Source organism: Elephas maximus, chromosome 3 (genome assembly GCF_024166365.1).
Source record: "Elephas maximus indicus isolate mEleMax1 chromosome 3, mEleMax1 primary haplotype, whole genome shotgun sequence".
Taxonomy (NCBI): domain Eukaryota; kingdom Metazoa; phylum Chordata; class Mammalia; order Proboscidea; family Elephantidae; genus Elephas; species Elephas maximus.
Genome location: NC_064821.1, coordinates 49,987,205 through 50,237,708, shown reverse-complemented (window position 1 = coordinate 50,237,708; position 250,504 = coordinate 49,987,205). Strand labels below are relative to the sequence as shown.

Sequence of the window (250,504 nt, the reverse complement as noted above, 5' to 3'; positions counted from 1 at the left end):
ACCAAAAAGTGGGAGGTTCAAGTCCACCCAAAGGTGCCTCAGAAGAAAGGCCTGGCAATCTACTCCCAAAAAAGCAGCTGTTGAAAACCTCGTGTAGCACAGTTCTACTCTGACACGCGAGTTTGCCACGAGTCAGAATTGACTTAACAACTGGTGATGGTGGCAGGAGCTAACAGGACCTTGGAGATCATCTAGTCTAACCCCCATATTTTACAGACAAGGAAACAGAAGCCCATATCGGGGAAATGACTTGCATAATGTCAAACAATTAGTTAATGGAGAGCCAGAATTAGAACTCAGGTCTTACAAGCCTAGTAGTTTTCTATCCATGATATGGATTGAGGCTGCAATAGGGATAAAATTTATTTCAACAGCAACACAAAATAGCAGGTAGGAGGTATCTGTGAATTAGCCTAGTCTCCTTCACGTTGATTGAGGGCAAAAGTCTACAGCTTATTCTATTCAAGCAGAGAATATCTAAATTCCAAGCTATGAGGAAAACGATTTTTCCATGTTCATGGCCAGGACATCTGACACAGCAATAGTCTATTCAATCCTCTTCCTTCCAACCAGGTAAGCAAAGCCCACTTTTGATTTTGACATTCTTTCTTTCACCATACAGTAACATAGTTAGAAACATCTTACTCTGCCTTATCCTTCCTGTTCCTAAACGATGAATTGAGGAGGGCTGCTTTTTCCTGTCAGCTCAAGGCTGTGGATGTTCAAGCCCTAACTCAATTAAGACATGAGGACGTGTACAGTAGGCATGCATTTTAGGCATCAGCTATGCTAACAACTTAAAGATTGAGAAGCTTATGTCACAAAGCTGACTGCTGGGACCCAGGTGGTCCTGTGCTCTGTCCCTGTAGTCACTCAGACACGCCCATGTTGCCAAATGCCTTTTAAGAGTAGCCTGGAACTTGCCCAGTCACAGCAGGGTTCTCCAGTTCCTACTTTTGCAGCAATGCCTTGGAAGATCGTCTTGATGTGGGGCCTGTGAAGAGAACAGTATAGTTCAGCTGCGGAGAAGACGGGCTGACACCGCAATGAAATACTCAAGGACCACCCCTCACATTTTTCTTTCTAATGCAAAGCAGAGGTACCCACTTAAAAATAATGAATGAGGCCAAGTCCTCCAGGTAAACTTGGATCTGTGCTGACCTGCCTGCTCCCCAGATTCTGGTGGGCACCAAAGCAGCGGCTGTAGACTGTCTAATTGGAGACCACAGACAAAAAGGCTGGGAAGAAACAGCATCAAGACCCCAGAAATTTCCATTGCAGAATCAAAAAAGCAGCTGTGATTCTAAAGAGCAAGCGATACAGAAGTTCCTTTACAGAGCCTCTTCATTAGCCTGGATGTACGTTATCAGGCACGGCACGGTTCTGGACAGTTGGGTCAAGGGTAAGGACAGACAGAACCCTGCAATATTTCCAAGAGATACATTTATTATTATTCAGAGAAGTAGCTGTTCTTCATCCCTCCCACCCCCACTAGGAAGACATATTAACTCCAGAGACTTTTTCCTTATTGTCCTACTATTTTTTTTTAAATATCGTGTTTTCAGTAAAGGTTTATACAGCAAATTATGTTCCCATTTGACAATTTCTACACCAACTGTTCAGCTACATGAACTACATTTTCACAATGTGTCAACACTCTCTCTAACTGCGTTCCAGTTACTCCTTTTCTAGTACATACATAGTTTCCCTGACCCCTTATCTTCTCATCTGTGCTTTATAGTCACTGTTGACCAACACAGGCTTCTTTACAAAAAGTTTTTGATATAAACACAAAATCTAATAAGAGTTACAGAGTTAACACTTAAGAGCAGAGGGTTAAGACTGCTACACCTTAAGCTTCAGAACTTGACTGAACTTTTACAGTTTCAAGGAAAAGTGCCATTTCAACTTCTACTAGACCAGTGTGAGAAACGTGAGCTAACGTGAGCAATCAGAGCACCACCCCGTGTGAAATATTTTCCTGTGACTGTCTGCATTCCTAATAGCCCACTGGCCAGGTGGCCCGAGATAGGTATTCTTTTTTTTTTGTAATTTTTATTGAGCTTCAAGTGAACGTTTACAAATCAAGTTAGTCTGTCACATATAAGTTTATATACACCTTACTCCATACTCCCACTTGCTCTCCCCCTAATGAGTCAGCCCTTCCAGTCTCTCCTTTCGTGATAACTTTGCCAGCTTCCAACCCTCTCTACCCTCCCATCCCCCCTCCAGACAGGAGATGCCAACACAGTCTCAAGTGTCCACCTGATACAAGTAGCTCACTCTTCATCAGCATCTCTCTCCTACCCACTGTCCAGTCCCTTCCATGTCTGATGAGTTGTCTTCTGGAATGGTTCCTGTCCTGGGCCCACAGAAGGTTTGGGGACCATGACCGCCAGGATTTCTCTAGTCTCAGACCATTAAGTATGGTCTTTTTGTGAGAATCTGGGGTCTGCATCCCACTGATCTCCTGTTCCCTCAGGGGTTCTCTGTTGTGCTCCCTGTCAGGGCAGTCATTGGTTGTGGCTGGGCACCAACTAGTTCTTCTGGTCTCAGGATGATGTAAGTCTCTGGTTCCTATGGCCCTTTCTGTCTCTTGGGCTCATAGTTATCATGTGACCTTTGTGTTCTTCATTTTCCTTTGATCCAGGTGGGTTGAGACCAATTGATGCATCTTAGATGGCCGCTTGTTAGCATTTAAGACCCCAGACGCCACATTTCAGAGTGGGATGCAGAATGTTTTCATAATAGAATTATTTTGCCAATTGACTTAGAAGTCCCCTTAAACCATAGCCCCCAAACCCCCGCCCTTGCTCTGCTGTCCTTTGAAGCATTCAGTTTATCCCGGAAACTTCTCTGCTTTTGGTCCAGTCCAGTTAAGCTGACCTTCCAGGTATTGAGTATTGTCCTTCCCTTCACCTAAAGTAGTTCTCATCTACTAACTAATCAGTAAAAAACCCTCTCCCGCCCTCCCTCCCTCCCTCCCCTCCTCGTAACCACAAAAGTATGTGTTCTTCTCAGTTTATACTATTTCTCAAGATCTTATAATAGTGGTCTTATACAATATTTGTCCTCTTGCCTCTGACTAATTTCGCTCAGCATAATGCCTTCCAGGTTCCTCCATGTTATGAAATGTTTCACAGATTCGTCACTGTTCTTTATCGAAGCGTAGTATTCCATTTTGTGAATATACCACAATTTATTTACCCATTCATCCGTTGATGGACACCTTGGTTGCTTCCAGCTTTTTGCTACTGTAAACAGAGCTGCAATAAACATGGGTGTGCATATTTCTGTTCGTGTGAAGGCTCTTATTTCTCTAGGGTATATTCCAAGGAGTGGGATTTCTGGGTTGTATGGTAGTTCTATTTCTAACTTTTTAAGATAACGCCAGATAGATTTCCAAAGTGGTTGTACCATTTTACATTCCCACCAGCAGTGTATAAGAGTTCCAATCTCTCCGCAGCCTCTCCAGCATTTATTATTTTGTGTTTTTTTGGATTAATGCCAGCCTTGTTGGAGTGAGATGGAATCTCATCGTAGTTTTAATTCACATTTCTCTAATGGCTAATGATCGAGAGCATTTTCTCACGTATCTGTTAGCTGCCTGAATATCTTCTTTAGTGAAGTGTGTGTTCATATCCTTTGCCCACTTCTTGATTGGGTTGTTTGTCTTTTTGTGGTTGAGTTTTGATAGAATCATATAGATTTTAGAGATCAGGCATTGGTTGGAGATGTCATAGGTGAAAATTCTTTCCCAGTCTGTAGGTGGTCTTTTTACTCTTTTGGTGAAGTCGTTAGATGAGCATAGGTGTTTGATTTTTAGGAGCTCCCAGTTATCTGGTTTCTCTTTGTCATTTTTGGTAATGTTTTGTATTCTGTTTATGCCTTGTATTAGGGCTCTTAACATTGTCCCTATTTTTTCTTCCATGATCTTTATCGTTTTAGTCTTTATGTTTAGGTCTTTGATCCACTTGGAGTTAGTTTTTGTGCATGGTGTGAGGTATGGGTCCTGTTTCATTTTTTTGCAAACGGATATCCAGTTATGCCAGCACCATTTGTTAAAAAGACTATCTTTTCCCCAATTAACTGACACTGGGCCTTTGTCAAATATCAGCTGCTCATATGTGGATGGATTTATATGTGGGTTCTCAATTCTGTTCCATTGGTTTATGTGCCTGTTGTTGTACCAGTACCAGGCTGTTTTGACTACTGTGGCTGTATAACAGGTTCTGAAATCAGGTGGAGTGAGGCCTCCCACTTTCTTCTTCTTTTTCAGTAATGCTTTACTTATCCGAGGCTTCTTTTCCTTCCATATGAAGTTGGTGATTTGTTTCTCCATCACATTAAAAAATGACATTGGAATTTGGATCGGAAGTGCACTGTATGTATAGATGGCTTTTAGTAGAATAGACATTTTTACTATCTTAAGTCTTCCCATCCATGAGCAAGGTATGTTTTTCCACCTAAGTAGGTCCTTTTTAGTTTCTTGCAGTAGTACTTTGTAGTTTTCTTCGTATAGGTCTTTTACATCTTTGGTAAGAATTGTTCCTAAGTATTTTATCTTCTTGGGGGCTACTGTGAATGGTATTGATTTGGTGATTTCCTCTTCAATGTTCTTTGTGTTGATGTAGAGGAATCCAAGTGATTTTTGTATGTTTAATCTTATAACCTTAGTTTCAGTAGTTTTCTGGAGGATTCCTTAGGGTTTTCTGTGTATAAGATCATGTCATCTGCAAATAGAGATAATTTTACTTCCTCCTTGCCAATCCAGATGCCCTTTATTTCTTTGTCTAGCCTAACTGCTCTGGCTAGGACCTCTAGCACAATGTTGAATAAGAGCAGTGATAAAGGGCATCCTTGTCTGGTTCCCGTTCTCAAGGGAATGCTTTCAGGCTCTCTCCATTTAGAGTGATGTTGGCTGTTGGCTTTGTATAGATGCCCTTTATTATGTTGAGGAATTTTCCTTCAATACCTATTTTGCTGAGAGTTTTTATCATAAATGGGTGTTGGACTTTGTGAAATGCCTTTTCTGCATCAACTGGTAAGATCATGTGGTTTTTGTCTTTTGTTTTATTTATATGGTGGATTACATTAATGGTTTTTCTAATATTAAACCAGCCTTGCATACCTGGTATAAATCCCACTTGGTCATGGTGGATTATTTTTTTGATATATTGTTGAATTCTATTGGCTAGAATTTTGTCCGAGATAGGTATTTTTAAGCTTCTGAGAGGCAGGAAGATCTCTCTACTCCTGGATTTCAACATACCAAAGAGAATCCCCAGACTTAGATATTAGAAAGGTAATTGAAAGAATAATTTTTCTCAATAATCCCTTCACTTTGGGGGACAGGCTGAATCACTCCTGTACTTTAATGCCTAATACAATTCTAGAATATTTGGAAATCAAACTCATTCAGAAAAGAATGTTACCTTTCCATGTCTCCCTCATAAAGGATGCTTCCCTTGCTATTTCTTTCTCTTCTCTTCCGTCTTTCTGTCTTCCTCTATCTGGCTTTCTCTTTTTCCGCAGTCTGAGCAGTGGTCTTTCCCCTCAGACTAAGTTTTATATAATTACTTGCATCTTTCCATTTTGACTCTCCATCCCGGTCACCCCACCCCCTTGTCTTATACATTCTTTTTTTCACATCACTCAAGCACCTCCTCCTCCTCAATGGCTAACTCTTCCTCTTATATGTATCTAGCAAAAGGAAAATCGAGCATAGGGAACATCTAGCATATGGAACAGTATAAAATTTGTTTACTCCTAAGTCAAATAAAACATTTCCACCTAGTTCCCAGAGACAGAAAAGCCTCAGCCAGATTTTTCCTTTACTCACAGTTATTAAGGAGTCAGTTATTTGAAGACCATAAATCAGCTAAAAGAGGCAGATCTTACTCATAACTCAGACAGTGCTCAGGGCATCATCTGAACTGCTTCCTAAGGTCTCTGAACCCCTTAAGCCAATTCAGAACTTCTAGTATCAGTCTTGGAGGGAGCAACAAAGAAGAAAAAAGGCAGAAGGAAGAATATGCACATATATTACATCAAAGAAACAAAATACAGAGATAAAAGAAAAGGGAAATATTTCCATCATCTCCTATCCCCAACACTCAACGTACCACAGGGGAGAATCACACCACCAGAACTGTCCATAGCTCACTCATTCCCAAAGTTCAAGCTCCCTCCTGCTGAAATGGAGGTGGTGTTGATGGTACTCACCAAGCTTCTTTGTTCCCTCCTGGCATGAGCGATGGGCCATGCCGGGCCCCTTCCTCTCCACCACTAACTCCACTCCCCACAAACAAGATTCCCTTGGCCTTGAGGTCTTGACATCGTCTCTATGTAAAAGAAAAATAGTTTCATTATGCTTCCAAAAAATAAGTTTCTTCCAGTGAGTGAGAATGTAAAAAACAAGTACAGAAATCCCACATTTGACACTCAATGACCCAAGAATAACCTGATTATTCAAGGAATTTGAGAGTTTAAGAAAAAAACTATTTAAATTCAAGATACCTAGCCTGTTCCAAAAGAGAACTAATAAAGCCAGACATATATTCTCATTTTACTGGAAAAGACCTTGTATAGTAAGACTCAGTTCCTTAAGAGTTGATTTAACACATGTGAGACTTACTGCCATTCAGCACTTCAGAGTGTACAGAGACTTTCCCTGAGCATATGAGACCATTAGTGCAGTGGTTCTCAACCACGTTATGCAGTGGGACAGAGAGGACAAGTTATACATAAAGTCCAAGCCTCATTCTCTTGAGTTGTCTGTGTGACTGATGTGTATGTCATCCACCAAGTGTATCGTAGCAAACCAACCAAGTGCTATTAGACATTAGTACCAATCTCCAAAGTATCAACACCACAGGACAGTCCACCCATGCCAATATTTTTTCTAGAATGTTCTTGGAACCTGGAAGAATTTGGATCACAGAAGAGAACACTTACTGTGGTATCCCTGTATTCAGAATTTCCCCCATCAATGATGATGTCACCAGCATCCAACAATGGTACCTAAAACCAAACAGCAGCATTAAGGTGGACCAAAGAAATAAAAGACAAAACATACCTTGGCTAATTAAAACAGATATGAGAATGCATCCCAAGTAAATCCAGTCTAATGGCATATGTTATTTAATCTTTACTAATCTCCTCTGTGGCTAGCACTAGATCCTTAGCTCCCTATTTAAAAGCTTAGGGCTAGCAAATCCAGTTGGAACCCTCCGTGGCTAATTCCCTTTAACTACTTAAAGATTTTACAACAAACAAAACTTACTTTTATACACTTGGAAAATTTCGTATTTTGAATGTGTACCACCAGGGTTAGGACTAACTCCAAAAGATTACATCACTTCCTATAACGTGTACCTAGAACAGAGTAAGGAGTCCTGGTGGTGCAACGGTTAAAGCAGTTGGCTGTTAGTTGAAAGGTTGTTAGTTCAAACCCACCCAGTGGCTTTGTGGGAGAAAGACTTGGAGATCTGCTTCCATACAGATTTATAGCCTAGAAAACCCTATGGGGCAGTCCTGCTCTGTCGTCTTGGGTCGCTATGAGTTAGAATCAACTTGACAGCACCTAACAACAATGGAACAGAGTAGGGATCCTGTAAAGACATATAAAATGGTAAGTGTATGAATGAATGCTTTTGATCACCACTGTTCGGAAATAGCAGGAAGAGACTGAACCTTGAATATCATACCTCAACTCACCAATCAGGCTGGCTTTATTATTTGATCTTTCCCCCTCCAAGAAATATGTGTATGGATAGAAGGAAACCAGTGGAAATAATTTATTTAGATATTCAAAAAAATTTCTACATTATCAGTTCCGTTACCAGTTGACATTGCTTAATATTCTCCTACACTGAAAAATAATCTACCGTTTTTCAGTCCATTTTGTCTGACGCCAATCAGGGACAGCCTGGAATCTCACTATCCAAAACTCTCAGTATGTCCTTTTATCACCATGTCTTTCCTTTTTAGGTTGTTTACTTAAAAAATGGTAGAATACTGGTTACAAATTCCTCTCCCAGAAGAAACGACCCCACTGTTAACACTACTCTTTCCTTTGTTTATTATCACTACATTTCTTACCACGAAACATTTCTTCCAAACTGGCAGTGCCTTGATTTTTTTTTTTTTTTGGAGCTGCTAACGTAGAATTCTTTTTGAATATCTAAGTAATCTCCACTGGTCATTCTTTGTCCATGTATGCATTTTTTTTTTCACCAAAAAGATATACTTCTTAAAGCAAACAAACTGGTATAAAAAGAAGTACCCCTCAGTTTGTAGTTCCCAGGATTCTCTAAGGGGATTTGTCCCTTAAGTTACACAACTGTTTGAGAATTGTTGCTTTATAGGAATACTGAGAAAAAACAAAATCTATTGGGTATTTCCAAACTTGGACACTAAGATTTGTTAGTGGGTATCACTAAACATTCATAAATGAATATACGATCAAAGCTGTAAGATCTTTCGAATAACAAAGGTAAAGAACTCATATGATTACCATTGTTCTTATTCTTATTGTTAATGAATTCTTATGCAAATTTCTCCTGAAGTCCTCATGATGGAAACCCTGGTGGATCAGTGGTTAAGAGTTTGGCTACTAACCAAAAGGTAGACAGTTCAAATCTATTAGGCACTCCTTGGAAACCCTACGGGGCAGTTCTACTCTGTCCTATAGGGTCACTATGAGTCGGAAGCAACAGCAAGTTTGGTTTTTTGGTTTTCTGGAAGTGAACTGCTCAATTCAGCAAAACGATTGTTTAAATGTCTCCATGTTGCTTAACTTGATTGGCACTAAGTAACACCATATTCTTAAGTAGTAATAATTCCTCATATATAATATTCTGAGGACCCATAAACCCGTTGCCGTTGAGTCAATTCCAACTCATAGCGACCCTGCAGGATAGAGCAGAACTGCCCCATAGGGTTTCCAAAGAGTGCCTGGTGGATTTGAACTGCTGACCTTTGGTTAGCAGCCGCAGCACTTAACACTGCGCCACCAGGGTTTCCTCAGTTCCAGAAGTGGGGGAAAAGATCTCTGAAGTAAAAGAGGGGAAAAAGCTAAAGCAAGGAAAGAGAAAAGCTCTGTCATGCTAGCAGTAGTGGGGAGCAGAGGTGGCCTCACCAGTTTTTCAATGAAATCATCAACAGCTTGACCAGCCTTCACAAGAAGTATGATCCTCCGAGGCTTCTTCAGCTTGAAGACCATCTCCTTCAAGGAGTGAGCGCCAACCACTTTGGTTCCCTTTGCCTCATTGGCCAAGAAATCATCAACTTTGGAGACTGTCCTGTTAAAAGCACAAACCTAAAAAGACAAGAGGCGTAATTAGGGGATCTAGGTCATAGAAGACCATAAGACTGTGGACCAAGTCAAAATGAAATTTCCATTTGGCCCAAGGTTTGGGGAAGGTCAAACCCTGCTTTCTCTCTCTTCCTTGTTACCAAACCTGTTTAAGTTCCCATGAGCACTATAAAGCCACTTCAGTAGGATGAAATGGCAGGAAATGGAATATAAAGCAAAGGTTAACTGCCCTTGGCATATCAGACTAGAGTCCCTTACTAACTGGGATTCAGAATCTGACCTAGAAGCCAGCCAGTTCCACAAGGAGCTGTCTTCTTTCACTCGTCACTGATATGCTCGATTTCACATTCCTCTTATCTCTCTAGACTATAAAGTTCAAAGTTTTGCAGACCCAGCAGGATCTCTTCTCCTTCACCATTTATCTCTACTTAAAACCAGAGCTCAAGCATAACAACGACTGTAAGGATGATGCAGGACCGGGCAGTGTTTCGTTCTGTTGTGCATAGGGTCGCTATGAGTCAGAACTGACTCGACAGCACCTAACAACAGCAAGACCAGAAAAATCAAACCCACTGCCCGAGTCAATTCTGACTCATGCAACCCTATAGGACAGAGTAGGACTGCCCCATAGGGTTTCCAAGGTTGCAAGCTTTATGGAAGCGGACTGCCACATCCTTCTTCCGTGGAGCAGCTGGTGGGTTCAAACCACCAACCCTGTGGTTAGCAGCTGAGCACTTAACCACAGAGCCACTAGTGCTCCTTCCTCTACTTAAGACACACTCGCTTTATATAGGCTGCAAACCTTCCAGAACTGACAGACACATTCAGCAGGCCGCTTCTTCCTCAGAATTGCAGAGCTGGCCCTCCCACATGGAAAGTGTTTCTCCTTCCTTTACAAAACCCCGCTAAGCAGTAACAGGGCACATGCAAAGAGAAGCCGTTCCGTGTGACATGGGATCTCTGAAGCCAGCTGAACCACCCACGCTCCAGCTACTGCACACCAAGAACCCATAAGAGGAGACACTGTCCCCAGGACTTACCACAAAGCCATGGTCATTCATGTTCAAAATTAGATTCTGGCCCATGACAGCCAACCCAATCAGTGCAATATCAGCTCTGAAGGACGGGGAGAAAAAGGAAATGTGTCAGTACCACTTGGCCAGTCCAACTCAGGAACTCAGAACGTGCTAGCTCGATACCTGGAATCATTTTTCTTAAGTTTTCTTCTGCGCCCCTACTCCCTGATACAACTTAGAACCCAGGTAATGCACCCTTCCATGAAACTATGAACAACCCCACACTCTGCCACTTCCAGGAACTCGAAGCGCTACTGCAAGGAACTGAACCTGCACTTAGAAAGCCACTCATAGTGTGTCGTCTCTTCTTGTGGTCTATCTGGTCATTATTTTTTACGGCAGATGTCCCCGTCTCCCCCATGGCGGGGCAGCGTTATTGTTGGCGACTCCGCTCCGGCCGCCGGCTTGTCCTGCAGACGGAGAGTCCGGCCCCAGCTCCTCCTCGGAGGGGTGAGAGGGTCGAGGCCGGCTCCGTCTGGGTTTCCTCGGCAGCGCCTCCCCGCTTCCCTCGCCTAGCCCTTCCCAGGCAGGGGGACCCGCCCAGGGCCTCGCCGACAGGGGCAGGGGCTGGGCTCGGGACCGGGGCTTCCGTGGACTGGGGCCGAGGAAGCTGAGCCCTGGAGGTGCGGGCTTCGGGGCCACCAGGCCGGCCTCAGGGACCCCGAGGGACGGAAAGGACGCCGGAGAGCGGGTCCGTCCTCGGGGCCGCAGAAAACGTGCCAGAGCCCAGCCTGAGAAAGTTCCCGCGGGCCGAGAGTCCGCCCGCGCCAGCTCCCCGCCCCGGCCCTCGCGGGCGCGTCACTCACTCGGCCATGGCGGCGGCGGCGGCAGACAGAGCGCAACCTAAGGGCCGACGGCTTGCAGCTCGCGGGCGACGGAGGCTCTGAGAGCAGCTCCTGCTCGCACCAGGAGGCTGTGGCCGCCCCCCGCCCGGCTTTTCTCTGCCGGCCAATCAGGAGGAAAGGCAGGAGGGCTGCAGCCAAGACATTGGTCGTCTCCAGCGCCTGTTATACCACCTGAGGGCAAGCGGGCCCGCCCACCCCCGGGGCCGGATCAGTAGAGCGCCGAGCGCATCGAGGACCTCGCCCAGCGCGGACTTGGGGAGCGGCAGTCCGGCAGACCGAGGCGGGCTCGGCGTGGCCCTGCAGCGAACAGAGGACGTGCGTGACTCCTGGGCTCCCTGCCCGCGCACAGGGCTCTGCTCCTGGGCGCCGAGGGGCCACGGGAGCGTGTGGACTTGGCTACCTGTTGCGTCCGGTCCACAAGTGCGCCTTGACTCGCGGGACCCCCGCGTTGGCGCAGCCATAATGATGGGAACTCACGTTGTGTCGCCGTTTACAGTGTACCACGCACGTTCAGGCTTTTGCCCGTCTGTCTCCATCACTCCTTCCTTCCATCCCTCCCAAGCTCTATGGGTTCATGTGTCCGCGTCCTTTGATTCCGGGGCAGGGACCAAGTTAACTCATTCTGGTATGTAGGCACATGTAATGGGTGCCAGGAAACGCTGACCCTCACAACGACCCTGTGTGGCGCAGAGAGCGAGCGAGCAGTAAGTGTATTTGTTGAAGTGTGATGGGGCCATTCAATACACGCAGCTCTCAAAATTCCTCTAGGTTTTCCCGAGGTATCTTGACACTTGAAGAGCTGAACGCTGTCTGCCACCGGTCAACGGTTGCTTGTGAACAAGGCTTAAATTCTACGTTTTAAGATTTTTTTGTTTTCTGAGAATGCTTCGTATCATCCAACACAGTGTCTTTCTCGTGAAAATTTTGTTTAATTACAAGAGTCACACAGCTACTCAGTGGCCCAGCTATGACGGACTGATTAAACCCTAGGGCACATAACTCAGGCCAGCACTGTCTCCATCACACCGTTTGCACAGTTTACAGTATAGACTTTAACAGATACTGTTATAATTTTTTTTTGTTATAATATTTTCTGTTAGTTAATGTCCTACTATAGCAATATTTCCCAATTGGAAGTTGTGTATACATTAAACATATATAGAACTCTCAAACCAAAAGAAAAGCCCATTGCCATGGAGTCTATTCCAACTCATAGGGACTCTACAGGTCGGGGTAGAACTGCCCCATAGGGTTCCCAAGGCTGTAATCTTTTTGGAAGCAGACTGCCACATCTTTCTGCTCTGGTTAGCAGCAGAGCAAGGGGCCTGCATGTTCCCCATATCCCTCAGCTCTGCCCTGGATGGGAGAAAGAGGGAATGGGGAGATGGCAATGATATAGCCAGGAAAGTTGGAGAGAGTGAGGCCGATCCGGTGACTGCGCTGGCAAAAGCCCTTGACTGAGACCAGGGTTCTAATCCCAGCTCTGCTGAAGCAGGTGACTTTGTAACTTTTCATGAACTAGGCTGGGGGGAATCTTGGAGCTCTCCCAACCCAGTGTTCCCAAACTCATAAGTGCAAGGAATCCTGTGGGAAGCTTGTTAAATGTGAATTCTGACTCCAAGGGTCTGGGATAGGCCAGGAAATACATATTTTACCAGGACCTACAGGCTATTCTGATTGCAGGTGGTTTACGGACCACCCTTTGATGATCCCATGTGTGTCAAGAGTAGAACTGTGCTCTGCAGGGTTTTCAGTGGTAGATCACTAGGCTTTTCTTCCTATGAGTTGGATTGGAATTGAGGCAACTGTTTTGTTTTTGTTTTTTGAGAACCTGCAGTTCTCAAAGTGTGGTCCAGGACCCCCGGGGCTCCCTGAGGCCCTCTCAGGAGATCTGCCAGGACAAAACTCTTTTCACCATAACAGTAAGGCATTACTTGCCTGTTTCACTCTCATGCTCTCATGATTGAAGAGTGGAATTTTCCAGAGGGTATGATGTGTGATACGGAACAGATGAAATGCAGAGGCCGGTCTGAGAATTTAGCTGTCTTCTAGTAAGGCAGAATTCAAAAGATTTGCTAAATTGTCGAACGATTCTATTGTCTCACTGAATTTTTTTTTTTGTTTTGGAAAATTATTTTAAAATGTTTCAATTTTTAAATGGTAAATATGTATAGCGATAACTCACGTAAACAAAAGCTTGTGGTCCTCAATAATTTCAAAGAGCGTAAAGGAGCCCTGACACCACTGCTGACTGAGCCCAACCCCTAGTTTAGAGATGAGGAAATCGGGGCTCCATGAGCCAGGGAGACTTGCTGAGTCACACAGTGATAGCGCCAACACTAGAACTGCCCCCAGGGGACCAACCATATGCTCTCCGAGGTCTCCTTCCATAAAATCTGAGATCCATTAGTGGTGGGACAGTACACATTATTGCAGAGGTCAGATCAGAGGGCTTCTGGAATGTTCTGGAACCTCCTTCTTGGCTGCTGCCTCATGGGGGGGGGAAGAATAGGTTTCAGTGCTCACTCTGCTTCCATTTCTTTCTAACTGTGCGAATTTGGGGCAAGTTATTGGATCTCACATAGTTTCCTCATCTGTAAAACAGGGATGACAAAATCCCACAGGGTAGCTATAGGGTTAAACGAAAAAATGGGTATTTGTGTCTGACACTTGGTATCGGTCTATAGTTTTTTCTTTTTTTTAATGGAAAGAACACAGAAAGAAGGGACATAAACTGCAATGGAAATAATGGACTGAATCAAAAATTTCCCTCTGAGGCTTCTTTGTGAAACCTTCTGGATAGAGTGGTAGAAAAGCAACTTTGCAGCTTCCTGAAACATTCCCAAGTGGTTCCTCAAGTTTCAGTTCTTTTGTTGCAAACTCAGTGGTGATATACTGGTCCAAAACTTAAATTGTTTGCTATAGAAAAAATTCCCACCAGGCAATGACATACCTATGTCATTGCAGGTGGTCTCTGGATTTGGCAATATCTTCCTGATCCAAACAGACACACACACACAAAACCCACTGCTATTGAGACAATTCTGACTCATGGCAACACCATGTGTGTCAGAGTAGAACTGTACTTCATAGGATTTTCCATGGCAGTGACCTTTTGAAAGTAAACTGCCAGGCCTTTCTTCTGTGGCACTGCTGGGTGGATTCGAACTGCCAACCTGTCAGTTAGTTGTTGTTGAGTTGATTCTGACTAATGGCAACCCCATGTGGGCAGAGTAGAACTGCTCCATAGGGTTTTTAGGAAGCAGATTGCCAGGCTGTGTCCTTTCAGGTGCCTCTGGGTGGGTTCGAACAGCCAGCCTTTTGAACAGCCAACCCAACCTCTGAGTGAGTTCGAACAGACTCCTTTATAATCTTCAAAATTATTGAGGACCCCAAAAAGCTTTTGTTTATGTGAGTTATCTGTATCGATATTTACCATTTTAAAAATTGAAACATATTTTAAAATGATTTCTCAAAACAAAAATAAATTCACTGAGACAGCAGTATTGACAGTTATGCAAATCTTAAATTCTGCCTTAAAAGAAACAGCTAACCATTTGCAGCCAAGCACAAAATGTTTGCACACACAGGAACCTAAACGCACACACACACACAGGCTCCTTATCCCAATGTCTTATCCTCTTCACCAAAGTTGTTACCTCTGTCCTATATGCCTTTGGGAATACGGTGCTCCAGCACATCCTATTAGTAATGTTCTTTTTTTTCCAGAGCATCCCAAACTGCACTTATAACTCTTTGTTTTTGTACATCTTATCATTAGTGTATACTACATACAATGTTGCAGCGCATAATTTGCTGATATTATTCTCAAATGTTCACTTACAGATGTTTGATGTTTGATTTACTGTTCAAAACAATGCCATATAGCAGGCAATGATGAAAACTAAAAAACAAAACAGAGGTATCTGACTTACATCAGAACATACTTAGGACAGAGTCATTGGAATGGAACTCCACTGTAAGTTGAGGACTACCTGTACAGTGTCTAGGAACACAGGCCTTGTGGCCTGAGCTTGGGTCCAAGGGGCTGACCAATTAGACTTAGAGGTAGAGAAACAGCACTTCCTCTGCTAGGTGCCCAGCCCAGCTGATACCATTTACTTTGAAAGACAAGCACTGCAGTCTCTTACCTCTCATCCCTCCAGTCCCCACAATACCAGCACACTGTGTTCTGAGACACTGAATTATTTTGTGGTTCTAGATTAAGGCAGGTGATGCTATTTTGCCTGCTCCTCACCCAGCTAAATCCTACCATCTTGCAGTCTTGGCTTAGTCACTTCCTCCAAGAAGCTTCCCCTATTTTCCCAGGCTGGTTTAGGTCCCTCCCAGTGTGCCCTGAGCACTAACCTGGTCACTGCCTGCTCTTGTTCTTACCTCCCTTATTAGACTATTAAGTCTGAGAGGATAGGGACCACGTTGTCCAAAAAAAAAAAAAAAAAACTGTAGCTTTGATAGGGAGAGGCTTTATTCCAAAAGAAAAGAGTGAAAGTGACTATTGTAATAATGGGGGAGGGAGACTGCTACAATAGAATACTCCCACTGTGGACATACAGGGTACCCACTTTTTCTGGCTCTCAGGTTTCTTGGGACTGTACTTTTCCCACTAAAACTATTTATTGCCTTCTAGTGGGTACTTATGTAATGGTGAAAGGTGAAAGAAATGTTCATTGAAGAAAAATAGCTGGGGTATCAGCCTTAAATGTGAGGTAGTATATCCAGGAAGTGTGGTTGGGTAAAAATTTTGTCTTTTTTTTTTTTTTTTAATAACTTTTATTAAGCTTCAACTGAACGTTTACAAATCCAATCAGTCTGTCACATATAACTTTACATACATCTCACTCCCTACTCCCACTTGCTCTCCCCCTCTTGAGTCAGCCCTTTCAGTCTCTCCTTTCTTGACAATTTTGCCGGCTTCCCTCTCTCTCTATACTCCCATCCCCCCTCCAGACAAGAGTTGCCAACACAATCTCAAGTGTCCGCCTAATATAATTAGCTCACTCTTCATCAGCGTCTCTCTCCCACCCGCTGACCAGTCCCTTTCATTTCTGATGAGTTGTCTTCGGGGATGGTTCCTGTCCTGTGTCAACTGAAGGTCTGGGGAGCATGGCCGCCGGGGTTCCTCCAGTCTCAGTCAGACCATTAAGTTTGGTCTTTTTATGAGAATTTGGGGTCTGTATCCCACTGATCTCCTGCTCCCTCAGGGGTCCTCTGCTGTGCTCCCTGTCAGGGCAGTCATCGATTGTGGCCGGGCACCAACTAGTTCTTCTGGTCTCAGGATGATGTAGGTCTCTGGTTCATGTGGCCCTTTCTGTCTCTTGGGCTCTTAGTTGTCGTGTGGCCTCGGTGTTCTTCATTTTCCTTTGCTCCAGGTGGGTTGAGACCAATTGATGCATCTTAGATGGCCGCTTGTTAGCATTTAAGACCCCAGACGCCACATTTCAAAGTGGGATGCAGAATGATTTCATAATAGAATTATTTTGCCAATTGACTTAGAAGTCCCCGCAAACCATGTTCCCCAGACCCCCGCACTTGCTCCCCTGACCTTTGAAGCATTCATTTTATCCCGGAAACTTCTTTGCTTTTGGTCCAGTCCAATTGAGCTGACCTTCCATGTATTGAGTGTTGTCTTTCCCTTCACCTAAAGCAGTTCTTATCTACTGATTAATCAATAAAAAACCCTCTCCCTCCCTCCCTCCCTCCCCCCCTCGTAACCACAAAAGTATGTGTTCTTCTCAGGTTTACTATTTCTCAAGATCTTATAATAGTGGTCTTATACAATATTTGTCCTTTTGCCTCTGACTAATTTCGCTCAGCATAATGCCTTCCAGGTTCCTCCATGTTATGAAATGTTTCAGAGATTCGTCACTGTTCTTTATCGATGCGTAGTATTCCATTGTGTGAATATACCACAATTTATTTACCCATTCATCCGTTGATGGACACCTTGGTTGCTTCCAGCTTTTTGCTATTGTAAACAGAGCTGCAATAAACATGGGTGTGCATATTTCTGTTCGTGTGAAGGCTCTTGTATGTCTAGGGTATATTCCTAGGAGTGGGATTTCTGGGTTGTATGGTAGTTCTATTTATAACTGTTTAAGATAACGCCAGATAGATTTCCAAAGTGGTTGTACCATTTTACATTCCCACCAGCAGTGTATGAGAGTTCCAATCTCTCCGCAGCCTCTCCAACATTTATTATTTTGTGTTTTTTGGATTAATGCCAGCCTTTCTGGTGTGAGATGGAATCTCATCGTAGTTTTAATTTGCATTTCTCTAATGGCTAATGATCGAGAGCATTTTCTCATGTATCTGTTGGCTGCCTGAATATCTTCTTTAGTGAAATGTGTGTTCATATCCTTTGCCCACTTCTTGATTGGGTTGTTTGTCTTTTTGTGGTTGAGTTTTGACAGAATCATGTAGATTTTAGAGATCAGGCGCTGGTCGGAGATGTCATAGGTGAAAATTCTTTCCCAGTCTGTAGGTGGTCTTTTTACTCTTTTGGAGAAGTCTCTAGATGAGCATAGGTGTTTGATTTTTAGGAGCTCCCAGTTATCGGGTTTCTCTTCATCATTTTTGGTAATGTTTTGTATTCTGTTTATACCTTGTATTAGGGCTCCTAGGGTTGTCCCAATTTTTTCTTCCATGATCTTTATCGTTTTAGTCTTTATGTTTAGGTCTTTGATCCACTTGGAGTTAGTTTTTGTGCATGGTGTGAGGTATGGGTCCTGTTTCATTTTTTTGCAAACGGATATCCAGTTATGCCAGCACCATTTGTTAAAAAGGCTATCTTTTCCCCAGTTAATTGACACTGGTCCTTTGTCAAATATCAGCTGCTCATACATGGATGGATCTATGTCTGGGTTCTCAATTCTGTTCCATTGGTCTATGTGTCTGTTGTTGTACCAATACCAGGCTGTTTTGACTACTGTGGCTGTATAATAGGTTCTGAAGTCAGGTAAGGTGAGGCCTCCCACTTTCTTCTTATTTTTCAGTAGTGCTTTGCTTATCCGGGGCTTCTTTCCCTTCCATATCAAATTGGTGATTTGTTTCTCTATCCCCTTAAAATATGACATTGGAATTTGGATCGGAAGTGCGTTAAATGTATAGATGGCTTTTGGTAGAATAGACATTTTTACTATGTTAAGTCTTCCTATCCATGAGCAGGGTATGTTTTTCCACTTAAGTATGTCCTTTTGAATTTCTTGTAGTAGAGCTTTGTAGTTTTCTTTGTATAGGTCTTTTACATCCTTGGTAAGATTTATTCCTAAGTATCTTATCTTCTTGGGGGCTACTGTGAATGGTATTGATTTGGTTATTTCCTCTTCAGTGTTCTTTTTGTTGATGTAGAGGAATCCAAGTGATTTTTGTATGTTTATTTTATAACCTGAGACTCTGCCAAACTCTTCTATTAGTTTCAGTAGTTTTCTGGAGGATTCCTTAGGGTTTTCTGTGTATATAATCATGTCATCTGCAAATAGTGATAACTTTACTTCTTCCTTGCCAATCCGGATACCTTTTATTTCTTTGTCTAGCCTAATTGCCCTGGCTAGGACTTCCAGCACGATGTTGAATAAGAGCGGTGATAAAGGGCATCCTTGTCTGGTTCCCGTTCTCAAGGGAAATGCTTTCAGGTTCTCTCCATTTAGAGTGATATTGGCTGTTGGCTTTGCATAGATGCCCTTTATTATGTTGAGGAATTTTCCTTCAATTCCTATTTTGGTAAGAGTTTTTATCATGAATGGGTGTTGGACTTTGTCAAATGCCTTTTCTGCATCAATTGATAAGATCATGTGGTTTTTGTCTTTTGTTTTATTTATGTGGTGGATTACATTAATGGTTTTTCTGATATTAAACCAGCCTTGCATACCTGGTATAAATCCCACTTGATCATGGTGAATTATTTTTTTGATGTGTTGTTGGATTCTATTGGCTAGAATTTTGTTGAGGATTTTTGCATCAATGTTCATGAGGGATATAGGTCTATAATTTTCTTTTTTTGTAATGTCTTTACCTGGTTTTGGTATCAGGGAGATGGTGGCTTCATAGAATGAGTTGGGTAGTATTCCGTCATTTCCTATGCTTTGGAATACCTTTAGTAGTAGTGGTGTTAACTCTTCTCTGAAAGTTTGGTAGAACTCTGCAGTGAAGCTGTCCGGGCCAGGGCTTTTTTTTTTTGGGAGTTTTTTGATTACCGTTTCAATCTCTTTTTTCGTTATGGGTCTATTTAGTTGTTCTACTTCTGAATGTGTTAGTTTAGGTAGGTAGTGTTTTTCCAGGAATTCATCCATTTCTTCTAGGTTTTCAAATTTGTTAGAGTACAATTTTTCATAATAATCTGAAATGATTCTTTTAATTTCATTTGGTTCTGTTGTGATGTGGTCCTTCTCATTTCTTATTCGGGTTATTTGTTTTCTTTCCTGTATTTCTTTAGTCAGTCTAGCCAATGGTTTATCAATTTTGTTAATTTTTTCAAAGAACCAGCTTTTGGCTTTGTTAATTCTTTCCATTGTTTTTCTGTTCTCTAATTCATTTAGTTCAGCTCTAATTTTTATTATTTGTTTTCTTCTGGTGCCTGATGGATTCTTTTGTTGCTCAGTTTCTATTTGTTCAAGTTGTCGGGACAGTTCTCTGATTTTGGCTCTTTCTTCTTTTTGTATGTGTGCATTTATCGATATAAATTGGCCTCTGAGCACTGCTTTTGCTGTGTCCCAGAGGTTTTGATAGGAAGTATTTTCATTTTCGTTGCTTTCTATGAATTTCCTTATTCCCTCCTTGATGTCTTCTATAACCCAGTCTTTTTTCGGGAGGGTATTGTTCATTTTCCAAGTATTTGATTTCTTTTCCCTAGTTTTTCTGTTATTGATCTCTAGTTTTATTGCCTTGTGGTCTGAGAAGATGCTTTGTAATATTTTGATGTTTTGGACTCTGCAAAGGTTTGTTTTATGACCTAATATGTGGTCTATTCTAGAGAATGTTCCATGTGGGCTAGAAAAAAAAGTATACTTTGCAGCAGTTGGGTGGAGAGTTCTGTATAAGTCAATGAGGTCAAGTTGGTTGATTGTTGTAATTAGATCTTCCGTGTCTCTGTTGAGCTTCTTACTGGATGTCCTGTCCTTCTCCGAAAGTGGTGTGTTGAAGTCTCCTACTATAATTGTGGAGGTATCTATCTCGCTTTTCAATTCTGTTAAAATTTGATTTATGTATCTTGCAGCCCTGTCATTGGGTGCATAAATATTTAATATGGTTATGTCTTCCTGATCAATTGTCCCTTTTATCATTATATAGTGTCCTTCTTTATCCTTTGTGGTGGATTTAAGTCTAAAGTCTATTTTGTCAGAAATTAATATTGCTACTCCTCTTCTTTTTTGCTTATTGTTTGCTTGATATACTTTTTTCCATCCTTTGAGTTTTAGTTTGTTTGTGTCTCTAAGTCTAAGGTGTGTCTCTTGTAGGCAGCATATAGATGGATCGTGTTTCTTTATCCAGTCTGTGACTCTCTGTCTCTTTATTGGTGCATTTAGTCCATTTACATTCAGCGTAATTATAGATAAATAAGTTTTTAGTGCTGTCATTTTGATGCCTTTTTATGTGTGTTGTTGACAATTTCATTTTTCCACATACTTTTTTGTGCTGAGGCGTTTTTCTTAGTAAATTGTGAGATCCTCATTTTCATAGTGCTTGACTTTATGTTAGTTGAGTCGTTACGTTTTTCTTGGTTTTTATCTTGAGTTATAGAGTTGTTATACCTTTTTGTGGTTACCTTATTATTTACCCCTATTTTTCTAAGTAAAAACCTAACTTGTATCCTTCTATATCGCCTTGTATCACTCTCCATATGGCAGTTCAATGCCTCCTGTATTTAGTCCCTCTTTTTGATTATTGTGATCTTTTACCTATTGACTTCCATGATTCCCTGTTATGTGTATTTATTATTTTTTTTTAATTAATCTTAATTTGTTTGTTTTTGTGATTTCCCTATTTGAGTTGATATCAGGACGTTCTGTTTTGTGACCTTGTGTTGTGCTGATATCTGATATTATTGGTTCTCTGACCAAACAATATCCTTTAGTATTTCTTGTAGCTTTGGTTTGGTTTTTGCAAATTCTCTAAACTTGTGTTTGTCTGTAAATATCTTAATTTCGCCTTCATATTTCAGAGAGAGTTTTGCTGGATATATGATCCTTGGCTGGCAGTTTTTCTCCTTCAGTGTTCTGTATATGTCGTCCCATTCCCTTCTTGCCTGCATGGTTTCTGCTGAGTAGTCAGAACATATTCTTATTGATTCTCCCTTGAAGGAAACCTTTCTTTTCTCCCTGGCTGCTTTTAAAATTTTCTGTTTATCTTTGGTTTTGGTGAGTTTGATGATAATGTGTCTTGGTGTTTTTCTTTTTGTATCAATCTTAAATGGGGTTCGATGAGCATCTTGGATAGATATCCTTTCGTCTTTCATGATGTCAGGGAAGTGTTCTGTCAGGAGTTCTTCAACTATTTTCTCTGTGTTTTCTGTCCCCCCTCCCTGTTCTGGGACTCCAATCACCCGCAGGTTATCCTTCTTGATAGAGTCCCACATAATTCTTAGGGTTTCTTCATTTTTTTTAATTCTTTTATCTGATTTTTTTTCAGCTATGTTGGTGTTGATTCCCTGGTCCTCCAGATGTCCCAGTCTGCATTCTAATTGCTCGAGTCTGCTCCTCTGACTTCCTAGTGCGTTGTCTAATTCTGTAATTTATTGTTAATCTTTTGGATTTCTACATGTTGTCTCTCTATGGATTCTTGCAACTTATTAATTTTTCCAGTATGTTCTTGAATAATCTTTTTGAGTTCTTCAACAGTTTTATCAGTGTGTTCCTTGGCTTTTTCTGCAGTTATCCTAATTTCATTTGTGATATCATTAAGCATTCTGTAAATTAGTTTTTTATATTCTGTATCTGATAATTCCAAGATTGTATCTTCATTTGGGAAAGATTTTGATTCTTTTGTTTGGGGGGTTGGAGAAGCTGTCATGGTCTGCTTCTTTAAGTGGTTTGATATGGATTGTTGTCTCCGAGCCATCACTGGGAAACTAGTTTTTCCAGAAAATCGGCTAAAAAAAAAATGCAGTCAGATCCCTATCAGAGTTCTCCCTCTGGCTCAGGCTATTCAGATGTTAATGAAGCCGCCTGGGGAGGTGGGGGAGGGAACAGAGAGATAGGAGAGTAGCACCTCAGAATATAGCCAGAGTTGCTTGTCTTGCTTGGAATGACTATTACATCTGAGATTCCCGCGGGGCGCGTCGCCTATGTGTGCTGGCTGTGTGGAGATTGCCCCCTGGGGGGTCTGGCCCACTGGAGTCACGGTCAGATCCTCCGCTTCCAGCCCCACGCCCAGCGTCAAGGCTCCCCTACTGGGACGGTGCACTCTCGACTCCAAAATCAGTCGCTGCCTCCCGGGGACTTCTCGTCCCTCCAGCTGCGTGGCCGTGCCACACCCGAGAGCCAGTTGGGCCTCCTCCCGGGGTTAGTTCAGATGGGTGGAGCAGCTCCCCGTGCTTGTGCCGTGACCGAGTGTCCTGGCTGGGACGCTGTTCTCCCCGCTCCAATACCAGTCACTACCTCCCGGGGACTTCTCCTACTGGCTGCGTCCCACGCCGCCCGCGCGACCCGGCTGGTCCCCTTCCCGGGGTTAGTTCAGGGGGGTGGAGCAACTCTCCGTGTTTATGCCGTACCTGCGTCCAGTCCAAATCCCTGCGGGACGGTTCCCCGGCTCGGACGCTGCTCTTTCTGCTCCAAGACCAGTCACTGCCTCCCGGGGACTTCTCCTACCGGCTGCGTCCCACGCCGCCCGTGGAACCGGCTGGTCCCCCTCCCGGGGTTAGTTCAGGGGGGTGGAGCAGCTCTCTGTGCTTGTGCCGTACCTGACTGGTATGCTGGCTCCAGGCTCTGGAAACAATCGCTGCTTCCCTGTATTAGTTCGTTCTCCATCTCTAAATCTGTGTTTGTTGTTCAGGGTTCGTAGATTGTTATGTATGTAATCGATTCACTTGTTTTCCGTGTGTTTTTTGTAAGAGGGATCCGAGGTAGCGTCTGCCTAGTCCGCCATCTTGGCTCCGCCCTCCCAAAATTTTGTCTTTTTTGGGTTTTGTACAGTTAGCTAAGCCTTGTAGTCATATTTATGGTTTCTTTTTGTGATAGTTACAGAGCCCTGTGGAGCCCCGGTGGCACAGTGGTTAAGTGCTACGGCTGTTAACCAAAAGGTCAGCAGTTTGAATCCACCACCTGCTCCTTGGAAACCCTATGGAGGAGTTCTACGCTGTCCTATGGTGTTGCTATAAGTAAAAATCGACTCAATGGCAATGGGGTTTTTTTTAGATGGCGGGTTTGGGTTTTGTGTGTGTGTGTGTTGCAATAAACCCTGTCTCCCCTAACTGGTGGGAGAGACAGGCACCTACCAATCCTGGTGCCTGAGAACCCACCGAGTTTTATGGGACCCATGTATTCCCAAATAATATTTCTCAAAATCCATATTACCAACCACAATTTAAACACTCCATGACTCAGCATGTTTCTGTTAATGAAAACACATAGTATCAAAAAAAAAAAAAATCAAAGCAGAAAATAATAGGGTCTTGAAAGGGCTTTAAGATCTGCAAGTGTCTCAAAAAGTTACGGAAAAAATGTTTTATTTTATTGAGACTGGTGGCACAGTGGTTAAGTGCTTGGATGCTAACCAAAAAGTTGGCAGTTTGAACCCATCAGCAGCTCCACGAGAGAAAAGACCTGGCAATCTGCTCCTGTAAAGATCGCAGCCTAAGAAACCCTATGGAGCAGTTCTAGTCTATCCTATAGGGTCACTATGAGTCAGAATCAACTTGATGGCAATGGGTTTGATTTAGGTTTTTTTTGGAGATTAAACGAGGCTAGAAAAAACCCAGGTGTGAAGTAGGATAAAAGGATGGTATCATCAGATAGTATATCCGAATGTTTTCCACTGAAGCCAGCCTATTCTCTTGGACGGGCCTTTACAGAGAGGTAGTACATTGGCTCAGGCTGAGGTTGAGCCAGAGTTCAGGGTAAGGAGAGAAGCTTAACCAAAGTTTGGTTAACAAGTACTTTGTTTCTGATTGATCAGTGGGGACAAGCAATTTAGTTAGTCATTTATGAGGCAAAGAATGGTCTTTGGCCTCGTCCTAGGTAAACAAGGGAGCATCTGTGAGTCTTATCTAAGTCATATGGGACCCATCTCGTTGCCGTCAAGTCGAATCTGATTCATAGCGACCCCCTAGGACAGGGTAGAAGTGCCTTACAGGGTTTTCCAGGCAGTAATCTTTACAGAAGTAGACTGACATATCTTTCTCCTGTAGAGCAACTGTTGGGTTCGAACCACAAACCTTTTGGTTAGCAGCCGAGTGCTTAACCATTGCATCACCAGAGCTCCTAAGTCATATGGGAAGGGTGGTTATTTGCACTGAGCTGTTTTCCTTAACACAAAAGGTAGGGGGACTTCTTTAATCATTGCTGTTTCCCAGTATTAGAGGGCTCAGGTAAAACTCAACATTATCAATGTCCCATCTTGTTCATAAGTACATTTCTATCACGCTCTATATGCCTGGCACATAGCAAGTGGCCAATAACCATTGCTGTCAAATAATTGGTTTATACATGTCTTAAAAAGTGGGGGACGCTGCTCATTTGAGGTGGTCCAGAAGAGTCCTAGTTCACACCTGTCTTCTTTTGTAGTTATTGATAACAACCCTTTTCACTCTAAAAATTGTTTTGGCTTGGATGACAAATTATATTGGCACCCTACTTTGAATGTAGAGCAGCTAAAGCGAATGGGAAAAATGATGTAGTGAAAGAGCCCAGTAGAAGATTTCAAAGGGCGGCTGAAGAAAACAAAGCATTATAATGACATGTGAAAATACCTGGAGTTAGAAAATCAAAAGGGAAGGACACATTTGGCACTCTTAAAACTGAAAGAACTGAAGAAAAAATTGAAGTCTCGAGTTGCAATATTGAAGTTCAATATTCAAAATATTGAACAATGCAGGAAGCATCAAAAAAAAAAAAGGAACAAATGCATACACAGAGTCACCGTACCAAAAAGAATTGGTCAATGTTCAACTATTTCAGGAGGTAGCATATATATGATCAAGAACCAATGGTATTGAAGGAGGACATCCAAGCTGCACCGAAGGCACTGGTGAAAAACAAGGCTCCAGAAATTGATAGAATACCACTTGAGATGTTTCAACAAACGGATGCAGCACTGGAGGTGCTCATTCATCTATGCCAGGAGATTTGGAAGACAGCTACCTGGCCAACCAATTGGAAGAGATCCATATTTATGCCTATTTCCAAGAAACATGATCCAACCGAATGTGGAAGTTATTGGACAATATCATTTTTTTTATCATTAATATCACACACAAGTAAAATTTTGTTGAAGATATTCAAAAGCAGTTGCAGCAGTACATCAACAGGGAACTGCCAGAAATTCAAGCTGGATTCAGAAGAGGACTTGGAAGGAGGGATATCATTACTATGTCAGATGGATCTTGACTGAAAGCAGAGAATACCAGAAAGATGTTTACCTGTATTTTATTGATTATGCAAAGGCATTTGACTGTGTGGATCATAACAAATTATGGATAACATTGCAAAGAACGGGAATTCGAGAACACTAATTGTGCTCATGAGGAACCTGTACTTAGACCAAGAGGCAGTCATTTGAACAGAACAAGGGGATACTGCAGGGTTTAAAATTAGGAAAAGTATGTGTCAAGGTTGTATCCTTTCATCACACTTGTTCAATCTGTATGCTGAGCAAATAATCCCAGAAGCTGGACTATATGAAGAAGACTGTGGCATCAGGATTGGAGGAAGACACATTAACAACCTGCGATATGCAGATGACACTACCTTGCTTGCTGAAAGGGAAGAGGACTTGAAGTACTTACTGATGAAGATCAAAGACCACAGCTTTCAGTATGGATTACTCCTCAATATACAGAAAACAGAAATCCTCACAACTGGACCAATAAGCAACATCATGATAAACGGAGAAAAGATTGAAGTTGTTAAGGATTTCATTTTACTTGGATCCACAATCAACTCCTATGGAAGCAGCAGTCAAGAAGTCAAATGACAAATTGCATTGGGAAAATCTGCTGCAAAAGACCTCTTTAACGTGTTAAAAAGATGTCACTTTAAGGACTAAGATGCACCTGACACAAGCCATGGTATTTTCAGTTGCCTCATATGCATGCAGAAACTGGACAACGAATAAGGAAGACAGGAGAAGAATTGATGTCTTTGAATTATGGTGTTTGAGAAGAATATTGAATATACCGTGGACTGCCAGAAGAATGAACAAATCTGTCTTGGAAGAAGTACAGCCAGAATGTTCCTTAGAAGCAAGGATGGTGAGACTTCGTCTCACGTACTTTGAACATGTTATCAGGAGGGACCAGTCCCTGGAGAAAAACATCATGTTTGGTCAAGCAGAGGGTCAGCAACAAAGAGGAAGATCCACAATGAGATGGACTGACATAGTGACTGCAATGATGGGCTCAAGTACAGCAAGGAATGTGGGGATGGCACAGGACTGGGCAGTGCTTTGTTCTGTTGTACATATGGTCATTATGAGTCAGAACCAACTCAATGGCACCTAAAACAATGGGTTTTTGTTTAAAGAAGAATTCAGGAGATATTTTGGGTTAAATTTTAAGATTTAAAGATTATCTCAGGGCAATAATTTCAGGGGTTCATCCAGCCTCAGTGGCTCCAGAAAGTCTGAGTTACATGAGAATCTGAAATTCTGTTCCACATTTTCCGGCCTTTTTCACCTATTGTTAACATCTTATACTACCATAGTACATTTGTCGCAGCTAAGAAACCAACATTGGTATAATACTCTTAAAATCCAGACTTTATTAGAACTTGACCAGTTTTCTCCACCAATGTACTTTTTCTGTTCCAGTTCGGTCCAGGATAGTACATACTATGTGGTTGTCATGTCTTAGTTCCTCTGGTCTGTGATCTTTCCTTATTTTTCATAACCTTAACAGTTTGAGGAGCACTGGTTGGGTATTTTGTACAATGTCTTCAATTTGGTTTCGTTTTTTTTTTTTTTTTCTCATGGTTAGACTAGGGTTATGGGGTTTTGGGAAAAAGACCACACAGGTGAAGTGCCATTCTCATCACATCATAACAGAGGTACACACTATCAACAATGACGATGTTAACCTTGGTCACCTGGCCAAAGTAGTGTTTGTCAGTTTTCTCCACTGTGAAGTAACATTTCCCTCCTTTCCATACTTTATTCTTCAGAAGCCATTTACTAAGCACAGCTACTTTTGATTGTTTAAATAGGTTTGCTTCTTTTCTTATTGAGTTGTGTGTGTTCTTTATACATTCTAAATACAAGTACTTCATTTTTTCCTCCCAGTTTGTGCCTTGTTTTTCATTTTCTTCATGGTGTCTTTTGAAGAGCAAAAGTTTTTAATTTTGATGAAGTCAAGTTTATCACGTTTTTGGCAACATATCTAAAAAATTTTTGCCCAAGCCAAGGTCACAAGGATTTTCTCTTATACTTTCTTCTAGAAGTTTTTTTGTTTTAGCTCTTACATTTAGGTCTATGATCCATTTTGAGTTAGTTTTTGTGTAACATGTAAGTTCATATTTTTGCACATGAATATCCAGTTGTTCAAGCAACACTTGTTGAAAAGACTCCATTGAATTGCCTTGACACCTTTGTCAAAAATCAGATGACAACAAATGTGCTTATTTCTGGGTTCTCTATTTTATATCACTCACCTTATACCAATACTGTACTGACTTCATCACTGGTAAGAGTAGGTTTTAATATCATGGAATGTAATTTCTGCAACTTTGTTCTTTTTCAGAACTGCTTTGGCTATTCTAGTTGCTTTGCCATTTCTATGTAAATTTTAGGATCAGTTTGTCTATTTCTACAAAAAATAGGGAGTATGTGAATCTATAGATTGATTTGGGAGAGAACTGTGATCTTAATGATAATGTCTTCCAATCCATAGACATGTTACAATCTCTCCATTTATTTAGATCTTCTTTAATTTGCTTCAGCAATGTTTTGTAGTTTTCAGTGCACAGGCTTTGCACTTGTTAAATTTCTAAATATCTTATTCCGTTTGGTGCTATTGTGATTAGAATTTTCTTTATTTCATTTTCAGATTGTTCATTATTGGTACAAAGAAATACAATTTTGGCTATTGATCGATTTGTATCCTGAGACCTTGTCGTCTGCGATCCTGTCACCTGCAAATAAACAGTTTTACTTCTTCATTTCTAATCTGTATGCCTTTTTTTTCCCTTGCCCATTGCAGTAGCTACAATTTCCAGCACTGTGTTAAGGTGGTGAAAGGAGACATACTTTCTTCCTGATCTTAAGGGGAAAGCAATTTTTCACCATGAAGTATGATGTTAGTTTTAGGCTTTTCAGATGTCTAATTTTTTTTTTTAGATGTCTAATAAAGCTGAGGGTTTTTTCTTTTATTCCTAATTTTTTAAGAGTTTTTTTTAAAAAAAATCATGAGTTGGAATTGGGTTTGTTAAACGCTATTTATGTGTGTATTCAGATTATCGTGTGGTTTTTGTCCTTTATTATAAAAAAAAAAACTAAACTCAGTGCTGTTGAGTCAATTCCGACTCATAGTGACCCTATAGGACAGAGTAGAACTGCCCCACAGAGTTTCCAAGGACCACATAGTGGATTCAAACTGCCGACCCTTTGGTTAGCAGCCATAGCACTTAACTACTACGCCACCAGGGTTTCCATTTATTATATGGAGTATTAATTGATTTGGGGATGATAAACCAAACTTCCATGGTGTGTAATCCTTTTTATATGTTGCCAGATTCCATTTGTTAATACCTTGTTATGGACTTTTGCATCTGTGCTTATGAGAGATAGAGGTCTGTATTTTTCTTTTCTTGTGATATCCCTGCCTCATGAGTTGGAAAGTGTTTTCTCCTCCTCTCTTTTTTCAAAGAATCTGTATAGGATTGGTATTATTTATTCCTTCAGTGTTTGATAGAATTCACCAGTGAAGCCACTTGGACCTGAACTTCCTTTGTGGAGATATTTTTAATTACGAATTGTGGGGTTTACATTAACTTTACCCAAAGAATTTGGTCTTTGCCCTTGGGTCATGAGAGATAACCTCCTTTAAAAAAAAAAAACAACCTTGGAATTTGAGTGTCTTTGATAAGGACTCCAAATCACGACTAATTAACAGGTTAGGTAAGGTAAGGAGGCCACTCGGGGTGGGGGTTGGCCAGGCCAGAAATACCCACCATATAATACCTTGTTAATCATCTCCTGATACCAACCGACCTCAGGGAGGGGGCTGGTGTTCGCATTATGAGACCCCCCCCCGCCGCAATAAAAGCTGTGGACACTGAAGCTCCATGGACTTCCTGGTTGGTGAAGTCATGCACGTGGGGCAGTGGTGCATCCCTTTTTGGGACATGAAAGCTCCACAATGGGAAGTCTCCCAGAACTCACCCTGTGTGTCTCTTCGTTTTTTCCTACAATAAAACTGTAATAGTTAAGTATAGCGCTGTGAGTTCTGTAAGTTGTTCCAGCAAATTACTGAATCCAAAGGAGTAGTGGGAGCCAGCAGGTCTGAATTGAGGGGTCCTGGGAACCCCTGAGCTTATGGCTAGTAGCCTGGGGGAGGGGGGGTAAGAGGGAACCTCTGAATTTGTAGCCAGCAGGTCAGAAGTGAGGGAGAACATTGGGGCCGCGTGGAGCCCAAGCTTGTGGCTGGCATCTTGAAGGGGTATCGGAAAACTCTAAATTTGTAGCTAGCAGGTCAGAAGTGAAGGTGTTGTGTGAACTCCCAAATTCATGGCCAGCATGTGAAGTCTTGGACTGACTTGGCAGTTGGAAGGATGGTGTCCTTTAACCTGTGAGATCTGACCGAGCTCTGGGCAGCCAGGGGCAGAGAAAGAAGTGGTGCCTGTGCACCTGAACAGAGAAGTGAAAAGTGGACATGGGATTATATTTGAGATTTATCCACATGCTATTTACTTAATATAGGCCTATTTGGATTTTCTATTTCTTTCTGAGGCAGTTTTACAGTGTGTGTCTTTCTAGGAATTTGTCTACTTCATCAAAGTTGTCTGATTTGTTGGCATAACATTGTACAGCCAGAATGCGCCTGAGAAGCAAGGATGGTGAGACCATGTCTCACATTCTCTGGACATGTCACCAGGAGGGATCATTCCCTGGAGAAGGACATCATGCTTGGTAGAGGGTCAGTGAAAAAGAGGAAGACCCTCCAGGAGATGGATTGGCACAGTGGTTGCAACAATGTGCTCAAGCATAAAAATTGTGAGGATGGCGCAGCACCAGGCAGTATTTTGTTCTGTTGTATACAGGGTCACTATGAGTCAGAACCGACTTGATGGCACCTAACAACATTGCTCATAATATTCCCTTATAATCCTTTTCATTTCTGGAGGATCTGTATTGATGTTCTTTCATTCCTAATTCTGGTAATTTGTGTCTTCTTTTTTTGTCAGTCTAGCTAAAGGCTTATCGGTTTTGTTGACCTTCCCAAAGAACCTACTTTTGGTTTCATTAATTTATCTCTATTGTTTTTCTGTTCTCTATTTCATTAATTTTTTGCTCTGATCTTTCTTATTTCCTTCCTTTAGGTTTGATTTGCTCCTCTTTTTACACTAGTTTCTTAAGGTAGAGATTTAGATTGATTTTAGATCTTACTTCTTTTCTGATACGAGCATTACAGGTACAAATTTCCCTCTAAGCACTGCTTTATTTTATCTTGTATGTTCTGATATATTGTGTTTTCATTTTTGTCCAGTTCAGGATATTTTCTAAATTCTCCTGATTTCTTCTTTAACCCATGGCTTATTTACAAGTTTATTAAGTTCCAAAGAGTTGGGCATTTCCCAAATTTCCCTCTGTTGTTTTCTAATTTGATTCTGATGTGATTAGAGAACATACTTTGTATGATGATTCTTTTAAATATGTTGAGATTTGTTTTATGCCCTACCATATGGGTCTGTCTATCCTCAAGAATGTTCCATGTGCACTTGAAAAGAATGTGAATTTTGGCTGAGTGTTCTAATAGGTGTCAGGTCACCTTGGTTGATAGTGCTGCTTAGGTCCTTTATATCCTCACGGATACATTCTATCTAGTTATTTCAGTTACTGGGAGAGAAGGATGGAAATCTCCAACTACAGATGTTCAATTGTCTATTTCTTCTTTCGATTCTGTCAGTTTTTGCTTCATGTATTTTGAGACTCTGATGTTAGATGCATATACACTTTTAATAGTTATATCCTCCTGATGTATTGTCATTCCCCTGGACACGATGGGTTGTTTTTCTCTTGCTATTTAAAAAAATTTTTTTTCTTTAATTGGCTTTCAGTAGTTTAACTAAGATGTGTCTAAGTGTGGCTATCTTTGTGGTTCTCCTACTTGGGGTTCATTGAGCTTCTTAGATTGGTAAATCTATGTTTTTCAATGGATTCAGGAAGTTTTCAGATATTAATTCTTCAAAAGTTTTTTTCTACTCCTTTCTCTCTTCTCCTTCTAGAACCCCATTTCACATGTTGGTACACTGTGTTCATTGTTGAAATTCTTGTTTTTTAGTTTTGGTTCCTGAAGCTTACCCTGTGTCTCCACAGCTTACTGGCTGATGATTTAGGCAGGGGTTGTCCTCAGACACCCAAGCCTATAAGGCTTCCACTCCCTGTCATTCTGTGTGTGGGCTGGAGAGTTCATTCACAGCTCTCCCCATTCTCAAGTCTCCCTTGGCTTTTATTTTGTCCAGGGCTTCCGGAGTTTCCCTTGTGCTGCTAGTTGTTTCCCAGTCAGCCAGGGACTGTGGAACACTTACCTAGCCCTCCCGTAGCTCCTATTTCCAGGGTCTCCCTGTTGAAGTTGTTGGCTGGTTCACTGCTTACCCAACTGAGACCACAGCCTCAGGCTGGCAAGCTGCAGTTTTCCTAGTCATTTCCTACCAAGTTCACCACTTTTAGCTGATAAAAAAGCTGTAGCCCCCACCCCCACTCGGTCAAGTTTGCCGCTTCAGGCTTCGGAGCAATCCTCTGTGCTGGTAGAACTACTATCCTTACCCAGGGAGCTTGAAGGAGGGGCGGCAATAGGTGGAAGAGTCCCAGGCAAGAAGGCTGTAGCCTCCTGTTGCTCTTACCCAAAGCTCTAGAGATTTTTTCCTAAGAATAAGTGCTTCCTAATTTGTCTATCTCTGGTCAACTTCCTGAGCTGTGAAATTTTTTTTTTTTTTACAATTTTGTTCAATTTTATGTTTTTTTTTTTTTTTTTGCGAAGGGCATGCACCATCCTCCTGGCCGTAGCCAGCAGTCCCTCCATGACACTGTCCTTTTGTCTGCAGCTAAGGCCTTCATCTTGCACCCAGAGGGGAGTGTCAGGGTCTGGGGGTCTCTAATGAAGGCAGTGATAATGGCACAACTGAAGGAGATCCTGTCCTGGGTGCTGCCTCCTCTGGCCTTCCTCTCTCTCTGCTTCAGTTCAGTACTTCGGCCTCATAGCAAATAAGGACAGACATGCAAAATCAGAAGCCATAAGCAGCTTCAGAAAGGAGGACAGAAGGATTGGGCACCTCTCCAAACTCCTGCCATTCTCTGGAGGCTCACAACAGTTCTTACTTGACTTCAGGGATCCCACCTCCTGTCCCCAGGGTGGGTGTTGTATTAACGAATGGCTAGGAATGCTCCATGTCAACTTTGAGTTGCTCTATAATTTCAAGATGACATTATTAATATTATCTAGTTATACAAATAAACTTGGCTCAGGGAAGCTGATTCTCCCAGCTAGTTATTGGCAGAACTGAATGAACTTTTACCAAGTCTACTAGTGCCAAAACCAGTACTCTTTTGTAATAGGATTAGCACACTCACAGACATATTTTCCCAGTGAAATTGGGTATATCTGTACATTAGAGTTGTTGCATTTACTTTAAATGGAAAGCTGAGTTGAAAGGAACTTGCAATGAATAACTAGTTTGGAGAACAAACACCACTTGCAGAAATCTTACAAGTTTACACAATGGCTCTCTTTAAGAGAACCTTGGCCACATACATACCTTTCAACTTTGTTGCAACTACTTCCTCTTTCTGTGGTGCTCCCTTACAAGGAAAGACTGCCACCAGGTCTTGTTGCAGGGACAAATTGATTGCTCTGGTCTGAGATTTGGCAAGGGAGAAATTATGCTGAGTCAATGTGACTAAACATCTGGACTCACTCAAGTTACTACTGAACAACCATCATTTTATGCAAAGATGTTTAAATACTTAATCAAAAAGTCCACCCTTTCTTCTTTTACTAATGTTACATGCTACAAAGACTTGTCATTTTTATGCTAAGGTGCTAGAGGTAGTGTTGGGGAAATATAATTAAAATCAAAATCTGCTCCTAACCCAGAAAACCTTTCCACAAGGTAGAAGAGAACGAAACAATTTTATTATTGAATAAGAATTAAAACACAATATGGCGCATCACTGGCAATCTGCTAGAGAGACTGCAAAGACAGAAAGAAATCTCCCCTTTACATAGCCAAGTGGATGCAACCCATTTAATACATGTTCTCAGGGTAATAGATCACTTCTAAACCCATTGCCCTCGAGTCGATTCTGACTCATAGTGACCGTATAGGACAGAGAACTGCCCCAGTTTCCAAGGAGCACCTTGTGGATTCGAACTGCTGATCTTTTGGTTAGCAGCGGTAGCACTTAACCACTATGCCACCAGAGTTTCCAATAGATCACTTGTCCTCCAATAAGAGGACATTTGTCACACTGTTTATCCTATACTCACCTGGCTATTGGGATAGCCACCAGTGTTTGTTAAATGCTTTTATTCAAAGGAAGAATTAACTTCTCACACCTTTATCACAGGCGAGGTAGCTTTACAGCTTGGAGCCCACTGAAGTTAGGCTTTTATCCTCCCACAGAAGCTGAGAGACAGGGGAGCTGTCTTCCTTACTGACTGTGTTTTAAAGAGATGGTTTCCAGGTCCTTGAGGAAACATCCCTCAGTTGTAAAACTGGCAAGAGGCTTATGTAGCCTTTCAAGAGGCATCCTCAAAATGGGCAAAAAAAAAAAAAAAAGGTACAATTATGAGGGAAGAGGGAGAGTCTCCTTCCCCTCCTGCATCAGGGAGAATGGATATTTTTTCTTCTTTTAGATTTTTATTAGCCTTCTGGAGTCCCTGGGTGGTACACATGGTTAATGTCCTTGGCTGCTACCCAAAAGGTTGGAGGTTTGAGTTCACTCGGAGGCACCATAGAAGAAAGGCCTGGTGCTCTACTTCCCAAAAATCAGCCATTAAAAACCCTCTGGAGCATAGTTCTACTTTGATACCCATGAGGTCTTCATGAGTTGGAGCTGACTTGTCAACTGGTGGTGGTGGATTTACCCTTTTACAGAAGCGAAAAGTACTGCTTCTGAACACTGCTGGAGAACCACAGCAAACTGGCTCAGGACAGCAGACGTGGGACAAAGGCTGGTGTCCCCTTGGAGATTAAAGCCAGGACTTGCTAGAGCTACAGCATCACGCTGACCTTCAGTTTCTAGAAAATCCTCAAGTGCTTGGCTTATAATGCTTCAGAAAGTCAACCCATGTTACTCTTCACCTTAGTAACTTTCTGACTTGCCCTAACTCCACAACTCCCAAATCAAAGCATGGGCATGAATTCTACAAAAAGAGCCCTTCTGTGCCAAATTCCCAGGGCACGGACCCCTTTGACTTACATAAGAGGGTGTGTAAGCAACATACTAGCTGGGACAGATCTGAAAATCCCCGCTCTGTCACTCACTTGCTGTATAATTCTAGTAACTGAACACAAATGGCTTCAACATATGCTAAGTAGAAAGTATAATTTTGAAACAAACGAGAGTGATACTCAAAAGCCAGAGGATTAAGAGTGCGATGTACTTAGAGTAGCTAGAGTCCAAATTTTCCTAAGGGAAAACAGAAAAATCTCCTTACCCAACTGAAAGGGGAATGGAAAATATACACACACACATACAACAGAGAAAAGCAACATGTTCAACATGAACAGTGTTCATGGGGGCTATCCTGTTTTCTGTGCCCTCAGGTTTGTGAGATGTGGCAGCCCACAGAGAGCGATCTCATAGGGGGCTAAACCTGGGCGAGGTCTGGTTATAGGGAAAAACCAGCTTCATAAAAAACTCAGAGATGATCATTCAGGCTAAACCGAAAATCCAGTGGCGTTGAAGGAAGACATGGCCTAGGGTAAACTGAGAATAAACCTACCTTTTAAGACTGACAAGTCCCACTGAGAAAACAGAAGCAACTGGAGGAGCTCTTGTACACGCTAGGAGCCTATCACCAACTCCACCTACCCTCTCTCTGTATGGCCTTGCCTCCCAGTGTTAGGGATATAAACCACCTGTGTACCCTCCCGTCAGAGACAGCTCTGGCTCTCACTCTTGGGCATATTCAAGGGTATCACTGCAGCCATTCTCTTCTGCATCATCGACCTTCCCTTCTAGTTCATTCATTTCAGTCAGCAGACAAACATGCATGCATGCTCTTTGTTTTAAAGAACAAGCCTCTCCTAGACCCCACTGACCGACAATTTTATTCTCACTGTCTCAACCTCCTCTCCTCCCATTTTCCTTTGAACCTGCTCCAGTGAGGCTTTCTTCTGTACTGTTCCATGACAATGCTCCCGCCACCAAAGGCCTTCTAGGGTACAACTGCTCCCGAAGGCTCCTTCATGTGACATGAGCTCCACTGCTGGAACATTCCTGGCTTCTGAGGAGTGACAATCTTGTGAGTTTGGAAGGAGCCCCTAGGCATGGATAGCCAGCTGCTTCTTTCCCCTCTTTTAGAAGAACCCAGGCTGCCTTCAGGGAACATTGCTGTTTCTCTATACTTTTCCTACTCAAAGTGTGGTTCCTGCAACAGCAGTAACTACATTACTTGGAAGCTTATTAGAAATGCAGAACCTCAGTCCCCACCCCAGACCGACTCAGTCAGAACCCGTAAGATCCCCAGGTGATTCTGGTGCACATTAAAGCTCAAGAAGCCCTGCCCCAAACCCTCAAACTTGGAGGTTCAGTATCAGAGAATCTGTTTGTGCCCACAGATGTAAGCGTCATTCTCCATTACAGGTTTCCCCTGCTATCTGAAAATGCAGCGTTCTATGAAACCTTTTGTAAGCTGAAATGGTGTAAAGGGAGGCAATTACCACTAATTTGATTTATATGAGAAATCTTTTTGAGCATTCCCAGACACAAAAAAAATATCTACCAAATCATACCAAATAACACATAACACCTAAAGCAACACTAACAAAGCCATGGTGGCCTAATGCTGAGATGCTGAGTGTAGCTCCTGGGGAAGGAGCCTGGTGATGCCAATCACTCCTCAGGGTGCCTGCTGCCTCTTTAGTGGCCTGCTGCAAGACAAATGCTGAACGCCATTTCTGCTTTTCACCTTTTTTTTTGTAAAAGTGAAAATTTTCGGATTTCTTTCAGTTAACGAAAACAGGTACTCAAAGTAGGTCTTTCGTAAGTCAAGTGGCGTAAAGTGAACTTTCAAAAAGTGGGGGATGCCTATACCAGCTTTAGCAGTAATAAAGGTGACATTCTGGTTTCCCATCTGCCTTACTCTTTTATTTCTCAATTGGTTCTGAAATTGGGAAAAAGTGTTGGTACTCACTGGCTTCCTCAAACTCCCTAGACCTCCTTGTTGTCATTGCTCAGTCCTTATTTTAACCTACTAACTGCACTGGACACAGTAATCACTTCCTCTGTCTTCAAATACTTCCCTCACTTGGTTGTCATGAATCACTCCCATGGGTCACTACTCCTCTTGGCTGGACCTTCCTCTCTTCCTGACCTCTGAGTGTTGGGGTGCTCCAAGACATAGTCCTTCATGCTCTCCAGCTACACTCACTGCCCAGGCGTCCTCATCCAGACTCATGGCTTTACATGTCATCTTTGTGCTGATAATTCCCAAATGTATGTCTCCGGCCACAACCTCTCCCCTGAAGCCAACCAGTACATCCAGCTGCCCCATCGACTACACAGTCAGGTGGAAACACGGATATCTCAAACTGAACATGACCAAAATCAATTCAGTACCATCCCTTAAGTGCTATTTTACCAATCTACTTCATCTTCGGAAACTGCAACCCTTTTCTTTTTGCTCAAGCCCAAATCCTCTGAATCACCCTCATTTCCTTTCTCTCCAACTCTACATTCTCTCAGCAAACTGTGGTAGCTCTTAACTTCAAAAGGTGTCCTGAACCTGCCCATTTCTTATCACCTCTGCTGCTCCTGCCTTAGTCCAAGCTACCACCACCTCTCCCTTGGATTAATGGGTAATAACCTATTTCTTCTCCCTTTGTCTACTCTGGTTCCCCATCCCACTGATTGCCAAAGTGGTCTCTTAAAAACACAAAAGGATCATGTTACTTCTCAAAAACCTTCACTGGGTTCCCACTTCACTCTAATAAAGCCCGAAGTCCTTACCTAAGCTCTAAACACTTGGTCCCCCTATTTTTGATGTCTTCTATTGCCCCTCCCCCCTCACTCCACACTTGCCTTGCTATTTCTGGAATCTACGGAGGACACTCCTGCCTTCAGGGCTTAATTTCTTTGCCTGGAGCACTCTTTGTCCAGGGCTTTGTCTCACTTGTCCTACATCCTCTGATTCAGGAGTTTGCCCAGCTGTCATCTTCTAGGACAGGCCTTCCCTAACCTCAGTCTGAAAAGGAGCTCCCTTCTCATCCCTCTGTAATCTTTTCTCCAGCTTTACTTTTCTCTGCAAGACTTACCATGTAATATTGTAACTGTGTTTCATGAATGTCCTCCTCCACTAGAATGGGAGGTCTTGTCAGTGGTGGACACTCAAAGGTTGTTAAGTGAATTGTTGCTTTCTGCCTGAATGCTGCTTCTCCCTCCCACCTTCTGTTTCTCCCCAGGTACCCAGGCCAGTAGTCCTTGCTGCCGCTCTGCCACAACAGGTACTTATTAAGCTGAAACGGTGAATTTTCAACCCCCCAAAGAATACTCCAGAATCGTTGGTAGGTACGTAAAGAGAGGCTTCAGGAGAAAGAAGACAAATCTCCCAATTAAAACAGTCACTTCCAGATTTGGGAAGGAGGCACTTTCATCCCCAAAGAAATGGCACCATATCAGCTTTCCTGATTATACAATAACCACTGTTTTGCACATCAGAAAGGAACATGGCACCATGACTTCTGCTTGGAATTTAATATCTTTGCAAGAAAAAAAATTCCTTGTGTAAATACCTTTCAAAGGGTGCAAGAATAAATGTACACTGAGAGCCCTTGGATGCACTGGCTGTACCTTTATTGTTTTTACCTCGTTCACTAACAGTTCTGTGATGCTAGGTTACCATACACAGTTAGATAATGTCTGCATTGCACACCTAAGGCTATACAGCAAAAGAACCAGAATTAGTACAAATACAAGAACTATATTTACATTCTGTATACTCAAGCTCCAAACATCAGATATTTACAAAATAAAACATGAAAATGAAAATCCAAAATTAATAGTGTACATTGTTGCTAATGTGCTCACCTCCTTCACTGGGGGAGAGATCAGTTTGCAAAGTCTTGGTTCAAAAAGGCCACTTATGCGTCATGGGTTTTGTTGTAGTGTATGAGGATGGCAACAAGAGACGTGACTCAACGAACAAGTACTTTAGAGCCACAGAGTCTAAGACAACACCCTAAATGTGAGAAGGCTGATGGGTTCCTCAGTCAATGATGCCAGAATACACAGCATGAAAAAAAGAAAAAAAAAAAGATCTCTGAGACGTGAAAAACAACACACGACAGCCAGAGTTTGGCAAGAGACCAACCTCAGCTCAGACTTTCCACCTGAGCACAGCCACGTGGCTGTGGGTTTTTAACATGAATTTTACACCAATTATAATCTCCTCTTTACATGATTGAAAGCTTTCCTCCAATTTCATAGGGCTCAAGTACTAATTCATAAATGGCCTTTTGAACAACAAATAATCTCTCGGCTGATATTTCAATTTACTAAGGAAGCACTAAGGAAGACGTTCCTGCTACATATAGTCACGGGCTGGCCACATCCTCCGGTGGATCCCATCAGCCACAGTGGACAGCTGCAGTGCACACATGTTAGAGTTCTATTTAACAGACATTCAGCAAACCTGCTGAGAGCAGCAGCAGAATTAGTCTTTTCTTTTTAAGGAGCAGGTTAACGATCACTTTTTTAAAATGGAACTGAAAAGAAAAATGAAGGACCCAAATCAGACAGACAGACAAATGGCCCCTGATACCGTACAGGAGAGCCTGAGTGGAATACAGCCTGAGGGAAATGCAGAGTACCGACAGGGGTTACACACAAAAGAATCCTGTCTTTTCCAGTCCAATGTGCAATTAATTATAGCTGTATAAATATACATACACCTTACAAAATTAAATATCCCTGTAAGTTAGGTGACAAGCAGCACTCGACAAAGTCTTTGCTTTGAAATATGTGCCAGGAAAAGTCATCATACTTTTAAAACCAACAAGACTTTTCGTAATGATTTAATTTATTCTGTAATCTAAAAAGAGCTGAAGAATCCATGTAAAACATGAGTAGTTATGTAAGTTCTATGTAGCTAAAGGAAAAAACAAAAAACAAGCAAAAAAAAAAACCAAAAATGACACTGACTTCTTGGTTGGGAAACCACTTGTAAAAGAGCATTGACATCTGGGGCCCGGCCAGCTGCCAGAGCAGGCGTCCCCGTGCCTGACCCTGTGCCTGACCGTGTGCCTGACTGTGTGTGTGGGCTGGCTGGCCCCAGGCACAGTCCTGGCCTGAGGGCTGACTGACTCCCAGGCTGGTGCACAGAGACAGGAGGCTGTGGTATAAAGCCCTGCTGTTCTTGGGCAGGAGAAAGGAGGGCTGGGGGAATTGAAGGGAGGAAGGGATGAAGTTTTATAGCTAACACTCTTTCCTCTTAATTTATGTGAGAGTTTTCTTTCCTGCTTTTTAATATTTTCCCCCTGTTTTAGGCACAAATAAATATGAAACCACCTTTAAAGGAAATTTAACTTTCCTGCCTAGTCTATGGCTACAGCTAAACTTCCTGCCACAGACCCTCTCTGACAGCTTCAAAGTGGGAATGGCCTGGCATAGAGACGCCACATCAATTCTGAAACTGTTTCAACTTCAGTCTAAAAACGGGCCCCTAAAGGAAGAGGGGTGCCAACAGGGGCTGTTTGTACCTGTCTGCTGCACAGAGATTGCTCATACCTGTCCCAGTGCCCCTGTGGGACACCCATGTCCTGCCGCCACCTCTGCTTTGTAACAAGCCTTCTCCGGGCACATTACAGACAGTTCAGTCTGGCTCGTTCTAATATCCGACACCTTCAAAGCAAAGACTTTCTAAGCCAGTATTGAGTTAGAAGACAAACCCAAAATCATTTCAGTGTATCATCACATGGTTTTACTCTCTCAGCCTTCTCCAGCTCCCCTTGCCACAGACACGTATCCTTCTACTAGACTTCATAACAGCAGCAGCATCTGTCATTTCATTTGAAAAGTAACCTTCCAATTTCATCTTCATTTCCCTGAAATTAGATTTAATTCAGCCCAGGAAGCTGTCTCTAAGCACCGACAGATCCTGGTTTGATATACACCAGAAGAGCATATTGTGTCCATTAGACAATGAAGAACCCTCTAACTACATTAAAAATCTCACACTGCTTGGAAAACAAATAATATTACAGTTAAAAAAAAAAAAATTAGTGACCTATAATTTAAAGAAAGGAAGAAAGTTAAAAAAAAATTCCCCACAGAGTTTTTACTCATTACTTTCCCATCAGGTCAGCATGTGGCATCTACCCTTTCTGTTGCTAAGCTCTCCGTGATTCACTTTTTCTCTTCTTTGCAAGGCGGTCATAAGGAGTGAAGCTGGGAGACCTGTTCTGCAGAGACTAGCCCACCAGGAGGTTAGAAGCTAGGGTCTGGGTGGTGAGGAGCTTCCCTAGCAGCTACTCTGCAGGGCACACGCCCATGGCTTCTGCTGCCTGAGTGGAAAATCATCCCGTTTCCCATCACCTGAGAGTCAGTAGCCTCAAGGCTGAGAAGCCCTGGTCCTCCACTAAGTGGGCACATGGGTACTTTCCTAAATGTCTAAAGGATGGTGAAACAGAGAGGTTCGAGCAAGGAAGGTAAACCAAACCCAGTTAAGGAAGGTAAAGGATGGTATAAACAAGGGAGGTAAAGGCTGGCAAAGTAACTGAAGAACCTGAAGGCCTCTCCTCTATGTCCTTCCTGTAGAATTTACTGGCAGCTGAGAGAAAAAGTATCTTCCCCAGTGGCCTCTGGAAGCCAGATGACCTGGCCTGTCAGAGAAGAAGACACTGTCAGCAGTGAGCTTCTTCCTTTCTCTTCTGGCAATACTTCCACACTCATGGAGAGGAGAAGGGTAACGCAGGAGAGACAGGAGGAGTGCAAGCAGAAACTAAACACCTGATACCAGGGCCAGGGCTCAGGTGGGCCTCTTCTGTGCCTCCAGATGCTTTCCTTTTTTTTTTAAAGTGGTTGTAGGGGGTTGGCTTTATTTCTGAGATCCATAAAGCAGAGCCTGCCTACCATGTTTATTTATGAGTACAGGGAGACTGCTTATTGTCCTCTGACAAGCATCACTGACCACTGGATTCCGAGTGAGACTTCCAAGTTTATACTTGAAAGCTATGCTTCTTTGATCTTAGTGAGCTCCAACAATCACACAGTCCCTACTCAGCATTATATAATTAAGACAATGACCATTAAGTTCATCACCAGCAAGTGAAACACTGCCCTCTTGTGGGATATTCGTGTATGACACTGCACCAATTTCAAACCACCACCACCATCCCAAATGCTGAGGACAGAATTTAGAAACTCCGTTAAAAGAGCCCCCCTCTGAATACAGAGACGAGAGAGACACAGTTTAGAGGAATCTGTGATGAACTGTAAGCATCCTACTAACTGCCTGCCCTCATGCCTCAGTGCCAAATTCTGTGGTCCTTTTGAAATAACCAGCAATGCTCTTGGCTCTTCCCATCTTACAGGGTCAAGAACAGCCACTGTTCCCAGGCACTAAGAGGTCTTCGCCTCTCACTTGCACTAAATGAAAATTCCATAACCACGTTCTAAATGAGCCCGAATTTCAGCTCAGAGAAGATAACTGTCCCATTTCTAAGCTCAGCACAGCTTTTCCCTGAAAGGAAATGCAGGGATTAGCCAGGACAAAAAGGGACAGAGGGTTTTTTTTCCTCTCAGTTTCTAAAAAGGTCAGATGTCTCCTCCTTTCGTCTCTAAGCCACCCAAGGAAAATTAAAATGAAATCACCATCACAAACAAGAGAAAAGAAAAAGATTATTATGTAGTTGTCTTTAAAAGACAGACAAAGATATCCCAAGACAGCAGTACAGACACCAGAGGTGGTTATAATGGGGACCTATCATACAAAAGGAAGTCAAAATACACCAAAAAATAATTTGAAGATTCACTGGATCCCCTTCTGTTTTTTTTTTTTTTTTTGTTAGGCCACATGCTACTAACAAGATTCTCACCACAGGAAAAAAGAAAGGAGTACAGAGCAATGGAGATGGGGGACAGGAGAGCTAGAAAAAGTGCTGGACGAGGAGGGAGAGTAGTTCAGCCACAGGGTTACATACAAGAGCAACTGTCACGAATCACAAAAACAATGAGAGGTAACACTTTCTTTCTGTCTCGGAAGGCGACTGAGGGCCGCAGCAGAGTCAGTATTTCAGCTGGCTCGTGCGTCTGCGGGAGAGTTTTGACCTGTGGGAGATAAATGAGATGGCAGGATCAGAAAACTGGACTCAGGTATTATTTTCCTCACGGGTCTTTTTCCACTGTGGCTCCATCCTTTAACTGCTTCTTCCTAGTCCACCCTGCAGCCCCAGGCCTCTGGGTGTGCTGATAGGCTGTGGTCTCCTCCACCCTGGGGACTCTGTGACACAAGGCCCTCGGAGGATCTCTTGCAGTTGGATATTAGGAAATCATTAGGGTATTCATGATCTTCCCTCCACTTAGACCCCCAGACCCAGATACTGCCCCTTAAGAATGAAAAGGTGTAAGTGTGCCCAGTCTCCTTAATGGTTCAGGACACAAGATGACACCTTAGGAGAAGCAGAGGCCCCATTACCACCCTACAACCACACTTACACTCCTGTCCTTCCTCTATTTTAAACCTGTTTAGAGGAATAATTCCTTTCCTATTTATGCTGATGTCCCTGAAACCAAAAGCCAAAGAGAGAAACACTGCAACAGCTCTTACCGTATCGTGCCAGCAAGGAGTGGGTTAAAGGCATATAACCAGTCGTTCATGTCCTTGTCATTGAGAGCCTGCAGGAGGACCCCACGGTGCTTTGTGCACACGGCAAAAGTGTTAGGTGTCTGAAAGAGACACAGGTAGATGAGAAAATTACTACAGATACTGTGCAATGTGGACTACCTGCCATATTCATGGGGCATTCAGCCCTTCGAACTGAAGGCTCAGAGACCAGATTATGAAGGATCGATTCTGCATTACTCAACAGGGTTCTCTCAAAAGGGGAGGGCGCACGTGGCAAGGGACAGCCAGGACTGACCTTCACCATGGCCTGCTGGTCCTCGCTGTATTCCACCTGTGCTGTGGACAGGTTAATGATTCCACGCTCCACTGGGTCTTTGTCACTGTTATAGATGAAGACGTATGGGCGACGGACCACAACAAAATGTTTAGCCCAGTTGCTGGAATGTGGCTCCTTGAAATTCAGGTATCCTTTCTTAGAGACCACTGAGCTGAGAAGGACAGGAACAAAAGAAGTTAGTTTCTCACAAAACAAAATGGTCATGAGCTAATGACCATCAAACTATGTCTGGCCTAGGCTAAGCCCCTGGAGTCAACAAAACAGGTGAATGATCTATTAGGCCTATAATCTTCCCTGCCAAAGTAATGCTGCAAAGGACCACAAAGTGCCCCAGCAACATGCTATGCCAGGGTGCAGAAGGCATTCTGTTACAACTGGAGCAGAAAGCCCCCCAGCTCTTTTGCCTCAAATTCAATTGGCGTTAGACTATAATAATGACCTCTTGTAGAAAAGCTGAAAGTAAATTCTTCTTGCCGATTTATCTTTTTTATACCTCACATCCTTGGTCAACACAGTACTCACCCAGGTCTAATTTCTTCAATATCTGGAACAAGATTGAGAAATTCATTTTTTCCCGCTCGGGCCAAATAGGGTGTTTCCACAGTTGGGACAATCTGAAACTGTTCAAATTCCAGGCAGGGACTAGAGGCTCGGGAATTGGCTTCTAGTGTCCTTTAAAAGAGAGAGGTTAGGAGGAAGCAAGGGGTAATAATAAGAAGAGGCTCAGTTAAGGTCAATGCATAATGTATTGAGCCATCCCACCAGGAGGCACACAATGCCTCACCGTGAACACCACGGGCCTTGCAAACACTGGTTTCAGAGAGCTGAGCACAGGATACAAGCTGGTTTCACGAAGTTAATTCCACATTCAACTGGTGTCATCCTTTCAAAGCTAAAAAAGGAAACTGACAACTGATGACCACGAAGTCACAGTCTCGCAGTCTCTCATTCTGTTCTGAAGCTCCCTGAAGAAAAGTGCCTGATCATGAACACCCTATTTCTTTCTGTTTCTCATTAGTCATGTGGCCACACCTAGGGCCATGGTTCTCAAAGTATGGTCGCTGGTCCAGCAGCATCAGATCCACCTGGGAACTAGCCAGATACTAAAATTCTCAAGCCCCAACTCAGATCTGGTGAATCAGAAACCCTGGGTGGGGCCCAGCTGTATGTGCTTTCACACACCTTCCAGGTGATTATGATGCTGCGAAAATGTGAGGACCAATGGGCCTAGGGAATGGTGGGCAGAGCAGACAAGGCGGAAGGCCTGGCTCCTGAATGACCATGTAAAGCAGAGCTGCACCATGACCTGCGAGATGATGAGGACTGCTCTGTGGGTGAGAAATCAATCCCTATACTCTGTGCTATTAGGTATCTTTGTAGAGCAGCTTAGCCTAAGGAATTGTATTTCCCTGATTCTCTGGGATTGGGATGCATCTTACAAGCGATGGCATATCACATTTTAGTTGGCAATGTTTTTTTCTTTCTTGCCCAAAAAAGCCAAACCAAATCTGTTGCTGTCAAGTTGATTCCGACTCATTGCGACCCTGTAGGACAGAGCAGAACTACCCCATAGGGTTTCCAAGGATCGGCTGGTGGATTCAAATTGCTGACCTTCTAGTTAGCAGCCGCAGCCCTTAACCACTGTGCCACCAGGGCTCCTCTTCTTTCTTAGTGGCACATAAAATAATGTCTTATGGGCAATGGCATCTTAAATTTAATGAAATTACCTGGCTGTGTATTTCTTTCCAGCCAAATCTGACTGTCAGTGTTGGTGTAGTAAGAGAGTTGGGTGATAACCAGGTGGGTTTTGCCAGGTAAACATAACGAATGGAGACAGGGGCATGATGAATTGGGTAGTGACTATAATGATGAACCATGTGCTTTGTTATCTTTAATTTTCTTTCTATAGATTTTTTGTGTGTGGTTATCATCAAAATATTTTTCCTAAGATGGGAAATGTCTGATAATATGATTCGGGGACAAGCAGGCGTGGGTGTGGAAGGACAAATGAGTGGAAAGGGGTAAGAAGAGGAGTCATCAATGACTTGACACCAAAAGAGAATAAGGTATGGCTTAAGAGGCAGACATGAATCCCAGCTACTGTGTCCCTCTGGTTTCTCAAGGCAGTGCTGGTGGCATTTTGGGTGGGTAAGTCTTCTGTGTGGGGCCTTCCCTTGAATTGCAAAACTTTTAGCAGCCCTGGTCCCACCCTCTACCCAGTCACTGTTACATCAAAAAAACGGCTCCCTCGCATTTCTCAATGCTGCCTAGGAGGAGGGTGCTTTGTCTCCCCCTACGAGAACCACTGAGTTGGAGGAAGGCTGACATCTTCCTTGATTCTTAGATCAGCTTCTCTCAGTGAAATCTGGGTACTTACTTCTGATCTGAGGAGTTGCTCCTCAAGTCAACCAGAGAGGGGCAGGTGGATGAGGGAGTGAGGGTAGCACTGCTGAAACTAGACTCAGAGGGATCCCGTCCAATTGGAGAGATATCAGACAACTGGAAACAAAAGGAATATAGCATGTGAGATTCAGATGAAGCAAGCTGCCTTTGCAATAAGGGGCTTTAACAACAAATGACCTTGCTTTATTTATAAATATGCTTCAGAAGGTCATTCAAGAAAATAAGCTTAAAATAATTTATGGCCTGAGTGCCACATTAGGAATCAAGACATTTACAAAAGAGTGAAGGCTGGCTTTTTATATTGCTACTGGCTTTGTGCATCAATGAAATGATCCTCAACATGCTGAGCACCTACTAGGTGCCAGGCTCTGTCCTAACAATACGGCAGAGAACTTGCCCCCCAGAGCTTGTATTTTAGTGGGGATGGTAGATAAGCGCTTTAAAACACGTCAGACAATGGTAAATGCTATGAAAAAAATAAAGCCAGGATGGGATTAGAATGTCAGAGAGTTACTGGATTTACATACGGTAGTTAAGGAAAGCTGCTCTAAAGCAGTCATATTTGAGCATCAATCATGGGAATATCTGGAAAAAGACCATTCCCGGCAAAGGCACAACTGCGCAGAGAGGTAGGAATAAACTTGCAGAGACTGAAGAACAGCAAAAAAGGTCAAGGTGACTAGAATATAGTGAATGACTCGGAAGTTCTTAAAACTGTTCACCTGACTTTGTTGAAGGCAACAAAATTTTATGCCACCAAGAACCTGAGACAGTCCTTGGACCTGTCATACAATGGCATATCACCTTCCTACCTCCTAAGATATTCTTCTCCAAGGGATTCAGGGGAATGCTAAAATGTTTCCACTTGACAATCACCCTGAGAGATTCATATGAGTACTTTTATCTCTGGAAGCCAGTGTCCTGACTCTGAAAAATTAGAATAAGTACAACGGTAGACATGTCATAAATTCTCCAATACGATGATCTGCCCACCTTCAGCCACCTAAAAGCCACACCATCTGGGGAAAGGAGATCAGAGCGGCTCTGAAGAAACCAGTCACCAACATGCTGGCTGAAAACCAGAGTCAACGCACTCACCTTGCCATCACTGATGCTGCCGTGCACCTGGTTGAATTCTCGGTTGAAAGTGTGGGTGAGAAGTTGCAGGCACTAGGGAAGAGAAAGAAAAGTGCAAACTGAACATACACTTTCAATGGCTAAACGAATGTGTGGCAGGGAAGGGGGAAGAGAACAGCACTGAGACCCATGACAGAGGTTGTGCGTTGCCTAAACAACCGTTCACTAAGCATATAGCAAGGAAGTCTGGCATATGCTTAATAAAAACCATAGTTTAGAAAGTGCTTAAGAATGCAGGAGCATCCCTTTAATTCTCCATTCACCCTGGTACTAAAAAGGACGTTGATCTCTGTGAGTTCTGTATGACACCACTTCCTAAATAAACTAGAAGCCCTTCAATTACTAAAAGAAAGCAAAACAAAAACACAGAAAACCCTCTCACGTCTCTAGTTGCTTTTCAGTCAGAAGCCCAGAAATCATACACCTGGGAGTCGCCCTCAACGCACCTCTGCCGACTCCTGCTATATCCACTCAAAGAGTGTGGATTCTACCTTCTGAATGTCTCCTATGTGATCCCCCTTGCTCTTCACCCCACATATCACTGCCTTAGGCTAAAAAACCTTTATTATTTCTCATCTGGATTACTGCAATAAAGAGTTCTCCCTGCCTTTGGTCTATTTCTTTAACACTAACCCACCCTGTGGATTGCTGCTTCAGATTTTCAGACAGATTAGCAAGATCTCTAAACTACAACACCTGTTTCAAGTATTCAGTAGTTTCACATCACTCCCAGGATGCAATCTAACCTCTGCAGTACAGTACACAGGCCCCTCATGATCTGGCCCTTGCCTATCTGTCCACTCCATCGCATGGCCCTCTCCCCCATGAGCTCCCTAACACGGTCAGACAGGAGACCACTGGCTGCCCACCCCCTCCACTTCAAAGGTCAGGTTTCAAGTTGCACTCTGTGGGAGGTCTCTCCTCAGGCCCGGCCCCCAGCGTGTTCTATCCACCCCTCTATCACCTTCTGTGGGAGGTCTCTCCTCGGGCCCCCACTGCATTCTATCCACCCCTCTATTGCATCCTGTGGGAGGTCTCTCCTCGGGCCCCCAGTGCGTTCTATCCACCCCCTATCGCATTCTTGTCACCCACCAGTCTAAGCTTTGTCCCACTAGTCTATGCACTTACTAAAGGTAAGAAATGTGTCTTATTTAATTCTATGTCCAGGGTGTGAACAGATGCTTTGAAACAGAGACCCTCAAAGAAAGGTGTTGAGAATGAAAAAACTGAAAGTCTCGCTCACAGAGCCTGACGACAGGAAAACACTCAACAAGGAGGAACAGATTGTCACCTTGGTTGCCAGCTCTTTCTCTCGGTCCACTAGGCTTTCAATGTCTGCTGAGTCATAGCCACTGCTCTCACTGGGTGTGATGGCACTTTCAAAGGTGGTGGTTGAGATCTGAGAGGAGATGCTGGTGGAGGTGCTGAGGGTCCCACTGCTGAGGCTGGGAGAGAGCGAATCACTCAGGGATTTGGGGATGCTGTCACCAAGTCGCTCACGCAGTAGAAGGAAGTGCCGAGTTTTCTCCACCTGAGAAGATTAACACTAATTCTTCAGCAAACAAAAACCTCGGTAAGGCCTTAAGAAACAAAATATCATGCCCCCATTGTGACTGAAAACTAAAAAGCCAGGATCATGTGGAGAAGAGGGATTTAAGCCTGATAATTTGGGACTCCTGCCTGAACGTGCTTGCATTTGAGCATTCCTGCCCTGGGATACCTCATGGAGGAGCTCCAGCTTTTCTAACTCCCACTGATGCTCAAGGATGAGGCTGTCTCCGCGGGGCCGCCACCCCGCTAGGTTCTCTTCTCCCCGCACGTATGCCACTGATGTATCCAAGATTTTCCTCCTCCTCCTTTGCATGCCTAAAACAAGAGGAAGTAATTTCTTTTTCCAGAGAAAAATCTAATTCAAATTTTAGCTCAAGATGTATTAATAAGTCATATACGTGGCAAGCTAAGACAATCTGGTCTCAAAATACATGGGATTTTGTTTATTAATTAAAACTTCACCCCTTTTTTTTAAAAAAAAAACAGAACAGATTTGCTGGTCTGACAGAGACTGGAGAAACCTCAAGAGTTATGGCCCCTGGATGCCTTTTAACTCAGTACTAAAGTCACTTCCAAGGCTCACCCTTCAACCAAAGATTAGAGGGGTGTACAGGGCAAACAGTGGAAACCCTGGTGGTGTAGTGGTTAAGTGTTACAGCTGCTAACCAAAGGGTCAGCAGTTCGAATCTGCCAGGCGCTCCTTGGAAACTCTGTGGGGCAGTTCTACTGTCCTATAGGGTCGCTATGAGTCGGAATTGACTGGGTTTATAGGGCAAACAATAACACACATGAGGAACATGTTTCGTAGTTATAGGTACATCAGCCCAAAAGCAAAGATAAGAAGGCAGGAAGGGACAGGAAACCTGGACAAACGGAAATAAGAAACCTGGGGTGGAGAAGGGGAGAGTGTTGACACATTGTGGGGTTGGCAACCAATGTCACAAAACAGTTTGTGTATTAACTGTTTAATGAGAAACCATTTGCTCTGTAAACTTTCACCTAAAGCACAACAAAAAAAAATTATGACAATCTAATACTTATTGATACTGTTCCAATTAAAAAAAAAAAAGTTCATCCCTTTTCCTCAAAAGCAATTCTCTGAACTTTAATAATTACAAAGACTTCAATGCAACTTGAGAAAATGCTTATGGTATTACGTTAGGTGAAAATATACATAAATTAAATACTCAGTACACTATGATTCGAAATAGATAAAAATACACCCATACAAAAACAGTGGGAAAGGAACACACACACATGCAGTAGTTTGGTTGGGACAGCAGATCACAGATGCCCTTTGCCCCTTCATTTCCCATGTGTTTTTTAAATGTTACAGTGGTTACACATAAAACATATGAATTTATGTTAATTTAAGAATTCCACAAGGAACTATCTTGACACTATAATTAGCTGCTATTGGGACTTGGATGCATACTCAAAGTCTTCTTTTTTATTTAAATCTTACTTGTGGGAACCTGACCTCTTTTCCCTATGTATTTCCTAAAATGACTCAAACTCACACTAATCAAATGTTTAAAACTAAACTCCAGATTCTTACTCATGTTCTACAAGCAGAGAAATACAAAATGCTGCTAAAATCCACAGAGCTAGAGGAACAAAAGCAGTCCAAATAGAGATTAAAAAGGTCACAAAACCACTCCGACTCAATAATTTGTCCTTCTGCAGCACTGGAGGTTCAAATTCTAGTTTCACAGCACCTGTGAAGTTACATGCCAAGTTATCTTTGGGGCAAAGATGGGGAGAGAAATGTTTATGAAATTTTCTAAGACAATTCTAATTCACTCAAATTTTTAATAATATTCCATAGCCCAGCAATACTTGTTCAATTTAGTTTTTATACCTGTATTGCACGTCATAAACTAAACCATACTGCACCTCTAAAAAAGGTAGCTCCCACCATCAATACCACTAACAAACTAGCTCATAAAATGTACATGATTTCTAAAAGATTTTGTATCTATCCTAAATGGACAGACCCTCCAATTTTTCAACACAATATACCCTGAACATATGCAATGGTAACTCTCACCTCTTGGATCCATAAGAGCTTACCTGGACTACCCGTGTCTGCCATCTTGCATAAACTGAGTTCATAAATTCCAGTGACTCGATTGCTATTTGAAGAAAAAAATAGAACAATTGTATAATTTCTTACAGCACAAAAACTGAAAAATCTCAATTCTCTCTACCTAAAACACTGTGTCCTCTGTAGGGTCTATAATCTACCTTCAATATAACTACAGACATTTCTTAAAAGTCACTGTTCTTTTCCTATTCTGAATTAATAAGTGTAGCTTCTAGAAGGAGCCAGGTTTCATCTCAATCTTTTGAACACTTCTATTTCAACAGGATGAATAAAATAGAATGACAAGCTAGGAACTTTGTAACACAAATGTGAAAACTAAACATTTGCCTTTTCTTACTATAAGAGAGAAGGTCTGAGGGAAAGAAAGTCTAGACTATAATGAAATGACAAACATCAAATTCTGGGGAGGTGTAAGTTACAGGAAGGGGTACTTAAGAATCTCTGATTGTACACTAATATATATTTTATTTTTTTAAGGTAGGCGGCAGTGCACAGGTATTCACTGTATTATTCTTGATATACTTTTATATATTTTAAATATGAATAACAAATCTTAAAAAGAAGAAAATATCAATTATAATCTGTTAGAGATAACAATAATGACATGTAAAAGAACATTTAGTTCCTACAAAATTGCTTTGGCAATGTTCACAATGTAACATTCCTTCCTTTATTCATTAATTCATCCACCCATCAACATTTTATTAAATCCCAACATACAAGTCACTGCACTCTAGGTGTCAGTTACCAAAATGGTTTATAGATAGTAAACTAACCATGAAATAGCAAGCCAGGGTACCTGGAGGGGTGCTGATTCTATACTGGAAGAGCAAACTGGAAACTAAACTTGTCTCAAACACTTACGAGTCAGGGGTCTTCGAGTAGCCACTGCCAAAGAGGCTGCGCAGAGAGCGTGGTGGTGAGATCTTGGCGTCTCGGGAGTAGAAGACCATGCAGACATCCTTGGTAATGACAGCTGGCTGAATGCAGTGATCCAGCTGAAAGCAGATAGGAATGTGCCCCGATGAACAGGCAGGTAGTGCACATATGATCAGCCCTTGCACTGCCATATCTGGAAAGCTGGTCTGAGATGTGGGGGCTGGAGGACTTCAGATCTACTCATCAGTTAAACAGCAACTCCATGGATAACTATGTGCAAGGCTAGGTGGTATCCCTTGCAGATGCATTTATTTTTCTGTAGTAATAATAGCTAATACTTATTGAGAACACCCACTCCTCACTTGACAACATGGTTAGGTTCCAAAGACCAGGCTGTTATGTGATAATTGGCATGTGAAAATGGAGGATGACCACATCAGATCACAAAAATGGAGGATGATTATGTCATTGCATAACTGCCAAATCTCATCATTACATAACTGCCTAACCACTGAAAATCATGGCCCAGCCAAGTAGACACATAACCATTACAGCCAGCGTTACTGTCATCTTGCACCTCAGTGTTCATTACTGCCAGACTTATGTCATTAATGTGAAAAATAGTCAGTGGATTTTTTTACTACTGTCATAATGTGAAATGTTAGATAAAGAGACAGTCGATCAGTGAGGAGCGGGTTATTTATTATATGCCAAGCACTGTTCTAAACTCTTATATGACCTCTCAACAGCTTTCTAAGATAAATGCTATTAACCACCCCGTTTAATAGATGAGGAAACTGAGACACAGAGAGATGACATACCTTGTCCAAGGATACACTGGCAGTAACTGGCAGACACAGATTTGAACTCAGACAGGCTGGTTGCATGGTCTGTGCTGTTAATCACTACCAACCTCTGTCCACAACTTATGAAAACAAGAGGTGACAATGTCTTTAAAAATCATACATTCTTTGAAGAATAGTGACTAGGCTTCAAAAGCTGAAGCTTTAATAAAAGTCTTGTGACTCAAAATAGAGAATAGGAACAGATCTACCAGAATCAGAACAGTCAGCAAAGTGTAATAAAAGTAAGTGATTTAAGGATGTGGAGGAAGAAAAGAGGACAACAAAGTCAAATCCTCCTGACCATTTTCTGCTGTAACTTGCCCTCTGATCAAGGCTGACCATTTTGCAGCAACTGAAGCCCTGAGGCTCCTCACCTCTAGGTAGGCCGACAAAGTCATGTAGATCTTTTCTCCATAAGGTGTCACTCGGTTGAGGAGGAGGGAGTTATGTAGGGAGCTGTCCCACACGGCCTCAAAACGGTAAAAGGTCCTAAGGTTGGAAAGATAAGAGGGAATCGTTCAAAAGAAGCTAAAGTTACCTTGGTCCAGGTATTGTCATTGTCAGTAATGACACAGGCTCTTACATAAACCAACACTTTAAATTTATCAAATTCTAATGACAGAGAACTCATCTCCCAGGAAGAAAAGGTAGGTCCCTCCTTTCTTCTGCCCCCACCATCACCAAGGAGCACTCAGCTGTGCTAGCTTTTGACAATACTGCCTCAGCCTATAAAAATAGTGAGATCAATCAAACGGTTTAAGATGAAAGGGATAAATGAGTATGGATAGAAACTGAAAGAAAAAAGAAAGACTAAGTAAGCTGTCCTGTCAGTCAATGATGGGAGCAGGAAGCAAACGCGTAGTAATTTGTAAGCTTCAGTCTTCACATTAAAAGAGATCTAAACTGCATAAAATCTATTTCTGTTGAGCCTCAGGAAAGTCACAAACATATCTGGGAGAGCCTTATTTTAAATAGAACAAAGGGTTATCCCTAGTGGATGTTCCAGTAAAAGTGAACGATTTTTAACACCAAAGCCAGACAATCCTACCGTTTGTTAGTTTTCCAAAATTCCATCTGAAAATAAATCTTTACATTTAAATAACAACCAGATGCTTAATTTAATAGACACCCATAAACTCTTTTTTAAAGTTGTTTTAATACCTGTTTTTCCTGCTGGTAAAAAACCACAACCCCTAGTTGACATTATAACTTCCAGTTCCTGAAGTCTCATCTGAATTTCCGAACTGAGTTCAAAAGCAGCATTATACAGATCAGCTCCAACTCTGCCCAACATTCTCCCTCTCAGATCCCTTCTCAGTGTTGGGACAACACCATGGACACCCCAGCAGGGTGGATTTTCCATCACAACTAGCTCCCTGCAGATGTTATACAGCTCACCTGATTCAACTTGAGTTTTTGCACACTTGGTTCCCTGCTCAATACGTTCCTCCTTACTCTTCTAAAATGGTAACCTCACTATGCTGCCTTTTCTAGATTTCCTACAACAAATGGCTGGCATATCCTTTCTCTCAAAACATTTCCATTATCTTCCACCAGACGCTACCACGGAAAAAATTTATCAATTTTTAAAAGTGAACTCCTTGATCACATTTCATTTTCCAAGTACCAGTGTGTGAAGCCTGGTCATTTCATTTTGTAGCTGCTTCAGGAGCTAAGTCTGGCCTTTTTTTTTTTTTTTAATTTTTGTAGTGTTTTAAGTGAAAGTTTATAAATCAAGTCAGACTCTCACACAAAAATTTATAAACACCTTGTTATATACTCCTAATTGCTCTCACCCTAATGAGACAGCACACCCTTCCCTCCATTCTCTCTTTTCGTGTCCACTTAGCCAGCTTCTGACCCCCTCTACCCTCTCATCTCCCCTCCAGACAGGAGATGCCAACATAGTCTCATGTGTCTACTTGATTCAAGAAGCTCATTCTTCACCAGTATCATTGTCTATCCCATACTCCAGTCCAATCCTTGTCTGAAGAGTTGGCTTTGGGAATGGTTCCTGTCTTGGGCCAACAGAAGGTCTGGGGACCATGGCCTCCGGGGTCCTTCCAGTTTCAGACCATTAAGTCTGGTCTTTTTACGAGAATTTGGGGTCTGCATCCCATTACTCTCCTGCTCCCTCAGGGGTTCTCTGTTGTGTTCCCTGTCAGGGCAGTCATCAGTTGTGGCCGGGCACCATCTAGTTCTTCTGGTCTCAGGCTAATGTAGTCTCTGCTTTACGTGGTCCTTTCTGCCTCTTGGGCTCATAATTACCTTCTGTCTTTGGTGTTCTTCATTCTCCTTTGCTCCAGGTAGGTTGAGACGAATTGATGCATCTTAGACGGCTGCTTGCTAGCATTTAAAACTCCAGACACCACTCTCCAAAGTGGGATGCAGAATGTTTTCTTAATAGATTTTGTTATGCCAATTGACTTAGCTGTCCCCTGAAACCATGGTCCCCAAACCCCCGCCCCTGCTATGCTGGCCTTCTAAGTGTTCAGTTTATTCAGGAAACTTCTTTGCTTTTGGTTTAGTCCAGTTTGCTGACCTCTCCTGTCCTGTGTGTTGTCTTTCCCTTCACCTAAAATAGTTCTTATCTACTATCTAATTAGTGAAAACCCCTCTCCGTTCCTCCCCCTCTCGCAACCATCAAAGAATATTTTCTTCTTTGTTTAAACTATTTCTCCAGGTCTTATAATAGTGGTCTTATACAATATTTGTCCTTTTGCAGCTGACTTATTTCACTCATCATAATGCCTTCCAGATTACTCCATGTTATGAAACGTTTCACAGATTCATCACTGTTCTTTATCGATGCGTAATATTCCATTGTGTGAATATATCATAATTTATTTATCCATTCATCCATTGACGGGCACCTTGGTTGCTTCCATCTTTTTGCTATTGTAAACAGTGCTGCAATGAACATGGGTGTGCATATATCTGTTCGTGTAAAGGCTCTTATTTCTCTAGGATATATTTCAAGGAATGGGACTGCAAGATCGGTTGGTAGCTCTATTTCTAGTTTTTTAAGAAGTGCCAAATAGATTTCCAAAGTGGTTGTACCATTTTACATTCCCACCAGCAGTATATAAGTGTTCCAGTCTCTCCACAACCCCTCCAACATTTATTATTTTGTGTTTTTTGGATTAATGCCAGCCTTGTTGGAGATGGAATCTCATTGTAGTTTTGATTTGCATTTCTCTAATGGCTAATGATCGTAAGCATTTCCTCATTTATCTGTTAGCCACCTGGATGTCTTCTTTAGTAAAGTGTCTGTTCATATTTTTTGCCCATTTTTTAATTGGGTTATTTTTCTTTTTGTAGTTGAGTTTTTGCAGTATCATATACATTTTAGAGATCAGGTGCTGATGGGAAATGTCATAGCTAAAAACTTTTTCCCAGTCTGTAGGTAACCTTTTTACTCTTTTGGTGAAGTCTTTGGATGAGCATAAACCAAAAACCAAACCCACTGCTGTCGAGTTAATTCCAACTCATAGCAACCCTATGGATAAGTATAGGTGTTTGGTTTTTAGGAGCTCCCAGTTATCTGGTTTCTCTTTTGCATTGTTAGTAATGTTCTGTATACTGTTTATTGCATGTATGACGGCTCCTAGCATTGTCCCTATTTTTCTTCCATGATCTTTATCGTTTTAGATTTTATATTTAGGTCTTTGATCCATTTTGAGTTAGTTTCCGTGGATGGGGTGAGGTATGGGTCTTGTTTCATTTTTTTTTTTGCATAAGTCTGGCTTTTGAGGCAGCAAGTGTGGGTAAAGAAACCTATAAAGACACCAAAGGAAGAGAGACAACTGAGAAGACAAAGAGCACTCAAGAGGCCCAAAGAGCAGCTATAATGAAGGACAATGGAAGTCTGTCCTGGGAACCCCGCTTCCAGGAGGGTGGACATTTTTTACTTCAAAGATGCTTGGTACACATTCTTATCACAGCTGCCTGTAATTTGTGATTCACTAAGTTCCAAACCATCACTTAGCACCTCCTCGTGCCACTACTTAGGTTACATGATTCTGGTTCTTTGATCTGAAGCAAATGTTCCGAAGTTGTACATGAGTACCCCTTCACATTTCTGTTTTCAGGTTAAATTTTCACACTGATGTCAAAAAGAAAAGTGCACTGATAAAAACTTTGCCAACATAAAGGAAGATGACGTGAATTTTTGATTCCACTAAAATGTTCCTACACTGGAAAAAATTTTTTTAGTTGGTGCAGCACATTCTTTTAGAATCTCTCAAAAGACAGCAACTCTTGAGAGGTGGTTTTAAGAAACAGAACTAAAACTGGTGATAAATGTTGACTGACTCAAGTTTGGCAATAGAATTTAGGGTTAAAAATAGGGCTGAGTCCTCTATGGCTCCTTAGGTGGTCAGGAGGTGATTCCGAATGGATATCTAAGACGTTCTGAACAGCAGCAGCATCAGTAGAGAAACAGCTTTCGAGGCTAACCTTGTAGGATATACTCCCTTGAATTTGTTAATGCTGAAAAATTTTAAAAACAACTTCTTACATTAACAGTCATACCTGATGGACCTTCTAAAGAGAGTTCATTAGGGGAACCTCTGAAATGTAGTTGGAATGGAGTCCAGATAAAATATAAACTCATTATATCAATGATATCAGTCAAAAGTCAACTCAGTTTTACTAACCATATGCATTTTTTAACATTTTAAACTATATGTCATGTATGACTTTCTTCAGTTTTCTTTCCTAAATCAGAAGATGAGAGGTAGGAAACAAGTTCCTTCATTCATAAGCAGACTTCTTTTTTTCTATTCCAGAAGAAGAGAGTAAGCAAAACACAAAGAGAAATCTTTCAAAAATAAACAAAATGTTTCTCACTGACTCAGCTACCCAAATAACTAAACTGATCTCTACTACTGGGCAGGACAAAAGAAAGTAAAAAGTAAACAGTTTAATTATGCAAAGCTACAGGACAACAAATCTTTGAAGCTTTTGGCAGAGAAAGGACAGAAAACAAAGCCTGAAATATGATATGAAATGAAGGGAGAAACACTCTACTTTGTAAAGTAGATAAGGAAAACAGGGGGCAGGGGGGTGGGAGGGCATAAGAATAAAATGGGCAAGTTTATTAAATGGAATGAGAAAATAATTCAGGACTGTATAAATAATTTAAGAAGCTAAATGTTAAACTGTACATAATCAGAAAGACCCAGGGCACAAAGGAGAAGTGTCTTATGGTGACATAAGGTATTGCTCTATCCTAGGTAAGCTTAGGTTTGCATGGGGAAAAAGCACTAAGTTAAAATGGCACTCAAAGCAACATAAGACATAAAGCAGTGTGATAAACTAGAATCTCTAGGTGCAAAAAAGCAAACAGTAAATACCTAGCAATATCCTTATCAAGAAAGAGTCTGCAAAAACAGAAACGGCTTTTGTTAGTGCAGCAAAAAAAAAAAAAAAAAGAAAGAAAAGCTGAGGAGAAAACATAATAAAAAAGACAAATTAGCTCATAAGCAAAGTGAATTCAAATGGACAATTAACAGACAGAGAATACCATGGGCAGTCTGATACAGGGCAGACGATGGCACTGGTCCCTCTCTCAAGACGTTCAATTAAGGAAAATGCTGGGCATAGAGGGGACTGCGGAGACTACCCATAACATCCCTTTTCAGAAGTGACATAGTATTGGGAATGGTAGGATGTTGCTGTGGAGTTAAGGGGAAACGAAGTCAGTTGTTAACATTAATATAGCACCTAACAATAACAGTCTATCAGAAAAAACCTCTAATATACATACATTGTTGTTGTGTGCCTTCGAGTCAATTCCAATTCATAGTGACACTATAGGATAGACAGAACTGCCCCATAGGGTTTCCAAGGAATGGCAGGTGGATTCGAACTGCTGACCTTCTTGGTTAGCAGCCTGAGCTCTTATCCACTTCGCCACAAGGCCTTTGGGAATATACAAATATAATGCACCCAAACTGGAGTTCTGTGAGTTCAACTTTTACCGTTAAACCTCACACAAGCAGAACAGAAGCTCTTTTAACCAAACTCCATTTAGCAACTTACCACACTGACCTATGCTCCCCACACCCCTGAAAGATAATGACTGACGTCTGTTTCTCATTAGGCATGCTAAACAAGAGGACTGCTGGACTATTTTCTTGGATGCCCAGACTGTTCACTCTATAAACAGTCGAGTTGCGTGCACATCCTGTGTCAGCTGTATTTGGTCCCAGACCTGTTTATGCCAGTTATACTTGTTATTTATAATTATCTAATTAAAAATTAGGAAAATTGATGAAATATGAGGGCAAAAAGAATCCTTGTTTTTGTGGAAATTAAATGTTTCCAAAAGATTTAATAATCGTGAATTGTTTAAAAAACAGCTGTTAAATTAAGATTGGGTGAGATAAATGTGAAAGAAAGGGAAAGACTGTAAAAAGCTTAAAGATTTCTGCACTTAGATTTTCTTCATAGGTTTCTAGATCTTGCTCCACCAAACTGAAAATCATACATGAGAAACTACGCGTGTAGTTTTGCAAGTAAAACAGTGAAAAGTCCAATAAATGAGCCTATAATAAAGAAAAGGCCTTGGCTTTACACAAGAGCTTGACAAATCAATGTACATTTATACAGCCCAAATTAAAACAAAAACGTTTGTTAAAGGACTTTTCAAGGTTACACTAACATAGGCAAAGGTAGCAAAATTAGCACGTCAACCAAACACCATCTTTGCCTGTGTGTTTTGCTAAGGACCCTAGGGAAACTTAAGATACATTTCTCATAGTTGCAAAGAAAATGCAGTGGTGAATGCCAGCAGAACATTGCTAGAAAATGTCTGGCAGAGAGGGAAGAGTTGGATGGAGTTACTGATGACCTCAGAGAAATGGCACTGTTCAAGATTCTCCCCAAGTATAGTTCAGGGAGGGTCAAAGCCCTCTTCTTTATCTCTGCCACTCCTCCCGCTTCCCATACACACATACCCTCTCACACTTCTTCCATCTCTCCCCATAGTCCCTGTCAGCTCTTCTTGCATGAAAAAAGCAAACAGAAGGCAAAATTGTGACACAAGGAAAGAAATTAATCCTGGTCCAAAACTTTCCTTTAATTGCTTCTGTCCATTGTCTTATTTTTCCTCTGCCTCTTCCCATTGTGAGCCAGTTTTTCAGGAGCAGACAGGAGCACAGGAAGATGCTGTTAGATGAAGGTAGTATTCTAAGCCCCCATGAGAATGCACAGCCGTTCCTGTTTCCCAGCCCGTATCATGTAAAGGAATTGAGTCTGCATGCACACCTAACTCAACTCCTTTTCTGGTCAAGGGCCCCAGTCTAACATGGGAAAGTAGAATGTTACTTTATGCATTGTCTCTCATCAACCTGATTATAAAAGGAAGTTTTAAGGCAAACTACTTTAAAATTAAAAATAAAATTAGTTATTTAGAGCAGCCAGTCTTAGAAGAGCTTAATCTATCATCTTTATGCATAAATGAAAATAAAAAGCCAATACTGAGGATAAGTGAGCCTATACTAGCAGCAGTAATGACTAAACACAAGAGGTTTCATTATACCTCGGAGGGCACGTTTCTAGGATACTCAAAAGTGTGTGATAGCCTTTCTCCACAGCAACCATGTCACAGGAAAACATTTAGTTTCAGTAATAACTTATTTGTACTTTTAAACCTTTGGGTAGCATTATGCTTAGTTTTCTTTATCTGCTTTCTCCTTACCACTGTGTTACAGCCAGGGCTTCAAACTGCTTTGAACCAATTCAGTCATGACCGATGGCTCGAAACCCAAACAGAACCAAATTGTTACAATTTGGGTGATCTGGGATGATAACTGGAATGGGAAAAATTAAGGGTCAAACCCCTGGAATGGGAGACTTGGAAGAGGCATACTGAGCACTTTTAGGAGCCTGATGCTTGAAACCAGATTGGTGGCAGGACTGTGGAAAGCGACATACATTCAAAGCAGTGTGATTGGCCATCCTCTTTGAGCGTGGCACCGCTGTTTTGACTCTGCTCAAAATCTGATAAGAAAGAGATTTGGTTGCTCTGCAACACGTATACTGCTCTTGTTTTCTAAGAGGGAGATTAAATTTCTAGCAAAGCTTCAACCTGTAATTTTTCCCATTCTGGTTATCATTTTGGGTCACCCAAACTGTAACAATTCGGGTCTGTTCTGTTGTCACTTCCTCGGCCATGGCTGAACTGGGAAGAACTGGTTTGAAGCCCTGTTCACAGCTACTCAAACTCTATATAGGACAAACATTTCCATCCAATAAGGGTAACTGGTCACAATTATAAACCTAGTCCAATCATTTATTTATTTCTGGAGAGCAGGGTGGGCAAGGGAGGAAATAGGGCATTCTGAAGTGAGAAGGGAATTAGTTTCTTCATCCAAACCAGGAGTCACTAGTGAATAGGGAATCTAATGGTATACCAGTCAACCACATGGCGGCTGACTCATCACACTGCTTAGGGGGCCTCACCTGCTAGAGTTGTGGGATGACTTCAGGGACTTGGCAGAGATAATATTTAGGGAGAGGATGGCATCAGCTGCAGCTTCATCCACCTCAGGCTTATTCCTAATCCGGCCTAAAAGAATGGATTAAAAAAAATCAGAATACAGGCAGGTTTAAAAACAAAACATAAATTTATAAAGCCAAAAAATAGACTTTTAAATCTGGGTGTAACCCCAAGTACTGGAAGGGTCATTTGGTTGACTACAGGGTCCCCCATTCTTCTCCATATGCTGTTCCCCCTTTACTTCTCATATTTAGTCAACTGTAAAACTCTATTGATTCTTTGTTCAAAGAGTTCCTCGTATTCATCCCAACTTTTATTTCCAATATCACTGCCCTGCTAACAAAAGCATCACGACCTCCAATTTGGAACATGGCAATCATCATTTAACTGCTCTTTCTGCTGTTCGCATCTCCCTCTTTCCAAACCATCCTGTGCTCACTTTTTTTTTTAATTTAAATGGTTTTTATTGTGCTTTAAGTGAAAGTTTACAAATCAAGTCAGTCTCTCACACATACACTTATATACACCTTACTACATACTCGCATTTACTCTCCCCCTAATGACTCAGCCTGCTCCCTCCTTCCAGTCTCTCCTTTCGTGACCAGTTTGCCAGTTTCTAACCCTCTCTACCCTCCCATCTCCCCTCCAGACAGGAGATGCCAACACAGTCTCAAGTGTCCACCTGATACAAGTAGCTCACTCCTCATCCGCATCTCTCTCCAACCCATTGTCCAGTCCCTTCCATGTCTGATGAGTTGTCTTCAGGAATGGTTCCTATCCTGGGCCAACAGAAGGTTTGGGGACCATGACAGCTGGGATTCTTCTAGTCTCAGTCAGGCCATTAAGTCTGGTCTTTTTATGAGAATTTGGGGTCTGCATCCCACTGATCTCCTGCTTCCTCAGGGGTTCTCTGTTGTGCTCCCTGTCAGGGCAGTCATCGGTTGTGGCCAGGCACCATCTAGTTCTTCTGGTCTCAGGATGATGTAAGTCTCTACTTCATGTGGCCCTTTCTGTCCCTTGGACTCATAATTATCTTGTGACCTTGGTGTTCTTCATTCTCCTTTGATCCAGGTGGGTTGAGACCAATTGATGCATCTTAGATGGCCACTTGTTAACATTTAAGACCCCAGACGCCACACTTCAAAGTGGGATGCAGAATGTTTTCTTAATAGAATTTATTTTGACAACTGACTTAGATGTCCCCTGAAGCCATAGTCCCCAAACCCCAACCCTTGCTCCGCTGACCTTCGAGGCATTCAGTTTATCCTGGAAACTTCTTTGCTTTTGGTCCAGTTGAGCTTACCTTCCCTGTATTGAGTATTGTCCTTCCCTTCACCTAAAGTGTTCTTATCTACTATCTAATCAGTAAATAGTCCTCTCCCACACTCCCTCCCTCCCCCCTTCTCATCACCACAAAAGAATGTGTTCTTCTCAGTTTATACTATTTCTCAAGTTCTTATAATAGTGGTCTTATACAATATTTGTCCTTTTGCAGCTGACTAATTTCACTCAGCATAATGCCTTCCAGGTTCCTCCATATTATGAAATGTTTCACAGATTCATCACTGTTCTTTATCGATGCGTAGTATTCCATTGTGTGAATATACCATCATTTATTTATCCATTCATCCGTTGATGGACACCTTGGTTGCTTCCAGCTTTTTGCTATTGTAAACAGTGCTGCAATAAACATGGGTGTGCATATATCTGTTTGTGTGAAGGCTCTTATTTCTCTAGGGTATATTCCGAGGAGTGGGATTTCTGGGTTGTATGGTAGTTCTATTTCTAACTTTTTAAGGAAACACCAGATAGATTTCCAAAGTGGTTGTACCGTTTTACATTCCCACCAGCAGCGTATAAGAGTTTTAACTAAACTTCTTAATCCACGGATTTCATTATACCACTTTCTTGCTCAAAATCCCTCAGCTCTGTTTTCAAATTAATACTAGGGGATGCAGCATTGCATAGAGGTTACGAGCACAGTCTCTACAGCTAAACTGCCTGGGTTCAAATCTCAGCTCCAACATTTACTAGCTGGAAGACCTTGGGCAAAATGCTCAATCTCTTTGAGCCTCAGTTTCTTCATATGTGAAGTGGGAATAACAATTCTTCTTTTATATGACTGCTAGGAAGATTAAATAATACTTTTAGAGCATTTAGAAAAGCACCTGGCACACAGCAAGCACCAAAGAAGTGTTTGTTAAGTAAGTAAATAAATCAAAGAGTTTTTTCAGAGAAGCCCTGGTAACTGCTGCCTTCACATCCTATGCTATCCTTTCTGTTCAGAAAGCATCTCTTCTGTTTCACGTATCAGTGTTCCATATGAAGGAACCCTAGTGGTGCAGTGGTTAAGCACTCTGCTGCAAACCGGAAGGATGGCAGTTCTAATCCGCCAGCGACTGTGTGGGACAAAGATGTGGCAGTCTGCTTCTGTAAAGATTATAGCCTTGGAAACCCCATGGCGACCGTTCTGTTCTGTCCTATAGGGTTGCTATGAGTTAGAACTGATTTGATGGCAGTGACTTTGGTGGCCTTTGGATCCATATGAATATTGACTTAAAAAAAAAAAAACTCAGAGCGGGGTAAGATGGCTAACTAGTCAGAAGCTTCTGCTGAACCCTCTTCCAACAAAGACCCAAAAAAACAAGTGAATCAATTACATACATGACAATCTACAAACCCTGAGCATCAACACAGAACTCAGGAATCGAGCTGTGTGACGGGAGCGAGAGACCATGCAGAAGCACCACCGAGTTCCCGAGCCCACGCTGCGCCTCAGCTCCGATTCCTTGGTGCTGTTCTTTGGCACGAATGCGCCAGGGCTGAAGGTAGCTTCCTGAGTCACGGCAGACTGACCGAAAGAAGGCAAGCTAAGTGGCGCACCCCTGATCCTGTGGCGTGTCTTCACTGGGGCTGCCCGTGGAGTTTAGGAAGTGGCTGCTTCAGTGAAAAAAGGCAAACGAAGTGCCGGCACCCCAGCCCCCTGGTGTGACAGCTCTGGGTCTGGCTGTGGGGTTTAGGACAAAGCTGCTTCACTGAAAGAAAGCAAGTGCAGGCCGCAGCCCTAACCTCCTGGGGCAACCTCAGCAGGGACCCAGCCAGCACACACAGGCTACATACACCTCGGGAATGAGAGAGCACTCTCGACACAAGGTAAGTGATTTTGTCTAATTTACCGCGTGGATCTAATAGCTCCTTCTTCCGAAAGCACTCTCTCCTGTCTATCTGATCCCTCCCCACTCTGCCCCAGCTGGCTTCATTAACATTTGAATTCCCTGGGCCTGAGACAGAAAGTGTTGCGTTCTCTCTGACCCATTCTCCTGGCCTGGGAGAAGGAACAAATTAACAAACAGGGGAAAAATACTTTCCCGACTCCCGTAAACTGGTAGCTCAGAGCAGAAGCGGCTCCAGTCCAGGCATAAATGATCCACAGACTTTGGCTTTCACCCTCACATGGAACCAGGTGGCTATTATAATGCAAAGGCAAATCTGTTAGAGGTCTTACTGTAGTTGTTTCAGCTGTGTGGTGGAGATGCAGGTTTTGGAGGTCTGATACTGCTCAACCTATTAAACAGAGCCCTCACCTACCCACAGCAGCGACCTGAGGGGTGAGGCTCCATCCACGCCACCTAGCCACCCATGAAAAGGGTCCGAGGATAGTGGTGCCTACCGGTCTTTACAGGTATAAGCATTGGGTGCCTAAGGTACAGCTGCAGAGCCCACCTGCCAGAGCGCTCTACAGAACAGAGATGCTCCTTCCTCACTGACACTTGGGGGAAGGCTGTCAGCACCCTGCCCTCCTCAGAGTGTGACCCCCTGCTGCTACCAGAAACCAGTGCATACAACCATCACCACTACTTCTCTAAGAGAGTGGGTGAGAGCCTACACCACACACTAGGTGGCTGACTATAAGGACACCTGAGCTAATTCTATTTAAGATTAGTGAATGGACTCATAGGCTCATATACCTGGTAACAGCTCTAGCCATCTGATAACAGGGCATTAGTGCTTCAAAGGCTCCAATAATCAAGTTAGCACACTCTAGTAGCCTATCTGGGTATACTGAAACAAAATAAAGCAATAAGATAGGACACAGTGAGCAAACATAAAATTATTACAATAACTTATAGATGGCTTGGAGACAGCAGTCAATATCAAATCACATAAAGAAGCAGACCATGACTGCTTCTACAAACTCCCAGAACAGAGAATCAAGGACTCTCCCAGATGAAGATTTATTCCTGGAATTGCCAGATGTAGAATACAAAAGACTAATATACAGAACGCTTCAAGACATCAGGAATGACATCAGAACGAAATCAGGCAATGTACAGAAAAAGCCAAGGAACACACAGATAAAGCAGTTGAAGATTAAAAAGATTATTCAAGAACATAACGAAAAATTTAATAAGCTGCAAGAATCCATAGAGAAACAACATTCAGAAAGTCAAAAGATTTTAACACTAAGATTACAGAATTAGACAACTCAATAGCAAGTAAGAGGGGCAGAACTGAGGAACTGGAATGCAGAATTGGGGGGGTGGAGGATAAGGTATTTGGCACCAATACATTTGAAGAAAAATCAGATAAAAGAACTAAAAAAAATGAAGAAACCCTAAGAATCATGTGGGACTCTATCAAGAAAAAAAACTTGCAAGTGACTGGAATACCAGAACAGGGAGGGATAACAGAAAATACAGAGAGAACTGTTGGCAGAAAACTTCCCTGACATCGTGAAAGATGAAAAGATATCTATCCCAGATGCTCACTGAACCCCATACAAGGTAGATCCCAAAAGAAAGTCACCAAGACATATTATCATCAAATTTGCCAAAATCAAAAATAAAGAGAAAATTCTAAGAGCAGCCAAGGATAAGCAAAAAGTCACCTACAAAGGAGAATCAATAAATTCGGACTACTTGGCAGAACATACAGGCAAGAAGGCAATGGGATGACATATATATACAGCACTGAAGGAGAAAAACTGCCAGCCAAGAATCATATATCCAATAAAACTGTCTCTCAAATATGAAGGTGAAATTAAGTCATTTACAGATAAACACAAGCTTAAGGAATTTGCAAAAGCCAAACCAAAACTACAAGAAACACTAAAGGGAATTCTCTGGTTAGAAAATCAATAATATCAGATATCAACACAACACTAGGACACAGAACAGGGCATCCTGATATCAACTCAGAGAGAGAACTCACAAAAATAAGATTAAAAAAAAATATATTCAAAACAGGGAATCACTGATATCATTATGTAAAAGATGACAGTAATCAATAAAGAGAGACTAAATAAAGTAGGCACAGATATTCTGTATGGATAGGAAATCAAGGCGATACAGGGAGATACAAGTTAGGTTTATACCTAGAAAAACGGGTAAATATTAAGGTAACCACAGAGACTAACAATCCCATACTTCACAATAAAAACCATGAAAGCATTCCCCTTGATATTGGGACCAGGCAAGGACGCCCTTTATCACCACTCTTACTCAACACTGTGCTGGAGGTCCTAGCCAGAGCAATTAGGCTAGATAAAGATATAAAGGGCATCCAGATTGGTAAGGAAGAAGTAAAAGTATCTCTATTTGCAGATGACATGATCTTATACACAGAAAACACTAAGGAATCCTCAAGAAAACTACTGAAACTAATAGAAGAGTTCAGCAGAGTATGAGACTACAAGATGAACATACAAAAGTCAGTTGGATCCCTCTACACCAACAAAAAGAACATCAATGAGGAAATCACCAAATCAATACCATTTACAGTAGACCCCAAGAAGATAAAATACTTAGGAATAAATCTTATCAGAGCTGTAAAAGACTTACACAAAGAAAACTACAGTACACTTCTGCAAGAAACCAAAAGAGACCTACATTAAGTGGAAAAACATACCTTGCTCACGGATAGGAAAACTTAACATTGTAAAAATGTCTACTCTACCAAAAGCAATCTATAGATTTAAAGCAATTCCGATCCAAATTCCAATGACATTCTTTAATGAGATGGAGAAACAAATCACCAACTTTACACAGAAGAGAAAGAGGCCCCAGATAAGTAAAGCATTACTGAAAAAGAACAAAGTGGGAGGCCTCACTCTACCTGATTTTAGAACCTATTACATAGCCACAGTAGTCAAAACAGCCTGGTACTGGTACAACAACAGATACATAGACCAATGGAACAAAACTGAGAATCCAGACATAAATCCAACCATATGAGCAGTTGATATTTGATAAAGGCACCAAATCAGTTAAATGGGGAAAAGACAGTCTTTTTAACAAATGGTGCTGGCATATCCATCTGTAAAAAAAATGAAACAAGACCCATACCTCACACCATGCACAAAAACTAACTCAAAATGGATCAAAGACCTAGATATAAAATCTAAAATGATAAAGATCATGGAAAAAAAAATACAGACAATGTTAGGAACCCTAATACATGGCATAAACAGTACAAAAAACTTTCCTAACAATGCAGAAGAAAAACTAGACAACTGGGAGCTCCTAAAAATCAAACACCTATGCTCATCCAAAGACTTCACCAAAAGAGTAAAAAGGTTACCTACAGACTGGGAAAAAATTCTTAGCCATGACCTTTCTGGTAAGCGCCTGATCTCTAAAATCTACATGATACTGCAAAAACTCAACTACAAAAAGACAAATAACCCAATTAAAAAATGGGCAGAAAATATGAACAGACACTTCACTAAAGAAGACATTCAGGTAGCTAACAGATACATGAGGAAATGCTCACAGTCATCAGCCATTAGAGAAATGCAAATCAAAACTACAATGAGATTCCATCTCACTCCAACAAGGCTGGCATTAATCCAAAAAACACAAACTAATAAATGTTGGAGAGGTTGTGGAGAGACTAGAACACTTATATACTGCTGGTGGGAATGTAAAAAGGTACAACCACTTTGGAAATCAATTTGGCACTTCCTTAAAAAGCTAGAAATAGAACTACCATAGAATCCAGCAATCTCACTCCTTGGAATAAGACCTTTTACACGAACAGATACAGGCACACCCGTGTTCACTGCAGCACTGTTTACAATAGCAAAAAGATGGAGGCAACCAAGGTGCCCATCAACGGATGAATGGATAAATAAATTACCTTAGATTCACTAAATGGAATACTACGCATCGATAAAGAACAGTGATGAACCTGTGAAACATTTCATAACATGGAGGAGCCTGGAAGGCATTATGCTGACTGAAATAAGTCAGCTGCAAAAGGACAAATATTGTATAAGACCACTATTATAAGAACTGGAGAAATAGTTTAAAAAAACAGAGACTCTTTTCCTCTCTGTGTAAGCTATTTCTCCAGGAGCAGAGGCGGGGGTTTGCAGACCATGGTTTCAGGGGACATCTAAATCAATTGGCATAATAAAATCTATTAAGAAAACATTCTGCATCACACTTTGAAGAGTGGCGTCTTGGGCCTTAAACGCTAGCAAGTGGCCATCTAAGATGCATCAATTGGTCTCAACCCACCTGGAGCAAAGGAGAATGAAAACACCAAGGATACAAGGTACTTATGAGCCCAAGAGGCAGAAAGGGCCACAGAAACCAGAGACTACATCAGCCTGAGACCAGAATAACTAGATGGTACACAGCTACAACCGATGAGTGCCCTGACAGGGAACACAACAGAGAACCCCTGAGGAAGCAGGAGAGCAGTGTAAAAAGACCTGACTTAATGGTCCGACTGAGACTAGAGGGACCCCGGTGGTCATGGCCCCCAGACCTTCTGTTAGCCCAAGACAGGAACCACTCCCAAAGCCAACTCTTCAGACAGGGATAGATTGGACAATGGGATAGAAAAAGACGCTGGTGAAGAGTAAGCTTCTTGGATGAAGTAGACACTTGAGACTATGTTGGCAACTCCTATCTGGAGGGGATATGAAAGGGCAGAGGGGGTCAGAAGCTGGCAGAATGGACACGAAAAGAGAGAGTGGAGGGAAGGAGTGGGGTGTCTCATTAAGGGGAGAGTAATCAGGAGTATATAGCAAGTGTATACAAATTTTCATATGACAGGCTGACTTGATTTGTAAAGCTTCACTTAAAACACAATAAAAATTAAAAGAAAACAACCATAAAGACTCAGCAAAAACAAATGCAACTACAATGAAAAAGAGGAACACACAATTTACAAAGAAAAACTTCTCAGCACAAAAAAGTAAGTGGAAAAATGAAACTGTCAACAACACACAAAAAAAGGCATCAAAACGACAGCACTAAACTCATACCTATCTATAATTACACTGAACGTAAAGGGACTAAATGCACTAATAAAGAGACAGAGAGTTACAGATGGGATAGAAAAAACATAATCCGGCTATATGCTGCCTACAAGAGACACACCTTAGACTTAGAGACACAAACTAAAACTCAAAGGAGGGAAAAAAAAGTATCAAGCAAACAATCAAAAATGAGCAGGAGTGGCAATATTAACTTCTGACAAAATAGACTTTAAAGTTAAATCCACCACAAAGGATAAGGAAGGACTCTATATAATGATCAAAGGGACAATTTACCGGGAAGATATAGCCATACTAAATATTTATGCACCCAATGACAGGGCTGCAAGATACATGGAACAAACTCTAACAGCACTGAAAAGTGAGACAGCTTCACAAGTATAGTAGGAGGCTTCAACATGCCACTTTCGGTGAAGGATAGGACATCCAGTAAGAAGCTCAATAAAGACACAGAAGATCTAAATGCCACAATCAACCAACTTGACCTCACAGACATATCCAGAACACTCCACCCAACAGCAGCCAAGTATACCTTCTTTTCTAGTGCACGTGGAACATTCTCTAGAATAGACCACATATTAGGTCATAAAGCAAGCCTTTGCAGAATACAAAACATTGAAATATTACAAAGCATTTTCTCTGACCATAATGCCATAAAAGTAGAAATCAATAACAGAAAAACCAGGGAAAAGAAATCAAATACCTGGAAACTGAACAATACCCTGCTCAAAAAAGACTGGGTTTTAGAAGACATTAAGGATGGAATAAAGAAATTGATAGAATCCAATGAGAATGAAAACACTTCCTATCAGAACCTTTGGGACACAGCGAAAACAGTGCTCAGAGGTCAATTTATATCAATAAATGCACATATACAAAAAGAAAGGACCAAAATCAAAGAATTATCCCTACAACTTGAATAAAAAAAACCCTGAAAACCACTACCCCAGAGAGAGTATATTGTCCCTTCCAGGGATTCTTAATCTGTTCCACAGATCCCTAAAGGGTCTGTGGATAGAATCCAGGGGGTCTGTGAACTTGGATGGGAAAGAAGAGTAATTACATCTTTATTTTCATGAACCTCTAACTGAAATTCGGCATTGCCTTCATTATGAAGGGAAGCAACAAACCACAGTTTTTGTTGTTGTTAGGTGCTATCGAGTCGGTTCCGACTCATAGCGACCCTATGCACAACAGAACGAAACATTGCCCGGTCCTGCACCATCCTTACAATTGTTATGCTTGAGCTCATTGTTGCAGCCACTGTGTCAATCCACCTCATTGAGGGTCTTCCTCTTTTCCGCTGACCCTGTACTCTGCCAAGCATGATGTCCTTCTCCAGGGACTGATCCCTCCTGACAATATGTCCAAAGTATGTAAGACGCAGTCTCGCCATATTTGCCTCTGAGGAGCATTCTGGCCCCGCTTCTTCCAAGACAGATTTGTTCATTCTTTTGCGCCCCCCTCCCCCCAAAAAAAACCAAACCCAGTGCCATCATGTCGATTCCGACTCATACAGGGTTCTTTTGGCAGTCCATGGTATATTCAATATTCTTTGCCAACACCACAATTCAAAGGCGTCAGCTCTTCTTCGGTCTTCCTTATTCATTGTCCAGCTTTCACATGCATATGATGTGATTGAAAATACCATGGCTTGGGTCAGGCACACCTTAGTCTTCAGGGTGACATCTTTGCTCTTCAACACTTTGAAGAGGTCCTTCGCAGCAGATTTGCCCAGTGCAATGCATCTTTTGATTTCTTGACTGCTGCTTCCATGGCTGTTGATTGTGGATCCAAGTAAAGTGGAATCCTTGACAACTTCAATCTTTTCTCCGTTTATCATGATGTTGCTCATTGGTCCAGTTGTGAGGATTTTGCTTTCTTTATGTTGAGGTGCAATCCATACTGAAGGCTGTGGTCTGTGACCTTCATTAGTAAGTGCTTCAAGTCCTCTTCACTTTCAGCAAGCAAGGTTGTGCCATCTGCGTAACACAGGTTGTTAACGAGTCTTCCTCCAATCCTGATACTCCGTTCTTCTTCATATAGTCCAGCTTCTCAGATTATCTGTTCAGCAAACAGATTAAATAGGTATGGTGAAAGAATACAACCCTGACGCACACCTTTCCTGACTTTAAACCACACAGTATCCCCTTGTTCTGTCCAAACTGCCTCTTGATCTATGTAAAGGTTCCTCATGAGCACAATTAAGTGTTCTGGAATTCCCATACTTCCCAATGTTATCCATAGTTTGTTATGATCCACACAGTCGAATGTCTTTTGCATAGTCAATAAAACACAGGTATACATCCTTCTGGTATTCTCTGCTTTCAGCCAGGATCCATCTGACATCAGCAATGATATCCCTGGTTCCACGTCCTCTTCTGAAACCGGCCTGAATTTTTGGCAGTTCCCTGTCAATATACTGCTGCAGCCGTTTTTGAATAATCTTCAGGAAAATTTTGCTTGTGTGTGATATTAATGATATTGTTCCATAATTTCCACATTCGGTTGGATCACCTTTCTTGGGAATAGGCATAAATAGGGATCTCTTCCAGTCAGTTGGCCAGGAAGCTGTCTTCCATATTTCTGGGCACAGACGAGTGAGCACCTCCAGCTCTGCGTCTGTTTTTTGAAACATCTCAATTGATATTCCATCAATTCTTGGAGCCTTGTTTTTCGCCAATGCCTTCAGAGCAGCTTGGACTTCTTCCTTCAGTACCGTCAGTTCCTGATCGTATTCCACCTCTTGAAATGGTTGAACATTAACTAATTCTTTTTGGTATAATGACTCTGTGTATTCCTTCCATCTGCTTTTTTTTTTTTTTTATTAACTTTTATTAAGCTTCAAGTGAATATTTACAAATCCAGTCTGTCACATGTAAGTTTACATACATCTCACTCCCTACTCCCACTTGCTCTCCCCCTCTTGAGTCAGCCCTTTCAGTCTCTCCTTTCGTGACAATTTTGCCAGCTTCCCTCCCTCTCTATCCTCCCACCCCCCCTCCAGACAAGAGTTGCCAACACAATCTCAAGTGTCCACCTGATATAATTAGCTCACTCTTCATCAGTGTCTCTCTCCCACCCGCTGACCAGTCCCTTTCATGTCCTTCCATCTTCTTTTGATGCTCCCTGCATCGTTTAATATTTTCCCCATGGAATCCTTCACTATTGCAACTCAGGGCTTGAATTTTTTCTTCAGTTCTTTCCGCTTGAGAAATGCCAAGTGTGTTCTTCCCTTTTGGTTTTCCATCTCCAGCTCTTTGCACGTGTCATTATAATACTTTACTTTGTCTTCTTAAGAAGCCCTTTGAAATTTTCTGTTCAGTTCTTTTACTTTATCAATTCTTCCTTTTGCTTTAGCTGCTCGATGCTCAATAGCAAGTTTAGAGTCTCCTCTGACATCCATCTTGGTCTTTTCTTTCTTTCCTGACTTTTCAGTGACCTCTTGCTTTCTTCATGGATGATGTCCTTGATGTCATTCCACAACTCGTCTGGTCTTCAGTCATTAGTGTTCAATGCGTCAAATCTGTTCTTGAGACGGTTTCTAAATTCAGGTGGAATATACTTTGGCTCTTGTGGACTTGCTCTGATTTTCTTCAGTTTCAGCTTGAACTTGCATGTGAGCAGTTGATGGTCTGTTCCACAGTCGGCCCCTGGCCTTGTTCTGACTGATGATATTGAGCTTTTCCATCATCTCTTTCCACAGATGTAGTCAATTTGATTTCTGTGTGTTCCATCTGGTGAGGTCCATGTGTATCATCGCCATTTATGTTGGTGAAAGAAGGTATTTGCAATGAAGTCATTGATCTTGCAAAATTCTATCATTCAATCTCTGGCATTGTTTCTATCACCAAGGCCATATTTTCCAGCTACTGATCCTTCTTCTTTCTTTCCAACTTTTGTATTCTAATCGCCAGTAATCAATGCATCTTGATTGCATGTTCAATCAATTTCAGATTGGAGCAGCTGATAAAGATCTTCTATTTCTTCATCTTTGGCCCTAGTGGTTGGTGCATTAAATTTGAATAATAGTCTTATTAACTGGTCTTCCTTGTAGGCGTATGGATATTATCCTATCACTGACAGCGTTGTACTTTAGGATAGATCTTGAAACATTCTTTTTGACAATGAATGCAACGCCATTCCTCTTCGAGTTGTCATTCCCAGCATAGTAAACTATATGATTGTCTGATTCAAAATGGCCAATACCAGTCCATTTCAGCTCACTAATGCCTAGGATATCGATGTTTATGCGTTCCATTTTTGACGATTTCCAATTTTCCTAGATTCATACTTCGTACATTCCAGGTTCTGATTATCAATGGATGTTTGCAGCTGTTTCTTCTCTTTTTGAGTCGTGCCACATCAGCAAATGAAGGTCCCGAAAGCTTTATTCCATCCACATCATTAAGGTCGACTCTGCTTTGAAGAGGCAGCTCTTCCCCAGTCACCTTCTGAGTGCTTTCCAACCTGGGGGGCTTATCTTCCAGCACTATATCAGACAATGTTCCGCTGCTATTCATAAGGTTTTCACTGGCTGATGCTTTTCAGAAGTAGACTGCCGGGTTCTTATTCCTAGTCTTAGTCTGGAAGCTCAGCTGAAATCTGTCCTCCATGGGTGACCCGGTGGCATAGCTTCCAGCATCACAGCAACACACAAGCCCCCACAGTACGACAAACTGACAGACACTTGATTCTGTCTCCAGTAGAAATCACAGGTATATTCATATAACATTAGTATAAAATATCTTTACATTCATCACCACTTTGAAATTACAGTAATTATACCCGCTGCTATATCTTGTTATTTATGACCCAATAAAGAAGTGCTTATATTACAAGTTTAATGTTTTAAAAGTTACATTTCAATATTATAATTTCCTTACTACTGTAGTACTAAATATTTTCTACATTGAAAAGCCTGATTCAGAGAAAGGGTATACAGGGTTCACCACTGTCGGTGGGGTCCATGGCACAAGACAGGTCAGGAATCCTGCCTTAGACTATCATTCTAAAACTTGTAACGTTTAGCCAACTGTTGCTCTCACTCTGCCTTGATTTCCCCACTCTGTCCAAGGGTTCTTAGCCATTTACATCTTAGACACAGTCCTGATTCTTTTGCTCAAAATGATTTCACATCTACAAAGCAACAAAACTAAACAAAACCAACAAAAACCCTCTAATTTCTCCTGAATCTATTAAAATCCTTTCCACAAAGCTAATCCAGTCCTTCCTGGTCACCTTCTTTGTTATTCTCTTAGCAGAACTCTTTTTCACTTGTCCTCATTTTGGTACTTGTGATAGTTAATTTTGTGTGTCAGCTTGGCTAGGCTATGATTCTCAGTGGTTTACTGGACTGGTTGCTGTTATGTCGTGTAGTGTAGTATAATGTAGCGCAGTGTGATGTAATATAGTGTAGTGTAGTGTATTGTGGCGTCAGCGTAGTGTAGTGTAGTGTAATGACTTTCCATGATGTGATCTGATGTGATCTACTAATCAGTTTAAAGGGGAGTTTCCTCAGGGTTGTGGTTTGCCTCCAGAATATAAGTGGATATTCTGGCAGAGCTCTCTCTCTCTCAACCCTGTACGCTTTCTCATTGCCTGACTTGTGGGTCTTGGGATGTAAACTTGCAGAAGTTGCTGGCTGGCTGCCTAACGTACAGATTTTGGACCTGCCAGTGCCACAATTGCAGGAGCCAATCCCTTGAAGTAAATTTCTCTCTCTCTCTCTATACGTATATCTCACTGGCTTTTTATTCTTCTAGAGAATCCAGATGATGGAAGGAATTCACAGAGTCACTATAATGAAAAGAAATGGTCGATGTTCAACCATTTCAGGAGGTACCATATAAGCAGGAACCAATGGTACTGAAGGAAGAAGTCCAAGCTGCTCTGAAGGCACTGGTGCAAAACCAGGCTCTAAGAACTGATGGAACACCAACTGAGATGTTTCAACAAACGGATGCAGCACTGGAAGTACTCACTTGTCCATGCCAAGAAATGTGGAAGACAGCCACCTGGCCAACCGACCAGAAGAGATCTATATTTATGCCTGTTCCCGAGAAAGGTGATCTCACTGAAAGTGGAAATTATTGAACAATATCATTAGTATCACACACAAGTAAAATTTTGCTGAAGATCATTCAAAAGCAGCTGCAGCAGTACGTTGACAGGGAACTGCCGGAAATTCAAGCTGGATTCACAGGAGGACACGGAACTAGGGATATCATTGCTGATGTTGGATGGATCCTGGCTGAAAGCAGAGAATACCAGAAGGATGTTTACCTGTGTTTTACTGACTATGCAAAGGCATTCGACTGTGTGGATCATAGCAAATTATGGATAAGGTTGCAAAGAATGGGAATTTCAGAACGCTTAATTGTGCTCCTGAGGAACCTGGATATAGATCAAGAGGCAGTCATTGAAACAGCCCAAGGGGATACTGTGTGGTTTAAAGTCAGAAAAGGCGTGCGTCAGGGTTGTATCCTTTCACCATACCTATTCAATCTGTATGCTGAGCAAATAATCCAAGAAGCTGGACTATATGAAGAACGGAGTATCAGGGTTGGAGGAAGACTCGTTAACAACCTGCGTTATGCAGATGACACAAACTTGCTTTGCTGAAAGTGAAGAGGACTTGAAGCACTTACTAATGAGGATCAAAGACCACAGCCTTCAGTATGGATTACGCCTCAAGATAAAGAAAATAAAAATCCTCACAACTGGACCAATGAGCAACATCATGATAAACGGAGAAAAGATTGAAGTTGTCAAGGATTCCACTTTGCTTGGATCCACAATCAACAGCCATGGAAGCAGCAGTCAAGAAATCAAAAGATGCATTGCACCGGGCAAATATGCTGCAAAAGACCTCTCTGAAGTGTTGAAAAGCAAAGATGTCACCTTGGAGACTAAGGTGCGCCTGACCCAAGCCATGGCATTTCAATCGCCTCCTATGCATGTGAAAGCTGGACGATGAATAAGGAAAACTGAAGAACTGACACCTTTGAATTGTGGTGGTGCTGAAAAATACTGACTATACCATGGACTGCCAAAAGAGCGAACAAATCTGTCTTGGAAGAAGTACAACCAGAATGCTCCTTAGAAGCAAGGATGGCGAGACTACATCTCACATACTTTGGACATGTTGTCAGGAGGGATCAGTCCGTGGAGGACCATCATGCTCGGTAAAACAGAGGGTCAGCAAAGAAGAGGAAGACCCTCGGTGAGATGGATTGACACAGTGGCTGCAACCATGGGCTTAAGCCTAACAATTACTGTGAGAATGGCGCAGGAGTGTTTCCTGCTGTTGTACACAGCATTGATATGAGTTTGAACTGACTCGATGGTACCTAACAACGACAAGAGAATCCAAACTAAGACAGTACTTAATCGTTCAGTGTAACATCATCAAATCGTTTTGCACATATAAGCTATCTCCCCAGCTACGTGGTAAATACACAATGGGGAGGGACTTCTTTTATGCCCTCTCACAACCTCTTACAGAGAGTCAGATCAACCTAGCTGAATAAAGCAGTGGTTGGTTGAATAACATAACTACAGTAGTGGGAGCTGAAAAAAAAAAAAAAAAAAGGCATTTTCAAACCCAAAGCCCCCATATTCTCCACAGTCCATGTTTTCCAGTGCAGTCTTCCACACACTTCCAGTGCCCCAAAGACAGAACAATGACATCTCTATGTTCCTACACAAGCCAACAGAAGGTACTCACCGACCACCAGCTCACGAACATCTTTCCAGTGGAGCTCACTCCCCTTCTCATGGATGATGGTCACTGTGATCCTTCGCTGGATGCCCTAGGTAATGGAGCAGGGTTGCAATTTAGTTGTGGCAATCTGTTACTTCCTCTCGTTTGTTGTGTTTGGAATTTTCTGGTGTGGAGATTGCGGAATGGGCAAGAAAGAAAAGTATGGAGAGAGATGGGAAATACTGTCCACATTGTTATTCTGAACAAAGGGAAATAAGGCAGGGACTGAGGAACAGCCAAGTTCTGAAGTGGCTTTGAGACCAGATGCCCAGGCTGTATGTTCCCGGGTATGGGGCCCCAACTCCCATGTCTACCTGGACCGTAAGCCTTTTTTAGGCACTGACTGAATCTACTTTGATATACCAGCGGGGGATCTACATTTCAGAGCCACAGTTTCAGCCCACTGAAATCTTCACCTTCTGTCCCCATTAAGAACTTCTGGCTGTGAAAGCACAGAACCTCTAAACATCATGACATAAAAACTGCACGAAACGGCGTAGACGCTGGACAAGTCACAGCCGCTGAATCCAACAAACGTTTTCCAAACAGCTCTTCTAGAACATTTATATACAATACATATGGGCATGGGCTGAGGAAGAAACATCAAAACACACACACACAAAAAAAGAAAAAAAAGACAGGCCAACAGGACAAGGCCCCTCCCACTCCCCCACCTCTGCAAGGAGAGGAGAAGCATGAAAGGACAGGATGCAGTCAGAGCAATGTCTAACAGTGACAAACCCGAGAGAGCAGGGAGAACTGAAAGAGAAACAGAAAGAGCACATTTCTTATTCTAAACTCTCTGGTGTTCCCTCCTAGGCCCTCTTTTGCTGCCTGATTAATACCTGGTGAAGCAAAAACGTCCCCTGGCAGGGCAGGCCTGCGGTATGGTCAACCACAGCTGGGATATACCTATAAAAGCAAAAATGCACGAGAAGTTATTAGACAGAATGATTATTGCTAACCAAGTTCTACTTCATTTACAAGGTCTTCCCTGGTTGCTATAGCCCCTGGTGGTCTTTTCTTTTCTAAAATCTGATTCTGTGTCTTTTTTCTTTTCCCACCCATTTTTGCATTTAATCAAATGATGATTTGCATCAATTAAACCTTTTCACGTATCTATGACTCAACATCCTTATGAGACTGAAGTGATCGAAGACAGTAACATCTTTTGGCTTCATCCCAGCTGCTTGCATCATAGGTATTCAATAAATAATGTATAAATACAAGGACAACGGACAGGAGATAGAAAAGAGAGATAATTTCGGATTCTAGACACTTTTTAAAAATCCAGAAAGCAATTACCTCAGTAGCAACTATTACTGTAACGATTTCTCACTCATAACGCGAGTTGTAATCACATTATAGGTTTGTCTCTGGAAAGCCCAATTCCTCAATGCGATGTCAGTACTGACAACTAGTTACAGGACAGATACAGCCATACCTAACACAGTGTCCTACAAATAGTGAGAACCCAATAAATGTATCCTGGTGAGGAACATTACAATAACATTTATCCCTTCATCATCCTTTACATTAACTCATTCATATAGCCCCTCTGTTTCAGGAATAGGATCCCTCTTTTTTTTTTTTTTCCCAAAGATATTTTAGAGACAACTAAAAACCATAATTAGATTCACCACTTACCCTAAAACAGCTTATATAAAATAAGCTGATGTTGATCATTTTGATCTAGGAAAGTGGTTCTCAACCAGGGGCGATTTTGCTCTCTAGGGGACATCTGGCATTATTTGCAGACATTCTTCGTTGTCGCCACTAGGGGGAGGTGCTACCAGCATCTCATGGATGGAGACCAGGGACGCTGCTAAACATCTTACAGTGTACAAAAAAAAAAAGTGTACAAGATAACAAAAAAAAAAACCCCAAACCCAGTGCCGCTGAGTCGATTCGAATGCATAGCGACCCTATAGGACAGAGTAGAACTTCCTCATAGTTTCCAAGGAGCGCCTGGTGGATTCGAACTGCTGACCCTTTGGTTAGCAGTCATAGCACTTAGCCACTACGCCACCAGGGTTTGTGTACAAGATAGTCCTCCACAAATAAAAAAAAGTCCCCCACAAATAGTCCCCCACAAAATAGTGCCGAGGCTGGGAAGCCCTGACCTAGGGAAACACCCTGTCTCCCCTGGCCCCTCGCTGAGATTATTAATATAAATCTTGATCATATTATGTGAAATATGCTCCTGCCTCCATTTTTAACAGCTTTGCTGCTGATAAAACCCACTGTGTATATTGTCTTCCCTACATTAACAGTGTATGTCTCCATGATTACTGCTAAGTTCCACTGCTGTGATGTTGCTGCTGCTTCTAACAAGGCTAATTATTAGACTGGATACTCAGTTGTCTAACAAAGATTTGTTTCAAAGGACAATATCAAGACCACCAAAATTCAATTCAAAACTGGAATTTGACAGTGACAGTGACTCAAGAACCTGAATACAAGGAAGCTCAAAATCCCATTTCCTAATTTTGAAACACTTTGCCTTACTTAAAAATTTAGGGAGTCGGACTTACTCTCCTGTAGGCTCCAGTTCACTGATCTCAAACCAAACCAGAAGGTCATATTTGCTCATGCTCTGGCCAAGGCTGGTTTTGCTCATGGTGTTTAACTTGGTGGCTGGAACTTCAAAAAAATTTTTTAGAAAATGTCAAAATCTGGTTCAACAGTACTCAGCAAAAGCATGTCAGTCTTCAAGCGCACACATGGGAAAGGCGGCAAGAGTCAAGAGATAAATTTAAATGCAGAGAACTCAGAGAAACTTCAACATCAACTACGTCAACTACGTTAGTACCTCTAAATTCAAAGAACATGGAAAATGGAGAGTCAACAGCTTCCTCCCCCTCAACAAACTGTCTCCAAAGATGAGAAGACAGGTTTAGTGGAGAATAAACGTGCTCACAAAACCATTAAAAACCTTCCCACTCTAGAATCTCACATTTTGTGGCATGCAGATAATGAGAAATGATGATGATGCTTGGAAAGCACTGGGGTAGTGCCTCCTGCTTCACAGGGGCTCAATGACAGCTCGTGTGGCAGAGCACAGACCATCCTCCAACCTGCCTACACATGGCAATCACCTGGGGATCTTAAAGGTTGCAAAGCCTGGGCCACACCAAACGGACTAAATCACAATCGCTGGGGTGGGACTTGGGTACAAGTGATTGGTGATGCTCCCCAGGTGATTCCAGTGTGCAGCCAAGTTTGGGAACCACTGGTCGAATCTGTTTGTAAACACAGGATTCTATAAGTGATCTTTAGCTACACATTTTCTTCAAATTCCATATTCTTAACTGTAGCGATGAAATAAATTAGCCAAAACTCTGGTATTTCCAAGAATTTCAGATTCCTGAAAGACTATATGAGAATCCTAAAGCCTTGCAATACAAACAGGGTTTTCTGCCCAGAATCTGTGAGCACTGGAGTGAGCGTCCAATGACTTGGGATGTAATTATTGCTCAACCATTCACTGGCCATGTGTATCTTAAGATAAGTTGCTAAACCTCTGTGAGTCTATCTCCTCATCTATAAAATATGGATGATAGTATTTAGGCTTCTATTTCAAAAAGGTATTGCAAAGATACACATACACAATACGTATAATGGGGTTTATGAATCATATGGTAATGTTCAAGTGTGTAGCCTATCACTACCGTTCACCCCAGGTGGATTCCACATCAGTTGGTGATGCTAATCAAGGAGAAAATTGGGTTGCTGATTCTGGCAATCATCTAAGAGCCAAAACGCAAACCCAAGAAGTATCAGAAAAAAATCTATTAGTAAAAATCTCTAAAATTACAAATACTATCACAAAGAATCCAAAAGAATAATGCCCCCGCCCCCTAGGTGATGTGAAAAGATGCACAAGTAGAGAAGGTGCTTCCTAAGATCTCTCTGAAGGAAATGTGATATGATCTTGGTGTGCTGAACTCCAGGAGGTCTCACACCCCGAGAGCCAGGCTTTAGGACAAGCACCTGAGGATGTCTACATCTAAGGCAGAGCTGATTTAGCTACTAACCATCTCGTCTGGGTACCCTCTCGCTCTGGCAGCTGGGAATTGGCAGAAAGAGAAAAGGCGGCAACGGGTCAGCCCCATCCCGGAAGGTGGCAACAGCGGAGGATGCAAGCTTGTTGGCGTGCTCAGAAAACGTGTCCAGCACATGCACATTCACATAGCCAGACATGAGAAACCGAATCAGCTCAATCTTTCTCTCATGGTCTGAAGACAGGATGGCGAATAGGAGTAAAAAGGATGGAGGATGAGCACAAGGTGGGTGGGAATTAGGCACGTGGGCAATGAGGAAAAAGGATGAAAATAAACAGAAAGAAAAATCAACACAAGATAACTGAACATGCAGAGTAAATATTAAATGCAAAGAAATGCTCAGTCTCCCGAGTTACGGGGGAGTTACAGAAAGATTCAAGTACAGGGAGATACCAAAATCTGCCACAGGTTAAAGAAGCAAATAAAGACCAGAGGGTTGGCAGCGATAGGACCGTATCATTTCTTCTAAGCCTAAATCAGGTACCAAGAATTCTAGTCAGAGCTGCTAAGAATATGCAGAAGAGGAGCAGGAATTTGAACCTGACTTTCACCTGCAAAGTTATTCAGAATAAGAGATACAGTCACACAGAGAACATGATGCAGACAATTAGTACAGCTCCTGCTCACCTGGTTTGGAGAGTGGCATGGGTGGAGGGAAGAACCTTCGAGATGGCTGAGGTGGACTGCAAAGAAAGGAAGACAGAGACGGAAACGATAGCCTGGTGTTGACATTAATGGCATATTAACGTCCCTTTAGAAACAAATCTTTTGCATGTTCAACTGTGGCATAATTTCAGGTACTGGACATAATCCCACATAACCCCCCTTAGCCTTAAAAGGCTAGGACATTTTAATCTAAATCTTCTTCTAAATCTTAGCTAACTAATAGAAAATTTTTCTGTGAACACTGACACTCTGCCATCATCACAGTCCCAGCCACTGACCTCCTCACTGATTTGGATGACGCTACTTAGAGCTTACGCTTCATCAGGTTCTGAGTCATTAGGAACAAGTGCACACAATTTTCATGAAAGCTCCCTATTATCTCAACTTTCTACCTGATTCAAAGTCTCCTACAAAAAGATGGTATTCAAGGTCACCTGGGCAAAAGTCAATTTGCTCTACCTAAAATCGGTGATTAGGTAGCTAGAAAAAAGGTGGTGAAGTTTCTAAAGATGAAACATAATGTATAAAATTATTAGTTATCTTAATCCCTCAAAAGAGTTCTTCCTTTCCAGAAAATGAAGAACTAAAAAAACAAAAACATCACAACAACAGAAATCTTTGCTCATTTGGTCCAAACCTGTTAAGCTCCTGTCCCTGCAGGTGAAGGGGATGCTGCTGATAATGCCCAAAGACCTCAAAGACGATGGGCTTGCTTTTGATGTACTCAACAAACGATTCTGTGACCTCCACTGCAATCTATTAAGGAATAAAGCCAAGCAAGATTAGGGGAAACATTTATTATAAGGAAATACATATTCTGTTGCATTCGGAAACTTTGGCACTTTTGAGTGCCCAGTATGTGCTCAGTGTTTACTACACAGGCCTCCCACGCCAAAAGTTGGGGGCTCCTCTCTGGTTTTCACCCTAAAGGAACTTTACCAAGTTTCAACATTCAAAACCCTCTACAACCTTCCCCGATGACCTCAGGTCACACACTAACTGGGCTCAACTGCATGCACCTCTGCCCCTTCCACCAGCTCTTGTCTGGGTGCGCACCTGCTCTCTCTCTGGTGTGCCTGAGGACTGGCCCGGGCCGCAGCCTGCCTGGAGGGCCCTTCCCCAACCGCTACACATCCAAGTCATTACTATACTTCAAGGCCCAGCTCAAATAGCTACAAGTAGGAAGAAAAGCACCTATTACCTGTGGACAATGTGCCAGGTACACTGCCAAGTCCGACTACATCCTTTAAGAAGTTTCCCCCCATCCTTTCTCCAACCAACCATCCCTCCCCAATAAAAAAGTAAAGTATCTTTCCATTAAAGGCATAACTTTCCCTTCTCTCTATTCTCGCTCCATTTTATCAATACCTTTCTAATGCCTTTAAATCCGGTATTTATGTATGCATTTTGTTTCCCCTCTCAGAATTCTAAGCTCCTCAGGGCATAACTACCTGTGATTCAGCTGTGCGTTCCCTTGTCAATCAATATTTATGAGATATACAGTCCCTGTCAATCAATATTTATGAGATATACAGTCCTTGTCAATCAATATTTATCAGATATACACATGCACATATTTATAAACATAAATAAGAAAATACTGCATTTTGTGTCTGCTTGTCCCATTGTTGGAGTTGTCCTTTTCTCTCTTTATAGACTGGATATGGTTGACAAGAAAATGAAAGATAGGTTCATGTAGTGGAGAAGATCCTGGACACTAGAGATTTCACTGGGTTCAAATCCCATCTCTGTCACTCCTTAGCTTTGTAACCTTGGTGAGTTACTTTAGACTGCCTGGTGCCTAAGTTATCTCAGCTGTAAAATGGGGATTATTATAGTAGATGATGTAATAGTGAGGATTAAATGAGTTAAGACACAGCAAAAGCACACAGAACAGTGACTGGGAAAGTAATCTTTGAGTGAACGCTAGCTATTGTGATGATGATGACTTTTGAATAGTCTTGGAGTGAAATTCCCAGTGAGAGATGGGAGTTCTGTTTTCTTACTCCATGTATGAGAGAATTGAAAAGGGTATTAACAGATTATAGTACAAGCTGCAAGGAAAACAGAATTCTGAATTTTAATTTAACTACAAAAAGTATTTTCTACGTTTTTCCTACATTATTTGCAGTTGAACAATGTTAGTATTTTAGGGTTTAAAGGGCAACATGTTAACTTTAACAAAACTCTTATATTAAACATGCTAATTTTTCTAGGGTGGGAACATTAAAAACAACTCACTACATTCAAACTGATGGAAGATTCTACAGGCTGACCAACCCCACACTACTCACTGGGCCCATTGTAGTTCAGATAAAGGCAGCCGGCTGCTGTCCACTGGGGATTACCTCACTGCTCTGGCCACGCCCTCTATTGTCTATTCTCTCCACTCAGCCCCTGAGCAGAGCTGCACCCCTCAGATTATCTTCTGAAAGGAGTCCACACAAGCCTGCGCTTCCTCACACCAGCCACTTCACGGTACCACAAGGCCTCGTAAAACCCTCAATGCATTTGGCAGAAAATGTGTGTGTCACTTACATTCTGCACATGATAAAACCCCAGAGGACTTCCTCTGCCATTGTTTTTGAGGGGTTCGGTGGAAAACGCTTCGTCATGACGATGTAAAAAGCTTAATAAAAAAAAAGCATGTGAATTATGCATTAAACAGTTTCATCATGATCTTTCTTTTTATTATACTTTAAATGAAGGCTTACAGAGCAAATTAATTTCTCATTAAACAGTTAATACACATATTGTTTTGTGACACTGGTTGCCGACCCCACAACATATCAACACTCTCCCCTTCTCGATCTGGGGTTCCCCACTACCAGCTTCCCTGTCCCCTCTTGCCTTCTCATCCTTGCCCCTTGGCTGGTGTGCCCACTTAGATTCATGTTGTTTTATGGGCCGCTATGAGTCGGAATCGACTGACGGCACTGGGTACCGGGTTTGTTTTACAGGCCTTTCTAATCTTTGGCTGATCTTTACAAGGTCTCTGTTTTAAGAGTCCAATATGGATCCTATGGACAGAAGCATCCTACTTACGCAGATTCTTTAATTGAGCTAAGTGTTTTTATATATCCAGCACTGGTGATGCAGTGGTTAAAGTGCTTGGTTACCAACCAAGACGTTGGCAGCTCAAACCTACCAGCCACTCTGTGGATGAAAGATGTGGCAGTCTGCTTCCATAAAGATTTACAGCCTTGGAAACCCTATGGGGCAGTTCTACTCTGTCCTGTAGGGTCACTATGAGTCAGCTTCGACTCAACGGCAGTGGGTTTGCTTTTTTTTTGGTCAAGAACATTTTGTGTATCACTCCACATTTTAGGTTTTGTTTCTAAAATGAGTGGTGTTCCTACAGCACTAAGAACGCATTTCTCCAACAGCAATGAGTTTATTATTTGTACTATTATCGTTACATGCCTGTCCTCTGGCACAGGGCTTGACACACAGAAGATACTATAGAAATGTTTTTTGTGTCAATGAGCTATGTTTATTTATTCTCACGGATAGTGAGATTTTGTTAGTTTTAGATAAAAATAAGTAAGAAATTAAAGAATACCCAACACAAAGATTTACCCCCAGATAGAAATATTCATCAGAAGGACACCCCCCTCCCCACCACCAAAGGAAAAAGGAAAAAGAAACTCTGGAGAGGGAGGTAAGGAATCAAGGTTATGGCCTCCTTGCCTTCCAAACGAACTCACTGAATGGAAGCACAGGTGGTGTACTCTTCCCAGGCACTGCGCACCACTGATGCCACTCGGCAGGCCCTCTGGCGCTCTGTACCACGTGTCCCTTCCCTAGCTTCTTTCTCTTCCTTCTCTCTCTCCTTCCCCTCATCTTACCCACCCCCCAACAATACACTCTACCTGCCAGAGGCACCCATGGGCATTTGTCGACCTCTGATCTACACTCTACTAAACTCTGCCACTGTAAAAAAAAAAAAAAGTAGGAGGTACAAATATAGTGATTTCACGGGGGACATGTAAAATCAGTCACACTGCTCTACAGCTGTATCTTCCCTGTACAGAGTTTATAGTTTATAAAAACCCAAGGCTTTAGGTCTCACACATCTTGACCCTTCCTCCAGCTGGAGGTGCTGCCCTCTTTTTTAGATTTTAGGAGAAAGGCCGACATACCATTATTATCACTTCTGATATCAGTTACCGAACAGGTCTTTCCCATAAAATATATCAGTTGCCAGATTAGAAAAAGAGTATTCTAAAAAAATGACTCATCTAGCCAATTCCACCCTACCCTTACTTTGGAGCTGATAGTCAAAACACCTTAAATGGCTGAAATCAATACTGGATGGGTAATATTTCAACAATACTTACAAGTTATAGAAAATTAGTGACTTATTGTATAGTAATCACATTTAATTCAGGACTTGGTTAAAATCTTTAAATAAAAACAATGCTTTATAAACTGCATTAGGACCCCTAGGGAGTCCAGGGTACATTTTGGTGGCACAAGTGGCAAACTGGGCTTTAGGTATGGGATAGGTCAGACTTCATTCTCTTGTACTGCCTTCCTTTCCAGGTAATGAAAGAATATATTGATCTTTAGAGGCAATAAAATTAAAGATTCTCAAAAAAGTATTTTCCCGAGGTGTCTCAGAAGACAGGCCTGGTGATGTGCTTCCAAAAGGTCACAGTCTTAAAAACCCTATGGAGAGTGGTTCTACTCTGACACACATGGGGTCGCTGTAAGTAGCAACTGACTTCACAGCCACTTAAAACACTAGCATTCCAAAGGTGCCACGAATAAGACATTTCAGCATGAAGAGCTCTGAATAGATTAATAGCCTTCTTGGGATCAGGTCCCATTCTGACATAGGAGGACAGTCCACACGGGAACCCCTCTGGCAGAATGTGGGACGCGCTCCTCTCCCACATTAAATAAGCCCTGTTTCATTCTGTCATAGGCTTCCTCTTCTTGTTCCAAACTTGAATGAAAAAAGTATTTTACTTCAGAAGCTGGTAGGCTTTTACCTCTTGGGAGTGCTAATATCTCACAACTGTCAAGCACCATATACCACACAAAGGACCTGAACATACGTCATCTAGGTTAACAGGTAGGTAGACAGAGCAAAGGGACGGCTTACTTGAACTGGCAAAAGATGTCTGCATACTCTGGGAGGATTCCACTGGCCTGCAACACCGTTACACGGAAAGTGAAGGCACTGCCCAGTTTCAGGTGATTGCCAATCTCTTCAGAAAACCCTTCCATGACCATCTTACCATCCAGCAAAGTGCTTGACTTCAAATCTAAAGAGGGTCAAATGAACACACATATGGTTCGATAATGTACATACTACCTTGCAAAGAGAAGGAAGTTGGGCATTCTTTCCATGACTAGCTGATGAAAGTGACTACTTTTCCTTTCGCAAGGGTCCATGTTTTCCCCTCTGTGAAAATGTCCACACTCAAGGTACATTCTGTCTACGTACCCAAGTCATTCATTCGATTGATTTCTTCTGGGGGAGTGATGACGTCAGAACTCTGACCTTGTCCTTCCACAATTCTCAGCTCCTCCAAGGAAAGACCAGAACGAGTCATTGCAACTGAAGAAAAATCACTCTGAAAACAAGGCAGGGGCAGACATATGATAAAGTAGTGTAACAACATTTTCCCCACTTCTGTTTATTTGCCCAACAAATAACAGTGACTGGAAGATCATGTGGATTAAAAGTTGTCTGAGAAAAAGTGATACAATAAAACACAAATGTTGGTCTTCATCTTTTATAATGACAAGTCTTTATCTTTGTAATTGTTAACGATGTCCCATATTCTAATACACAACTCTGACTGTGGTTTACCACCACATTATTTCTTAGTTCTAGGTACAGGAATTGGTCTCCAATAGTGACAATTCTCCTAATAAGCCCACCTACTTTATTCTTCCACAAGGTTCTTCTTTTTCCTGGAAGGTGTCTCACCTGATTAAAGTACTCGTTATCAAAAGATATCTTAGCTGTTCCTGACTGTCGAATTCCAGAGCCATAATCAGGAGCTTCTTCATCCGCTAAATAGAAAAAATATAAGGACTGAATGAGACTATATACGGGGAGAACGGGAATAACTGTTACTGTATTATAAAATAAACAGCAAAATGTTGGAACTGTACTGTTTGAGAACTTTAAAAATGAGATGAGACACTAGAGAACAAGATCTTCTGCATAAGAAAGAAAGAATGGACCTATGTAGTAAAATTACATGATGCTGCTTCCAGCTCATTTACATTTACCAACCTCCTTTGCTCAAATAAGACTGGTTAGTAAAGAATCAGTTTTATTTCTGAGGTTGTCCCAATCTCAAACCATTGCTAAATTTAGCGTGCAGGTCTTCACTTCTTCCACAGTACTAAGAACGTTCTGCCTTTAATTGTGCCTTAGGTGACAGTTTACAGCTCAAGTTAATTTCTCATACAAAAACTTATACACGTATTGTTTTGTGACATTGGCTGCAATCCCACACTCCCCCTTTCCACCCCAGGTTCCCTGCATCCATTCGACCGGTTACTGTCCCTTCCCACCTTCTCACCCTGCTTTTGAACGTGAGCTGCCCATTTGGTCTTGTATATCTGACTCAACTAAGAAGCGTGTCCCTCACATGTATAGTCCTGTCTAATCTTTGAAGACCAGGCTTTGGGAATGGTTTCAGTTCTGCGTGAACACTGTGTCCAAGGGACATAGTTTTGGAGTTTTCTCCAGTCTTTGTCAGACTGCTAAATCTGGTCTTTTTACCTGAATTTGAACTCTGTTCTACATTTTTCTCCTGCTCTGACTGGGACACTCTGTTGTGTTCCCTGTCAGGGTGGTCATTGGTAACCGGGCACCATCTAGTTCTTCTGGTCTCAGGCTGGTTTATGTGGTCCTTTAGTCCTCTGAACCCTATGGTGCAGTTCTACTCTGTCCTGTAGGGTTGCTGTAAGTTGGAATCGACTCGCCGGCAACGGATTTAGTTTTGGTTAGTCCTTTGGGCTAATATTTTCCTTGTGTCTTTGTTCTCTTCGTTCTCCTTTGCTCCAAGTAGGATGGGACTAACTGATGTATCTTAGATGGCCACTTAGAAGCTTTTAGGACCCCAGACTCCACTCACCAAAGTGGGATGTAGAACATTCTCTTAATAAACTTTGTTATGCTAATTGACTTAGATATCTCTCGAAACTATGGTCCCCAGACCCCAGCCCCAGCTACTGTGCCCTTCAAAGTATTTGGATGTATCCAGGAAACGTCTTGGCTTTTGCTTTAGTTCAGCTGTGTTGACTTCCTCCGTATTACGTGCTGTCCTTCCTTTCACTAAAGCTGATCCCTACTTCTCTCTAGTGATTTCCCTTTCCCTTCCCTCCCCTCCCCACCCTCATAACCATCAAAGAATGTTTTTTTCTGTGTTTAACCCTTTTCTTGAGTTCTTATAATAGTGGTCTCATATAATATTTGTCCTTTTTGTAACTAATTGCACTCAGCACAATGCCCTCCGGATTCATCTATGTTGTGAGATGTTTCGAGGGTTCATCATTGTTCTTTATCTTTGCCTAGTATTCCATTGTGTGTACGTAACAATTTTTTTTCCGTTCATCTGTTGATGGGCATTTAGGTTGTTTCCATCTTTTTGCTATTGTGAATAATGCTGCAATGAACACAGGTGTGTATATGTCTATTCGTGTGATGGCTCTTATTTCTCTCAGGTATGTTCCTAGGAGTGGGGTTGCTGGATCTTACGGTAGTTCTATTTCTGGTTTTTCAGGAAGCAACAAATCGTTTTCCAAAGTGGTTGTACCATTTTACATTCCCACCAGCAGTGCATAAGAGTTCCAATCTCCCCACAACCTCTCCAACATTTGTTATTTTGTGTTTTTTGGATTAGTGCCAGCCGTGTTGGGATGAGATGGTATCTCACTGTAATTTTGATGTGCATTTCTCTAACAGCTAATGATCGTGAGCATTTCCTCAGATGTCTGTTAGCCACCTTGATGTCTTCTTTGATGAAGTGTCTGTTCATATCCTTTGCCCATTTTTTAACTGGATTATTTGTCTTTTTTGTTGTCGAGGTGTTACAGTATCTTGTAGATTTTAGAGATTAGACCCTTACCAAATATCAGTACCTTGATCATGTGTTACAAAATAGCAGTCGAAGAATAAAAATGTCTACTCGAAGTACCTTGTCAGAAATTAGGCAAGAAAACGCCCTGAAAATCCTTTGTTACTTCTAAAGCTGTTAAGAGTCATTACACAAAATGCAAGTGACTTTTACAAAATTGATACAGGGGTTGTTCTTGCTTTGTGCTAAAGGAAATCCCTCTATCCTAGTATTCCAAAAGAGCAGTAGCCTGGACTACAGTCTATTTATGATACCTGGGAATAACAGCTGGAAAGGACGCAATAAAAGCTTTTTCCAAGATACAAAACCCCCCACAGTTTGTACCTGTAATGAGTGAGGCTCATTCAGAACTGGCCTGCTTTGTCTCTAGGCAAAGGATCCATAGCTCTGGTTTCTGAAGAGGGTCACCTACCTGCAATGGCCTGTACAGCCACACGCAGAAATCCCCGTACTTCACCCTTCTCACTGACAATGGCCACCCTGTGGATCAGGGGCACTGGATACAGCAGATTGCTCAGGTAAACAAATGCCCTGGAGATAGAATCCGGGAGACAAACATCAGAGCATCCTACATAGAGAAGCTGGCTTTCAGGTTCACTGAGAATATCTTCATGAAACTGTGGGCTGGCTCCTGGGCTTTGTCTTAAGATATCCTCTCTGTTCTGCACTCTCAGGTTGCCTCAACTTACTTCTTCAGGACAGATAATACGTAAACAAATGCCAATGCCTGACAAAGCAGTTGACAAAGACCAACTTACACCAAATTACTCTCTATAAAAATTACTACTTTAGGTAGAAGAGTAACAATTGGAAGTAGACTTTCAAGATACTGCTTTAAAAAGACTGCTGGTGGAGGGGAGGGAAGGGAGAAAGGGAATCTACTAAAGAACTTAACCATTTAAGGTAAGGAATTATAAAGAGGTTCTGATTTGTTTTGTTTTTTCCCCAACAGATAAAACAGAAGTCACGAGACAAAAAATACAGGGAACTATAACTGGAATACAGTTAACAACTCTAAAGCAGATTACATGCCACAGCATTATGAGTCTTTATTTTTACTCTAAGAAATGACTATTAGCTTCAGGCAGGGTGACTGACATGGTAAGGAAAACAGACACATATGGGCAGAGGGGCTAAGCAGCCAGAAATTGCCGAGTAGCGAGTTTAGAGGAGACTGAAACAGCATGCAGATAAATGCTAAGGGAAAAGAGAGCTGTTCTCTAAAGGGTTTGCTTTTGCCCCTAGAGGCCCAAACCTAGTTCAGAAATACAAAACTAAAACATAAGTTACAGATCTAACATTTTATATTTCAAATGAACTATCAGTGTCCTTCCTATCACATTTGCACGTTTTTCCTTCTCTGTTTTGTAGCTATTGATTTTTTAAAAAAAAAACAATAAAAACTGGTGACTGCAAAGCTTAAGACTGTTCATTATAATCAGTAGATGGGAAATGGGATCTAGTTCCCACTGTTACTCCTGTCTCCCCACTTGGTATATGCTGATCTTTGAACACAAGACAAAAGACAAAGAGCAAACACTGGCATCAAGAAGTCACACGTAACTTAACGTGACACACATGCCTGTCTGTTGCTTTTCCTGCTCTGAAATCTGTATTTGGGATTTTAACTCCAAGTAATGAAAACAATTCTGAAAATAGGCAAAACACATCGCAGAAAAAAACAGATGTTAATAAAACTTTAAAAGCATAAATGAAATATGAATGAAAAGTACAAAAAAAAAAAACAGCAAGTGAACATTAAAGCAGAAAAAATGATGTTTACTTCCCTTTCAGTCTGCTCCAAAGGGTGGGCAATGCTAAGAAACGGAGGGTTAAAACTTTGTGGTACAAAAATAAGGAAATAAAGCACTTTCTAAAAAGGATTACAAAGAAGACTATCAAATATCAAACGTCAATTTCTGTCACAGAGGTTAAAAGACTAAGAATTTGGCATAAGGTACCAAACAGATAATTTCACTTCCAAAGTTGATACACACAAAGACTCCCACATCTCTTAGGACACTCCAGCCAGACTTGCCATTTTCAGTTCCTTGGTGACTACAAAGCCACCGCACATGCTTGTCCCAGCCTAGAGTTCTTCTTGCACTCTACTGCCCACATCTTCAGCTCTCATTTCAAATACCAGTGTTGTATGTTCCCAGCAATACACGTGACTCTCTCATCATTGCTATAATTTACATTTATTTGTGCGATTATTTAATTTATATCTGTATGTAAGTTTAAGGAGAGAAACAGTGTCTGGTTTTGCTTGCCACTGTCTACAGAAGGCTTGGCGTATGGTAGATATACTCAGAATGTATCTGGTGAGTGACTGAACACACACATCCATAAGGAAACAGGAAAATGATTTGTCCTCTGTCTTTAGGAAGACAAGGAAGATTTTCCAGAAAAACGGGTTACACCAGAGGCCCAGAATCAAAGCCATCCAACCTTGCACTACATTTTTCAAAACGACACTTGTGATGAATATTAACTATATGGAACTTGCTTCGATTCCTAAGTACACTTAATATGTTACCTTAAAAATAGCTCTTCAAAAACAGTAACCATTGTTTTTTTAAGAATGTTTGCTACTTAAAGGTACTGAGCATCATGATTCACACATACACATTATAATAAAGTGCTGTTTAAGCACACATTATAGACGAGAATCTCCTTTCTGCTGATGGCAATGGCAAATCCAAATGTGAAAGTACAGAATCTGACACAATGTATTCTTGTAGATTTCTCTTTTTAGAAAAGAGAATTCTGCAATCCTATGGTAGCAGCAGGGCCCACTGAGTAGCACTGTGACTACACAATTGCACAATCACGAGGCAGCTGCTAGTCTTATTATCAGAATATAGTCCGTAGCCCCAACCCATGCTGTATAAAGATATCCTTCCAAAGCTTTTTAAACTGGAAGACTCCTGAGAGTCCTCATGTCTTGGCCTAGCAGACTGAAGGAGAACAGGGATGAGAAGAGAAAATGCAAAAGATGTATTAGCAGAAAGGCCTAAGTCTGTGAAGTTACATCAAAAAGGGAAACAAATTTTATCAACATAAAGAGAAGAAAAATCAGCATAATTATGGTGATAGTTACAGAAAGTGTCAGTTCATCAGGTGCTTATAGAGGTCACAAAATAACCTTTTTTTGCCCGTTTTAACCCATAAGAGTAGATTAAATAGTTAACATTTTTCCCAAATTATGATGGATGGTTCAGAACATCCCAGCATGCCATAAGAGAATAGCTAAAGGGACAAGCTCTTTTATTTTTCATAAAAAGATTCACCAGAGGCAGCCAAGGCCCAAAACCAGAATGTACAAATCGAATTTCACAAGAAACTGGGAAATTTTACAAGTGAATTAGATTCGCAGTTATGTGCCAATAGGGGAAATCCAATCCTGTGAATCAAAAAGGCAGGAAAAAATTTACTCCTTTTACACATATTATGACCACCACACAACCGGGTGATGTTGCACTGTTATTAGGAATTTTGTTTGTACACGAGAAATGTATCAAGGGCAAAAACGCGGAAGGGAGAGCTGTCCTTCACTTTACTGAGTGCTGTGACTTCACTTCTTCCCCCAAGCTCTTTCTTGCAAGGCAGAGTTAGTTCCAGAATCTGGGAACCTGAACTAATGGAAAAGGTCAATTCATGAGCCAGAGCTCCAAAAGTATTTTATCTAAAAATCAAAGTTATTGCATTACACCTAAACTTAGCTCTAATATGATCAAAATGAATACAGCCAGAAAATTTAAACTAGAAGAAAAACAGTACATAGATCTTAAGAGCCAGTGAATTTCCTCAGTAAGTGAGATTTTAAGTTTTCCTTACAACTGACTCAATATAAACGCTTCTGAATAGAAGCCTAAACCAGGGTGTTCTTTTTGCCAGTATAGACGACAGAATCTGAAAGATGAAAGAAATCTTTAAGGCTCTTTTTTTTCCTCTATGTAACTCTGCATTTTACACTTGAGAAGCCAAGAGGCCCCAGTTTAAGTTGCTTGTCCTAAGTCAGTAACAACATTATGACATGCTACAACAAAGCCTAGGAATCGAGGCTCCTCCTGACAATGAAGTCAACGTTCTCTGCATCATACTATATAAGATGAAGCTACCAGCTCCTCAGTGTGTGACGGTGTAGAGCACAAATAAGAAGCTTTAGAAGCTGTGTAACTGGCACCATGACAAAGCAGATTATGGCCAGAAGAATAGGATGGAAATGTGCTGAGGTCATAAAATAAAGAAGGTATTATTGTCCCATACATGTGTGCAGAGAACTACTTTCCTCAATTAATATTAAAAAAAATCCACAAGCAAATTGATTCTAAGCATCTACTCCTGGTGATACGCCAACAGAAAAAATACTCATGGCTATATAATCCCTTTATGCTTATTCAGGGAAAAACTGAATTATAAAAGCCCCTTTGCCACTGTAAAATCCAGAGACTGTCTAATACTATGACCCATAATTGTAATTGAGGCTTGTTTTTCTATCAAGAAGCTTTTCTTCTTTCCCTTTCCATTTAAGTGATCATCTCCTACATTATTAAGTTCCAACCAGGTGACCAACACCACACTAGGAGCTAAATTTTAAACCTTAAACCTCGGCCAGGTCAGAAGTCTCACTGCACTTTATTTTTAGACAACTGGTGCTTGTCCATTTAATACTGACATATTCCCTTATTTTTAAAGAGTTCAACCACATGTGTTCTAATATACCATTAAAATTAAGGGTAATACCTTAGAACCCGGACAAACTTTTCAGTTAACGCAGTGAGTGCTGTACTGTTGAACTTGTAACTAAAACTACTTCGGCATGAAGACTGGATGTAGACAAAGACACCAGCATTAGGAACATGTGCATAGAGAGTTCTGGCTCACTGACAGATGGATGCACAAACTGAGAGCCAGAGACAATGCTTCAGTTTGGTGAGCTAAACTCAACACAAAGCAGTTTCATGTAGTGCTAAACAGATATCCATTGTTCAAAGTGTCAATAGATACTTTTCTGTGATTCATCATTCTAAAGCCTGTAGGTAGTGTGTTCACAGAAGCCAAAGACCTGTAGATAGGTTCAGTGAAACTGGCCAAAGAAAGGAATCCATTTAGTCAAAGGTGAAACCTGACCTTCCTGATTTTTTTTAGGAATCAGTAGACTAAGCAAAAAAATAAACCCAACCCTAATCCTGATTCCACTTCTGTCCTCTTGATTCCTACTAATGCCATGAATCCTCATCCCAGCCCTAGCCTTGCTCTGCTCTTTTTCACCCCATATGCTTCCTTACTCACACTCCTCTAAAGAGAAAACACCTAGATCACAATGCCATTCTTTGGACCCATTACGCTTTACTCTAAGATTTAATTAATTTCTCCTTTGAGGTTCTTCCCTCAGAACAAAATTACTGGACAACTGAACACAAGGGGTCCTCCACTGTAGTGAAGTTGTGCTATGTTGCTGCAAGCTGTACTGAGTAGACTGAGGTCTCTCTCCAGCCAGAGCAGCATTTATAGAGTGTGACTCATTGGACTGAGTGTTCACAAACTGAATTGGCTAAACCAAGATTACCCAAAATTGCACAAAGAGGCCTTTACAGCAAGAGCTGGTCCCTTTTCGCCTTTCTCACAATAACCTCACCAACCTTCCCACTAAAATGAACCAGGGGGATCGGTCGTAAAACGGGTCGTGCCCGTCACTGAAGAGGTCTGATCCCTCCTCCGTCCCTGCGTCAGAGCCGGTGTCATCCACGAATGCCTCATCGTCAAAGTCCTCCACCTCATCTTGCTGCTCGTCAGCCAGCTCAGTGATGTCGGAATCGGCCGTGGAAAAAGTGGGGGAGGGTGTGCGGTCGGCAAGGCGCTCATTCACACAGCCGTGGAAAATGGGGGAGCTAGACACCAGGTAACACGATGACGAGTCACACAGCCAGGGAGAGAGGAATAGTTGGTTAAACAGAAGCTATGGGTGCCAACAGGACAGAACCCACTGAGGAATCAACACAATAAAAGCAAGTGGAAAAGCAAAAGGATAAAATCAGCATAAATCATCTGGATCAGGTGAAAAGAAACAAGGGCAGGCTGATCAAGTTATGCAAGGACTGATCCTTAGAATAAGAAAAGCAAAGGAAATACGTAAGTAGAATATTTCAAGTAAATATTGTGCTGCAAAATGTTTATATTCTCCAGACCACACAAAAGATCAGCATCCAGGCCTCAAAGGAGCCACTCGACACAAAGGAGAAACGACAAGGATTTAAAATCTTTTCTTAAATTCTCAAATCATCCTGGAGCAGAAAACCAAATGGATGAAATGATATCCCAAAGCAGGTACACCCCTTGCTTGGGTAAGACAAGTTTGGCCAATTCACTTCTTTAAAAGCTACTCTACTACCAGGGGGAGAAGGAAGGAGGAGATACTTCATTTCTAAGAAATGAAGTATATAACTTCAGCTCCTCCTTTTTACCTAATTCATTTAAAAACTCTCAGAGAGCTTTTGTGATTGAAAAACAATTCAAATTCTGAAATCATTAAGCTCTAAACTTTATATTTCCCTGCTTTTATAATTCTAAATCTCTAAGAACTTGATTCAATAAAGACTCACATAGGCACTATTTGTCTTCATTAAATACTGAAAATAATGTATACACAAAAGAGGTTCAAACGGACTACCAAGGTGTACAGTTAATTCATCTGTGGCAAAGACTAAAGTGAGATCAATTGCTTAAAAAAAAAGTGAGGACAAATCAGATCACAGGCAGACCGCAGTCTGGTAAGTCATACTATGGTTTTAAACGGCACAGGATACAGACCCAGCTTTTCTTTTTCTTTGTAAATGTATCTTGTTCAACTGCAAGACATTTCATGTATGAGCTGAGAGGCAGGAAGACTGTCAAGTACTTTGGTTGAAAGTTTGATACTCAAAACAAATATGCATGTTGAACAGAACTGAAGGGAAATAAACTGAACAACACAGTGGTTGTATACGAGTGGTTAAGATGCCAGAGGGGGTTTTTTACACTCTTTTTTTAAAACAAATTTTTTCTATAATGTCTGCTGGGGTTTTAAACAATTAAAATTACACTAGTCATTATTTTAAAAAGAAAACAGAGAGAAAATCATCACATACCTTCCTACAAGTTTGAACCAATGGAACCGATCATAAAATGGATCATTGCCAGTCATAGGGGTTTCACTCTCATCTTGGGCATTGGAGGCCATCTCCCCTGCCCTGTCATACATCTCTCGCATCAAATCCAGCCTCTGCCTGTATAAACATAAAGCAATGGATTAATATGAGACTGCATTAAAATTATGCTTTGGAAGCATCTTCCATGCAAGATTAAAAAAACAAAAAACTTGCTCCTACCATTTAATGTTATTAAAGAAGAATGAAGGCAGAAAGTGCAGAGACCAAAATACTCAGTATTCAAAGTGTCTGAGTCTAGAAACAAGTCACCAAAAGTCAAGAATAGCCACCTAACCTCTTTTGAATAGAAAGAGAAATGCAGTTCAATCGTGTATGACCTCTCGAATATACTGAAATAGCAGAAAAAAAAATCTCATCACGCTAAATGCAAAGGAAGCTGGAGCGTAACTTTCCTGTTTATTACTGGTCATCATGAGATCCTGGTCAGAAAAGATGACTAATTACTAGATCTTAGAAATGGGTATCATGAAATAGGAACATTAAAAGAAAATAGATGGATAGTAATATCATTGGCCAGAAACAAGCATTTAGAAAGCAAAGAAAAGCAACGGTGTCTTCAAAGAGGAGAGTTTGAGGGAAGTTATTTGAGCGATTCATTAGTAAGCATGAATAACATTCTCATACTTGAGTTTCTCCAGAGACCAATAATGTGTTGCTCCATTCTTCAGATCCTGGACCTCTACTGCTACCACCGTACGAGGGAAAGGTCTATCTTCAAGAGTTTTCTCCACCTCAGTGGGAAGTAACTCAGGAGGCAACGGGGAGTACAGTGTGTCGGTCAACAGAACAAACTGAAACTGTACCTAAATGGAAAAAATAAACCACCAATCAAAAAATGGTCTTTTTGTTTACAGCAAGAAGGCCTCAGAGATAAGGCGATATAATCGTGCTCAGTGAGGAAGAAGTAAAACACAAAGTATGTACTCAACAAATAGTATACGACTAAGTGAAGAAAAAAAAAAAGGGCCACTTGCATATTAATCACAGGGAATAATTCTAATTTTAAACCATGCTACTTACAGCCTTTTATTCCCAGCCCAACACAATGTTATGGCATAGACTAAAATTTCAACCATTATATTTTGGTTTGCTGAATGAGGACTTTCACAGAACGTATCCAAGAAACCAGAAGATGGACTCAAGAGTGCATCTCTAGTCCCTCACTAACAAGAGAGGATGGAAAAGTGTCAAGATTTTCAATTCTAAATTCAGAGGACTACAACAACTACCCTTAAGGCTGTTTACTTTATGGTAAGTGCCTTGCATAAATCATGTCATTTATTTCTTGCTATACCCTAAATTTTCACCAACAAATAATAATTAAAGGATGGGTACAGCAGTTAGGAAGAAAAAAAAAAAAAAAGACATACTCTCTGCCTTCATTTAGTCTACACAAGGATGGGTGCAGCTAATAAATAATTACAAAATGAGAAGGGCTACCAAAGTTATGAATATAGAGCTTCCTAGGGAATAACTGGAAACCCTGGTGGCATAATGGTTAAGTGCTACAGCTGCTAACCAAAGGGTCCGCAGTTCGAATCCGAGAGAATAACCGAGAAGTTGGTGGTTCGAACCCACCCAGTGGTGCCTTGGAAGACAGTCCTGGTGGTCTGCTTCAGAAAAGTCAAAGCTTTGAAAACCCTATGGAGCAGTTCAATGCTGCTCACATGGGCTCACCGTCAGTCAGAATCAACTCAATGGCAACTAACAACAATAACAATGACTGGGGGAGACCTATTTAGAGTAGAGAAGCTACCAATAAAGAAGACATCGTCATTTTAAAGAAATGGAATACACAGCACTAGAGAAGATAATGAATTTTCTGTGCTCTTACCTAGTACATATAATATTGCCTCCTGCTACAATCTCAGTATTCAAGAGACTGTTCCAGAAGAATCTAAAATTCTGTGTGAAATCTTGATAATAATTACACAAAAAGATAACATTTATTGCCTTTTACCATGTCTAGGCACTATTTTAAGGAGCTCTGGTGGTGCAATGGTTAAACACTTAACTACTAAGTGAAAGGTCAGTGGTTCGAACCCACAAGTGGCTCCGCAGGAGAAAAGACCAGGCAATCTGTTTCCATAAAGATCACAGCCTGGGTAACCCTATGGGACAGTTCTACTCTGTCCTATAGGGTCGCTAAGAGTCAGAATTGACTTGATTGCACATACTACCACCAGCAGGCACTATCTTAAGTGCCTGACATGTATCAACTCTTTTATTGCTCATCAAACCCCAGGGTAGTAGGTGCTGCCACCACCCCCATTTTGTAGATCAAGGAACAGAGGCTTAGGGGTTTTGGGGCCAGCATGTCTAATAAAGCCGGGATTGGAACTTGGTCAGTTTGGGGGCAGAGCTTATGTGCCTGTGCACTAAACGATACTGTCTCTCAGCATCTAGAAGAGGAGTAAGACTCATGGGAGAAGGGCACACAGGGCTTAGAGATACAAACTTAATAAGGTAGAAAACTAAAAGAAAATCGAGGTTTTTCAGAAACCCAAGCCAAGCATTTTTCTACTGATATGTTTCTCTAGCACTTGTCAGTAAGAGTCTCCTCATTTATAAAATAAGAAAACATCTGCTATTTTTTATTTCATTCAAGAAAAAATTTAATTAGTACCTACCATGTTCCAGGTGTGGCGCTGGTGGTGCAGTGGTTAAGAGCTCAGCTGCTAACCAAATGGTTAGCAGTTCGAATCTACCAGCTGCTCCTTGGAAACCCTACAGGGCAGTTCTACTCTGCCCTGTAGGGCCACTATGAGTCAGAATCAACCCATTGGCAATGGGTTTAGTTTCTGGTATGTTCCAGGCAAGGAGCCCTGATGGTGCAACAGTTCAGCACTCGGCTGCTAACTGAAAGGTTGGTGCTTCGAACCCACCTAGCAGCTTCATGGGAAAAGACCTGCCGATCTGCTCCTGTAAAGATTATAGCCTAGAAAACCCTATGAGGCAGTTGTACTCTGTCACATGGGGTCACTATGAGTCGGAATCGATTCAACAGCATCTAACAACATGTTTCAGGCACATGTTTTAAGTAAAGGCACATATAAATCTGTTTCACAGCGTAACGCAGCTGTGTTCACCCAAGGGACAAGTTAGTCCAAGATGAACCCACATTGGGCTCAGCTTCGCCTCTAGATTGTCTGTGTTCTCACTACCCTCCATACCTTCTTCTTCAATTCCACACTGATGGCACTGGCCTCCTTCAGATAAACAGCATTGCCCCAGAGTAAGTCCCTTAATGAAGTGAACTGGTGAGACTTCCATTTCCGGAAGGCCCACTGGGCCAACTCAAATTCATGCTGTGTCCAAGGAACTGAAAGAGCAAAGGAAGCACATTTAATGGTGATCTCACAACTATGCAGAAACTACACTCTTCCTCTACCTTCTCTCTCCTATCAAATTATTTTCGGATTTTTTTCCATTCAGCTGCTTTTGCTGTTGTTTTCTTTTTAAAAGCTTACTAAATTCTTTTGATATTATGAAAGCAGTTTACACATTTCAGGAAAACTAAAAAAAAAAAAAAAAAAAAAAAACTATTTAAAACAATACATCAAGGAAATAGATTTCGCTTCCCTTTTTTTTTTTAAAGATATATTTCTAATGTGGCTTATAATAAAGAAAATATTCCTGGTATGTTGTATAACTTCATACTTTTTTCTTTCTACTAAAGGGGGAAAAAGAGGCTAACGGAAAAGGAGTCATATTTCACTTAGGTATTTAAAAATAAGGAATTTACTAAATTAAGAGGTCTTTCAAAGTTAACACAAAACCTTGAAGTGACTAAGAGTATGAGCGGAGGTAGGACGAATGTTCAATACTCTATTATGCATCAGTAACTAACAATGAAAACCCTTATTCAGCTGAGAAATTCTGGAAAACTTAAGGCATGCAGGCATGACTGAACAACAATGTGATTAGAAATCTGCTAGAGATGGCTTCAAAGTACACTGAAATACCCCAAAGTCCTAGTTGGGAAATCCCTGACATAGACCATAACCCAGAAAGAAGAAGGTCTTAACAAAGATTAAACTCTACGTTTATCTGTAACAGATATGTGAAATTCATACATATGGTAATCTGTGGCAGTATAAGTAAACTGTCCAAGAGATTTATAGTGATGTTTATAAGGATGGAGCTTGGAGTTGAAATACTATCAACACCACCCCCACCTCATAGAACACAGCCTGTGTTCTCAGCATTGAGCATCTTTCAAATAATCTTTAAATTGACTTGGTAAAATATCAATAAATGGTAGAGCCAACTATGAGGAATCCAGGTTTGATCACAAAGGACTAATTTAATAATGCAGATTCTAAAGGTATACACAGCAAAGTTTTAGTCTCTAGAGTTCACCTTCCTCCTCCTCTTCTTCCTCTTCAGTTGTTTCTGCAGTGAGGGATCGAGTCTCAACTTGCTTCTGCAAGGCCTGCAATTTACTCTCATAATCCTGGATGAAAAGAAAGGAGACAACATGTAGGAGAGACAGGAAGTGAGAGGGAAGAAAAAGAATATTGGGAGAAGTAAAAAAAGCAAAGGAAAGAGGAGAGACAGGGGTGGGAAACAGTAATAAAGGGACAGAAATGTAGAGAAATGCTTTGGAAAAAAACCACAAAACACACAAGATAGTCTATAAAGGGAAACACTAAAAATCTAACTGCAGTTTCTCTCCTTCTACTTCCTTAAAAACACAAAAAAGTTCTTTATTTGGAACTGGGGTAGAAGAAAGGGGGAATTTTGAGGTGAAAAACACATGTGCCCCTTAAATGCTAAAACATACTTAGGCAAATAGCTTACACATCAGGGTATTCAACAGAAAAATAATACTGGAAAAGATGAAGTTCACCAGTATCGCCAACAGTCCCAATTATCTAACTGTCTTGATGGAAAAAATCAGGATTTTAAATATTAAAACTTTCTATGGGTGAAAAAGCACTATTTTTGCAGCTACAAGACTTTAGCCTTCAGGTAACTGAAAGCTCACAATAGTATTAGCATTAAAATAATTTATAGATTACATCTACTTATTCAATAAAGATACCTTATTTTAAAACATGCTATTATAATACAAAATATAAAATAATAATACGAATCAGATTTATCCTTCACTTTTCAATCTACTCCATACATTCTCCTTGAAGGCATTATCACCCCCAAGGGGGCCAAAAAATGGTTTTTGGAGGATGAAAAAAAAATCTTACTCTTTTTATGTATAAAACACAGATATACATATGGTATGTAAACAGATACATAGTATAGCTGTGGTATTAAAATTTCATGGTGCGGGAAGATTAGGAAAATATGTCTGAAAGGATTCCTGGGTATGGTGGGTTGATAAGAAAGTTGAGAAACGCTGATCTACTCTAGTGGAATTTAAGACACTGCACTGTCATGTATTCAATTTTGAGAAGTTGAGTAAAAAAAGAAAGTAATCAGAAAACTCTTAAAGAGCTTTCTTAGAATAGAGGGGAAATGAAGGAAGAATTTAAAAAATTGTCCAAAGCGCAACTATCTCCTTAAAAAAAAAAAAGAAAATTAGGTCATTTTCCATAGTGAATGGTCTAAATATAAGCATGTTAACTGTATTTATATTTCTATTTAAATATGTATGATTTACATATAAGAAAAAAACAACATACATAACCTAAAATAATGTAGAAATGAATACATCTTAATAGACACAAGTCTGGAGAGAGGCTGGGAATAGTTGCTTAATTTATTCAACTTGATAATGTATGTAAGAAAATGAACGTTGAACCAGATTTACATTAATCTTTTTCTTAGAATAAATGTCAACATGTTCTGAGGGAAGAATCATTTAATGAATTTTAATGAAAATAAAACAAGTAGGAGTAAGAAAAGAGAACTTCACATAATGAATAACAAATCACAGCATAAACACAGCATTTTAAAATATACTGCCTGGATTTTCTGCTTTCTTTGGTTCCTAAGGAGTGACCCAATTACGGGCTGTCATGAAACAGAGGGTTGAGGTATGACCATGTATTCTATTTTCAAGCAGAGCCCTCCAAGTCACAAATCAAATATTTTATGCGTTAACAAGCACCATTGAAAGCCTCCGTAGCAAACTCCATCACAAAAGGAGCTCCCAAAAGCAGTGGTGAGAAGGATGCAAATATTCTCTGAGGCTCTGGTCCTTTAATCTCACAAAGGAAGCTTTCTCTCTGTAGTGGGGCTGGCAGTGACCAAGAGCCTACCACACAGCTTTGTTAAAAATCTAAACACGCTTTTTAGGAGACTATGTACTGTGGCAAAAAGAAAAAAATTAAACTAGTAGGTAAAAGACTTGGGGTTTGGCCCTGGCACCTGCTCTTACTAGCCTTACAACCCTGGGAAAGTTTAATGTCTCTAAATCTCACTTCTGTCATATTTAAAATGAAGTTTTTAGTATTTTATCTGCCTACGACATGGGACTGCTGGAAAGATCAACTGATTAGCCATTTAAGAACACATATAAATACTTAAAAAGGTCTATTTTTAAAGTATATCTAGAATTCAGATTGTGGTTTCTAAGTGCCATTCCCCACTAAAAAGAATCAGGGCTCTTTGGGAAAATGGCTCTGGGTTTGGAGCGCAAGAGCACAATGTAAGCCTGGAATATCTTGTGCCAGGAAGTAAGGAAGTGCTTAAAGACAGATGGGGTTATTTCAAATGGACACAGGCTCCTGTTGGCCAATAAGTAAGAATAATAACAGAAAAAGAATATAACGCTGAATATAAAAATAATCCATGAGTCCACAGTGATACTGAGAGAAAAAGGGAAAGTGCTTCTTTACAGGAAAAAAAAAAAAAAGGCGCTAGTAAATGCAAAAGGCATGGAAATTAGAAAACCTCGTAACCCTGAAGTTGTAATGGAATCAGGCAAGGGTTACGAAGAAGTGCTGAAACAACTGAGAGATGGATGGGAAACACACAATCTCAAAGTACTAACCCCCAAATTACCTCTTAATAAGAAGGGGAAATGGTATCTCTACAATGGAGAGAGCTGGGAAATACCACATTAACCAAATTATTAAATATAACATTACTGATAACAAATTAACATTTTGTGCCTACTGATGTAATGCAATGGGGAGTATACAATACCACCTTTACTGTACTCTTGTCAAAAAATGTTTAACCTAAATCTAATCTTGAGGAAACAATCAGACAGATTCAGAATGTGGCCTAGGCTGCAAAAATATCAATGTCATGAATGATGAATGATACAAGAAACAGCAAAATTGAACGCAATAGATAAACCTTGATTGTATTCACACACAGACCCACTGCTCTAACATTTATATTTTTGAGGCAATTAGAGAGATTTGAAAATTAACTGTATATTACATAATACTGAATCAGTATTAAAATTCTTGAATGAGATAATGGTATTAATATCCTAGATCTTAGGCAGTACCATGGAAGTATTTAGGACTAAACTATCATGTCTGCAACCTCCTTTCAAATGATTCAGAAATGCATAAATATGGGTGTACAGGGATTCACTATTTTTTTCAGCTTCTTTGCAGTTTTGAAAAGTTTTAAAATAAAAAGTTGAGAGAAATCTTAATTTTTCTAAAAAGCTACATACTGTATGAAATAATTTTAGCAAAAAGAGAAAGACTGTGAGCTTTAGGTGGGAGAAAACATCATATTTGATCTTGAGGGTTCCCTCAAGAACAGGTATAGAGGCTGGTGAAACTAATAATGAAAATAAAATCCCAAAGGTTTTGGTGTGCTTTAGAGGCAGTAAAACTGACATAAAAAGATTTCCTGAAACCCTGTGTTACCTAGAAACTTTTAGCTGCATCTTGAACAGGGACAAACGTCTGTCAGCATGACTAGCTCACATATCAACACCGTTTCTTCCACTGGCTCCCCTCCCCCAAAACAGCCTGCTTATGAGCTTCCGACAAGGATAACTTGTATGTCACCAGGAAAGTTCCAAGTATTGGATTTTCCTACAATAAAATGGATACAGAGGTCCAGAAATTATTATTATTATTCTATTTATTTCCTAGTGAAATGCAGTTTTCTGTGAAACTAGGATAATTATGGAAAGCACAGCAAAAAGAATATATTCATCAGCAGCCTTTTGTGTTTCTAAAAAGTCTCCATTAGTTCAAAGTATACCCCATACTTACAAGGCACAGCATGGGCTGTTCCCTTTTCTAGAATGCTCTCTCTCACTCACTTACCCTTGTTTTTAAGTTTACCTGGTGCCAGGAACTATGCTTAATGTTTAACATGGATTATCCCAATTTTTCCAAAAACCCTATGATGATGGTACTATTGTTATCCTCATGTTAAAAAGGAAGGAACAGGCTTAAAGAAATTAAGTAAGTTTCCAAAGGCCACAGAGCCAACAAATGGTAGAAATGGGATTTGAACTTAGGCAGTCGAACTCCAGAGCATATTTTTTAACCATTTTCCATTCATTCATTCAACAAACACCCTTTTGCCTCTTACTCTGCGCCGGACAGTCAATAAGACAAAGTTCCCAACGGTGAGGAAAAGAGAGAAGATAAACAGTAAACAAATAAACATGGTATACACTATGGCCAACAGAGATGTACTATAAAGAAAGATAAAGAGACATAGGCATTGAAGGCTAATGGAGAAAAGAGGGGCACGAGAGGAAGACTTTTAGATAAAATGGTCAGGGAAAGCCTCTCTGGAGAAGTAACATTTAATCATAAATCGGAGCAAAACACACTATTTGGGGGAGAGGGGTAATCCTAACAAAGTACAACTAAAGCAAATAGCAAATGCAATGGTTCTGAGATGAAAGGAAGCCTGGTGTTTAAGGAAAAGCAGGAACCCCGTGTAGTGGAGTGGAGAAGAATGGTAGGAGATGCACTGAGAGATAACAAGGCAGGGGATGGATATGGTAAGGACTGTGGGTTTTATTCTATGGGAAGACACTGGAGGGTTTAGAGGTGGGGAGTAATATAGTCTAGTATAAGATTTAAAAATACCACTCTTTCTGGAGAATAGCTGGAGGGTTTGGGAGAACTGTGGAAGCCGCAAGGAGCATAGTTATAGGCTGCTGCAGCAATATGGAAGGGAGAGGGTAGCCTAGATCAAGTGTCACAGCAAAGACAGATAAAAAAGATAGAGTTGGGATATGTTTTGCAGGCACAGGAAATGGGATCTATACATGATCTGATTGTAGGGTATGAGGGAGAAACTGAGGGTGATTCCTGGATTTTTGGCTTGAGCAACCAGATAGATAGTGGTGTCATGTAATAACAAGGAAAAAATGTTGGGGGGAGGCAGAATTAAGAATTCCAGTTCAGGCAGTTTAAATATGAGATGCCTACTCGGATGTCAGGTCATAGTTGTATGTCTACGGCTAGCACTCAGGGCAGAGGCCCAGGCCAGGCAGTTGTTTACAGATAGATGACCTAAGACTAGACCTGGCTCCCCCACTTACTAGCTGGGTGACTCTGTGAAAGTTATTAACTTCTTTGTACCTCACCACCCTCATACGTAAAATGGGAATAATAATACCTGCCTCACAAAAGGGGTGTTGTGAGAATTCAATGAGTTACATGTAAAAGGTTTATTGGTACACAGTTAATGCTCAGTATACATGAGTTATCAGTCTTCATCCCTATCACTGTAAAAATTTAAGGTAAAGATGGATAAATATGAAATTCCCCACGGGAATGGTTACAGGTATAGAAGTAGTCCAAGGTCTAGAGCCACAGGAGACCATGAAGGAGCGGCCAGTGAGGCAGGAGGAAAGTCAGAAAAGTACAGAGTCATGGCAGCCAGGAGAATTAAGTGTTTCAAAAAGTAAAGAGTAGGCAACTGTGTCAGATGCTTCTGGGAGATTTAGTCAGATGGAACTGAGAAAACACCACTGGATTTTTCACCATGGAGATCTTTGATGACCCTGATCAGAGAGGCTTCAGTGGTGAGGTGATAGCAAAAGTCTGACTAGAGTGAGTTCAAACAAGAATGGGGTGAGGACAAATTAAAAAGACTGGCAGGTGGGCAAAGTGGAAAACAATTAAGTACAGAAAAGTCTATCGAGTATTTTCTATAACAAAGAGGAGAGAGAAACAGGTTAGTATCTGGCAGGGCACATGGGGCCCAGCAAAGACTTTTTTGAAATTGGTAAAATGAAGCCATGCTTGTGTGCTGACACGAGTAATCCAGAAACAGAGAAAGTGATGTCGTAAAAAAGAAGGGGTAAATGCACACTAAGTCCTTGAGAAGGCAGACCGGGCAGGAAAAGTAGCCTGTGAGCTCATAATCTGAAGAAGCTAAGCATGATAGAAAAGGATTCCAATCTTAAGGAAAGTACAAAAGCCCTGAGGTGGGAGCAAACTTGGCACACTCATGGAACCAAAGGCCAGCGTGCTTGCAGCATGGGAGTACCTAAGAGACGAAGTCAGAGAGGCAAGTGAGGTGCCAGACACATAAAGCCTCATGGGCCATGGTGAGAAGTTTGGATTTTTAAGTGCACTGGGAAGGCGCTGGAGGCCACTGATAGGATCTGATGTTTTTAAAAGATGCTGCTGGTTGCTGTGTGGACAGCGGATTACAGCGCTCAAGGACAAAAGTGAAGAGACAAGTTAGGACGCTGCTGCAGTGCTCTAGGTGAGAGGTGATGGTGGCACAACTTGACAGGGCATCTCTGAGGAGGTGGTATTTCAGGTAAAATCAGGGTCACCATTCTGGGTTTTCTGGTTAGGCTGTTTTTGACATTAAAGGCTTGGCTCCTTTGGCTAATATTGCTCTTCCTTTTTTAATTACAGATTATAATTATAGCAAGCAATAGCCAGAAGGGAGATATCCACACCCAAACAACAACCCAGTTTTTGTCAACACCTGAACTTGCTCCTCACCACTGTGTGGCCACAGCCTTCAATCTTATCCCTTCAGGGGTCCCACACCACCTATTCTTAGACCCTAACAGCTCCCACTTTCTCCCAGTCTCTCAGTCCTCTCTTGGTTTCGTTTACTTTCCAAGCCTGATCCAAGCAATCACCTTCATCAGCCTGTAGGTCATATATACACAGGGTTTGTCCCCCTACAAACGGATTTGTTGGTTCTACCTATGAATAATGTATCCTAGTCATTGCCTCTCTCCTCTTTCTCCCTGCCTCAGTTTGGAAAAGCATCGTTTCTCATTTGGCCAGTACAGCAACTTCCCAACTGCTGCACTTGGTTCTGAACTTGCCTCCCTTGTGTCCATCCTCTATTCTCTGATAGAATGAACTTTCTAATAATGCAATCTCCCTGTTTAAAATTATTTTTAGTAGCATCCCATCACGCTCAAGATAAAAATCGCAACCCGTTAGCATGCTATGATCATGTCCTGCCTCTTGATCCCTCTGGTTTCTCACCCTATCTGCACACTCAACTGGTGTTCTGACCACCTCAGATTACCCACTGTTCCCTGGCCAATGTTTCATGCTTGCTACCTTCTACCTCGAGGCTAATTACCTGCTATTTCCCTTTTACTGACATGCTTCCTCCCTCCCCTTGTCATTTTTCACTTGGACAAATTCTCAGTTATACTTTAGGACTCTGCTCTTGGCTCAGGGCTTCCTCCTTCAAAAACCCCTCCCACACTCCATTTAGGATATGGATGACTCTCCTCCTGTGCTTACAACTATCACTGTATGATTAGCACTATACTGTGATTGTCTGTGTCACTCGATAAACATGATCTCTTGGCAACTTTTCTACCAGTTTCTCCAACAGCAGAGAAACACAAAGAAGTGCCTGAAGGGAAAGGGTATGAAGTTTGATGCAGATGAATCCAAGCATAAAATTTCTGTGAAATTTCATGTTTCAGATTAAAAACTATGCAGATTTTACATTTTGCTCACAATGCATGATTGTGTTGTTTTTCAATATAAAAAAATGTTATGTCCCAATTTAAAATAAGGCTGATGGTCTACTCCAGAAAAATATTCTACTTTATCTTGTTTCCGCCCTAGCACACTACCAATACTCTGGGTAGAGAAAAACAGAGGTCAAAGGAGAAAAGATAAGCTATATAGACCTATTCAAAGATTTTTAGAAATTTAGTTTCTATTCATATTGAAGGGAAGTATATAATTTTATTTAAAAGAGCTTCAAATCAAGACTGTAACAAAAATGTTGAAAACACAGTTAAAGGTAAACTCAAAGGTATCAGAAAATGAAAACTTCATCTTGTACTACAAAGTTTTTATTTGAATGAAATGTAGTATAAAGTAGGGCTTAAAGAGCCCATTTTAAGACGATTTTATTAAATAGAAAAGGGTAGCAAAGGCAAAAGCTTTAACTAATCAACTTCGGGTAAAAAAGATTTGGTTTGTAACCATCTTTAGATGAAAAAGCAATAAATAAAAGTCCAAGACCGGGTTTAGTCAGCATCACCACCTCACTTCTCCCTCCTCCCACATCAGAGAGAAACCACACTCTTCAAATATGACTCCAGCTTTTATTGAAGGACTTTATTTTCGAACATTACAAACTAACTCTCCCCTTTCTGAAAAGGCAGATTTTACACTCAAGGGCAATCTTCAAGCATTTTTTTTTTCTTTTTTTTAAAGAAATTGGGGGGGAAAATGGAAAAACCCACAGTTTGTTAACAAGAAGATTCACAAGTTCTTTTTACAGTAATAACGGGAGGAAAACCAAATACATTTCACAATCTAAAGTGGTTTAAATTAAGTATCTAGAGCAGATTTTAAAATCTGGAAAGATGACATAAAACGGACATTTATGGAAACTGCTCATAATGAAGAATCTGGCTCTCACATTATAGAACAAATTCTTGGTTCGCATTGTTCCTAAGGCTTCTTCATTAAGGCACACTAGGACACAGGCAGCTGCCCCTCCGCCCAGTCTTTTGTACAAATCATTAAGGCAAGTCTACAAATGACCAGTAAGGCACAGGGGTACAGCAGCTGACCAGAGGAAGTCTATGCAACTTCTTGTAGTCTGACAGCCTTTAATGCAGACAGCAGAGTGACAAATTCAGTGTTTTGTTTTTTCAGCACCAACCTGCACCTAAAGCATGCAAGGTCACTTCAAGTCACTTCAATGTAATAAACAATTCCCATTCATTGCATTAACTAGTGAAAGGAGAAACAATCCACAGTGCTAGTAAGGATTAGAAGCAAGGATAAAGGAAGCCCTTTGGTTTAGACTTATTAGATAAACTGAATGTCTTTAATTCTCCAAGGAATACCATTTTGGTTTGTAAAGCTGTGCCAATGAGCTAGGACTCCTCTACACTCCCATTATTATTAGATCAGTATATAATTTCACATTTTTTTTTCCATTTTTCTATGATAATAGCTAGGAATACTTCAGTAACCTAATAATGGTTTAATAATGCCCATTTCTCTTAGGTCTTGTAGTATTTAGGTTTAGGGAGAGATACCTTCAAAATAAAACAAAGAAAGCCAATATAGGCTATTACCTAAGCTCAAAAAAAGCATCGCACTGCTTATTCACTATCAGCGACAATTAGACCATTTTATTCACACGAAGTTATTTGCTAAGATAAACATCTGCTATGAAGGAACGTATGTGGCAATCAATCAAATCTTGGTTCATTTCTTCCTGGTTATCTAAGAAATACAGGGCTCCTTTTTCTATCTAAACACTTCAGCAATATGAGGGCACCTGGATCAGCAGAAGCACGAGTACATACCTAAATCTTTGGAATATCACTGTGGATGCAGTTGTTATGACACCCCACATTTGTAAATGAAAATATTATAACTTCATCCTACCTGATCGCTAGTAGAAAGTAACTCACTCCATTGTTTAGTGGGAAAGGTAGGCACCTGTTTATCACAAAATTAAAAGGCCACCATAAAAATGAAAATATATGGGCCTATTCTATCATTCCGTTGGAACTGACTCAATGGTAACGGGTTTGGCTTTTGCATCCTATTATTCCATGTTTGGAAACCCTGGTGGCGCGTGGTTAAGTGCTACAGCTGCTAACCAAGAGGTCGGCAGTTCAAATCCGCCAGGTGCTCCTTGGAAACTCTATGGGGCAGTTCTACTCTGTCCTATAGGGTCGCTATGAGTTGGAGTCGACTCAACGGCAGTGGGTTTGGTTTTTTTTTTTTATCCCATGTTAGGGAAATGAGAGATCACTTCTACTACGGAGTGGAAGGCTGAGTTATTATTATTAGTAATATCAGAAAATGAATTTTTTTTTTTTTTTTTTTTTGCAGGAAAGGAATAGTTAGCGTATCTATGTCTAAAGAGGAATAAAGGACGACAACTGGGGTTTACACAAGAACACACTGAAGTGACTGATGTGAAGTAGCCTACCACATACAGGCAGTCCCCGGGGTTATGAACAAGATCCGTTCCTAAGTCTGTCTTTAAGTCGAACTTGTAGGTTAAGTCGGAATAGGTACATACGGTTCTTATTTAGCGCCAGTTAGTCAAATGTTTGTCTAGTACATAGTATATATTTTACCTTTCTATGCACATAAAACACTTATGAAACACTTGTAAATCGTGCAATATTTTCATGAGCATCACAAAGTAGTGTGTGCATTCGCTATTACGAACCATTGTATTCAAGTCAAATTTTTAATATAATAGGCTTTATGGCAATCCATTCTTACGTACAAGTTGTCTATAAGTCAGACGTTCTTAACCTGGGGACTTACTGTACATTCAAACCACATGGCACAGGAGATTGTCATCTCAACCCATACAAATATCACTCACTCATGTCTAATCGGCCATAAAACCTCAGTTGAAGACTAGGACTGTTCTAGCTATGAAAGCAAAAGTATCCCCCAATGCTTCTCTTTTTTAAGGAAAAAAAAAAAGTTAATTGGAAGCAATTTTCTGTGCATTAAGAAAGCATTTACTTAGAAGCAAGGAAACAAATACTATAATTAAAAATAATGTGTCCTAATAAAGCATAGTGCCCACACTCAAAGGAAAAAACATAACCACATAATCACAATCTTTAAGGCTTCCTTGAATGCTAATTGCTACGCTGGCTGCAATTTTTCACACCATCTGGAAGACATGTGTTTTATAGATGATTTAGTGTGACTTAGGAATCTTCCACAGTGTGAAGTCAGGCAATCTCAGACATTTGCACTCTTCATATTGCCTCTTTAAAAAGTTTCTGACAAGTTCAAGAGATGGGGACGGATGTAGAAAACTACTCTTCTCTTTCCATTAAAGTCCAACTTTTTTAGTAGGTTCTTCAGTGAGGCAAACTGAGACCATGACACAGTAAAATGAGGTATTGATACAGTAAATGTTCATCAGGGCATCTCTTTCCTTGCTTGCGTATCTGTGAGCATACTACTGTTAATCCAAAGAATAGTTTAGTATACATCTTCTCCTTTATTCCAAACCCAACCAGTTATTTCATCATTTACTGAAAGAAAGCAGCACACAGCCATTGGCTGTAGTCTTCTTCCATGCCCCACCTCTACCCTCTCTTCAGCAAATAACCTCCCTACAAACTTATATATACCGCCTAAAACACACAAATATCTTGTTGGTATTTCTTTTGGCATGATTTTGGTGACTAGTTCATGGTGTATGTGTGTGTGAGGGTGTGTGAGATAATATGCTGAACTTCAAAATGAAATCCACAGAGACTCAGACACAATGCCAATTTAAGATTTTGGTACTACCACAAATTTCATACATATACTGATACATTAAAAAAACGAAAACAAAAACTACTGAATCGGTTCTATGTAAAATACAGAAGGATAAGATAATGTAGAAGTTTTGTGGAAGATTCAAAGCTGTGTACTATAAGATATGTCTGCAGACATTTAGTTTTGGCTTATGAAAATTCCAATGATATTTAAAGACAGGAACAGACATGGATGAGAAATCCAAACCTGCGTCCAAACAGCTGCATGTTACTATTTCTTAAACCAATGTTTAACAGTTATGGGGAAAAAGCAGACATTTATTCCACATATCACATCCCCCTTTTGAATGTCTGCATGAACTAAGATGTAGGTCTTTCTGGATAACAGATCAATTTATAGGCATTTAAAAAACGGCTTACACAAAAACAAGACAAGTCTGTGTAAGTAGGGATATTAATTATCTAGGCACCAAGAAAAAAGTCTCAGAAAAATGAGGTCTCAATTTTTTTATCCCTAATTCCAAAAACTACCCATTTACCTTATAACAAGCAAAAGGGACGTGTTGAAACGTTTACCAATGTTTTATGTTTTAACAGTATTAAGACCAGTTAACACTGGGAGGAACACAACATTAAAATCATAACGTAAATAGTAGCAACTCAAGGCCAAGGGTAGAACCAACTCAAATTGTAAGCTAACATTGCCCATTTCCTCCATCAAGATTTCAAGCTTGTCCAGTAATTTATACTGTGGTTTCTCGACCAGTTTTGAGATTGGGTGCTGAGAACTGTCGCCTCATCCGGGGAGGTGTCACAAACTGGTTACAGTGGTTGGGTCTATCAGTCTGTTTCTGAAAGGAATTGGCTACATTGCCCTCTAACTGACCTCCAGTGTTATAATTACAGTAAGGCTGACGGTGCTGATGAATATGGCGCTTTGCCTGGAAAGTTTGCAGATCAGCGGTAGGGTGGCCACTGTGGGAGTTTAATGATTCTGATGAGGCAGCTGCCTGACAGCGCGTACTCTTCGGTTGGCCATTATTGAGAGAATTGCTTCTCCAGCGTAGCTGAGGTGGCTGTTGTTGATTATTAACATGCTGCTTGCTAACATGGATGTGATCTTGACTTCTTATGACCTGGGACCCTGATGGTAATTGGGGATCCTTAGAAGTTGCTCTAACCCCTTTTTCTTGGTTCTCCTCTTTATTTCCTTTCCTGCCTTCTTCATCTTTTGGAATTCTAAGTTCTATAACCTCATCTTCTGTTATGATGATATGCGTCCCAGGACTCCAAGAATTTCTGTGTTTGGGGTTGCTCTTAAATGGGAATCGGGGCTTCCGGTTTTCAGGAGGGATGAACCTATGGGGTACATTCTGCCGACGAAGCTGCTTAGTTATCTCCTGCTGTTGGAGGTTCTTAAACCGGATTTGCTCTTGTCTCATCCAGCGCAGCCGTCCACGTCTAAAAGCTGGGTCCCCATTCATCAGCTGGGAAACACGTTCTTCTTTCTCAAGTTCTCCTTTGATTCTGTCATTCTCAGACTTGTTACTGACAGCAGCACAGGCAGGTTCCTTTGCTTTGTGGTTTCCTTGGGTTTTCTGTTCCTGAGATCCAATTAGTGGCAGGACTTTCTCCATTTTTAGCATTTTATTTCTTAAGACTTTTATCTCCTCATCTTTCATGTTATTTTGCTTTTTGACTTCTTGCAAAATATCTTCCAGCTTGTCTATGTGAACTTTGAGGTCATCTACATCAGTTCCGCCTTTACCACTGGCCATCACGTCTTCAATTTTCTCATCCCCAACACCAACAGTGTCCCAGACATCCCTGGCCACTGCCCGCCAGGAGTCCCGCTCATTGGGATCCTTCTTCCCATACATGGCACAAAGCTCCTTCATCTTAACAATGGCCAAGGCTTCAATCTCCTGCCGACTGTGCCTAAAATCGTTGAGGGCAACCTCATAGCAAATCTCTTTTACAGCCTGAATCTTAAGATCTGAGATGGTGACCCACTTGGAATCTTTACTCAGGCGCCTTCTTTGGGGGATCTGATACATTTTAATTGGTTCTCGCTTCTTCCCACTGCTGGGGAGGCCACATTTTTTAACAATGGTTTGCAACTTGCTGGGAGGTAGCTTTTCTCTCAGGGAAGTAATCAGTTTCCAGCTCTCTTCACACGACCTCTTGTCAGAATCGTCCCCGCTATCAGAATCCGCGTCCTTTGGAAAAACAAAATCAAAAAATGGCCCCAAAATAACCAAAATTAAAATGTAAAAAAGGAAAATCAAATTGAAGAAAAAGCAAGCAAAAAAGCTTAACCAAATTTAAAAACAAAACAAAAAACCTAAAAACAAAACAAACCCCAAAACAAAAACCAAAACCCTAAAAGATGTGGAAGTCTATTAAGACATATGCATATGTAGATTACTATTTATATACAGACTTGTTTGGTTATTTGTTTAGTATCCCTAACCCAAATTTCCACTTTCTGGAAAGTTTTATTGATGTGATAAAATCTCCAATCAAATATTTTGGGAGATTTGATAAAACCTATGACCCAGACATGCTAAAAAACCCATGCAGCCACTTTCCCATATTTGCCTTGGTTATTGCTGTTGCTTCTTCCAGAAACTCTTTCCCCATGAGTGAGCACAGATGCCATACAAAAATGTGACGAGCAGGCAGATTAACAAAGGTTAGTAAGGCTGTAGGACGCCAAGGTTTTGTTTAGCTTTACTAAAAAGAGCAGCCCTAGAAAAAAGTTAAGAGATGAGAAAGTAGAAAAAGAAGCAGTCAACAAGTATGATGTTAAAAGTGCTAAGAATTCCTACTGAGAGACCACATGAGGCTCTTATCAACCAATATATCTTTTTCTACAAGCCAAAAGGGGTTTGAAACTAGTCTTTCCAGGACATGTATTGAATTCCCTATTTTCTTGTGTCATGTCAAACGGATCCTTTTTATTTGTACAATTAAAGTTTGTTATCCAGAGAACAAGGAAGCATAAAAAAGGATCCTTATAGTGGGTCTGGTTTTTGTTTTCCACACACTTAAACCAATAAATACCTCACCCACAAAGTTTTAACAAATTACCAAAAAAAAACTTAAACTAGGCAAATATACTTTCATACAAGATTGTTTGAAATTCCCCAAGTAATATTTTACTAAATACAACTTAGAGATGCTTTCTATTTATGGAAATCCATAGCATTTCTAGCTTTTTGAGGAATATCACTTGAAGCGACAACCTTGCAATCAACATATGAAATTCAAAGATGATATTTTGCTTATGTAAAATGGATCCATCTCAAAATGCATCTTTAACTCTGTCTTACCAACTACCTATGTCTGCACAATTACCCACTTTTCAATTAAATTTACTTAAGGCCTAAAACAGCAGCCTGACTTCAAAAGAAGTAAGGGCTATTGATAATAACCAATTGTTCTTAATTAACACAAGCAAATCTTGATAACATGGATCTAAATGAAAGCAATGTCTGATTTAGAATTCCATATAATAGATGTGATTATGGAAGAATTTCTATTCAGGAAATAAATGTTCTTGGGAAAAGAAACTACTCACTAGATGAGTAGTTCAAGATAGTCTAGTAAGTGGAAATACCGCTACTAAATAGTCTCTTTTACTTGGTTATCATTATCAAAAGTATTTCTAGTACCTCTAGGATTTAAAAAAAAAAAAAAAGGAATTGAAACTGATAAATCATATCTTGGTTTCTAGACCAAAGATCTGTATGTACAGTTACTTTCTAGGGAACAAAAAAATAACCTTTAGCAATGACGATGATAATTTGGCCTCTGAATTTGACGATGTTTCTAGCAGGGTGACAGATTTCTCTCTCATAGTGGCCTATAAATGGGTGCTAATCCCATAACCTATCTATTTGAAAACTTAACAATAAAAAGTAGATAAAGCTAAGCTTATTAAAAAAAAAAAAAAAAGCTTATAGACTACACTATTTTTTTTTTTCATTTTTAGTTAAAAATATCATGTTTAATATTAAGTGATTAAAAAATTACATTAGAGAAAGAAGTATGTACAGCTCCTGAAAAGGTTTTCTTGCAAATACTTATAAACTTAGTTTTATAGAACACAAACTCTCTCTGATTCTCCCCACACAACTGGCAGCTATGACTTCTTTTTCCTAGCTTCTTTTCTGTTGTTCTTAAAATTGCTCAAGGATGAAAAGAACATTAATTTAAGAAATGAAAAATATTCTAATTATTGCTTTACTATCATGCTTGAGGGACACAAGTTACACATTTAAACTCTAAAACAAAACATGTATAAATGAGAGAAGAACTCAAAGTAAATAAAGTAGCTATGCTTTTCTCTCTTTTTAAAAATACTGCCTATATTGACTGTTCTTACAAGTCAAGCATTTCGCCCTATCCATACTGACCAAGATACTAAAAATTCTGTATGCAAATTTTACATGCCAAGATGCAAATCTTATCTCATATTTAAAAAAAAAAAAGATTTTAAGATAGATTATTTATCACAGGTCTGGCCAATTCAAATACTACTAAATGATCCTTCTGTTTTCATTAAATACCAAAAGCAAAGTGGGCCTCCTGAAGAGACTCTACAAGGAGCTCATGCAAATAAAAGACAAGACACCCAAAACACCTGTGTAAAAAAAGCAAGCCCAGGAAGGACCAGGTGTGTAACAGAGTATTAAGTACAAGGGAATATTCAGCAACCTCACAATGTGACACATTTGGGGAACTATCATAATACAAAACTTACGGGCCTGAATTCCATTTTATTAATGGTGTTCATTAGCCAAAAATGATTACAAGTAATAAACATTAAGTATACATTTACTTAATAATAATTTCTTTGTATCCTTTTAATGTTTACTCACAAGGTATATTTGGAAGCATATTTGTTGGTTGACCATTATAAGGTCATTAAATACATTTTCCATTCAGGCTACAGTATTAGAAGTATCAGTTCCTCCTGAGGACAAGGCATTTAAGCATGACAGACAGCTAAACTTACAGGAGGAAAGCAACTTCTTTGCTTCAAGGAGTTGCTCTTGAAATCCTAACTTGCTTTCAGATACTCGGAGCAAATGACAGCAAGAACCTAATTATTTGTAGACTAAGTATGTTCCCTAGAAACTTAAGTATGTCTTAGAGTCTTTACTGTCTCTATTTATTTAAGGGCAGAGAATGGTCACTAGCTCTTGGTTATGGAGAGCATTAGGCATCACTCTTTTTTCACATCATTACCCAAAGTGTGGTCCAGGACGAGCAGCACTGGCATCACCTGGGAGCTTGTTAGAAATGCAGAAGCTCAGGCCCCACCCAAGACCTGCTGAATCCAAATCTGCATTTTAAAAAAGATTCCCAGGTGATTGAAAAGCACTACTCTCACAGGCGGAACACCAAAGCAAGTCAGAAAATCCAAGTTTACGCCTCAGATCCATGACTTATCAGGTGTTTAAGGGTAGGTAAGACAACATTTTTAGCCTTAGTTTTGTCAGTTAAAAACTGGAGGTAATATTCCTCATTTTACTTATATACCTACCCACAAAAGACAGTTGTTTCAGGGATCAAAAACAGTGATGGATGTTAAAGCTCTTTGTAACTTACAAAAGCACTGCACAAATACAAGGCACTGCTGTTAATAATAAAAACAGCTTCATTACCCCTGTCCTTGTTTGATCTCTCACAGACCATGAGAGGCATGCTATTATGCTGTATTATTAAGATAAAAGGCTACATCAGGGCTCACAAACCTTTCAAACCTCTAATCACATTGTAGCCAAATCATCTTTCTGTTTTCATTACAAACTAAATGCAAAACTGGGCCTCCTAAGGTATCAACAACACTGACATTATCTTGCCCCAAATACTTGATTTATTCTTACAATTCATTCCTTTTTTGGCTTTACTATAATTGCCAAGATAACAAACCACTGGTTTAATTGTCAAATCTGAGAACCAAGTTGCCCTCAAAAAGGCTGCTTTTCTCAGTCTTTTGCTTTTCTGGCCCGTTTAGCAATAGCCCCTCTTCTCCAAAGCATACAGTATGGCTGTAAGGCTGTAGTTCACATGCTATATTTTATGCTAAGGGCAGAAGACAGTGCCCCAGCTTCCTCCTTAATACCCCCTATCTAAAAAGAAGACCATGAATCTTAAAAAACTGTACCCACTGTATCAAAGGTTAAACTTTTCTTACACATCAAATGAACACTAAAAAGCTTCTTATAACCAGGTCTTAGGTCTTAGTTAGCCAAAATTGGTTGGCTTTAAAAATCTAACTAATGGATCAACGTATTTATTCATGAGATTTAGTTTCTATCAAACCTGAAAAATCAGTTAAACATCATAAAATGCTAAAGCCATTGATATCATAGCTGTGACCTTAAACTGACTTTTTAACTGCTCATCCAAATTCCTTCTCAACTCAGAGAAACCAGAACTCCCTCTCATATCTGAACTGGTTATCTGGCCCAAGCTCCCCCAGTCACCATACATGCCACTAAGAACCTTATTGAGAATTCAGACTCCATGCAGGGGGATAGAAAAGGGTTAACACATGCAACTGTGCAGCAACACTTTCAGACACAGTTTAACTTAAAAAACAAAAAGAAAAACTAAAACGAAAAAAACCCACCTAGCACAAGAACAATCCCCAAGTCAGCCCAAGAGCAGAGAATTAGTACTATCAGGTGATCAGAAACAAAACCAAGGCAAACACCCACCAAATTCAATATTCAGAATAATTCTCATTAAAAGAAGGAGCCCTGGTGGCGCAGTGGTTAAGCACTTGGCTACTAACTGGAAGGTTGGTGGTTTGAACCCACCAGCTGCTCCAAAGGAGAAAGATATGGCAGTCTGCTTCCATAAAGATTACAGCCTTGGAAACCCTATGGAGCAGTTCTACTCTGTCCTATAGGGTCACTCCAAAATAGGGTCACTAGGAGTCAGAATTGACTCCAAGGCAATGGGGTTTTATCATTAAAAGAACCACCACTGATGCAAATTCAAAAACCACTATCATGAGGCAAAGGCTATCAGAGAAGCTCCCACTATTTCCTCAAAAAGCACTTGGTTTTGCTAGAAGTAAAGACTTTACTTTGAGACTTAAAAGGCACAAAACAGTACCTTTATGGGCAGTTTTTCAGGTTAAGGGTACCAGGGGATGTGAGTTCATCCTCCATTTAGGAAATTAAAGAATAGTGTGTGGGATCAATGAGAGCCCAGATAAGCACTGGGCAAGCGCTTATCTGTGGAAGAGGGAAAGTATGAAAGCAAGCTGCCCTTTTCCTAAAAGTTAGCAGATTCAGGATGGACTCCTACCAGTCTCTGCTGCTCCAAGAGAAGATCTGCTTCTTCTTTCTCCTTTTTGTACAGGATCTCCATTTCCTGTAGCCTAGAAGAAAGAAAGAAAGAAAAAACAGACAGGAAAGAATAAATTCTGAAATCACTGAGCTGTTTAGTGAATAGTATTACATATTTTAAGAACGTGACAGTCATATGGGTGGCATAATATCTGTGCATTACCTTTTCTCCATCTCCTGTTTCATATCAATGCCTTGCTTTTCCAGAAGCTCTCTCTGGGCAAACGTCCAGTCCACAGGCTCGGAGGGGGTCTCGGCAGAAGGAGTCTTCTCCCGCTCAGCCCGTGCTTGCTCCGGGTGGTTAAAGCGAAAAACATGGTTTTTACCCATGATGATACGGTTTCCTAGTACAAAGCAAAAACAGGGTTAAGAAATCATCTTTAAATGTATAGCATCTAGGTTAACAACCTTGCTCTCCCTAGTGCAAAAAGGCAGCTTTTGGGGCTCTAGGGGAGCAGACGTCTTAGTGCTATCACTTCAGCCTTTAAACAAAAAGTCAAACACAGTTGCTCACACCAGTCATGTGTGCATTGCTGAAGACCTCACACTCTCCCAAGTCTCACCTGAGCGCAGCTGGACAGGCTGAGCCACCCTCTTGCCATTTACATAGGTTTCTGAGCGTTCGCAGGGCTCTAGTGTCACAATAACTAAGAGGAACACAAATTAATGTTAGGATCACAAACCACTGGAAGCAAATAATGGAAAGCAGTGACTATCAGGATTCATGGTAACCAGAATAGACTCCTGCAACCAACCAAGTGGTTGAAGCACCTATGTATCAGTTCATTTCAGGGAACCAGAGTCAGTCTAGTTTAAGAGGCTATTTGGGGCTGTGGCTAACATAGGATCATTTAACTGAGTTGGAATTAAGGATCTTGACGAACCTCAGAATAAGACAGAAAATATTAGTTTCGCTGATATCTGAGGATAGTGCAGTCGATAAAATTTAAAACCAAAAGGAGTCTTAAGTACGAGATGTAGCTAATGACCAAAAACTTATGATTAAAAACTAACATTCTGATGAGGAGAGAGTGAATTATATAGCACTGAAAAATCACTGGATTGTTGTTTTATTAATAACCTGAGGATAGACTTTGTCTTCCCTTTTACATGACATAAAAATAAATTCTACTGGATGAGGAATGGAGGTCCTGCAAATCCCCTATTGCCCTGGATATTTGTTCCTGTCTTACTTTTCTATTAAGTAATTAACATTCAAGACCAAGCCTAATTGCCTACATCCTGCTTGGTTCTTTGGCAGTAACAAAAGGGCTCCTTTTGTAGAGGCCTTTTTCATGGAAAGTAGCTGTGTGTGTCCTTGCATTTATACGCAGCCCAGGTTTCTCCAATTTCAATATTAGACCTCCAAGAAAGTTCCACTGAAAGACACAGAGAATACCAAGTCTTGTGGATTTCTCATAAGACAGAAGGAAAAAATTGCCGGAGATGCTCAAGCCAAGGACTCTCACCTTCACCACTGTTGTTTCTCTCACTCCGGAAGATACAATGCTCTTCTTTAATGTGCGCCCCACTCAGCACTATGTCCTGGCGCCGCTCAGCATCTGCTTGGCCAACCCTGAACACGACAGAAAGTTTCCCAGGGAAGTTGAGACACAAAAAGCATTACGAACAATGAACCTCTTTCTTCCAAAGAATATGCTTTAATAGATACAAAAAAGGTATTGCCTTTTTGTATCAGAAGCTTTCAATTGCAAATTCTATTCTTATATATGACCAACCTCCCTACATCAGAATAAGAAACTAAGGAGCAAGGATACAACAATTTAACTCACACAGCATTACAAAAAGACACTAAACCCCTAAAGAATTTGTAGAAGATGTTAGACAGAAAAATTTTTTTAGGGTCTCCAAGAAAAACATGCTAATCAGCTGGGCTGGCTAAAACACTTAACATAATTTGGTAAGGGAAGAGAAGATAGCTTATAACGACTTCATACAGGGAAAACAGGAAATCATTACATTTTTCAACAAATAACTTCCCTTTAGTTATTCAATCATCTAAGAGAAAAGAAAACACTGACTGACCAAAACAAGAAACAAATATACCTTGTAATTCCATCTTTGATGTAATAAAGCAGGCATTCGGACATCAGTGGGTCTTCATTGAGGTTAACAAGATGTGGGGTCTGAAACACGTTACAGATTATCAATTGGGAGCAGGGTGTCATGACAGGGCTGTGACAATAACAACACAGGCCTGCAGGAGGCTGACAGCTTCTTCGATCCCTAGAAGAGGGCTTCTGTTTTATTGCTGCTTGCAATCCCATAATAAAGAGAAAATGCTCCTCTTCTCAAGTTGCACTAATGAATTCTATTTAAAAACATGAGTTCTGGGATACAGAACAAGACCCAGTTCTCGATAGGGACAGAGCATAAAAAAGAGCATAGAGAGTACAAAAGAAAATCAAGGCAGACCAATTCTCTTTGGGTTAATCAAACACCTGGGCAAAAATCTCAAGAAATATTTAGTTTTTTAGTTATAAAAGCATCCTCCCAACCCTGCCAATTTCCCTCTGTAATTTTCATCTTCTACATTCATGGTCCCAGTTATTGTCTTTTAGTTTACCAGTCTTTACCTTAAGAAGAAATTTAAATTACTGATATCCAATAATATAAACATCTTCTAAAAATCTTCTTTATCTAATTCCAATACTTCTAAAATCTTTTAAAAACCAACCTTCTTTGGTGAAAACACCCCATGGGAATCCATAAATAAGTCACTTGGTCTTGGGGTCAAAATCTACTCAAGATAATGCCAGCAAATGTGGAAAAATGAAAGAAGAGTCAGATCAGGGGGTTAAGAAAAAGGACTGTAAAAGATGATTAAAAAGAAAATTAGAAAAACCTCTACATCTCCTCAAAAAATATATACGTCTGTAGTTTCAGAGCTTTCTGGTTTCAGAAAGCCAAAGTACTCTGTGGGCAGCATTCTTTAAAACCTATCATGACACTGGCCAAAAAAGAGAGGAATCCCAAAAATAGGTTCTAAAATTGCGTTTGGATATAGCCAGTGGAATACCCCCTCCCTTCCTAGCAAGTCCAGAAAGTTAAGGCCAGATGGGTAAAATCAAAGCAAGATGAAGCTTAGGAAACATGGATCGCAATTTGGTATTCTATGCTGTCTGTATCATCTAAACACTTGTTCAAGTGTTTACCCACTGCTGTCAAGTTGATTCCAACTCATAGCGATCCTATAGGACAGGGCAGAACTGCCTCATAGGGTTTCCAAGGTTGTAATCTTTATGGAAGCAGACTGCCACATCTTTCTCCCACGGGGTGACTGAAAAACCAAACCCGTTGCCATCAAGTCGATTTCGACTCATAGTGACCCTATAGGACAGAGTAGAACTGCCCCATAAGGTTTCCAAGGAGCACCTGGTGGATTCGAACTGCCAACCTTTTGGTTAGCAGCCATAGCTCTTAACCACTATGCTGCCAGGGTTTCCATGGAGTGACTGGTGAGTTCAAATTCCTGACCTTTCGCTTAACAGCTGAGCGCTTAATCACTGAGTCTCCAGGGCTCCTTGTTCAAGTATTTAGACAGACATTAACTGTCATAATGTTTTCATAAGTTGCTAGAACAATTTTTCCCACAGTTTTTAATACTCAAAGATGCCATAAAATACTTTTAGATATATGCAAAGACAGAACAGAAATTCTATCAAACCTATAACTGCTAATATCTCTACCATCACAGGTACTATAGCTCTCTTAGGGTAGGAAAAACTATTAAACTGTGGAAAACTACTGACTTTTGGCAATATAAATGCATAAAATACTTACTAAAATACTTAGATACAATATGTGTCTAAAATGTCTTTAAATGTACCTTCTCTGTTGAAAATAACACACTGGAATTTGTAAAAAAGTTACGAGACCTTGATAGAAACACCTAACCAAAAGAATCCTAGGCAAAAACCATAGGGATATTTTATACCACATAAAACAAAAATACCAGTTCAAAATCCCCTACCCCTTCTATGCTAACCTAAAGAGGTCGTCACTAGACCCTATACATGAAGATGTTTAAATGTCCAATGGTCAATTCAAGATTATCTGAACTAAAAACCATTTATTAGTTATACCGATTCTATTACTGTCATGTAAATATACAGACACAATAATCATTTTATAACAGTTGCCAATGTCCAACAATAATTAACTAACAACTTAGTAAAAAATACTATTCTAATTAGCTAATGGGTAGCTACTACTTTATAACTAGGATTATGTAAGTGGGAAGGTATCTACTGGAATCATTAAAAGATAAAACTGAGAAAGGAGCAGGGAGGCTAGAAGGAGGAGAAAAGAATTGCTTTACTCTGTACACTGGTTGTCTACAAAACAAGTACAATCTAAAGAAATATTTTTCTACACAAACCTGAATAGCTGAAATTACTTCCAAAGACTTATTAAACTGGGTTGATAGCCTCTGTGGGAAAAGCGACACAGAAAGAGTAGCCAAAGCTGAAGCAAGGTATGCTAGGCTAGGTTGGGAACTTACGGCAAACCAACAATGAAGATGATGAAACACACTGAACATGGCCCAAAGCTAACAGGTTGACTGCCCCGAGTTTTTATTTTGTAAAGACTAAACATCACAGACATTTTCAAAATAGGCTGCCCTTGTAATATAAGGTCATATTCTAAGATGAAATCAGAAATTAAGATAAATCTCAAGATAAAAAAAGGGGGGAGAGGTGGTGGGACCTGCAGCCCTGAAACATACAAAGCACCTCTGTCACTAAGACAAACAAAAAGTGTTTCCATTTGGCTGAATTTCACAACAACACTGTCTCCTACCTTTTTAGGTGAGAAGACCCCCAGGGTTCCTCCATCTTCCCGAATGGCAACTCCCATCTCAGCCAACAAGGCCTCCCTAGAAAAAATGACAAGTACATCAGCATGTTGTTGTTAGTTGCCTTTGATTCAATTCTGACTCATGGCAACCCCATGTGGGAAAGTACAACTATGCTCCACAGCGTTTTGAAGGCTGTGACATTTTGGAAGCAGATTGCTAGGCTTTACTTATAAGGTACCTCTGGGTGAGTCTGAACCACCAACTTTTTGGTTAGCTAGTCCAGCACTTAACTACTTGTACCACCCAGAGACTCCATCAGCATACCATTACCAAAATTTCAATTAAGTCGTCTAATATGAATTGAAAACAAAACATGCAAAGGAAAAACAATTTAAAGCCAGTAATGCAAATACAGAATAATCCACTTACTCCATCATTAATGAGAAATTATTTTCTAGAGAAATATCACTTTCAAAATTAATTAAGTTATGCTCCTGCATTAGGTAAAGTTATATTCACTCACTCAAATAAGGACTCTGTCTAATTTGACTCTGGAAGTAGACAATTCATAAACAATATTATGTCTATTAACATAAGGGGAGATTCCTCAAGGCTATACATTCAAATCAAAGAACTATTTCTTCAGAATCTAAGAAAGGAGCTTTGGTTTATGGACTGTGGTCTACAAATATGATTTTCTCAAATGTTCCCATGCCCACCAGCATTCTGCTTCAATAGTTCTAGCTTAAAATATATATAATAAGAAAATTGTTAGATACATTTATTGTATCAATACATAAGACCTCACATCTGCCGCATCTTCCAAGAAAGCAGAAGGCAGGAACCGACGTTTTTTAAATGTAGATTTATTGTAACAGTGAACGTATTATTTTGGGTGATGCCCACCTTCAGAGTAGAGAACTGGTAGAGGTTTGCAACCCAAACTACTACACCTCTTACCAAAGAGGTTCTAGGGAAGGTAACTAACTCTGAAAGGCGATAATCAAATCAGCCCTTTGGATTTGGGCCATTATTCAAAGGCAGTGGCTACTTTTTGCAGATGAAAACCCTATTCCTCAGTATCTTCCATTTTTACATGAACCCCTAGCAATATGTACTAGGGTTAACTGTTTAAGTATATGACTCCCTAGAGAAGATTTAAACTGGTGAATTTCACTTTAAAGTGCAAATTCTGCTGGCTGTATGTCCCCAGCCAGGTTTATTTTTTGCTTTTGGGAGGGGAAGTTGTTTTTAACTTTTGTTGCATCTTTTCTTAGAATAAAAGTCATCTATATTTTTATATTCCTTAGAAAGCTTAGGAACATTCCCAGATTTTAAACTTCTGACCTCTCCATTCTGATGGCCTCTGTTTTACGCAGCTTCTCTTCCCAAGTTTCATTCAACTCAGCAATGATCTTCTCTGATTCCTAAGGAAGGAAAATCCACAGTCAGAGTGGCAAAGAGTCTTACAATTTAACATACCATGCCTAGAAAGGACAGCAAGGAAGCCAGTTTTGCCCTTTGAGGATATGAGGCAGAATCTAACAGGAAGAAGCTTTTTTTTTCCTTTTCAATATATAAAGTAAGAATCACAAATGACTAGGCCCAAAACTAAATCAGCCCCAGACTACTGGTACATATAAATCCTTTAAATACTAATCAAAATACCTTAATAGTGACTGTGTGCACTACCAAGTGTGTGTGTATATGTGTGTGCATAGGGTATGCGCAGGGGAAAGGGTAATATGTATGTGTAGGGGGAAGGATAATATATCAACAACCCATGCAAGGTACTTTTTCTGCAAATCACCTCTAAACCCAGTGCCATCGAGTCGATTCCGACTCACAGCGACCCTATAGGGCAGAGTAGAACTGCCCCGTAGAGTTTCCAAGGAGCGCCTGGCAGATTTGAACTGCCGACCCTTGGGTTAGCAGCTGTAGCACTTAACCACTACGCCATGCAAATCACTTCTACAACAGAATAAAATCCCCAAAGGTATTCATTGCTTTTGTTTCACTATAATTTCACCATAACACTACATCCTCCTAAACACAGCCCAATACCTAACGTTGAAAGGTTTAGTATTAGATCTCATCCAAAGGCAGTCACTGAAGTGACAAATTACAAATCACTTGCTGAATGCATATGTCAGAAATTTAAGAATGCAAACATGCTTCTCTGTATTCGGGATAGAGAGAAGTAACTGATGACTCACTTGTTCAATAATTACATATGACCCCATTACATGACAAGCCTTATTCTAGGCAACTACAGGTGTGTCAGGGAACAAAATTCTTGCTTTCATAAAACTTGTATTTTAGGAAGGAGACCAAGATAGTCCATTTCAGTCAGTAAGTCAAGTACACAGAATGTCAGACAGTGATTAAGTACTCTGGAGAAAACAAAGCAAGGAGGGGGAGATACAGTACAGGTGGAGGGGGAGGTGAGGGAACAGACTGAAGAGGGATCGTTAGGACTGACCTCAATGGCAAGGTTATATGCGAGCAGAGACAAAGGAAGAGTGAGAGCTGCCATGAGGGTATGGGGAAAACAGGCAAGAAAGTGCCTGGCAGTTTCCAGGAACACCAGAGTGACCAGCACAGTGTGTTGGAGGATCGTGAATGAGTGTGGCAGGAGATGACAACGGAACAATGTGCTAAGTGCCTGAAGCAACACAGTCACAGGTGGCTAGAAGATGGGTGAGCCAGGGAGGGCTACCCAGAGTAAGTGATGTCCACAGAAATGAATGAAGGGCAAGTAGGAGCTGAATAGGTACAGACCGGAGGAGAAGGGAGTACCAAAAAGGGGATGAGCAAAGGCCAAGGCAGGAGAAAATGCTAGTCATGGAGACAAAATTAGAAAGTCAGATGATGGTGATGATGATGAAGATGATAGCAGTGGTGGTGGTATTAGCAGTGATTAACGATGAAAAGTCTTACATTCACAAAATATTTTCATGTATGTTTCATTCAAGAGGCTACTACTATAAAAAGCCTCTGTGATTCCAAAACAATTATAGACATGGAAAAAAATGTGAATAATGTAATACAATAAAGCCTAAGGTGTCTGGCATTTAGTTTTCTGGAACTCTTGGGGTTTCAGAACAATTCTATAATTGGATATCACCTAAAAATAAAATTCAAAAAAAACACACCAGAGGCAAGAGAGCATTTTAAAAAGCCAAGAATAAAGACTCAAAAGGCAGCAGCTATAAAAGCAAAGGAGTGCAGGGCAGGAGAAAAAGAGTAAAGTAAGATAGAAAAAGAAAAGGAAAAAAAAGAAGAACTAGCAAAGTCACACAAACAGCAAAACTGATAAAAGTTAGGAATGGCATGGACACTAGTAAGGTGGGTAGAGATGTCAAGGTGGCCACATACAAGACACTCTCATAAAAGAAAAGAGCCAGTTACAAAGTGGGAAGAGCTAGAACAAGTCCACCGTGGGCATGGGAAGGAGGACAAAAAACACTTAAATTGGTCCTCAGCACACACAGGCTGAAACAGCTACCTGACTGGTACCTCTGCACAGTAGGAATCCTCAGAGAGAAGTGATTAGTATGCAACTGTACATGCCATTCCAAAGCTAACTGCCATGTTAAAGGGCAGCAACCACGATAATCCAAACAACTTTGGCAAGGAGTTTGAAGGCTGGGAAAGTAAGTGCTCCTGGTGCCAAGTGGTGTGCAACAGTGTATCTATAAAGTACCACAGCAGTCATGTACCAACTGTAACGGAGCAGTATTACATGCTCCTGCATGTGACCTTAAAAGAGTAACTATAAGACAAAGCTGACAGCATAACCTACGTGGTTGAAGACTCATTAAAAACAGCTAGGTAGCACCCTTTACAATCTCAGAGTGATGACGTTGAAACAGGGCTTTGAACTGGTGGCATTTCCACCCCAGATATTTTGAATCAGAATCTACATTTTAACAAGACTCCCAGGCAATTCTTATGTATAACACATTTTGAGAACCACTGCTCCACTAGTGGTTCTCAGAATTGGCCCCTAACCAGCAGCACTAGCATCGCCTGGGAACTTGCTAGAAATGTAAATTTTCAGCAGGGGTTTGAACTAAATGAACCAGTTCGAAGCTCTGCTGTCAATGCAAAGGAACAGGACAATAGGATGCACCGGACCAAGCATGATCTCCTGGACTAGTGCTGATTCAGTGTGGCCCACAAACCCCTGTTACTTACGGAGTACAAACCAACCTGAGACACTTAAAATACTTTTTTTTCCTGGCTACCTTCAGAAAAAGCTCATTTAGGAGCAAAGAAAAGTTCATTTAGGAGCAAAGGCTTATCTGGCCACATGGGGCATCTGCAAAACTTGCTCTAAGGAAGCGAAGTTACTGTAGACAGTAACTAGAGGAATCCTCTTACCATTCTGCTGCCAACTCTAATGTGACCTCTCTAATTTTACTGACAACCTAGAGGGTAAATCAGAATATGAACTCTGGGGAAAAGAGATTTACTGAGTAAGTTGACTAACGTACTACAGCAGACTTTTACTATTCATTAGAGCTTCAAGGTGCAATTTTTATGTTGTCTAGAAAGCTATTTAAGAAAACCCTGAGGAAAATCCAGAGAAAATGATAATTGAATGTCACAGTAAAATTTCAGTGCTAGCAGAAACCTAGAAGACTACTTATTCCAGAATCATTCTAGAGATAAGGAAACTGAGGACTAGAGAAGCTAACCAATTAACCTGAGGCCACACTACTCCCTAAGCCAGTTCTAGAACTGGGTTTCCTGACTCTTAGTGCAGTGTTCTTTCTTCAAATAAGGAAGAATCTAACAGGCCACAGCTCACCATAAATAACGAAAATGTGAAGGATATTCTTTCTTCAAGCAGGAATAACAAATTCAGTAGAAATAAAACAGAGGTGCAGGCAGGTGTGGCATGCTGATGTCCCAAGGTTATAACACTGCACCCAACCCACTCTAGAAGCCTAACAACATAAGATTATACTGAAATGGGGATTCAAGCATCTACACATAAAAACAACAACAAAAAACTACACTTAAAAAAAAAAAATCCAAAAAAGAGTGATATTGAGAATTTTTTTTTAAGCTCCACGAAATGCTGCGTCAGTCATCATTCACCCTTTGGTCTCATATCATGTATGTCTCCATCTCTAGCTGTATGTACAGCTCTGGTTAATTAATTATGTTCACGTGATTAAACACAATTAAATATTTTTTTTAACTGTGCTTTAAGGTGAAAGTTTATAGAACAAATTAGTTTCTCACTCCCCAAAATTTATACACAAATTGTTTCATTACATTGGTTTCAATCCCCACAATGTATCAGCCCTCTCCCTTTTCTCCCCAGGTTCCCTGTGTCCATTTTTCCTGTCCCTTCTTGCCTTCTTGTCTTTGTTTTTGGGCAGGTGTTGCCCATTTGATCTCGTATGCTTGACTGAATTAAGAAGCACATTCCTTACATGTGTTATTGTTTTATAGGCCTAATCTTTGGCTGAAAGGCTGACTTTGGGAGTGGCTTCAGTTCTGAGTTAGCAGGGTATCCTGGGGACCACAGTCTTGGGGGTTCCTCCAGTCTCTGTCAGCCTATTAAGTCTGGTTTTTTTTGCAAATTTGAATTTTGTTCTACATTTTTCTCGTACTCTGTCTGGGACCCTCTATTGTGATCCCTATCAGAGCAAGTCAGTGGTGGTAGCCAGGCAACATCTAGTTCTTCTGGGCTCAGACTGGTAGAGGCTGTGGTTCATGTGGTCCATTAGCCCTTCGGACTAATATTCTCCTTGTGTCTTTGGCTTCCTTCATTCTTCTTTGCTCCAGGCTATACGGGACCAACGGAAGTATCTTAGATGGTTGTTCGTAAGCTTTTAAAATCCCAGACACTACTCATTAACATAGGATGTAGAAATTTCCTTTTATGAACTACGTTATGTCAGTTGACCTAGATGCTCCTCAAGAACCATGGTCCCCAGCCCCCCACCCCAGTAACTCAGGCCCTCAAGGTGTTTGGATGTGTCTAAGAAGCTTCTAAGACTGTGCCCACTTTGCACTCTATTATATATTTGAATGTATTATGTACACGCTGTACATAGTATGTGTGTTAAAAATGTTCATAGTCTGACCTATATATGTACCTGGGTATACTTCTATATACCCTCCTTCCCTTGTCCAGCATATGTATCTGCTTCTAAGTTATTTTTTGTTTTTACTGTTGTTATAAGGTTGTATATGCTACAGTATTTACTGTGGCTGCCTCTTTTTTTTTTCCTTATGTTCCTCTAAGTGTTTTCCTTTGCCTTGGTCAATTCATGCTGACTTCCCCTATACTGTGTATTGTCTTTCCCTTCACCAAAGTTAACACTTGTCTACTGTCTAGTTAGTAGTGATTTCCCCTCACCTTCCTTGCAACCATCGAAGATTGCTTCTTTCTGTGTGTAAATCTTTTCTTGGGGTTTCTATAATAGTGGTCTCATACAATATTTGTTCTTTTGTGATTGACTTATTTTACTCAGCATGATGCCCTTCAGGTTCATCCATGTTGTGAGATGTTTCAAGGATTTGCACTGTTCTTTATCGTTGCATCGTAATCCGTTGTATGTAAGTACCATAATTTGTTTATCCATTCATCTCCTGATGGGCACTTAGGTTGTTTCCATCTTTTTGCTACTGTGAATAATGCTGCAATGAACATGAGTATGTATATGTCTGTCTGTGTGATGCCTCTTATTTCTCTAGGATATATTCCTAGGAGTGGATTGCTGGATCATACAGTATTTCTATTTGTGGCTTTTTAAAGAAACACCGTTATCGTTTTCCATAGTGGTTATACCATTTTACATTCCCACAAGCAGTGTTACAAGAGTTCCAATCTCCCCACAACCTCGTCAGCATTTGTTTTCTGAATTTTGGCTCAGTGCCACTCTTGCCGGGGTGAGATGGTATCTCATTGTGATTTTGATTTGCCATCTCTCTAATGGCTAATGGGAGCCCCGGTAGCACAGTGGATAAGCTTTCAGCTGCTAACCAAGAGGTCGGCAGTTCAAATCCACCAGCTGCTCCTTGGAAACCTTACCTATGGGGCAGTTCTACTCCATCCTATAGGGTCCCTATGATTTAGAATACTCAATGGCAATGGGTTTGGTTTTTCTTTTTGTTTAATGGCTAATTATCGCGAGTATCTTTCCATGTATTTGTTGGCTGCCTGAATGTCCTCTTTGGTGAAGAATCTGTTCATGTCCTTTGCCCGCTTTGTGACTGGGTTGCTTGTCTTTTTATTGTTGAGTTGTTGAAGTTTTCTGTGTATCTTAAAGATTAAACCTTTATCAGGTATGTCTTCACCAAAGATTTTTTCCCAGTCTGTAGGTTCTCTTTTTACTCTCTTGGAAAAGTCTTTTGATGAGCCTATATTTAATTTTTAGGGGGTTCCAGTTATCTAGTTTATCTTCTGGAGTTTGTGCATTTTCAGCTATGCTTGGTACTCTATTTATGCCATAAACTATGGCCCCTAGCATTGTCCCTCTGTTTTCTTTCATGAACTTCATAGTTTTAAGCGTTATACTTAGGTCTTTGATCCAGCTAGGTTTAAATCTGTGTGTATGGGGTAAGGTTTCATTTTTCCTGTTTCATTTTTCTGCAAATGGATATATCCAGTTTTGCCAGCACCATTTGCCGAAGAGACTATCTCTTCCCCATTTAATGGACTTTGACACTTTATTGAAGATAAGGTGTCCATTTGTTTGTGTGCCTGTCGTTGTACCAGTACCAGGCTGTTCCGGTAGTATGAGGCCTCCCACTTTGTTCTTCCTTTTCAGTAATGTTTTACTTATCCAGGGGTTCTTTCCTTTCCATATAAAGTTGGTGATTGGTTTCTCAGTCTCATTAAAAGATGTTGTTGGAACTTGGATCGAGATTGCATTGTATCTGTAGATTGCTTTCGGTAGTATTGACATTTTCGCAATGTTAAGTCTTTCTATCCATGAGCACGGTATGTTTTTCCATTTATGAAGATCTTTTTTGGTTTCTTGCAATAGTGTTTTATTGTCTTCTTTGAGTAAGTCTTTTACGTCCCTAGTTAGGTTCATTTCTAAATATTTTATCTTTTGGGGAGCTACTATAAATGGTAATGTTTTCCTATTTCCTTTTCAGAGTTCTCTTTGTTAGCGCAGAGGAATCCAACTGATTTTTGTATGTTGACATTGTACCCCGCCACATTGCTTAATCTATCAGTTCCAGTAGCTTTCTTGTGGATTCTCTATGTATAGTATCATATCATCTGCGGATAGTGATAGTTTTACTTCTTCCTTACCAATCTGGGTGCACTTTACTTCCTTTTCTCATCTTACTGCTCTAACTAGTAAATCTCTTCTCGATTATTCAGTCAAGGAGGCAGAGAAATCCACAAGTCAGAAATATTTTCATGGAAACAAATAGAGTTTAAGTTATGATACTGAAAAGGTTAGGTGCTTACTACATAGAACATTCCTGAAGCCATCAGGATAGCCAAGGTTTTACTGTACTGAACACAGCACGCTTCATAAGTGAGTTCCAAGTGTGGTACACTTGGGCTGCCTAGTACAGCACTTGCCCTTGCCTGCTTCTGTAATGGAGATGTGGGGGTATTTATAGTCTAAGCCTAAGCAGTGGCACTCACAGTACTGACTTTGATGCCAGACTAATAAACAAACCCCAGAGCCACTACACAGTAGCTGTAGCTGCAAATTTAACACCTTATCAGACAGGAATACAAAATCAAGGGATTAGACATTTATTTCATCTCAGTTTGAGCTGTGGCTAAAAACCGAGAGGTCTGTAGGGGGCTTAAAATATTTATGACGTGGTAACATGGGTCTCTTACATATGGAAATAGGCTATTTAGCAGCAATACCCTGTGTAAAAAAGTAGTCTTCTACCTACTGATAGTCTTTTTTTTTTAAGTCAAAAATAGAGAAGCAAAGGGAACTAAAAGGTCAGGAAAATTAATTAACCTCCTCTATTGCTGTTTTCCATTACATTTTTCTCTTGCAATGAGGTCTCAGGAATGCAACTCCTTCACTCTCAGCAATGAAAAAACAGTCCAAAGATTAGAAATTCTCAAACACTTCTATTGGACAACCACTGCCTTGCACTGTGGCAGCAAGTCGTTATCTGCCAGCAGCATTAAAATGCAGGAGGTCTGCCCGAATGGAATTCTCACCATTCACAAAATAAGCACAGAACTAAGGCACTTACGCCTCAGTGAACCACTGTGCTGCGTTAAGAACTCAAGATGCAGTACAAAATATGAAGAAGCTGTTTTCTCTCTATAACAAAGCTACGGAAAATGGAAGATTTAATTTATGTTGCTTAAAGGAGAATTAAAACAGAGGAATTTATTTTCTAATTAAAACGATACAGTTTTTTTTTGGGGGGGGTGGGTAGTAGGAAGATTAAAGGGAACCAGAGGGAGGGTTCCCTGAATAATGAGAGAGTTATTCCCTGGAAACTATTTGGAAGACACTGAGTGACCTAATTCTTAAGAAAGTCTGCTTAATGTCTTGACTCCTAGCACTCCATATTATTTTCAGCTGGTCTCATTTGGCAGTTAGGAAGAATTTTCTCCTTTACACCAAGATGTACGTCAAAGGGAAGTTTAATCTTATCTGTACAGTAAAAAATAATAATAAGAAGAATCAAATAGTAAGATTCAAAATCCCCAAACAAAAAGAACATTTTATACTAAATTCTCAGTAAGTGGAAGACCTTACTTTTTCTTCCACAGAGCCCCAATATCCCTATACTGACTCTGAATACAAACCTGCATGGCAACTTTATCATTGATGCAAATCATAATATAAATAAAAATAAAGCCCTATAGCATAGGGCTTCACTAAGAAATAAAATTTCAAGGTCAACTTTACCAACAGCAGAAATTACATTTCAGTTTGCAGCTTTTAATGAAAATATATTTCACTCCCTCTCCCTTTCCCTTCTAAGAACTTCATCCACTTCCCACTAATGTGGTCTGAAGGAGGAAATAAAATTATAAGCACACAACCTTGCTTGCTGAAAGTGAAGAGGACTTGAAGTACTTACTGATGAAGATCAAAGACTACAGCCTACAGTATGGAGTATACCTCAACATAAAACAAAAATCCTCCCAACTGGACCAATAAGCAACATCATGATAAACAGAGAAAAGACTGAAGTTGTCAAGAATTTCATTTTATTTGGATCCACCATCAACACCCATGGACGCAGCAGTCAAGAAATCAGACTTACTGCATTGTGCAAATCTGCTAAAAAAAAAAAAAAAAAAAAGACCTCTTTAAAGTGTTAAAAAGCAACAATGTTACTTTGAGGACTAAGGAGAAGCTGACCCAAGCCATGGAATTTTCAGTTGCCTCATGTGCATGCAAAAGCTGGACAGTGAATAAAGGAGACTGAAGAACTGATGCCTTTGAATTACAGTGTTGGCAAAGAATACTGAATATACTATGGACTGCCAGAAGAATGAACAATTATGTCTCGGGAGAAGTACAAGCAGAAGTGAGGATGGCAAGACTTCATCTCACGTACTTTGGACATGTTATCAGGAGGGACCAGTCCCCGGAGAAGGACAACATACTTGGTAAAGGAGAGGGTCAGTGAAAAACAGGAAGACCTTCAATGAGATGGACTGATACAGTGGCTGCAACGATGTGCTCAAGCATAACAATGATTGTGAGGATGGCCCAAGACCAGGCAGTGTTTCATTCTGCTGTACATAGGGTCGTTATGAGTCGGAACCAACTTGATGGCACCTAACAACAACAACAAAGCATATCATTTTAGAAGTGAACAAAATGTCAAAGAAAAAGGTAGGCTGATGGAAGGGAAGGTAAAAGTTAAGACAGAAAAAGCAGAGGCCCATTTTTCATATAAAATCTTTTTTGGCTTCACTTGAAAACTAAAATGAAAGCATCTGACATCTTCAATTATCAAGTTTAATTCACTTTCAGTGGTGAAAAGGCTCAGCGTGCCTTTTCAATTATTAATTTGTCAAAGTGTGTCACTGTTCTCCATCATCCTTGAGTGGGGAATGCTGATTGCAGTGTGAAGAAGACCAATAGCTGAGACCATGACTATAACTTCTCAGCTCCTTGCAAAGTATCTTTGTCTCCTGCTTCCCCTACTGTAGCACTCTTGGACACAAAAGCCAAAGGTATGAATCAAAGTATCTTCCTGGAAGTGCCAAGTAGGCAAAGAAAAAATTATTTGCTTCAAAGCAGCTGATGCTGTCACAGTCATCTGATGAATGGCAGGATTCCAGTGCAGCTTGTCTCTGCACCGCAGGTGAAAAGTGTTTGCTCTCTTTGCAGTATTGAGGGGGAAGGAAGAGCCTATGGGTCTGAAAGCTTTGCTCCACCTAAATTTCATATTCATGGAGAAGAGACAAGGTAGTACCTGACAGAGCCAGGAACCGGATGGAAAAAACCTCAAGCAGCAAAGCCAAGTGCCCTGAGCAGGTGACCTGCACATGAGCAAGCGTCACACTCACAGCACAGCACAATGACCCAGTGGCCCCATTAGCATCGGCAGAGGAGACAGTCCTTTCACTGCAAGAATCGTAGGGCTTCAAGGCTTCCTAGGAACTTCCAGAGATAAAATTGCAGGTGTATCTGAATAAACCTGATACAGCCTGTCAAATGTTCAAGCTTTCTTTTAACTACACCCTGTCCTCACTTATTGTTAGGTTAGGTTCCAAAGACCAGGTTTTTATGTGAAACTGGCGTTATGTGAAAATGGAGGGTGATCACATCAGATCACAAAATGGAGGATTACTGTAACATATAATGGCCAAATTACATTATTACATAACTGCCAAACCACTGAGAATCATGGCCCAGCGAAGTTCACACATAACCTTAACCATCACAGCCAGCATTACTCTAGCCTTGCACTTCAGCGTTAATGTGCAAAACAGTCAGATAGCAGGTTTTTAACTATTGTCGTAAATGCAAAATGTCAGAAAATGAGATAGTCGGTAAGTGAGGAGGTGTATTTATTTTAATAACAGAAGCATGGGTCTATAAAGAATTCCATCTTCAAATAAAACTAAATGTTTCCAACTAATTATTTAGCTTCCAACTAAATCTCCAACTAAACAATTTCGCTGTGACCTATAAACTACTCCAGAACTAAGGGGTTTATCTACTCATCAGTTACTTTGCATAACTAACCTATAACTTGTTCATGCAACTCCCCCATCGCTGCCTGGGCACGTCAGATGTTAAGCATTCTTGTGAAAAGAAATTAATTATCTTAGAAAAAAGTAATTATCTTAACTAAAAAAAAAAAAAAAAATTATCTTACAGGGTGGCAAATTCCATTTTCAGGACAATTCTAAGAGTCAGAAAATTCTTCCATATGCTGAGCCAAATCTCAGTGATTTTCAATCCTAGTTCTGCCTTCTGGAGCTAATAGAACACCTTGCATCCAATCTGAGTGATCACTTACCTTTAAGCGCTCGATGGCTTCCTCTCCTCCAGGTGTAGACATGATCCTCTCCTGAATACTGGTCACAGATGTTAAGCCCACCTGACTATTGAGTGAGCAGGAAGATGGAGATGAAGTAAGCGACCCGATGGATGCTGTGGAAAAATTGCCAGGGCGTTGATTCTCAGAGGCTAGCAAATACCTATGTTTATTGTTCTGAAAATCTTTCAGATCTGGGAGATAGAAGAAGGGAAGGCAGAAGAAGTGGAAAAGGGGGAAAGGAGCAGAGGGATAAAAAAAGACAGGAAGGAACACCAGTGTAAGAAAGAATAGCATTAAAGCGCTAAGACAAAGACATGTTATAACACAAAGACAAGGTATAATTGTTCAAGATGGCAGTTCTGAAACATGTCTGTCTTTAATACTGTATTCTAGAGGTTAAGAACCACTTCTGAATTTAGAAACTAAAAAATTCCAGTGTAGGTTAACATGGTGATAGCTGGAGCCTCCAAGGATAGTCTTTAGGCATTCTTCCTAAACAGCCATCTAAAAAAAGCCATACTACATTCCTTCTATTGCTCCATGTCTATGGGGTCTTCAGATTTACACTAGTCTTACATTCCAATGGTTTGTAACAGTAAGGAAAAAAAGGTGATCACTTCTTAAAATCAATAATAATCCCTATCAGCCAGGCCCGGTGTTTTATGGTATTCAGCAAAAATTTCCAAGAAAACACTAGTATTAAAACAAAATTCTGAGCACTTAGTACAGTGTCCACTGTACTGCAACATTTCAACATGCCAAGAAGAATGTTTTAAGCACGCCTTCAATAAAAAGGAGAGATATTTGTAGACATGATAGAATTTTTGTATAAGTCCTGATTAAAACCTCAGGGCCAACTGATTTCTTCAACAGGGAAGCAAACTAATGAATTTTGGTGTAATTTACATTCATCTATCAAAACAAGCAACATTTACAGCTGATTCTTTAAGCCTAACAGTATGACCAAGAGTCATTAATAAGCCTGGCCCTCCACTATAAAATGTAAGTTCTAGGGATAGACTTGCATGGAATAAAGTCTCTACTGGAACTGTAAATTTTGCTTTTAGAATTAGTTTTGGTAAAAGAACCACAAACAAACAAATCTCATTAACTTGCTGCTTATACTTGCCTTCACAGGTCATCCTTCACAAATAGGCACCAGAGGAAAACCATAGGTATTGGTGTGTTACTATTTTAAAATTAGCTCATTTTTAAATTTGAGAAAAACCTAAAATTCATATCAAAACTACGTTTTCCTTAAGGGATATAATATGAACCGATACAAACGGAGGCAATAAAATATTGTTAGCTCTCTCTGAGTCTACTCATCTGTACTATTTAATCAAAGCCAATTCCTGAAGCCCCTTAAAACCAGTGGTTGCTTCAAGACAGTTTGAAAACTACCATCTGCAAATACAGAACATAGGAAAACAAGCAAAGAGGCGTGTTTTAAAAGGGGCTAGGGTCTGGAGCAAAAAATAAGCCACCAGGAGATGGCAGCAAGGTGGGGAAGAATAGAATAGATGGCAATTAAAAGGTCCAGTGGACACATGCAAGCCCTAATAAGAATTAAGAGTAGTAGACAGACACAGATATTCAGAACTAGTCAGGGCTGCTTTCCTGCAGAATTAAAACTGAATCATGCATGGTTGTTTGGGAGATGCCATGGCTGCTCAAAAGAGTTAGGCAACAAGCTGGTAGCAACACTTTGAGCACAAAAGCAAGAATAAGATGGCATCTTTTCCACACCGGTATTGTTCAGCTTTGGAAATCTCAGACAGAGCTGTTCCAGTCCAAGAGCCACTTCTGTATTAGGACATTATACTGCCATCAAGGCTTACCCTCATCACAGCACCCAGGTCTATGTTTGGCTTCCCCTATGCATTGCCTCATTGTCTGCCAAGCCTCATTATATGCCCTACTGTAGAAATAAACAGAAATCTAAAAATTAACAACAATTTCAAGATTCTTCATTTCTTCTAATAGTTGCTTCATAATAACCTAACAAGTTGTTTTAAAAGGGCAAGAAACTATTTTCTCACCAACTTAATGATACAGATGAAAAGAATAATAATGTATGATCCTTTATAAAATATGCCCAATTTCATGCACACATCTGGATAACAAACTTTAAAAATCTGGTTTATAATTTATGAAAAGGAAAAAAAATGTTTATTTAACCATTGAATAAGCTGAGGTCCAAGATATGGAAGAATCCAACTTAGCAAAGCACAGGTGGGTGCCAACCCAACAAGTACAAAGCTACAACATACGTAGTTTGGCAGGCTTAAAATTGATTGCTTTTAACTATATACACCCACCAAGGCTAAATTAAAAGAATTTTTCTATTAAGTAATTAGTCCCTGAAGGGAGCAACTCGAGCCAAAAAAGTGTTAGTGTAGAAAGGATTCAAAGCAAGGGCTCTGAGTTGAACTTCCTAACCCAACCACACAGAAACCCTGGGATCTTAGGCAATCTAATCACTCCAGGCCACAATGTCCTCATTGGTAAAATGCCATAATAGAAACTTTTTCAGAGTCACTGAAAGGATTAAATGAGATAATGTATTTAAGGTGTCTAGAAACAGCCTGGTACATTGTAAATGCTCAATAAATGCTAGCTGCTATCATCACTGTCATCACTGCCGTCATCATTATCATTATCATCTGTGACTTTGGATTTAGTTTAATCACATGGGAGGAAAACTGGAGTAGAAAGAGCAAGAAATTCTTAAGTGTCTTGACTTTATTCAAGCCACAAACCAAAACTCAGCAGACTGCTTTGCTAAATGGAGAAAGGCAAAAATAGGATCATTTCTGATTCTACTGTATGCTCCGTCTGGGATTTCCCTGTAAGGATTGCTGGCATGCAAAGCTCATTTTAAGGCTGATCCAGCAGAGGCAGATTAGCAAGTCAGAGTACTGGGGATGACCAATACACGGAATACACACATTTGCCTCCACTTCCAGAGTAATCATCGATCAATGGATCAACTGAAGGTAAGCAGGGGGGGAAATACAAGAAGGGTCAAAGTTCAGGTTCAGCAGCGATACAGATAGGGAACAGAGCAGTATTTGGCATTGGGAGAAAGATGAAAAAATTCACACTTGAACATATTTTCATTTTTACAAATTGTATTTATATAAACTCTGGAACTAGTAAGGAAGAACAATTAAACTAGAAGAGGGTCTTAAAAATCTTATGAGTTCAAAGAATATAATCTTAATTTTATACTCAAAAAATAAAAAAATGCTTTATTAAATAAATCCATATTCTACCACATTCAATTCTGCCTGAATAATCTATTTTACTCACTTGAGAACTTTTGATTAAACATTATGCACGCAGATCACTGAGGTTAAAAATGCATTTTCACACAATGTTCTAAAACAACACTCTCTGGAAGTCTAATTCTTGAACTTGATAGGAACTGGATTTTTTCCCCTTTATATGTTTACAGAGGAGGGGGCATCCAATCATTTTGTGGGAGAGGGGCTATTCAAAGGTGAATCTTATCTGAAAGTAGAATCAAATGAGGGGTTTGTTACACGTATTGTACTGCTACTATTCTAATCCAGAGAAACCCATGACACAAAATCGAAAATTTCAGGTGATATTTTTATAAGTGATTAATTTCTCAGTGAGAATAAGTTTAACATTCCAAATAAACATCACTGGTGATCTAAAAGAGGTTTCTAACAAAGCTCCAAGTAGTGATATATTCATATTTTAAAAACTCATTTCATGATTTCAATGAGTAGCTTGGCAGATACTACATAAAGGAATTCTAAGATAATTTTCACCGGGTTTTTTAAGAAAAGGAACTTTTCACTACCATCTAGCTTCATTGGGTCCCAAAATTTCTCAAGTTTCTTTTAAATGTAAGAACTCGGAAGAGGAAAGGATTAGATTTTCTGTTGATGCTAATCCACTTACTATCAATAATATCTCCCAGCCCCTGAGCACGAAGAAGGTCCTTCAGTCGTGTCACCTCCTCCTTTAATTCACGAACCAGTTTGGCATTGGGGTCCTCGTTGATAACAGCATTGCATTTAATTTGTTTTGCACGATCAGCATATCTAGATTCAAAAAGAAAATTTCCTTTTTGCCATTCCTCATACTCTCCATTCCTAAGTAACATACCATTAAATTATAAATCAAACATCCTGAGCATTTACATGTCTTATGAGCCTGGATAACAATATATTTGTCAAAAGCTGTAAAGTACCTTATAAAGAAGGAGGAAAGAGGCTCAGACGAATTTAAGTCATTTGCCCAAGATCATTCAAACCCACTATATCAAAAGCACCTTTAATGGGAGAAGGGTAGAAAGTTCCAGATTAAAGTAACGGAATCCATTCATATATAGAAATCTTTGATTAATGAACATTCTGCGAGTAATATTTCTTTTAATGCTACATGTAGTCATAATTGTATTACTTTTTACTACTTGAGCATTTCTATAACGACAAACAGTACAAGAAGGGGAGATGTTTTATACAAATGACTATGACAGGAAACTTCATTCTAAAAGTTATCCAAAAATCTTACTTGAGCAATTCTAACATTTTCTATAAAAAAGTTTCTGCCTTTCCCAATGAAACTGAAGACCACAAACAAATTCTATTATAAGAATCCCTTTTTTCTCACATTTTCCCTCTTATGAGAGAGATCGATCATTATTTACATAAACAACTATCCATACAGCATAAGAAAAGCCATGGTTAACCAAATGATATATGATGGCACGGTGTCCTATTTAGCTATCAAGATCAACAAAGAGTACCTTAGAGTGCTCAAAGTTTCATCATAGTTGATATCTGCTGGGCTCAGAGCAGCAACCATTGCAGTCCGGGAATTGCCACCTGAAAACATGAATCACAATGACCTCAAATCACTCACTTTAGAAATTACAATCTTATTGAATGTGTCAAATTTGACAGCACAAACAATCTCAGATCTAAGATTTATTCAAAAGTCAATAAATTTCTTGAATGTCCTCATGCCAAGTGCTGTTCTACTCAAACCCTAGTGTCTAGATCTACTGTGCCCAATTCTTCACCTCCCACCCTCTCTTAAATCTATTCCAGTCAAGATTTCAGCCCCTCCACTCCACCAAAAATGCTCTTAGAAAGTCACTGGTGGTGTTAATAAGCCCTATAGTCCATTCTTGGCCTCTTCCATCAGTGAGGATCAGACTGGTAATTATTTGACACAGCTAATCGCTCCCTCCCTTCTTCTTGATGAGAAGCAGAAAAAGAGGCTCAAGGAATAATAAATGAAAGGCAGTGATATGAAGGTCTGAACACATGTAAGAAGGAGTAAACCAAAACAAAACCAAGCCCGCTGCTGTCGAGTTGATTCTAACTCAGTAACCCTGTAGGGCAGAGTAGAACTGCCCCATAGGGTTCCCAGGAGCGGCTGGCAGATCTGAACTGCCAACCTTTTGGTTAGCAGCTGAGCTCTTAATTACTGTGCTGCCAAGGCTCCAAGGAGTTAAGGGTTAGTGATGTCTGATCATGTGCACTTCAAAGGAGCATGGGGTTTTGAAAGAGGAAAGAGCCGGCGTGGGGAATGAGGAAGATAGCTAGCCTACACTACATGTCCTAAAGTAGAGAAGATATGGGAGAAAACCCTGATATAAAGGTGAGCGACTAGTTTAAATCAAGAGTAAAAAGGAAAATAGGAAACACTCAAACTAATAACAAGGATCTAGAGATCAGTCTTTTCCAAATGAGATATACAAAACAACTAACCACAGAAGGTAATGGTAAACAGCTTTAAAAGATAACTACAAAGTGAATTTTTACCAGTGGTTAGATCAAACAAACATACCTAGATTTTCCCGAAGGAGCCAAGTAAGTACAGAATCCCTGTATGGAATAAAATCAGTTTTCTTCTTCTTCTTACTCTATGAAAGAGAAAGAAATGGCCTTAGCTTTTTTGGGGGCGGTGGGGGGGGGTTCACATGAAAGGCAAACAAGTCTAAAATTCCCAAGCAAATCAAATTACAGTAGACCCTGTCAATGTTCAATTTAACATTCACAGTTTCAATTCTTCACAATACCCAAAGCTCATGAAATAAATTTTTTAACATTTTATTTTGAAAAATCTATAACATCTATAACAGCTGAGAGTGGTATAATGAGCTATCACACACTCATCATGTAGCCTTAACCATTATGTTTTGCCAATTATCTTTCCATTATCCCCCACTTTTTTATACTTTTTTTTTCCTGAACCATTTTGAAATAAAATGTAAACATAATGTTCTATTACTCCTAAACATTTCAACAGATAGGGCTTTCTCTTACAGAGTCACAGTGCAATGACCAAATTCAGGAAATTTTTATCAGTACAATATTATCCTGTCCTTATAATGTCTTTTATAACTGTTAGTGATTTAAAGCAAATCCAACATTTCGCCTATAAATATTTTTCTAACGGAGGAGGACTTAAAAAAAAAAAAAACCAAAATCACAAGACCTTATACACTTAACAAAATTAACACTAATTCCTTAATATCATCTAATATCCAGTCCTTCAAACAATAATTTTCATTTTTGCAGAGGGACAAATTTCCTGTGGATTCCACATTAGGTACATAGGAGCAAGTCAGCTAATAAATTTACTTGGCCAAATCCCCAAATCAGCAAGTGGGTTGTTGCGCATTTAGTAACTCTTGTTCAGTAATGCGCTAGTTTTCTTTGAAAATAAATTATGCCCAAAATAAATCCAACCATTAGAATTAGGGCTAAAAGTGAGAAGGTCTAAGAAAGTGATATGATTTGCTAATCTGGAGATTTGTAAAGATTCCAAGACAAATTTTCTGTATACATCAAGGGTCTATTTGTACTGTTTTCTCCGTAACCTTTCTCATTACCAGAGTATCAAGCAAAAAGCACTTAATGCAAAGTCAGTGCTGGGATGGATAAAATAATATTCTCTAAAAGTAAAACTGCAAATGCTTTGCAGATCAAAGAAAAAAAAAAAAAAAAAAAAAGCCAAACCCACTGCTGTCAAGTTGATTCTGACTCATAGTGACCCTATAGGACAGAGTAGAACTGCCCCATATGGTTTCCAAGGAGCACCTGGGGGATTCGAACTGCTGACCTCTTGGTTAGCAGCTGTAGCTCTTAACCACTACGCCATACTGAAATACCTGTTTGCTGACTGCTGTGCTGTGATGCTTTAAGAAGCCACTAAGTTGGAAAAGGATAGCGAGACGGCCGTACAACATAAAGAATGTAATCAATGTCATTGCATTGTCAATGTAGAAACCGTTGTATTGGCAAACATTTTAGTGTATGTATTTTCACAATAATGGAAAAAAAGAAATCACTAAGGGAAAGCCAGGGCTCACTGATAAATAGCTCCTCAGCATTCAGCAGTTTTATAACACATTCCTGGCAAAATCTAAGGCTAAACTAAAGATGATCTACTTCTTAGAAAAATACAGGCATTCCAAAAAGGAGTGATAAGTGATTGATGTCTGGTTTATTGAGGAGGAGATAGTGACGGAGTGGGCAAGTGGCACTTTAATTCCATCTTTCATGAAAAATATCCCCTCCATCCCATTACACGTTCCCCGAATCCAACACACACGTACCACCAATTAGAAAGTCATTTCCAATAGCGGGTTCTATTTTTAAATTGAACAGACCTCTAGGGAGAATTAAGCGTATCAGTCATTCACATCTTAGTGGGACTAACTTTCATTCCACTACAAAATCCTTGAGGCCTGGGACCTCAGTTTGCCCTTTGTTAGCACTGAAGATACGGAAAGAATTAAAGCGTGGCAGTTACAATGACTGCAAACACCAACCCAAACCCGTTGCCGTCGAGTCGAGTCCGACTCATAGCGACCCTACAGGACAAGGTAGAACTGTCCCACAGAGTTTCCAAGGAGCACCTGGTGGATTTGAACTGCTGACCCTTTGGTTAGCAGCCACAGCACTTAACCACTATACCACCAGGATTTCCGACTGCAAATAGTACTATAAAAATAAGCAATGTGGGTTTGCCAAAATGTTGTTATCATTTCTGTCAATTAGACTAAACTATGAAGGAGTAGCTAAGTGAAGGAACATAAATAGAACTTCAACACTTTCCATCTGAAAATACTCCAGGGTAACAGCCATTTCTTTCCCATTTGCTCTCCTATGGACTCAGTTTCATCTGTTCTCACATCCATACATTTTTTGAAAATAAAAACTTCAGCAGTTACATAAAAAGCTTTACTTAGATTATTTACCTCTCTAAAAAGAAAGACTGTTAAGTGTGGATGGTAATAATCCAGTTTCTCTCCCCAATGGAAATAACAATATATCTTAATTCACCAAAATTATGCCCATGCTTGTTACCAAAAACTAAAATTTATTTCTGATTGGTTAGAGTTATGACACAAATGCAAAGTACTAAACTACATTTTACGAAACTAATTATAAAAAATCATTTGTGAATTATTATGGCATAGAGCAATATGAGAAATATATAAATACTCTGTAAACTTTTCCTGTGGTTGAAATGAGTGTTAAAAGAAGAACAAGTGTGACAGGGCAAGTCAGTCTTCGTGAGGGTTCTGGGACCCGGATTAGATATTTAAAGAATGTTTACACATGTATAACACCAAATAGCAGAAAGATTTCTGAATCTAAGGCAGCTCTCTCCAACAAGCTGAGAAAAACAGAAAAAGGCCATTACTTGCTATTTTTGTAGAAGCAGACAACATAGACAAACTCTGTTATCTGAAAACATGACTATAAAATATTTCAATACAAATTACTGCCTATATCCTCTATTTTACTCATGTGATTCAGAATAAACTGTTAGGCACTCAAAATATTATTTGTTAAGTATTAATAAATTTTAGAGTATTTGTATAGGAAAATACTTGGAAGAGAAAAAATCAGTAGAATTCGGGTTAAAAAAGGATACAGGTAATATGTTTCCTAGATACAGTTGGAATTTTAACTTGACTCTACAGCTTTCAGATTATCTACAATATATATAATCAAAGAGTAGAAATTTTTAAAAAATATTTTAAATTATCCATTACTTTTCATGGTAGGAAACACAGACAATACAAAGAAGTTAAAAAAAAAAAAAAAAAAACTAGTAATAATTTCAAGAAGCCAGATCTGTTCCAGAATGGTACTCTTAAGTGATCTCTTTAATTGCTCTTTGGAATGCTTTATAAGGAACTTCTTCAAGATCTAGGAGATCTCCTGGATCACTAGGGGAAATATCATAACACAACGTAGAAGTTCCTCGAATTTTTGTTCCTTTATTCTGAATTCCTTCTCCAAAGCATATCATGTTTCCTAAAATGACTTTGGTGTGGAGTCTCATGATTCATGGTCACCCTTAAACAGCCATTCTAAATTCCAGAGTCAAAAAACAAAAGGTTTTTTTTTGAAGGTTCCATGCCTCCATACATCCTGGTGAGGATTTATAACCGTAACAGTTTATCCTATAGCTAGTTCATTTCTACTAATCTCCACCGTACCTTGCTGGTGCAGTTATCCTACAGATGAAAGCATTTACAGGAGAGAACAAGAAAACAGAATAAGCCACCAAACAGAAAATAATATTTTGCTTAGATTTAAGTCATAGTTGAGTATGACTTTTCAGAGATAACCAAGTGAGCATTCAATTCTTTTTAGGGACTCAAATGAGGTATTTAACTAAATCAGAGCACACAACGACTGAAACTTCCTCAGTTTCTAAACTAATAATGAAGCTCTCTATACAAAAATTGTTTCAGCTTTACTGTCCCACCATTAAGGAACAGAAGGAAACAACAGACTAGTTTTTTTATTATTTCTAAAATTTGGCCCCCAAAATTAACAGCATTCACCCAAGTCAAATTGCTCAAATACTCCAAAGGTATGCATCCTGCTTAGAAAAGACCACTACAGGAAAAGAATATGCAATGAATTTTGTTGTTGAGTTGATTCTGACTCACAGCAACTCCATGTATGCAAAGGAGAACTGTTCCATAAGGTTTTCAAGGCTGTGACCTTCCAGAAGCAGATCACCCCGTCTGTCTTCTGAGGCACTTCTGGGTGAGTCTGAACCACCAGCTTTTCTGCTAGTAGTCAAGCGCTTAGCTGTGTGTGCCACCCAGGGACTCATACAATGAATACACTTGGTCTTTGTGTTGCTGTTGTTAGGTTTTTGTAGAGATATGAAAAAAGGCTAAAAAAAGTAGTCAGATCTTAGGTCTTGGCTCTCTCCTTTTCAGATCTATATTTACTTTCACTCTCTTTAATCTCTTTTACTTTTGGTACAAAGTCAAAGTATGTTATGTCTAGTATCTTATCTGAGAAGTTCTAAAAGGAGAAAGGCAAGATTATATAAAAAGGGCTGAAAAAGGACAGCCTCCATAAACTAACCTAAAATATCAAGTATATTTGCTGAACAGACACAATTTCTCTCATAATGTGCTATAAAACTTACCACCTCTGCCAAGGCTGAAATGACTTTGCCCAAAGTCGTAAGAGACTTATTAATATTTGCTCCTTCCTAAAAACAAAAACCAAACATGAAAGTATTATGATGAAGAAATTCTACTATTTCCACATCATATATAATACATAAAACACAATTAGTCATAGGCTAGCATTATTTGTTAATTATGACCACAAGTTCCTAAGAAACTCCTTGAATACTCCATCTTTCCCCTCCACTTGATGACATGCAAGGACCACATACCTAACTCACAGTCCTAGAGTATCTTCAAGATGTTTGTGCTCCAAAAACTTACAGATGCAACCTTCTCTCACAACTCAGCAACATACAATTTCTGCTTTTGTTAAGCAATTATCTCTAGAAAAGCCTGTGCTTGTCCTCACATCTGGATCTTTTGTATCCTGTTTCCATTACTGTCTCTAACTTCCATCTAGCCAACTTCTGCCTCTTCTGCAAATCCAATTCAATTCTCACCTTTTCCATGAAGGCCTCTCTAACTATTCTGTTATATAACTTACCCTTTCACTGAAGTTACAGACCAGAAATCAGCAAAATTTTTTCCATAGAGGGCCAGACAGTAAATATTTTAGGTTTTGCAGGCCATACGGTTTCTGCTGTAACTACTGAACTCTGCCATTTTAGCATAAAAGCAGCCACAGACAATACAAAAACTAACGGGTGTAGCTGTGTCCCAGTAACATTTTATTTACAAAAACAGGTGGGAGGCTAGACTTGGCCCACAGGCTGTAGTTTGCTGACCCCTGTTACAGAACATTTATTGACTAGGCCATTTACTTGGTAAAATTAATACCTTTAATCGAGTCCCTTTCGCACCAGTTGAATCAGCCCGTTCACTTCCCGCTAGATCCACCAAGCTGACTTTACTGACCTGGTAAGGAACAGTAACAATTGGGACAATTAGAAAATAAGCAAGGTAGAAGTAGAAAAGGCAGGAAATTAAAAGATTAAGCTATTGAGAGGACTAAAAAAAGTTAGAGCTTTTAAATATGGCATAAACCCATTGCCGTCGAGTCAATTCCAAATCACAGCAGCCCTACAGGACAGAGAAGAACTGCTCTACAGGGTTTCCAGGGAGCGGCTGGTGGATCTCAACTACCAACCTTTTGGTTATCAACCGAATGCTTAATCACTGCACCACCAGGGCTCCCAATATGGCATAGGAAGACAAAAGCAAGATATACTCTCGTCAGTTTAAAGAGTATGCACAAAGTACACACCAATATCTTGGTTCAAAAATCAAACCAAACCCACTGCCATTGAGTCAATTCTGCCTCACAGTGAACCTACAGGACAGACAGAACTGTCCCAAAGGGCTTCCAAGGAGTGGTTGGTGGATTCAAGCTGCTGACTTTTTGGTTAGAAGCCAAACTAATTTTAGGATAAACATGATGTACTTTACTACAGTACATTATGTTGTTGCAGCACGCTGTTGAGTCATCCTTCTACCTATAACGATCCCATGTGACAGAACAGAACTGCCTCATAGGGTTTTCTTGGCTGTAATCTTTTTGGAAGCAGATCAACAGGTCTTTCTCCTGTGGAGCTGCTGGGTAGGTTTGAACTGCCAACCTTTAGGTTAGCGGCCAAGTGCTTAAATGTTTGCACCACCAAGGCTCCTTACAGTATGTTATAAAAATATATAAAACTCATCAACCCATTAAATGATAGATTAAAACTTAAGCTTCAAGTAACTGAACTCCCAAAGACTGCTGGTAGGATTGTAAAATGGTACACAACCACTCTGGATAACTAGTCTGGCAGTTCTTAAGAAGGTAAACATAACATACACCTACCATATGACTAACCATCCTACTCCAAGGTTTACACCAAGAGAAACGAAAACATTTATCCACATAAAGACTTGTATACAAATTTTCAATGAAGCTTCATTTCCAATAATCAAAAACTGGAAACAATTCAAGTGTCCATCAAAAGGTGAACTGATAAACTGTGGTATATCTATACAACGGAATACTAGTCAGCAAGTATTTCATAAAAGGAAGGAACTATTGATACACACACCACCACATATGAATCTCGAAATCATTATGCTGAGTGAAAGATGCCAGGTTAATACTGGATACTATATGATTCCATTTATATAAAATTCTAGGACATGTAAAATAATCTATAATGACAAAAAGCAGATCAGTCACAGCCTGGGGGTTGGGGTGGGAGGACGGATAGGTAGATTGCAAACTGGCATGAGGCAATTTTTCAGGGTTCTGGAAATACTCATTATCTTGATTGTGATACTGGTGCATACAGATGTCAAACTGACCGAATTTTGCACTTCTAGTATGTGTAGATTATTGTATTTCAATAATATCTCAATAAAGTTATTAAAAAATAAAACTTTAGAAAAATATCAACAAAATTATCCATAATGGGTTATCAAGGAAACTAGGGCTACAGGATTAACATCTTTAATTTTCCAGGTTTAACATTATGGGAGAGAAGCAAAAATGCTCTCACAAAGACTGTTCCTTGATGGCCCTCACACAAAGAATGCTGACTACTAAACAGCATTCATATTGTAACCTCTAACTAAGCAGTGCCAAGTTATCTGACCACCTAATAAGGAGTATATTTTTCCCCAATTTTAATAACTTTGTTTTTTAGAGCAGTTTTTAGATTTTACAGAAAAACTGGGCAGAAAGTGCAGACAGTTCCCGTATACCCTTCTCCCCCTGCACACGGTCCTATCATTAACATCCCGGATTCGTATGGTACATTTGTTACAACTGATGAACCAACACCTGTCGCCCTGGAGTTGACTTCAACTTATACTGACCCTATAAGACAGAGCAGAACTGTCCCATAGGGTTTCCAAGGCTGTAATCTTTATGGAAGCACACTGTCACATCTTTCTCCCTAGGAGCAGCTAGCTGGTGGGTTTGAACCATCAACCTTTTGTTACCAGTTGAGTGCTTAACCACTGTGCTGCCAGGGCTCCTTATGAACAAATACTGATGCATTATTTTTAACTCAAGTCCATAGTTTACATTAGGGTTTGCTCTGTGTTGTACAGTCCTATGGGTTTTGACAAATGTATGTCATGTATCCACCATTACAGTGTCATACAGAATAGCTTCACTGCCCTAAAAATGCCCTGTGCTCCATCTATTCATCATTCCTCCTGAGCCCCTAGTAACCACTTATCTTTTTACCACCTCTATAGTTTTGCCTTTTCCAGAATGTCATATATCTGGAATCATACAGTATGTAGCTTTTTCAGACTGGCTTCTTTCACTTAGCAATATGCACTTAAGGTTTCTCTGTGTCTTTTCGTGGCTTGATGGCTCATTTATTTTTTATCTCTGTATAATACTCCGTTGTATGGATGTACCACAGTTCGTTTATCCATTCACCTTTTGGAGGATATCTTCGTACTTCCAAGTTTGGGCGGTTATGAATAAAGTAGCTCTAAATGTTCATGTGTAAGTATTTATGGAGACATACACTTTTATCCAGGACAAATGCTGGATTATATGGTAAGCCTATGTTTAGCTTTGTAAGAAACTGTCAGACTGTTTTCCAAAGCGGCTCCACCATTTTGCATTCCTACTAACAGTGAATGGGAGCTCCTGTTGCTCTACATCCCGTGAAACACATATTTTTAAAATAATTTTCAATTAAAGACAAACAAAAAAGTCATCAAGAAAGAGGTGATTCTAGTTCTTTGTGACATCAGTGTCATAAAGTACTCAAAGGGTCTTCTGTAACTACCAGTATAAGAAATCTATCTTCAGATTTAAAAGTCTAGCTGCATGCTAATTAGTAAAGTAGGCAGAGTAGAACTCAACATAAATTTATTATAAACAATAACAGTAAAACTGACATTTACTGAGTGGTTACTCTGTGGCAGCACTATTATATGCACTTAATTTATAATAATATTTGATCCTTTTAACAATCTTAAGAAGTTGGAAGTTCAAGTGCACACAGAGATGCCTTGGAAAAAAGGCATGGAGATCAACTTCCAAAAAATCAGTCACTGAAAACCGTATAGAGCACAGTTCTACTCTGACACACATGGGATCGCCATGAGTTAGAGCTGACTCGAGGGCAACTGGTTTAATTTTCTGGTTTTGAGGTTGTTACAGGTGGGGAAAAGAAAGTACAAAGATGTTAAGTAACTTGCCCAAGGTAAGATCACCAAAAAGTAGCAGAGCTGGGATTTAAAGCAAGTAGTCTAATTCCAAAGTCAACAATATTTAACCAGAAAATGAGAAATCAAGAAGCAAATTTGAAGAGCACCAGAAATACTGTGCACTTATTTATTTTCCAGGAATAAAACACATCATATGCCTGCTTAATCCCACGGTTACATTATCATACCTCAAAAAAGTAAGTTACACACAGCAAACAAGGCTTGTTGTTAGGTGCTGTTGAGTGGATTTTAACTCATAGCAACTCTGTGTACAACAGAACTAAACACTGCCTGGCCCTGCACCATCCTCACAATCCTTCTTATGCTTGAGTCAACTATTGCAGTCACTGTGTCAATCCATCTCATTGAGGGTCTTCCTCTTTTTCACTCACTCTCTACTTTACCAAGCATGATGTCCTCCAGGGACTGATCCCTCCTGATAACATGTCCAAAGTATGTGAGACAAAGTCTTGCCATCCTCACTTCTAAGGAGCATTCTGGCTGTACTTCTTCCAAGACAGATCTGTTCGTTTTTTTGGCAGTCCTTGGTATATTCAGTATTCTTCACCAAACCGTAATTCAAAGGCATCAGTTCTTCTTCGGTCTTCCTTACTTATTGTCCAGCTTTCTCATGCATATGAGGAGACCGAAAATACCATGGCCTGGGTCAGGTGCACCTTAGTCCGTAAAGTGATATCTTTGCTTTTTAACACTTTAAAGATGTCTTCTGCAATAGATTTGCCCAATGCAATACATCGTCTGATTTTTTTGACTGCTGCTTCCAAAGGAGTTGATTGTGGATCCATGTAAAATGAAATCCATGACAACTTCAATCCTTCCTCCATTTACTGTGATGCTGTTTATTGGTCCAGTTGCGAGGATTTTTCTTTTCTTTATGCTGAGGTATAATCCATACCGAAGGCTGTGGTCTTTGATCTTCATCAGTAAGTGCTTCAAGTCCTCTTCACTTTCAGCAAGCAAGGTTGTATCATCTGCATATTGCAGGTTGTTAACGAAGTCTTCCTCCAATCCTGATGTTGCATTCTTCTTTATAGTCCAGCTTCTCGGATTATTTGCTCAGCATACAGACTAAGTATGGTGAAAGGATACAACCCTGACGCACACCTTTCCTGACTTTAAACCACACAGTATCCCCTTGTTCTGTTCAAACAACTGCCTCTTGATCTATGTACAGGTTCCTCAGGGGCACAGTTAAGTGTTCCGGATTTCCATTCTTTGCAATGTTATCCATAATTTGTTATGATCCACACAGTCGAATGCCTTTGCATAGTCAATAAAACACAGGTAAACATCTCTCTGGTATTCTCTGCTTTCAGCCAGGATCCACCTGACATCAGCAATGATATCCCTCCTTCGATGTCCTCTTCTGAGTTCAGCTTAAATTTCTGGTAGTTTCCTGTGGATGTACTGCTGCAACCACTTTTGAATGATCTTCAGCAAAATTTTACTTGCCTGTGACGTTAATGATATTGTTTGATAATTTCCCCATTCGGTTAGATCACCTTTCTTTGTAATAGGCATAAATATAGATCTCTTCCAGTCGGTTGGCCAAGTGGCTGTCTTCCAAATTTCTTGGCACACACAAGTGAGTACTTCCAGCACCGCATCTGTTTGTTAAAATATCTCAATTGGTATTCCATCAATTCCTGGAGACTTGTTTTTCACCAGTGCCTCCTGTGCAGCTTGGACTTCTTCCTTCAGTACCATCAGTTTTTCATCATATGTCACCTCCTGAAATGAATGAACATCTGCCAATTCTTTTTGGTACAATGACTCTGTGTATTCCTTCCATCCTTTTTTGATGTTTCCTGCGTCTCGTTCAGTACTTTGCCCATAGAATTCTTCAGTATTGCAGCTCGAGGCTTGAATTTTTTCTTCAGTTCTTTCAGCTTGAGAAATGCCAAGTGTGTTCTTCCCTTTTGGTTGTCTAACTCCATGTCTTTGCACATGTCATTATAATACTTGTGTCTTGTTGAGCTGCCCTTTGAAATCTTTTGTTCAGCTCTTTTACTTTATCATTTCTTCCATTTGCTTTAGCTACTTGATGTTCAAGAGCAAGTTTCTGAGTCTCTTCTGACATCCATTTTGATCTTTTCTTTCCTGTCTTTTTAACAAGGTTAATAAGGTAATAATTAAGAGGCTCCAGTCAAGAAGAAGGACAGGAAGTTATTGCTAAAGAACTGCTCATCAACCTCTTGCACAGAGTAGTTTTGAGACCCAAGATCTTGGATTGTTTTTTCTTAAGTCTATTTTCTATCTTGTAATTTCACATCAGAACTCCTATTCAAAATTGGTTTAAGGTTAAAAAAAAAAAAAAAAAAAGTGATAAGCAGAGGCTATAGAACACCCTCCATTAAGTAGAACAGCAACCTTCCTCCCTTCCACAAAATGCAGAGGGCAGCAAGAGGGACTTCTGAAAATTCCCATCCCTTACAACTTAAGCCCAAGGACTGAAATTCTCCTACCTTCTCGGTGGAAAGGTTGGTCTCACTGTCCTGTTTCTTCTGGGTGAAAACAATGGTAAACACAGCATGTGAGCGGCTACTTGTTTCATTCATGTTGGTAGCTGCCACTGTCCTAAATAAACATAAAGGTGGCCATGTGACAATGGAATTCTTTGATGAAGGTTAAAATGGATAGTGCGCTCCACATTATAAGCATGACGATCGCAGCAACAGCTTTAAACTTATTCACAGATCGCAAGATCGTCACACTACTTCTCTTAATACTGCCTTGTCTGTGAGCTGGTGAAGCTCCTCTTGGATTCCAAAGGCGCCCCCTCTGAATCCCACTTCACACTTAAGCTGTCCCTTTAGGAACCACCAAAGCCTTTAATTTTGATTCTTTATTAGCTGCTCATTTATTCTAGCATCGATTACTGCAATAGTCACATACAGACATGACAACTAACGTCTTACTGTGAATTGATCAGAACCTAAGAATGAAACTTAACCAAAGTTCTAATGGGTTTCAGTAACGCACTGTTTTGATGAGAAGAAAGATATTTAATATAATGAAGGCTTCACCCCTCTAGCATAGCCAAAGGATCAGAGGACCCCATAATTAAAGGAACCTTCATAGCTATACATGTGGTCTCAAACCCCTAACAGGGAACAAAGGGCCTCAAATGGTGCCGAGGACCTTAGTCTTTAGTCTATTTCCTACCACACCTGGCTTTGTTCCCAGCATCCATGAGGTCAGCGATGTCTGTGTAGGAAGTGACCGCCAGCTTTGACAGATCCTCCACATACGGTCCGAGAAGTGGATGTTCACGCACACGCAAATTACCCTTGTTTTTTGGATTCAGCAAATCTCGTACTCTCTCACAGTAAATTTCCATGTAGCTCACCTAGGAAGAAATTAAAAAAGTGAATTAGAGGACTTAGAAAAAGAAATCCCATACATTAAAAAGATTTTTAAAAGCTTTTTTAAAAATTTGTACAATTAGAGAGTGGCAACCTTTACCAAGAGAAAGGTCCTAGTCCTAGCTCCTTTTATTATATAAGCACAGATACCACACTGTGTAGGCTAGAGCCAATCCTCTGATTTTCTCAGGGAGGAAAAGGAGGTAAACAGGCTATCTCTGACACATAGTGGTTACTGTCTTAGGCAGAAAAATATCATTTTTCATAGCAACTTATCAACCATCAGTATGTTTGTAAAACTGCACACTGTTTTCAGTACCTGGGGATTACAGTGAGATTTCCCGAAGAGCTTAGAAATAAGGCTTTTATCAGAATTAAAACTGAAGAACAAGATCAATATTCCAAAGCAGGAAAGACAAAAGAAACCAGTGACTGATACTTTCAGAATGACCACAATGTGACTGAATGTGGACAATGTCTCCACTAGAAGGGATGAGGGTTGATCAGCATGGAAGGTGATTTTGGCAAGACCTATCCAAGCCTTGGGGAGGAGAGGAAGTCTCAGGTAATATACTTCAGGAATTCTTCTCCTATCAGGAGGACCATTCCTATCATAAGGATGAATACACTAGGCTATCATTTCTAACCTGAGGTAATTAAACATTTAATTCCCCTAATCAGCTCCCCTCCCTCTAATTCCATGCGTACCCAACAGCCAACAGGGTTCTTACATAGGCCTGCCCACAGGAAGAGACTACACTCATTTACTAATGTGAGTGCTCTGGTCTGTGCCTTGTGAAAAGTTAACAAACCAGCATTCTGGTGTCATCTCATCAGTCAAATGAGCTTCCCTCAAGAGACTGACTTTGAAGGGTGGTTCTGTTCGCAGTGTAGCTATAAAATCAGACCTTAAGCAAGCAAGGCTGTGAACTGAGGTAAACTGACCACAGCAGTTATACCCTTCTGTATCACGGAGCTATTCAAGCACACTGTGTAATTTCTACATTTTTCAATTTTAAATTTCTATAGACACGTTTTCAGAGGATCAGAGATGGAATCCTATCTCCATTTTTTTTTTTTTTGCCTTTTCACTCAGTCTCTGATCTATTTGATGAAATATATTTTTATACTATACTTTAAAATCAGTAAAAAAAAAAAATTTTTTTTGTGAACCCTGAAAGAATCATTACAAGAGTAAAACAACAGGACAACAAATATTCTTAAATATTCTTTCCAACAACAGGTCATCCTAGGTGAGGTTTTACTTCAATCATTCTTATGCATTTAAACTTAAACTTACATTCCTAAATCCCAGAAAGATACTGTATCTTCTTAGAAAACGTGCCCCTTTTCACATAAGTTGCAAGACTAAAGAGGCTAAAGGCTGATATGCTCCATTAACCAACCAGAGCCATCACTATTTCTTTTATCTCTGAACCAATCGTTACAGCTCCTCTTTGGCCAAATCAGTTCACTGACCACTGATATCTTCCAGGCACTTGGCATACACCAACATATAAAACAGACACAGCTCCCTTCCCTAGGGACCTTATGATTCTAGCAAGTGAGCCTGACAATAAACGATAAACATAAAAAAAAATTAAAACATATATTATATTACAATGTGATGAGTGCTATGGAAAAAAGAAAAATAGAACAAGACAAGAGAGATCAGGAGCGCTGGGATGGAGGGCAAGTTGCAGTATTAAACAAGGTGGTCAAGGTAAGCCTCACTGACAGAGTGAGAATATGGGCAAGGACTTGACAGAGGTGAGAAACTTAGTAAAGTAGCTCTCCAGGGGAAGAAAGTTTCAGGCAGAGGAAACAGTAATTGCAAAAGCCTGAGGCAGGGATGTTCGTGGTGTATTTGAGAAAGAAAGCCACTGTGGCTGGAGCAGAGTAAATAAGGGGAGAAAAGGAGGTGAGGGAGGCCCCACAAGGGATCTGCGCTGAAATTCAAACAAGCCTGTGAAGTCTAACATGAAAGAAAACGGCATCTTCTTTTACTACCCATAAGAACTCATGGGATTTTTAAAAAACGGTGACAGGATAAGACAAGCTATTTAGAGAATTCATTTTAACACAAAATATCCTTAGAGCAGCACGTTCTCCCCTTGATACATGACGCGGCAAGGCAGAATTCTTTAAAACTTATAAACTTATGTAATATTTTTTATAGGGAAAGAAAAAGCCCCAAAGCAGCTAAGGAACTGTGCAAGTTCTATTAACAATTCACCATACATACACTCCAAAATAAATAATCTAGAGCTTGCTTAAAAGACAGCTGAATTTCTCAGAAGAGGCTTGTGCTGACAGAATTTCAGTTACTAATAATTTTAGTTACTATGCAATTGAATACAAGAAGGGGGGGCTGAGATGACAGCTTCATAAAACACACACACAAAAAGATAAAATGTTTATGAAACAAACTAACATATATAAGCAATTCTATAGACATCTTATTGAAAAAGACAAGGTAAACACACTGGATGGAAAATAACTTCTCAAGTTTCTAAGCAATTATAAGGGGGGAGAAGGGATTGATTACATAAATTTTTAAGAACCTAGGCCTGTCAGAAAAATTATTAACAATATTAAAGGGAAAGAGTTCAGACAAACGAATAAAAACATTGAGCACTGAAAACATGAAAATGCATACGTGTAATTTAAAAGATGTTCAATCACACTAATAATCCAAGAAATGAAAATTTAAGAGTGAGAAATTTTCAAATTGGTAAAGATTAAAAAATGATAATACTACATGTTGGCAAGAGTACAATGGGTGCTTACACCCTCCTGGTGGGACTGAAAATCAGTACAGCCTTTCTTTCTAAAAGGCGACTTGGCAATCCAAACGTATTGTTTGACAACCAGGATATAGGCAAAGGAAATAACCGAAAATAAAGGCAAAGACTTATGAACAAGGATTTAATTGCAATATGATTCATTAAAACCATAACTTAGAAATAGCCTAAATGCACAAAATTGGGGGAATGGTTAAGTGATCTGTAGCAGTCGAATCTGACACCATTTACAAGTAATGCTTAAGGGAATGGAGTGCAAAAACCTCTGATTTCAACCCTGAGTTGTACTCACCTCGACAGAGTAAGACATTTCTTCATTACAGTTGTCATTGATTTTCTCAAATAGTTCTTCACATAACTACAGAAGCAGAATGAGAGAGGCGTGAATATCACAAATCAGAGAAGTACTAAGTTACCCGTGAGTGCTAAGTAACTTAGCAAGAGCCCCCGTCTCAAAATATTAATAGCATCAACACCAAGGTATGCTTCAAACAAAATAAAAGGAAAACTGTGAATACATTCCTCTCATCTAATCTTTATTCTCCCTCAGCAACAGTACTTCTCAATATTGTTTCCTCAGAGAAGGAAAGCCACATTTGAGGAAAGAGGGGGAATGATGTCTCTTAATAGGAGAGTTATGACATTGGCACATTTAAATGTATGTGGATTCAATCATTCATACTAAAAAATGTATGTGGATTCAATCTTTCATACTATACTAGGGTAACTGTGACTCGGCTATCAGTATTATAATTGTACAGTAAAACTACTATTAAACCATGCTTTGCACACAAACATATATTTATCATGCTATATAAGATCTATTATTATACACTGTCAGTTACTATATACATTATAAATTTGGGCAGAAGAATGGAAGGAATTTTTCAAGAATAATTTTGACTCTATAAAATACTGCTTTTACCACTATCTTTAGATTCCAGCCTCTATATGAGACGCTACACCACTACACAGTGACATTTCTAACACAAAACATTAATTGTTCTAGATCAGAAAAATTATGACATGGCATGCTCCCTATCCCCTGAACTTATTTAAAGTATGTAATATTTAAATAAAAATCTCCTGAGTTTTCATTTGCTACACCTATAGGATTAAGGCAATCAATATACATTTTGAAAATGAACTACATGTTCATGATTCTCTAGAAGTCTAAATAGAATTTAAAATTTGTTACAAATAAATTTTCTGAATAATAATCATCTTTTTGAGAAACCATGCTCTTGCACTAAAATAAAGTACTACAAAGTTCTACTTGAAAAGAGATGTATATGTAATCCTCAAGAACTCCAATAACAAAACAAAATTAAGGGGAAAGGAAGGAGAGACTAAGTGTGGTAACAGGATAAAACAAATAAGGTAACTTAGTATAATCTGCTAAAATTAATTGTTTTATTGCTGACGAACTGCTGCATAGTAGCAGAGAGTAAAGACTCCAGAATGACCTTATCTACGTTTGGATTCTGGCTCTGCGCCTACTTGGGTAAGTGACATAACCTGTGCCTCAGTTTCTTCATCTGTAAAACAGGGGTAAACATAGCACCTACCTCTTAGGGGATTAGATGAACTAATATTTGCAAAGCACTTAAACCTGTGCTTGGCACATAGTGAGTGCTATATAATGTTTTCTCTGAATAGTATTATAGCTCTTATTACTATATACAAAGGACAATTGCCAAAATGTCTTGAACAATTCAATTACAGGAAAAAATGTATACTAGTATGTGCAATATCATCAGTCAGAGCAAGGCCAGGGTCCAACTGCAGAACAGATCATCACTTGCTCATACGCAAGTTCAAGCTGAAACTGAAGAAAATTAAAATCAGAGCAGCAAGTCCACGAGAGCCAAAGTACGACCTTGAGTATATCCCACCTGAATTTAGAGACCATCTCAAGAATAGATTTGATGCGCTGAACACTAATGACCGAAGATCAGACGAGCTGTGGAATGATATCAAGGACATCATACACGAAGAAAGCAAGAGGTCACGAAAAAGACAGGAAAGAAAGAAAAGACCAAAATGGATGTCAGAAGAGACTCTGAAACTTGCTCTTGAATATCAAGTAGCTAAAGCAAATGGAAGAAATGATGAAGTAAAGGAACTGAACAGAAGATTTCAAAGAGCAGCTCGAGAAGACAAAGTATTAAAATGACATATGCAAAGAACTGGAGATAGAAAATCAAAAGGGAAGAACACGCTCAGCATTTCTCAAGCTGAAAGAACTAAAGAAAAAATTCAAGCCTTGAGTTGCAATACTGAAGGATTCTATGGGGAAAAATACTAAACAACTCAGGAAGCATCAAAAGAAGATGGAAGGAATACACAGTACCAAAAAGAGCTGGTTGACAACATTCTATCACTTCAGGAGGTACCATATGAACAGGAACCAATGGTACTGAAGAAGTCCAAGCTGTACTGAAGGCACAGGCGAAAAACAAGGCTCCAGGAATTGACGGAATATCAACTGAGATGTTTCAACAAACAGATGCAGTGCTGGAAGTACTCACTCACCTATGCCAAAAAATCTGGAAGACAGCTACCTGGCCAATCAACTGGAAGAGATCGATATTTATGCCTATTTCCAAGAAAGGTGATCCCACTGAATGTGGAAATTATCGAACAATATCACTAGTATCACACACAAGTAAAATTTTGCTAAAGATCATTTAAAAGTGGCTGCAGCAGTATATTGACAGGGAACCTCCAGAAATTCAAGTAGGATTCAGAAGAGGATGTGGAACCAGGGATATCACTGCTGATGTCAGGTGGATCCTGGCTGAAAGCAGAGAATACCAGAAAGACGTTTACCTGTGTTTTACTGACTATGCAAAGGCATTCGACTGTGTGGATCGTAACAAATTATGGATAACATTGCAAAGAATGGAAATTCCAGAACACTTAGTTGTGCTCCTGAGGAACCTGTAAATAGATCAAGAGACAGTCGTTCAAACAGAACAAGGGGATACTGTGTGGTTTAAACTCCGGAAAGGTGTGCGTCAGGGCTGTATCCTTTCACCATACCTATGTAGTCTGTATGCTGAGCAAATAATCCGAGATGCTGGACTAGATGAAGAACGGGGCATCTGGATTGGAGGGAGATTCGTTAACAACCTGCGTTATACAGATGATACAACCTTGCTTGCTGAAGGTAAAGAGGACTTGAAGCACTTACTGATGAAGATCAAAGACCACAGCCATCAGTATGGCTTATACTTCAACATAAAGAAAACAAAAACCCTCACAACTGGACCAATAAGCAACATTACGATAGATGAGGAAAAGATTGAAGTTGTCAAGGATTTCATTTTACTTGGATCCACAATCAGCACCCATGGAAGCAGCAGTCAGGAAGTCAAAAGATGCGTTGCATTGGGCAAATCTGCTGCAAAAGACCTCTTTAAATGGTTGAAAAGAAAGATGTCACCTTGAGGACTCAGGTGCACCTGACCCAAGCCATGGTGTTTTCAATCGCCTCTTATGCATGTGAAAGCTGAATGATGAATAAGGAAGACTGAAGAAGAATTAATGCCTTTGAATTGTGGTGCTGGAGAACAAACAAACCTACCCGGGAAGAAGTACAACCAGAATGCTCCTTGGAAGCAAGGATGGCGAGACGCTGTCTCACACACTTTGGACATGTTATCAAGAGGGATCAGTCCCTGAAGGAGGACATCATGGTTTGTAAAGTAGAGGGACAATGAAAAAGTGGGAGACCCTTAATGAGATGGACTGACACAGTGGCTGTTAAGAATGAGCTCAAGCATAACAATGATTGTGGGGATGGTGCAGGATCAGGCAGTATTTGGTGCTGTTGTACATAGGGTCGCTCTGAGTCAGAACCAACTCAATGGCACCTAACAACAACAAAAGTTTATGCAAATGTTTTTCTGAAAATTTCCTAGTGTTTATTAATAACTAAGCATTTAAATTATATAGCTGAATTTAAGATTATAATCCAATAGCCCATTAGAAAAAGCTGGTATTGTCCCCTTATGCATTTTATTCTCAGAATACAGAGATAGTGGCATTATGCCTATGTAAAAAGAAAACACTTTAACATTCACTGTAAATATAGTTAATATGAGTAAACTATATTCCTGTTTTTAACAAAAGAAGTTCCTCCTAAATACTCATGTCAGAACTCTTCTTCATTCAGAAAGAATACAAGAACAGAAGAAATAACACCAACTGCTCTTAAAAAAAAGAACTCTCAGGCTGTATAAAGTTTAAAGTCATAGTATTAAGTTAGTAAAAGTTAATATTAAGCTAATAAGATAACAGAAAAGTATCACTGAAAGACATATGCATATTACATGTCTCAAATGTTTAACTCTCTTTAATAAGTTAACTTTTTTATAAATGTTTCAGGAGATTAAACTTTTACTATTTAGTGACTATCACAGACATGTTTCATAGACTCAGAAGCTGGTAACACTTTAAAAAAAATAAAATAATGTGACACTGGGTATACCGCACCATCTTTACAAAGCGTTAATTTTCCTGCCTTTACAGACAGCTGTACACATGTCCTTCTCTCCCACTAGACTCTAAGCTCCTCTGAGAGAAAGGGAGACATTATTCAGCTTTGTGTCTTGCATACTAATAGTCCCTGAATAAACGTTTGCTATATAAAATAACTGTTAAAGTAATTTAAGATTAAGAGTAATGATGAACAGAAGAGTTTTTCTGCTGTTTTGTCTTTTTTACCTGTGGAATGATGCCAGCTTGGCTTTCTTCTTGTTTACCCATCATTGTATAAGATTTCCCAGCACCAGTCTGTCCATAGGCAAAAATACAGACGTTGTATCCCTCAAAGGCGTGCAAGAGCATTTCCTTCCCAATGTCATTGTACACACGGTTTTGAGATGCAAAACAGGGATCTTCGGGCTGTAAGGTTAAAGGGACAAGTAAATCACGTTTTAATTCAAATCCTTCCCTGTACTTAGCTGGTAGCCTACATAATAAACCAACAGCATTTGGAACTAGAGTATTTCACTTAAAACATACTAGAAAATTTTTAAATCCCTTCTACATAGTTTATTTTTCTCATTAAACACAAATTCTCTCTCTCACGTGCACGCACACACACACGCACAAGCACTGTTAAAGCCATCCACGGCAGCCATACATACATAAAAATATCCACATGAAATTATCTGGCAAGATTACACTTTATTTTCTATAACTTTAAAAGTATCACTCTTCCATTCACTCTTCTTGGGAGCTCCAAGAAGATCTTCTTAAGTGGAAAGTCAAGAGTCTTTCTACTTAAAAAGATCAAAAGTCAAGTCTACATGTAACAATACCTCTTTGAACTTGCTCCAGGTAGTGTGACTACTTCTCAGTAAACTCAGTTCTCAGTAAGGGATGTTTCCAATCCCTTACACAGGCCCTTCCCTTGGCAATTAGGTTTTGTTGCTAGTTTAAAACATCTCCTCTCCCATCTATGTCAACTAGCATAATAAAATCTATTAAGAAAATACTCTGCATCCCACTTTGGAGAGTGGCATCTGGGGTCTTAAACGCTAGCAAGCGGCCATCTAAGATGCATCAATTGGTCTCAATCCACCTAGATCAAAGGAGAATGAAGAACACCAAAGACACAAGGTAATTATGAGCCCAAGAGACAGAAAGGGCCACATAAACCAGAGACTGCATCAGCCTGAGACCAGAAGAACTAGATGGTGCTCAGGTACAACTGATGACTGCCCTGACAGGGAACACAACCGAGAACCCCTGAGAGAGCAGGAGAGCAGTGGGATGCAGACCTCAAATTCTCATAAAAAGACCAGACTTAATAGTCTGACTGAGACTCGAAGGACCCAGGAGGTCATGGTCCCCAGACCTTTTGTTAGCCCAAGACAGGAACCATTCCCAAAGCCAACTCTTCAGACAGGGATTGGACTGGACTATGGGATAGAAAATGATACTGGTGAGGAGTGAGCTTTTTGGATCAAGTAGACACATAAGACTATGTGGGCAGCTCCTGTCTGGAGAAGAGATGAGAGGGCAGAGGGCGACAGAGGCTGGCCGAATGGACACGAAAATAGAGTGGAGAGAAGGAGTGTGCTGTCTCATTAGGGAGAGTGCAACTAAACTCTAGTTTAGAACAATCTCTGGAAGCCAGTAAGATTTGGGGTTCTATGTTGAGTAAAGGAATCATGAAGGGCCTTACTCTCCATTCTCCCAACTTTTGTTAACTTTTGTCTTCCTCGAGAACCTGCAGGGCCTTTCAAAATCTTTGAAAACCGTGCCATTCTACCACCATTTAAATGAACAAATCATTTCACTACGGTCACCCCAATCTTGCCAGCCATATTCTCTATACTTGTACTCTCTATTCCCTCAAAATTTAACTTACAATTAACAATATATACTAAGCAATCTTTAATTTGGCAATTCCTAAGATCTTTTATTTATTTATTTTTTTAAGATCTATTTTTTTATAAGTATAATAATGTTCATAACAAGAATCCTGAAATATTGATAAATAAATCCTGAAGGGATATCTAAGTCACAGACTAAATTAGGTCCAGTATAAATTCAGTATAAACTAAGTCAGTTTTAAAAAAATTTTGGTAAAAATATACATACCAAAACATTCACCAGTACAATAATTTCTATGTTGAATCAGTTTTACATATATGTACATATGTATGTTTATGTATATGTAACTTTCCAGCAACCAAAATACTCTATTAAGGAAAATACTTCAGAAAGCATTCACCGTTATTAAAAAATGAACCACAACAGACCACATTTACAAAACAAGAATCGGATCTGCTCTGGTAACAGAACAGACAAAAAGCAAAGAGGAGGCAGGAGGTCTGACACTGGAGACTGCTGACGGGAGGCTGCACCATGAGTATACTTACCGAGGTATGAGACCAATAGGAGTAGTCAAAGCTGAAGGACTTTGGAGCTTCCTTCGGGTTCTTTGGGTTAATAATACCTAGAGGATAAAATGTTTAATTTTATGTCATTCAGGTACATATTCTTTACTTCAACCTGGATGTTATATGTTCAAAACATCCCAATCAGTAAATTCATATATTGAATCTGATAAAGGGCAAACGAAAAACAAAAGTAATCACATTCTTAAGAAATGATCTTTATTTGGAGCTTAGAAAAAAATCAGACCAACAACATTTACTGGGCATCACCAGGACTCAGAACAGAGCCTGGTGCATAGTAGGTGCTCCATAAATATTTTGCAACTGAATGTTTCATCCTCCCTAGGTAAATAAAAAATAATAATTTTTTTTTTAAGTAGGTGGTCAAAATTTGGAGATGGGGCAGGTTACCGTTTCAAGGTCCCTTATAAGGCTTCGAAATAATTTCAGCACATCAGAAATAAAAAACTAGAAAATTACTGAATTACTCCACTCTTTAAAACAAACTCTTTTAGTGAAAATATATACAACAAAATATACACCCATTCAACAATTTTTTACCTGTACAGTTCATTGACAATGGTTACATGCTTCACATTGTGTCACCATTCTTCCTATATATCTACCCACACTGTTTCACTGCTGTTAGATTCTTTGCCCCTTAAAGTTCTGTGTTTCAGAGTTACTGTTGTCCGTTTAATCTCATATAGATAATTCTTTAAAAGAGTGCAACTGCTCAGGGCGAACATTTTTTATTAAATGAGCCAAATTGTTGTTTAGTTTTTAAAGATGCATTCATGGGATAGTTTTAGTTCAAGGCTTAAAAGTTGTGAAACGGACTCTTTTCAAAGATTTTATCTACTTCAGAAAAGCATTTTGTAATGAATGAAGCAGGCACTGGAAAGATAGTCCTATTTCTGAAATCCACAGCTGATAATAACTATTACAGAATTATTATATATATATGTGTGCGTGTGTGTGTGAATATATATGGGATCACAGACTACTAATTCATCTGTAGAGTATTATAAACAGGAAAATTAAGTTTTGCCTAAAAAGCATGAACTCTCAGTGCCCACATTAAAAGTGATTTCTCACGTAAGTAACCCAGTCACACTACACTTCAAGGACTGACTTAGAATGCTGAGGCTTAACTTCTCTTCTCTTCCCATACATACAAAACTCGAGCTCTTTATACTTCACATGGAACAGCACCCTTTATAACATGTGGTCATGAAATCTCAAAGACTGGACATCGCAACCAATCTACTTCTCTAAGGCAGGGCCACATCCCAGGCTATCAGTGAGATCAAGATTAAAAAATAAATCTGTCTGTGACAGCTGCTGCTCAGGACACAAACAGCAACAGTTGCTATTGTGCTTAGTTCTCTTGCTGGATAGCTGGGTATGGCCACACACTGATGTTCCAACCTCAAATGCTGACAGAGTATTAATAAGGCTCACATTGCACATAATCATGTGACACAGAGACATGTTCTTGAAAGAACATCTTTCCAAACACAAATGGTAATCTAAGCAACAAAATGTGCTTCTAACCAAAGACACTACACACAAGATTTAAATAACAGCCAACATGGAGGAAGCACTAACTTAGAGCTATAGGCGCTTTCTGTGTACTAACTTATTTAATACTCCCAACTACGTAATAAGGCAGATGTTTTATTATCCCCCTCTTACAGATAAAAGAAACCATCACAGAGAAATTAAATAACTTACCCAAGGCTATAGAGCTAGTGGCAGAGCCAGGATATGAATTTGGAGAGTTTGGCCCCAGAGCCCTGACTCTTAGTCAAGACACCCATCGTTTAAATGCTTATTCCCTACATGCAGTAATTCCCAAAGCAAACAAGTGAGGCTTTTTATATGTATACGTACTATCAGGAGCCCTGGTGGCGCAGTGATTAAGCGTTTGGTCACTAACAAAAAGGCTGGCAGTTGAAATCCACCAGCTGCTTCTTGATGGCAATGGGTTTGGTTTGATTTGATATGTATTATCACTCCCCTGCGATTATACCACCAACACTGTTTAAAACTCTCTTTACCATTTAAAACTGGGAACTATGAAGATTATAGTTGCTAAAAGATGAAAGACCACATAAAACACACACACACAACCTCTACCAAGAAAATGGAAATTAAAGTCATACTGTGTGAGCCAGGTTCTAGGTTTTAGCTGATCAACAATAAGAACAATGATGAGATGCAGGGTGTAACCTCTAAAAGTAGTCTTCACCACTCAAAAACATGGTTAAAATGAACACTTCCAACTGCTAGAAAATGTGCTGTCATAAATCCTTTAAACCAGTTTTCATTCACCCTTTTAGATACTGACTGGTGGTACCAATTCTGCTAAGAACTTAAGAAAGGGCCAGTTCTCAGATCCTATCCCTTTGTTCTCTCTTCCCTAGGAAAGAAAAAGAAGTAAAAACTACACTAGTAACTTCTTTGATTCACATGGAACCCTCTTCCTCTTCCTCAATACTCCCCTCTTCCAGATCTTTCAAGCTTATGAAACTACTAAGCTTTCCTAACTTCCAGCTTAAAAACCAAGTTCTTTTTTAAATAACTGCCTCTAGTCAACAACAAAAACCTTTTTAATATAAAAAGTAAATAAAAATACAATTTTAAAAAGCTATTTATATATTAGTTTAGCCAAACAAGATTAAATTTATGCACAATATTAAAAAGATTTCAATTTCCAAATGAGAGGTGTGTGTGCGTGTATGTGTGCGTGTGTGTGTACATGCGTGTATACGTGCGTGTGTATGTGTGTTGTGTGTGTGTGTAGATAAAAGACAACTCAGAACAATGCAAAATTCATTATATTTTTAGGTAGTAGTTATAGGGTAGCTTGTTTAATTTTATTCTTTATATTTACATATATATGGAGTATCTAGAAGATATGAAATATTTCATAATCAAAAACTTTAAACTGCTTGAACTCTGCAAATAAAAAGATTTTTATAAAGATAAAATATTAATGACACCATTTGCGCTCATCAGAACCCTCTAAAGCCCATGAACTCCACTATTCATCTATGGACAATAAATATAGTGTTTTCAAATGCGCCAAAAGATTTTTCTTTCTGAATTAATGGTTGAAATCTAACTCATATCCTTTCACCCAACTAGGAAACAGGATGCGTCAAACTATTAAAAAAAAAAAAAGAGGGGGAGAAGCCCAGAACATGTAAGAGAAAGGGTATAGGATTCAGAATCAAAGGACCTGCATCAGCACCTACACCTTTTAATATTCAAAACATATGAAGAACAATTAAGAAATACTATATTTAGATTTCTTCTGTGACTTTGGGTATTCCTGAGCTTTTGTGGCCTCTCTGGAGCACTGGTGATACAGTGGTTAAGCACTAGGCTGCTAACTGAAAAGTTGGCTGTTCCAACCCACTCGCTACTTCATGGGAGAAAGATGTGGCTGTCTGCTTCCATAAACATCACAGCCTTGGAGGCCCTACGGGGCAGTTCTATGTCCTATAGGGTCGCTCTGAGTCGGAATCGACTCGCCAGCAACGGGTTTGGGTTTTTGGTTTGGTGGCTTCTCTAAAACTAAGGTAATACCTAGTTCACAGCATAAAATAGTAAGCTACTACACAGATGTTAAATTTTTAAAAATAGGTATTCCATAGTCTTTAAGCCAAAGCAAGAAAAGGTCACTAATTGCTAACGTAAGCTAAAGTTAAATCTAAATTTTATTTCTTGGCAAGAGTGAAAGTGTTACAATGCTGTGCTATCAAACCTCTAGTGCCCCTACAATACTATGAATGACTTATGTACATGGACCATGTCTCATGGATCCTCTGTGCTGCCCTACACCAAATAGGCACTCAGATGAACGTCTTCCACACACATCATATACAATTTTAATTTTATTAAATCCTATACGATTTTAAGCAGCATGAAAAGAAAACCAAAACAAGGCATGCATGTACAATATATACATAAAATGTCAGATTTTATCAGCTTTCACAGAAAGAATATAGAAAGAATTGTATTACTGAAAAATTGGGCAATAAATATTTAACACAATGGTTTTTATGTCACGGTCAACTGAGTTAAAACACAGTATGTATGACTTTTGATTTGTTTCTCAGGCAGCATGCACACAGGCTGAGTGGAATTAAAGTAATTAATAAATATATTCAATACATAAGCCATATTTTCACCAACATAAAACACCAGGGTCACATGTCATCAGCGTGCTAGTTTTGTCTATGACAAATCGCCACTTTTTCTATAAGAAATGGACTCGGGCATTTTTTTTGAGTACTGAGGTCAGAACATCACTCTATTTTAAGCGTTCATTACCACCCTAGTTCAAGCTACCATCTCTCTTACCGAGATTACTGCAATACGTCTGAACTGGTCTCCCTGCTTCTCCCCCTCCCCCAACTTGGCCCCTGAAGAGTCTACTCTCTGCACCACAGGCAGTGATCCTTTTGAAATGTAAGCCATATCATGTCCATGTCATGCCTCTTTTGAAAATCTTCCAATGGCTTCCCATTACATGCTGAACAAAATCCCATGAGGTTTTATAATCTGTCCCATCCCTCGCTCCCTCTCTGACTTCATCCCCAAAGACTCACCCTCTCTCCACCACAGCCCTACTGGCCTTCTTATTAAATACACACTCTCATTTCAGGGCCTTTAAAGTTGCTACAGTACCAGGAATGCTCTTCTCCTGGAAAACTGAACAGCCCATTCCCAAACTTAATTCTGGTTCTGTTCAATCATCATCTTTTCAGAAGGCCCTTTCCTGACCATCCTGTTTAAAACCTGCACCCACTGTTACTCTCCATCTTCTTACCCTGATTTATTTTCCTTCACAGCACTTCTGACTCCCTGGTTTATCACATGGGTCACTAGAATGTAGGCTCCACGACACCAGTAACTTCTGCTGCACTCACTGCTATGCCCCCAGCTCTCAGAACAGTGCCTGGGCACACACCGGATACCCAATAAATACCTGAAGAATAAATGACTATGTTAGTGTTAGCTTTCCTCACAGATTGTCACTTGTTTGAGGATACAAACCATGACCCCTCTCTTCCTATATTACCCTGTGTCTTAGTCATCTAGTACTGCTGTAACATAAATACCACAAGTGGATGACTTTAACAAAGAAAAATTTATTTTCTCACAGTCTAGTAGGCTAGAAGTCCAAATTTAAGGTGTGAGCTCCAGGGGAAGGCTTTCTCTCTGTCAGCTCTGGAGGAAGGTCCTTGTCATAAATCTTCCCCTGGACCAGGAGCTTCTCTGCACAGAAACCCCAGGTCCAAAAGACATGTTCTGCTTCCAACACTGCTTTCTTGGTAGTATGAGGTCCCCAACTCTCTGCTTGCTTCCCTTTCCTTTTATCTCTTGTAAGATAAAAGGTGGTACAAGCCACACTCCAGGGAAACTCCCTTTACGTTGGATCAGGGATGTGACCTGAGCAAGGGTGTTATGTCCCACACTAATCCTCTTTAACCACAGGCGGAGATTATGATTTATAACACACAGGAAAATCACAAAACGAGGACAACCACATAATACTGGGAATCTTAGCCTAACCAAATTGACACATTTTGGGGAGGGGGGGCACAACTTAACCTATAACACACCCGCAGTGCTGGCTTCAGAAGCAGGCAACTCTTATTTGTGAATTGGAATGTAGCTTCCTGGACACGACTTTGCTTCTTGAGTCTTTTCTCCTGAGCAGCCAACTTATTCAGCGTCTGGCAAGAAACACTAATTTCTAGAGGGACCAAAACCAAAAACCAAACCCAGTGCCATCAAGTCGATTCCGACTCATAGCGACTCTATAGGGCAGAGTAGAACTGCCCCATAGAGTTTCCAAGGAGCGCCTGGGAGATTCGAACTGCCGAACCTTTGGTTAGCAGCTGTAGCGCTTAACCGCTACGCCACCAGTGTTTCCTTCTAGAGGGACAGAGACTCTAAATTCCAGTCTAGAGTAAAGATGTAACTTTTAGGAAAGAGCTATAACAGGTAAACAAGAGGCAGGAGGAAAGATGACCTGATTTTAAATACTGTATATAGAAGACTACGTGCTGGTAGACCACCAGGCAGGGTAAGGATATAAAAAGTGGAGGCAGGAAAGTGGAATAAGTATTGAAAATCCCTCTTCTTCTCTAGATCTTTAGAATTGTCTCTTAAGCTTACGTTTCACAGAAAATATGGAATCTCATGGCAGATAGAGCTATCTTACCATTAGAATTTGTTGCTCCAAAATTTTCTTCGGTGTTCTAGATAAAAACAAGCTTGCCTTGCATGAGAATTCTTGTGTAGGTGTGAAACAGATTCTTGACCTCACCCACAATACACACACCCAAAAGGTACCAAAAGGTACATCAAAAGACATAAAAAAATGCTGATGTTCTCGGTACTCAACTTTCCAAGTTGTTTCTCTGAGATATACATTCATTTAGGAGGATGAGGTGCTCAAAGCCTAGCTCAATGTCCAACACAGAGCAGGGTCTCAATAAGCATTGGCTGAGTCATTGTTGAATCTCATAACTACATCCAAGATGGTGCATCCACTCAAAGATCTTCAATAAAAATATTTCACTGCCACTGCATCCATCTGGCCCCAAGTTCATTTTCCTGATCTTTCTGCCCTGCCTTCCAGTAGTTCCTGTGCACTTTTACCCAATGGACTCAGCTCTCCAATCTCCCAAGTCTGATATAATGCTAACTTCCATGCTAACTTAAACTTTCTCAAAGGAAAGGTAGATCCTAAAATTCTATTTTAAGAAAGGAAAAGTTAAACAGCACTTTCATTTATCGAGCACAAACTATGTACTATATATACTGCGCTGGGGATGAGATGGAAAGCAAGAGTTATTTCTACCCTTCTAAAGTTTTTATAGCCAATGGAGGAGACAGATACATAATCACACCAAATAAATACATACTTTGAAATTATGAAAGGCACACTAAGGCACATGAAGAGGGCTGTATTAAAGAAAACATACAAAATAGGGGATTTCTGAGCAAGTAAACTCTGGTCTGGGAAGACAGAGAAGGCTGGGCTAAAAGATCCAAAGACCAAACCTATTGCCACTGAGTTGATTCCGACTCACAGTGACCTTACAAGACAGAGTGGAACGGCCCCATAGGGTTTCCAAGGCTGTAATTATGGGAGCTGAATGCCACAACTTTCTCCCACAGAACAGCTGGTGGGTTTGAATCACCGGCCTTTCAGTTAGCAGCTGAGCATTTAAATACTATGCTACCAGGGCTCCTTTGGGTAAAGGTTAAGTAGGAATTAACTAGGCAAAGTGGGGGAGTAATAATAATAATAGCTAACACTTACTGAAGGCTTACCATGTACCAGGCATGTGTAACCAGCAGTTTAATCCTCACTATTATTATCTTCATTTTACAGATGGAGCACCTGAGACAAAGAGAGAAAGGAGCCTGCCCAATGCCAGAGCCTAGATTCAAACACAGGCCATCTGGCTCCAGAGCTCTGGACCACGAGGCAACATGTATTCCAGGTTGAGGCAACATGTATTCCAGGTTGAGGCAACTGCATTAGGAAGCCCCAGGGCAAAGAAAAGTATGTGCCATCCAGGTACTGGTAGAAGGCTAGTGTGGTTCCAGTGCAGTGAGCAGCAAAGGAGAGAAATGCACTAAAATCTCAAGGATGAACCATGCATGGACCTCAAGGGATCAGTGAACCCTGAGCCACAAGAAGCCATGGGAATGATTACATTTACAGGCTACAATGTGGAAAATGGATTGGCAGGAGGCATGAGTGAAAGTATGGCAGCCATGACTCCCAATGACTCCCATGAGAACCATATTTGGCATGAGAAACCCATGAGTTTCAAGATGTTGTGTTTGTGGGGGTAGGCGGAGAGAAGGGATCCATTCCTACATCAAAAGCATTGTTTCTTGATCCAAAACTAAGTTTTGTCTTATAATTTGGCCCAACATTCAATAATCAAAAGGTGAGCTGTCCTAGAAAATATTTCTAGAATACATTTTCAAGGATTTTACCAGTGAAAAAAGTAGAATACTGTAGAGGCTTTAATCTGACCCCACCCTAAGTTATCTCATATTATGCCAGCTCCATCTATAACTTGGGCAAGAAACAAACTCTGTAAGCCTCAATTTTCTTATTTATAAAATGGGTACAATAATAATGCCTTCCTTCATAGAACTGTAGTGAGGAATAATGACTAACCCATGTCAAGAGTTTAGCTCAGGGACTAGTACGAAGGAAATGTTAAAAAAATTCTTTCCTTTAACAAATATTTGCACGTCTACCATGCCATGGGAAACCCTGGTGGTATAGTGGTTAAGTGCTATGGCTGCTAACCAAAAGGTCAGCAGTTTGAATCTACCAGGCGCTCCTTGAAAATGCCATGGGGCAGTTCTACTCTGTGCTATAGGGTCACTATGAGTTGGAGTCAACTTGATGGCAATAGGCTTGGTTTGTTTTTTACCATGCTATAAGTTGGAATAGAGCTGACAGCAACTGGGTATGGAATCCCTGGGTGGCACAAATCGTTAAGCATTTGGCTACCAACCAAAAGATGGGTGGTTCGAATCCAGCCAAAAACACCTTGGAAGAAAAGTCTGGCAATCTACTTCCCATTGAAAACTCTATGGGGTACAGTTCTACCCAGTAACAGGTGGGGCTGCCATGAGTTGGAATCAACTCAACAGCAACTGGTACTGGCACCATGCCCCAGGCCTGAGGATATCTGTGAAAACAAGCCTCTATCCTCAGGGAGCTTACATTCTAAAGGGTGAGTAGATAATTAACAAATAGAGATAATACTATGTTCCAAAGAAAAATAAAGCAGGGTTCAGTGATAAAAGGTAGAGGCGGTAGGGATGCCTATTTTAGATGACAGTGAGCAGGATGCCACCTCTAAGGAGGTGATATTTGAGCAAGTACCTGAGCAAAGTTTAAGGAACAGCAAGACCACCAGTGTAGCCACAGCAGAGTAAAAAATTATAAGATGTGGAATCAGATAGCTAGCCAGAGGCCAGATTCTGTAGGGCCTTGTGGCCAAGGTGAGGATTTTAAATTTTATTCTAAAAGTGACAGGAAACCAATGAAGGAGTTTAAGCAAAAGGAGTGACATGATCTGATTTACATTTTAAAAATATGACTCTGGTTACTGCATGGGAGCAAGAGGGGAAGCAGAGAAACAGGAGGCTATTGGAATATTTGATTAGAGTAGAAATGGTAAAAAGTAATTGGATTCAGGGTAGACTGTGAAGGCAGAGATAACAGACTTACTGTTGGACTGCATGTGGCAAGAATGACTCTAATATTTTTGGTCACAGCAACTAGAATAATGAGTAAGATTGAGGAGGAGCCACTTTGGGTGGAAAAAACAACAGTTCTGTTCAGGACATGTTAAGTTTAAGACCTTGACTTAAGAGCAGAGTTAAGTTACAGTTGAATGTGTCAGTTTAGGGTTCTAGAGAGTAGTCCAGGCTGGAGAAATAAATTTGGGAGTCACCATCATCTCGGCGACATTGAAAGCCTTAGAAGAGGATGAAATCACCTAGGGAGTCTGTCTTCTCTGTAGACAGGTGGAGAAGAGATCTGTAGACAAAGCCCTGCTGTACTTTTAACATAAGAAGGTAAGGAAGAACTGAGAATGGCCAAGGGGAAAAAGGCAATGGGAACAGCATGGGTTCTGAGAGCTGAAAGGAAAATGTTTCAAGGAGGAAGTCAAACTAAGCTACTATTATTACAATGGCTGTTATCATAACCATATTCTGGACTCCCCTAGAGTCTTTGTTTAGGCTATCTTCTGACGGCTCAAATAAATCCCTTTGCTCACCCTCACCTCTGGCGCTTGGCTCACCATCACATCCAAATCCCTCCTGGTTTCAAGGCTGATTTCCTGACAGCAGCAGCAGAAACTAAGACCTGGCTGTATCTTTTCCCAAGTGCAACATGTAGATGATCCTGAATTTATCCTCACCATACCACCTGGATTGAGAGACCATCTCAAGAACAGATCTGATGCCTTGGTCACTAATGACTGAAGACCTGACGAGTCGTGGAATGACAGCAAGGACATCATACATAAAGAACTCAAGAGGTCATTAAAAAGACAGGAAAGAGAGAAAAGACCAAAATGAATGTCAGAAGAGACTCTGAAACTTGCTCTTGTACATCAAGTAGCTAAACTGAACGGAAGAAATGATAACATAAAAGAGCTGAACAGAAGATTTCAAAAGGTAGCTCAATGAGACAAAGTATTATAATGACATGTGCAAAGACATGGAGACGAAAACCGAAAGGCAAGAACACACTGGGCATTTCTCAAGCCAACAGAATTGAAGAAAAAAAGTCAAGCCTCGAGTTGCAATATTGAAGGATTCTACAGGGAAAATACTAAACAATGCAGGAAGCATCAAAAGAAGATGAAAGGAATACACAGAGTCATGATATCAAAAAAACTGGTTGATGTTCAAAAGCACTGAAAAAGTACTGAAGGAAGAAGTCCAAGCTGCACCGCAGGCATTAGGGGAAAAACAAGGCTACAGAAATTGATGAAATACCAATTGAGATGTTTCAACAAACAGATGCAGTGCTGAAGTGCTCACTCGTCTGTGTCAAGAAATTTGGAAGACAGCTACCTGGCTAACCGACTGGAAGAGATTCATATTTATGCCTATTACCAAGAAAGGTGACCTGAATGAATGCGGAAATTACTGAACAATATCATTAATATCACACACTAGCGAAATTTTGCTGAAGATCATTCAAAAGAGGCTGCAGCAGTGTATCCACAGGGAGCTGCCAGAAATTCAAGCCAGATACAGAAGAGGACGCAGAACCAGGGATAGCACAGCTGATGCCAGATGGATCCTGGCTGAAAGCAAAGAATACCAGAAAGATGTTTACCTGTATTTTACTGAACTATGCAAAGGCACTTGACTGTGTGAATCATAAAAAATTATGGATAACATTGTGAAGAACGGGAATTCCAGAACACTTAATTGTGATCATGAGGAACCTGTACACAGATCAAAAGGCGGTCATTCGAACAGAACAATTGCATACTGTGTGGTTTAAAGTCAGGAAAGGTGTGCGTCAGGGTTGTATCCTTTTACCATACCTATTAAATCTGTTACATGTGAAAGCTGGACAATGAATAAGGAAGACTGAAGAAGAGTTGACGCCTTTGAATTGTGGTGCCGGCGAAGAATATTGAATATACCATGGACCACCAAAAGAACGAACAAATCTGTCTTGGAAGAAGTGTGGCCAGAATGCCCCTTAGAGGCAAGGATGGCAAGACTGCGTCTTACATACTTTGGACATGTTGTCAGGAGGGATCAGTCCCTGGAGAAGGACATCATGCTTGGCAGAGTACAGGGTCAGCAGAAAAGAGGAAGATCCTCAACAAGGTGGACTGACACAGTGGCTGCAACTATGAGCTCAAGCATAACAACGATTGTAAGGATGTTGCAGGACCGGGCAGTGTTTCATTCTGTTGTGCAGAGGGTCGCTATGAGTCAGAAGCGACTCAATGGCACCTAACAACAACAACATTAAATCTGTATGCTGAGCAAATAATCCGAGCAGCTGCACTAGATGAAGTAGAACAGGGCATCAGGATTGTAGTAAGACTCATTAACAACCTGTGTAATGCAGATGATACAACCTTGCTTGCTGAAAGTGAAGAGGACTTGAAGCACCTACTGATGAAGATCAAAGACCACAGCCTTCAGTATGGATTATACTTCAACATAAAGAAAACAAAAATCCTCACAACTGGACCAATAAGCAACATCATGATAAATGGAGAAAAGACCGATGTTGTCGAGGATTTCATTTTACTTGGATCCACAATCAACACCCATGCAAGCAGCAGTCAAGAAATCAAAAAGCGCATTGCATTTGGCAAATCTGCTACAAAAAGCCTCTTTAAAGTGTTAAAAAGCAAAGATGTCTCCTTGAAAACTAAGGTGCACCTGACCCAAGCCATGATGTTTTCAGAAGCCTCATATGCATGCAAAAGCTGGACAATGAATAAGGAAGACTGGAATTGACACTTTTGAATTACTGTGCTGGAGAAGAATATTGAATAGCCCATGGACTGCCGAAAGAATGAACAAATCTGTCTTGGAAGAAGTATGACCAGAATGCTCCTCAGAAGCAAGCACAGGGAAAAGTGCATCTCACATACTTTGGACATGTGATCGGGAGGGATCAGTTCCCGAAGAAGGACATCATGCTTGGTAAAGCAGAGGGTCAGCAAAAAAAGAGGAAGACCCTCAACGAGATGGATTGACACAGTGGCTGCAACAATGGGCTTAAGCATGGTGATGATTGTGAGGATGGCGCAGGATGGGGCAGTGTTTTGTTTTGTTGTACATAAGGTCGCTATGAGTTGGAAGCAACTCAATGACACCTAACGACAACAAGAACATACAACTTTCACACCTTTTCCCTTCTGTCGTCAAACTTTTTATTCTTTGGGTTGTAGCTGACATTGATTATTTAGGAGAGATACAGAAGAGCAAGACAGTATCTTTTATGTAAAGGCTTCCTAAAGAACCATATCTAAGATAAATAGATAAATACCTTCAAAATGACTATCACAAAATGTTTCAAAGGTTCACTGATGAATCACAATCGACCTTTTCTCTCTTGGAGCACCTTCAAGTCAAAACTGGCCTTACAAAGTCTGTTAAATCCCTCAATTTTACCTCCCTTTTTCCTATGCCTTCTTTCCAACTATGATGCAGAAATAATGTTTTAATTACTGAGCCCTAGAAAATAAGCAGTCAAAACAAGATTTGTACTTAAAAGCCTTCTTATTCTTCAGAATAAATTTGTTTACCTAATATCTCAAAGTCTCTGTGCTGCAATTATACTGTTGTTGGCAAACTACTAAAGATTTTGCCTGCAACTGTAATTAACACATCATCGTGGCAACACAGTAACTTTATATTAACTTTTCTAACAAAGAATGTTTTGGGTTTGTTAAAAATCTAGTGACATCTTCAGCACAACCTTCTTCTTCCAAGAGGTTCCAATATCCAAAATTAAGAAAAATGGCACACAAAGTATTTTGTACACCATATATAGTCCAAAACCAAAACCTATAGGCAGCCCCTTCCCCGCATCATATATTTCTAGAAGATGGTATAAAACATATTGCCAGAAAGAAGATTTGAGCAAAAGGCCTACAATGATAAAGTTCCATAATCATTTAAAATAAACTCCAAATCTTTTATAAAACAGGTATAAGCACACTATACGTATTCACTATATAAACATCCCGGAGTATTAAAAAATAAATACACGATAGGGAAACAAAACAAAACTAAAACTCTGTAGTGTCACAGTGACACCCATCTGATAAAAAACAAACAAACTAGCTATAACAAACATTAAACTGAATCTCAGTGAACAATTCTGCTCTTCGTAAACAAAGTCTGAATGATTCTGAAGAGCAATGATTTGAAAGGCCTAGATCTCATTCAATTTAAGTGACCCAGAGATGTCTTAACTGCTAATAATGCCCCCCTTTTTTCCAAGCTTTCCTGCATCAAGAGGCAAATAAAATTTAACCTAACAGTTAAGTTCAAATTAGACACAGACATTTAATATTACTGCACAGAATAGTAAAACAATAAATATTTTGAAAGGCGATGCACATAGTACAGTGGTTAAGAGTCAGGGCTCTCAAGAGCCAGACAACCCACGTTCATTTTCTAGTTCTCCCAATTCCTAAATACGTGCCCTAGGCAAGTTAGCTAATAATTCTTTGCCTCAGTCTACTCATCTGTGAAACAGGGAAAATAAGAGTATCTGATTATTGCAAAGGTTAAATGAATTAAAATCTGTGAGTGCCTAATTGTGCCTGGCACATCTTAGGTGCTCAATCTGTGATGACTGTTGTTGCTGCTGCTTTTTTTGTCAATAATTAATCATGGTTTCCTCCCCACCACCACTAACAGGCAATTTAAAAAGTAAACTCTGCCACTACTGACCATTCAGACTAGGGACACAATAGAAGAAAGTCTCAGATAGAATGGGAGAAAAATGTAGAACAAAATTCAAATTCCTAAAAAAGGCCAGGCCGACCAGACAGATAGAGACTAGAGGAACCCTCAAGTCTATTGCCCTAAGATATCCTTTGAACTTGGGACTGAAGCTATTTCCGGAGGTCACCCTTCAGCCAAACAATAGACTGGTTTATTACACCCATGAATATAGAGACCAGAGGAACCCCCAAGTCTATCGCCCTAAGATACCATTTGAACTTGGGACTGAAGCTATTTCCGGAGATCACCTTTAACCATGAGTCATGTGTTCCTTTAAACAATCAATTATATGAGACCAAACAGTCGACATTTACCCCAAAGCAAAGATGAGAAGGCAAGGAGGAGAAGGGAAGCGAGATCAACGGAAACAGAACACACAGAATGGAAATAATGAGGATGCCAACACACCGTGAAAACTATAGCCAATGTTACGGAACAATGTGCATAAAAATCATTCAATGGGAACCTAATTCGCTGTGTAAGCTTTTACCCAAAACACAATAAAACACTAAAAAAAGGAAAGCCTGTGTTTTGTTTTCCCTTCACCCATTTTGCCTCTTCAAGTTTATTCACAATTACAAAAGGAACTCTCTGGTATCAGGCCAGAACAATGTCACGGGGAAACAATAAGTGTTGTTAAATCATTTCCTCATTTGTGCTGCTTCTGCTAATTCTAGTGGTAGAGTTTTCTGTTCTGCCAAAACAGAAAGGGCTTCCCAGACATTCCCTACCTTTCTCCATCCTAACTCTCAACTATGTAGATGGCCCTCCTCCTCAGTGCTTTCGTAACAGTCACCACACTGCTTTCATTATTTATCTCCATCTAAGACAAGACAAAAAGCCCTGAGAGCTTGGTGGCTTCCGGGCTTATGCTTGCTGAACAACAAAAACCTAATTTCCTATAGACACTCTCAACAACTTCATTTCATACTTCTTATTCCTACCACATTCATCCCTAAACAATCTAATATTAACTTTAGCCCACTAAAAAAAACTTTTCTATGTATAAAATAATCACATTTCTTGATACACTACAGAAAAGTAAACCTATGAATGCCTACTTGGCGTAGTGTCTGATGGGAATTATGGCCCCTTTCACGGTCTAACTGGATTCCAGAGTCTGCTAGCTCCCATTACAGCACTTCACACTCCACTGGGCAACTACCAAAAACAACCAGCATCACGTTATTGACACAGACTTTTAAAATGAACCCAAAACAGCTCTTGAGAACTGAAAAAAGGCATTAAAACAAAACTGGGTATGGTCGCTTTCTCCTATGAGAAACCAATGAATGCACTCACAAAGGCTGCATGAAGTACAGTTTAGTTTTTAATTAAGGCAACGTCAAAAAGACTAGGACAATAAAATGCAAAATAGCAAGAAAAGATAACTAGGTTTTCTACAGAAAGATTTTCTCTAGTCATCTCACTTCGTTGTTTTGGAATCTAGACATGAGAATCATTTATTTCAGTAATAAACTAGTTCAAATTATGTTATAAATATAATAATATAATAAAAAGCTGCTCCAAATATACAACTGAAAGGAATTCCTCCAACTAACTTAGTAATTGGTTCAATTATTTCTGCCTTTAAACTTACATTATCACTGAAAATAATTAAGGTACCAAAACCAACCACAAAAAGAAATTTAAGAAATAATTTTTAATATACCATCCTATATGGAATGGTGCTCTCTAGTTTTAGACAACCCGAGATTTCATTCGATCCTCACAATGACCCTGAGATATTAGGCTGAGTAGGCATCAGCAACATCTCCATTTAATAATTGAAGAACCTAAGGCTCAAGTGTCTTGATAATGGAGAATTAGCTAAAAAATGTACAGCTCATAAGTACCATAGAATACGTATATGATAGCTATAAATAAATAAATAAGTGCTGGCAAGGATGTGAAGAAACAGGAAGCCTCATGCATTGCTGGCAGGAATGTAAAATGCTGCGGCCACTGAGGAAAACAGTTTGATGGTTCCTCAAAAAGTTCAACATAGAATTACCATGTTGTTGTTATTGTGTGCCATCAAATTGATTCCTATTCATAGCGACCCTACTGGACACAACAGAACTGCCTCATGGGGTTGCCTAAGCTGTAAATTTCACAGGAGCAGATCGCCAGGTCTTTTCTCCCGCTGAACCACTGGTGGGTCTGAATCCCTGACTCTTAGTAGCTGAACACTTAAAACCATTATGCCACCAGGGCGCCTTAGAATTACCATGTGACCTAGCAATTCCACTCCTAGGGATACAGCCAAGAGAAATGAAAACAAACGTCCACACAAACTTGTAGATGAATGCTTAGAGCATTATTCTCAAAAGCCAAAAAAGGAAACAACTCAAATGTCTCTCAGTGGACGAACAGATAAACATACTGTGGAATATACATATGATAGGATACTATTCAGTCATAAAAAGTGATGAAGTACTGGTACGTGCTACAATTTGGATAAACATTATGCTAAGTGAAGAAAGTCAGACACAAAAGGTCACATATTGTATGATTCCTTTTATATGAAATATCCAGAACAGGCAAATCCACAGAGACGGAAACAGATTAGTGGTTGCCAGGGGATGGAATGGGGGCATGATGAGTGATTACTTTATGGATATGGGGTATTCCTTTGGGGTGATGAAAAGCTTGACACTAGATAGAGGTGGTCGTTGTACAACATTGTGAATAAACTGTCACTGAATTTCGCATTTTAAATGGTTAATTTTGTATGAATTTTACTTCAATTAAGAAAACAGAATATTACATAGTCAATAAAATTTGGATCATGACAAGCACTTAAGACATGGGGAAATGAACCCAATATACTATTAGGTAAAAGAACAAGAAGCTGCAATGGTTTGACAGCATGAGAGAGGAGGTCACTGCTCAGACTTCAGCTTTTATTGTGAGTGAAAAGGGAACCATTTCCAGGTTTTGATGGAAAACATGACATAATGTGACTTCTGTTCTAAAAGGATCACTCTAGTTGCTCTGTTGAGACCTGACTGCTGGGGGACAAGTTAGGAGGTTACAGCAGGTGGTCATGAAAAGTGGTCAGATTCCGAATACATTCTGAGGCAGAGCCCACAAGACATCTGATGAATTGGAGGGTGAGAGAGAGAAGTCAAGGACGATGCCATAGTTTTTGCCCTCAGCAATTACAAAGGTAAGAGCTGCCATTAATTGAGTTGAGGGGAATACAGGGGAGCAGGGCTGGAATAGGATATATCAGGAACTCAGTTTCGAACACGCTGAGTTTGAAGTACCTACTGAAAGGTCAAGATGTCAAGGAGATAGCTGCATAAACTGCCTTCTATAAACACTTCCTTTTTTCCTGCCGGTATGTAGCTTACATTCTTCTTCACAGCAGTCCTGTGGTTTTAAGGTTCAAGTTGTCTAGCAATAGGTGATTAGCTAAATAAAGTATGATTATAATACAACAGAATACTATGCAACCATTAAAATTATATTCTTGAAGTAAGAATACTTAGGTATGTGCTCAAAAGATTATGGAATAGAATTAACATATACTATTTAATTTCCAAACACTGTGTTCAAATGAAGGGGAAAAGATACAGAAAAAAATAATTTTTCCCCTTCATTTGTTCAGATCTTACTCTATGTTCATTGATTCATCCGTTTATTCACTGAGTGCCTATTAAATAACAGGCCTATGATAGGTACTCAGAATAAGATATATATGGTCCTACCTCAGAGTTAATTAACCTTTTCTATTAGGAAGAGAGATCTTGGCTGAAAGCAGAGGATACCAGAAAGATGTTTACCTGTGTTTTATTGGCTATGCAAAAGCACAACTGTGTGGATCATAACAAACTATGGATAACATTGTGAAGTACAGGAATTCCAGAACACTTAATTGTGCTCATGTGAAACGTGTACACAGACCAAGGCAGTCATCTGAACAGAACAAGCAGATACTGTGTGGTTTAAAATGCATCAAAGTTGTATCCTTTCATCATACTCATTCAAACAGTATGCTGAGCAAATAATCCGAGAAGCTGTACTATATGAAAAAGAATGCAGCATCAGGGTTGGAGGAAGACTCATTAACAACCTGTAATATGCAGATGGCACAACCTTGCTTGCTGAAAGTGAAGAGGACTTGAGCACTTACTGATGAAAATCAAAGACCACAGCTTTCAGTATGGATTACACCTCAACATAAAAAAAAAAAAAAATCCTCAAAACTGGACCAATAAGCAACATCATGATAAATGAAAAGATTGAAGTTGTCAAGGATTTCATTTTACTTGGATCCACAATCAACGCCCACGGAAGCAGTAGTCAAAAAATCAAATGACACACAGCATTGGGCAAATCGCCTGCAAAAGACCTCTTTAAAGTGTTAAAAAGTTAAGATGTCACTTTGAGGACTAAGGTGAGCCTGATTCAAGCCATGGTAATTTCAATCACCTCATATGCATGCGAAAGCTGGACAACGAACAAGGAAGACCAAACAAGAATTGATGTCTTTGAATTGTGGTGTCAACAAAGAATATTGAATATACTATGGACTGCCAGAAGAATGAACAAATCTGTCTTGGAAGAAGCATAGCCAGAATGCTCCTTAAGTGAGGATAGTGAGACTTCATCCTACATACTTTGGATATGTTATCAGGAGGAACGAGTCCCTGGAGGACATTATGCTTGGTAAAGTAGAGGGTCAGCGAAAAAGAGGAAAACCCTCAATTGGACAGACTGACACAGTGGATGCAACAATGAGCTCAAACATAGCAACGACTGTGAAGATGGCACAAGACTAGGCAGTGTTTCACTCGGTTGCACGAAGGGTCACTATGATTTGGAACCAACTCAGTGGCACCTAACAACAACGAATTAGGAAGAGACAAACAAGAAATTATAATTAAGTGTGCTATAGCTCTAAATGTTATATGCATTGAGACAATGAATACTTAGAACAAAATGATAAGGAATATTTATTACTGAAGTAAGCACTCATTTGATTTATCATTCCTATTGTTAAAGGACAATATAAAGAATAACACAGTATTCTTAAAAAAAAAAAAAAAAAAATTTAAACCTCAATTTGTCCCTCAATAAGCAGTGGACTTAACCAGGGTCAGCTTTTGGATTAACAATCATGATGATATAGTCTATGTAAGAATGAACTACACACGAATTCTTAAATCAAAATCCATTCAATCCATTTTTATACTGATTTACCATATGTTATTAAAAGTAATGGATATATCACAAGAAGAAAACAATATTTAAGGCAATTCTCATAACTTTTTCTAGCCATCTAACTCTATGCAATCCCGTCCTGCACTTTGGGTGCCATGTGAGATGGTGCATCTAGATCACTATGGTATTAAAAATGGTTCAGTATTTAGAAGGAGCCCTGGTGGCACAGTAGTTAAGAACTGTGTGGTTTAAAATGCAAAACCAAAAAGTCAGCAGTTTGAATCCACCAGCCGCACCCTGGAAACCCTATGGAGCAGTTCTACTCTGTGCTATAGGGTCACCATAGAGTCACTATGAGATGGAATCGACTTGATGGCAAACAACAACATAGGTTTCCTGATGTCTGTTCTGAAAACTAAAATCTGTAATTATACTAAAAATACTCTCCATAACATGAAAAAGTCTATTAGATATATTTTTCCCCTTAAATTATCTAGAAAAAATAGTTTGAAAAACATAGATACCTTTGATCAAGTAACTCCTATTCTAAAAATTTTTGCTCAGGAAATTTACACAAGTATTCCTTTTCGAGGATGGTTATTGGAGTGCTCATAAAAAAACTAAGTAACTATATATCCACATTGTAGAATTTCATATACTCACTAAAAATCAAGTAGAGAAATATACCCACTTCTCAGTTATCGATAGGTTAAGTTCTGAAGACCAGGGTGTTCTGTGAAATTGGCATTATGCAAAAATGGAGGACGACCACATCAGACCACAAAATAGAGGATGACTACATCATTACTTAACTGCCAAATTACATTGTTACATAACTGCCAAACCACTGACAATGATGGCCCAGCCAAATTGACACATAACCCTAACCATCACAACCAGCATTATTCTCGCCCTGCACCTTGGCGTTTGTTACTGCCAGACATATGTTATTAACGTGCAAAATAGCTGGAGAGCAGATTTTTTTTTTACTGTTGTCATAAATGCAAGACATTGGATAATGAGATACTCAATAAGTGAGGAGTACGTGTACTTAATTACATTTAAAATATTAGATTAGAAGATCAAAAACAAAATTACAAAATGGTACATATATTATAACCCAATTATATAACACATTTAATATGTGTGAGAGTGCAAGGAAAAAATTAGATGAATATGCATCAAATGTTCACATTACACCAAAAACACAACAAAATATTATTAAAAAAAAAGGAAAAAATGTTAACGGTAGTTCTTTCGAGTGACCGGATTAGAAGTGATTTTTCTTTCTGCTTTGTGCTTTCTGTATTTTCCAGTTGCTTTTGTTTTCAGAATGAAAGGCATTACACATTAGCCTTAAATTAGAACTGAGTGCTTCACATCATTTGCGGATATACTGAATAAATATGTTCAATAAATTATCCTGAAACTGGGGTAAGGGTAGGTAGAAATTGAGCTATCCGTGACAGTTTACAAACCACCTTCCTTTTGTATGTTTTACTAACTAAAAGTATTAAACTACAAAGATTCATGGAGTAAAACTGCTACCAGGGAAAACACCACAGAATCATCAATCCTCAAGAGTCAGAAAAGTTATCAGTATCTGGGAAGGATCATAATATGTTACTGTTTGCTACAAATAATTGGGATTTCTCAAACAAGTAAAAGCTTCCCAAAACTCCAAGCCTCGTTTTGCTCTGATATATTTCAAAACATATTTAGACAAATATGATTGTTCTGTAAGATATCTGAAAGAAATAATTACTAATTCAAAGGAACAATTATATACAGCACATGACAGGAGAAAGGTAAAGAAAATTCAATTGACTGAACACCTATTATGTGCCAAGAACAGCTTTAGGTTAGGTACAAGGAATGTGAAACAATCTTGGAACTACTACTTTCCCTACGAGGTGAAAAACTGCTTATCAGTCTTATGTAAACCTGTTTTGTCCAAGCTCATGCCTAAAACAAGGCAGTATGAAGGACTCTTAGAGCCAGATGGAAGGAGAACTGATTAAAGGGGAAACAAAGATGCTATTTATTCTAATTTGCTTAGAAAATGCATATCAACAGCCCAAGATAATTTCTCTGTACATCAACCTCAGTATTTTCCTAATATAAAGAAAACCATGACAGGACACGGGGATCAACTACTGCTGCAAAATGACAGTCCAGAGTAAAGAATCCTCTTTTGTCCATCACAGCAACCAGGAGATGCATCATCCTCAGCTGCTCTCAGACCCAGAACTATAAATACAAGCTCCACAGCTGGCACTTGTGGAAAATTTTAAGATATGCAAACAATCATGTTTTCAACACCAACAGGCCATTAATTTTTGTTCCTATAACCAGCCAACCCTCTATTAAAAAATAGTGGAAGTCATCTTCAGTTCTGGAATCAAGCAGACAGGCAGTGCAGAGAAGTTTAAAAGATATGCTTACAGTTTGCCAAAAACAATTTTTTTCACATAAAAAAGTCTTGCTATGACACTTCAAAGTAAACAATGCAATGAAAGTTTAAAATAGTGGAAGACAAAAGAAAATACACTTGATTTCTCATCTAGAAAAGGGTATAATCCAATGACCTTCTTTATGACGATAAACTTTATCCCAGTAGAAGAAAAACACCATAAGAAATACGGGAACACATTCCACAATGTCAGTTTAGTAAGTTACCACAAAAAGTCATGAAATACTAGACAAGATTGTGTTTTATTTCAAAATTAAAAAAAAAAAAGTTTAATGCCACTGGTACCCACACTGATTTCAATCTGTTTTACTGAACCCTACTCCCTATGCTGTATAAGCCACTTTGTCTTCTTGTTGCTTAACTTCTTACACTCGGAGTGACTAAAATGACAGTCATTTAATCTACACAGACAGGTAAATTTGGGGGGAAAAAGGAGCAAAAAAGTGACTAGAAGCCTTCAGAAACAGCAGGCTGGGGACAGGAGGCAAATTTTGTGGACCTGTGCCTATGACAGGATATGCCATTTACTGATATGGACAGGCATGGCTACACAAAATATATAGAAAGAGAAAGCAATAACAGTAAGACAAAAACCCAGGTACCCACCGACCAGTTATGAAACAGAACATTTTCTCACCTTTGCAGGACCACTGCATGACCCTCCCACATCTCTTTCCCCACCATCCCCCCTCTTTGAGGCACTATTACCCTGAATTTTTTTTTATTATTGCCCTTACTTTATAGTTTTAGCCCATGTGCTTGTATGGAATAAAGAATATAGAGAATAGCTTTGCATCTTTTGAAATTTATGTAAATAAAATACATTCAGTTTCTTTTGAAACTTGCTTTTTTTTTTTAACTAAACATCTGTGTGTAGCTGCACTTCATTTATGATTTGTGTTGTATGCATGTGTAGTAATCCTTCTCCTCTTTGCCGTGTTCTATTGGCAAATGTACCACGATCTATTTTTCCATTCCCCTGCTGATGGACAGGAAACCCTGGTGCCGTAGTGGTTAAGAGCTACAATTGCTAACCAAAAGGTCGGCAGTTTGAATCCACCAGGAGCTCCTTGGAAACCCTATGGTGCAGTTCTACCCCGGCAGTCCTACTCTGTCCTACAGCATCGCTGTGAGTCGGAATCGACTCAACAGCAACAGGTTTGGTATGTGGCTGATGGACACTGGGTGTATTTCCGGGTTTTTTTTTTTTTTGGTATAAGAAAAAAAAGTGCTATTAGGAGTTTAAATGCCCAAATCTTCAGCAGTTTTAGTGACTCTCAATGAAATGTAATAAATTGGTAGAGGTTACAGAGAGACATGATTGGGCAAGAGTGAGATTTGCAGTCACAGAATGAATACTAACAAAGAACGGGCTTAAAAAAAAATGTGAAAATTCCATCCAACTCTAAGGTTACAGCATAGGGTACAGAAGTGGAGAAATAGCTAAAGAGCCTATCCTACTTTTCCAGCAATATCGTGAAGTACTCTCAATACCTGTGTCTACAGAAATTCCACAGTCGGTGGTTTTAATGCACAGAAATATACCTTCTCACAATTTAGGTGGCTAGAATTCCAAATTCAGGGCACTGGCTCTAGGGAAAGGTTCTCTCCGTCTGCTGGGGGGAATTCTTGTCTTTGCTTCTCTAGCATTCTTCTCAGCATTCCTCTGTTCCTTGAATCTCCACATGGCAGATTCTTTCTCCCATCTGTGCCTGCATGGTAGCAGGCACATAGTAGTCTTTACTTCATTTCTTCCATTTGTAGTATCTACCCTGGGTTTGATCCACCACTGTACTTCAGAAAGATGTAACTTGTTTTCTAGGTTTCATAGGTCCATCGATGGAGAGGAATTATGCCCCAAAGTCTCACCTATACTTGATTAGATGATTCAGAAGATGAGATTTTGGACTTAAGAGTTGATTTAAGACTTTTGGGATGATGTGACAGATTCTGCATGTGTGAAGGACAAGAATTTTGGGGGGCCAAAGAGGAATGTTATGTATTGAATTGTGTCCCCTGAAATACGTGTTGAAATCCTAACCCCCATACCTGTGGATGTGGCCCTATTTGGGAATAGGGTCTTCTTTGTTATGTTAATGAGGCCATGTCAGTGTAGGGTGTGGTTTAAATCTAATCACTTTTGAAATACAAAAAGAGCAGATCAGACACACAGACAAGCAAGCACAAACCTTGGAAAGATAGGTATCACTTGTAGATTGCCAAGGAACCAGGAATGCTGAAAAGAACACTAGAGAAGCTGAGACAAGGATTTTCCCCCACAGTGGACAGAGAGAGAGCCTCGTCCTAGAGCCAGCACCCTGAATTCAGACTTGTGGCCTCCTTAACTGTGAGAAAATAAATCTCTGTTAAAGCTACCACTTTTGGTATTCTGTTACAGCAGCACTCAGAAACTAAGACACTGTTATGGAGTTTATACTTTATTCTGATTTAACTCATTATGTCCTAGCTTATCCTGGAAAAGATTTTGGAAAACTAGTGACTCTTAACCTTTTTTTTTTTTTTTTGGAGACACAAATCCCTCTAAAAATGTATTGAAAGTGGTTCCTCTCCTGAGGAAAATACACAACATACATTTTGCATATAATTTCAAGGGGTTCTCAGAAACTCAGAAGTCTATCCAAAGACCCCAAGATAAGAAACTCTGACTAAAATGCAAGTGAGAATTAGCTGATCCTAACGAGAGAAGATATCCCTATGTGGCACAAATGGTTTGCATCCAACTGCTAACTTAGAGGTTGGCGGTTCAAACCCATCCACTAGCAGCACCATGGAAGAAAAGCCCTGGCAATCTGCTTCCATTAAGATTACAGTCAAGAAAACTCTACAGAGCAGTTCTACTCTGTTACACACGCGGTCGCCGTAAGTTATCTAGACAACAATGAAGAATGACAACAATGAGAGAAAAAACTAAAGACTAACTAGGAAAGACTAGAATACACAATTGCATTAAGACCCTAACTTTAACCATTTAACCAAACTGGAACAACAACAACAAAAAAAGCCCATCTAAATGCTGTCAGCAGACTGTGATAAGGAGGTAAGAAGAGAGGTTATTTTTCTTTCCCCCCTTCTCTACTTTCCAAGATGTTTCTAAAGATAAATTATATACATTTACATTTCTTTTCCTACCAAACCAAAACCAAACCCGTTGCCATCGAGTCAATTCCAACTCAGAGCAACCCTAGAGAACAGAGTAGAACTGCCCTACAGGGTTTTCAAGGGGTGGCTGGTGGATTCAAACTGCCGACCTTTTGGTCAGCAGCTAAGCTCTTAACCACTGGGCCACCAGGGCTCCTCTTTTCATATAGTTATATTAACTTATGCTAGGAAAAAAAAAAAAAAGAAATTTAGAAGCATTCCTGTCAAAAATCTTCCTTTCTAAACCTCCACTCTGTCCCTGCCCTTCCTCCATCTCAAATTTTCATCACTGGACATGAAGTCATTCTTTTTACCAGTTTTGATGTGAAACATTAGGTTTAGAAATGTACACATGTGAATGAAAAAGCCTTAAAAAAATGTACAATGTAGGCCATAAACAAGAAAATATAGGGTTACTTCTATTCCACTAAGACTTGGGCACTGGAAAAAAAAAAAAAAAAAAGAACCTCAGGGCAAAGAAAGATTGAGAAATATATGGAAGAGGTTTACCACAGGGCAAGAGACAGAATCCTGTGGTTAAAGACAAAGCAAAATGTCACAGCTCAATCACGAGAAGGAGTGTATCTCACATTATGAGGGAGAAGCAGCTTTATTATTCACCTCCTGCTTTTCTGGAGGAATTTACAGTTTCAATGTCTCCACAAATGTGAGCAGTTAGATAATTAACTTTGTCCCAATTTCCTTTTTAAAAAGTAATTAAACAATAAAAATGTTTCCGAAGTGGGAGAAACTTGGAATACAACGGCATATTATTAAACAAAGCCATTTATATATGCTTGGGATCCCAAAATGTCAAGGCAGTAACATTTATCTGCACCATGGAAAATACCTGCTCCGAGACCTGAAAGTGCTTAAATAAAACTGTGACGACTCAGTTCTCAGATTTTCCCTAAAGCACTCTTCACCCTCTCCTGCTTTTTCATAAGAGACCTTATGGTAGGAACATTCCGTTGCATTCCATCTGCAATCAGCTGTAATCCCTGGGAGCAGCAGTCCAGGCCTGCTGCCAACATAGCAACCTTCTAACGCAGCTAACACATGTGGCTATAGCAAATTCATTTCATTTTTTTGCACCAATTCTAGGTTCAAAAAGCATGCACTCTCAATCTTAAGCCCTTTTTTTTTTTTTTTAAATAAGCCATTAATACCTTCTAAACATAGCATCTTTCATCCAAATGCCTCTCCAAGCACTTAAAAATGATTTGCATTCTGGACCAATGGAAATAGGGAACCTGGGGTGGAGAAGGGGAGAAGGGGAGAGTGTTGACACATCGCGGGGTTGACAGCCAGTGCCACAAAACAATTTGTGCGTTAACTGCTTAATGAAAAACTAATTTGCTCTGTAAACTTCCACCTACACCACAAAAAAAGTTAAAAAGATTACTTGCACTAAATGTAAGTCAAAATTACTAAGAAATCGTCATACAAAATTGAAAACAGAAAGCAGAAGTAAAAAAACAGAAAATGCCAAAAATTCTAAAGAAAAGCTTCTCTTAAGATTAGATAATTAGCTTTCCAAGAATAGACAACTTTTCAAGGGAGCCAATAAGTCATGGGCAAAGCAGCCATCAACTTTGAAAGTATTTACCTAGAAACCAATCCTAATTTTTCCAAGACTGATTTATCTCACGAGATTTTGTTTCGGTAGACCAGTATTAAGTTAAAATTCACAAATGTCTCCTCACAGTTTTAATCGGTAGGAAGGTGGTGTATTGCAGGAGAAAAGGAATTCCAGTTGAGGGTCAGGAGTCCTGATGTCGAGTCCTAACATTGCCACTGTAAAAAAGCAAAAAAGTCCCAAAAGATTTGGGACTTTTTGGTTCTGCTTCATTAATTGGGGCATTAGATGATGTCTAAAGTTTCTTTCAGCTCTAATAAGCTACAATTCCAAAGTTTTTCCCAAACACTAACCTGGATGTTTAGTTTGTCTTATTCATCCCTCAAGATCTAGCTTAAATGCCGTATCATCTATGAAGCCTTATGTCTGCCCTTTGCCAAATTCACTCTTGCACTTTTTTAAAACCTGTTTTTATGACAATTATCATTTTGATCATTTTTACCTCATATTATTTCAGTATGTCTCATCTCTCCTATCACAGACTTTAAAACCTCCTTAAGGGCAGGGTACAATGGTACATACAACTCTGATTCCTACAGACTCACATTATAGCAGACTCTGAAAAGGGAGGAAGGAAAAGAAAGGAATAGCAAGGCAGGGCAGAGCCACTAAGTCTGTTCTCTAGAAAAGTTTTGGACAACACATGTTGGAAAAGCCATTGATTGTTCAGTACTGCTCTTAAGGTAGTTCACAGATTGGTTTTGATGGTACTGGTACAATGTAACTATATCTATTCTAGCCAAATTATTAATGACTTTTAATAAAAATCAGGGATCTCTTCTTTAATATTTCATCAAAAGACATATCAATACTTTCAATAATTCCAGAGAGACTTCTGTGGTAGATAGCAAGAATGGGTAAATATAGAACGTATGCTCGTGCAAACTCTAAAATATAGGGTTCTATCCTCAAGAGAGGAGCCCTGGTGGCACAATGGTTAAGAGCTATGGCTGCTAACCAAAAGGCCGGCAGTTTGAATCTACCAGCTGCTCCTTGGAAACCGTATGGGGCAGTTCTACTCTGTCCTATAGGGTCTCTATGAGTTGGAATCAATTAGATAACAACAGGTTTTTATGCCCAAGAAAGGAGCCCTGATGGCGCGGTGGGTAAGCGCTCAGCTGCTAACCAAAAGGTCAGCAGTTCAAACCCACCAGCCACTCTGCGGGAGAAAGATGTGGCAGTCTGCTTCCATAAAGATTATAGCCTTGAAACCCTATGGGGCAGTTCTACTCTGTCCTACCGGGTCGCTAGGAGTCAGAATCGACTCCACGACATCTGTGTTTTAATCCTCAAAAGATGTTCAACTAGGAATCTTACTTTCTTCCACAAGTGATAACATCTGTCTGAAATCATTCATCCAGACTGAGTACAGTATCTGGAAAATTTTACTTTTTCTCCTAAACTTCTATTATTTTCCATTTAATTAAAATAACATGGTCAAAGAGAGAAATGTACAGCTTAGAAACAATGATACCAAATGCCTTCTTTCTTAACCATCAATAACCTCTTAGTAAGTTGATCCAGATGATCAAAAAATTGCAAAGTTGGAAAGTCAAGCAGACCCCTATACATTTGTTAGAAAAAAAAGCCCTATTAACTTATATGGATATTTTTCATGCTAAAATCTCAAAGGACCCAACTTTTATAAGTTATAAACATGAATTGTATTATTCAGTTAGTTAAAACATAGAAATAAAATGAAGATTGAAAAGTAAGCTATTACACCCTATCACTAACGAAAAAGGGGAAAAAAAAAAAAAAACCAAAACACTATGTTAGAATAAGATAACCCCAACTGCTGCTTAAGCTATCTCTAGAAGGAAGCCTAACACAAGTTGCCTCTAGGGAGAGGAACTGGTTGACTGTGTGACAGGGTGTGAGGAAGTCTTTGTATTGCCCACTCTTTATACCTTTTGAATTTTATACCATGTAAGTAAATGACCTACCTAGTCTCTCTCACACACACACAGAATCAAAATTGAGGGAAAAACATTAACACTAGCTTAAATTAGTTTCATTATCCAGGAATTTCTCAATTATAAAGAGTAAAATAAACAGCCCATATTTAAATACACTACTGCAAATATCACAGGGGGGAAACATTCAATGGATCATTCAGAATAGAAAAGTTCAAAGTGTTAATACCCAAGCGTGAATTTTCTATGATCACAGCAAGAAGGGACAGGAGGGCAGATGGAAGGTGAGGAATAATGAGCAGAAAACAACATGCACTCACTGGTCGAGTTGCCTTGCATCTGGATGATGCATTTGGACTCCTTGCTGGTCTCTCGAGAGTTGAAGGGCCGCACCCGAACAGCCACCTTCACTGAGGCTCCCGACATTCTGATGGCCTTGGTATATATATGCAGACCAGAAATAAAGAAGCAAATCTTCTTCTGAAGTTATGTTCAAGTTTCCTTTAAAAGAAAAAAAAAAAAAAATCCATACAAAGTAGTCAGAATTTTAAGCTAACCTGAACATCAGAGCTACTATCTTAATACTATTTGTTTCCATTTCTTAAAACCTCATCCCTTTTCTCCCCTGCAAATCTTATATTCTCAACAGAAAATTATTCAAATAGAAAATTTAAGGCTGAAATTTGTTTTCCTACTCCATTATCTCTTTTCCATACCTAAAAGCCCCAAAATGCAATAATAAAAAACACAACAGCAAAGTAACAGCCATCTTGCTTTATGTTCCTGCTTCAATCTTCAAAAATACATGAGTAGCACAAAACACTTATTTAAAGAGAATTCCTTAAACAAGTTAACTTTCCACCTGCAAAGTCACTCATGACTCTTTAAAGAAATGCACTGATCTTTTTATAAAGTTTTTAAAACACTCAGTGTACACGATATTTAATTAAACAATAAAGGACAAGGATAAGTTCCAGAGAGTTCCTTCAGTTTTTAACTACACACCATTTCCTTTAACTGCCAACAACCTCGCCCACGTATCCATTTGACCCTCAGAACTGCCCTGAAATAAGCAAAGAAGGATCCAAGAGACCCAGGTTCTATCCTCAGATGGGCCACTTACTCCTGGTAGAATCAAATCACTATATTTCACTTCTGAATGAAGTCCCAGAAAAAAATGTGAAATTTTTCAGAGAAATAGTCTCCCTCCTAACAGAACAAAACCAATATTATTCTGTGAAAAGAGCTCACATAAGTAATTTCCACAAGAAACAAGAGATCTCTCTAGTCAGGGGAAGAAATCTGTATTCTATAAAAAAAAAAAAAGTACTTACGATTCCAACCACTAGGGAGTTCCAAGAGAACTTATATCTGACCAACATTTTTCCACAGAATTAGGTAGGGATTAAGAAAGGCCAACCACCAGCTGAACAACTACCAATGCCTTCCTTGGGAAAGAGCAAAAAATAAATGAGAATAAAACAAAATAAAAACCCAAAAGTCACTCTCTATATCACCATTCTCTTATTTTTTTAACAGCATTATCACTATTTGAACAATGTCCATCTCTCTCACCACCACCAGAATGCTCAGAGATCTCTCTCATTTGCTAGCACTTAGAACGGCATCTGTTGTAAGCGCTCAGAAAATGTTTGCTGAATGAATTACTGAATTATGCTTCCCAGTTATGAGAATTATCTGTTCAAGTCCATTGCCTGGTTGTTGACTGATTTTTTTTTTTTGTATCAAATGATTAAAATATTTATTAATATTAATATTTTTATATTTGCTGCAGTTTTTCCAGTCTGTTTTTCCATTGTACTTTACATTGAACAGATGGTTATTTTTTTAACATAGCAAACATTTCTTGCAATTACATTCATCGAATGAAAGTTTACAGTTATCAACTCTCCCAATCCATATTGCATGACTTATATTCACTAGTTGAGTACTTTTCACTACCAAAAGACAGTGAATGAAGAATTCAGAATAAATCAAGACATAAAACACGTCTCAACTCCCCAGAGTTCACTCTGATACATGGCCATCATCTCAATACTCATCATGTTGAAAAACCTGTATCTTCTCTTCCAACCCAGCAATCCTGGCCAAACTCCCCATCTCTATCAACATCCTTCTCCCAGACCCCATGCCATAAATCTTGGCGTCATCTTTGGCTGTTTCCTTCTCTTTGAATCCTTGTTATCCATGTTAACGTTATTAATGAAATACTATATGGAAACTTTTAAAACACGAATTTGTATTATCCTACCTCTCCGTTCTTTCCCCTTGCCGCTACTCTAATCCATATCATTACTACCCCATACCTAAAATATTTCCAAGAGTCAAGCTGTTCTTTGAGTTTTTTTATCACTGATTCAATAGTCCTTAAACAGGCTGCACAAAACAGAATCACACAGGGGTCTTTTGAAAAGGAGATGAGTCTAGACTACAATGGGTGTATGAATTTTAACTTTTCTCCTCTTTTTGATGGCCCAGCTCCAGCTTTACCTTTCCCAAAATCCCTTACCCAGCCATTCCAGGAATCAGTGGTATTTCCTACAGTACTTACAGTCTGAAACACGTTACCTGAACACTGCTATCATTTTACATGACTGCATTCTATCTTGTATTGTTCTTTAACACTTTCTAAAATGACAATTCTGTTCTCTCAAAAATATCTTTGAACTAGGACCTCTTGAAAGAGTAGCTAATTCCAAGTTGGGACAAGAAATTTCAAGATGATCGAGGACATTTTAGTGTGTCCAAAAGCAAGAAATCTATTAAAGAGGAATGTGATCATGTAAAAAGATACAAGTGCCAACTTGAAGGGGCTCCCACTGACTAAGATGGAATAATTGGAGCATCAAAAACATTAATGGCTGCAAACAGACTGAAAAGCATCCATTACATAAAAATTCATGAGTTCATAATACTTGTAAAAAACTCATTATTCTGAAAACTGGTACATACAGCAAAAGAACTGAGCATTCATTCAGTCTAAATATCCTGTATAAACTACATTTCAGAACAGCCAAATAGTCGATGAGGGTAAGCTCTTCTTTATAGAAGAATTTCAGCTAATAAATGCAGAAAAAATGGTAGAATGTCATAATTTCACAACCCTACCGATATAACGGCTGCTACCCAAGAGGTCGGCAGTTTGAATCCGCCAGGCGCTCCTTGGAAACTCTACTGGGCAGTTCTACTCTGTCCTATACTGTCACTATGAGCTGGAATCGACTCGATGGCAGTGGGTCACCACTGGCTGCTAAAAAGCATTAGATGAAAGGTAGATGGGGAACATTAAGGTGTATGGATTACGCTGACAACTGAACCAAATGACCAATCTTAACATCACTAAAAAGTGGGACGTTAAGTGGGATATGCCTCCTGATGTCCTTCAATAAGAGACATACAGCACCACCTATAAGTATTTCCCCTTAAAAAAAAAAAATGAAATGAATCAAGCCTTAGATCAACTATCAGTTGACTGAACATATAGGGAACAAGGAAACTATTTAAAGGACACCTCAAAGAAACAGGCAGCCAAAACCAGAATATGAAAAAATCTACAGTTTCTTTAAATAATGGCATAATGAGGGTTTGAGGAGGGATAAAAGAGGCATAGTACTTATCGACCAAATGCAATGATTTTTTAATCAAAGATTTTTTTTTTTTTTTTAGATAATCAGATTTTAACATAGCCTGAGTGAGTATTAGATATCCAGGCACTTGTTACAGAAAGATAAAAGAAACAAGACTGCCAAAATGCTGACAATTATTAAATATTGTTTGTGTTTAAATTCATTTTTTTTCTTTTGCGTTCTCCCCAGAGCCTAACAAAGTGTTGAAAGCTGGAGACTGACTGACAAACAAGACAACAAAGGCTGAAACCTCCTTGCTGGATTTTAGATATAAAGTACTATGTATCTGCAATTATGGACCAAAACACTAACATCAAACCTAGTGTTCCCATACATACATTTTTCAATAGACTGCTTGACTCCTCTACCCACTCTCCTGCCAGCATTTCCTTCGACCTACACAACCAAAACCAAAATCTCTCTCCACCTCCTGTAACGCCAGCACTTCCGCCTCTCTTCTATTTCTTCTAATGTTTCCACCGTTCTCCTGTTCCCACACAGACAAAAGTTTGCTTCCTATATCCATCTAATCACTTGTCAAATTACATGGCTTCTACCTACAAAATCTCTCTCTTTTCATGTCTACCACTACCATCCCGCCTTCAATACTTCTCATCCAAGACTGCTAACCTTCCTAACCCAGTTTTCTTTTTCTTCCTCCTACTCTATCCATACTTGTTGCCATCGAGTCGATTCCGGCCCACAGCCAGCCTACAGAACAGAGTAGAACTGCCCCACAGAGTTTCCAAGGAGCGCCTGGTGGGTTGGAACTTCGGACCTTTTGGTTAGCAGCCTCAGCACTTAATCACTACGCCACCAGGGTTTCTACTCCATCCATACTACACAGTAAAGCCAGATTCATCTTCCTGAAGTACCAAAACAAAAACCAAACCCGTTGTCATTGAGTTGATTTCCAACTCACAGTGACCCTATAGGACTAGAACTGCTCCACAGGGTTTCCAAGGAGTGGCTGGTGGATCCAAACTGCCGACCTTTTGGTTAGCAGTAGATCTTTTAACCACTGTGCCAACCAGGGCTCCTCCTGGAGTACAACTCTATTCATATCACTGCCCCACTTAAAAATCTTTAAAGTTTCTCTACTGGCTACCAAGCAATGACTAACCTCCCCACACTGGCATTCAAGGTGTACTGCAACATAAACTACCTACTTTCCACCCATTCCTAAACCACCCACTAAAGGGCTTCCTGAATGGATCTCATGTTTTTCTGTCTCTGTGCCTCTGGTTCCACTGTTCTCTCTGCCCACTGTGCCCTTTCTCCTCCCCTATTCTTCCCAAAATCAAATTTATTCTGCTGGGCCATCTCATAGGCTACCTATTTCTAAACCCGTCATAGATTCTCGTAACTTCCCAAACCAAACATAACTGCTTCTCCATTGACTACTTCTTATATTACTGACCTTACCAGGGTAGAATAAGTTACCTGCTTTTCTTAGTCCTGCTACAGATTTTAAGTTCTCTGAGGAGAGAAGCAGGATCTTAGTCATGTTTCTAATCCCATACATCACAGGGTTATTGAATATAGTAGACAGCTAACATTTTTTGGTTGAATTCCTAGTTACTGTGTGTCAACAGGAGCCCTGGTAGAACAGTGGTTAACAGCTCAGCTGCTAGCCAAAAGGTCAGCAGTTCAAATTTACCAGCTGCTCCTTGGAAACCATATGGGGCAGTTCTACTCTGTCCTATAAGGTCACTATGAGTCAGGGTCAACTTGACAGCAACGGGTTCTTTGGTTTGCTGTACCAAAAGACTAATATTTGAATCGTATTAATAAAAAACATAAATTGTTCCAGAAAAGAGATGAATCATTTGGTCAAAAGGAAAAAGGATAGAAATTAATCTCAAATTCCTTCCTAAATAAAAAAGCTATTCTTTTTGGAAGTGATATATACATTCTAAAATCACTTTTTTAAAATATCCTGAACCTAAACATTTTTCTGTCCTGTGTTAAAACTGCAATCATCTCCACAAAAGAGTTAAAATGTTATACAGTAGTAGGAATATCACGAGAATAGTACAGTAGTAGGAAATGACAGCAATGAGTTTGGTCTTTTTTTTTTTTTTTGGTATAAACAGTATCTCTCTTATAGCAGCTGTCCAGCAAAGAATTACAACTTCAAAACTGTTTCATTAAAGAATTACTGATTATATAAATCTGAAATCAAATTTAAATTTCAACAAGACAACCGAAAGCATTTTTAAGAAGTTATAGGGAAACATTTCTTAGTAATCGGCATAAAAATACATTTTCCAAGTTTTGAAGAGACAAGAGGAAAAAGACAGCTAGGAAAGGCAACCATAAATACTCTTAAATCACTCACTCACACAGCCTCAGTTCTAGACTGCTCCTCTGGCCAGTTTTTCTTTCTTATGACATAGAATTAGAAGCATTAGAAAAGCAGAATGGAGTGAAAATTCTAGAACCATTCCCTGACACTTTAATGTTTAATAAAATGTTTAAGGATAATAAGACATTTAGTCTAATTCATTTGAGTTTTTCTCCATAATTAATTTTTGCCCCACTGCTTAATTTTCATCTTGTGAAATTCTCATGTGCTCTCAAAGGTACCCAGGATTATTAGCAGTCTAAGGAAAGGACTCTCAGAAGAAAAGCCTGACAATTTACTTAGCAAAAATCAGCCACTGAAAACCCTGTGGAGCAGAGTCCTACTCTGACACACATGGGGTTGACATGAGTTGGAACCAACTCAACAGCAACTAGTTACTGGTAAGAAGACTAATTCTCAAATTGATCTTTTAGCAAAGTGAACAAAAACAAGAGCAAAATAATACCAGTTTTGTGGTTTGTTTTTCCAATATCCCATTTTCTATATAAAACAGCCAGAATTATATTCCTAAAATAGAGATCATATTATGTCATTCATTCCCTCTGTTTAAAAACCTTCCATTCGTTCCCAGTGCCTCAGAACATAATCTAAAATGTCAAGAGCCTTCACAATCCAACCTACTTCCCAGTCTCAGTTTTCACTGCCCAACTGTACGTCGTCTTCTCCACCAGCACCCTCCTACTACATAGTACATGCACATTCCTGGAAGCCTAATTTCCCTTCTTGGCCTATTACAAGCCCGTATCTTTATCAAGGACAAGGTCAAGCATCGCCATGTGGCAGGAAGCATTAAGTCACAGCTTCTCTGATATCCTCCTAAATCTTCTTTTTCTTTGCCCCTTTAAATTGCTCTGTTGACTCCTCATTTTTCTACTTATTTCACTCTGGCTGATGTTGCAGTTAGTTGTTCACTTAAAGCTTCCACACACTGACACTTTATTCAGTACATCTGCTAAAATTAAAAACAGATTTTAACCAAGAAATACCATCCTTTTAAATTCAACATTCTGCTATGTAACAGCAAACTTATAATATCAAGTAGCCTCTTTAAAAGATAATCTTTTCTACTGAGTTATATTTTAAAGAATGAATAGGCAACCACAAGTAAATCCGTGTAGCTAGAGAGCCCATTTTCAGATGCTATGGAAATTTCCTTCTTATATAACAGTTCTGTATCTTTCAGTCTCACACTGCCTGTGAGAACCAAACAGGTTTTAGGATCCAACACTGTGTGACTGACCATCGCTTTAGTGATACAACACCCAAAAACAATGTAAGAATTTCTTTTTCTACATATGTGAATTACCAACCTATTCTTGGCCTTTGACTCTATGGACAAAAATCAACCATGGGCAAGCTCAACGTAGATCATGTTAGGGAAGTTTCTTTCTGCATTCTAACCCAATGCCAAGAATGGGACTGCACAAGAAGAATCTCCTGACAGATCAGATTTCCAATCTCAAATGTGGCTAACCAGGAAGCTTGGTCAGGCTCCCCCAACTGTTTGCTTTTAACTTCTCTCTAAAAGAACCTGATTAAACTTTTAAATTTATTAGACACATGTCCACTTGAAATTTAAGAAATCAAGTATCCTCCTTTTCACTAATGACATGATTTTACTCTCGAAACCAAGAGATGCATCAAGAAACAACAGATCCTACAACTCATGTCTTAAACTATTCTCAATGAAAGTGATTTTTTTTTTTCATTGCCCCTCCGCTTTTGGGATGAGGCTGACTCCCTGAAGTTTGAATAGTCAGTACTAAATTCTATCCAGTAAGTCAATTAGTTCTAGTATCTGAAGGTACATCCTACAGACTCTGGCCAACCCAGAGGAACTCTGCCACTCAAATCTCAACAGTCCACTGAAGCTCTTCTATTGTCAAAGTGAATGACAAGTGACAGCTGCTCCTGAAACTGTCTACCCGCACTAAAATGAACCCAGCTCAGCCATGGTGTGGAAATACTAAGCTTCAACCAGAGGCTCTTCTGAAGTTCACTCCTAACCACACCTTTGCAGTGATGTTCCTGGGAGGTAGCTTACTCTCTGAGTAAGAATGCAGGTCAGACTTTTCAGTTTGTCAACAATGTGTCAATCTTGCCACATGATAAACAGGTATTCAATGTTTAAAATGCATGTTTTCTTTTAGATGACAACCCAGAATACAAGTATTTCAGGCTCTCACCACAGTAAAATATTAAGTTTTCGGCTAGGATACTCAGATTCATCTTCATATCACGTTATATACCTGAGCCACGTTAGTTATATCCTCCACAGAAGAAAATACACCCTTTGACAATTGAGCTGTATTTTAATGTTATAGTCTCAGTTTAGAAACCAGGTAGATTACTTTTTTAAAAAAAGGTTCTTCAAGAACATTTCTTCGTTTTATTTAAAGACTTGTTGATGACAGTGCGTACAATGTGAGCCCTTGTAGCAGGATGCCTATAACACCTTTCTTTTAGAATTTATTACGATAAAGAAAAGTTTCTCTCAACAAACCATTAGGTTTTCTTTTGCCAAAATGAAAACTGTGTAACTTATTTTTCCCTTTTTGCCTTGACTTCCAAAAGGTTCAAAACTAAATTACAGTAACCACATTAGCCTTGGCGATTTGTATATTTATTTTTCCTCTTCTTACATCGATTTTTGTTTGTTTATATTTTAACAGCCTTACTATATATGTGGTATTTGTGGTAAGCTACCCAAATCCTTTTAGAAGCAGTAAGTGGTATAATTTATAAATAAAGAAAACTTCCCTGTAATGAACTATTCTGCTGCTTATTTTAAGATTAGAAATTTTATGTGGTCAAAGTTCTAGTTCCTTGTTGAAATGGCAAATGATTTGTTATACATGTTTACCACCAAAAAAAAAAAAAAAAAGCTCTAGTTCCTTTCAACTAAAATCAAATAACTCAGCAAGCCTTTGAAAGTTATGCAAAAGAGAAATATTAAAATGGGTACAAGTACTCAAAAATTTGTGTTCAATGAATTTCATAGCTACATGGGTGGCCAGAAAAATAAACCCGAGACTGAAACCAGCCCCACCAACACAGATGCAGATAAAAGCTCAGTGAAGGAGAGAGTGAAGTAAGCAGTACTTTCAGTGCTGCAAAGTCAGGAAGCAGCAAAAGGCGTGAACCATACACCCTGGTCTCAGCAATAAACGTCTGGAAACAAGAGGGAGAACAGTGTCAGTGATTGGAGAGAGGGGAAGCTGAAGCCAGCCTGCAATGGGGTGGGGAGTGATTAGGAGACAGGGAAGAAGTGGAAATGCAGGCATCCACACTACCTCCAGAGCGTGGCTGTACGGGCAGGAGAGAGATAGCTAGGAGGGAATGGGAAGCAGCAGGTTTTTTTTTCCCTCCCCCACTCCTTTTTTTTAATGGGAGAGATTCGCAGGTTCCTATGCTTTAGTTATTCGATAGTTATTTATTAGGTATCCACTACGTGAGAGGTAGTGTTCCAGGTGCCTGGGATAAATCAACGAGCAAAACAGATAAACATCCTTGGCATGGAGGAGCTTATATTCTAGTGGGAGAGGTGAGACATTAAAATTAATAAGTTATAGAAAATGTTAGGTGATAAGAAGCATTATCAGGGGGATAAATCAGGGCAAGGTCGGGAGATCAGGAGTGTGGTGGGGAGGTATACTGGGCAGGTGCAGGTAGACAGAGGAGGCCTGTTGAGGTGGTGAGATTTAACCAGACTTGAAGGAGGCTAAGGAATTAGCCAAGCAGATTTCAGGGGAAGAGTGTTGCAAGTGGAAGAAAGAATCAGGGCAAAAGCTCTAAGGCGGGACTGTGTCTGGCGTTTTCAAGAACAGTGGGAAACAGTCAGTGAAGGGGTAAAAGGTAAAAATATAGGCAAGAAAAGAGGAGTAATCAATACAGCAAGTTTCTAAAGATATAGAAGGCAGTGATATCCAGAAGTCAGGCCAGCGGATTAGCTGAAGTGGGGGAATATAACCTCTTTCTCTGAGACAGGAGGAAGGACAGTAAGTAAGAGGGCCCCCAGGTTCAAAGGACTCACTCTGCTCCCAGTGCTTCTTTCTTGGTGGCATGAGGTCCCCACTCTCTGCTTGCTTCCCTTTCCTTTTATCTCTTGTAAGACAAAAGGTGGTGCAGGCCACACTCCAGAGAAACTCCCTTTATACTGGATCAGGGATGGGACCTCAGTAAGGGTGTTAAAATCCCACCCAAATCCTCTTTAGCATAAAATTACAATCACAAAATGAAGGACAACCACACAATACTGTGAATCACGGCCTAACCAAGTTGACACATATTTTGGCAGGACATAACTCAATCCAGGACAAGTGGTAAAGATTTTAGAATGTGAAGAATGGGGGACAGAACTGAGCAGAAATGCTTCAACAGACACCAAAGACAAACTCGGAAGAGACCTAAGAGTGCACATTAATTGTGGCACAAATCCCAGCACTATGTGATGTTTCTCCGTGACAGAGTATGGAGGGTACGGATGGCAGGAGTGATGCAAGGCTGCCATCTGCACAGTGGGTCTGCAGATATGGAAGAACAAAAACTGCAAGTGCTAGCAAGAAAAGAGCTGAAGCAACGTACTCCAGGGGTGAGACAGTATAGAAAAAGAATGAAAACAAGTCAAGTCTGATAGATTAGGAGAAAAGGAAAGGTTCAAGAGACTTGAGGTGGGAGAACACAGGGAAAGAGACTATGAAAGTGAGAGCTGTAAATTACCAGTTTAAGATCCAGAGGCAAACTTGAGATCTGAAGGCGATTAACACGTTGGAAGATGTGGCCACAAATCGGAGCTGCTAGAACAGAATGAAGCCAAGGTCTGCTTGAGATGAAGTCAAGGAATCTTAAGGTTAAGGGTAGTTAGAAATGAGGTTCAGCATAGTGGTTACTTACTAGTTCTTAGTGACCTTGGGAAAGTTGCTTAGCCTCTAAAATGATAACTTTGTAGGTGAGACTCAGCATAACGGTGATTCCCCTAAGGTGGAGATCAAGTGTATCTCTGCTTTCCCATTTCTCTATCATTTCTGATACCAGAGGCCCCGTTTCTCAGCCCCTAGCCACCTAGAGCTAGGTCAGAGTTTACAAGCTAAAAGGACACTGTTTTTGGGTTACTTCCCTGGAACAGAATTTACAGAAAAGATTATACTTACAACTATGGGTTTCATTATGGTAAAAGGATATAAATCAGGGTGATCATAAGGAAGAACTGCACAGAAGGAAGCTCTCTAAGCCTTAGAGTTCCAGGCTTTTTTTTTTCCTGGCCAGGTCTGCACGATAAGCTAACTCATGCCTCTTGGTGCTAGTTGATACCCGCCTCCCAGGTGAGTCTTTTCTGGTCTGGCCAGCTCCTACTCACAAGCACAGATTCTCCACTGTGGCCTGGAAATTCCAGACCAAAGCACCCCAATTACTCCAAGGGTTATTTCTCAGGAACCAAGAACAAAGGCCACCTCACTTAGGGTAAAACTAGGTCCTTTACCCCACAGCTTCTGTCTCAGTTTCTTTATTTGTACAGTGGGAATATTAACAGTATCTATTTTATACGGTTGTTACAAGGATTAAATTAGTAAATATAAGTTAAGTGCTTAGAAATAGGCCTGGCACATATAAAATGCTCAATATGAAAAAGTTATTATTATCATTATTGTTTTTGTTGTTGCTTACCTACACAGTCACAGACATATAGGATGATGTCAGAAATATGGATGGAAGAGAAAATTAAGCCAAGTATTAAAGTCTTCAAGGAAAAAGAGAAGGGTAGAGAATAATATAGCTGAATGATATGCTTTGGCCTATACAATGTAATATTAAATATAAGAACATTTTAAAATCCATCAGACACAACCGTTAAGTCTTGTGACTTATAACACATACACAAACAGCCTCAAACCAAACCATAAAAGTACCAACTGCATATCAGATAATGAGTATTATAAGGCATTACAAAGAGGAAAAAGGCTCTCGCAGGGAAATCTAGAAAACCACCATGGCATGGCAGTAGTCCACTAAACTGTACAAAATGGAAAGGAGCTGGGGTTAACCTTATCTCACCGTATCTATTAATAAGTGGCAAACTGTAAGTTCCTTGAGGGTAAAGAACAAGAGTTCTACGTGCACTCTCAAATAACTAGTAATGACTATAGCAAAAGTGAACCCCAATGAATCATGGGGCCACTTGCCAGAAAGTCCAACTCACAGACAAATCCAAGGCATCTTCTGGAAGTCTTCCCTATCACAAGTCACATTCGTATAACTTCTCTTCCATCCTTACGAGGCGCAAAAACAAAACAAAAGTCCTAAAATTATATATATTTATTCAATTCCTTTACGGACTCCAGAAATTCACCGGTATCTGTTCAAACAAGGTCATCTTTCAAAGAGAACTACATGATGTAGACATGATACACATTTAACTTCAGAGCCTTGTGAAATTAAACCATGTCAGTTTACAAGACCAAAGGGATAGGCTTATTCCCGGAGAAAACCTGTTGGGATTAGCAGCCTGGGAAGGAGTTTACAGACAAGAAGGCAGCTCATTGTTGTTCTTTACTTTGTATGCAGGAAAAGACCATAGCAGAGAAATGGGTGAGAATGCTTTAGCCTTGGAGAGACTCTGCTGACAGACTCTTCTTGGGCATTTACTCCCTACACAACTTAAAAGTGGGAAGGAGTAACAAGAGAAAAAGGAAAACTGCATTCATATCTGGTCCTGAAAGGGAAAAACAGTCTGCTCTAAGCCTTAGAAGCTGTACTTAATTGGATAAATTTTGGAAAAACCATCACAGCAGAGCTGTACAAATCACAGCAGAGCTGTACGATCAGATCTGATTTTATCAAATGTTGAAATTATATTTAATCACAATTCTTCAGATCTTTTTACTAATAAAGTAACTTTAAAAGTAAAATAATAGAAATATTTCTTAACTGGGGCATGGAATTTTAAAAGACATTTTGTGTTTCTCTCACATTAATGTAATTTCAAAAAACATTAGTTTCTGTCAAAGACATATTTGATTCAACCAAGTTTTAAAAGGAAAGCTTAATGATAAGTTAATTTTAATAAATGAAATGTGTGAAGATTTTCCTTAGAAACCCCTACTTGAAATTGTTGAAGTAGTTCAGTTTTGAAAACCACAGGAATTTAATCAATAAGAAATGCAGTATGAACGAAAAGAAAGGACACAAAGAAGGTGGCAGGCATTCCATCCCTCCAGGTCCTGTCCAGGCTTAGTATGTAAGAAAAGGCAGCTTTACAGGCTCAAGCTGAACTCAGTTACTGATCATTTCAAGATCTGCTTGACAATGCCAACATGTGTGCCATCTTCGTATCCCATACTTCATCAGTACATTAATAACTCTACTGGCTTTGTAATCCAACAACCATACCAGCTTAATTAGAAAGCACCACTTCACACAAGCTAAGATTTTATTATGACTAAGCTAAGATGACAAAATGTCAGCCTTTAAATAAAATATCCACCATGATATCACTTCTTCAGACCGATTCAAATGGAATCACTGCACTCCCATTGGGCTCAGGCACAGCTATGACACAAAGCAGCATGCTCAGTGTTGGCATAACAGCTGCCTAGAGCAATAAGAGATATGTGAGCAAGAGATCTGTTGACAATCTAATTTCAGCTACCTCGAGATTCCACAAAGATTACAGTCTCTGCCCTAAGAAATATTGCTGCAAGCCTCCGTCACTATCAGAACATTCTGGTTTACTTACTCTCTGCATCTTGAGCTACTCTGAAAATCTATCCATCCAATGCAACCTACTGACTCAAGGCCTCCATACTGGTAAATTGGCCTTAGCAGTCCTCAGGCCTATGTACATGTAAGGCATCACCAGGCCTTCTACGTACACAGGACACAGGAGATGAATTCAGAAACCCAACATTTCACACCGACAAGAATGGAATCTTGAAGGCAGTTTACCTTGGAAGCTAACTGAGCAATTCGCCAAGGAGAAAAAGTGATTTGGGAGCTCCATCCTGGTTTTAGGGCCAGAAATGTTTTGTGTTTCATGAACAATGACTAGCTTGCTCGAGCTGCCTCCCAACCTCCACGGTTTGGCTTCTGTGCGGGCAGTCACCCTTAAAGCTGCCAGGGCTGTCACTCGGTGCCTTCCAGCAACGGGACTTGGCTCCTAAAGGAATTGTCAGATCATCCTCCCAATATGGCTGCCCGAGTAAGCCTGGCTCTGCTCAACGCCGAGACCACACCACCCCTCCCCACGGCTGGCCAGCCTCCAGCAAGCCCCCTCCCTTCCCAGAGCGCTCCTTTTTGCAGTCCTTGTGCCATCGGCCTCTCCCCTGCCAGGCGATGCTCTTTCCTACCTGTATCTGGCAAAAGGGCATAACCACATTCCCAACCTCGGCCCCGAATGCCAAGCAAGATAATGGGGGAGAGGGGAGAGGGGAAATAAGAAAGAACGGCTTCAAACGGAGCCGCGCTGTCCCCATCAAGCTGCAAACTGCGCAGAAAGCCCAAGGGACGGGCAGACAGGCGGATCGGCTGACCGCTGGGCAGAGCCGAAGCCTGGCACTCAGGGGAAACCGAGGGCTGGTGCGGGGGACCCAGCAGGCCGCTGGACCCAAGCCCAGAGCGCACTGCCGGCCGGGGAGGCGCCCTGCACCCCCTCCCCCCCGAGAGCCTTCCCCCCTCCACCCCACCCCACCGCACCCCACCCAGTGCCCCAGCGGGCGGCGCCCTCAGTGCTCACGGCTCCCGTCACGGCCCGGGACTCCCCCCTGGACCCCGCCCGGGCACCCCTCCCTCTCGCAGAAGGGCCCCCTCCCCACCTGGCGGCCACAGCGCCAACCGCCGTCCGCCCCGCCGCCTTACCTCAGCCGCGCTGCGGACCGACGGGCGGGTGGGCGGGCGGCCGGGTCAGTAGGCGCCGCGGCGCGCGGGGGCGCGCGGGGCCCGGCACCGACGCACCTCTGCGCGAGGAGCGGCCACCGAGAGCCGCAGGGCGCCACTCCGCAGCCCCATCACGCAGCGGCCCGGCCCGGCATCGAGGGCCTCGGCGGGGGGAAAGGCGGGAGCGCGGGAGTTGGGGCGCGGAGACCGGCCGGCAGTAGCGGCGCGGCGGGCGGGCAGCGGCTCGGCCGCGCGCTGACGCCTCCCAGGACCGCCGCCGTCTGATTGCCCCGCGTCTGTCCTCACGTAACTCCGCCCGCAGCCCCCGGTGCCGGACACCGCCCCGAGCCCGGCGGCCGCGCGTCACCTCGGCCCGCCCCAGCGCCCGCGACTGACAAAGATGGCAGCCAATCGAGACGCAGAGCTCGGGGCGGCTGACCAATCGCAGGGGACCCAGGGAGGGGCGATGCTGCGAGGAGCTGCGGAGACACCCGAGCGCCCCCTGGTGGCACAGAAGCTGGCGCAGGGGTGCGGAGTGCGCGAAACCGGCGCCCAGAGTTCCCTCCTGGGTGACTCGGAAGGGCGTTAGCCGACTACTGCCGCGCCCGGGCAAGCCGATAATCCGCCTTGTAAGGTGACAAAAGATTGGCTAAGTAGGGCGGGCGGGACTGTGGAGGGTCCCCGACGCCAGCGGAGGAGTCGAGATTTAATTTGGGAGGCGGCTGAGTGTGGAGTCATTGTTTGGAAAACATCTCAGGTTCAACCATCCGAACGGGCACGGTCGGAACTGAAACACGCAAAGGGATGAGTGTATCCCGCTGAAGCTTCCTGGTCTATTCTTATCGAACCCATCACAACGCCTCCCACACGCCACCTTGGGAAAAAAAGGCGGAATGAGTAATAGAAAAGCATGACTTAGTGGGCATTCAGCTTGTCTCCTTTGGGTACCACGTAGGGGCTGAATAAGGGACAAAATGCTTTGTAGAGCCCGAGTAACGACCCGAGCTCCTCTCTGGGAGATGCCCATGAAGGAGGGTTACTCAAACGCAGAAACCTGAGAAACACAAGAGATTTTTTAAAAATCGGGTCTAGGTTCAGCTCAAAAGAAAAGCCTACAACCGTTGAATGAGAGTTCACTTTAGTACTTAATAAAGCAATATTTAACGAAAATATGTGCAATTATCATGCCAAGCACCATTATTTTATACGATTGTGAAATGCTTGTTGATTTACTAGCAGCAATTGAAAGTAAAATCAGATTTTTCCCCTGTGAACTCAATATTGTGATGTTGGGTGTAAAAGGCCTTATTATAAAAATAGGCACTAAAACATCTAAATTAATTTTCTAAGCTAATGATACCGGAAAATCTCCACCCACACTAAAGTCTTCATACTGTTCTTCCAGTCAACATTTCGTTGAACATTTCTCATGTTATTTAGATTTTAAACTCCACCTACCTGCAAAATGATGTGACATAGTTTATGATAAAATGTACAAGCAATAACATTTTATAGCATTAAAATAGGAGGAAAACTGATAATGATTTAAAAAAAAAGAAAGCAATAAATGGCTGTATAAAAAAGGTTGTATGAACAGGGGGAGTTTAATATTATTAATAATATTTTAAAAACTAGAGTCAAAGGAATATGCTACTGCTGAGTGCAAAACTCAACTTTTAGCGTTCTAAAGGACAAAGTAAAGATGAAACTGCAATGGATTAATAAACAGAAGGTCTTCGATTCATAAGCAGACACCAACTTTTCTCTAGCTTGGAGCTCTTTGCAAAAGTAGTACTATGATAAGCACCTTGGAGAGTTAGAAAAAGCTGGATGGTAGTTAATAGTTTGAAGTCTCAATGGAGCTCAATCTAAAAAGAATCTGACAGCAGTGTAGGGAGTGTGGTGTAATACCCAATCAGCACTAGACATATTAAGCAAAAGCACACAGAAAAGGATGTGGGTTAATAGAGGCAGATAAGGCTAGGTTTCAAGGGCAAAATAGCCTGTTCTACATGAGGCTTTTGCCCCTCTGACAAATGAAGTCACTGCACAGCCCTTCATTTCCTCAGATTACAGATTTTGTACAAAGACACCTCTTAAGAATTCTAAATAAAGTCCTAGAAAATTGAATTCAGCCATGTATCCCTGGAATACAAGGAGAGAACATCAGAAGATCTGTTAATGTGACCCATACAGCCACACTACTAGAGCTAATAAGGTTTCTGGATATAAGATCAATATACAAAAATCCAAAGTGTTCTATTTTGTTAGGAATAACCAACTAGAAAATGTGATTTTTAAAAAGTTGCCATTAAGAATAGCAGTAAACACAACAATTAGTCTCTTTTCACCTGGAGCGACAGAGGAAGTAGGAGAGTCAGGAACAGAAGGAGGATATGGGATGCGTGGCTAATTGCCTCCATGAACAACTGCCTCTTTTGCCATGAAACCAGAAGAACTAGATGGCGCCCAGCTACCATTACTGAACATTTTGACCAAAGATGTCATAGAAGAATTCTATTCAAAAGGGGGAAAGTGCAGAACAGAAGTTGAAATTTTCATGGACTCCAGACTTTCTGAAACTATTGCCCTGAGATAATCCTTAAACTACTTAAACCAAAACATTCTGTGAAATCTTCTTAAAACCAAACAATAGTTTAGCTTAACTAGTATAAAAAGGCCTGTCTTGAACATTGTGCTCTTCTAAGAACTACCTATATGGCATCAAAGTGGTAACAGCAACTCAAAAGACAGAAAGCTTGGTGGAGCCCTGGTGGTGTGGTGGTTAAGAGTTCGGCTGCTAACCAAAAGATTGGCAGTTTGAATCCACCAGCTGCTCCTTGGAAACCCTATGGGGCAGTTCTATTCTGCCCTATAGGGTCGATATGAGTCAGAATTGACTTGATGGTAACAGATTTGGTTTTGATTTGGGGGGGGCAGTGAGAAAAAAAATTTTTTTTTTTTTAGTGAGTTTATATTAATCAGGGAGGAACAACTCAGAAAACTTGAAAAATGTAATCAATGTCACTAAGTTGTACATGTAGAAATTGTTGAATTGGTATATGTTTTGCTGTATATAGTCTCAACAACAAAAATAAAATTTAGAAAAAAGTACAAAAATCAATAAAAACTAAAATATTTAAGGATAAATTGAACAAAAGATACACAATACAAGTATGGAAAAAATTATAAACTGTATTGAAACACACTAAAGAAGACCAAAATAAATGGAGAGGTGTTTTTTATTTTTGGATAAGAAGAAAATAAAAAGATTTCAGTTCTTCCTAAATTAATCTATAAGCAATGAAATTCCAATCAAAATTTCAAGAGAGTTTTGCATGGAATATGAGAAGATGAGTGTAAAAATTCATATGATAATTCTATGCTATCTGCATTTAAAAAATTCATATGATACAGTAGAGCCACGAATCCCCAAGGCAACCTTGAAAAATGAGTTGTGGGGACTTGTTCATACTACTAACTAGAATTTGACTGTGTTGGCACAAGAATATACAAATATACAAAAGGAACAGAATAGAGCCCAGAAACAGACCCGCACATGCATGGAAATATAACATATGACAGCACTGGCATTACAAATCAGAGGAAAATGATAAACAATAAATGGGACTGGAAAAAAATTGGTTAACTATATGGTAAAAAATTTGGTCCTTCCCTCACACCGTGCAAAAATGAATAAATAAATTTCATGTGGATTAAAAACCTAAATAGGAAAAGCAAAGCTTTAAAACTTTTAGTAGAATAAAGCAAGATGTGTACTGTTTAAGAGAAGTTAGTTTGTTCTGTAAACCCTCATCTAAAGTTCAACTAAAAAAAAAAATGAAAATTTAAAAAAATTAGTAGAAAATATAAAATATCCTCATGACATTGGGGTAAAGAAATCTTAAGCAAGGGACAGAAAGCGCTAACTACCCAAGGAAGAGTGATGAGTTTGATTAAATAAATTAAAAAGAAAAATGCTTCCATACAACAAAAGATATAATAAACAAAGCAAACAAGTCACAGACTAAATGAATATATTCATAGCACACTTAGCCAGGAAAATATTCAGAATTTATAAATATGTATTTTATTTCTTGAAAAAATATGACACAAGGATAGTATTGTTGATAGAACTGAGTGGTGGGTACATGGATGGATGCCATTATGTTATTCCATATACTTTGTTGTTGTTGTTGTTGTCTGCTGTCCAGTCACCCCCAACTCATGGCAACCCCGTGTACAGCAGAACGTTGCCTGGTCCTGTATCATCCCCATCACCAGCTGCTGATTGGACCCTTGTGATCCATAGGATTTTCATTAACTAATTTTCAAAAGTAGATCGCCACGCTTTTCTCCCAAGCCCGTCTTAGTCTGGAAGCTCTGCTGAAACCTGTTCAGCATCACAGCAACACGCAAGCCTCCATTGACAGATGGGTGGTGGCTGCGCAATGAGGTATACTGGCTGGAAGTAATCTGCCACTGAAACGCCACTGCCTCCTCTCTAATCATTTATTGTCTATTACAAATTATTTTATCATTAAAAGCAGTATTTCTCCAAAGGCATCCCAGCTTTTATCCCCCAGTAATCCTGTACAGACTGGGTCAGCAGCTGGATCAGAGGGAGGGGGCAGATTTGGAAAGCTTGGTCGAGCATGAGAGGCTGTGGGGGCAGGGGCAGTAAACCATAATCCCCTCTCTGGCCTGGCTTTTAGATGTCCTAGTCTCACAGCCTGCACTGTAAAAGGCTACCATGTCTTCACGAAACATTTGGTAAATGAGTGACAGGAATCCCTTCCTGACTCTGAATCCACATCGGCTTTAATCTGCCACGTGCTGCCACTTGTGCTGACAGGAGAGTGTTTTTTAAAAAGATAATTTATTTTATTTTGTTGTTGAAAATAGACACAGCAGCACAGCAGAACATACCGCAATTCAACAACTTCTACACCTACAATTCAGTGAGATGGGTTACATTCTTCAAGTTGTGCAACCATTCTCACTCTCTTTTTCTGAATTGTGCCTTCTCTATTAACATAAACTCACTGGCCCCTAAACTTCCTATCTAACCTTTCAAGGTGCTATTACCAGTTTGATCCCACATAGATAGTTCTTTAAAAGAGCACAATGCAGTACCATTTACAGTAGCCCCCCAAAAGATAAAATACTTAGGAATAAATCTTACCAGAAATGTAAAACACCTATACAAAGAAAAGTACAAGACACCACTGCAAGAAACCAAAAGAGACATACGTAAGTGGAAAAACATACCTTGCACATGGATAGAAAGACTCAACATTGAAAAAATATCTGTTCTACCAAAAGCCATCTATAGATACAATGCAATTCTGACCCAAATTCCAACAACATTTTTTAATGAAATGGAGAAAAAAATCACCAACTTCATATGGAAGGGAAAGAAGCCCTGGATAAGTAAAGCATTACTGAAAAAGAAGGATAAAGTGGGAGGCCTCACTCTACCTGATTTTAGAACCTGTTATACCGCCACAGTAGTCAAAACAGCCTGGTTCTGGTACGACAACAGATACATAGACCAATGGAACAGAATTGAGAATCCAGACATAAATCCATCCACATATGAGCAGTTGATATTTGACAAAGGCCCCAAAACAGTTAAATGGGGAAAAGACAGTTTTTTTAACAAATGGTGCTGGCATAACTGGATATCCATCTGCAAAAAAATGAAACAAGACCCATACCTCACTCCATGCAAAAAAACCAACTCAAAATGGATCAAAGACCTAAATATAAAACCTAAAACGAAAAAGATCACGGAAGAAAAAAATAGGAACAATGCTATGAGCTGTAAAATATAGCATAAACAGAATATAAAACATCAATAACAATGCACAAACACCAGAAGAGAAACTAGATAACTGGGAGCTCCTAAAAATCAGACACTTATCTTCATCTAAAGACTTCAGCAAAAGAGTAAAAAGATTACCTACAGACTGGGAAAAAGTTTTTAGCTATGGCATTTCTGATCAGTGTCTGATCTCTAAAATCTACATGATACTGCAAAAACTCAACAGCAAAAAGACAAACTACCCAATTAAAAAATGGGCAAAAGATATGAACAGGCACTTAACTACAGAAGACATTCAGGTAGCTAACAGATACATGAGGAAATGCTCAAAATCATTAGTCCTTAGAGAAATGCTAATCAAAGCTACAATGAGATTCCATCTCACCCCAACGAGGCTGGTATTAATCCAAAAAACACAAAATAATAAATGTTGGAGAGGTTGTGGAGAGACTGGAACACTTACACACTGCTGGTGGGAATGTGAAGTGGTACAACCACTTTGGAAATCGATTTGGCCCTCCCTTAAAAAGCTAGAAATAGAACTACCATATGATCCAGCAATCCCACTCCTTGGAATACATCCTAGAGAGATAAGAGCCTTTACACAAACAGATATATGCACACTCATGTTCATTGCAGCAGTGTTTACAATAGCAAAAAGATGGAAGTAACCAAGGTGCCCATCGATGGATGAATGGATAAATAAATTATGGTATATTCACACAATGGAATAGTATACATTGATAAAGAACAATGACGAATCTGTGAAACATTTTATAACATGGAGGAATCTGGAAGGCATTATGCTGAGTGAAATTAGTTGCAAAAGGACAAATATTGTATGAGACCACTATTATAAGAACTCAAGAAATAGTTTAAACAGAGAATAAAATATTCTTTGATGTTTACGAGAGTGGGGAGGGAGGGAGGAAGAGGGGTTTTCATTAATTAGGTAGTAGATAAGAACTATTTTCGGCGAAGGGAAAGACAACACACAATACAGGAGAGGTCAGCATAACTGGACTAAACCAAAAGTAAGTTTCCTGAATAAAATGAATGCTTCAAAGGCCAGAGTAGCAGGGGCAGCGGTTTGGGGACCATGGTTTCAGGGGACATCTAAGTCAATTGGCATAATATAATCTATTAAGAAAACATTCTGCATCCCACCTTGGAGAGTGGCGTCCGGGGTCTAAAATGCTAGTAAGCGGCCACCTAAGATCCATCAATTGGTTTCAACCCACCTGGAGCAAAGGAGAATGAAGAACACCAGAGACACATGGTAATTATGAGTCCAAGAGACAGAAAGGGCCACATAAACCAGAGACTGTATCAGCCTGAGACCAGAAGAACCAGATGGTGCTCAGGTACAACCGACGACTGCCCTAACAGGGAACACAACAGAGAACCCTTGAGGAAGCAGGAGAGCAGTGGGATGCAGACCCCAAATTCGTGTAAAAAGACCAGACTTAATGGCCTGACTGAGACTAGAAGGACCCCAGAGGTCATGGTCCCCAGACCTTATGTTAGCCCAAGACAGGAACCATTCCCAAAGCCAACTCTTCAGACAGGTATTGGACTGGATTATGGGATAGAAAGTGATACTGGTGAAGAGTGAGCTCCTTGGAGGAAGTAGACACATGAGACTATGTGGGTAGCTCCTGTCTGGAGAAGAGATGAGAGGGCAGACGAGGGCAGAAGCTGGCTGAATGGACACGAAAATAGAGAGTGGAGGGAAGAAGTGTGCTGTCTCATTAGAGGGAGAGCAACTAGGAGTATATGGCAAGGTGTGTGTAAGTTTTTGTATGAGAGACTGACTTGGTTTATAAACTTTCACTTAAAGCACAATAAAAATTAAAAAAAAAAAGAGCACTATGCTCAAAACAGACATTCTTTTTTTTTTTAATTAATTTTTGTTTAGCTTCAAGTGAACATTTACCATTCCAATCAGTCTGTCACATGTAGGTTTACATACATCTTACTCCCTTCTCCCACTTGCTCTCCCCGTATTGAGTCAGCCCTTTCAGTCTCTCGTTTCGTGCCGATTTTGCCATCTTCCCTCTCTCTCTATCTTCCCATCCCCCCTCCAGTCAAGAGTTGCCAACACACTCTCCAGTGTCCACCTGATTTAATTAGCTCACTCTTCATCAGCATCTCTCTCCCCGCCACTGACCAGTCCTTTTCATGCCTGATGAGTTGTCTTCGGGGATGGTTCCTGTCCTGTGCCATCAGAAGTTCTGGGGAGCATTGTCTCTGGGATTCCTCTAGTCGCAGTCATACCATTAGGTATGGTCTTTTTATGAGAATTTGGGGTCTGTATCCCATTGTTCTCCTGCTCCCTCAGGAGTTGAAAACAGACATTCTTTAAGTTAAACTATTGTATGGTTTAAAGAAGGCTTCAGGGAATATTTTTATTTTAAGGTTAAGGATTATCTCAGGGCAACAGTTTTGGGGGTTCATTTAGCTTCTATGGCTCCAGAAAGTCTGGATTGCATGATAATTTGAAATTCTGCTCTGCATTTTACCCCTGTTGATCAAGATTCTTTTATGGAATATTTGATCAAAACATTCAGTAATGGTAGCCGGACAACATTTTGTTCTTCTGGTCTCATGGCAAAGGAGACAGTTGTTCATGGAGGCAATTAGTCATCCATTCCCTTTAGGAGGAATCCATTTTTATTTCCGGAAGAATCAAGACTGTGATCCTCTGCAGAACTTTCCATGCCCACAAAGAGAATTATTTTTTTGGTCATTTTAACCAAGGTCAGATAACACAGGTGCTCAAAGCCTTAGATCATGTTGCACATTAAAAATGGGAATTGCTTGTATTTTTGGACCTAGGAGGCTACGCTGTTAAGGCAAGAAAATATTTGTTTTTTTCTATATGACGTTCTTGTAAATATGAATTAATTAATGTCTATTTTATGTAAGTATGTGTGTAGAAATTATAACAGCATATGAAGTGATGACAATACAAAGCTTGAGACAAATCAATAAATGCTCTGGTTTAACAAACAGGATGCAATTTGGTTTAACTCATTAATATTAATAGTGACTCCACTTAAACTGAGGCTATTTGGAATCAGAGAATCAAAATTGGAAGATATTTTAGAACTGTTTCATCCAAGCCATCAAGAAACTGATGAACACAGCAAGTCTGCACCTTGCCGAGAACTGACTTTTATTTGGTGGCTTTGACTACGCAGAATGCAGAAGGAAGGAAAAGAAAATCAGCCAAAATAGATGTTCCCACGCTCACGCACCTTACTCACTGGAAAGCTCTTCAGGCTGCATTCAACGTTTCTTTAGTTATATTTTTACCATGAATTCTAACAAGCTCCATTGTCTGAATTCTTAGCAAACAAGATTGGCCGGAACAAATTGGAAATGGGGCAGTGCAATGCTAGAAGAAGGTAAGGCTATTCTAACAAAGATTGAAACAAACAAACCAAAAAGCGTATGTAATATCTCGAAAAACATAGCTCTCTGAGAACATTTAAATCCAAATGACTTTTGATTGTTTTCAAAAATCGAATTAATTCATGAAATAAATGTCTGATAATGACTAAAACAGTAGTCAAAATGGCGCTGCAGGATATGAACACAATTATAGAAAAATAATTCAAAAGCATCTTGAGCAAAGGGCAAAGGTGAAGCCTTTGAAAAGAAGTTTCTAGTCTTTCAAATGGATAGCCTTGAAAATTAAAAAAAAAAAAAAAAATTTCTGCCTGGACCAAATTTTCAAAAGTCCCAAAAGGCAGTAATTAGCAAAATAAATTCATGTCATTTTTTCCTTTTCACCCAATGTTCAATTATACTGAAATGAACGTCAGCTTAACAAGTAATATATGCATCACACTGCAAGTTAGCACAACCAGTGAGCTCCTCAGGTCCTGATGACAACAGAGTAAATACCAATAATCCCAGCAGAAATCATGAATGGAAAACCGAACACCAGTGTTTTTGTAAGGACTAAAAGAACGGGGAATTTTAATTTGGAGTGTCCTCCTAATTCCCAATAATTAATACAAGATTTTGCTGTAGTCAGTCATTGGCTCTTGGCCAGCATAGTCAGCCCTGTAATCAGTGTGTAATCAGTGTGTAATCATTTCCCTTGATCACCACTGGGGATCTATCATTTCGTCCAGATAAGAATACTCTGCGTGGTTTCCCCTCTTCTGAATTGCAGTTTGTGAATCATTTTTCTGTAACAGGCATTTGTGATAATTAGCAACAACCTTGTATCAATTAACTTTGGTCTTAAAGCCATGATTAAAGAAACCAAATTGTTGTTTATGGGCATTGCTGTGCCAGTGGCAGATGGCCCTGGAACACATGGGCAGCAGACGGTGCCGATGGAGGCTCCTTACAGTTCCTGAAAGAGTCGGCTGCCAGGAGGGATCCCTTCTACCAGCCTGGGACACAAGAATGGAATATTGTAGGCTGGTTGGAGGCTAGGTGAACAGTAGAGTTGTGAAATCACAGGTGACCCCATCATCTCGACCACTTCCCAAATCCCTGGTCTGAGGACACGATCCTGAAGACATCACTTGCCCTGAAGCTCCAGCTCTCAGACATTTTCTCACGGGAATTGCACTTTATGTCCTTTTTGCTTAGAGCACAGCTATTTGAGATGAATATATAATTCATGCTCAGAGAAAGTATCTGCTGGATGGGGGCGCATACAGAGAGTTAAGAGCACCTGGTCTTTACAGACTGTCCAGATTCTGATTTGGGTTCTGAGCAGGTTGCATAACCTCCAGAAGCCTCAGTTTCCTCATCTCTAAAGTGGGTATGAAGATAATACTTACCTCACTCCTCACATTGTGAGAATTAAATGGAGACATGAAAGTAAAATGCTTAGCACAAAGTCTGGTGCACCTGTCATTATAATAATGAAACCATGGGCTCTTTCAAGGCAAGAGGCTGGAGCTCACTGAATTTTATTCTTTGTCTCTTTGTGTCTATCTCTCTCTCAGGATCCCACATTATGCCTTTCTTTGGGTTTCCCTATCTACAGATTACAGAGTCACAGTATCTCAAATGTTATGATGGACCTGAATCTGCTACAGTGTAGTTGTGGGGGTCTTGGACAAGTCAAATTAATATCTCTAGGCTTCAGTTTTTGATCTATAAAATGAAGCAATTCGAGTAGATGAGTCCTAAAGTATCTTCAGGTTATAATATTTTAGCATTCTGCATTTACTGGCTTTTTTTCTTCTTCCTCAGAGAGGGGAAGAATTGAAATAGACGATGACGATGATGATGGTAATGATGTTGCTGGTGATGATGAGGATGATGGTGATGTGATAGTAATGATGACGACAGAAATGATGACGAGATTGATGGTGATGGTAATGATAGTAGCTAGTATTTACTGAGATTTACTATGGACAAGAACTATATTAAACACTTCACGTTAATTATTTAATCCCCACAAAAATCCTGTAAATTAGGTACTCCTATCATCCGCTATGAGTCGGAATCGACTCGAAGGCAGTGGGTTTGGAGTGGGTATCATTCCAAATTCACATATAAGGAAACGCAGAAAGGTCGTGGTAGACTGGAAAATGTTCCCCCAAAGATAACAGGTTCTACTTTCCGGAACCGTAAATGTTTCCTTATATGGAAACAGGGCCTTTGCACATGTCACTAAATTAAGGATTCTGAGATGGGGAGATTATCTTGGATTATCAGGGTGGGCTGTAAATGCCATCGCTTGTATTCTTATAAGAGGCAGCAGAGGGAGATTTGTCTATGTACTCAGAAGCAGAGAACGCAATGTGACCACAGAGGCAGAGATTAGAATGATGAGACCACAAGCCCAGGTATGCTGGCAGCCACCAGAAACTGGAAGAAGCAAGGACGGGTTGTCCCCTAGAGTTTCTAGAGGAATGCGCCTGCCGACAACTTGATTTCAGCCCAGTGATACCAATGTTGGGCTTCTGGCCTCCCCAACTGTGAAAGAAGACATTCGTTTTTGTTGTTGTTGCTGTTGTTAAAAAACAAATATCAAAAAACCACTTTAATTCGGGCCTAACAGCACCAGGTGTAATGTCTGGGGAAAGACTTTGGGTACTATGCTGTGTGGCCATCATTTACTCACACAAGGGTCAGAGAAGGCCCCCGAGGGGAAGTTACCCTTAGGGTGGCTTGCTAAATGTGGGTTGGGGGGCAGCTCAAGAGTGGAGGCAGGGCAGGCTTGGGGGAAAAGTGCTACTTCTTAGAGAAGGAGCTCTTCATGACATTGTTCTAGGTGGTTGTGAAGCCCTGCAGGGCCTTGTGAGCAGCAGCTCCTTACACCTCATTGTCAGACTCTATAAAGAGGATATCTGTCCTGCAGCCTTGGAACTAGCTGGAGCTTCTTGAAAATTTCTGTTGTTTTCCATACTAGGGGAGCCAGGACAGCTTGTCCAAGGCAAGGTCATGGAAGCCCTATAGATACATCCAAAGTCCCTGAGGGACTGAATTACTGGGCTGAGGGCTGTGGGGACCATGGTCTCGGGGAACATCTAGCTCAATTGGCATAACATAGTTTATAAAGAAAACATTCTACATTCTACTTTGATGAGTAGCGTCTGGGGTCTTAAAAGCTTGTGAGTGGCCATCTAAGATACTTCACTGGTCTCACCTCATCAGGAGCAAGGGAAGATGAAGACAACCAAAGACACAAGGGAAAGATTAGTCCAAAGGACTAATGGACCACAAGTACCACAGTGTCCACTGGACTGAGTCTACTACAACTAGATGGTGCCGAACTACCACCACTGACTGCTCTGACAGGTATCACAATAGAGGGCCCCAGACAGAGCTGGAGAAAAATGTAGAACAAAATTCTAACCCACAAAAGAAGACCAGACTTACTGGCCTGACAGAGACTGGAGAAACCCCAAGAGTATGGCCCCTGGACATCGTTTTAGCTCAGTAGTGAAGTCACTCCTGAGGTTCACCCTTCAGCCAAAGGTTAGACAAGCCCATAAAACAAAACAAGACCAAAGGGGCACACCAGCCTGGGGCAAGGACTAGAAGGCAGGAGGGGACAAGAAAGCTAGTAATAGGGAACCCAAGGTTGAGGAGGGGAGGGTGTTGACATGACATTGCTAACCAATGTCACAAAACAATATGTGTGCTAATTGTTTAATGAAAACCTAGTTTGTTCAGTAAACCTTCATCTAAAGTGTTGTTGTTGTTGTTAGGTGCCGTCGAGGCAGTTCCGACTCATAGCGACCCTGTGCACAACAGATCTGGTTCTGAGCCATCCTTATGCTTGAGTTCATTGTTGCAGCCACTGTGTCAATCCACCTCGTTGAGGGTCTTCCTCTTTTCCGCTGACCCTGTACTCTGCCAAGCATGATGTCCTTCTCCAGGGACTGATCCCTCCTGACAACATGTCCAAAATATGTAAGACGCAGTCTCGCCATCCTTGCTTCTAAGGAGCATTATGGTTGTACTTGTCCCAAGACAGATTTGATTGTTCTTTTGGCACACAAACACAGTCCATAGTATATTCAATATTCTTCGCCAACACCACAATTCAAAGGCGTCAATTCTTCTTCTGTCTTCCTTATTCATTGTCCAGCTTTCACATGCATATGATGCGATTGGAAATACCATGGCTTGGATCAGGCGCACCTTAGTCTTCAAGGTGACATCTTTGCTCTTCAACACTTTCAAGAGGTCCTGTGCAGCAGTTTTACCCAGTGCAATGCGTCTTTTGATTTCTTGACTGCTGCTTCCATGGCTGTTGATTATGGATCCAAGTAAAATGAAATCCTTGACAACTTTAATCTTTTCTCCGTTTATCATGATGTTGCTCATTGGTCCAGTTGTGAGGATCGGACAGAACAAGGGGATATTGACTGGTTTAAAGTCAGGAAAGGTGTGCATCAGGGTTGTATTCTTTCACCATACCTATTCAATCTGTATGCTGAGCAAATAATCCGAGAAGATGGACTATCTGAAGAAGAATGGGGCTTCAGGATTGGAGGAAGACTCGTTAACAACCTGTGTTACGCAGATGGCACAACCTTGCTTGCTGAAAGTGAAGAGGACTTGAAGCACTTACTAATGAAGATCAAAGACCACAGCCTTCAGTATGGATTGCACCTCAACATAAAGAAAACAAAAATCCTCACAACTGGACCAATGAGCAACATCATGATAAACGGAGAAAACATGGAAGTTGTCAAGGATTTCATTTTACTTGGATCCATAATCAACAGCCATGGAAGCAGCAGTCAAGAAATCAAAAGACGCATTGCACTGGGTAAAACTGCTGCACAGGACCTCTTGAAAGTGTTGAAGAGCAAAGATGTCACCTTGAAGACTAAGGTGCGCCTGATCCAAGCCATGGTATTTCCAATCGCATCATATGCATGTGAAAGCTGGACAATGAATAAGGAAGACAGAAGAATTGACGCTTTTATGTTGAGGTATAATCCATACTGTCTGAACAACTGCCTCTTCATCTATGTAAAAGTTCCTCGTGAGCAAAATTAAATGTTCTGGAATTCCCATTCTTCTCAATGTTATCCATAATTTGTTATGATCTACACAGTCCAATGCCTTTCTTTGCATAGCCAATAAAACACAGGTAAACATCCTTCTGGTATTCTCTGCTTTCAGCCAGGATCCATCTGACATCAGGAACAATATCCCTGGTTCCACGTCCTCTTTGAAACTGGCCTGAATTTCTGGCAGTTCCCTGTTGATATACTGTCGCAGCCGTTTTTGAATGATCTTCAGCAAAATTTTGCTTGCGAGTGATATTAATGATATTGTTCTATAATTTCCACAATCAGTTGGATCACCTTTCTTGGACTAGGCATAATTATGGATCTCTTCCAGTCAGTTGACCAGGAAGCTGTCTTCCATATTTCTTGGCAAAGACTAGTGAGCACCTCCAGCTCTGCATCTGTTTGTTGAAACATCTCAATTGATATTCCATCAATTCCTGGAGCCTTGTTTTTCACCAATGCCTTCAGAGCAGCCTGGACTTCTTCCTTCAGTACCATCGGTTCCTGATCGTATGCCACCTCTTGAAATGATTGAACATTGACTAATTCTTTTTGGTATAATGACTGTGTATTCCTTCCACCTTCTTTTGATGCTTCCTGCATCGTTTGATATTTCTCCCATAGAATCCTTCACTATTGCAATTCGGGGCTTGAATTTTTTCTTCAGTTCTTTTTGCTTGAGAAACGCCAAGGGTGTTCTTCCCTTTTGGTTTTCCATCTCCAGCTCTTTGCATGTGCCATTATAATACTTTACTTTGTCTTCTCGAGAGGCCCTTTGAAATCTTCTGTTCAGTCCTTTTACTTCATCAGTTCTTCCTTTTGCTTTAGCTGCGCAATGTTCAAGAGCAAGTTCCAGAGTCTCCTCTGACATCCATCTTGGTCTTTTCTTTCTTTCCTGTCTTTTCAATTACCTCTTGCTTTCTTCATGTATGATGTCCTTGATGTCATTCCCACAACTCGTCTGGTCTTCAGTCACTAGTGTTCAATGCGTCAAATCTATTCTTCAGATGGTCTCTAAATTCAGGTGGGATGTGCTCAAGGTCTTATTTTGGCTCTCGTGGACCTGCTCTGATTTTCTTCAGTTTCAGCTTGAACTTGCATATGAGCGATTGATGGTCTGTTCCACAGTCGGCCCCTGGCCTTGTTCTGACTGATGATATTGAGCTTTTCCATCGTCTCTTTCCACAGATGTAGTCAATTTGATTTCTGTGTGTTCCATCTGGTGAGGTCCATGTGTACAGTCGCCATTTATGTTGGTGAAAGAAGGTATTTGCAATGAAGAACTCATTGGTCTTGCAAAATTTCTATCATTCAATCTTTGGCATTGTTTCTGTCAGCAGGGCCGTATTTTCCAACTACTGATCCTTCTTCTTTGTTTCCAACTTTCACATTCCAATCGCCAGTAATTATCAGTGCATCTTGATTGCATGTTCGATCAATTTCAGACTGCAGCAGCTGATAAAAATCTTCTATTTCTTCCTCTTTGGACCTAGTGTTTGGTGCATAAATTTGAACAACAGTTGTATTAGATGGTCTTCCTTGTAGTGGTATGAATATTATCCTATCACTGACAGCGTTGTACTTCGGGATAGACCTTGAAACATTCTTTTTGACAATGAATGCAACACCATTCCTCTTCAAGTTGTCATTCCCAGCATAGTAGACTATATGATTGTCCGATTCAAAATGGCCAGTACCAGTCCATTTCAGCTCACTAATGCCTAGGATATCGATGTTTATGCGTTCCATTTCATTTTTGACAATTTCCAATTTTCCTAGATTCATAGTTCGTACATTCCAGGTTCCGATTATTAATGGATATTTGCAACTGTTTCTTCTCATTTTGAGTCACGACACATCAGGGAATGAAGGTCCCGAAAGTTTTAGTCCATCCACGTCATTAAGGTTGACTCTACTTTGAGGAGGTAGCTCTTCCCCAGTCATCTTTTGAGTGCCTTCCAACCTGGGGGGCTCATCTTCCAGCACTATATCAGACAGTGTTCCACTGGTATTCATAAGGTTTTCACTGGCTAATTCTTTTCAGAAGTAGTGTGTCTTAGTCTGTAAACTCAGCTGAAACCTGTCCTCCATGGGTGACCCTGCTGCTATCTAAACACTGGTGGCATAGCTTCCTGCATCACAGCAAGATGCAAGCCCCTACAGTATGACAAACTGATGCATGTTGGTCATCTAAAGTACAATTTTATTTATTTTATTGTACTTTTTCATCTAAAGTACAATAAAATAAATAAAATAAAAATTTCTGTTGTTTTAAGCCACAAAGTTTGTGGCAATTTCTTATAGTAGCCACTGGAAAATAATACAGAAGTTAAGTAATTTATTGAAGGTCATAGTCAGTGAATAATTGTGGAGCCAGGATTCTAACTGAGAAATAATATCTGGCTCCAAACTCCTTAAAGAGCCCTGATGGCACAACAGTTGCTTGGTGGTTAAACCCTATGGGAGAAAGCATTGGTCATCTGCTCCTGTAAAGATTACAGTGTAGAAGAACTTTGGGGTTGTTCTACTCTGTCAGTGGAGTCGTTATGAGTCAAAATCGACTCAACAACACCCAGAAACAACAACCAAACAAACCCCTTGCACTGAAGTTTATCCCTAACGTCCCCTGTTGTTGTTAGTTGCTGCTGAGTCGATTCCGACTCATAACGAGTCTATGTACAACAAAACAAAATTCTGCCTGGTCCTGCACCTGCCTCACATTCTTTGCTATGCTTGAGCCCATTGTTGCAGCCACTGTGTCAATCCATCTTGTTGAGGGTCTTCCTCTTTTTTCGCTGACCCTCCACTTTACCAACCGTCTTAGTTATCTAGCGCTGCTATAACAGGATACCATGAACTTTAACAAAGAGAAATTTACTCTCTCACAGTCTAAGAGGGTAGAAGTCCAAATTCAGGGTGCCAGCTCCAGGGGAAGGCTCTGTCTCTCTTTTGACTCTTATGGAAGGCCTTTGTCATCAATCTTCCCCTGGTCTAGGAGCTTCTCAGCCCAAGGACCCCCGGTCCAAAGGATGTGCTCCCCTCTTGGTTCTTCATTCCTGGTGGCATGAGGTCCCCCATCTCTCTGTTCGCGTCCCTCTTTTATATATAAAAAGAGATTGACTCAAGATACCACCTAATCTTGTAGATTTAGTCCTGCCTCATTAACATAACTACCTCTAATCCTGCCTCATTAACATCTTGTTGTGTTGTTGGTTAGGTGCCATCAAGCTGCTCCTGACTCATAACAACCCTATAGGATTTCTAAGGATAGGCTGTTGGATTTGAACTGCCAAACTTTTGCTTAGCAGCTGAGCTCTTAACCACTACGACACCAGGGCTCTCATTAACAACATAAAAAAAAAAAAAAATAGAGGTAGGATTTACAACACATAGGAAAATGACATCAGATGACAAAATGTTGGACAAACACACAATAATGGGAATCATAGCCTAGCCAAGTTGACACACAGTTTGGGGGTACACAATTCAGTCTACAACACCAAGTATCATGTTCTTCTCCAGTGGCTGGTCCCTCCTGATAGCATGTCCAATGCATGTAAGACAAAGTCTTAGCATCCTTGCTTCTAAGGAGCATTCTGGCTGCACTTCTTCCAAGATTTGTTTATTCTTCTGGCAGTCCATGATATATTCAACATTCTTCACCAACACCATAATTCAAAGGCATCAATTCTTCCTTGGTCTTCCTTATTCATTGTCTAGCTTTTGCATACATGTGAGACAATTGAAAATATCATGGCTTGGGTCAGGCGCATCTTAGTCCTCAAAGTGGCATCCTTACTTTTTAACACTTTAAAGGGATCTTTTGCAGCAGATTTGCCCAATGCAGTACTTCATTTGATCTTGACTGCTGCTTCCATGGCCATCGATTGTGGATCTAAGTAAAATGAAATCCTTTACAACTTCAGTCTTTTCTCTGTTTATCATGATATTGCTTATTGGTCCAGTTGTGAGGGTTTTTGAATTCTTTATGTTGAGGTATAATCCATACTGAAGTCTTTGATCTTCATCAGTAAGTGTCTCAAGTCCTCTTCACTTTCAGCAAGCAAGGTTGTGTCATCTGGTATTGCAGGTTGTTGATGAGTCTTCCTGCAATCCTGATGCTATGTTCTTCATATAGTTCAGTTTCTCGGATTATTTGTTCAGCATACAGATTGAATAGGCATGGTGAAAGGATACAACCCTGACACACACCTTTCCTGACTTTAAACCACCTAATATCCCCTTGTTCTGTTAGAACAACTGCCTCTTGATCTATGTACAAGTTCCTCAGGAGCACAATGAAGTGTTCTGGAATTCCAATTTTTCGAAATGTTATCCATAATCTGTTATGATCCACACAGTCGAATGCCTTTGTGTAGCTAATAAAACACAGGTAAACATCTTTATGGTATTCTCTGCTTTCAGCCAAGATCCATCTGACATCAGCAGTGTTATCCCTCATTCCACATTGTCTTCTGAATCTGGGTTGAACTTCTGGCAGTAACCTGTTGATGTATTGCTGCAACATTTTTTAATATCTTCAGCAAAATTTTACTTGTGTGTGATATTAGTGATGTTGTTCGATAATTTCCACATTCTGTTGGATGTCCATTATAATACATAAAACAATCTAGGGCTTCAAACTGGTTAGAAATTTGCATTTCTAGCAAGTTCCCAGGCAATGCTAGTGCTGCTGGTTAGGGACCAGTTCTGAGAACCATTAGTAAAGCACTGGTTCTCAAAATTTATTATACATAAGAATCACCTGGGGATCTGGTCGAAATATAGATTCTGATTCAGTATATCTGGGATGGAATTGCAAATTCTCCGCAGGGGTTTGAACCATAAAGAACTGGTTCGTAGACCTGAAACAAACAAAGAAACAGAAACTGACTACAGACTAACTGACAAAAAAGAAATAAGGAAAAAAAAAAAAAACCTGACACTCCACCATTAGCAAGGTAACATTCTCACTGGCCGATTGAATCAAATTTCATTTCCTCTACCGTAAACATCCCAGCTTTCGAAGCGTTGCTTTAAAAGTTTTTTCTCCCGCACAATTTACTTTAAAATTAGGTCATAACTGCATCTCAGCCAAGAATGCAGGCACCTCAGAAGATACAAGTTTGTAAAGAGAAAAAAGATGATATATTTAGCTTATAGCTAAAGAGGTTACTTGGCAGCAATTTCAGGCTCTTGGTCCATTTTTGGCAATCAGAAAAACAGAAGCTGCTTATCTTTCTAAAAGGTTTGTTTCCCTTTGTTTCTTCAATAAGGACACTATCCTCAATTTTCTGAAAAGGAAAATGCGGGAGGACTCAGAAACTTGATTTTTTTCCCCTTAACTTTCTGCCATCCTGACTGTCTGAGTTCCCAAGCAGGTCGCCTAATGGAAAAATTGGGATTTGGAGTTTGAATTTAATCCTAATCTACAAATTAGCCTATTTTTTCTCTGTAGGTAAAGGGCTCTTAACACTCATTAAACGTTCTAGTTTATACTTTGAGCCTCTTTTTTTTTTTTTAATGTGAAAATTGGTGCAGGAACTTTATTAAGCAGTCTGTATAAATATAAACTGGCGACATAGTTTATTTGTGTTTCATGATTTCTAATGTGTTACAGTTTGGTATAATACATTTGAGTCTGCATGTTATTTTTATTACAATTTTTAAAAACGTAAGAATATGTTTTTAAAATTTTAAATTTTGTCTAACATTTGGAAAACCCTGAGGCACCTTTTCTGGGCCGGATATTCTTTCTGATCCGTCCAATCCTATTGTTCTATACAAGCTAGGAAAAAAAAAAAAGATTTTATGAAGATGACTTCAGTTTTTTCAATTCGGTCTTGTACACATTTACTGAGTTAAGTCACTCATGGGACAGAGACGAGCCAGACCAGATTGAAGTGGAGAATTTGTGTTAGGCAGTATCATGAAATAAGAGCTTTTATGATACATGTCAATCTTCCCAATACAGGGGGAATTCCTATACACATAAATTAAAAACAGCTTTGGTAGCATAGATACGTGACACCTTTAACATAAGCATTGCTAGTCTACAAGTATCTTAATTTATAAATGCAATTTTGCTTCTATGAAGTTTTTTTTTTTACAATGACATATCACATGTAGGACGACTTTTTAATGATTTTTGTCTTTATTTACTTGAGAAACATATTCTGATTTGAATTACAGAGAATACTCTCTTACCTGACTGCCACTTAAACAACTAAGTGAATTAATCAAAACTGTGTTTCCTTTTGAAAACAAATGGAATGTTTGCAGCAGGTAGACTAGCCTAAACACCTTTGCCCTTACCAGTTGAGTTGTATGCTTTTCATGTCAGTTGTGTTGTTTCAAAGTTGTGTGAGTCCATAAAAATTGGCTTGATTTAGGAATTGAATAAAATAGTTTGTAAACTGATGAAATACAAGTAAAAAAAGAGAATGATGGTTTCCATGAAAACTAAGTTGAAATATAGTTTTAAACACTAGTTTCTTAAAAAATGAGGTTCATTGAGATGTGAGAGGGGGAGAATGTTGGAGGAAAAAATCCTAAAAATATTGAATAATTCTAAATTTGGATTATCTTGCAAGTGTCTTTGAGCTCTTGTTCCTCTTCAAAAAAAAGGAAATCTTTGATGATACATGATTGCTGTCCAGACAATGCTATATACTGTAATCAGTAGACTCACAATTAGAAAAAGCTGTTGATCTAAAAAGATGGTTGACTGAATATGCATTTGTATATTATAACTTAAAACAAAATATTTAATTACAAATTAAAAAAAAATTATTTCTGCTTTAACCAATCCTTTCAAATAATGGGCTAACTATAGGTCCAGATTGTGTTGAGTCTCTTTTATTCGTCAGTACATGTCCCCCAGTCCACCAATTTTATTCATTTTGTCTTCTTTTTTTGCTATTTCAGTGACAAATATGCACACTTAGCCAAAACCAAAACCAAACCCAGTGCCATTGAGTCGATTCCAACTCATAGCGGCCCTATAGGACAGAGTAGAACTGCCCCATAGAGTTTCCAAGAAGCGCCTGGTGGATTCGAACTGCCGACCCTGTGGTTAGCAGCTGTAGCACTTAACCAGTACGCCACCAGGGTTTCCAGGCACACTTAATATCCTATATATATATGTATATATACACACAGGTATATATAATTCTACAACTTTAGGACATGAAGACAAATAACTCAATCAAAAATGAGTCAAGGATTTGAATAGACATTTCACCAAAGAGGATATTCAAATGACCAATAATCATATGAAAAGATGCTCAATGTCTTCAGCCATTAGAGGGATGCAAATCAAAACAACAATGAGAAACCACTTCATTCGCACTAGGATGGCTAGATAAAAAAAAAGGAAAATAACAAGTGTTGGCAAGGATGTGGGGGAATTTGAACACTTATCAGTTGCCGATGGGAATGCAAAATGATATAGACATTGTGGGAAATAGTTGGGTGGTCCCTCAAAAGAATTAAACATATGACTCAGCAATTTCAAACCTAGGGACTTGAAAGCAGCACCACAAACAGACACATTGTACACCAGTGTTCATTGTGGAACTATTCATAATAGCCAAAATGTGGAAACAACCTAAATGGTTACCAGTGTGTGAACAGATGAATAAAATATGGTACATAAATACAATGGAATGATGTTATTTGTTGTTAGGTGCCACCGAGTAAGCTCTGACTCATTGTGACCCTATGTACAACAGAATGAAACACTGTTGGGTCCTGTTCCATCTTCATTGTAGTTGCTGTGATTCAGCCCATTATTGCAACCAGTGTCAATCCATTTCATTGAGGGTCTTCTCTTTTTCACTGACTCTACTTTACCAAGCATGATGTCCTTCTCCAGGGACTGGTCAAACCTGATAACATGTCCAAAATACGTGAGATAGAGTCTCACCATCTTCCTTTCTAAGGAGCCTTCTGGCTCTACTTTTTCCAAGACATATTTGTTCATTCTTCTGGCAGTAAATGGTATATTCAACGTTGTTCACCAACACCGTAATTCAAATGTATCAGTTCTTCTTTGGCTTCCTAACTCATTGTCCAGCTTTGCGGCATACAAAGCAACTGAAAATACCGTGACCTGGGTTAGGTGCACCTTAGTCTTCGAGGTGACATCTTTTCTTTTTAACACTTTAAAGAGGTCTTTTGCAGCAGATTCGTCCAATGTAATCCATTGTTTGATTTCTTGACTGCTGATTCCATGGGTGTTGATTGTGGATCTAAGTAAAATGGAATTCTTAACAAATTCAATTTATAGTGTGTGTGTGTGTATATATGTATGTACAGAAATTTACAAAAATTAAACAACATAAAACAATAAATGAATATGCACTAAGTTTTGGGGTAACTGAACATACCAGCAAGATGGTCTGCAATGCTCTAAATTAAACAGTGTCTGCAGCCCAGATTCATGGGGTCCAAAGCAGTAAATTTGTAGACAACTAAGGATGAACCTCCCCCTCGGCTGCCATAGTATTTTTCAATCATCCTAAGGAAATCAACTGGAAAAGAAAAACGCTTCCACATCACTGATGGCCTCTGTAGGCTGGCATGAAAAGGTGACGAAGCACAGCCTTCTAAGACAGGGGGTCTCTAAGGAAGAAGTTAAGAATTTAAGTCCATAATATTTAAACAGCTGAATCCGTGTTTATAACCAGAAATTATCCCTTTTTATTTATAATGTGCTTTTCTTTAGAGGAGCTAGAAGTTAAAAAAAAAAAAAGAAAAGGCCATAACATCAGTACTTTTCTCCCACCCCTTTAATGTGGACATGCTCATTTTACAGAGACTGAAAGGTGCAGAAATAATCTCCAAAGAGACTACAAACCACCAGTGAAGTGAGCGAAGAGACCCAGACAAACCCAGGCAATTTCTCTCTCTCCCTCTTTCTCTTATTCACACACCCCCACCCAGAACCACACCCACACCCACAACTACACTTCAGTCAAAAGAATTTCAAGGTATCAAAGGGTTGGAGACACCATGTTCTGTCACAATTCAGCCTGCCTGTCCACTTCCTAGCTTTCATTTAGCGGCAATTTATCCAACGTGCTTAGCTTTCAACAAAATAGGATAACTAATTTAAACCATCATAAAAAGCAATATTTGATACAAAAAGATGGAAGATTTAAAGGAAACTGCTTGAAACCAGCACCACCATGGTTCCTTTATCCATCCGAGGATCCGATGGGCTTTAGAGATGACCGAAGCAAAGCGCTTGCCCAAGTTTTTGATTTCTCTAAGACAAAATACTCCCAAGAATAGTTTACAGCCTTCGGGCACAGGGAGAAATGGATAAGCCCCAGTTCCGTCAATTAGCAGCTGTGTTGTCACAGGCAAATTTCTTAACCTGTCTGGATTTCAGTTTCTTCGTATGTAGAATGAGGTGGATAATAGTTTCCACCACAAGGGTCCTTGGAAGGATTAGGAGAGACTGTAATCTAGACCAGTGAACCCAGCCCTGGAGATGCCAGAGTACAGAGGGGGGCAGATGGAGCAGGGAATCTATATTGTTGTTGTTGTTAGGTTCCATGAGCCAGTTTTGACTCATAACAACCCCATGTGACAGAGTAGAACTGAGATATAACAGGGATATAAACAAAAACCAAACCCATAGCCATCATGTTCATTCTGACTTACAGTGACACAATAGGACAGAGTAGAACTGCCCCACAGGGTTTCCAAGAAGCAGCTGCTGGATTCGAACTCCCAACCTTTTGGTTAGCAGCCGTTGCTCTTAACTCACTGGCTACCAGGGCGCGGATAGGGATATAAAAGAAACAAACTCATTGCTGTTGAATCAATTTTGGCTTATAGCAATCCTATAGGACAGAGTAGAACTGACCCATAGGGTTTCCAAGGAGTGGCTGCTAGATTTGAGTTGCCAAACTTTTGGTTAGCAGACAAGCTCTTAACCACTGTCACCAAAAATTCTCAATACAATTTCAGCAAATTGGCTCCAACGATATATACAAAGGATAATATATGATATCTTAGTGGGGTTTGTGCCAGGATTGAAAGGCTTGTTTAACATTAAAAAAATTAATCAATGTAATTCTCCATATTAACAGACTAAAAATGAAAAACTATACTAACATCTCAAAAGATGCAGAAAATGCAATTAACAAAATTCCAACATCCATTCACGATAAGAAGTTTCAGCATACGATAAGAAGCTGGACTATACGAAGAGGAATGCGTCATCAGAACTGGAAGAAAACTTATTAACAACCAACAATACGCAGATGACACAACCTTGCTTGCTGAAAGTGAAGAGGACTTGAAGCACTTTTTTTTTTTTTGCTTCAAAAAAATGTACTTCAATTTATTTACTTTGTAATTGTTAGTACAATTAAATAATCCAAGTAGAAAATTCACATTATAAAAATAAGGGTATTTTCTTTCCCCCCAAAACAACACTACGTCAAGAAATTTTCATTAGTTTTCAACCTTTCTTTCAATCAATACAATGTCTTTTCTTTTTTTTTAGGTTGTATTTTTGAGTCAATCTCTTTTTTTTAAAATAATTTTTATTGGGCTTTAAGTGAACGTTTACAAATCAAGTCAGTCTGTCACATATAAGCTTATATACACCTTACTCCATACTCCCATTTACTCTCCCCCTAATGAGTCAGCCCAATCCCTCCTTCCAGTCTCTCCTTTCGTGACAATTTTGCCAGTTTCTAACCCTCTCTACCCTCCTATCTCCCCTCCAGACAGGAGATGCCAACACAGTCTTAAGTGTCCACCTCATACAAGTAGCTCACTCTTCATCAGCATCTCTCTCCTACCCATTGTCCAGTCCCTTCCATGTCTGATGAGTTGTCTTCGGGAATGGTTCCTGTCCTGGGCCAACAGAAGGTTTGGGGACCATGACCACCGGGATTCCTCTAGTCTCAGTCAGACCATTAAGTCTGGTCTTTTTATGAGAATTTGGGGTCTGCATCCCACTGATCTCCTGCTGCCACAGGGGTTCTCTGTTGTGCTCCCTGTCAGGGCAGTCATCAGTTGTGGCCGGGCACCATCTAGTTCTTCTGGTCTCAGGATGATGTAAGTCTCCGGTTCCTGTGTCCCTTTCTGTCTCTTGGGCTCATAGTTATTGTGTGACCTTGGTGTTCTTCATTCGCCTTTGATCCAGGTGAGTTGAGACCAATTGATGCATCTTAGATGGCCGCTTGTTAGCATTTAAGACCCCAGACGCCACATTTCAAAGTGGGATGCAGAATGTTTTCATAATAGAATTATTTTGCCAATTGACTTAGAAGTCCCCTTAAGCCATAGTCCGCAAACCCCCGCCCTTGCTCCGCTGACCTTTGAAGCATTCAGTTTATCCCAGAAACTTCTTTGCTTTTGGCCCAGTCCAGTTGAGCTGACCTTCCATGTATTGAGTATTGTCCTTCCCTTCACCTAAAGTAGTTCTTATCTACTAACCAATCAGTAAATAACCCTCTCCCTCCCTCCCTCCCTCGCCTCCTTGTAACCACAAAAGTATGTGTTTGAAGCACTTTTTGATGAAGATCAAAGTCTATAGCCTTCAGTATGGATCATACCTTAACATAAAGAAAACAAAAATCCTCACAACTGGGCCATTAAGCAGCATTATGATAAACAGAGAAAAGACTGAAGTTGTCGAAGTGTTAAAAAGTGTTGAAATGCAAAGACGTGACCTTGAAGACTAAGGTACACTTGACCCAAGCCATGATGTTTTCAATCATCTCATATGCTGTGAAAGCTGAACAATGAATAAGGAAGCTGACGAAGAATTGATGCCTTTGAATTATGGTGTTGGCAAAGAATATTGAATATACCATAGACTGCCAGAAAAACTAACAAATGTGTCTTAGAAGAAGTAAAGCCAGAATGCTCCTTAGAAGCAAGGATGGCAAGACTTCATCTCACATACTTTGGACATGTTGTCAGAAGGGACTAGTCCCTGGAGAAGGACATCATGCTTAGTTAAGGAGAGGTCATTGAAAAAGAGGAAGACCCTCAACGAGATGGACTGACACAGTGGCTACAACAACAGGCTTAAGCATAGCAAAGATTGTGAGGATGGCCCAGGACTGGGCAGCATTTTGTTCTGTTGTACATAAGGTCATTATGGGTTGGAACTGACTCTGCAGCACCAAACAAGAACAACATAGTACGATTAGTGGGGAATTTCCTCAACCTGTTAGAGGGTATCTATACAAAACCTACAGCTAACATCACACTTAATGGTGAAAGACTGAATGTTTTCTCCCTAAGATCACAAGCAAGAACAGGCTGTCCCCTCTCACAGTTTCTATTTAACATTGTACTGGAAGTTCTAGACAGTGCAATAAGGCAAGAAAAAGAAATAAAAGACATACAGATTGGAAAGAATTTCTTAAACAGAACACCAAAAGCACTAACTTTGCAGAACAAAACTTAATAAACTGGAACTATATCAAAATTAAGAACTTCTGGTCATCAAAAGATATGTTATAAAAGTGAAAAGATAAGCCACAGAGTGGAATAATATATTTGCAAAATATATTATCGATAAAGGGCTCAGATCTAGTTTGTATAAATATTTCCTATAATTCAATAAGAGATATAAACACAATAGAAAATGGTCAAGAAACTTGGACAGATATTCCATTAAAGAAGATACTCAAAGGACCTATAAACATATGAAAAGGTGCTTAACTTCATTAGTAATCACAGAAATGCAAATTAAAAACACAGTGAGCCACTACACACTTGCCCAAATTACTAAAATTAAAAAGGCTGCAGCCAGGGATGTGAAAATTGGAGACTTCAAACACTGCTGGTGGATGTGTAAATCAGTACAGCCACTTTGGTAAACATTTTGGCATTATCTACTAGCAGTGGTGACTAAAGGTGAGGATATATATCTTATGCCCCAGTATTTCCACATGGGGTCACCATGAGTTGGACTCCACTTGATGACAACTAACAACAATAACATTACTACTCCTGGATGTATAACCAACTGAATTAGGTGCACAATTCAAGAACTTTGAAACATATTTAAGAATGTTAAATTATTTGTAATAGTTCCAAACTGGAAATAACCCAAATGTCCACCAACAATAAAATAGATTAAAAAAATTTTGTAAATTTATATAGTGGAATAAAAGGAACCCTGGAGGTGCAGTGGTTGAGTGTTTGGCTGCTAACTGAAGGTTGGCAGTTGGGACCTTCTGCAGGAGAAAAGACCTGACGATCTATTCCTGTAAAGATTAAAGTTTAGGAAACTCTGTGGGGCAGTTCTACTCTGTCCTATAGGGTTGCTATGAGTTGGAATTGACTCGATGGCACAAAACAACAACAGCATACAGTGGACTATATACAGCAATGAAAACGAATGAACCACTAGTATGTGCAGCAATACTGACTATTCTCATGCTTTAATGTAATATTGAACAAGAAAACAAAATTTAAATATATTAATATAAAATTTCAAAACAGGCAAAATTAAACTACAGTGTTTAGGGATATATACCTAGGCCTAGGTGACAAAACCATAAAGAAAAGTACATACATGATTACTGTAGAAATTAGGATAGTCCTTACCATTTGACGAAGGTTGGGGGAATTATGATCAGTAACCAACACTCAATGGGCTTCTGGGATACTGAAAATATTTGTCTGCCTGACTGGTGGTTACACAAGTATTATCTTTATAATAATTAATTAAATTGTACATCTATGTTTTATGCATTTTTTTTCTGAATAAGTGTTATATTTCATATAAAAAGGTGGGGGAAAAAAACAAGAAAAAGAAGGATATACTGGACAAATGGCAACCAAAACAATGGCAGAGTAGTAATTTTAATATTAGACAAGATAGGTATTAATATAAAAAACTTCATAAGAGAGAAAAAAACCTGTTATGTTCTGCCAAAAGGAAAGAAGATATAACAATTACGAGTATAGCCTCCTTACAGCATAACTTCAAAAGATATAAAGCAACTACTGATAAAACCAGAGAGAAATAGATAAATCAACAATTCAATTAGAGATTTTACCATACATTCTTAGGGATGAATAGATCAACCAGAAAACAGGCAAAAAAGTAAACAAAAATAGAGAAGATTTAAATAACACACTTAAGAAGCTGGAATTAATAAATACATGTAGAACTTTATACCTGATAAACAGAGAATACACACTGTGTTGGGATACACAGAAAAGTTACACAACTTAATCATGTACCAGACCATGAGGAAGTCTCCATAGATTCTAAAGGATCAACATCATTCTGACATTTCTTCTCAGAATGCAATGGAAGACAATTAAAAATCAATTTAAAATGGATAATTACGCAATTACACATGTGTGTGAATAAAAAACCTTAAAATACAAATAACATTTAAAAATGAAAGACATAGCAATGAATAACAGTATAAATACTACATGTCAACATTGATAGACTATAGCTAAAACAGTATGTATAGGAAAATTTACAACTTTAAATACATTTATCAGAAAATAAAATAAGTGCTCAACTCAAGAGGCCAGAAAAAGAACAAGAGTAAACCTGAAGAACAAAAAAGAGAGGGAATAATAAAGTTAAGAGCAGAAATTGATTATGTAGAGAACAAAGAATATAGTTAACAAAATTAACCAACTCGAAAGTTAGTTCTTGTCAGGATAGTGGTTACTCTTGGGGCCTTAAGTGGGATGGTAACAGAAAGAGAACAGGAGGGGACTTCTAGGGTGCTGGTGATGGTGTTTCTTTATCTGGATTCTGATTGCATGATTTGTCCATGAAAAGCTATTCAATTGTACACTTAAGATATGGGCACTTTTCTCTATGTATATTATGCTTCAATGAGAAATAAAATAGCTGATTCTTTGTTAAAACAACAACAAAAAAAGTAATAACCTAGAGACCCACATGACAAGAATAATAAGGAAAAAGAGAAACAATAATGAGAAAGGGAAAATAACTACATACACAAATAAAAGGGAATATTATGTTCAACTACTTGTCTACAATAACCATTAAAGAAAGTGAGATGGCCCTTAGATATCCCCACTGCTCCTAACTGTATCCTACAACAAAAAAAAACCCAGGCCCAGATTGTTTTATAGGAGATTTCTATCAAATTTTCAAAGTATACATGATCCTTTCATTCAAAAGTTGTTCCAGAAAACAAATAAACAAAAGAAAAAGGAAAGATGATTTTCTCAGTGGGCATTGCCTGTCCACCCTAAATAAAACTGAAACCCATCCACCTTCTCCAACATTCTTCTTCTTCTTCACTATTTTATCTTATTTTCCTAAGCATTTATTGCTATCCTTTTTTTTAATATCTCTGTATTTTAATCTCTATATTTTACTTCTTTTGTTTATTGTCTGTCTCTTCCCACTAGAATATAAATTCCATGAGGACAGGGTTTTTGTCTGTATTCCAGCACCTAGAACAATGTTTGGCACATAGTAGGCTCTCAATAAATGTTTTTTGATTATTTGTTCAATGAATAAAAGATCCTCAACTAATTTTATGAAACTAGTGAAAACTTTGATTCCAAAACTGGATGAGGATAAAACAAAGGAAAATATCTCCCTGGATACCCTTTTAACTCAGTAATGAAGTCACTCCTGAGGCTTACCCTTCAGCCAAAGATTAGACAGGCCCATAAAGCAAAATAAGACTAAAGGAGCACACCAGCCCAGGGGCAAGGACTAGAAGGCAGAAGGGGACAGGAAAGCTGGTAATAGAGTCGAGAAGGGAAAGTGTTGACATGTAGTGAGGTTGTTACCCAAAGTCATAAAACAATATGTGTACTAACTGTTTAATGAGAAGCTAGTTTGTTCTGTAAACCTTCATCTAAAGTACAATAAAAAAAAAAGAGGTGAACAGGAAAAAAAAAAGGAAAACACGGGCTCATTTTACCTTTGTTCTTGAGAGCAAAAACCCCAAATAAAATATTAACTAGCTGAAATCAGTGATGAAGGAATGCAAGAATGATTTAATATAAAAAAGTTTAACAGTGTGATTATCAGCAATAATAGTCTAAGGGTGAAAATCACATGATTAATTCAATAGTTGAAGAAAAAGCTTTTGATAATTTTCAATATCTATATAACAAACTTTCTTAAAATCAAAAAGAGAAGGAAACTGCATAACTTGATGAAGACTACCTCCCAAAAACCAATAATTGTCACATGCCACAGAAAATCTGTGCATGCATTACCTTTTAGTTCCAGAACAAGGCAAAGATGCCTAGCATTGTTGTTTCTGTTCAATAGAGTACTGAAAGCCTTTGCCAATGCAATCAGAGAAGAAAAAGAAATAAACGGTATAAAAATTTGAAGGAAAGAGGCAAAACTTTCTTTATTTGAAAATGATGCATTTATCTACCTAGAAAACCCATCAGAACCCCACAAATTAACAAAAATAAGATTTCTGCAAGATTGCTAGGTACAAGATAAATGTTTAAAAAATCATACCTCTACATCAATAATAACAAAATAGAACATATAATAGAAAATAAGACATCTTTTATAACAGCAATAAACACAATAAAGTAATTAGGAAATAACCTAACAAATGCACAAAACCAAAACATTTAAGCCCTTATAGAGCAATGCTAAAAAAAAAAAAAAAGACAAAATAAGTGATATTTACCATATTGGTAGATAGGACAATATAGCATTTGTAAAGCATTGTGATGATTCCTGAATTTATATCTCTAGTTGGGATCTCTGTCATGAACTCCAGGCTCAAATACCGAAGTATCTATTTGATATGGCCACTTGGATGACTAATGTCATCTTTTCAACTTAAAATGAACAAAATGAAGCAGTTCTTCCTGTCCCCCCATCTCACTAAATGGCAACTCCTCTCTCCTGTTGTTAAAGTCAAAACATTTTAGAGCCATTTGAAATCCCATTTCTTTTCTCATCCTCCACATCCAATCAATCAGCAAATCGTTTTGGCTCTAGCTTCAAAATATATGCAGAATGTAACAACATCTCTCCACCTCTACCACCACTGCCCTGGTCGGAGCGTCCATCCTCTCTTTCCTGAACCACTGCAGTAGCCTTCTCGTCAGTCTCCGTATTTCCACGTTTCTACTTCTGTTATCCCCTTTCAGTTTATTCTCTACAACAGCCAGAGTTGATCACATTAAACGAAAATCAGATAATGTCACTCTTCTGCTGGGAACCTTCCAAGAGCAATCTCTCTCACTCAAGGGAAAAGCATAATCCCTACAGTGGCCTACAACGCATAGCCATCGCTGCTTCATGCCTCTCAAATTCTCTAGCCTCATTCCCTACCACTAGCTGCCTTGCTCACTTCCCTCCAGCAAGGCTGGGCTCCTTGCTAGTCCTTAAACATGCTCAGAGAGCTCCTGTTGTGGGGCTTCTACATTTGCTTTTCCCACTGCGTGGGTCACTCTTTCCCCAGATCTTTGCAGGGCTTTTTCCCTTACTTCCTTGAAGTTTAAATGACACTTTTTAAAAGAAATCTTCCCTGACCACCCCCACAAAATGTTCTCATAGAGTGCTGGTGAGGATGTAAATGGTACAACCCCAATGGAAGGCAATTTCGCAATATGCAGCAAAATTACAATTGTGTATACTCTTTGACCCTCCAATTCTACTGCTAGAAGTTTATCTTAATACATATTTAAAAACTGCACACATGCAAAATGACACATTTACAAGGTTATTTGCTCCAGCACTGTTTGAGGTAACCAAGGCTGGAATCCGCTAACACACTATCGATAGATGACTTGGTAATAACAGTATATACGTGCTGTTAGAAAAAAAGAGTGAGCTCCAAGCTATATTTTTATGTAAAAAAACCAAGGTGCAGAACAGCATAATATGGCCATTTATGTTGAAAAGGAAACTGGTCACAGGGGTTGTTTTCAGGGACAAGATTTGAGAAGCTGGGGGGCAGGGGCAAGAGGGAGGAGGCAGTCTTTTTTCTCTACACTCTTTGGTATCGCTTGAATTTTGAAATATGTGAATATAGTCCCTACTGAAAAGATTAAACTTAAAACAGTTAAGGCCCTCAAACCACGGCTATAGTTTTGAAACTAGAGAGAGCTAGTGGTTGTGCAACATTGTGACTGCATTAAATACTGCTGAATTGTATGCTTTAAAGTCGTAAATTGTATGTTAATAAAAAAATTCATAAGTAAAAATATAGGTTGATACATTGATACTAAAATTCAGGATTTCTATTCAAAAAAGGAGATCACAACAAAGCTATCCAAGAGATAACAGATTGGAGAAGTTATTTGCAATATCTAAAACTAACTAGGGAGTAAGTTCTAGAAAATACAGAAGAATGCCTACAAAACAGCAAGGAAAAAAGGCAGGAAAGCAAATGGATAAGGATAGGCAATTTACAGAAGGGAGAAACTCTGTGGCAGGTTGTATTTTCTAAGATGGCCACAACAAGGTCTCTTATTCCACATGCTCCTCTTACAATGTGACCTTTCCCACTGAGAGGTAGGGCCTATGTTCCTCCCCTTGAATATGGACAGAACTGTGACTACAGCAGAAGTGACACTATGTGACCTCTGAGGCTGCTGGCTGTGAACAGCAGTAGAGCTCCTGCCTGGTTCTCTTGGGGGCACTTACCTCTTGTAGCCCAGTCACCACGCTGTGAGAAGCCAAGCAACCACAGAGAGGCCATGTGTAGATGTCCCAGCCAAGAGCTAGATATGAGTGACTCTAGCCCCAGCCACCATGGAACTACAGCCACAAGAGTCCCTGAGTGAGAACTGCCCAGCTGAGTTCAGTCAATCTCAGAACCATGAGATGATAACAGAATGACAGTTGCTGTTTCAAGGCACTCAGTTTGTGTAATCGATTTAGCAGCAACCTTTAGCTGCTACACGTGGGTTCCGCTGTAACAAAGCCTTAAAACATGTGGGATTGGCTTTGGGACCTAGTGGTGGGTAGAAGGTAGAAGTGGGGGAGACTGTAAGTGAAGCCCAAAGGGCCTCAAAGAGGGCTTAAAGGAAAGTAAGGAAAACCTTATTGGAAGATGTTATGTCATGGTGGAAATTTTGGCAAAACTGCTGTCTGTGGTAACGTGCAAAATAGGAAATGTATGCACCTAGTGAACTCAACAATCTAGTTAAGGAGATTTCAAGGCAGAATCTGAAAATATCACTTAGCTTCCTTTACTGCCTTTGAAAAAACGTGATAAGAAAGAGTGGGCAAAAAATTCATAAATTACGAAATGTATTCTGGAGCCCCTGTGGTGCAGTGGTTAAGAGCTCAGCTGCAAATCAGAAGGTCAGCAGTTCAAATCCACCAGCTTCTCCTTGAAACCCTATAGGGCAGTTCTACTGTGTTCTATAGGATTGTTATAAGTCAGAATTGACTCGATGGCAACAGGTTTGGTTTTGGTTTTATTCTGAAAAAAATTAAATACAGAGCACTATCAGATAAATGTGGCCTAAAGATGAAGCCAAGAACTTGACTGTAAAATGCTTTAAGACCTCAGAAGGATCTAAGGGGTTCACAAGAAACTCAAAATAGAGAAGGACTTATCTTAAGGAGATTTATGTTTGTGGCTTTTGTCTAACAGAGTAAATCCCAATAAGATTCATAGAAAACCCAAAAATTTTATAAGAATTGATCTGGTGAAAGTATGTCCAGTTTAAACGAGAAGGGACAGAGAATACACATGAAGATTTTTGGGCCCCTAACTTTTTTTTTTTAACAAGTAGGAAACAAGCTAAGAGGGCTACTTAAGTTGCAAATTTAGTTTTCTTAGGAAAAGGGAAAAAAGTCAGAGGCGAGACAAGAGTCCAGAGTGTGGCATTGAGAGCCTTGGTGAACAATTCCTAGGCTATAGGACTAAGTCCTAACCAAGGAACTAGCAATATGTTCCTGGCTGGATTTCAGTATTGCTATGGACCAGTGACTCCTGTGTGCATCCCATGTTCCAGATTTTTGAACAGGAGTCTCTATAGCAGTTTTTTATGCCTGTCCCATTGTTGTATGTTGTGTGTGTTTGTAAATAATTTGTGCCTTTAGTTCACAGATTTTCAGATCGAGAGGAATGGTACTCAGAGAACTGTACCTGAAGAATTACATCCAAGGAGCCTCATCTGCACCTGAACTTGATTTAGGTGATGAGATACTGGACTTTAAGCTGATGGCATGTTGTCGTTGTTAGGTGCCATCAAGTCGGTTCCAACTCATAGCGACCCTATGCACAACAGATCGAAACACTGCCCAGTCCTGAGCCATCCTTACAATCGTTGTCATACTTGAGCTCATTGCTGCAGCCACTATGTCAGTCCACCTAATTGAGGGTCTTCCTCTTTTCCACTGACCCTGTTCTCTGCCAAGAATGATGTCCTTCTCCAGGGACTCAGCCCTCCTGATAACATGTCCAAAGTATACAAGACTCAGTCTCGCCACCCTTGCTTCTAAGGAGCATTCTAGTTGTACTTCTAAGACAGATTTGTTCGTTTTTTTGGCAGGCCATGGTATATTCAATATTCTTCGCCAACACCACAATTCAAAGGGGTCAATTCTTCTTCAGTCTTCCTTATTCATTGTCCAGCTTTCACATGCATATGATGCAATTGCAAATACCATGGCTTTGATCAGGCGCACCTTAGTCTTCAAGGTGACATCTTTGCTCTTCAACACTTTCAAGAGGTCCTGTGCAGCAGTTTTACCCAGTGCAATGTGTCTTTTGATTTCTTGACTGCTGCTTCCATGGCTGTTGATTGTGGATCCAAGTAAAATGAAATCCTTGACAACTTCCATGTTTTCTCCGTTTATCATGATGTTGCTCATTGGTCCAGTTGTGAGGATTTTTGTTTTCTTTATGTTGAGGTGCAATCCATACTGAAGGCTGTGGTCTTTGATCTTCATTAGTAAGTGCTTCAAGTCCTCATCGCTTTCAGCAAGCAAGGTTGTGTCATCTGCATAACGCGGGTTGTTAGTGAGTCTTCCTCCAATCCTGATTCCCCGTTCTTCTTCATATAGTCCAGCTTCTTGGATTATTTGTTCAGCATACAGATTGAATAGGTATGGTGAAAGAATACAACCCCGACGCACACCTTTCCTGACTTTAAACCAATCAGTATCCCCTTGTTCTGTTAGAAAAACTGCCTCTTGATCTATGTAAAGGTTCCTCATGAGCACAATTAAGTGTTCTGGAATTCCCATTCTTCTCAATGTTATCCATAATTTGTTATGATCCACACAGTTGAATGCCTTTGCATAGTCAATAAAATACAGGTAAGCATCCTTCTGGTATTCTCTGCTTTCAGCCAGGATCCATCTGACATCAGCAATGATATCTCTGGTTCCACATCCGCTTCTGAAACTGGCCTGAATTTCTGGCAGTTTCCTGGTGATATACTGCTGCAGCCGTTTTTCAATGCTCTTCAGCAAAATTTTGCTTGTGTGTGATATTAATGATATTGTTCTATAATTTCCACATTGGATTGGATCACCTTTCTTGGGAATAGGCATAAATAGGGATCTCTTCCAGTGAGTTGGCCAGGAATCTGTCTTCCATATTTCTTGGCACAGACTACTGAGCACCTCCAGCTCTGCATCTGTTTGTTGAAACATCTCAATTGATATTCCATCAATTCCTGGAGCCTTGTTTTTCACCAATGCCTTCAGAGCAGCTTGGACTTCTTCCTTCAACACCATTGGTTCCTGATCATATGTCACCTCTTGAAATGCTTGAACATCAACTAATTCTTTTTGGTATGATGACTCTGTGTATTCCTTCCATCTTCTTTTGATGCTTCCTGCGTCACTTAATATTTTCCCCATAGAATCCTTCACTATTGCAACTTGAGGCTTGAATTTTTTCTTCAGTTTCTTTGGCTTGAGAAATGCTGAGCCTGTTCTTCCTTTTTGGTTCTCCATCTCCAGCTCTTTGCACATGTCATTATAACACCTTACTGTGATGCTGGAAGCTATACCACCGGTATTCAGATACCAGCAGAGTCACCCATGGAGGACAGGTTTCAGCTGAACTTCCAGACTAAGACAGACTAGGAAGAAGGACCTGGCGGTCTACTTCTGAAAAGCACTAGCCAGTGAAAACCTTATGAATAGCAGTGGAACATTGTCTGATATAGTGCTGGAAGATGAGCCCCCCAGGTTGGAAGGCACTCAAAAGATGACTGGGGAAGAACTACCTCCTCAAAGTAGAGCCGATCTTAACCATGTGGATGGAGTAAAGCATTCGGGGCCTTCAGTCGCTGATGTGGCACGACTCAAAATGAGCAGAAACAGTTGCAAACATCCATTAATAATCGAAACCTGGAATGTATGAAGTATGAATCTAGGAAAACTGGAAATCGTCAAAAATGAAATGGACCACATAAATATCAATATCCTAGGCATTAGTGAGCTGAAATGGACTGGTACTGGCCATTTTGAATTGGACACTCATACAGTCTACTATGCTGGGAATGACAACTTGAAGAGGAATGTTGTTGTATTCATTGTCAAAAAGAACATTTCAAGATCTATCCTGAAGTACAACGCTGTCAGTGATAGGATAATATCCATAAGCCTATAAGGAAGACCAGTTAATACAACTATTTTTCAAATTTAAGCACCAACCACTAGGGCTAAAGAGGAAGAAATAGAAGATTTTTATCAGCTGCTGCAGTCTGAAATTGATCGAACATGCAATCAAGATGCACTGATAATTACTGGTGATTAGAATGCGAAAGTTGGAAACAAAGAAGAAGGATCAGTAGTTGGAAAATACGGCCCTGCTGATAGAAACAATGCCGGAGATCGAATGATAGAATTTTGCAAGACCAACGACTTCTTCATTGCAAATAACCTTCTTTCACCAACATAAATGGCGACTGTACACATGGACCTCACCAGATGGAATACACAGAAATCAAATTGACTACATCTGTGGAAAGAGACGATGGAAAAGCTCAATATCATCAGTCAGAACAAGGCCAGGGGCCGACTGTGGAACAGACCATCAATTGCTCATATGCAAGTTCAAGCTGAAACTGAAGAAAATCAGAGCAGGTCCACGAGAGCCAAAATAAGACCTTGAGCACATCCCACCTGAATTTAGAGACCATCTGAAGAATAGATTTGACGCATTGAACACTAGTGACCGAAGACCAGACAAGTTGTGGAATGACATCAAGGACATCATACATGAAGAAAGCAAGAGGTCATTGAAAAGACAGGAAAGAAAGAAAAGACCAAGATGGATGTCAGAGGAAGTTCTTAAACTTGCTTTCGAACTTCGAGCACCTAAAGCAAAAGGAAGAATTGATGAAGTAAAAGAACTGAAGATTTCAAAGTGCATCTCAAGAAGACAAAGTAAGCTGATGGCATAATGGGATGAAATTTGGAGTTTGAAGGGAAGGGATTAAAGTATTTTACATGTAGAGAGAATGTAAATTGGTGTTACTGAGGAGTGGGGGAATGTGGCAGATCTTATTTGGCAAGATAGCCACATGATCTCCCACCCCATACGCTCTTATTACAATGTGATGTTGACATTCCTCCCATCATGAGGTGGGTTCTACATTCCTGCGCCTTAAGCCCAGGTGAGCTAATGACTAAGGCAAAAGTGGTGCTACGTGACTTCCAAGCCTGGGTTGTAAAAGGGGATACAGCATCTGTCTTGTCCTCTTGGATGATGACTTTTGGAACCTCCAGAACCATGAGAGATAAATGGCCACTACTGTTTTAAGCCACTGAATTTTGGGGTGATTTTGTTATGCAGCAATAGATAATTGATACACTGAACAACAAATATATGAAGAGATTAACTCATTCAACAAATATATATTGAGCATCTATTCTGTGCCAGGCACTGTGCTAGGTGATGGGGATACAGAACAGACTAAAATCTCTGCCCTCATGGGGCTTACATTCTAGCAGAAGAAATAGACTATAAGCAAGTAATATAGTATGACACATCTGTTATCATATTCTAGATTAAGTCCAGAGTCTCATGTTATGCCAAAAATCAAAACTCGTTGCTGTCGAGTTGGTTCCAATTCATAGCGACCTATAGGACAGAGTAGAACTTCCCCATAGGGTTTTGAAGGAGTGGCTGGTGGATTCAAACTGCTGACCTTTTTGTTAGCAGCTGAGCTCTTAGCCACTGTGCCACCAGGGCTCCCATGTGTTAGGTAGTGATAAATACTAAGGAGAAAATGTAACGAAAGGGAATAGCAATGGACAGCAGGAGTGACTGAATGATTGCCATTTTAAATAGGGCAGATAGGGAAGGATTCACCCAAGACATTTGAGTAAAGGTCTGAAAGAAATAAGGGAAAGAGTGACCTATGTGGGTATCCATGGGAAGAGGATTACCTGGAGAGGAAATAGCAAGTACAAGGTACCCGGGCAGGGTGGAGAGTGTGTCTAGTGTTTTAAGAGCAATGAGCCCAATCCGGGCAAGTAGCTGTAGTGAGGGGAAGAGTTTTAGGAAATAAGGCCAGAGACATAATGGGGCAGGGGTGAAACATAATGGGGTGGAAGATTGTAAGGGCTTTGGATTACATACTGAGGGGTTTGGGAAGCCGTTAGTTAAATTTTAACAAGGTCATTCTAGCTGCTGTTTTGAGAAAGGAAGACAAAGGGAGAAGCAGGGAGATTAGTTATGATGATGTTACAATAATCCAAGAGAGAGCTCAAGTCAAATTAATAGCAGTGGATGTGGTGAAAAGTGGTTGAATCCAGGGTACCTTTTGTAGGTAAAGCTGAGAGATCTGTGGACAGATTGGAAACAGGATGAGAGCCACAGAGGCATCAACGATGACCTAGATTCATATACTGGCTCCACTGCTTATCAGTTAAAAGACCTTGCACGAGTTATTTATCTGCTCTGTGCTTCCGTTTTATACATCTTTAAAATAAGGATAACAACCTTCATAAGATTAAGAGAATTAAATGAACACATGTAAGGGTGGTTTGCACATGGAACACGCTCATGAAATTCAAGTTGTTATTATCAGTCCACCAAGGATGGGTTCCTTCAGCCCAACACTAGCTGATGCCAACATCATCCGCTGTGGGTATTTCCTCCAATCAAATATTTGCCCAGTCTCACATGAACCAGAGACCTACATCATCCCGAGACCAGAAGAACTAGTTGGTGCCTGGCCACAACCAATGACTGCCCTGACAGGGAGCACAACAGAGAACCCCTGAGGGAGCAGGAAATCAGTGGGATGCAGACCCCAAATTCTAACAAAAAGACCATACTTAATTGTCTGACTGAGACTAGAGGAATCCCGGCGGTCATCGTCCCGAAACCTTCTGTTGGCCCAGAACAGGAACCACTCCCGAAGACAACTCATCAGACATGAAAGGGACTGGACAGTGGGTAGGAGAGAGATGCTGATGAAGAGTGAGCTATTTGTATCAGGTGGACACTTGAGAGTGTGTTGGCATCTCCTGTCTGGAGGGGGGATGGGAGGATAGAGAGAGTTGGAAGCTGGCAAAATTGTCACGAGAGACTGGAAGGGCTGACTCATTAGGGGGAGAGCAAGTGGGAGTACGGAGTAAGGTGTATATAAACTTATATGTGACAGTTTCACTTGATTTGTAAACGTTCACTTGAAGCTCAATAAAAGCTAAAAAAAAAAAAAATTTGCCCAGTCAGATGGGGCCTGTTTATGTCACCTAGAGCCCTAATAAAAACACTGTGAGCTTCACTATCTTATGTACCAAGTCCAAAGTTTACAAAACATGGACAAAATAATGTGTTCAGCTATTATTTCAAAAGATATTCTATCAACTCCTTTATTCTTTTTTCAAATCAGTTCCTTTCTAAAACCCACACAATGGTGAGTCACAAAACGAGTAAGAAGTTAATCATGTTTCGCTCAAGGATCATTTATCTTCTGCTGATCTGATTCTCAGATTCTTCTTCCTTTTTGACTACCTTCCTTTTAGCCAAGGCCTACTTTAAAAATATTTTAAAAATTTAATATCCATAAGAGAATTAAGGCAATCACAAGTTTCAAGGTAAGAGCAAGCCCAAGACTCTAAAAATCCGAACACCTTCCTCTTAGAGACAAACTACTCCAGGCCCTATTTGGCTGGAGGTCCTTGAAACCTTTGAATTCTGAATATTCAAAATGAGTGCATATGGAGGAGGTATAAAGCAGCATCCTGTTATATTCATGGGGGATAGCTGGAGGAATAAATTATTTGATGGAAGCTGTGCCTCAGAACAGTTTATAATTTGGATGGAGAGGAGAAAAATGACACGTTTGTGAGATAAAAAACAAAATTAAGCACAGATGCCTGTCAATAATGTAACAAATTGTTTATGTGTGCATATATATATTATGTTGTTGTTGTTGTTAGGTGCCGTCGAGTCGGTTCCGACTCATAGCAACCCTATGCACAACAGAACAAAACACTGCCCGGTCCTGCGCCATCCTCACAATCGTTATGCTTGAGCTCGTTGTTGCAGCCACTGTGTCAATCCACCTCATTGAGGGTCTTCCTCTTTTCTGCTGACCCTGTACTCTGTCAAGCATGATGTCCTTCTCCAGGGACTCATCCCTCCTGACAACATGTCCAAAGTATGTAAGACGCAGTCTCGCCATCCTTGCCTCTAAGGAGCATTCTGGGCTCACGTTGAGTTATTACACCTTCTCCTCACTATCTACCTTGTTATCGGACATTTCACATTTACGACCACGTAAAAATTTGTCTGGCTATTTTGTGCATTAATGACACATGTCTGGCAGTAACAAACGGCGAGGTGCAAGGTGAAAGTAACACTGGCTGTAATGGTTATGTGTCGACTTGGCTGGGCCGTGATTCTCAGTGGTTTGGCAGTTATACAACGATGTAATTTGTTAGGTATGCAATGATATAGTCATCCTCCATTTTTGCATGATGACCTGAACTTTAGAACCTAACTACGTCGATAAAGTGAGGAGTGGGTGTATATACCCATACACACACACGCATGTTGTTGTCATTGTTAGTTGCTGTTTAGTCAATTCCAACTCATGGCGACCCCACGCGTGCAGAGTAGAAATGCTCCATAGGGTTTTCAAGGTTGTGACCTTTCAGGTGCACATTGCCAGACCTGTCTTCCGAGGTGCCTCTGGGTTAGTTCAGACCACCAACCTTTCAGCTAGTAGTTGAGTGCTTAACTATTTGAGCCACTCAGAAACTCCACCTGGCACATAGTAAGTACTATATAAGTGCTCCCTGCTATTGTTATTATTAAATGAGTTGGTAGAAATATTTTTGTAAATATTTTGTAAAATTTTGTAAACTGGAGTGTCTAAGAA

General features: G+C 40.0%; 2 protein-coding genes across 6 annotated transcripts in view; both read right to left on the bottom strand.

The window, feature by feature from the left end:
• The window catches only part of PGD (phosphogluconate dehydrogenase), a 19,352-nt gene extending 8,045 nt beyond the window's left edge, over positions 1-11,307 (bottom strand). The window contains exons 1-6 of the mRNA XM_049877888.1: positions 11,202-11,307; positions 10,360-10,435; positions 9,143-9,322; positions 6,958-7,023; positions 6,226-6,344; positions 921-994 (exon numbers count right to left, since the gene is read on the bottom strand). Coding sequence (XP_049733845.1) covers positions 921-994; positions 6,226-6,344; positions 6,958-7,023; positions 9,143-9,322; positions 10,360-10,435; positions 11,202-11,209 — 523 coding nt within the window. The 5' untranslated portion in view covers positions 11,210-11,307. The remainder of the gene's footprint in view (positions 1-920; positions 995-6,225; positions 6,345-6,957; positions 7,024-9,142; positions 9,323-10,359; positions 10,436-11,201) is intronic.
• A 26,567-nt stretch (positions 11,308-37,874) lies between these two features.
• On the bottom strand, positions 37,875-208,884 carry KIF1B (kinesin family member 1B). 5 transcript variants are annotated; one of them, XM_049877882.1, is made up of 48 exons: positions 208,850-208,884; positions 194,305-194,485; positions 165,532-165,608; positions 163,364-163,543; positions 158,925-158,990; positions 155,634-155,812; positions 154,929-155,040; positions 149,080-149,157; positions 148,257-148,322; positions 143,631-143,706; positions 142,582-142,660; positions 141,732-141,874; positions 140,747-140,788; positions 137,775-137,986; positions 126,663-126,742; positions 125,318-125,393; positions 122,561-122,640; positions 121,963-122,069; positions 121,057-121,140; positions 120,657-120,837; positions 120,453-120,525; positions 101,861-101,954; positions 100,672-100,820; positions 98,123-98,301; positions 97,418-97,555; positions 95,933-96,181; positions 90,697-90,815; positions 88,121-88,206; positions 87,632-87,761; positions 87,287-87,449; positions 84,715-84,805; positions 82,814-82,932; positions 82,138-82,193; positions 79,981-80,089; positions 78,292-78,358; positions 77,411-77,495; positions 61,358-61,463; positions 53,263-53,377; positions 52,029-52,162; positions 51,131-51,192; positions 49,227-49,372; positions 48,798-49,037; positions 47,468-47,539; positions 46,344-46,465; positions 44,489-44,638; positions 43,925-44,117; positions 43,612-43,730; positions 37,875-43,112 (listed from the first exon to the last, which is right to left on the bottom strand). In XM_049877882.1, exons 2-48 carry the CDS (start codon positions 194,408-194,410, stop codon positions 43,070-43,072), a joined length of 5,433 nt encoding a protein of 1,810 aa, XP_049733839.1. In that variant the 5' UTR covers positions 194,411-194,485; positions 208,850-208,884; the 3' UTR covers positions 37,875-43,069. The 5 variants fall into 5 exon arrangements, with proteins under 5 accessions (XP_049733839.1, XP_049733840.1, XP_049733841.1 ...); XM_049877883.1 differs by lacking the exon at positions 208,850-208,884 and adding an exon at positions 195,319-195,651; XM_049877884.1 differs by lacking the exon at positions 140,747-140,788 and having other exon boundaries at positions 37,876-43,112; positions 137,775-137,908.
• Positions 208,885-250,504: the final 41,620 nt, after the last annotated feature.

What these genes read in the sequence shown, in the direction of transcription:
- KIF1B (XM_049877882.1), bottom strand. Translation starts at nt 194,410, where the DNA reads ATGTCGGGAGCCTCAGTGAAGGTGGCTGTTCGGGTGCGGCCCTTCAAC. An exon ending in CAATCGAATGAATGACTTGG is followed by an intron (nt 87,450 to 87,631) that starts GTACGTAGACAG and finishes GACCCTCTTTAG; the next exon opens with ATTTGAAGTCAAGCACTTTG. An exon ending in TACTCGAAGACCCCTGACTC is followed by an intron (nt 51,193 to 52,028) that starts GTAAGTGTTTGA and finishes TTCTTCAAATAG; the next exon opens with CAATCGAGTCACTGGAATTT.